The sequence below is a fragment of the Sminthopsis crassicaudata genome, chromosome 2 (assembly GCF_048593235.1).
Source record: "Sminthopsis crassicaudata isolate SCR6 chromosome 2, ASM4859323v1, whole genome shotgun sequence".
Taxonomy (NCBI): domain Eukaryota; kingdom Metazoa; phylum Chordata; class Mammalia; order Dasyuromorphia; family Dasyuridae; genus Sminthopsis; species Sminthopsis crassicaudata.
This window is the reverse complement of record NC_133618.1, coordinates 441,414,451-441,683,660: the sequence shown is the minus strand read 5'-3', so window position 1 is coordinate 441,683,660 and position 269,210 is coordinate 441,414,451. Positions and strand designations below refer to the sequence as shown.

The window sequence follows — 269,210 nt, the reverse complement described above, 5'->3', positions numbered from 1 at the left end:
CGGGTTGCAGGCGAGAAGACCCTGGCGCTCCCCTCTCCCCCGAGTTGCCGAGGAGCAGGGAGAGCCCAGCCAAGGCGGGCAGGGAACCGACCCGCACGTGCCCAGGTGCCCCCCCGCTTTGAAAATGCCTCTTTTTTAAAGCCCATCGCAGATGGGGAGTCAGGGGACCCTAGCTCAGCTGGGTCCAGAAATAACCAAAAGCTCGCCAAGTTAAATGTTCAGATATGGCTTTTTAACTGGGCTGAACTGAAGCCCCTGTTGCAAGGGGTTTTGGGAAATGTAGTTTTGTTTTGTGGGGTTTGTTTTTTTTTTTTTTTTTTTTTTTTTTTTTTTTTTTTGTATTTGTTGAATACATGTCTTCAGTTAAATAGAAAGACCATAGAATCAAGAGCTTTGGGGTACCTAAAATAATAACCTGGTCCCACCCCCCTCCGTATTTTGGATGAATTCAACATTTTTTTTTTTTCAAACAAAGCAAAATGCTTCTCCTGACCCTTTCCCCCCCCCCCCAAAAAGGAATGTGAATGTGGAATATTGAATGTATTGTCAGTATTTGTTAATTTGATTTTGCCGAGCCTTTTTTTTTTTTCTTATTTTTTGTTATACACCCCCTACCTGGGGGTGGGGTGGGAGTGGGGAACAGAGAGAATAAATGTTTTACAGTCCTGTACCCCTTTTCTCTCCTCTGACAAAACAAAAAATATCAATGAGAAATTTAAAACAAAAGTGGATTAAGTCATCCAATTCAGTTCAAATCTCTCAAGCAGCCCTATTACTTAATTGAAGAGATTATTAACCTTTTGTAACCTAGGTAAACAAGCTCCTGGTTACTCTGACTTTTCATTTTCCTCATTTCCCCTCTCCCCATATTTAGTCATTTGCCAAGGTTCGTAGAATATGTATCCTCCTGAAATCCGGTTTTTTTCCTCTCTCCACTCTCCCATCCATTGTCTACATAGCTACCAAACTGACAGCCCCCAAACAGTGGTTTGACCAAGCCATTTCCCTTGCTCAAGGAAACCCCTTTGCTTGATAATAGCACCAATACTGAATACAGCTCCAGCCTCACTTTCTAGGCTGATTTCATATTTCACAAACTATTCCTGACAAACTGGTGCACTTATACATGACATGTACTTTATACACTAATACTTCATTATACCTGACATTCCAGCTTCAGCTGTGCCCCCTTGTCTGGAATTCTCTCTTTCCTTTCTTGGAATCACTAGCTCCCCCAAAAACTCAACTCATATGCTAACTACTATAGATCAGGTATGTTTTCCCAGATCTCTACTCCTACCCCAGAAATTACTTTGTTTTCTGTGTGTATGCATATTTATATTTATGTGAAAACATGCTTAATAGAATGTAAGCTTTATATCCTGAAAATATTAAATGATTTTGAGAAAAGTTTCCATTATATTAGACTAAAAATATTCTGGGGAAGATGTACAAAAATTACACAAAATGAGAAGGCAGGGATGGGTTAATATCTACACTAGTGAAGAAGTCCACAGATCCATCAAAATATATAACAAAATGACAAATATATTTTTTAAAAATTTGATCCCTTACCAAGCCATTTTTGGAAGTATCTTTTCCACTAAACATCATGTAACAAAAGAAAAAAGTTATTCAAAATCAATGGTCACATAGACTTTGAAAACATTACAGATTCACAGTCTTCTATTTCCTTTCCAGGATTGATATCCACAATTTAAAAGTTTCTGGGATGTTCTGATGTTTATAGTTTATCACAGGAAAGAGACTCCAAAGGCAGAAAATCTGGGTTCTAGGCCTGGCTCAGTCATTAACTCAAAGGATATCCTCAACCTCCCTTGGAAAAATGATAGCAAGAGTTTACAAAGCACTTTTTAAAATTTAGTTTACAGAGCACTTTCTTCACAGGATACCTGTGAGGTAGATAGCGCAAGGCTTTTTAATCACATCTTAGAGATGAGGAAACTTTGGCTCAAAAGTTCAAATGTTTGGCTAGAACCACACAGCTAAGGAAATGTACTATTACCTTCCTGTAGGCATTTAACACATTATATTCTATGCTATCAGTGTTCCATTTCCTTCTCCCACTCATTTTACTCATTGAGGAAACAAAGGCAAGTGGGAGTTGACTTGCCCAGGAAATGTGCTTCAGTACAGATGGGAAGTCAAGAAGGTAAGTCTTCCTGACTTCAGGCCTGGAGTTCTATCCACAGTGCCACTTAGCTTCCCATAGTTATCTGTGTATATGCCTTATATCTTAAGCATTATGAACTACATGAGGGCAAGGATCATTTCTTTTTTTTTTTTTTTTTTTTTTTTATTACTCTTGAGTAATCAAAAGTATGGATCACTAGAATAAACAGGCTTCAATGTAGAAAATATGTTAAGAGAATTACAACTGGAAAAGAAGCCTGGCTGGTTTCATTCATTCATATCCATCTAATTTTAAAAAGATGTTTATTGCTGCTTTAAAAAATTTTTTTACATCTCTGTCAGTGCCCAATGCCTCCTGCTCTTAATAGTACTAATAACCTCATAACATAAATTTAGCATTACTAAACAAAATGAAAAAAAACATTGGTCTTATCTAACAACTAGTTTCATCTATAGTCCACCAACTCAGAGACTGGAGCTTCACAAGTCCTCAAGTCAAAATTGTTTGCTGAATTGATCATAATTCTTCTGCCTTTTGTTGTGTTTAAATTTCTTGATTGTAGTTATGGCATCTGTTTCACTCTATCAGTTCATACATTGTTAGGATTACTAAGTGAGAACTGAGGTTGTCTGGACAGTGACAAGGTGAGAATTCAGGTTTTCTGGACAATTACAAGGTGAAAACTCAGGTTGACTTGATAGAGGGGGCAAGCTCATTGGCTGGGGTGGTTCTTCCCAGAAGCCCTTGCATTATCCCACGCCCATTCGGGATTGAATATAGCTAACATCTGCCCCATTTCAGCTATAAGAGATTCCTGGACCTCAGCCGACTCAACCCCAGCCCCAGAAACAACCTCAGTTCTCACTTAGTAATCCTAACAATACATGTCTTCAAGTTTCTTCTAGCATAGCAATATTCTATTACACATATAACACAATTCATTTTCTTCAGCTCAGGAGAGAAAAATATTCACTTTGTTTCCAGGTCCTTGCTTGAACAAAAAATGTTCATATTAGTATGCAAGATTATTCCATCTTTGACCTTCTTGGAAGCATATGCCTAGCAGTGGTACTGCTGGGTCAGAGTTTGATGATTTTTCTAATATAATCAGAAAATGTTGGGCTAATTCACAATTCTACCAACCATGAATTAGTTTATCTTATTTTCCAACAGGACCTTCCAACTATAATATTTTCATCTGTTATCTTTACCAATATAATTGACGTAAGTTTTAATTTGCATTTTTCTCAATATTAGTGATAGAACGGATTCTTTCATATTATTGTAGAATGTGAGCTCCTTGAATACAAAGTCTCATTCTTTTTATTAGTATCTCTAGTAGTTGTCACATAGGTTCAATAAAAAATTATCAATTGATATATTGAAGATTTGAATTTATTTTCCTAATTTCCTGTTCATAAACTTTTAACTTTTATTATGAAATATTTTTCATTTATGAAATATTTTTCATTTTGTATTTGCTGCAGTTTCCTAAACTGTAAAATGAATAGAAGAAAATAGCAAACCACTCCAGTTATCTATGCCAAGAAAATAAAATCATAAAACAACTGAACAACAACAATCATCCTGGATGTCTTATCTTTAAGATCCACGAGCATTTATTAAATATCTACCAAACATCATGTTAGGGAAAAAAGGTACCAGAGTTTGAGTTTCACAATTACGTTTGATTTGAGAGGCGGCTTACTGCAAAAAACCTCTGAATCTAATTCCTTCCTATGTCCGAACCTGGACCATATTCCTATCTCAATAAATATGGGATGATAATGATGCCTCTTACAGGATCTGGTAAAGGGGAAAGGTTAATCTTACTGCATCAATTTTAATTATTAATAATGTTGAATATTACTACATTATACTGAGAACACTGAATTTTTTTTTATTTTTTTTTTTTTGAGGCAGTTGGGGTTAAATGACTTACTCAGGATCAGACAGCCAGGAAGTGTTAAGTACTTATCTAAGGCCAAATTTGAAGTCAGGTCCTCCTGAGTTCAGGGCTGGTGCTCTATCTACTGTGCCACCTAGTTGCCCCAGTAACATTGATAATGCACAGAAGTGTTTGCACCAAGCCCAAATATCTGCATGCACAAGGCCTTCCCATAAATCCTGCCCCTCTGCTACCTGTAGCTACCTCAGCCTGGGCTCACCCCTTCCAAGAACACTGAAAGGAGACTGACCCCAAGAAAGGAGTTCCATGCCTCTGTTCCCTCCCCGGGACCATAAAATTATCTAGGGAGCTCAAAGACTCCTCCAGCTCCCTAGGGAGCCCCCTTTGGAGTCTTATCTTAAGCCTGTATTAAATCATTGCAGGGCCTTTAGCTTTGCAGCGTGGCGATTCCAGGTATCTCAAGACATGTTTCTTTTAAAACTATTTGTGAACCAGGAAAAGTTATGTAATCTAACTCCTATCTTTTATAGTTAAGAGTGACTTGCCGACTGACCTGCAGTAAGTTGTTGAGCTGGGATTTAAACTCATGCCCTAAACATTTAAGGATTTTATTTTAAAACAAAAAGTTAACCATTAAACTACTTTTGAAGACTGCAATTCTTATCCTCCTACTGCCAGTGCATTTATTACACAGTCCTTAATATTTGTGTAATAACAGAAAGAATCACTAGATTTGAGATCTAAAAATAAATCATAGACCTTTAGAAGTTCAATTACAGTGCTATTGCTTACAATATTTTTCAGACCTTTTCGAACAGGTTTTTGCATCTGTAATATTCTTTTAAATACATTAGATGAAAGGACAGCTAGGTAGCACAGTAGATAGACTTCCTCCTAAAGTCAGGAGGACCTGAGTTCAAATCCCAACTCACAATACTTCCTAGCTGTGTGACCCTGGGCAAGTCACTTAATCCCAATTGCCTCAGCAGAAATAAATACATACATTCAATGGGTGAGGTGGATTTTTGAAAACTTCCAGAGACAATCACAAGTTAAGTCAAGTACATTCAAACTGGTGGATAACATTTAGCATCAAAAATAAAAGTAATGAGATACCAGTTTTCTTAGATGGCTTGAAGATTGGTTTTTGAGTTCAAATCACATGGAAGAAATGGAAGCCAGGGATCCCAAAATAAATATCTTAAAGATACTAATCAAGGCAGCCTGGCTACATCATGATTACCTTAACTATGGTAATAAGACAGTCTGGAAAATTCAAGTTCCCAGGATGAGAACATTTTAGCATTTCCTGAAAAAGAAAATAAGCTGATTTCAGGATTCACATCATTACCCAGTTTGATTTGCTAGAGGAATCTTTCAAAAAGAGGGGGAGGCTTTTCCCTAAACAAGAGGATGTTTAAGAGACAAAGCTGAAATTTTTTGAGGCCAAATCCAGAGACACTTGCAGAGTCCAGAAATTGGGAGTGAAATGAAGTGACCTATAGGGAGTGGCCAAAGCGACACTATAGGGTCGCCAGGACACAGTAGTGGAAATTAGCACAGGGTCAGTTTGCTCCTTCCTGGGTCCCACTCAAATACTGGGTAGTGTTTATAATAATTTAAAAAAAAAAAAAAAAAAAATATATATATATATATATATATATATATTTAAAAGCACAAGATAAATTCCTTTCCCTGCAAATAATTAAAATCTATTTGGGAAATTCAACATGAAAAGGGAGCAGAATCATAGGTAGTACAGAAGATAGAGTGCTAGCCTTCCAGACTCCTCTTCCCGAGTTCTTATTTGGACTCAGATACCTACTAGGTGTGTGACCCTGGCTAAGTCACTTAGCCATGTTTGCTTCAGTTTCCTCACTTGTAAACTGAGCTGAAGAAGGAAATGGCAAACCACTCCAGTGTCTCTGCCAAGAAAACCCCCAAATGGAATCACAAAGTGTCAGACACAACTAAACAATACAGAACCAAAAGAACATAGATGGTTCTACATCTAAACTACATGAAAGCAAAAATGACAGCAACAGACTCCTGATTCAACTGCTAGTGCCATAGATATTTTTTTATCTAAACTTATACATGTACTCCCTATTGAATTTAAGTTCCTTAAGTGCAGGGACTTTTTCAACTTTTTTGATTCTCTATTGCCTACCATAGTCCCTGGCACACAATAAGCACTTAATAAATGGCTGTTGATTAATTAACCAATTTAACGTGTAAGAAAAAAATTCAGAATGGATCACAGAAATAAGTGATTTTGTTACAATCTTGTTAAATTTAAAAGGTCTTTTTTCTAAGCCATAAACAAGTTTGCAGTTACATGCACAAATAATTAACAGAAGACAAATAATTATTTATTATCTTGTATTTAAAGGCCTAAGAAGTATTCAGAGGAAGAAGAAACCTTACAGAAAATGTTACAGACAGTATTTCCAATACTGTGATGTTCCAAAGACTATGAGAGATACAAGAATAGAACCAAGGATGGGGCTGGATTTTACATATCTTGAGTATCTTATTTCTGTTTACGGTCCATTATATTAAGTAGATTCTGCAAATTAACTTATTTTCTATAGCATTTACTATTCACTAGACATAAAAGAAAATTGTGTAAAGATCACATAAAAAAACCTGAAGAGATTATTACGTTTAACAAGACCAAAGACAGGAATGGAATTGAAAGAGAACATTTTAATGTAAGAATATTTCTCATATTACAAAAGTATAGCTCCAATAAAAAAAGAATATGGGACATTTATCTTACATAATGATTTTGATAGTTTATCAATCCGCATAGTGCACCTGCCTAGTCACTACAGAAGATATGTAATCTTTAACTTCGTACCTATTTACAATATAAAAGTGCATGGCTCATAGTAGAGAGGTAATTTTGACAAATATATGGAAAAACAATTAGAAAAGAGTTTACAATGAGAGACCAGACAGCAAGTTAGTTGTTCTAGCATCTCCCCCTCTTCTGTTCTTGTATTCAGTAATTGCTATGAAATGTAGCTTCACTTGTATCAACATCATGCTCCTGAAAAAAAGAGAAAAATGGAAAATTTCAAAACAAACTAATGATTAGTTATTTGCTGCTAATTAGAGCAGCTATAGAAAGCTTTGGGTATTTAGGATTGATCTAACATTTAGATTAAGAAGCTAAGAAGTCAGATGGCAGTGTAAAATCTCTGGATTTAAGCTTTCAGTCAGATTCTGCCTCTGAACACTTAACATAGAGAATCTGTCAGCTGATTCTTTTTCTACTTGGAGCCTATATATCCACATTCAAGTAAAATGATATTTGTCTCACTGACCTTACAGAACAGTTGGGAGGATTAAATATGATCAAGCATGGAAAGTGCTATGAGTTATTAATTTTATCCACCCTGGATAAGATTTCTAAAATTACAAGTTGATCACCCACTGCTATCAAGATTAACAAATATGAGGCCTGTCAGAGATGTTCATCCTACCCCTCCTTACCAAAGACTGAGACAGTAACTGATCTTCCAGGTCCCCAAATGGACCCAACTCCTATTTACCTTCCTGCTGATGGTGCCTTGGGCCCTATTACTGTGATTACTTGCATAGAACTACTTCTCCATAGTAACCAGTTGACATGGTGACACAGTGGATAAAATGCTGGGTCTAAAGTCAAAAAGACCCAAGTTCAAATGCAGCCTCAGATACTTAGTGGTTGGATAACTGAGCAAGTAACTTAAGCACTGTTTGCCTTAGTTTCCTCATTTGTAAACTGAGGATAATCACAGCACCTACTTCCCAGGGTTGTGGGGAGGCTGAAGTAATATTTGTAAATCTCTTAGCTTTACAGTACCAGGCATATAACAGGTACTATAGATATGTTTATTCCCTCCCTCTTTCCTCCTCAAATTTACATCCAGTAATCTGTTCCATTTCACAGGAATACTAATAGGTGACAAAGGCAGCCAATAAGCATTTAATTTTTAAAAATTGGAAGAAATAATTAGAAGTGATAAAATTAAAAAAACAAAAGACTGAATTCAGTCCATATGGCAGAAATTCCTTCTACCTGTTTTAGGAATATGATTTTCAACATGAGAACTTTAAATAACAAAATTAAAAAACAACAACTGTGAACCCAGCTCTTAGATAGAACCAAAAAATAACTCTAGTATGTTATTCAGCATATGATAAACACACTACCTGATTCAGTTTCTTAAACTCCACTACTTGGAAGAATATGTGCTCCAGAACATGTTTAGCATCTTGTTGTTCCTTTTGTAGTTTATTGGTCACTCCAAGAATGTCACCACACTTCCTGACATAGAATTCTAGGTCCTCTTCAGTACCTAAAAAAGTTGGCACAGTCAGCTCAATTACTGTCTCCTGCTACAGACTAAAGTTAAAATGTACCACATTCTACAAAGTCACAACTAATTGTTCAAAACCTTTTGGTAGCTCTAAATTAAATGTTCTTTCTTTTTTTTTTTTTAATTCCCTAGTTCCCACCCCTCCCCCAAATAGTAATCTAATATATGTTAAACATAGTAAAAATATGTTAAATCCAACGTATGTATACTATTTATACAATCATCTTGCTTGCATAAGAAAAATCAAATCAAAAAGGAAAAAAATGAGAAAGAAAATAAAATGCAAGCAAACAACAAAAAAGAGTGAGAATGTTATGTTATGATCCACACTCAGTTCCCACAGTCCTCTCTCTGGGTGATCCTCTTCATCAGAAGATCAATGGGACTGAACTGATATTTATTTATTTGTTTTTCATACACATTGATTGATAAATCATGTTGGGAGAGTGCTAAAAAGTTGAAGATATGTGTTTTATTTTTTTATGAACCATTAAGTGGTCACAGATTGTGTTTTTAACCCAAATTGCCTCTCACAAATATGTGCTATTGGTCCCAGCATAGGTTAAATAAAGAATACATGGATGAATACAAATCATTCACCACTATCAAAAAAGCAATTAAAATGTACATGCATAGTTGCCCCCGGGTCAAAAGTGTCATCTTTGTTTTGATATATATTGTGGAAATGATAATTCCAAGCAATCATGGGCACTCAAACCATTCAAGCTTCTTCTAAGTGAGAAATTTCAAACCTTTATCAGAATTGCTATTTTACCTCCATTTTACCTCCATGTATACAGATAATAGAGTTCTAAAGCTTCTGTTACTGTATATGACTTTAATAGTGTCTTATATTTGAACATTTAATTTATAGAAAATGTCATCTGCATCCAGAAAAATAACTATGGAGATAATGTAAAACAACACATGCTGTGTTCACTTTTTTCTCCTTCTTTTCTTTCCCTTTTGATCTGATTTTTCTCTCCCAACATGATTTATCAATCAATGTGTATGAAAAACAAATAAATAATATCAGAATAATCTGCATGAAATAAATGAAACCTAAAACTATGCATGTTTTTTCAGAAACAATGAGACAAATGGTTCTCATTATCAATTATATATTTAGGAAAAACACACACACACACACACACACACTACACACATATATATATATATATATATATATATTGATCAGGCTTACACTTATTGGTAATCTGAGCAAGCCGTGCTTTCTCTGAAGAGAAAGTTTCATCCAAGTCAAAGAGTTCCAGGGGAGGTGGTGGTAATTCTCTGAAACTGGGAGGAAAAACCTAGGTATAAAATACTTTTTGTTATTCAATGTACAAAGTTATAACTTAGGTAACTGAAAATTCTAAAATGAATTTAAATAATTAAAACAGAAATATTCTTATTTCATGATCTCAGAATACACTGCTATTGTTTAAGCAGTCCACCTATTGCTCTTCTGGTATATACCTTCACCATTTCTATTATCAGCTATTGAATCTAGTCTATTTAAATTCATTAATTGAACAAATAATTAACCAGAAAATTTAATAAACAATTTACTAAAAGCAGCTATACTGCCAGATGAGTTTAGAAGTTGATAATTAAATGCTGACTATGAGTAAAGAACTATACAAGAGCTACAGGTAATAGAAAGACCAATTCAACATTAAGCATCTTTACATGTAGAACATACATTTTGAACACTGAGAAGATAAAACAATAAATTTCTTGTAGAACAGCAACATTTGATCACATTTACATAACATAATTTGTTCAGCCATTCCCCCATCAATGGGCATCTACCTTTGTTTTTTAGTTCTTTTCGGTCACCATCAATCAGTACAGTTACAAGTATTCTCTGGGGTAGGAAGCCTCTTTTTTTGTAAATGCGTCCTTAAGGTACAGGCCTAGTAATGGAATCTCTGGATTAAAGGGTATGGGCATTTCAGTCATTCTCTTCACATAATTCCAAATTTCCAGAATGATAACTGTTAGCCACTTGTTTTCATTCATTTTTTTCTTCTATAGCTGCAATTAGCATGTACTCCATTTTTTAAATTCTGTTTCGTATACTTCCTATCTATTGGTCTTAAATGCATTTTAGCATTCCATTAATGTTTTACAATTTATTTAACCATTTCTGAATTGTTCAACTCTATAAGTTTGTGGAAAACAAAATTCAACACTGTGTTTCAGGCTCAACTCTTCCAGAGATATTCCAAACCATCCTCCATTCAGCCCCAATGCGCTTTTCTTAAAGCGCAGGTTCAACCACAGTTCCCTATCACCTCTAAGACCAAATATAACCACCTTTGTTTAGCATTAAAGGCCATCCTTAACCTAATCTTTCCAGTCTTCTTACACCTTACTTCCTGCAGCATATTCTTCAATCCAATGACCTTGGCCTTTCTAGCATTTCCTTCAACAAGCCATTCCATCTCTTAGCTCCATTTTCTCTGGCTATTCCCCCATGTCTGGAATGTTCTCCCTCCTCATCTTTACTTCCTGGCTTCTTTTAAGTCTCAACTAAAATCTAATCTTTTACAGGAAGCTATTCTTAACTCCTTTTAATTCTAGAATCTTTTATTTCCTTTTTATCCCATATATATCTTGATTGTATGTAGTTGATTATATGCTGTTTCTCCATTAGATTGTGAGTTCCCTGATATTTTTTCCCTCTTTTTATATCCCCGGCACTTACTCAGCACAATGCCTGACCCATAGTAGGTGCTTAATAAATATTAACTGATTAACAAATACAACTTTATTCATTAAATTCTTTTCTTTGTTTAGAAAGAAAAAAATCCAAAAAGGACAATTTTGTCATGTATTTGAAAATCTGACATAAGCCATTTTTACTTAACAATTTCTAGTATTTCTAAAAGAAAACAGACTACCACAATAAAACAATGCTTTAAAGAAAAATATGGTTAACAGCTTTGATTTGCAGAATAAATTAAAACCCATTAAAAATGTCAAGGCATCTTGGAGAACCACATTCCTAAATCATTGCATATGGGATTTCCACCATAAGTTTGATAACCAATCTAATTCATTTGCTGAGTACTCAAAGAGATCCTTCTTAAATTCTTACCCAATGTTCTCTCAGAAAGCAGTTAAAGCCTTTAGTAACAATGACAGAAAATATTTCAGGTTCAGGGCATTATCTAGGAACTTAGAGTCAAAGAAAAAATTAATCAAGTTTGTAATTAAGATAAGACCAAGAATTTCAGAAAAAAATACATTTTCTAACAGAAAATACTCTCTAAGGGGAAGGTGAGATCAGTACAATTCCCCAAGTTGTTTCCAGTTTGGATTTAAAAAAAAAAATATTACATACAATACTACTATAGCAACCCAAATTAAAGCAACCTTCTGGGGTTATACCTCATCCTCATTAGACTGGCAAGTATGACAAAAGATGAAAAATATTAATGTAAAACATTAATGCTCTATTGGTGCAGCTGTGAATTGCTCTAACCTTTTTTGAAAGTAAATTAGAATTATGCCCCCAAAGTTACTAAACTATACATATTCTTTGACCCAAAATGCCACTATATGCCCATATTCCAAAGGAGATCAAAGAAAGAGGGTAAAGACTCATGTGTACAAAAAATATTTATAATTTCTTTTGGTGGCAAAGAGCAGGTGCCCATCAGCTGAGGAATGACAAAACAAAAAAATATATATAATATAATGAAAAATGATTGAGCTGAAAGAAACAGTAAAAGGGCAGTTTCAGAGAAATGAGGGAAGACATGAATGCAGAGAGAAGTGGCAGAATCAGAATAACAATATAGACAATAACTATAAAGATAAAACAACTATGAAAGACTTAAACTATTACAACCACAACCACAATTCCAGAGGACCAGTGATGAAACCCACTGCCAACTCCTGAATGGTGATGGATTCAGGTTGGAGATTGAGATCTAATTTTTTTTTTGGACATGGCCAATTTGAGAATTTATTTTGTTGAGGCTAATGAATATTTGTTGCAAGTATTCTTCCTCTCCTCCTTCCTCCCAATCCCTACCCTTTTTTTCATTGGGATAGGTTGAGAAGAAAAGAAAATAGATTTGAAAAAAAATCTAAAAAAAAAAAAAAAGAGAAGAATGGGATTCCATGGACTAAAATTCTTCAGAAGGCAGTTTGGGAGTGAACAGAAAGCTCCTACGAATGAAACTCAGAGGACACAAGGAGAAATAGATGATTAAAATTAAGAAAAAAGCAGGAAAGCAAAGAGACTTAGAAATTTACTTATTAACTCAGTATATAAGGCCATGTATAAAAAATAGAACAGCAATAAGGAAGTTATACATAGGCATGGTAACATACATGTGCAATTTTTATCTCCACCCCTCATATCACATTCCTTATCAATTTAAAACCCTTTTGATTAGATTCAACAAGGAAGAATCAAATGAGCATAATCTTACACTTGGATTCAATGAAATGAGCAAAAGCATGGCATTATTCTATAAGCATAATGTCAAGAACATTTGTTAAAGTGACCTGACAAAGAAAGGTAAGGATAAATGGTCTAGTAAAACCAGCCTTTTCTGTTTCTCTGATTTCCTTTAAATGCTATTTTTTTTACCTAGATGCTTTACCCAACACCTCTTAATTCTAAGCCTTTTACTTATTTTCTATTTATCCTATATATGGTTTGCTTTGTATATATTTGTTTGCATGTGGCCTCCCCAATCAGATTAAACTCCTAGAAAGCAAGGATGGTCTTTTGCTGCTTTCTGCATCTCCAGAATACTTAATAAATGTTGACTGATTGACTGATAGGCTGATGATACAAGATTGATGACACACAGTTGGGAGGGAACAGATAACAATTATAGGTGATAAGATCACAAGTCATTAAAAATTGCAATTTAATAGTTGTAGTGGTTCATAGTTATCTCCCAAAGTTCTTTCACTGGGCGTGGCTGGTTCAGTTCATCACTGCTCTATTGGAATTGATTTGGTTCATCTCATTGTTGAAGAGGGCCACATAGCAAGGAACTAGATTCGAACTCCTATCTTTCTGACTCCAGAACCATCACTGTAACGAGCTGTCGTCTCTAGAAGCTGCCGGATCACTCTCTGGGAAGAGATCTGCTGTGTCTACTCAAATCTCTCCGATAGATTCTTCTTCCTGTAACGAACTGTTGTCTCCAGGCAGTTGCTGTTAACTCTTGTCCAGAGAAGTGACTTCCCTTCCTGCAGGGAGCCCCGTCAAGCCTGATGCAATGCAGAGTCTTCTTTTTATCTCTGGGAGTCCTCTCTTTTATTCTCCCAGAGAATGGGCGTGGGATAATGCAAGGGCTTCTGGGAAGAACCACCTCAGCCAATGAGCCTGCTCCTTCCATCAAGTCAACCTGAGTTCTCACCTTGTAATTGTCCAACCTGAATTCTCACCTTGTCACTATCCAGACAACCCGAGTTCTCACCTAGTAATCCCAACAAATAGTAATAGCAAAATAGAAAAAAGTCTTAAATTTAGTTTCAAAGAAATCAACTTTGTAAATACAAAATAGGAGTATGGTAGTAGTTCTGGGGGTTTTCCAAGTTTAAAATGACATCATAGGTGATGTGGCAGATAAGAAAGCTAATGAAATCTGGAGCTTTAATTTAGAGGGGTGGAACAACCAAGATTAGCAAAGTGATCAGCTTTCTGTGCTCCTCCCTGATCAAAAACCATAACTGGGATACTGTACTAAGTTGTGGGTACCATATTTTAGAATGAGCTAAAAAGCACCAAAAAGAGAACGGACAGTATGATGAAGGACATAAGGGTTATGCTACTTTAAGATAAGCTGACAGAATTGGGAATGTTTAGTATGAAGAAGACAAGGAACATGATAGCTTTCTTTAGTATTAATAGTATTATTACTATTAACAATATTAATAGACTGTTCTATTTGACCCCAAACGGAAAAACTAGGAACAATGGGCAGAAGTTGCTAAATGACTAATTCTGGTTTAACTTAAAGAAAAATTTGACAATTAGAGATATCCCAAAGTGCAAGACTGCCTACAGATAGAGATGTGGCTTTATCTTCCCTCTAATCAAGAAGACTAACTTGCTCCTTATTATCTGGTTGCTGCTGTTTCAGTTGTGTTCCACTTATTACAACTGCTGTTGGGGTTTTCTTGGTAAAGTTATTGGAGTGGTTTGCCATTTCCTTCTCCAGGTCATTTTACAGATGAGAAAATTTGAGGCAAATATGCCCAAGGCTACATAGCTAGTAAGTAAGTGCATAAGGCAAAATTTGAACCCCAAAAGATGAGTCCTCCAGATTGCAAGTTCATTGCCTTTTAGGATAATCTCACATTCCTCCATTTGATATTTCAAGCTCTTCACAGTATGACTTGAGATTCTTTTCAGGAAGATGACACATTCTCTCCCTTCACACAATCTACATTTCAGCCACTTAATAAAGTCCCAAGACTCTTTCTGCACTCTGGCAACACATATTCCTATAACATCTCTCTATTTTAATCAGCTTTAATTTGACTTTTTTATCCACCCCTTTTTGTTATAACATTATTTCTACCACTAGGTGTATGTTGGGCAAAATGAATGCCAGGTAGCTCCATCACACATTCCAAAAACTTGGCATCTTACCGCTGGTTGAAGGGCAGGTAGTGGAGTCTCAAATTGAGGCTGGATGAGTTGGAGAGGTTCGTGTTTCACATTTAGTTGTTCATAAGCTCTGTCAAAAGAGAAAACTATATGAGTCAAGGTCAGGCAAGGGAAGTTACAAGTAATTCAGAAGATATGCTATACATACTTCTTATCCATCAGTTCTAAGGAAAAGAAGCCAAAAAAGCTTACTCTTTAGCCAAAAACAATTAGAACATGCAGCCAATTTCAAATACGACTATTTAAAATTATTGATTTTAGAATTGAGTTTGATTCACAATGTGATTAGAGTTAAGTAGAATATTTTATTTATATAAAGAACAAAATGTGAAAACAATGAACTAAAAGTGAGGAATGTGGATTCAAATTTGTAACTTTGCCACTTCTCAGCCCTGTAACTTTAGGCAAATCACTTTAACCTCAGTTTACTTATCTATAAAATGATAAATTTCTTTTAAGAAGAGTTCTGCCTCCAAGAATTCATAATTCTAAAGATGTTTCTGGCTAAAGAAAAGCCTAACATAGTCAATTCTTGTGCTTCTCAGAAAAATCTTTTCTTACCACTTAACTGGAGGGATATCCTAACAGGAAGTAGCATTTTTTTTCTAGAAGGTAGGAGAAGACTTATTCCATGAGAAATATAGTCTTAAGTTATAGATAAAGTACTGATGATCTCCTCTGATGTCCAAACTGAAAGTTCCTTACTCAAATAAAATCAGAGACCTGGAAAGGCCATCATCTCACCCAGTACAAACAAATTATCCATAGACTATTTTGCAATTTGCATCAAAGGCTATGTAAAGCCAACTAATTACTCAAATAATTATCTAGAATGAATTTTAAATCAATAGACTTTCTACCACCATTCTGCAAGTTATCGATTAAATTTTCCAGTTAGCAGAGTTGTGTTCAGAAATGCAAATTAATTAGAAGAACCTGAGGAAACTATTATTAGGAAAGTAAATCTGATGACAAACAAAAAAAACCCCATCATCTACTCCAAAGGCAAATGTACATTATAACATCACAAGTGTGAAATAATAGAAAGAGAATAGAAATGTCTTCTAGATTTTAAGTTGTCAATGACTAAACAAGATTCAAGTCCCTTTTCTCTGAGTCTCAATGTCCTCATCTATAAAATGGGGGAATACCTGTTTCACTGGATTACTGCAAGAAACATGAAAAAGCACCACACAAGCCTTTTATGTTCCAGTTAAGTGCTGATGACACAAAGATGAAAATGGAACCCTTGACTTGAAAGAATTGACATTGTACAAGAGGGCTCAAGATGGACAAGTAGATACAAAAATGGGCATATGCAAAATATACCAAAAACACACAATTATTTAGGTGGGAGAAGGCATTAATGTCATTTAACACCCCTAAGTCTCAGTTCTCTCACCTGTAAAATATGGGGCTTGACTATGACCCTTCTAATTCTAGTTCTGGGACCTCGAGGTCCTGTCTTACTCCTTTACTTATTATTGTCATTATCATCAACAACATTCTAAATAGAACTGAACTTGAGCTAAACAAGGGTTCTAGCTTTATAACTCCACACAAAGCACCTGAGTAATTATAAACATGAACAACTCCACAAGGAGGCAGTAATGACTGCCCTTTTGTACATATAGACAAAATTTTAAAAGGGCAACTGAAATCCCTGTTATTTACTCCGAAGGGGTGCAAAGCAGCAAAGATAGAGACTTAGGCAAGCCATTAAAATGAAGCAAAGGGTTGTGATGGCACTATCAGCTTTAGCATTAGCCCTGGTTGACAGGGTTAAAGCAGTCTACTCGTCTAAAAAGGCCTACCACTTCAAAATGACAGAAGGTAGCAAAGGAGGCCCATCCCTCCACCGCCACCCCAGCTAGTCACTCCTACACCTTAAGCCTCCATCCCACCTACAAAATGAGACATTCTACCTGACCTCTCAGGCTCTTTCTAGCTCTGAAATGCTATAAAACTTTTATTTTCTAACTAAGCAGATGACTGTTCAGAGCTGAAAGAATCTAGGCAATAATGTGACTTGAAGTCTGCCTATAAAACTGGCACCACAGTGCTGAGTCAGAGACATCATTCATGAAGGGCCCTTTTAAAAAAGTGGTCAGTCGAATCTGAAGGAAGCAAGGCTGAGGTGGGAGCTAAGATGTTTCTAGCCCGAGTTCCTGCCAAAGGGGAGCTGAAGGGAAAAGGCACACCCTGTGCCCCAGGCCATCTCTCCCAGCCCTCAGGACCACTCTTCTCTCTTAGTAGGGGTACTGTGAGTGCTCCTGAGCCTGGCTTATCCATCTCTGGTGCCTGCCTTCATCCATCGTCCAGCTGTGGCTCCAGCGGCGTCCACATCCGGGTAAAACCATCTCAGCTGGTGGTTGACCAAGGCAGGGCTAACTAATAGGCCCCCAAGCTATGGGTAAATTAGGAATTATGAAGACTCCCCCAGCAGAAGAGTATCCAAGGGCCAGGAAGGTTCCTGAAGCAGGCGCTGTGGAGCACTTAGAGCTGGGTGACACACCAGGATGGCAAGGCTCCACGCTGCATCCCAAACCATGGCCAATCAACCAATGGGAGAATCTAGAAGGGAGAGGAAAGCTGACAACACTGCCTCACTAAATTGCAGTTCACATGTGCCTCAAGACATCACCCTCTGATGTCACTGGTCCTTTCTGAAAATAACCAGCCACCACAGCAACAAGCAAGGAAATCAGTCTTTAGGGATGCTTAGTTACTTTTACACCATTACAGCCAATGACTTCATTTTTTCTCATTTCCTTTCAAACTGTCTTAGCACAGCTTTTCTCACTAGTAACCCCAGGTTTAAACAGATCTATTGTTCTCAATCTAAAAGGTCTTATTCCCAACTCTAAGGGTCTCCTCTCAATTCTGACTTATAATCCACAAACCTTTTCCAAAGCTTCCTTTCTGAACCTCTCTACAAGTAGCACCATCTCTTTGCCTGCTACTTTAACATTTACATTAAAATTTCCTTTGAAGATTTGTCATAAAAAATAACTATGTGATCATGAGCAGCTCTAGGAGCACATCAAATCTAAACTAGTATAAAACATAGTTCATCCTTTATTTAAAGTTGGAGGGAATCCTGAAGATCATCCAACTGAAACCTTTCATTTTACAGGGGAGGAAACTGAGGCTTCTACATAGTCAGCATCTTGTCCAAGGTCACATAGCAAGTAAGAAGCAGTCCAGGACTTCAGGAATCCAGTGCTCTTTCCACTCTATCCTGATGTAACTGGACATGGATCAAGAGATTATACAGAAGCCATTCCTTGACTAGGCAGATCCAAAGTACAAAAGGGAAAAAAGTGATAGGAACTAGGACTGGACCTGCGATTTCATGAAGAACATAAGACTCCTGAAGGAGGAGAATCCCTCTTTCAATTCAAACCAAATACCCTCTCTGCTACGAAGAGTGTTCCAGATCTAAGAGAGCACTACGGGGTTAAATGACTTGTCTGAGGATCAGCCAATATGAGGAGGACTGAGATGAGATTTTCCTGGTAGGAAAACTAACCTATTATCTTGGGCTGGCAGAAGCATTGCATGCCTGGATGATTTAAAAAAAGTGAAAGTGACCACCAGAAACATTAATCCTGAGTTTCATCATCTGCTAAATGAAAGAGCTGGCCCACATAATCTCTAAAGTACCTTCACAAAAAGTTGAATAATTTCCACTTATTCTGGGGGATGGGAGAAGGGGAGTGAAGGGAGCAAAAAAGAAAAGAGAACTGCATTTCAGAAACTTTTTGTTAGCTAATGGTGTCTTAATTAAAAAGTTCATTTTATTCAGTAAGGATTCTAACCACTCTGACTTCCATGACTAAATTTAGAACTGAAAGGCAAATTCAGAAAAGACCCCAAAACCTCAACATAAAAGTGAAAATTCAGTTCTAAAAAAGAAGTTTTACAGGTGCTGACTTGATAACTTTAGATAAGGAAGTAGTATCCAGCTGGAAAATGGATAAGTCAAAGAGAGTTGTGAAGTCCCGTGGATTCTCATCCCCCTCCTGAAGACACACTCGAAGTCGCTCTGACAACATGGCGGTGTCTGGCAACATGGTATAATCAGAAATCTGAAAAGCACAAGATGGATACCTTGAGTGGTGAGAGAAAAGGGGGGGAGCTATTCAGTTACAATTCATTTTTATGTAGCAATTATTATTATATTATATATATATGCACCTTTCATGACACAATTGCATAGAGCAATTGTGTATAAAAGACAGAAGGGATGGAAAAGTCCAGCAGTTTTACTGAGTTTGCAAAGTTAGAGCAGAAAAGCAAAGGGACTTTATAAATTCCCCTAAAAATTAATTCTTGAAATATAAAAATCTTGAAAGGTAAAACCCCAGTAAGTCTTTCCTTTCTCATTTTCTTATCTGCATCCCTTTTCCTCCATAAGACTAAGTATCCTTACCATTATGGGGAACCTAAAAGATTATTATTATTATATCACATTATTATTATTTGCACCTCTCTCTTGACTACTACAGAGCTTATCATTTCTTAGTATTCCAGCACAGAAATAAAACCCTTTCCAATCCATATTATATATTATTAGGAAAAATCCCTCTCCAGACACAATGCATAAATTTTTTATTTAAATCCATACCACAGACTTTTCATAAAAAGTGAAGAATTGGCATTTCTACCCCCCCCCAAAAATTGCACAGCAAACATTTCTTCTGATGAGTTGGCTCTTTCCATTAATATTTATTTTTTATTTCTATCATAATCAATCTTTCTGTAAGTTTTACCAATTGTAACTAATTACATTCAATACATGTTATTAATTAGTTAATTAGTGTTTTCCATAACACAAAGATTTGGATTTCCTAATGGGAAACTGCTCTACTTTTTATATGATTGATACAAAATATATCAGCTTTCAACATCCAAAAATTACATTTTCAGAAAGCCATGATTCAAAAATTTTAGAAAGAAGTAGAGTGGAAAGAGCTGTTTCAGAACCAAGAAACCTGAGTTCAAGGCCTGGCTCTGACACACCTTGGCTATAGGAGGCTGGGCAAGTCACTTCATCTGGTAAGGACCTAAGTCTCTAAGTCTCCAAGTCTCTAAGACTAGAAGATGCAGAAATGGTGCTAATCTATCTTGGGAAAGGGGGGTTCTCCACTGAAGGACAGATTCACCAGACCATAAAAATCTCAGGTCATTTCTCCTCCTCTTTCTTTGCCCTCCCCGCCAAAGTCTAAAGAAATCTCAGACATGATCATATAAAGTAAGGTTCCATGGTGTAGACAGACTTTCTCCTTCTCTCTCTTCTGGACTTGTATAGTCAAACAAAAGAGTATTAAACAAGAAGTCAGCAGAATTGCATCACAGGCCCACTTCCTCTGCTACTAACTGCCTATAGGGCATCTGACATATCAAGTCTCTTCTGGCTTCCCTCATCTATCAGATGAGATCAGATCAGAACTTAATGCACACCTGACTTCTCTACTCTGATGAGCCTCCTGCAAGATAGATTCCAACTCAACTATGCCTTCTAATCTCATGCCTCTCTTGTTCATTTGAATACATTCTCCCTCAAGGATCCACCCACTGTAAAGGGGGGGCTTCCTCCAGCTATTCAGAAGCTTCATAGCTACAATAGAATCCATGAGCTATCTGTCCACAGGTTATCCTATTCCTCTCCCTTCTTACAACTGATAACTATATTTAAAAAGAAAAGAAGGAAAAAGATAGGGCCAGATGCAACAGAATTTTAGAACAAAGAAGCATTTTATTTGCTTATTTGTGAATTTTCTTGGATCTGCTTTGTTAAACACAAGGTGGACTTTCTGCTACTCCTTATTAAATTAATAACCTTTAAAATGTGTTTTAAATTAGTGGGCTAAATCACCTCTAAAGGTCCTTTTAGCCTTCTCATTCTAAGATGCTATATCTACTGCTTAGTATTAACAGCCACTATAAGGCTGAAATTTGGTTTAATATAAATACATGAGCCTACTAGTTAAAGAAGAAACACACCAAGTATTTTACCTTTTTTTCTGTTATTTCAAGATATAGAGATAAAATTGAGCAGGAGTTAATAGAAATTTTCTGTTAACATTTGCTATACACAACAAAAATTCTAAAGTAGAATTTCTTTATTTATGAAAGACTATTTCATGATAAACAGAGATTTTACAAGTTCAACTCAGATTTTTGTAACAGTGACTTCACTTTATTGTTAACGGGCATTAGGTAGCAGGTGCCCTAACTAAAATAAGAGGTATGAAGACAATGAAAACTGTGCTGGAAAATAAGTATAAAATTTGAGAAACAAAAGAGATAGTTCAGGAATTATACTCTTGTACATAATAAATATTTTCTTACAAAAGAATGTTGGAAGATACTGGACATGGAGAGCACCGAAACGTGATCATAAAAAATGAAAATTATTCCATCTTAAGAAATGGAATAATTGATATGGATGTTGTCTCCCAATCATCTTATCTATGTCCAGTCAAGACTGTCAACGAGGAGTAACAGACAGATAGCTTCAGGGATCCAATGAAACATACAAAATATAAAAAGACCTAGAGGAGGGCTAACATATGGGCACACTGGGTTTATCGTTTAGGAAGAGCTCTAAAAGAAAAAAAATTACACAGGATGAAAATACAAGGATGAGGTCTTATCTATAACAAAAGAAGGAAGAAACATCAATGAGATCACAGAATTTTTAAAGCTACCTTAAAAATAGAGATTAAGGAGAGGCCACTCCTTTCAGAATGTTAAAAATGGTGAAATATTATCTCTGTGGACTAAATTTTAAATGATTTCTTACCTCTGGGTCTTCTGCATCAATCTGGTTCAAATGGATGTCTGTTGTGGTGAGCCACTGGAAAACTACATCCTAGAGGCAAAACAAAGCACTTTGGTAAGCCAAGTAAAGAAGTGAGAAATAGTAAACTTAAAAAACTTAAAGCAGACTAAAAGAAGTTGTTTCATAAGCCATTTTTCAATGCAATCTCAGAAAAGATTTAAAAAGTACCACAATTCTTGAAATTTTCTTCCAATTAATGCCAAGTTAGATTATCATTTTGTTTTCTCCTAAACCATTTCCCCCTGTAACTTTATACCAAATTTCAGACATACATTAAAAGTTAACCAAAATGTGCCCCTTTTAAGATGACAGAATGAACCAACAAAAATAAATCTTATAAAACCTCAATTCCTTTGCTGAAAAATAATTATAAATATTCATTTCATAATAGATTATGAAATTCTTTTGTCTTCAAGCAACAAAACTAAATTTTAGGCTATGTCTAGTTTTTAAAATATTTCACAAGGGAAGTATAATATATGTGTAAAATAGTTTAAAGCAGTGGTACCAAAATCCAATACAAATGGATCATTATAGTCACATATTGAATTAGAAAATCACAAATGAACATTAACTATGCTATTTTATTTTTACTTAGTTAAATATTTCACAATTATATTTTAATCTTGTTCAGGCTGTACTTGGGAGATTTTTAGACTATGAGTTTGACACCTATAGTTTAAAGTAATGATTCATGATACAGTCCAGTTTTAAAACATCACTAAACAAATATCACTTATTTAACTATTATTACTACTCAGTCAAGCTCACTCAATTACAATTTTTACCTATGAGAATTTTTAAAATTTGAAAAAGAAAAAATTCTGAAAACAAAAAGGGTAAAAAAAAAATTCTCTGGATGGGTGCAAAACCTATCTGTAAGAACCACTTTGGTCAGCTGGATTTTGTTACTAGTATGCATTATCCTAAATTTTAGAAGTTGAACTTTATTCTATCCTCCTTTACTCTGGTCTCTGAAGTATCAACAACCCTCTTTACCAAGGCCAACTCTTTAATAATGTTTCCTTCATCTCATCCCCTTCCATGTTCTCCAGCAGATTGCTGTCACAACCATTCTTTTGGTTCCTTTTCTGCTGTCTACAAACACTCTCCAAGCCTTAAAAGAACCTCATTAAACTCTGCTATCCCTTCAATCTACAATTGTAAACTTCTCCTCCCCTATCATTCCAATTAAACCTCCCTCCAAAGTGAACAATCTTTAGAGGTTAAATCTGCTACTCTTTTCTAAATCATCATTCCTGACTTTCTACAGCATCTGACACCATCATGACCATCTACTGACCAAGCTATCTTCCTCAAGGTTTTTTCTTCTTTCTCTCTTTCTCTTTCCTCTCCCTTCCTCTCTCTCTCATGATTGACAAAAAGCAAGGCCATCAAGTTCAACCATTTTTTAGATGTGGAAACTGAGATAAAAAGAGATTATAACTTGCCCATGGTCAAAAAGCTAGTAAGTGTCTGTGGTAAGATTTAAGTATCGGTCTTGCTGTCTTCAGAGTCTCATTGCCTACCACTACTCCATGCCACTAACACATGCAGCTCTCTTGCTAGAATTCATATTTGCATGTGTTCACAGGCCCCATGTCAAACACTTCACTGGGCCCTCACAACAGCCCCAAGAGGGAAGCTGCTGGCCCCCCCTTTTCAGTGGAGGAACAAAGCAAACAGAGGAAAGGGACCAGCCCAAGAACAACCAAGACGAATCTGAAGGGGATCCTCCTGACTTCAGGCCCAGCCCCTGCCCCCTGCCCCCAGGGAAAAAAGCTGACTTGTGCTGATAGATGGCTGGTGCTCCCTTAGGAGCTGCCATCCCAATGAAGTCAGAGGCCCCTCTCTCAGGCAGCAGCAGACCATTAGACAGAGCACTATGTCTAGAGCCATGAAGAACTAAGTTCAAATCTGGTCTCAGGCACTTCCTATAGTTGGATGGGCCTAGGAAAGTCACTTTCCCTCTGCCTCCATTTCTTCAAATGGGGATAATAATAGGACCGGGGTGACTGTAAGGATCAAACAAGATCATAATCGTACAACACTTCGCAGTGACTGACCCATAGTAAGCACTTCACAAAAGCCAGTTCCCTTCCTTTTTCCTAATCCTGTGGAGATGACAGCCCAGTCTCCAACCTAGCCCCTAGTCCCCCTGTTATCACCAATTGTACAGTAGATATTTCCAACTGGGCATCCTCTCAGCATCTTGACTGAAACCACTACCAACTTGCCTATTTAGTCACCAAGACTCACAATCTCTATCATCCTTGATTCTTCATTCAAGCTCATCCCCATATAATCAACTGCCAATTCTTGTTTCTACCTCTCAAATAGGTCCCCTTCTCTATACTCACCTATTCACTCTCTTTGCCCCCATCTTTATCACCTCTTAGATTGTTTCAAGAGTGCCTAATAACTGGCCTCCTGCTTCAAATATTTCCTCTCTCCAATTCATCCTCCACGCAGCTGCCAAAAGAAGTGCAGGTCTCCCTAGGTCAACTCCCTATGCGTTAAGTGGCTTTGCTTGCCAACCTAATGTTCCAGCTTTCTCCCTGTTATGTGCTCTCATATTAACTTAGCTGACCTCCTTCTGGTTTCTTATCCTCGGCCCTCCCGCTCCCAGCTCAATGCCTGTGCATGGCTAGCCTGCCCGTCTCAGATGTCATGTCCTTTCATCTCTGTCACTTAGAATCCTTACTTCCTCTTAAAAATCAGTTTAAGTGCCCACCTTCTACATGAGGCCTCTCTTGCTCTCCCCAGATGTTCATATCTTCTCTCCTAGAATTAGGTATCTTGTACTTATTTGCATATACATATATATGTAAGTGCTATGTACCTTAATGGCATGCCAACTCCTGGAGGGCAGGAGTTATTTCATTTTTTTGTCTTTATATCCCAAGGACTCAGAATAGTGCCTGGTACATAGCAGGCACTTAATAAACACTTGACTGATTGAGGGGAACCTGTATAAAACTTTAAGAGTATTTATAAAGACAAGCAAATTTTATATAAATTCCATGAAAATGAGATCTAATTCAATTTTTCAAACTAATTGAGTTTTCAATTGATCAATTAAAATAACCCAATCTGAGAATCTTTCCTTGAATCATTTTATCAGTGATTTACCTGATCCCAAAGTCTATAGCCTTTGGTTAACATTACGGATAGATTTTTTTCCCCCATATTTTAGGTTATCATTTGAGGTTTACACTTTAATATAGTCTCTTTCATTTATGTTATCCTAATGAAATGGTAGGAATAGTGATGGTTAATGGATTTTCTCAAATATCTACTTGTTTTACAAATAATTGGATGTACTAACAGCACAAAAATGATACATGCTCATTGTATAATAGTTATTCCAAAAAAAAAAAAATCTTACCATGATTTTGCTGTTTTCTTCTTTATCCAAATACTGGTCACTAAACATGTGGCAAGAACCTAGCACTGCCAACTTTCCACCTTGGTTCTGTCAATGACAGGAAATATGTTGAAATACACAGTTCAAAAGCACAACCTGACAAGCTTATCACCATCTATTTAGTTAAGATAGACTCTATGATTGTTCAGAGTATTTTTTATAAATTACATATACTAAAAATATTTGTATACTAAATTACATATTACTATACTAATTACAATTACATGTTACATATTACTATATACTAAAATATATAGATATTACATGTATAATTATGCATGTAATTACATATACTAGGTTACATACACTAAACAAATATATCAAGGCTGCAAAACAACCAGGGATATACACAATATAATACTATTATGTATTATGATTCAAATCTCATTCTCATTTAAATTTTTTCATATTCTTCTATTTGATTTTTAAAGGTACTTTAATGATACTTGCATGAGATAATGATAATCACTTTTTATTATATGTTTCCCTCCCCATTTTTATTATCCTACATAATGAGAGGATAATTATCTTCTCATGTTCTTAAAAGAAAGAAAAAGGTAGATCCAAAAATAAGCTATATACTGGAGTTAGGACCTATTAAATGTGTAATCAGGTCATGAAGGAATTTATGAGTTTCAAAATCAGTTTTTATAGCTATTATAGCTAAGAGTACAGGAACAGTTTTGTTTGGCATGAAATAAAAAGAATTATATCTGAGGCAGGTATTTTGAATATTTTAATGAGCTGAATGTTTTAATGAGTCAGATGATGCAAAAGTGCAAACTCTACAATTTTTCTTAAATTCTTTCAGGAAATTAATATTGGATACCACATTTAAAATTGATTCATTCATTGGATTAGGGCATTAGAGTGAGGAGGCAAAGGAATAAAATAAAAATCATTAGAAATAATTCAAGACTATTTCAAATAGGGGTTGCAATTGGTAGAGTTTCACAAAAGAACAAATAACTGAATACTGCTGTGATTGGAAACAAAACTATAGATAACTCCCAGAAAGAAAGTTCAAAAAATTGACTTTCCTTACTACTTATCATATTTCATTTTATATTTTCCTTTCCCTAATATCACCATCTTTTCCCTACCTCATTTCTCTCAAATAGATTATAGATCTTCTTTCTAATCCTTTTTTCTGCCCTGACAGAGATTCTACCATTGTCTTCAGCTTCCTCTTCCAGCATTTTGTCTATAATTTCCTCCAGCTAAATGAAAAAGGATGTCTAGTTAAAGACCAATTTTCTCCCTGCCCTTCATATTAACAATTCATTTCTAGTAAGGCAAAAGGGCTGGAAAGGGGTAACAACAAGCTCTGTGATGTAAATTATATTAAACTAGGAGCCAATACTCAAATTCCTACCCGGGAACTGCTAATGATTTCTAATAGGATTCCAAGATCTGTAATCATTTTTTGATCTCATGATGCTGACTTATCTGTTAGAAACTGTGCTCACAAAGCACTACAGAAAAGTCAGGAGAAATCACGATTACCATTGCTAGGAAAAGAGACAATAATTTCTTGCTGGTAGAAATACAGCCAAGTCTCAATCAGTGTAAATAACAAATTCCCAGAAGTGGGTGCATTATTTAAATTAGCACTATTTCCATTGGGCTGGAACCAATTATCATATTTTACATAGCTACAACTTCTAATGGTGCTTACTTGAATGTAGGAAAGCACTTTAGGAAAACCATTGTTTGCATTAATACGGACCTCACAGTACACAGCAAGAATGCTTAAGTTTGGGTAATGTGCTCTGGGTATTCATTTATTAAGTAGTGACTATTCTAAAATGAAGTATTTCTGTTCATAGCTGAGAAATCAGATCACTGCAATTCTTCCATATAACAGATGTTAAAACATGTTTTTACCAAAGGCACTTGAAAATAGTGTAACTATCTTTTGTGGACATAAACTCATATGTGTAAAAGGTAATACACTGTTTTCACATCTAGCTTCCATTATTAAATAACATTTTGTTTTCATTTGAAAATTTTTCTAGCTATTTGGGAAAAACGCTTGCAATATTCCCTTTATTAATAATGCTTTACATGTACTATATTATTTTAAGCATCAAAGGCACATAAAATTTTTTTTTTTTAATAAAATTCTTAAGTAAAAAGAGAAAGGGATTAGTGTCTAGGACAGGAATTTGTTTATTGTTGTTCTGATTTCAGTTTTCCTGGGATAATCTAAAATTGACATCAAGCATCATCATACCACATAATCTAGTGCATTCTGACATTTCATTAAATTTATTTGCATCTGAATGGGTGTAACTTTACATTGTACTGAAGGGAACAGCCTATAGTCACAGACAAGTTAAAAATTGGTGCAAATGTCTTAAACAGCTTTTTTATGTGCCAAGTAATGTTCATAAAGACAAATTCAAGAAAATATGTACCTTAGAGTGGTAGAAAGCCAGAATGGGTCTGTTAAGGGGAAAGCAGACAGACCCAGTTGACAGAACAGCTACCGCTGGTTTCATCACACTCAGTGTGGCACCAAATGGATATACAAAGGTGAGAGCCCTATGGAAAAGTTCAGCCATATTAAAAATAAAAACATTTATAAGATTAACAAAGAATGGTGCTCAATCTATTGACCAAAAAACAATCTTTTCTACCAGGCCTTGGTTTTCCATACCACAAATGGGAACAACTGAAGTAAATCTGCATTTATTTATTAAGGTCTTATTATGTTTTGAGCACTGAGCTGAACACTGGTTTTATAAAGAAAGGCAAAAGAGCCTCTACTCTCAAAGCAACACACTATACTATGCGTGTGTAATATGCAAACAATTATATACAAACAAGATAATACAAAAGTAACTGGAGATTATTGACATGACAGATTCAAAATAAAAGTAGAAATGATAGAAATTGCCATAATTCTACTTATATTCATTCATATATTAGAAGACTTTACCATTAAGATATAAATCATTCAGGATGATTTTTTTTTTTTTTGGTGGGGAAGAATAGAATGGAGTAAATGGCAAGAGAAATCTGGCCCTCATAAAGATGTTATTACCACTTTCTGAGTGCTCTGAGGCATTAAAACATGTTTTAAAGGTATAGAAAAAAGATTTAAGAATTAAGGGGACTGTGGCCATGTGACAAAAACAAATATAACACAGCAAACATTCTTTAAACAAGTGTTGTGTGTATAGCAAGATTAGGGCTATCAGAATTGCAAAGATTAGATGTGACATAGTCCCTATCCATCATCATTAAAAAACTTATAGTCTAGTAGTGAGACAAGACACAAACACAGAGAACAATAAATACATTATATACAATGCTTGACCAAATACTGCTTGACCAAACCAGAACAGTAAAGTCAAAACTGGACAAGCATCTAAAAAGTTCTAAGCTTATTTGCTTTGTTCAACCTAGTAAACCTTCAGCTTTTAAAGATTATATAAGGCAAAAGATGATATTTCTTTTGAGGTAAATAACCTATATTTATGTAACAGTTTTTGCTTTTCTGAATAGACATATATTTTTTTCTCCTAACAAGTCTCTGGGGAAGGAAGGAACATTTTATCCCGATTTTATAAAGAAGAAAAATGAAAGAGACAAAACTAGAATCTATTTCTCCCAACTCAAGTCCGAAGGTATACTTGCTGCCTCCTGTAGTTATCTTAAATCTTATTAAGACTAGTTTAACCTGAATAGATTTCATTTCCTTTCACAAAGCATTTAATTTCAATTACTTCTCTATCTCAAGAGTTGCTATTTTTCTCTCCTTTTTGAAGAGAACCAATGACATCATGGTAATGTCTTGACTCCCTTGGGAACTGAATTTAAGTGAGGCAGAGGGGGCTTAAAGTTATTAACCTGACTTTCTTCCTGAGCCACTGAAGGATAAAGGGCAAGAGACTGGTGATGGCCTGGGATTTGGTGGATGGCCCTGGCATCTTCCATGTCTGACTAAGCTCTAATTGAGCCAAAGCCTCTACTTCAGCTATCTTCATGGCTCCTGAAACAAACCATTTTCATCAGCCCATTCCACCAGAGGAAAATCTTCACGTGCTTAGGGTAGAAAATCCCCTAAGAGGTTGGAGGCCTGTCTGCCAAGATGGCTCTACTGGACTATGGCCACTGCACATGCTATAGCTTTTTGGAATCCCAAGAATTAGGTGACAGTAGACACCAAAGGTAGACAAGCAGCCCTGAAAAGGATTCAGCAAGCCCTCACACCAAAGGTGCTAGTTCTTCCTGCCCCAATCACACCATCTCAGTAGTACTATCTAAAGCTATAAGGTTTTCCCTTTAGTTAATTATTAACTCAGCAATAAGAGTGCATAAAGAAGCTAAAAAACAAAAACAACTAGATGACATTCTGGAATTCCCAATATTAACACTTTAAAAAGGAAAAATAATTTTAACTGAAACTAGGAATATACACTTACTGTGCATTGTTTCCATTGCTTTCCTCATCAATTATTCCAGGCACAGCTTTTCCCGCAGCTCGGCTTATTTCCCTTAAAAAAGCAAATACAAACTAGGTTATTAAAAAAAAAAAAAAAACTTAAATTTTAATATAAATTATGTCCAGTTAAAACTAAAGAATACAAGACCTAAAGAGGTCTGCAAGAATTTTTTTCAAAAGATCCTAAAATAATCTAAGACTGAAAGGCAAATACGTTTGTGCCAAAGGAGCACTTCTGATTTAGATAGAAAAAATACACATGTATTAAAATTTAATAATAGTGTAGGGAAGTCTATGATTAAATACCTGAATGAATGAATGGTATAAATAACTAGTACTAAAGAATTTCAGAGATGAATTAGACTGACTTTTTATAAAGTGGGATTTAAACTGAGGCCTGAAAAATTGGTGGATAACATCTGGAGAGGTAGAAATATGACAGAGAAGAAAGTTGTGTTATAACAATACCTGCCATAAGCAGGAAATTATCTGGTTTGTGTCTAATCCTTATTTTTTGATCCATTTATCCTTACTAGTTACCTTCCTATATTTCTCCTTCCTACTGTGGCTAAGCTCAATCTGTTTCTCTATTCCCTTTCCTCTCACTCTTTTTGTTTCTCTGCAATTCAGCTTCTTACCTTCATCATTCAATTGAAAATCATCCCATCCAAAGTTATCAATGACCTCTTACCTAACAAATGCAAAGGCCTTTTCTCAAGCCTCCTCCTAACTTCTTTGTAACCACTGACACTGTCCATCACCCTCCTTTCTTTGATGCTCTCCTGTTTTCCTACACTCTTTTCTCTCCAAATTCTCTCTTAATTGCCAGAACACTCCTCCTGAATGTCCTTTGCCAGACCTTCACGTAGGCCACACTCTCTAACTATACATGTCACCCAGGATAATGTTCTAGACCTTTTTTTCTTCTCCATCTAAGTCTAATTTGTTTAGCCTTAATGTATTTAATTTTCATTCCTATGCAGATAATTATCAGATCTATTCATCCAGTCCTAAATTCTCTCTCAATCTCTTTGAGTTTCACATCTCCAACTGCCTATAGTAGGGCTCAAACTTTGTCCACCAGCGATCCCTTTCTGCTTGATAAACTTTTATATGATAAAAAATAAGTATACAAATCAAATATTTACTGATAATAAATTCCAATAAAATCACAATTTTGCATGCATTCAGTAATGAGACCCCACATGGGGCGCCTTATAGAATATCCTGAACTGGATGTCCTTAAATTCAACAAGTCCAGAATTTATTATCCCTCTCCCCAAAATCTCCCATCTTGCTTTAAAATCCTTTCATAATCTGGTTCCATAATTCCTTTACCATCCTCTTACTTTTTATTCCTCTTCATGTATTCTACAAACCGGTACACCTAGTCTCCTTGCTGTTCCTTGTACAAAACTTTCCATCCCTTAATTACATGCTTAGAAAGATAGGATATCCCTCAAATCTGGAGTGCTCTCCTTCCTTGTTCTTATTTTCTGTCTTGACCAACTTTTTTCAAGTTTCAACTAAAATCCCTTTTTCTTCAAGGAGCTTTTGAGTCCTCCCTAATGCTAATACCTTTCCTCTAGACTACTTCCAAGTTATTCTCTATATGTCTTGTTTGTACATAATTCTTTCCATGGGATCTCCCCATTAAATTAAAAATTCCTTAAGAGCAAAAACTATATTTGCCTTTCTCTGTATCCCCAGCATTTAATCCAGTACCTAGCTTACAAACAGATAATTGATGACATGTCAGTAACTGCCATGTATTTAATTTCGAGAAATATATGCCTAATACACACACACTCTTATGTGTGTATGTGTAGATGTATATAGGCATGTATGTATAATATACATATTATATATATATATGTAAACAAAGTGCTCAAGTTTCAAAGATCTTCATCAAAGTACTGAGTCTCTTACTTTCATTTGTTTGTCTTTATCTTCCTACTTATCTCCAAAGATCTTTACACCTTTACTAAATAATTTTATGTTCAACTATGTTACTCCCACCTCTGGGCCATGATATTTTCCAAAAATGCCAAATTGTGCAATTCTTTTCTTCCAAATTGCTCAAGCAGTGTCCATGAAATCTTCCTCAAAAAATAATATTACTCTCCAACATCCAAGTTCCAGTCATCATCTCCACTAAGGGTTACACTTGATGTAAGTATTAATTTTATCATGCCACTTCCCAGCTCAAAATACAATAATCTTCCATGTCTATATGATGACTCTCAAACTCTACAACCTAGAATTATGAATCTTCTATAATTTGATCTCATATTCTACTTAGTCAATATTATCTCTCTACTGTCAAATATGAGACACTAAAATGACCATTTGACTGATTACAAACATTCCATAGTCAGTCTTACCTTTCCTTCTGCTCTTGCTTTTTTCCTGAAATATCTCTCCACTCCTTTTATCCTATACAAAAACCTAATAAAGACATTTCTTCTCTACCTTCTAACATGGCACTGAAAAACTAAGGCTGAAATTATGAAAGATAAGAATTCTGCAAAATAAGGTTAAAGTTTAGCACAACTGGTACTGCTTAGCACTACTTAATTGTTTTAGATCAAACAATAAGTAATGATATAGTCAACAAATATGATGTTTAAAATCATTTGTGTAAAAAGTTAAGTCTTTGGTTTGGGCTATAACTCCATAACATAATATTGTTTAAACAAAAAACTCCTATTTATTTATGTTGTTTGGCCTTACAGCACATTTTTCAGAAATTTAACCTACCATAAATGATGACTCAATATATTTCTTCAGCTGACTGCCTTAGATTATAAAATGCCAGCAAAGAGGTACAATACTTGTCCTAATTTATATAGCACCTAATAGCACTACATGTAATTAGACAATTTTGTGGTAATGAGGACACTATGGATGCTACACACATTCCTTAATAGACAAGAGAGTTGCAAGTAATAAATGCACAAACATGAAGCTCTCTTTTCATGGAATACAGCAGAAAAATGGATTACGACTTAAATCTCAAGAATAAAGGTTCCATAATTTATAAGATGGAGAGAAATTATTCCCAAAACATGGATTAAAGGGGGAGATAGACAAGAAAAAATGTTTGGTAGGACAATAGCACAGCATAAAGAATGTTAAAGCTTTTGATATGTTTACCTGTTCAAGACCCCATTGGATACCAAAGCTTCTTTAGGATGAAAATATTTGTAATACACATTTCTCACCACAGCATCTTCAAGGGAAGAAGAAAATAATTTTATAGACTAGACTAAAAATAAATGGTAAATTTTATGGACTAAAAATAGCAGCTGAAAATATTACTCCCATCTCCACAAGTTTATGAAAAATTCAGTTACCATTATTAACCATGATCCCATATTCTTCTAGTAGAAAGTTAATATTGGTGTCAAATCTGGATTCACCACCTTCTCCTAGCATAACAAGGATATCTCCACCACTTTCAAGATATTTTTTTAGCACTTCAAACTATACAAAAGAAAAAAAAATATTTCTGAGAAATTACTCTCAAATACTATAAGTAAAAGCAATCAGTTATAGCTAGATTTTTTTTAAAGTCTTAACTTCCAAAAGCAATATAAATAAGATTTTTTTATCAAATTAATGCAGAAAGCTACTAAGCTTGTCTTTAAGCAAAAACTCCAAAATACTGGCGATTCAATTATTATATTTTACAAAGGTGAATTTTCAGATAAGAAACCTTTTAATAGTGAAAAAAACCATCACATCCTAAGAAGGAAGGCACATTTTAGAAAAATAGTCATATGACAAAAGGCATAAATGTTCATTTTAAATAAGATAATAGTAGTAAAGTTATCAGTCACTTAATGTCTCTTCTTCCTTCAGTCATATCATAAAAATTTAACTCTCATATCACATACTTAACTAAGCAGATAAAATATTTACAGTTAAAAAAAAAAGGGGGGCAGGGGGAGAAGAGAAATGTATCCATATAGAATCAGATTCGCTCAGCCTCCTCTCTTCACAGTACAAAAATAACAGCAGGGGAACCTAAGCAGCACTCTATTAAGGTGTATTTTAAGACAAGAAAGTATTATTCAAACTCATTTCCCAGACAATTTCTATAAACTAAATTTTTCACTATCCATGAAACAGAACAAAACATAATTTAATTTCAAAGAGAATTTTCAAAGCAAAAATTAGTAACTTTAATAGAAAAAAAGAAGGATAATAACATTATTCTATAGTACTTTAAGGCTTACAAAGTGATTTCTCATTTTGTGTGGTATATACTATCATTGTCCCTTTATTATTATCTTAATATTATTTTCATTTTATAAATGAGGCCCAATGAATCAATTAACTAGCATTTATTATTGCCTATTTTTTGTTAAGCACTGTGCTAAATGCTGGAGATACAAATACAAAAATGAGTCAGTCCCTGCCCACAAGAAGTTTGTAATCTCCTGGAATATAACAGATTTTTTTTTCCCCCTGAGGCTGGGGTTAAGGGACTTGCCCAGGGTCACACAGCTAGGAAGTGTTAAGTGTCTGAGACCAGATTTGAACTCTGGTCCTCCTGAATTCAAGGCTGGTGCTCTATCCACTGCGCCACCTAGCTCCCCCGAATATAACAGATTTAAAGATAAATATAAACAATGTAGTACAATGGAAAAAGATTTTAATTTCTTTAATTAGGAAATGACATGATCAGACCTATAATCTAGAAATACCAATTTGGCAGTTTTATAAAAGATGGTTTGAATAGGAGAGATTGGAAAAAAGGGAAACCGGAGGCTGCTAGGTGGTTCAGTGGATAGAGCACCAGCCCTGAAGCCAGGAGGACCCGAGTTCAAATCTGGCCTCAGAATACACTTCCTGGCTGTGTGACCCTGGGCAGGTCACTTAACCTGAATTGCCTCAGCCAAAAAGAAAAGAAAAAAAAAAGAAACCAATGCAATTAGACTAAATGGTGAGGTAAAGAGGCAGAGCCAAGATTTAAACTCCGATTCTTAAGCCCAGCATTTCATTCTCACCAAAAACAAACAAAAACTACAGATATAAGGAGAAAATTATATTTTATACATAATCTACCTTAATATGTCCATACCATTTCAATACTTTAATCTATCAAAAAAAAAAAAAAAAAAGAGAAAAACAATCATTCTAAATCCTACCCATATATTAAATGTGATATCTAAAGAACATCAGTATAAAAAGTACCAGAATCCTATTAAAGTCCTATACTAGGATTAGAGATATTCTATTACATATTAGGAAAAAGAAAAAAGCTGCTTTATTCAGAATAACTTTTAATTTGAAAAATGTCTTTTGTAGTTTAATCAACTTAATTCTACAGGAAATGAATTAACAAAAGAACTATAGAGAAGCTAAGACAAAACTAAAAAATCCAGTATTAGTTTATATACAAAATTTAGCTTTAATCTACATGCAAGGTAGTTCTTACCTCAGCAGCTGTAAATTTTTCCCTTGGTCCTGCCGTAATCCACAATTTCACTCCAATTAACTTTTCTGATGTAATTTCATCTTTTAAACTAAAAGGAGAAAATAAGCAAATTGCTTTTGAATTAATCTATTTTATAGAAAACTGTGACATGGAAAGAACTATAGTGTCAGTGTAAGATAACTTTCCATCAGTTGTGAACTGATCCAACCATTCTGAAGTGAATTTCAGAACTATGCTATAACTCAACAATACCACTGCTACATCTGTATCCCAAAGAGATTTTTTTTTTAAAACAAAAAGGACTTACAACTACAAAAATTTTTATAGCAGTTTTTTTTTTTTTATAGTAGCAAAGAATTAGAAATTGAGAGAATGCCAATCAATTTGGGAATAGCTGAATGGGTATGTGATTGTGAAGGAATATTATTATGCCACAAGAAATGATAAACAAGATGCTTTCAGAAAAACCTGAAAATACTTTAATGAACTGGTATAAAGTGAAATGAAATGAACTAGAAGGACACTTCGCACAGGAATAGCAATAAGGTACAATGATTGACTGTGTATAATTTAACTATTATCAGCAATACAAAGATCCAAGGAAATTCTGAAGGACCTAAAATGAAAAATGCTATTCATCTCAAAAGAACTGATAGAATCTGAATGCAGATAGAAGCACACTGTGTTGGATTTTTTTTCTTTTTACTTTATTTTTCTTATAGTTTTTTTCATGTTTCTTTCATTGCATGACTAATATGGAAATATGTTTTATCTGACTGAACATTGTATGACTAATATGGAAATTTTTTACATGACTGCACTTTACCAAACTGCTTGCCTTCTAAATGATAGGAAAGGTAGGAAAGAATTTGGAACTTAAAATTGTAAAAGCAAACAAAGGTTAAAAATGTTTTTTACACATAATTGGAAAAAATAAAATATTTTTAAATTTTTAATATAAATTTTTTGGTTACACATGTACATTTATTTTTAACATATTTCTACATGGATCATATTAGGGGAGAAAAATCAAAACAGAAGAGGAAAACTATGAGATTAAAAAAAAAAAAAAAGGAAAAAAAAAAGAGGTAAAAATAGTATGTGTTGATCTACATTCAATCTCCCTAATTCTCTCTCTGGATGTGGAAAGTATTTTCCAACCAAAATTTATTAGGATTGCCTTGGACCACTGAATCACTGATCATAGTTGATCATCGCACAATCATACTACTGCTATGTACAATGTTTTCCTGGTTCTGCTTGCTTCATTCAACATCAGTTCATGTAAACATTTCCAGGTCTTTCTAAAATCAGCCTGCTCATCATTTTTAATAGAACAATATGCCATAACTAATTCAGCCATTCCTCAACTGATGATGACTTTAAAAAAAAAAAAAAAGATAAACATCATCCCCCATTGGGAATCATCTAGATTCTGCTCAAATACTTCCAGGAAGAAAGAAAATTATAAAATAAAATTACCTATAAAATGAAAATACTGAATAATTATGGCCTTTAACTAGAAATATGATTTAAGTCATTATTAATTGGAATACTTCTAGATTCATTTTACAAGGAAATGAATATACTTATTTTTCTTTCCATTATACCAAACCTATTCAAACATGTATTATTAGGTAAGTTTTAAGATTATTTGTATAGCAAATAACTGAAAAGTTTAGTTGTTTTAAGCAAAACCAATTAAAAATCAGAAACTGACATTAGCATAACTTCTTGCTTTGTAATTTTTTATACAATTCTATTGAATTGAATATGGAATTTGTTGACTAGTTTGGAAGAGAAGTAATGATTACTTATTTACTAATTCATTATCTTTATACTCAACCCCTTCTAATAAATAGTCGTTTTTACCACAAAATACATAAAATGAGAAAACACTCGTCACTAGTAGCCTCCTATTGCTATAGTTATGCAGAAAGGTATTCCATTTTACTAGTATATTATAGCTGATATAGATAACTGAGAATAGAAAAGTAGTAACTACTTACCTCTGAATCTTCCAGTTACTACGAAGCCTTTTCTGTAAGGTCTTATAGCCACTGTTGGTGGTAAATATTTCCTTTTTTGATGCATTAAAGAGAATGGTGCTTCGAAGCTCTTTCTCCATAATTACCTCAAGTGAAAAAGAAATAGAAAATAAATAAAGTAATATACTGGAGGATATAATAATCCAAAAGAGAACAAACTAGAATATCAAAGTGAAACCTGTTTCTAAATATATTTACAAGATTACAAGGTTACATACAGGAGTGATTCTCAGTGTGGTCCAGAAAACCCTTTCAAAGAATCTACAAAATCAAAATTAGTATTTATTTCTAATATGGTAAATATGTATAAATATAGCCCATGTAAATAAAAACTCTATGGACAAATTCTCAATAGTTTTTAATAGTATAAAGATACTGATAACAGAAGTTTGAAATCATTTGATATATGGTAAACTAGCACTTTAAGCTATTTCTTGTATTGTATATTTTAGAATTTGGAGTTCAGAATAATTTTTTAAAGTGGAATAAAAATTTGTAGTTCTTCCTTAAGACATTTAAAAGGTTTTATTTGTTTGTTTGTTTTTTTCTCCCTGAGGCTGGGGTTAAGTGACTTGCCCAGGGTCACACAGCTAGGAAGTGTTAAGTGTCTGAGGCCGGATTGGGTCCTCCTGAATCCAAGGCTGGTGCTCTATCCACTGTGCCACCTAGCTGCCCCTATAACCAGTTTATTTTAAAGGCATTTTAGTCACAAAATTATTACCAAAATAAAATTGAAAAAAGCAAACCATTATTCTAAATAGAAACCCAATGCTCAATTCAGCACATTAAGAAAGGGGGACTTCTGATCTGGAACCTCTCTACCCTCTTCATTTTTTCCATAGTCTCCTTTCAAGCCATTACTCTATCTCTATTACCATTGGACTATATTTCTAATATCATTTTCCTCTGCCTGGTGCCTTTTTGTTCTCGTATTCCTCAAAGGGGACTTTCATATTTGGATCTTCATCAATTTTGCCCATAAACCACTGCATCTTTTTTGTGATTTCCTTTCACCAAGCCTCCACACCAAAGGCAATAATTTTGTGATTAAGCCTTAAACACTAAACTTTATCCTATCACTCACCATTTCCAGTTTGCTGCTCTATTGCCAACCAGCAAAATCTTTTGGGGCTCTGAGGCACTGAATTAGAGAATCAGGCAACTACACTCACTGGTTCTATTCCAAGCTAACAAAGGTACCTATCGACACAGACTTAGAGCCAATGAAAATCCATGTCAAAGTTTTAGTTTACTGCATTTAGAACTAGAAGGGATCTTATGAATCACCTGATACTCTTCAGATAAGAAATCTGAGTTCCAGAGCAGTGAAGTCATTTTCTCTGCCATCACTCAGGAGACAAGTAACAGGACTGAGATTCAATCAAGTTCCTCTCTCTATACTAAATACTTCAGCACAATAAAAGGACTGATAAACAAACAAAAAAAAGAAAAAAAAAAAAGCTACTAAAGCTATGAAGAATATATATCAAGTTTCTAAATAATCTATAAATAATAAATTACTGTTGGTAATAAGGGAGACTAAAAATAATTTTAAATTTGAACTGTTCTATGGTACACTTTAAAACTTCTGCAACACAGAGATCTGTATGTAGAGAAAATGATTAAAGGACCTCTCCCAAGCATAAGACCCATCCATATGCACCTGCAGTGTCATTAAAATATGCAAACACATCCCTGGGTCAGGACTCCTCAAACTCCACTATCGCTGGCCCTGGCTTCTGTGAAGTTTAACACCATACTCCATCTCCGACTGGGGCATTTTCTCTGGGCGTCCCTATCCCTGGAATGCTCTTCCTTATGTCCACCTCTTCAGCTCAAGTCTCCACTAAAATCGCACTTTTGGTAGGAAGTCTTTCCCAATTCCCCCTTAATAACGCCTTTATGATGACCTCTAATTTAAGCTTTAAAAATCTACCTAGTTGTTTGAAATTGTCTTTTCCCACCGATTATGAGTTCCTTCAGATTAGGGATTGATTTTGCCTTTTCAGCTCTTAAAACATGGTCTACACACAACAGTCACTTAAGAAATGCTGGCTGAGTTGACTTAACTTCAAAAATAAATTCCAAAGATTTTCATCAAGCAACAAAAGAGTGAGCCATGCAGACACTAGAGGCAAAATGAGAAGTGTTCCGGAAGCACACGACGAGCTTTAAGGGAAGCAGAGAAGTTTGTACTTGATCTAGAGATGACAGTGAGCCATCAGAGTTTACTGATTAGGGCAGTGACTGGGAAGAGAAGGTGGCGCAGGACCGTGTCATCACAACGTGCGTAAGGACGCACGCTGTGCTTCCAGAGGTGGTGTGCTAGGGGAGCTGTAGAGTGCACACCTCTTCAGGGGCATTGAGGCACTGGTTGTTTTTACCGAAGAGATTTTAAGGCTTCTTAAAGCAGCATTTTGCTACCAGAGCAGGCGCGCCTGGCTAAGGGGAGTGAGGGGAGGCGTGTTTGGAAAGGTACAAAGTAAAGTGTCTCGGTCATTGTAGCGTTTAATCAGAGGAAGAGGGCGCGCGGGCGGGACGGCCAGAGTAGCTGTAGCTCCCGTAGGGCGCGCCAGGGTCAGGGTGAGATGAAGCCGGTCATTCCCGAAGCATAAAAAACCAGAATCCGGGCGCGCAGCAGCAGCGCGGAGAGCGCTACATCTGAGTGAGAAGGCCCGGGCTCGGTTCCAGCAAGCTTTCCCTCCCTGACACTCAGTACCCTCAGTTACAAAAAGGGGATCTCGACGTCCAACTCTGAATCCTAGCACAACAGACTAATCCCAGCTCCGCGTGGCTCCGGGCCTAGGGGTGTCCGCGGGGAAACGGCGGGCCCTCGCGGGTCCGGGGAGACCCTGCCGACTCAGACCGAGGAAGAAAGGGTCTTCATCCGGACCGGAAGCCCTCTTACCTGAGGCCCACTGACCACCATCGCCCCGCAGCGCCTACGGGCATTACGGGGGGCAGAGTCTCTAAGTGCCGCCTCAGATGCCTCCGCTCCGCCTAGCAACGAGCAGGCGGCACCCCGCGCAGGCGCACCGGGAAGACTACTAAAATGGCGGACCTTTTATAGAGGTTTGGAGGACTGCAGCTTGATGACGCAATACGCTTTCGCTTTACATCTCAGTTCCAGATTTGCCGAGAGAAGCTAGGAAAAAGGAAGAGGCTGATTTTAGAACCCGGGCGCGGAGGAGTTTGGATCGAAACTAAACTCGATGGATTGGCCCATTTCTGTTAATACAACTAATTCAAAGATAAACTTGATTTTTCTTTCGGGGACTCCAATTCTAAATAGTTTATTTTTGTTTTTGATTATAATGATTAAAAACGTGGAAAGATAAACTTCAATGATCAGCGTTCCTCAATGTCCCCGAGGAGAGTAATGGTTTCTTCCGGACGCGTTCTTGCCACCCATTGGCTGCTCCTCCACTCCCGCCCCTCCGGTTTAGATAGTGGGCGGCGCCCAGGAACTGCTACGTTCTTTGTTTAGAAGGTAGAATAACTCGGCATGCACTAGTTTACCCACAGGGTTCTAGCGGTGACACAAAGTTTACATGACTTCATTTTTACCAGTGTGGAACTTACAAGGGACAGTTAGAGGAGATGAAATAAATGTGAGCGAGGTGATTCAGACCAAAACCTTGTGATGGAAAGAGCCATCTGCACTCAGAGGACGGAGGGGGGGAAGGAGGGAGGATTCAGCGTGGAACACAACATAGCGTTTTAATACGGTTTTGTGTTGTTTGTTACATTTTTGTTTTCTTTTTCATTTTCCTCATTTTTGAGGAAATATATGTGTTTAATATGTATTGAATAACTTGCAGTCTAGGGGAGGGGGGTGGGGAGAAGGGAGGGAAAGAAAATTTGAACACAAGGTTTTGCAAGGGTGAATGTTGGAAATTTATCTATGTATATGTTTTGAAAAAAGCTTACAAAACAAAGAAAATTGTCAAAAGAAAAATGTTGGTTTTTGCAGTTTTTTTTAGTCCAGTCCCCTAATTTGGGGGTGAGGTATTTGCAGTATGGGAACTGCTTCTACAGAGGTAGATTTTCTCTTCCTCTGTCAGAGCGATTTGGTGCTTTAGAGAGTTAAATAATCTGCAAAGATTCACGAGGCTTCAGAGAGAAACTCTTAGAACTCACAGCCTCACCAGGGGGCCTCTCCTAGGGTCACCAATATCCAAACAAAACCGGAACAGCAACTGCGAACAAATACCCGTGGGTGACTACGAGAAAAAACAAATAAAATGCAAAAGAACTAGTGAGAGACGCATCCGATCACCACGAGTTCTGAAGGAGGAGGTCAGAAAAGGCGGTGTCCACCTGCCGGGGGAAGAACCCGAGGGACTAGAATCTGAGTTGGGTTTTAAAGGAGTCATGAAAAATCAACAAGCAAAGAAAAGCAAGAAGATTGAAGACACGGGAACTAAAACTCGTGCTAACCCCAATCCTAGAACTGTAGGAAGGGCAACACGTTTGGAGACAAAAAATCTGGGTTCAAATCCCGATGATGTTTCTTAAACTACCACTATGATCTCCCAGAGTCCTTCAGCCTTTCTGATTAAAAGTATCTTTGTAAAATAAAAGCGTCTGACTGGGTGATTTAAAAGGTCCCTGGCTGATTCTTAGTCATGGTTCCATGATTCTCTGCTCTGATTACTGAATCCAGCTCTGGACATCCTCCCACTTTAGGAGGAAAATTATGTCTGTGTCCTCCAAGGAAGTTCTAAGATGGACCATGAAACCACACTACTGGAGAAACAGTAACGACAATAGTCTTCAGTTATATTTCTTGATTAATTGATTCAAGCCCTCAGGCAACCTGATTACTGTATATATCATTTCAATGGAGGAGATAGCTCTTTGTCATATTGACCAGTCCATGTGCATTAGGCCTTTACTCAGACCTCACAGAACCTTCTGTTGCATATCCTACTTTGGCCAGCTAGCTGGTTCTGGAGTCAGAAAGATTCATCTTCCTGAATTCAACTCTGACCTCAGACACTTATCAACTATGTAATCCTGGGCAAGTCACTTAAATTTGTTTTTCTCAGTTCTGTATCTGCAAAATGAGCTGGAGAAGGAAATAGGCAGTATATAGCCAAGAAAAAAAAATCAGACACAAATGAAAAACAAATAAACAATAACAAATTTTATATAACAGTCATCCATGTGTTATTTTTCTATTAAACTGTAATCTCCATGAAAGCAGGGATTCTCTCTTTCCTCTCATAGGGTGAGGTCAGGTTGATTATCTTAATTCAGCTAAGTTCATTAATGTTGCCAATAAAAGAAAGGAAGGAGTGAAAGAAAGAAAAATGATTGAAACATTTAAAAGAAAATGCATAAATGAGAACAGAAGTTTGTGCTAATTTTCCTGTATTGTAATTTTAGTATCTGTGTTGCCGAAATAAGCACCAAAACAGACATTCAGATGGAGGCACAGATAAACATATAATCTGGGCAGCTTTGAAATTGAATATGAAATACATATTAAATTTAACATGTTAATCATCTTTTCCCCTTGGGATACAGAAATGATGTTTATATGTTTGAGTTCACAATTTTAAGAGTTAATAATTTTGTATATCTTCCAGAATCTAACAGAGGACATTACAAAGAATAAGTGCTTACTTTTTTTTACCTCCAGAGGTAACCTTGAAGAGAACAATTTCTATCAAACAACAAGAAGAAAAGCCAGATTGTAAATCAGAATGAAAAGTGAGTAGGAGGTGAGAAAGTGGAGACAAGGAATTTAGACAGCTTTTTCTAAAAGTTTAACTGTGAAAAAGAGAGATGCAGGACAACAGATGAACTCATTTGAAAAACAACTCATTTCCCCTTTCTCCTACTCCCATTCATCCCTCTTTATTTCTGTAGAGGGCACCACTGTACTTCTACTCTCCCAGGTTTACAGAATAAGCCTCGATTTCTCATTCTATTTAATCCCATACATATATCAATTACCAAATTTTATCAATTCTATCTCCACTTCTCTCACATCTTTCACCTTCTCCCTACAGAGCTAACACTCTACTTCATCCCTTACCTGGACTATTATAACTTCTTAATTAATCTTGCTGCCTGAAATGTCTCCCTTTTCTAATCAAGCCTCCACACAAATGCCAAAGTGATAGTCTTAAAGCATCTGTCTGACTATGTTATTCCCCGAACCATAAATTCCAGTAACTATCACCACTAGAATCAAATACAAATAATTTTGGGGGGGAGGGAAGAATTTAAAGCCCTTTATAAAGTGGCTGCAACTCATTTTTCAAGGTATTTTAGACATTATTCCCATCACACATCTCAGACAAGTTTGATTATGTGCTGCTACTCATATATTACATTCTATTTCCTATTTTCTTTGTACTTGTCCCATACCTGAAGTGCATTCCCTAATCACTATCACTTCTTAAAATCATCCTTCAAACCTTGCCTCAAGCGCTGCTTCTCATATGATGTATTTTGGAGTCTTCATAACTACTAGTAATCCTTGTTTTAAGTTAGCTTGTATTTTCTTTTCTTTTGCCTTTTTTTTTTTTTTTTTTTTTTTTTTTTACTTTTTTTCTGAGGCAGTTGGGGTTAAGTGACTTGCCCTGAGTCACACAGCTAGGAAGTGTTAAGTGTCTGAGACTAGATTTGAACGAAGGTCCTCCTGACTTCAGGGCTGGTGCTCTATCCACTGCACCACCTAGCTGCCCCTTCTTGTCTTTTCAAAAATAAATAATACTTCAGCCCTGGACTCAGGCCCATCCCCAGCCCAGGCCCCATCTCTGAATCAGTGACAGTACTGATGGCTTCCAAACCTCTCAGCCCAGACTTACCAAAGAGGACCTGGAAAGTCCAGAAAAAGTGTATGGAACCAGGGGGGAGCCCAGTGGACAGGCGCAGCATGGCTCTGGCCCCCAACCCAGACTCAGTCCAGCCCCTACCCGGACTGCAGCTTCAGCAAGGCGGGACCTCTGAATCAGCAGCAGGGAAGCTGGACCTCGAAGCCCAGGGAAGACTCAGAAAGTTAGTGGCAATGGGGTCAGACTCTAGGGTGCAGTCCCACCTTAGTCTCCAGTGGAGTCCCCTGAGCCAAAACACTAGAGCTTAGCTTACAGTGAGGCAGGGACTCTCCTAACAGTTCCAGGGCAGACAAGAGTACTTGTGGTCAGATTTCTAGAAGGACCTCTGAAAACAACAGCACAAACCCCCTGAAGCTTGGGGCAATGCAACCCTCCTCTGGAAATAGAGCCCTGCTTTAACAAAGAGGTAAAAACAGTAATGAGTTAGGAAAATGAGCAGGCAATGAAAAATGTCTCTGATCATTGACAGTTATGGTGACAGGAGGATCAAAGCACACACTCAGAAGATGATAACAAAGTCAAAGCTCCTACATCCAGCCTCCAAGAAAAATAAGAATTGGGCTAAGGCCCAGTTGAGCTAAGAGCTCAAAAGGGACTTTGAAAATCAAGTAAGAGAGGAAAACTTGAGAGGTGCAAAAGGAAACACAAAAAGCTTAATGAGGAGAACAATGCCTTAAAAAGTAAAATAGAATTGAACAAATGGAAACAAATGACTTTATGAGAAATCAAGAATAAAGCAAAAGAAATGAAAAAAAAGAAAAGAATGGTGAAATATCTCATTGGAAAAACAACTTATATGGAAAATAGATCCAGAAGAGATAATTTTAAAATTATTGTTTTATTTGAAAGTCATGATAAAAGAGAGAGAGAGAGAGAGAGCGCCGGGACATCATCTTTCAAGAAATTAGCAAGGAAAATTGTCCTGATATTCTAGAACCAGAGGGTAAAATAGAAATTGAAAGAATGCGCTGACCACCTCCTGAAAAAGATCCCAAAATGAAAACTTTCAGGAATATTATAGCCAATTCTGCAACTCCCCAGTCAAGGAGAAAATATTGCAAGCATTCAGAAAGAAATAAATCAAGTATAGTGTAAATACTCACAGTCAGATAACACAAGATTTAACAGCTTCTACATTAAAAGATTGGAGGGCTTGAAATATGCTATTCCAGAGAATATTGGAGCTAGGATTACAATCAAGAATCACCTACCCAGAAAAACTGAGTATAATCCTTCAGAGGGAAAGGTGTCATTCAATTAAACAGAAGGTTTTCAAGCATTCATGATGAAAAGACCAGAGCTGAATGAAAATTTTGATTTTTAAATATTCTGTAGAGGCATAATGAGATAATCAGGAAAGTGTTATCATAAAGGACTTAATATGATTTATTTGTTTACATTCCTACTTTAGGAGAATGATACTTGTAACTCATTAGAATATTCTCATTATTTATGGAAGTTAAAAGGAGTATGTATAGACAGAGGGCATGGGTGTGAGTTGAATATGAAGGGATACTATTTTTTTCTTAATAATGAAATTAAGGGGTGAAAAGGAAATGTACTGGGAGAAAGGGAAGAGAAGTTATTTGCCATTTTAAAAAAAGAAGCAAGAAAGAAGCTTTTACAGTGAAGATGAAAAGGGGGAGGAGAGGCAATGAATGAACCTTACTCTTATCAGAATTGGCTCAAATAGGAAAGAACATACATACTCAGTGAGGGTGTAGAAATATATCTTACCCTGCAGAAAATAGGAAGGGAGTGAGATATGAGAAGGAGAGATGAGGATGATAAAAGAGAGGGTGTATTGGGGGAGGGAATGATCAGTAGCAGAATACTTTTGAGGAGGGACAGGATGAAAGAAGAGAAGAAATTGGGGCAAAATATAATTAGCAATAGTAATTGCAAAAATGTTTTCAAAGCAAGTTTCTCTGATAAGACTTTATTTCTCAAACATAGAGGGAACATAGAGGAAAAAATAAGAGCCATGCCCCCCAAATGATTAGTGATCAAAAGATATGATCTGTGTCCAAAGGGTTATAAATTCATGCATATCCACTAACCTAACAACACCACTCCTGGCCATGAATACAAGAGATTCAGGGGGGAAAAAAGAAGGAAAATGACCTATATGTACAAAAACATTCATAGCTACTCTCTTCTCAGAACAAAAAAAGTTGGAAATTGAAGGGATGCCCATCAGTTGGGGAATGGCTCAATAAACTGTGGTTTGTGTTTGTGATGGAATATTATTATTCTCTAGAAAATAATGAGCAGGACACTCTCAGGGAAAAAAAAAAAACCTGCAAAGTCTTTCATGAACAAAGTGAAATATACTGTATAAAAAGCAATAGCAGTGTTTTGGGATGACCAGCTGTAAATGATTTTTCTATTCTCACTCATACAATCATCTATGACTATTGTGAAGTACTTATGATGAAAAAATTCCATCCATACCCAGAGAAGGAACTGATTGTGTCTGGATACAGTTTGAAGCATTCTCTCTTTCTGTCTCTTTCTTTTTAACTTAATTTTTCTTGAGGGTTTTGATTTTCATTAGGGTGGAAGATCTATGTTTTCTTTCACAAGTTGACTTTTATGGAAATGTTTTGCATAAATTCACATGTAGTTTTTTAATTGTGGGTGGAAATAAGGGAGAGAAACGAGAACTCAAAAGTTTTAAAAACAAATATTTAAAATTGTTTTGAATGTAACTGGGGAAAATATTAAATAAATAAAATTTAAAGTTAAAAAAATAAAATAAATAATGCTTGTATATGTAGATGTTCTTTCTCTGATGGAATTTAAGATCCTTGAGGGCAGAGGCTATTTCATGTTTTGTTTTTCAATGTTCAACAGAATACTTGTTATCTAGTAAGCATTTAATAAATTACTATTTGATTGACACAATTCAGTATCTCCATAGTATGGAGATCATTGTTTGCTGCAGCTCTTTTGGTGCACTGAGCATGTACATTCGAAGCTTCCTTCAACAGCTGGCCCTCACACAGCCTTTTCTAGTGAGCCATGTTTAACTAGAGTCTTACTCCCCAATCTGTTTTCTTTCTCTTCATACATAATCCATGAACATAAGGATCATGGGGATACTAACTCTGTGAGTCTTTTTCCAGACTTAGTTTTCTCTTTTTTTAAAATGAGGGAATTTTATAAGCAAATTAGAGGAACATGATCTAGACATAAAGAATGATATTATTAACAAATAGAAGAACATAGGATAGTTTACCTCTCAGATCTGTGGAGAAGGAAGGAATTTGTGTCCAAAGAAGAACTGGAACTCATAATTGAACACCAGATAGATAATTTTGAATATGTTAAAAAGTTTTTGTCTAAACAAACTAATACAGACAAGATCAGAAGGGAAGCAATACATTGGGAAATCATTTTTACATTTAAGGGTTCTGATAAAGGCCTCATTTCTAAAATACATAGAGAATTGACCCAAATTTATAAGAATCCAAGCCATTCTCCAATTGATAAATGGTCAAAGGATATGAACAGACAATTTTCAGATGATGAAATTGAAACTATTTCTAATCTTATGAGTAGGTGCTCTAAATCACTATTGATCAGAGAAATGCAAATTAAGACAACTCTGAGATACCACTTCACACCTCTCAGATTGGTAAGATAACAGGAAAAGACAAGGACAAATGTTGCAGGGGATGTAGGAAAATGGGGACACTTATACATTGTTAGTGGAGTTGTGAATGGATCCAACCATTCTGGAGAGCAATTTGGAATTATGCTCAAAAAGTTATCAAACTGTGATTACCCTTTGACCCAGCAGTGTAACTACTGGGCTTATATCCCAAAGAAATCTTAAAGGAGGGAAAGGGACCCACATGTGCAAAAATGTTTGTGGCAGCCATTTTCATAGTGGCAAGAAGCTGGAAACTGAGTGGATGCTCATCAATTGGAGAATGGTTGAATAAATTATGGTTTATGAATGTTATTTTTCTATAAGAAATGTCCAACAGAATGATTTCAGAGAGGCCTGTAGAGACTTACATGAACTGATACTAAGTGAAATGAGTGGAACCAAGAGATCATTATATACGGCAACATCAATATTATACAACGATCAATCCTGATGACTGTAACTCTTTCCAACAATGAGATAACTGAAGCCAGTTCCAATGAACTTATGATGAAGAGAGCCATCTGCACCCAGAGAGAGTACTGTCGGAAATGAATGTGGATCACAACATAACATTCTCACTCTTTCTCGTTTGCATTTTGTTTTCTTACTCATTTACTTTCTTTTTTTTGATATGATTTTTCTTGTGCAGCAAGAGAATAGTATAAATATGTTTATATATATTGGATTTAACCTATATTTTAACACGTTTAACATATATTGAATTGTTTGCCATCTAGGGGAGAGGTTGGGGAGAAGAAAATCTGAAACACAAGGCTGTGCAAGGGTTAATATTGTCAAATTATCTATGCATATGTTTTAAAAATAAAAAGCTTTCATATAACATTAGAAAAAATATAATAAAATGAGGGAATTGCCAATAGACTCATGATGAAGAGAGTCATCCATACCCAGAGAGAGAACTATTTGGACTGATGTGGATCACAACATAGGATTTTCACTTTTTTGTTGTAGTTGTTTGCTTGCTTGTTTTTTTTTTCCCTCATTTTTCCCTTTTGATATGATATATGTGGAAATATGGTTAAAAGAGATGCACATGTTTAACACATATTGGATTACTTGCTGTCTAGAGAAGGGGGAGGAAAGGAAGAAAAATTTGGAACCCAAGGTTTTGCAAGAGTGAATGTTGAAAATGATCTTTGCACATATTTTGAAAAATAAAAAAGCTATTGTTATTAAAATAAATAATAAGTAAAAAGAAGGTGTTGAACTAGATAACTCTAAGGTTACTTCCTCTTTGGAATCTTATGCCTACAAATAAGGAAGACTGTAAAAATTGGCATGAGGGAGAAATATGGAGAATAAAAGATACACAGCCATATTAATTGACTAGAAGAAAGGTTTTCATCCTCTTTCAGGGGGACTTGTTATCAATCAATGGGACGATGTAGGTATAATTAAAACAAATTATATTAGATGACTTATTCTGCCATTCAATGTTTGTTCTCATCTGTCTCAAACTTACTTCTCTCAGGTTGCAAAGGACTCATTTCATTGCACTTTTTTGGGAATTCAGTCATTATATCATGCTATTCAGGATTTTTTGTTCATTTATCTTTTGTGCCTGCTGAAAAACTCTAGTTTTTGCTATTTGTTTTGAACCTATTAGATTCTATTTTTCTTTTTTTTGAGGTCTATTAAAATGTAAGTTCCTTGAGAGTCTTAAGAGTAGAGGCTGTAGCAATTTTAATCTTTTTATCTCTAAGTTGTTATCATTCAATCAGTTTTGATTGTGTCCAACTCTTTATGACTTCATTTGGATTTTTCTTGGCAAAGGTACTGGAATGGTCTGCCACTTTCTCCTTAAACTCAACTTACAAACGAGAAAAGTGAAGCAAAGAGGGTCAAGTGACTTGTCCAGAGTGACCTAGCTAGTAAGTGTCTGAGGCCAGTTTTGAACTCAGGAAGATGAGTCTTCCTGACTCCAGGTCTGAAACTCTATCCACTATCACCACCATCTGGCTGCCCTTATATCTCTAATACTTTAGCTCAGTGCCGTATATATGATAGGGATTCAGTAAATGTTTGTTGAATGATCTACAGACCATGGTGAAAGAATAAACACAACATAGTTTTCTGTTTTATATGGTAAAATCAGGTTTTAAAATATTTTTTATTAATGCTTTTTAAAAATTGACACCATTTCTTAAATGGAACCCTCTCAAACAAAACAGAGAGGCATAATGACTCTGCATTGTACTTGGTGTCAGGAAGACCTGGATTCAGGTCCTATCTCTGAAATTTTCTTAGTTGTGTGATCCTGAGCGCTCACCAAACCTCTTTCTCTGTGCTTCAGTTTCTTCACCTAAACAGAAGAGAATGCCTGTGGTACCTACTTCAATAGGCTAGTGTGAACCTTAAGAAAAATAAAGTGCTTTACAAACTTTAAAGCACTATATAAATGTTAACAACTGTTAACATTTAATTAAATGTTAATTAAAGTTAAACAAAACAACTGACACATTGACTTTGTGGACAATATAGATCTCAGTCCACACCTGTTGAAACTATATCTCTGTGAGAGGAAAGAGATATATTTCATTAATAGTTCTTTGGCGTCGCAAACTAGCCTTTTTATTATTTTCAGTCATGATGTCTTTTATAGTTGTTGTCATTTATGTTGTTATGGTCATTGTGTATTATGTTCTCTTGGTTCAATGTATTTTAATCATATCAGTTCTTTAAAATCTTTCTACATTTCTCTGAATTTTTCATATCCATTATTTCTTAAAAGTACTGTTCCACTTTATTCACATATCACAATTTGTTCTACTACTCCACAATGAATAGGCACTTATCTCATTTCCAGTTTGCCCCTACGAAAAGTGCTGCTATCCCTTCTGTCCTTCTCTCCTTGAGGTATATACACAATAATAGAATTATTGGGTCAAAAGGTAATGACCTCTAAATAATTTGAATAATTCCAAATTATTTCAAGATTCTTTGAGTTCACTCATTTAAAAATATTATCTAAAAATAACCATTACTGGGTTTGAGGCCTTCTATTTTATTTTAATAGATTGGTTTCCTGGTTTATAAATGAGTGTCTTATACATCAGTCTTCCAGTACTTGACCATTATAGGAACTGACAAAGGTAAGTTTTAAAAATAGACTATATATATCATGGTGATATTTCAACATTATCACTACAACTAAGGTAGGAGCCAATTGTTAGTAGACCACATTACCCCATCTTACCCTCTTTCCCTTCCTTCCTTCCTTTCTCTTTCTTTGTCTGTTCCTTTTTTTCCTTCCTGTTAGTTTTATCCCATCAAATGAATACCATTTTGACATAGCACCTAAGAGCACTATATGGTCAGCATAAAAACATTGGGACATGTACAGTAATTCTCATCATATCTTCCATTTTAGGACAGTAAAATTAATCTCAAAAGATATCTAACACAAGCACCTCTTCAGAAATGATGCCTGGGCTTATTGGCAGTTTTAAAAATTCTCATCCCCAGGTGCATAAGAAAAACCTAAAAATGCACTGGAAGCCCCAGAGCTGCTGGTTGTTAAATCTGGTGTGCATCCAATAGAACTGGAAATTGTTTCCTTAGTGAATTCTGGGTCGAAGTGTCTTAAATCAGCAGGCCCAACCTGTGGAGAAAAAGCATGAAAGATAAGATGGAATGTGAAGGTTAGTGTATGTTTTAGCTAAAGGGGTTCTTAAGCTGAGATCTGTGAGCAATAGACAGATAATGAGTTCTGATAACTTGTTTCCCATATGATTAGTTTCCTTTATAATCCTATGTATTTAAAAATATTATTCTGAGAAAGGGATTAGCTTGCCAAAATGATCCACGACAGAAAATAAAATTAAAAATCTCTGCTTTTGAATAAGCCTGCTCTCAACTAATATGGAAATATGTTTTACAGGAGTGCAAATATATATTACTTATATTAAGTTACTTATCATCTTAGGGAACAGAAAAGAAAGGGAAGGAGGAAGGGAGAAAACTTGAAATGCAAAACTTTATATTAAAATGTTTAAAATTGTCTTTATATATAATTGGAAAAAATAAAATACATTTAAAAAAATAATCCTCCTTCCTCACTAGAAATATCTATAAAATCCAAGCATCTATGGCCCTTCTGTATGCTATCTTGCCATAACTTTCCAATTAGATTACCATTTAACCTGTTTTCACATCAACCTTCAACATGGCTATTAAATTAAGTCTTCAGAGCAATAGAGAAAGGAGAAATAAAAGAAGAAGGCAGATGAGAAGTAATGAAAACCAAAGTCTATGCTCCACTTGGGATTAGAAAGCAGAGGGGCAGAGAGAGAAGTTTAAGCAAATGGTATTTGTGCTTTTGAACCAAAGTAATTACAGTGATGAAGAGTAGCTGAGCAAATAATGATCCATTCTCTTACCACATTTGGGTTGAAAGGAGGAGTAAGTCTCTTGTGGTATAAGTCATCCCAGTTTATTGGGCTGAAGAAGACATGATTCTTTATCTCAAGCTGCAAGAAGAAAATACTGTTTTAGAGAAAAATGTTACATACATTAGAGCTGCTACTATACTAAGAATCCTTGGTCTACCCTGCAGCTTTGGAAATGAGAATATCCGCTCTTCCGTATGGTGAGTATGGGAGATTAGGAAGATAAGGTTTTAAATCCTATTTCTGATACTTCTTAGCTATGTGACCCTTGGGGAGTCACCAAACCTTCCTGACCTTCAGGTTTCTCCTCTGTAAAATGGGAATAAGCCCAGGAAGTTCTCTTCATAGAGATTGACCTTCAGACAATATAAAGCACTTTATAAATATGGGGTAATATATCTATATTAGAAGCCCTATAAAAATATCTTTTTAACTTAAGTAGTTTTCCTGTGTCACAAGGGGTAATTAGAAATATTTCTATTGTAATTGGCATTCTTCTCTACCACCTTTATTAATACTAATTACTATTATTGCTATTATATGTAGTAAGGTGGCACAGAGCAGGGGAGTTTGAAGTAAAGAAGATCTGAGTTCATATTCACCTTCAAAACAATGACCAGCTCTATTGACCTCCTAAAGAGATCATAAAAGAGGGGAAAAGGACCCTCATGCAAAAAGGTTTGTAGCAACCATTTTTGTAGTGCAAGGAAGTGGAAATTGAGTGGATGCCCATCAGTTAGGGAATGACTGAATAAGAATGTAATGAAATATTATTGTTCTATAAGAAATGATGAGCTGATTTCAGAAAAGCCTAGAAAGACAAGAACTGAAGTTAAGTGAAGCGAGCAGGACCAAGAGAAAAACAAGATGATATCATGATCAGTTGTGATGGACTTGGCTCTTTTCAAAAATGAGATTACTCAAAGCAATTCTAATAGACTAGTGATGGAAAGTGCCATCTGCATACAGAGTGAGAACTAAGAAGATCAAATGTAAATCAAAACATAGTATTTTTTGTTGTTGTTTATTTGCTTGTTTTTTTCCCTGTTTGGATCTGATTTTTCTTATACACATGACAAATATGGAAATATGCTTAGAAGAACTGCACATTTAACCTATATCAGATTGCTTACTGTCTTGGGGAGGAAGGCAGGAAAGAAAACTTTGCAACACAAAATTTTGCAAAGGTAAAACTATTTTTGCATATATTTGGAAAAATAAAATACTATCATTATTATTTACCTAAAAAATTGACTAGCCATGTGAATCTAGGTAACTTATTCAACTTCTCTTATTCTTTTCCTTCAAATGAGGTTAATAATAGAATCTAACTCATAGAGTTGTTGTAAGGATAAAGTGATATAATGTATGTAAAATATTTTGCAAACTCTAAAATGCTATATAAATGATAATTATTATTAATAACATTAACTGACATTTATATAGCACTTAAAGATATATGAAGCACTTACATATATTATTTCATTTGATTCTCAATAATCTTTTGAAATAGGTGCTACAGTGAATATTATCCCCATTTTATAGAAGAATCTTGGTAACTGGCAGTTCTCAAAGATGTTGAAAAATGTAATTAATTGGCCCATATCTTCCTACAAGGGAAATGTCCTGCATCTATTGGTGAAGAAAAAAGGAGAGTGTGAAAACCCAGACTAAGATCTTAGAACTTAGATCTAAGAGATCTAAAAATTAAATTTGAATCTCAGATACACATTTAAATGGGCAGCTAAGTGTTACAGTGGATAGAGTGCAGCAGAGACTGGAGTTAAAAAGTTTCATCTTCCTGAGTTCAGATCTGATCTCAGACACTTACTAGCCGTGTGATGATGGGCAAGTCACTTAACCTTGTTTGCCTCAGTTTCCCCATCAGTAAAATGATCTGGAGAAGAAAATGGCAAACTACTCCAGTATCTTTGCCAAGAAAATCTCACATGGGGTCACAAAGAGATGGACATGACTAAACAACAGCACATTCAAATTCTCACCTTCAAGAATGATCCTCTTCCTACCCACCTCCCCCACTTAATCCTTCAGTCAATATAAGTGTCAGTGCCCTGTGTAAGTCTTGAAGAAGTTTCCTGTCACTGTATAGAGTCATAGATTAAGAGGCAGAAAGGACCTCAGAGTTTATCTAGTCCTATCCATGATTATAATAGTTGAGGAAAATAAGGTTCAAACCTCCTCTTTTTTTTTTCCCCCCCTGAGGCTGGGGTTAAGTGACTTGCCCAGGGTCACACAGCTAGGAAATGTTAAGTGTCTGAGACCACTTTTGAACTCGTGTCCTGAATTCAGGGCTGGTGCTCTATCCACTGCGCCACCTAGCTGCCCCTCAAATCTCCTCAAGATCAAACAAGTAATAAGTGACAAAGGCAAGTCTACAGATCCCAGCACCAATACTCTTTCTATTTCATCCTGCTGCTTCTCATGTGACTATGAGACTATATTTATACTACTTTATAAAGCTGATTCTGAAAGAGTATCATTTGATCTAATACAAAGAACAAAATGGCTTTAGATTATTGAAATACATTTTCCTGACTTTGGAAGTGAATGGAGCATAAACAGGAAAGCTTAGATTAGAAGTTAGGAATACCATCTGAATTTGGATTGGTCATCTCTCTTTTGTCAGGTGGAATGGAAAAAAACTGTTATTCAAGATGATGTGATATTTAACCTCTATTGGATTATTTACTGTCTAGGGGAGCAGGGGAGAAAAGTTTGGAACACAAGATTTTGCAAGACCGAATGTTGAGCCCTTTTTGTAGTGGCCAGAAATTGGAAACTGAATGGATATCCATCAGGTGGGGAATGGCTGAATAAGTTATGGTATATGAATGTTATGGAATATCATTGTTCTGTGAGAAATGACCAGCAGGATGAATACAGAGAGTCCTGGAGAGGCTTACATGAACTGATGAAATGAGCAGGACCAGGAGATCATTATATACTTCAACAACAATACTATATGATGATCAATTCTGATGGACGTGGCCCTTTTCAACAATGAAATGAACCAAATCAGTTCCAATTGATCTGTAATGAACAGCACCAGCTACACCCAAAGAAAGAACACTGGGAAATGACTATGGACTATAAGATATCATTTCCACTCCTATTATTGTTTGCTTGCATTTTTTTTCTTTTCAGGTTATTTTTACCTTATTTCTAAATCTGATTTTTCTTATGCAGCAAGATAACTGTATAAATATGTATACATATATTGTATTTAACATATACTTTAACATATTTAATATGTATTGGTCTACCTGCTGTCTAGGGGAGGGTCTGGAGGAAGGAGGGGAAAAGTTGGAACAAAAGGTTTTGCAAAGGTCAATGCTGAAAAAATTACCCATGCATATGTCTTGTAAATAAAAAGCTATAATAGACTAAAATTTTTTTAAAAAGACAGAATGTTGAAAGCTATCTTTGCAGGTATTTTGAAAAATAAAAAATTATTATTAAAATAAATAAATGAAAAACAAAAAACAAAGATAATGTGAGCAGAAAGAGGAAAACAGACTAGCCAAGCTGTCAAAGACCCACCCCTAGATATTAGGCTTCTTTTTTAAATCATAGTCTTTGATGAAGTTAGGTCTCCTTCATTTAAAAAAAATGCTTCTGTTCTCCAGGTTAAGAAACCACTAGAAACAAGGGGCAGGAAAGGGCAGAAGAGAGCCTCAGAAACCCATCACATACAAAGTCTTCTTTGGCACCCAGTCTTTTCTTCTGGTCTTTTTGGAGAAGACCATGCAGAAGGTCACAGGCTGCCACTGTCTTGCCTCCCTGGATCTGGAGAGGCTTGTGAAGGATGTTCTCATACATTTCAGAAACATCTCGACTATAAAAAGGTGGCTGCCAAATACAGAAAAAAGTAGAGACGTTTGTTATCCATCATAGATCAGAGACAAATCAGAAGTAAACACAATTTTTTTCCCCCAGAAAATCTAGCACTTGAGATTTTTACTTCAGAAAAAACAAAACAAAACAAAACAAAACAAACAACAAACAAAAAACCTGTAAGTAAAAACCTGTTAGGTTCTTACTAAGTGTTAAGTCGGTACTTAACAATTTTCTAGTCCACACCTTTAGGTTCCAGGCTTTAAGGGGAGTTTTACCCCTGTTTGAACTTCTGGGGAGGAGTTTACATGTTAAGAGGAGCAAGTTCATTGATTGAAGTATTTTTCCCACAAGCCCCTAAGTTATTCCACGCCCATTCTCTGGGAGGATAAAAGAAGAAGTTAGAGTCTGGAAAGTCAGTTCTGGATTGGATCAAGGAGAAGACGTCCCTAGGATTCGCAAGTGAAGAGGACAGAGAAAAAGATTCACAGAGAAAAGAAATCTCCCAGAGAAGGATTACAACTGAGATGATCAGAACTTGACAGATAATATCTCTTCTAAATACAGGATAGACCCACAAATTGTATCCTAGAAAATAAGATAGACTGGATACTTTGTATACCCTTTAGTAGAGAGAACCTTGGAGTAAAGTACTATTCAGTGACAGAATTCTGTTCTGTGATCCTGTCACTGAATAGTACTTTACTCCAGAATTGGAAGGGGCTTAAAAGGCATCTTATCCAACTTATACCCAAGTAAGTCCTAGCATGAACATGCCCAGCAAGCAGTTATCTAACACTGGCTTGAAAACTTCCAATGAGAGAGAACCTCCTGCTTCCTAAGGCATCCCAGGAAATTTTTCCTTGCAATTAGCATGTCTATCTTTCTAAGATTCCTTCAATTGCTCTTAGATTTGCCCTATGGGATCAAACAGAACAAGAGCTACTCTGTGAAATCAAGTCTAACCCTTCTTTCATAGCGCAGATTTTAAAAATACTTTTGTGTGTAATTTAAAAATTCATTTAAAATTTAAATCCAAAAGAAGAAAAGAAAAAAAAAAAAGAATATTTCCATATATAGCAGAACTAAGGGAGGATTCAATATAAAACAATAAATGTCCATTTCAAGAAAACCTATGCAATAAATACTACACATTGTTTTCAAAGCTATCCAGCTTTTCTGGATTTGTGCTGTGCACTTTTTACTTTAATTTTTTTCTTTCTCTTCCCCACCACTCTCCTTGCTTTAAAAATATCTGAAGGTGGTAATCATGTTCTCACCATCAAAACATCTCTTCTCCAGGCTAAACATCCCCAGTTTCTTTAATGGATCCCCATAAGACATGACTTTGAAGACCTTCATTATCATAATTACTTTTCTTGAGATGGTCTACCAAAATATAATCCCAATAAAATCTAAGACTGATCAGAACAGAGCACAGCAGACCCACCATTAACTTAGTCCTGGAATATGATTCTCTTAATGTAGCTTAAAATGATCAGTTCTTGAACAATTAGAAAAGAAAAAATTAACTTTTCTATGTTCCAGAATAGAGATTCCCAAGCTGAGGTATCTCCAGATGAGACATAGAATGTTTGGTAAATGATATTATCTATAAAAATTAATCTGTTTCATTTCTTATATGTCTTTGTATTATAAACTCTATAATTTATTTTTCCTCCTATTGAATAAGGTATATTACTAAAAGGTAGGGGAACTTGGGACCAAAATAAGAGCTGGAAATTTCTGGTTTAATGAGATTGCTTTTGGATATCCCAAGAAATCTCTATACAAAGAAAGACCATTCATGACTTTGTTCCTTTCTCCTATAGTTTTATTATCTCTTCTCATTGCCAATTCTTTCCTATCTGTCACTACATCTTCTAACTTTTTCTCTTTTTTTAGTCTCTTCAATCCATATAACCTTTTTCTTTCATTGGCCTTTACCTTCTTAATCCAACTTTATTATATCTTAGCCTATAAGTCATTCCTCCCCCTTAATATCATATTTTTAAAAATAAATGTAAAGATAGTTTTCAACATTCATTTTTGTAAGACTCGGTATTCCAAAAAATTTTCCCTCCCTCTTCCACTTCTCCCTCCCCAGAATAGTAAGCAATATGATACAAGTTAAATATGTTCAATCCCTTTAAACATATTTCCATATTTGTCATGCAGTGCAAGAAAAATCACACCAAAAGGGAGAAAACCACAGGAAAGAAAAAGCAAACAAACACAAAAAAGATGAATATACTGTGCTCTGAACCAATTCAGTCTCCACATAGTTCTATGCAGATGGCTAGCCTATAAGTTCTAAAGGAGGAATGCTTAATTTGGTTAGCTAAATTCTCTTACAAATTATATAATAGGACTAAAAAGTAAATTCGCTAATATTGAGGTTAATATCAATTGAATATTATAATGATCTAATACTTACCAAGCCACAGAGCATCTCATAAAGAACAGCCCCCAAACACCACCAGTCTACTGTTCGGTCATAAGGTTGTTTTCTTAATACTTCAGGAGCCAAATACTGTTGGAAAAATAATATGGAAGAACTCTGATCAATACTATAACCAATATTAATAATTCTAGAGAACTGATAATAAAAAATGCTATCCATCTACTCTCAAAGAGATAATTGATTCAAGTTGTAATAATAGACATATATTTTTGGATGTAAGGAAAGTGAGGATTTATTTTTTTTGTGCATATTTGCTTAAAAGGATTCTGTTTTTTTCTTTTCTTTTATATGGAAAGGAGAGAAAAATAAATGCTCACTAATTGAAAAATAAAATAAAACTTTAAGCAAGTATATCAAGGCATATGAAACTGTATGCAAAAAGGATTTTGCTAGTGCTGGTTGACTTTGTGATCAAAGGCAAATAATTTCCTTTTTTTTTTTTTTTTTTTTTTTTTTGAGGGATTTTATTTCCCCCCAATTACATGTAAAAATAATTTAAAATTTTTTTTTATTTTGAGTTACAAATTCTATCCCTTTTTCTCTTCCTTCTCCTCTCCCTGAGACAGTAAGGAATCTGATATGGTTATAATATAAAACATTTCCTTATTAGTCATTATGTACAAAAAGATAGGAAGGAAGGAAGGAAGGAAGGAAGGAAGGAAGGAAGGAAGGAAGGAAGGAAGGAAGGAAGGAAGGAAGGAAGGAAGGAAGGAAGGAAGGAAGGAAGGAAGGAAGGAAGGAAGGAAGGAAGGAAGGAAGGAAGGGAAAGAGAGAGGGAGGGAGGGAAGAAAAAGGAAAAAATAAGGAAAGGAAAAAAAGAAAAATAGTATACTTCAGTCTATATTAGACAAAATCAGTTCTTTCTCTGGATCTGGGTAGCATTTTTCATCATAAATTCTTTGAGGTGCCTTGAATTATTGTATTTCTGAGAATAGCTTAATCCTACCATATTATTATTACTGTGTATAATGCTGCTCTGGCTATGCACACTTTACTTTGTATCAGTTCATCTAAAGTCCAGGTTTTCTGAAAGCATACTGTTTAAAGGGCAAATCATTTTATCTCATTTTGTACATCTGTAAGATGTGAAGGTTGAGCTACATTCAGTTCAATAAACTCAATAAACCCTAATAAATATTAAGCACCAACTTGGTCCAAGGCCCAATGTCAAGGAAGGTACACAAAGATGAAATAAGATGCAGTACCTGCCCTCAAGAAATGTGTAGTATAGTAGGGAAGATAATGCAAATAAATTAGTGACATAAACTTGAAAACAATATAAAATTGAGTTTGAAACTACAAATTAAACTATTGATCTCTTTTAATCATTTATTCAACTAACATTTCATGGCTGAGGAAATTAAAACTCAGAGATAAGTCATTTGCTAAAAATCACACAAAGGGTCAGTGGAGAAATGGGACTAGGACACAGGTCCCCTTATTTCTGATCCTAGGTTCTTTGACTAGGCAATTGCCTCATATAGTAAACTGCTTCATATAACTCTAACAAAGAACATATTCAAGATTATGCATTTCCTCTTTCCTGAACTGCTCTGATGGCCTGTGCTCTGGCACATCCACAAAATGTTAGTTGTACCACCACCATTCACTAGTATGAGGACCACTAGCATAATGCTAAAGTGACCAGTTCTCCCCCCAACCTAGTAAGTTGGGAGGCTTTCAAAGAGGAATTCTGCAATCAAAGCATTTTTTAAAATTTTTATTTTTATTATCGCTTTTTATTTACAAGATATATGCATGGGTAATTTTTTAGCATTGACCCTTGCAAAACCTTCTGTTTTTCCCTCTTTCCTCCCACCCCCTCCCTTAGATGGCAAGTAGACCAATACATGTTAAATAAATCAAAGCATTTTTAAAAATGGTAATAAAAATGTGCTTCATTTATCTATTGTGACAAAATAAGATATTAATGTGATATAATACTACTATCCTGTGAAAAACGATGAAGGGAAAAAAAGAATAAAGAAAAAAAAAGAAAAAGAATGAAGGGGATGGTTTTAAAGAAATCTGAAAAGATTTGTATGGACTGATGCAAAGTGAAGTAAATGGAACTAGGAGAACCATTTTTATAACAACAATACAGTAAAGATGAGTAATTCTGAAAGACTAAGTAACTGATCAATACAATAACCAACTATAATTTCAGAGGATTCAAGATGAAGCATGCTTCCTATCTTTAGAATGCAGATTAAAGCATATCTTTAAATATATATACATTCATAAATTATTTATAAAATATATTTATAAGGGAAGGAAGAAGAGAAGAAGTAAGAAGGAGAGAATACAGATCTGAAAATAGAGTAAAACAATTTCAAAAGAATAAAAAATATTGTGACAAAAGATGGAAAGTTCTTGTTTTATTTCTACTATTTTAATGCATATGAAGAAAGGGAATCTCAGAGCTAAAAAGGACCAGAGAGTTGCTTATTTTGATAAATGCTAGAATTAAAAATAAGTATCAGAACGAATCAGAAAATTCTTTGAGGGCAAGGACTGTTTCTTTATTGTCTTCATAACTCCAGAACCTATGTAGTACCTAGCACATAGTAGGTGTTTACTAACTTTGCTGATTTACAAGCTCAGTCAGTCCCTATCAATTTGGCCATGGAAGTGGTGAGAGGGATAGATTGGGAAAATCACCAAGATAACATGGAAGTGGGGAAATTACAAAATGAAGGAGAACACGGCCATTTTCATACTGGAAAATTCACCATATGTATTAAGTAATTTTGATACATAGAAATATTGCTAACATTGAAAATTTCTCAGAGCAACCCCATTGCCATCATACTGGGGTTTTGTGGAAGACAGTTTTGGAAGTATTTATTTAGTTTATGTCTTTTGCTATACAAATGAAAATAAAAGAGTTCAACATAGGTAATTTGCCCAAGATCATCCAGCTAGGCAATGGTAGAAGTGGTATCCTGACTCTCTGGGAATTTCTCTTTCCATTACATTTACCTGCTTCATGATATAAAAGCAATTGTTTTCACTGAATTTGAATAGTTATCAACAAAAAAAGTCATTATGACAGTATATAGAGGACAAAATGTACTTCAAATTGGAAGGCCTTGGTTCCAATATGCCCATGATATTCATCGTCTCATTATTAATCAAATTTGCACAAGTATCTGACCTTCCTTCCCGTAGGAAAATTACAATCTTTCTGTAACTTAGGAGAGCATCTTAGAGAACTGTACAAAGTTCAGAGAAGTTACCTCTTTTTTTCATTTGTATAAACAAAGGGTATATATCCACCTCTCATACATATCTCATCCACAACTTAGGAATGTGGAAAAGATTCAGAGCAGTACCATAAGAGATGATTGAAGATTGTGAAATAAGGTAAGATGAAAAGAAAAGACATTATTTAATGGGAAAAAAAAGAGAAAGCTGGGGAGTGATCCAAGCATAAGAAGGATCATTATGGTGATAAAAATCAATCATTTTTCAACTCCATTGTCATGTAAAATAAATGAACGTTTATTGGGTGCAATTTCATCCAAAGAACCAAAAGTAGATAAAGAAGAAACAAACTTGAACTACAACCTGAAAGACCTAGGATAGATAAAAAGGAAAAATATTTCTAAGAATAAGCTTTTAGAGATGAAAGCTTCTTAAAAAAGATTGAGAAACTTCTTCTCTCGATACTTTCTCCAAAGAGAAGAGCCTTATCTGACTAGGATAGTTTAAAGAAATATTTACTAACGAAAGAAGAATAGACTAGATGACCTTTCCAGGTTCTTTCTTGATCCTCAAACCAAATGGAAAATGTCTTTGGGATGATTTCCGTTGAATTTTTCTTTCCTACATAACTTCTGTTTTGTTTTGTTTTTGTTTTTGCTGAGGCAACTGGGGTTAAGTGACTTTCCCAGGGTCACACAGCTAGGAAATAGTAAGTGTCTAAGGCCGAATTTGAATTCAGGTCTTCCTGACTTCAGGGCCAGCACTTTATTTACCACATCATCTATCTGCCCCCCCTTTTTTTGTTTGTTTTTGTTTTTGTTTTTTCCTATGTAAATTCCAAATGAAATACCAGTGTCATAAAAATAGTAATAACTCTCTTTCCATTCCCATTGGAGACTGACTAATAACTGGTCTTTGTACCCTCTAGTTAAAAATTCCCTCTACAATATATATATATTTCCAGAAATATTTCCTGATGTCATTATTTTAATCATGTCTTTTCTCTGCTGAAAAATCTTAGTGACTTGTACTGCCTATAAGATAAAGTCCTATTTCCTTAATCTAGAATTCAAGGCTCTCTTGAATCTAAATCAGACAAATTTTCCAGCCTTAATTCAATATATATTAATAAATGTCTGGTAAATGATTGGAAGGATGAATGGATAAATGAATGAATGAATGAATGAATAAAAGAGCTGTAGGCTCTGGCCAAATTAGATTTGTGATTATAAATTTTATTAAATTAAAAGTGCTGTGATTATTTTATAGTATCTAGTTTGTGATTTCTATGACATATATTTAAATACCAAAAAGAAAAAAATGTTTATTTAATCCCAGAGACAATAGCAAGTCACTAACACTTATTGAGTATTTGTGGAAAGCTGGGCTGTGGGAGATTTCAAATCTCAAGATAAAACCTATAAGCACCCCATCAGAGGATTCATTTAAAAGAACAGCCAAATTTTAAGACAGGACTCCCTAGAAAATCTTATACCCGTCTATATTAAGTGGTTACTATTCGACTATTCATACTTACCTATGTAGATGCAATCTCTTCTCATTTTCTTTTGCTTTCATCCCCAAAACAGTCAAGATCTCCCCTGGCTTTCCCAATTAAAATTTCATGTTTAGGTATCCATCTGGATCCAGATGGTTAGAACACCTTGATTTATAGATAAGAATCTTCATATGCACCTTATTAGTTAAGCTCAAGAAAATTAGGAAACACTCCAATACCATATTCTCATCCCCCTCAACCAATTCCAGTGCTTACTCTGGAAGTAGAGGTGGCAAATATCTTGCTCCCCACTTATAACCAAATGACCATCCCAGAATTCCTGAACAAAAAGTATTTTTAACACATCTCGGAGATGGGGCTTTTCCTTTACTAAAAAGGGAATCTGGGAAGCTATCTTGGTAGCTGCTACATTACCACACTAATCCAAGCACAAATTTGTAGAGCTGCCTCCCTCCCCTCCATTCTCTAGCAAGCTGTATGAAATATCCTTTAATAAATCTCATTTGGATATGTAAATCTAATGTATGGGCATTCTCCTTTGCTCCTGTCTGATGTATATGCTAAATTCCCTCATTGTGCTTTCCCCACTCATTTCACTGGCAAATGGGCAAGAAAAAATGATCAAATTTCCATCTCATTTTAGAACACCTAGAACTCACACATAAAGTTATTCAGATTGCCACAATTTAACTCCCCAATGTCTTCCATAAATGCCTTCCTTTTTCCTAATTCCACATTTTTATCCATTCCATTATCTTTGCTTAGAACATCCTCTCCTTATCGCTATCAAAATTTTGACTCCAAGTTCCAGCTCAAATGTTGTGCTCTTTTGAGGAGTAAAAGGGAGGTAATTAGAATTAAGTGACTTACTCAGGGTCATACAGCTAGCAATTTGAATTCAGGTCTTCCTGATTTCATGGCCAGTACTTTATCCACTGTGCCACCTAGATGTCCCAGTTCTTTTTCCTTACATTTTATCTGATTACCCCAACTCCTTCCCTATCTATACCACTTTTATGCGAATGATCATAGACTATCTTATTTTAGCTTAGATCTTCAGATATCACATAGCTTCTCCACTAGATTGCAGGCAACCTGAGCGAAGGCAATGAAATTTATCTTTATACCTCCCACAATTCCCTGCACATATTACCTTCAATAAATATCTCTTAAATAAACGATAAATATATCAGAGGAATATAAGTACCCTTGTAAGAACCACCGATTGAATACTACATGGGAGATATAGAGCAGCATCGGAAGTAAGGGAAAATTGGATGAATCACCCTCCTAGTGAATCAGATTCAGTTTCTCTGCATAAATAATGCTTTTCTTCAATCATAGAGGGAAATGGCTATTACAGGAAGGACAGCCTGGCTCTTTGGGGGGCAAAGAAAAGCCACAAATAGAGAGCAAGAGAATAACAGCCATTGTGTCACCACTCAACTTCCCACCTCCCCAAATTGGGGCTCCTGCCCCTGGATTCTGATAGGTGAGTTTTCATCTTATTTAGCTTACAACCATGCCCTTAGAATCATGCCTTCCCTCGCCAGCTCCAAACCATGCTACCATCATGCAGGTGTTCCTCATCTCCATTTTTCCCCTTTCCAATACTACCTCTTTTTGATGTATTGATCTCTCCTATGCAGTGGTCCTCAAACTTTTTAAATAGGGGGCCAGTTCACTGTCCCTCAGACTTTGGAGGGTCGGACTATAGTAAAAACAAAAGCTCACACTCTGTCTCCGCCCCTCAGCCCATTTGCCATAACCCATCAGGCTGCATAAACATCCTCAGCAGGCTGCATCTGGCCCGCAGGCCGTAGTTTGAGAACCCCTGTTTTAGAGCTTAAATGCAGGAACTGTCTGTTTTACTTGTAATTGCAACCCTAATTTCTGGCACATTTTAAGCACTGAACAAATATTTTTCATTCATTTTAGATCTGGAAAGGATTTTGAGATCACCACTCCAACCTTCGCATTTTACAGATGAGGAAACTGAGGTTCAAAGAGGCTAAATGATTTGCCTTTGGTCTTATAGACAGTTAATGGCAGATGTAGCCTAAAATTCTGATCTAATTTAGCCCTCACTGTTCTTTCTACCATCGCTGTCTCTCAATTGAGGCTATTAATAGTAAACCTTCTATCCATTTTATTAAAGGAGATAGAGAAATTTAAAAAGAGGGACAAGAAAGAAAGTAAAAAAGAAGTCATTGGGCATAGTAAACCCATAATCTCATAATTCCTGTACTATTCTCCACAGATAACTACCTATCATTTCCCAAATATCGGGTCAGAAAGAGATGACGTACAATTTTACTATTGAGCAACTGAACAGATATCCCAAACTGACTCTGATATCCATAGAACAATCTCTCAGGTCAGAGATTAATCCCATTTAGTGCTATATCTCAACAAGATAGTAATCAAATGTTTTGGGGACTAGCCTAAATAACATGACATGCCAAAATAAAAGGAAATCACTTGGAGATGCTATGGTAAACTCACATTTCCTGTTCCCCACCAACAATTTTGCTGGGAGAAGATTCCCTGCAACTGGAAATTGAGTAATTGCCCATCGGTTGAGTAAGTTATAGTATATAAATGTAATGGAATATTATTGTTCTATAAGAAATGGTGAGCAGGCTGATTTCAGAAAATCCTGGAAAGACTTACATGAACTGAGCAGAACCAGAGCATTGTACACAGCAACAATAAGATTATATGATGATCAACTGTGATGAATTTGACTCTAACAATGAAGTGATTCAAGGAGACTAAATGTAGATCAAAGCATAATATTTTCACCTTTTTGTTGTTGTTGGTTTACTTGACTTTTTTCTTTCTGATGGTTTTTTTCTTTTATATGATTTTTCTTTCACAACATCACAAATATGGAAATATGTTTAGAAGAATTACATGTTTAACTTGTACTGGATTACTTGCTGTCTTGGGGAGAAGGGAGGGAGAAAGGGAGAAAATTTTGGAACACAAGGTTTTGCAAAGGTGAATATTAAAAACAATCTTTGCATGTATTTGGAAAAATAAAAATACTATTAAAATATTTTTAAAAGAGCGCCACTGTGACTTTATCCATAATTTGAAGTTGAACTTTAGCTACTAACACTGCAAGTGTTCAAATACTATTCCAATTACATATCTTATTTTATTATTATTTATTATTTTATTATGTTACTAATGATAAATTACTACCACTTAAAACTAGCAATTATTAACATTTAAAGTCTTAGGGGAAAACTATTTTAAACCCAGTTAAAGAAAAAAATCATTTCCTGTTTAATGTTCACAAGATTCAGCATTAATATTAATTAATCAATGGTTAATGTCAATTTTTATCCAACTAAGATTAACAATTTGAAGTGAACTTTAGCTACAAACACTGCAAGTGTTCAAATACTATTCCAATAACTTTCAGAATTATGCCCTTGCAGATGACTAAGGAGACTCAGCAATTACTCATTTTATACCTCAGGAGTGCCACAGAAAGTAGATGTGGTTTCTTCTGGTTCCATTCCTTCTTTACAAAGTCCAAAATCAGTCAACACAACATGGCCCTAAAAAGGAACAGAAAAGAAAAAACTAGAAAGTTCTATTCTAAATGGATGAATTGTCTTTTGCAGTCCAATATTCCCATTTCTCAACCAAAGAATCACAGCCTCCTCTACAAAGCCTTTCCTGATTTCTAACTCCAGCTACCAGTGCCCTCTCCCTTTTAAAAATATTTTATATCTGTGTCTATTTGTTACATCTCCCTATACAATGTACGTATCTTGGGGTATCATAGAGTAGGGGCTGTTTCACTGTTGGCTTTGTATCCGAAATGCAGGCATTTTAATCAATGGTGGTTGACTTGAATGGCATTGCAAAGGCTTGTGTATACTGACATTATTTTCCTAGCTAACATGTAAGTGTTTTACAATTATCACCCAACTAGATCCTCCAACAACTCTTGTAAATAAGTTCTGACAATTTTATTTTATTTTATTTTTTTTTATTTATTTATTTTACAAATTTTACATTTTACAAATGAGAAAACTGAGGATGATAGAATTTAAGTGACTTGGCCAGGGTCACACAGGTAGAAAGTGCCTGAGTTCATATTTAAACCCAGGTCCTCCTAACTTCCAGTCCTGCCCTCTAACCACTGAACCATTTAGCTGATTTGTAGACTACATCTGGCAGTCTTTAAAAAGTCAACTCACCAAGTCTTGAGTCTTAACATTAATCGATGCCTAATAAAAAATTTTAAAATATTTTAAAAAGTGTCCCCAGGATGGTAGACTTGGGGTAGGAGAAGGTAGTAGGAGAGTTTGAGTTCTGACTCTGTTCCCTCTGTGAGTTGAAGTAAATCAGTCCTTTTAGGAATATGTCAATGAAAGAGCCTTTGTTCTTAATTCCTAAATCCCCATGTCAGCATTGGGAGCCTGCATTCCTCGTTCTCCCTAGTTGCCAGATAACAAGTCATTCTTCTATCCTAACTTCCCTCCCCCATTCCACACCAATCTCACCTCCACCCAATACACACACACACTCATACAGACCTGGCAATCCAAGAGTATGTTCTCAGGTTTCAAATCCCTATAGAAGATGAGAAAGGAACATTTTGTGTATTCATCAAGTTCACCTAAATTCCCCCATAAACTATGATTCTTGAGAATAAGAACTATGTCATATATATCTTTGTATTTCCAATGTCTTTTGAAAAAGTTACAGAATAAATGTTTTTAAATATTGAATTAAGAAAAATACAGCCAGAATAATGGGGGAAGGGAGCCATAGAGTGAAGCATGATTCTGTACTCTGTGATCTTTGGCAAATCATTTAGCCTCTGAGTTCAAATTTCCTCACTGGCAAAATTAGGAAATAGTACTTTGTAAATATCTCCCCCACAGAGCTGTTTTAAAAGGGGATATTTTGAAGACCCTAAGAAGCTATCTAAAAAACATGACAAATAAAAGAGACAAATGAAACAAAGGACATTTTCAGTGATTTCCTGACCAAATTATGAGGGCCTTCTCCTTAGCCCAGACCTAAATTACAGAGAGAAACAAGAGACAGAGGCAGAGTGTTGGAGGGAAACAGAGTCCTAGTAGAAGAAGCCTAGGATTTGAAACCAGATCTCCCAGGTTTGAATGCTCGCCCTGTTTCTCTATGGCAATTTTGTGCAAATTACTTCACCTCTGGGCCCCAGTTTCCTTGTTCTATAAAGTAAGATAGAGAAATGAACTAGATGATTATCAAGGTCCTTCCCAACTTCCAATCCATGTTCTTCTACTGCCCAAAAATAATCCAAGCATGCTAGGTCTATTTTAATCATTTGGAGAAATAATGATATTAATTTTAAAAATCAGGAAACTCCCTAAATTCCTTCCCAGTTTCACATCTGATAGATAATATGTTCCATATTTTAATCTTATTGTGATCTTTCTCTTGATATCTAAGTCATGTAACCATTTTGACCTTTTTTCAATAAATGGCATAAAATGTTCATACAAATATTGACACTTGTGACTAAGTCATGTTCAAGGACAGAAGAATAAAGGATAATTTGTAGAAGGGAAGGGCAGCATCAGAACAATACAGAAGCACTGGGTCAAGGAAAGCCCAGATCTGAGGGCTCCAAAATCCCTAGCACTGTGCAGTGGATAGTTCTAAAACAAGTATAGCAGCCATGTATGTTTGCCTCTCTACGGAGGGAAAAAACTGGAGATTGAGATAATGCCCATTAATTGCAGAATGGTTAAACAAGTTGTGGTATATGATATATGTGTGGTATGTGATATGATACATCATATATGTGGTAGATGATAACTGTACTAAATGATGAGCTCTTTGATTTTAGAAAACATGGAAAGACTTGCATGAAACCATGAAGAATAAAATGAACAGAATCAAGAAAACACTGATATTATAATAGCAATATTGCTTTATTAACAGTTTTGAGCAATTAAATAATTTTGAGTATTATACTCAAAATAACTCCAAAGGACTTATGAATTTGCCTCTAGAGAAAAAACTGATAAAATAAAAACACATGATAATCCGGTTTTGCATAAATGTGTGTATGTATATGTATACAAATTTGTGGCTAATGACATAGGGTGTCTCTCGGACATCTCTGGGAGAGGTGGAGGAGAGGGAAAATATAAGAAGTGTACAGAAGAGAATAAAAGAAAATTTAGGGGGCAGCTAGGTGACGCAGTGGATAGAGCACCAGCCTTGAATTCAGGAGGACCCTATCATTTTCTTAGCATTAATAGAGCTCCCAACTCAAGTTTCTGCTTAGTCATGCTTGGTCATCCTAAAAATGTAGTTTCTAGCCCAAGCTGGTGAAGAGATAACTGGTTTAAAAAACAGAGGAAAGGGAGCTGATAAATAGAATTCTTGTAAATTGCTCCCAGTTCTGCCTACTCTAAACCTGGCCTCAGTCTCAGCCCTGTATTAGTTTCCCTCACTCTTGTTTTTTGTTCCCAAGGAGACTCTCAAGGTCAGAGCTAGACCAACTTTCCCTCAGTTAAGAATCCTCCCTCAAAGACATACACATCTTCCTTTTCCCTTAAGCCACTTTCATGAAAATCCTTTGTAAGGATAGAGAAAACATGCCTCCATAATTATTTTTAAGATCTCTAGATATAATCTGTAGAATAGCAGAGGGAGTGTTGACTTTGCATTCAGGAGACTTGAATTTTAATGATGGTTCCATCACAAACCAGCCTTGTAATCCCTAGTAAATCACTTGAGTCTCTGCACCTTGATTTCTTGTTCTGGAAAATGAAGAAAGCGTCTGTTCTGCCCAATTTACATGGTGGTTATAAGGATTAAATGATTAAGATGATAATATGAAAGCAAATTTAAAGCTCTCTAAAGCACTGCACACAAAACACACTGCTATTAATTCAATACAAAAAATATTTGTTAAGCACTATGTGCAAAATGATGAACATAAGACACAGGCCCTACTTATAACAAGAACTAGCAATCTAATTATTATCTTCCAGATCCTTAAACTATTATCATTGATTACCATATAGCTTTCACTGGGTAAGGATCAGCAAATACTGGTGTCTTTGTTTTCTTGATGGAAATCAGTATAAGGAGACTTCAAAAAATGCCATGAACTCTATAGAGGATTGGAGGCCAGAAACCAAAAATAAACTCTGCTTCCAGTTGGGCTCTGTTTGATTCAGTTCAGCCAATATTTCTTAAACAACTATTACATAGAGAGTATTTGGGATTCAGAGCTAAAGGCATGAATTACAGCTTCACAGAGAAAGTAGCCCCTAAATAGAGCTTTAGAAAAAAGACAAGGATTCTAAAAGGAAGACTTGAGAAGTGAATGAACACTTGGGCATTGGGAGATAGAAATTAAAGAAGCAACAATGAGTTTTTTAAAAGCTAGTAAACTATTTGAGCTTGAATACAGCTAGATCGTGCATTAGATAGAGGGCTGGTCTTGGAGTCAGAAGGACCTTAGTTGAAATCTAAACTCAGATATTTACTAGCTATGTGGCCCTGGGTAAGTCACTTATCTCAATGATCTGGCCAAAAAAAAAAAAAAAAAAAAAAAAAAAAGAAGAAGAAGAAGAAGAAGAAGAATAGAAAAGAAAGAAAAAGAAAATAGAGTATATGAAGAATCAATAAAGTACCTCTTCTTCATTTATAACAACGAGTGAGTGTCCCCAAAACTTGCAGAATTTATTAAAACAAAGTACTGCAAGCACTAATTTCATAGTATGAGAGAGGAAGTACTGCCTCAGGGGAAAAAAGAGGCTATGACTGGAAACAGAGTGACTATAGTAGTAAGACAAAACCAGTTTTTGGTTTTGGTTTTGTTTTACATGAAAAGGTCAGGATTCCAAAGATGGTTCTGAGGTCAGAATGTATTGGACCCAACTACTAACCATTTTTAGATATAAACATTCTCACCAATGAAGAGATGAGATTGCAAATGACCAAGTAAACTATTACTAAGGTTCATCTCTTTTTTGTTTTCATAATAAAAACAATTAAAATATTGACATTGTGGTATTTACATTCCTTAGTCTCACATTTACTGTTTGGAAAGGGAAAAGTTTTAAATAAATCAAGTCATGATGTGAAAGTTTTCCTGTTTAGGAAAGTCTAACGATGTTTGAGGATATGGCTAAGTATGCAATTTTGATCAGAATTACATTTGAATGTAGTTCACAAAATGCATGAATCATAACTCAATGTTTTTGGTCAAGCAGAATGTTCTATTGAAGATTGGGAAATTGGGGCAGGGGAAAGGGATGCAAGTAATCAAAATAGGTACATCTTATAGAATAGCTTTAAAGTAGCTCTGAGAACCCCTTCTAGACTCTTTAGGAGCAATTCTTTTTTGAGAATTCATCAAGCTTTAAGTCTTCTTCCTGAACTCCATTCTTTTGGTTTCCAGCTTTTAGAGGGAAGATGATAGAGGTCAACCCCATTTCAGATTACTCTTGGGAAACATGAGAGGAATGGGCAATGGTCATCATACCCCCTTCCCCAACTTGCTGCACTAGAGACTTGGAAGTTTCTCCTTAGGTGAGATGTAGCACACTCTCTCTTGGTTGAGCTAAACTATCTTACCCCCATTGGAAGAATTCCTTCACTCTGTATTATCTTGTATATATTCTTCTTTGAATACCTTCTCTCATTTCTGGTTTTGGTTTGTTTTATTGCCTTTTTTTTGGAGAGGCAATTGGGGTTAAGTGACTTATCCAGGGTCACACCGCTAATAAGTGTTTAAGGCTAGATTTGAATTCAAGTCCCACCGACTCCAGGACTGATGCTTTATCTACTGAGCCACTTAGCTGTGCCCCTCTGATTTGTTTTGTTATGATTTGGATAAATGCATTTCTGTGCTATTTGCAATGTGTGTTCATTATGGAACTGGTTTATAGTGGGGGGCTTGATCAGAATGGCATTCAGCCGATCTGTAGTGAATTCACTATGTTGAGAAGGTGTCCTGCTTCAAAGCAAGAGAGTCATAGGTGATGCAGGGGAAAGACCAATGTACATGGAGCCAAGAAGACCTGAGTTCAAATTCAGATTCAGACACTACCAGCTGTATGACCCTGAGCAAAACACAATACTTCTGTTTGCCTAAGATTCCTCATCTGTAAAATGGGGAACAAACATAAAATGTTATAACTATCAAATGAAATATTTATGAAGCCCTTAAAAAGCCTTAAATACTATAGAAATATAGGATATTGTTATTATTCCCATAGGTATTTGAATGAATTGTACCTCTGTGACAACTAATTGGCCCAGGGGATAGAGCACTGAGCCAGAGTGGAAAGACTCAAAATTTAGCTTCACTTACTAGTTGTGTGACCCTGAGCAAGCCACATGGCACTGTTTGCCTCAGTTTCCTCATCTGTAAAATAAGATGGAGAAGGAAATGGCAAGTACTCCAGTATCTTTGCCAAGAAAATCCTGTGGAGTTAAGAAGACTCTGACATGACTGAAAAACAGCTGAATAAAAAAACTTCTGTAGTATTAAGAATTAAGAATTGCTTAATAGTAAGTGAAATAGTTGGTCATTAAAGGCATGGCCTTTTAATTAAGAGAACTGCTAATGTTATTAATTATGTAATAAGGGATGGTGGTAATGGCAGCTATTAAAAAAATGATGTCTTATAAATCCAATAGACTTAGGACAGAAAAAGTGCCTTTCCCATTCAGAGAGAGAACTATGGAGACTGAATTTGGATCAAAGCATAGTGTTTATACCTTTTTGTTATTGTTTGCTTGTTTTTTTCCCTTTCTTGTGGTTTTTCTCCCTTTTGATCTGATTTTTCTTGTTCAGCATGACGAATTTGGGAAAATTGCACATATTTAACCTATATCATATTGCTTGCTGTCAAGGAGCAAAGAGGGGAGAAGAGAGAGAGAAAAAATTGGAACATAAGGTTTTGCAAAGGTGAATGCTGAAAACTACCTTTGAATGTATTTGGAAAAATAAAATACTATTTTAAAATCCCTTATGATAAATAAAACTTATGTAAAGGTCACTGAGTCTACAATATTTCTGTATTTTATGTAGTAATTATTGGTTGTAGTTATACATAAACTATTTTGTAAGCTCTTTGAGGGCAGGATAATATTTGTCTTATTTTGTGTCTTTCTTAAGCACCTAGAACGGCATTATTCAAATAAAAGGTACTTAATACATGTTTGAATTGAACTCATTTTAAAAAAAGAGAGAGAGAAGCAATTAAAAATGCTAGAAAGGTAGATTGAAACCAAATTATGAAGGCATTTAAATAGCAGGCTGAGAAGTTTATATTTGGTCCAAGAGGCAATGAGGAATAACTAAAGGTTTTTTTACTTTGAAAATAAAAAAGGGCCTCATAAAGATTATTTTGATAGCTGTGTGGAAGATGGACTAGAGAAAGGGGAGAGGAGTGTGAGAGATTAAGAGTCTATTTTAAGATATTGATGAAGAGGGAAGGTGCCAGCCTGAATAATCAATCCATAAGCATTTATTAAGTCTCTGTCATGTGTGAGGCATTGTGTTAAGTGCTAGGACTACAGAAAAAGACAAAGAGACCCTTTTCTCCAAAAAGTCAACATCTATTGGAAAAGACAATATGCAAACATATATGTGTGTGTGTATGTGTACACACATATATAGATATATAGATATGTATTATAAACAGAAAAATAGGAAATAATTAGCAAAGAGAAGGCACTAGAATTAAGAGAAACTAAGGCTTCTAGTAGAAGGAACATTAGCTGGGACTTGGAGAAAGGCAGGGAAGGCAGGAGAGAGAGATGAAGAGTGAGAGCATTTCAGGAATGGAAAATAGAAAGAAAATGTCCAGAGCTAAGTGATCAGATATCTTATTCAGGCACCAGCCAGGAGGTCAGTATCACTGGATCAAAGAGTATGTGAAAGGATGCAAGGTGTAAGAAGATTAGAAAGATGTAAGAAGCAGGAGGGAAGAGCTTTAGAAGCCAAACAAGATTTTACATTTCATCCTGGAGGTGACATGGAGCCACAAGTTTATAACTTACATTTGGAATGTTTGGACTGGCACTTTATGAAAATCACTTTGTCTGAATGGAGGATGGACTTAAGTGGGGAGAGACTGATGTCAGGCAGATCCACCAGCCGGCTATTACAGTAGCCCAAGGGTGAGGTGATGAGAGCCTGAACCAGGTGGTCAAACTATTAGAAAGAAGAGGGCCTACATGAGAGATATTGTAAATGTAAAATCAGCAAACTTGGCAACAGATTGAATAAGGGGTGGGGGGGCTAGAGATAATGAGAATTTAAGGTTGTCACCTAGGTCATGAGCTTTGGGGACTAGAAGGAGGCTTAAAAAGGCCAAGGTCTCCCTCTACACCAAAGGCCATCTCCAGTCGTCCTGATCTGTATCTAGCCACTGGACCCAGAGAGGAAAATGAGGCAGGGGACCCTGCCCAGCCCTCCCTCCCTTAAATTCAATTCATTTGCATGTCCTGGCATCACTTCCCTGATGTCATGGTCCTCTTCAAGAATGAAGGACAAATAAAAACAACAATAGGAAAATATGAAGATTTAGGGGGAAAGATAATGAAACTGCAAGCAACAAAGAAAAAGTATTTTTACTTGACATTGACCAATATAGCTACATATGACCAAATATTTGACCCAAGTTTTACAATAAGATACTGTAAACATCACATAAAAGAAAAAGAAAAGATTCAGACTTCTCTGGTGTTGAAGGGAAGGCCAAAAAATTTTTACACAGATTTTCTATATCACAGAAGGGATAACTGTAAACAGCTAGAATATATGTATGGTTAGACAAGCAGTTCTCAAATTTTGTGGTCACAGAACCCCTTTAAACCTTTTTTTTTGGGGGGGTGAGGCAATTAGGGTAAGTGACTTGCCCAGGATCACATAGTTATTAAGTATTAAGTGTCAGAGGCCAGATTTGAACTCAGATTCTCCTGACTTAAAACTCTTAAAAATAACTAAGGATCTCTTAAAGTGTTTTTGTTTATATGGGTCTTATCTATTGACATTTAAATTTCATAAATCAAAACAACTTTGTATTATTATAAAAACAAATTTGACTTAACACACCCTTTGAAAAAGTCATGAGGACTCCCTAGGGTTCCCAGATCATATTTTAAGAACTGCAGATCTAGACAAAGAAGAAATTAAAAACAGGAAACCAAAAGCATAGGACATTTTGGTTAATTATATTGTTAAATTAAACACACATTTACATAAGATTTTTAGAAGTACAATTCTGGCTGAGCCTATGAGAAATTCAGTCTCTTAGTGTGTGAATATTCTCAAGTGCTTAGAGAAAACCTACCTGTAAATGATGTTCAGAGAATGCAGGTAGCCAATAGCACTGGCCACCTCAGCAGCATAGAATCGAGCCCGAGGTTCTAGGAAGCAGTGCTCCCGCTGCAAGTGGAAGAAGAGCTGAAGGAAAGAACAGCTTGTAAGCAAGCATCTCCTTGCACGAAGTGGGAACTACTTCCATGAATCATCTCAAATCTCAGACCAAATAGTACAACATTCAATGTAATAGGAAATGTGTAAAATACTATGGAGAGTTAGGTAGACTGTTAAAAATAAGAAGCTAAAGAGACCAAGATTATGTGGGCAGCTTTGCTTTGGCTTTTTCTATAGTAATGAAAAACTTCCCACCCATCCCAAATCTCAGGATTATGAAAGGATTGTTGGTTGTTGTTCAGTTATTTAGTCTTTCTTTATGACTCCATTTGGAGGTTTCTTGGCAAAGATACTCAAGTGGTTTGTCATTTTCTTTTCCAGCTCATTTTACAGGTGAGGAAACTGTCTGAGCCCATTTAATTAATGTCTGAGGCTAGATTTGAACTTAATTTTTCTGACTCCAAGCCTGGAAATCTATCCACTCCATCATCTACCTGGTAGGATTATTGGACCTAATCAAAATTCTCCCCACTACAATCATTTTTTAAAATAAATGACACAATTCAAAGTTAAGTTTTTGTGTCTCCAGAAGCCAAAATTTAGTCCTTTTAATTATATACCTTAACTACATTATAAACTATTTGTCAAGGATCAAAGTGAAGTTTGCTGAACTAAAGTTTGAATACTCCATTCTACTCCCATTTTGAAAGTTGGAAAATTTTCCCTTATCTGATCCTGTGGCACCTCTTCTATTTTCTATTATCCTTTTAAAATAGATTTTTATGGACAGCTTCAATTTTCACATTGCCTAGATTTCCCATATGTCTCTGCAAGAATTCATTTCCATCACCTCATTAACACTAAGGTTCAGAAGAACATATGGATCACCTGAGATAATTAGGCTCAGTATAGTGGAAGACTCTGTTCCATCCTCCATTGGAAAGAATGCTGAATTGGAGTCAGAGAACCAAGATTCAAATTTCAGTTCTGTCACTTAATATGTGTATGTTGTAGTTTTGTCAGTTAGTTGTATCCAATTCTTCATGACCCCATTTGGGTTTTTCTTGGCAGAGATACTGGAGCCATTTCCTTCTCCAGTTCATTTACACATGAGGGAACTGAGGCAAACATGGTCATGTGACTTACCCAGGGTCACACAATCAGTAAGTCTCTTGAGAATAGTTTTAAACTCAGGAAAATGAGTCTTCCTGACTTCAGGCTTGGCACTCTCCCCACTCTACCACATAGTTGACCACTGGGTCAATTCTTTGCCTTTGCATCTCATCTCTTCATCTGTGCAGTGAAGGGACTTGAGCTAGGTAATCTCTAAGTTCCCTTCCAGTTCAAAACCTGTGAGCCTATGATATTAAATTTGTTTCATATAGCCCCTAAATAGTGCTGATGACTGACCTACCTCTCCTCCATTGACGTAGTCTAGGACAAAATAGAGCTTCTCTGAAGTTTGAAAGGAATAGCAGAGACCCACCAGGAAAGGATGTGTCACATTCTTTAGGAGTACATTGCGCTCTGCCATGATGTGATTTTGCTGTCAGGATTCAGACACAAAAGGGAAAAAACTCCATGTTACACTGCTTTCTGCATCACTAGCTGCTTCCCACCTGCTCTGAATCATGATGTCTACCCAGGGGACCCAGGGATAGTTCTCAAAGAGAAATAACAGAATCTGTTGACATTCTCCAGTTGTCTGGGCTTTTGTGAAAGGACAGAAAGAATCTGTCCTAATCAGGCACAGCCCAACCCAGGAATAGTCTAAGCCAGAGCTAGTAAAATACAAACAATCACCCATGCAACCTCAAACCCCAGGAGGCTGGTTCTGGGCTGTTATGCCAGAGCATGACAACATAACAGCTTTTCTAAGGATTTCATGGAACTGAAGGGAGTTGAAGGGAGATGACGAGGGATGGGGAGAAGGGAGAAGCGAAATTTCCTCAATTCTCATTACTCAAACTGTGTTACCTCTTTCTTTTTCAAGATAGATTTCTTCTGTAAGACTTTTACAGCATAAAATTTCCCATCAGATTTGCGTTTGGCCAAGAGAACCTGCACCAGAAAAAACAAAAAGGTTGGTAGTGAGAGATGGCCACCTGGTCTCCAAATAACTAAAAAACTGCCATATGGAAAAGGGATTAGAATTCCTACATTTGTATTATAAGACAGAAGTTGAAGAAATGGATAGAAACTGAAAAGAGACAAATTTAGACCTCAAGTTGGAAAACAATTCCTAACAGTTCAAGCTATTCAAAAGTGGAATGGGCTTCCTCCAGAGATGGTATGGGTTCCCTCCAAAGATGGAACATTCCCCCTCACTGGAGGCCTCAAGCTAAGGCTGGACCATCACTTGTAAAGGATTTGAACTGGGGATTCCTTTTGGATATGGTTTGGATCAGATCTTGGGTTCCTAATCTGGGGTACACATTCCCACAATGAGTATAAAAAGCTCATCAAAATAGTATGGGGAATATTTTGATTTGATTTTTCTGAATTGATATCTAATAAATAAAGTTATATTTTCAGTGTACCCTTAGAGAAACATCTCATTCTATTAAATGTGCTCACAAGACTTGAATTTAATAATTTTATTTCTAATGTTCATATGCATGAGCCTTTCCTATTGAAAAGGAAATATAGTAAAGTATACTGAAGACCAAGAGACTGAGAACCTCTGGACTATCTAGGTTACTAGGGGCTGTCCTCCTGTTATTCAAATTCTGTGACTCTTATGATTCTATTAGTGCAGTTTAGTGGAAAAGACATAGCTCTTAGAGCCTGAATTTCCTCAGCTATCAGTCAGCTATCATATTATCAATAGTATGAATATTTATACTATTCTTCTCAAAAGATTGTGGTGAGAAAGGGGTTTTATAAGCCTTAAAGCATCAGAGAAATCTAAATTATTGTTGCTATTGTTGTTACTATTCTCTAGCTTGATAAGCCCAGAAGACAAAGGGCCACTGAGTAGGATGCTTGGTTTTACATTTCATTCTTTTCACATCTATAACTGTATCTATGTCTGTATCTATATCTATAGATGTGTTTGTGTACATATACGTGAGTGTAAGCTCATGTATTGTGTATATGTGAATGTATGTATACATATATCCAAAATGCCATCTTTTTTTATTTTGAAGTTAATAAAATGAACATTTCTATATACAAAGAACAGAAAAAGAGCTTTGCCTATGCAGCCACAAATCAGCATCCTGTATTAGATTGCTTGCTTCAATATTCAAGTATATAACAAATAAGATACATAATTTTCAAAGCTCTCCTACTCATCTATGATTCTTTATGTTCTCTGTTGTGCATTTTAAAAAATGCTTCAGTAATTCTGTTTTCTTACTTTTATTTTTTTTTTTATTTCAGTAAATCTATTGATAGCCTATTGCACATTCTGCTAAAAAATGCATCAAAGGCATGGAAGATCCTCTTGAAGTCTTGAGCAGTCAAGACTGATAATGAGTATCATTCCCCAAGAAGGTAAGAGCACTTTAGGTTTGGCTTCTGGAAGAAGTAAGGTCTCTGTCATTAGAAAAAAAAATTAGGAAGGACATTCTAAAAAAAAGAGAGAGAGAGAGAAGAGAGAGAGAGAGAGAGAGAGAGAGAGAGAGAGAGAGAGAAGAGAAGAGAAGAGAAGAGAAGAAGAAGAGAAGAGAAGAGAAGAGAAGAGAAGAGAAGAGAGAGAAGAGAAGAGAAGAGAAGAGAAGAGAGAGAGAGAGAGAAGAGAGAGAGAGAGAGAGAGAGAGAGAAGAGAGAGAGAGAGAGAAGAGAGAGAGAGAGAGAGAGAGAGGAGAGAGAGAGAGAGAGAGAAGAGAGAGAGAGACAGAGAGACAGAGACAGAGAGAGAGAGAGAGAGAGAGAGAGAGAGAGAGAGAGAGAGAGAGAGAGAGAGAGAGAGAGAAGATATGTCTGGAGTTAAAATAGCAAAGTTGTGGGTCCAGACACTAGAATAGGCTAGACTACACGTCAACATTAATACCAAAAGAGGCTAAACACTTCTTAATTACTAGATAAATCCTTCTTTTGGCAGTGATCCATTCTGGAAATTCCCATTGAGCTTCACATACCTATTTTCAAGGTAGGTACTTGGTTTAGCTTTTGTTTGCAATACTTATTATAATATTAACCTGAACTTTCACCATTTGAACCTTAGTTTCCCTGACTTGCATGCACTCAACCAAATTAATGTTCAAAGGATCACAGGATTTATTTCTGGCAGGATTACTAGAAATTATCCAGAACTTCTGGAGGTGGAGTCAAAATGGCAGAGTAAAGTCAAGAAGTTGCTCAAGCTCTCCCAGTTTCCCTCAAAAACCACATGAAATTAAGCCTCTGAACAGTCTGATGGAATGAAACCTCTCTCCAGCTCAAAACAGTGAAAAAATTTCAAAAAAGGTCAGTCTCACTAGAGTGAAAAGTGTTCAGCCCAGGTCAGATAGACTCTGGGAAAGCCAATGAGAGGATCTTCATCACAGCAAATCAACAACTAAAACCCTCAGTCCTGGCTCAATAGAGGAGCACAGTAGGGGGGCAGCCTCCAATCCCAGCTCAGAAAGCAAACTCTGGGAAACCAGGCTGTTTCCTGGAAATAGCAGACAAGTTACCCCCTGCAAAAACAAGGGGCTTCTGTTCTCAAAACCAAGGCTCAGAGCTGCACAAGAAACTTGGGACAGTGCCCCCTTTACCTCAGGAGCAGAGCTTGATCACAAAAGTAATGAGAGGGAGGTCACTCTACTTCTTTTCCCTATTCATTTGTTCTGGGGCTTTAAGAAGTGCGTTTTTTTTCCCCCTGAGGCTGGAGTTAAGTGACTTGCCCAGGGTCACACAGCTAGGAAGTGTTAAGTGTCTGAGATCAGATTTGAACTGGGATCCTCCTGAATTCAGGGCTGGTGCTCTATTGATCACAAAAGTAAACAAACAAAAAAAGAGAGGAAATACCAAAAGAAAATGATCAAGAAATAGAAAAGAATCTTGACCATAGAAAGTTACTATAGTGGGGCAGCTAGTTGGTGTAGCAGATAGAGCACCAGCCCTGTAGTGACGAGGACCTGAGTTCAAATCTAGCCTCAGACATTTAACACTTCCTAGCTGTGTGACCCTGGGCAAGTCATTGCCTCAGCAAAAATAAATTTTTTAAAAAGAAAGAAAGTTACTATGGTGACAGGGCAAACTAAAATACAAACTCAGATGAGGACAGAATATCCACAGAGGAAATCTCAAAGAGTGATATGAATTGGTCTCAAGCCCAAAGAGGCTTCTTGGAAGTGCTCATAAAAGACTTTACAAGACAACTAAGAGAAATAGAAGAAATTATCTAGTCAACTGCCCTCATTTCACAAGTAACGGAAACTGAGGCCCAGAGGAGGGAAGTAATTTACCAAAGATGTACATAGCAGAGCTCATTCTCCCCCCCCCCAAAAAAAGGAATTGATTTGAAGCAAATAAAAAAATTTAATTAACAAAAATCTGTTTTCTCTCATTCTCACATCCATTTCCCATGGTGGTGGGGAAAAAAGAAAACCAAAACCTTTGAAGCAAATAAGTAGATTGAACAAAACAAATTTTCATATTGTCTGAGTCCCAAATAAGGAGTCTCATTCTGCATCCTCAGTCTATCACTTCTGTCAGGAGGCAAGCAGCATGTTTCACCATCAGTTACCCAGAATTATAGCTGGTTATTGTATTGATCAAGGTTTTTATGTCTATTAAAGTTGTTTATCTTTATAGAGCTATTGTTATAAATTGTTCTCCTGGATCTGTTCACTTCACTTTTCATCAGCTCATATGAGCCTTCTCAAGTTTCTTATGTCATTTCTTATGACAAAATAGCATTTCTTTCCATTCTTCTATCATAAATTGTTTAGCCATTTCCCAATTGACAGTAAACTCTTTTTGTTTCTAGTTCTTTAACATTACAAAAAGTGTAGAAATATTTTTGCACATATGAGTCCTTATCCTTTTTCTTTTATCTTTTTTGGGTATGAGTGAAGTAGTTGTATTACTGGGTAAAGAAGAATGCACATTTAGTGACTTTCAGGGCAAAGTTAAAATTGCTTTCTAGAATGACTGGACCAACAGTTCTACTAATAATGCATTAGTGTGTCTGTTTTTCTGCAGCCCTTCCAACAATCGTCATCCTTTCTTATAGTCTTTGCCAATCTTGTAGATGTAAGGAGAAACCTCAGAGTTGCTCTAAATTTTACATAACTATTACTGATCTGGAGTACTGTTTTATATGACTATTACTAACATATTTCTTCCTTTGGAAACTTCCTCTTCATCTGAATTGATGATGGGTGAGATAAACAGAACAAGAACAATTTATAGTTGTGCAATATTATAAAGATAATCAACTATGAAAGACTTGGTAACTTTGATCATAAAAATAACCCACAAAATTTATGATAATGCTATCTGCCTCCAGAAAGAGAACTGACAGACTCAGTGATGAATTGAAACATGGTTTTTTATTTCTTTTTCTTTTTTCCCCCAACAACATGTTTAATGTAAGCATTGGTTTGACTGAACTTCATACTTGTAATAGATTTTTTTTTCTTTTTTTTTTTTTTTATTTTTTATTATATATATATATATATATTTTATAATATTATCCCTTGTATTCATTTTTCCAATTTACCCCCCCTCCCTCTATTCCCTCCCCCCGACGACAGGCAATACCATACATTTTACATGTGTTACAATATAGTCTAGGTACTTGTAATAGATTTTGTAGTTATTGCCTTCTCAGTAGATGGGAAAGGAGATGCAAGAGGCAGAGAATCCCCTTTTTAAATTTTAATTACATTTTATTAATTTTTTTTTAAAGTTAAAAAAAAACCCTGCCTGTTCATATCCTTTGATCACTGATGTGTTGAGGAGTGAGACCGGGAGTTGAACAAAAGATCTCTGACTTCAATATAATAATCTCCTTGAAAAATTGAAACTAGTAAATTATGAGAGCCAAAGCAAATTGCACTAGAAATGAATTGCTCCAAATGTATTTCAGGAAAGCAAAACAAATCATACCTTCTCTCTTAATTTGCAATTCAAGATGGGAAAGGATAGGAGACAGGCATTTATTAAGTGCCTGTTATGTGCTAAGTATTATACCAATTTTGTCTTATTTGATGCTCACAATTCTGAGAGACAGGTGCTATTATTATCTCTGCTTTATAGTTGGGGAAACTGAGGCAGACAGCAGTTAAAGTGACTTGCCTAGGGTCACAAAGGGAAATGGGAAGTATCTGAGCCAGATATGAATTTAGATCTTTCTAATTACAGGCCTAGTGTTTTATGCCCTCGCCCACCTCGCTGCCTATGATATGAAAATAATACAAAAGAATATGATGAATTCAGAGAAGTGTAAGAAAACTTGTATAAAATTGTACAGAATAAAGTGAAGGGAACCAGAGAAACAATAGACACAATGACTGTAATAATGTAAGTGGAAAGAGTAAGAAAACCAAAATGAATGCTATAATGATCAAAGATGGTCCTGGAAAAAGGCTTTTCCTCTCTGCTGAAGTAGAAGCTAGAAGGACATCATATAATATATATTACCAGATAAAGTTAATTGGTTTTGCTGAATTATTCCTTCTCTTCATACATTGTTACAATCTGAGTTTACTGGTGAAAATTGAGAAAATCTAATTGATTTTATTCTGTAATTTGTTTCCTTTTGTATCAGTATTGACTACAAAATAACAATAGTAGTGTTATTCAGTTATTCCAGTCATGTCTGACTCTTAATGATCCCATTTTGGAGCTTTTCTTGGCAAGGACACTAAAGTGATTTGCTATTTCCTTCTCCAGGTCATTTTACAGCTGAGGAACTGAAGGCAAACAGGAACAAGTGACCTTGAATTCAGGAAGATATCTTCTCGATTCTGAGCCCAGTTGTACCACCTAGCACAACAGTAACCTAAATTATGTTTCATTTGTCTCAGAATTAAATCTGGAAGTTCGGCTTTCCAGTAAATCATTCATTATCTCTGAGTTAAGTTTAGAAATTCAGTTTTCCTGCTAATCACTGCTCTATTCTTAGATCAAGGAAATCTGTTATCCTTGAAAGATGCAGGTGGTTGTCAAGGAGTCTGTTCTGCTTTCTGCAACACTGGCTGGGCTCCTGGGCTGTTATCACAGTAATGCTAATGAGCCATGCTGGTGGACACCACCAGTGAGCTTTCCCTAGTGACAAGAGAGAAGGAAGGCTTGTGGCTGGCTCTGCATTCCAAACTTCTCTCCAATCACGTTCCCCCCATGCCTGTGTGTTTTAGGATTTGTAGACAATCATGTTGTTTTCCTTATCTATTCTATCTTTTATTTATGTGAAATTTTTTGTCTGTGAAAATGATCTGTCCCATCTCTTTCAAAGCCTTTTGGCTTACTGAGGAGCTGAGAGACCCCTTTTAATGGTAACTGCTAGCCTCACCAATAAATCAATCATGTTCAGAGCTTTGTGCCTCCATTTACTTAAATTCCAGTCACAATACTGAGAAAGGGAGCAAGCATTTGGAAATGTAAAAACCAAAGATCCCCAAATAAAATAGAAAATAATATTAAGAAATCACTCAAGCATATTCAACTGAATTGAAGTGGGGATTTGTGACAGTGGCTTCTATTGTGCTGAAGAATTATATTTGTTTAATTTTTGTGTCCTTGATGTCATTGCCCTGAGAGCAAAGACCTAGATACTCTACCCTAGTTTTATTTTTGTATGCCAAAAGAAAAAAAAAAAGCAACTGGGCAGAGTATATTATCTAATATGAGAAGCTAGGTGGCCCAGTGATAGAGTACTAGACCTGAAGTCAGGAAGATCAGAGTATAAATCTGGCCTCAGACACTTACTAGCTATGTGACCCTGAACGAGTCGTTTAACCTCTGTTCACTTTAGTTTTGTAATCTATAAAATAGAGACAAAAATGGCACCTATCTCCCAGGGTTGTTATCAGGATCAGAGGAGATAATTTTTGTAAAACACTGCAAACCTTTAAGCACTCTATAAATGCCAACTATAATCATCATCATCATCATCATCTTCCTCACAGGTTTGACATTTTCTTGTGCTTTTCAATACCCTACATTAGGACTCTGACACTTACAGCCAGAGACAGAAAGCTAAGGTCTGTGGAAATCTCCCAGGGAGGTAAAAGCTCACATGCCAAGACAATTTTTCAACTGGAGTTTGTAATCGAGTCACTCCTAGCATGCTCCCAGACTTGAGTATAGAGCCAACACATCTCATAGGTCATTACTCGGTATCCTGGAGAAAGAAATGGTAAACCCTCCTGTATCTTTGCCAAGAAAACCTCTGTTGGACACAAAGAGATGGACACAACTGAAATGACTGGTATTGAGAAAGAGATGTGGGAAGTACAGATGTTGGCTAATAAGAATCAAGATGGTCGAGAATTTCAGGCACAGGTTTCCTTAAGCTCTTCAACCACAGCATGTCTAATCATTAAAATGTACTCTGTCCCTGGGCACCTAGGGCATACTCTGCACCCAATGTGTGTTAAAGTTATTTGATGACTAGCTCACTGTTCTCTTCTGTCACATGAAAGCAACATTCAAGCTACTCAAGCTAGTGTCTGACACAACAATTTGGGAATCAGATGAATTTATCAATTTTCAAGAAAGAAATCAGGGTCAATGAAGGAAAGAGAGAGAAAGAGACAGAGACAGAGAAGAGTGAGAAAGAGAAAAAAGAGAGAGATGCTTTTTGTCACAGAATAGAGGTTTCTAAACTCAGAAATGAAAATGAGGGGGCATAGAATCTACAAAAATGAGAAGATGGTATTCTTACTCTTTTTTATGTAAGTTACTATAGTCTGATGAAACCTTGGATCCCTAATAAGAATACAGTTTGCCATGAAAAAAAATAGAAATATATTTAGAAGAACTGCACATGTTTAAACTATATTGGATTTCTCTAGAAGAGAGTAGTAGGGGGATGGAGGGAGAAAGATTTGGAACACAAGGTTTTGCAAGGATGAATGTTGAAAACTATCTTGGATGTATTTTGAAAATAAAAACATATTATTTTTAAAAAGAACACTGCTTGGATTTTTAAATTCATAATTGAAGGAAATGCTAAATTTCAATTTAAAATTAGTAAAAACAAAATTAAAGATGCAATTTGTTCCATCCAAGGTCACTGATTGATTGAAATCTCTCCATGGACCCAGGATTCCTGCTCTAATAGATCACCTAGAAAGGATCAGAGTTAAGTACATGTTGACAGAATACTTCTCTGAATCAAGTATAATGTAGGCAGGAGGTCAAAGAGCCAACAGATCCTCTCTTTATCCTACTCAACCTTCTCCTCTGTTTTATGTGTAGATAAAGTTATGAGACTGTAAAAAAAAAAAAAAAAGACCCAATTCCAAGGTGGAAGAGATGCATTGGAAATTCAAAAGTCTGAATAACTCAAGGCAATTGCTGGACAATAATGGAAAGGGCTCTGAAATCAGCATCAAGAGGACTAGAGTTCAAATCCTAACTCTTCCCCTCTTTGAATTTCTTCTTTGCAAAATGAAGGTGAGAACAAAGGGCTATAAAACTGCATATTCTGTGATCCAACAATACCACCACTAGGTCTATATCTCAAAGAGATTTTAAAAAAAAAGAGGAGAAGGATCTATTTGTACAAAACTATTTATAGCAATTCTTTGGGGGGAAGCAAAGAATTGGAAATTGAGGGGTTGCTCATGAATTGGAATAGCTGAACAAGTTGGGGTATATAATTATAATAGAATGTTACTGTGCTATAAGAAATGATAAGTAGACTAATTTCAAAAAAACCTGGAAAGACTTATATGAATGGATACAAAGTGAAGTGAGCAGAACCAAGAAAGCATTATGCACAATAACAGCAATGCTATAGGAGGATCAACTGTGAATGACTTAGCCATTTTCCATAATACAATGATCCAAGACAATCAAAGGACACATGATGAAAAATGTGATCCATCTCCAGATAAAGAACTGATGGATTCTGAATGCAGTTCGAAGCATACTGTTTTTCACTTTCTGTATTTGTGTGTGTGTGTGTGGTTTTCTGTTGGGTCTGTCATCTTTCACATGACTAATATGGTAATATGTTTTGCATGACTGAATATTTATAACCTGTGTCAAATTGCTTAATGTTTCAGGAGTGGGAGGGGGACGAGATAGGGAGAAAGAAAATTTGGAACTCAAAATTTTAGAAATGAATGTTAAAAATTGTCTTTATATGTAACTGGGGAGAAAACTTTAAAAATTATTTTTTATGAGGAAGCTGGACTAGATGATTTCTAATTAATGTCTCTTCCAGTTCAGAATACTTCACTACCTGAAGTGGTATTATCTTATATGGAGAACTTCTCATATTACCACAAGAGTAAAACATAAAAAAACAGGAAGCACACCAATGTTCTTTTTGTTATGACTACATCAAAAATACCAGGCACAATGGCTAACCAATGTTTAAATTTTATCAAACTCTTGTTTAAGGGATTCTCTTTAAAAAGAAAATAATATCTAATTATGAGGCAGAGGACTCAGTAGCACCATAGGAGGCTTTCAGTGAGCTTATTCAGCATATTCTTTTGCCTTTTTAACGTTGATAATACAAAGGTCCTTCCTTGGTTAAGTGAGCCAGTCATCAAGTGTGAAAGAGTGTTCTTATCAGAGCTGGCCAGAGGTTATTAATCTTGGGAAAGGAAATATATAAAGGTTAACTTGAAGTTTTGTTGCTTCAGTTTTTCTTTCCTTGAAAGTTGAAAAGTTCAACAAGCTTATAAACTGGGGGGAATACCTCAAATTATCCCTCATATATACCCTCATTTACCCTTTAAGGCTTCTGTCCCCTCCATGAAGTCACCCTAAACTATTCTATAGGTTTGTCTCCTCTAAACTCCTGCAATAATTATGATTGTCTGAAGGCAAATACTCTACTCATGATGTAAGTAAAGACATCAGTGATATGTATATCCATTTTGTAAATCTTGACATAAACTAAAGGGGAAAATTAACAGACTCAATGATAGTATCCCCTAAAATACTAACAAGATGGGCTGATTCTAAGAAAGATTTACAATGGATACATATAAAGACTAATGCTTAGGTTAAGAAAAATCAACATCACAAGCTGAAGAAGATGGAGAGGGCACAGCTGGCCACCAATGTGTCTGAAGAAGTTTAGGGTGGGATGAGGTAGAAAAAGAGCAGCTCAGCATCTTGAAGCTAGTCGACGTCATTCATAGAAAATTTAAGCCTCCAGGATTAAGGATTGCATTCTGTGGTCAGATCATACTTTGAGTATGGTTTAATTCCAGTTATTTTAAGGAAAGACATTGAAATGTTGGAAAGCATCAATATGAAGGAAACCAGGATAGTGTAGTTCCTCAACTTGATGCCATATTAGAATTGTTTGAAAGAAATAATGATGTTTGCAATAGAGCTGACTTAGTGAGGGACATGATAGCTGTCTTCAAATTATCTCAAGGGCTCCCAAATGGAAGATTAGACTGCTTAGCTGTTTCTGCTTAGCTCCATGGAACAGAGCTAGAAACAGTGGGAAAAGAGACCCAGTCAACAAGTATTCTTAAGCACTCACTATGTGTAAACACTTTGCTAAACAGTAGGAATACAAATATAAGTAAAAAGAATAACTGTTCCTAATAGGACAAAGGAAAATAAAAAATAATGAAGGGAATGTGGGAAATGAGACATTTCCCTCTTGGTAGGGTTGTGAACTGATTCAACTATTCTGTAAAGCAATTTGAAACTATGCCTAAAAGGTTATAAAACCAGGCACCACTTTTGACCTAACAATACCACTACTAAGTCTGTATCCCAAAAGAGATTTTTTAAAAATGGGGGCAAATAGGTGACACAGTGGATAGAGTACCAGCCCTGAAGTCAGGAGGGCCCGAGTTCAAATCTGATCTCAGAGATTTACCACTTCCTAGCTGTGTGACCCTGGGCAAGTCACAACTCAATTGCCTCAGCAAAAAAGGAAAAAGAAAAAAAAGGTATCTATATGTACAAAAATATTTATAGAAGCTCTTTTCTGGGGGCAAAGAACTAAAAACTGAGGGAATGCCCATCAATTGGGGAATGGTGGAACAAATTACAGGATGTGATTATGATGGAATACTATTGTGCTATAAGAAATGATGAGCAGAATGCTCTCAGAAAAACATGGGAAGACATATAAACTGATGTAAAGTGAAAGGTATTGTGTACAAAGTAACAGCAATATTGTAAGATGATCAGATGTAAAAGATTTAGCTATTCTCAGCAATACAAAAATCCAAGACAACTTTAAAGGATTTATGATGGAAAATGCTATCCATACCCAGAGAAAGAACTGATGGTGTCAATACAGATTGAAGCATACTTTTTACATTCTTTATTTTTCTTGAGTTTTTTTTGGAGGGGTCTATGTTTTCTTTTTTAACATGACTCTAATGGAAATGTTTTACATGACTATCCATTTATAACCTATATGGAATTGCTTCTTTTCTTAATGCTGGGGGGTGGAAGGGCAGGGAGGAGAGAAGGAAAAGAATTTGGAACTCAATTTAAAAAAAATATTGCTAAAAATTGTTTTCAAATGTAACTAGGGGCAAATTTTAAAAAAAGAATAACTTCCTGCCCAGGGATGCTCTCCCTCTAATGGGAGAAGATTACACATAACAGAAAGCTGAAAAGAGAGGAGTAGGGGTAGAGAGCAAGGAAAATAATGGTGGAGAAGTCTAGAGAATCAGGAATAGATACATAGGCAAATTTAGGTTTGGTATAAGAAGAAATTTCCCCCAAAATCAGATCTAGCCCAAATCTAAATTAATGACTAATTTTTGATTAGGAGAGATTATTTAACTTGTCTCTCAGAGTATGGGATAGCTAGGTGACATAGTGGATAGAATACCAGGCCTAGATAGAGTGACAGATCTGGATCTTTCTTATTTCAAATCTAGCCTCAGATATTTATTAGTTGGGTGAGTCATTTAACCCCATTTGCCTCAGTTTCCTCATGAGCTGGAAAAGGAAATGACAAAGCACTCCTATACCTTTGCCAAAAAAAAAAAAAATCAACCCATATAAGGTTACAGAGAAACGGACAACTAAAACAACTTAACAACAACAATCTCAGGGTGTTTCGAGCATGACTAGTTTGTCTGGCATGGAGCCTACTGTAGTCCCTTGCCATGTAGATAAGGGTAGACTCCCTTAACTGCCTGCATCTTTAAAATGTGTGAACCTGAAAAGGGTTATACTTAGTACAGTGAGACCTCAGAGAAGAATACTTAGCAATCAGGAAAAGAAATTCAAATACCACTTACTTTTCCATAGCTCCCTTTTCCAATGACTTTCAGGAAGTCAAAGTCTGTTGGCCTGGCACTGTTGGAAGAGAAGAACATATTACTGATAAATCTCTTGTTCTAGCTTCTAGCATGTGGGGAAGCTACCCAGATCTTCCCAATAGAAGAATAATTCCAATCACTAAGGAGGAAACTCTCTGGCCACATTTTAGCTCAAATTATATATTCCTGGAGTATGATCTGGACCCAAAGCAAGCAGACTTTTCCATTACTTGATGTATGTTACATTATGGAGGGAGCAATAGAAGGGAAAGGAAAGGAAAGAAGGAATGGGAGGCAGAGGGGTTGAGCAGAAAGAGTTCTGACCCTCAAACAGAAGGACCTGGGTTTAAATACTAACTTGAATATTTACTAACTATGTAATATTGAATGGGCAAGTCACCCACTATACTTGAGTTTATTTATTCATAAAATGAGTGTGTGGTTTGTACTAGACAACTCTGGGTTCTCTTCTTTTTCAGATCTCTGAATCTTGATCAAATGAATTATTAAAATCCTGAAGTAAAAAGGCCAGTATTTTAGCATTTGATATGAGTAGGAAAACAGAAAGGCATCTCTGACCAAAAACAACAAAAATGAAAAGAAAGGGGGGAAAAATTGAGAAATACAACTTGGATACAGAAAAAAAAATAGTATCACAACAAACAATGAAAATGGGAAGAAAAAAACGGAGAACAATATAGTTCTTTGTCAGGAATTGAGGACAATTCTTCACTACATATTATTAACTCACCTTCCTAAAATAAAGCATCTCATTCATTCAACAAATACCTGATTCACCAACCACTGTTAAGGGAAGTTGAAAGAGACAGAAAAGACTCAATCTCAGTGCTCATCCATAAGGTCCAGATTGGACCTTAAATTAAACTGTCCTATGATACTCAGTTCCTTTCAACTTAATGAATTTAGAAAGGGCATGTACAAAAATAACTGCAATGCAGGATATACGTGTTAAAAGACAGAAGGGTACAGAGATATGAATACAGATGAGGAAGAAAAGTTTACTTCCCTCTAAGGCATTAGAAAAGATTTCCTGGAGGAGACTTCATACAAACTGAACCTTAAAAGATAAGATTTCAAGGCAGAGATGGGAAGAAAAGAAAACAGAGGCAAATATGCAAAGGCAGGAAAGTATCAGACATGTTTGTTGGGGAACAGCCAATTATCCACTTTATCTAGAGCACTAAGGTTAGGGGAGGATAAAGTCAAAAAAGTAGATTGGAAATGCTGGGTTCTGGAGATACCTGAATATCATTGGTCTTTGTTCACTAGATCGATGGTTTCCAAAGTAGAAGCTATGTCATTACCCCCAGGGGATTTGAAACCAACCAATCAGAGAGTGGGAAAATTGGGTCACATCCCATAGCCAATCTTGGCATTGTCTTTAACAAACTACACCTCTCATCGACCAACTTTCTAATACTCTACTATGCCCTCGTTCATGTTGGTCTTTCATTTCTGGCACTGACCTCTCAGTCTAGTTATAATCTAATTCTGCAAATCAAGCAGCTAGTAGTGTAAGCAAATTCACTGCCCCATCTATGGTTCCCCCATTTCTCCATCTTCCATCTCATCCTAAGGACCAGGCTCTGCTTCAGATAAACAGCCAGTGAGAAAGAGTGCTGCTTCTGAAACTTTTCCATTTTTTTGGAGGGATGATTGGGTTGCTACTTCCCTCTTCCTTCCTACTACCCCTTTTCTAAACTTCCCTATTATTCACCACTCACCAGCTTCAGTGCTGCATTCAACTTCTCAACCTCCTTCACGCTCTATATCCATATATATAGTATATTCACTCTATATTTCAGTAGCCAAATCTTATGTCTATTTCCATAACATCTCTCCCCTTTTCTTTATACACATGGCTATCACTGTAGCTCAGGTCCTCATCACTTCTTACCCAGATTATTGCAATAGCCCAGTCATTCTCCCTGACTCTCTCCTCTCAAACACTGGCTCTGGGAGATTTTCCTAAAGTATAGATCAAACCAAAGTCTGGTGGCTTTCAATTAACTTGTTCAATCAATTAGCTGTATTTGACTCTTCCTGATTCCATTTGGGATTATCAGGGCAAGATATTGCAGTGATTTGCCATTTCCTTCTCCAGTTTATTTTACAGATGAAGAAACTGAGACAAACGGGGTTAAGTGACTTGACTAGAGTCACAAAGCTAGTATTTTCTGAGGGCAGATTTGAACTCAGATGCTCCTGACTATAGGGCCAATAGTACCCACTGTGGCACTGTGGTACTAGGCTCCTTCCTATTAACTATCAAGTAATATTTGACTAAAAATCAAATATTACTTCATCTTCAATTTATACTTTTACTAATCTATTTTATATAAGTTTATATACATCATTATTATAGTAGTAGTAGTATATTATACAATTTGAAAATAAGTAAATCTAAAGGAAGCAGATATATATATAGATAGATAGATAGATAGATAGATAGATAGATAGATAGATATACTCAATAGCCTGAATTTACATAAAAGTTTGAAAACCACAGCACAAGTTGCCAAGTGAAGAATTTTGAGCAGGGGAAGTATGTGCCTTAGGAAGACTAAAGTCTGATGGTTGCTAGAGGGAGACTAGAAGCAGAGAACAACAAAATCCATTGATCAACAAATATATTTTCTCCCTTCTAGAGGTCTTCCAGGAAGCCCTCAGTTTCTTCATCTTTAAGAACTTACTTTGGATTTGCTGATGGTCCTAAGTTGATATTTCCATTGGGTGTTGAGGTCTAAAAAAAATTTTAACAAAGTTAAGTTATTTAAAACCACTTTTATTTCTTGAGTATTTTCTTTCTCAAAAGCCACAAACAAATCTATAAAGATTAATTTATTCTTTCAGCTGTGAAGTAGAAAAAGATCAATTACTGTCTTCATTCAAAAATGAAGAAAAAAAATTTTTTTTTTCCAATTTACTTAAAGAACAGTTGCAGAACAGGAAGTTCTAAAATCTCAGGATTCCAGAATCCAGCTATCTGTCCATTCATTCAAGTTCGTAGATCACAATTTGAAAGCCAAATATTAAAAACTCTTTATAGCCTATGCTTTAAGAGAAAATGAAAAAATTATAGAAGTGGCAAATCCAGGAGGATCTAGGGATAGTTCTGCCTAGTGGCACGATCGTTGTTTTTATATATTTTGTATATGAATCAAGATTGTAAAATTAGTTCCCTCCTCCCCCATCCTAATAGTCTGAAGCTCTTGAGAGAGTTAATATCTACTCTATTTACTTTTTCTGTTCCCTCCCAAGTTTGTACGATGAGGCTGGCACTTGCCCCTCCATACAGCTTTACTGTCAAGAGGTAGAGGAGTAATGGGAAAAATTTCCAACACATGTCATTGCATAACTTCCCACTAGGAACAAGGGATATAGAAAAAGTCCAAGTATTATGTAATTTTTTAGAGTGGGTAGATGGGAGTGCTGCTTTTGTGCTATTGTACAGCTAACATGTATTTTGTCTATTCTTTATTATAATCGTAGTAGTTTTATGCTATGTATGTACCATAACTAACCTATGCCTATGAGAAACATGTAAAATAATGTATTTACAGCAATTCTTACAAGTTTATAATGAATTTTTCTATCTTGTTTTATAACATTTTAAAAGAATTTTTTTCCTAATTGAGAAAAGGATACAAAATGCAAAACTCACAAGTTTGATAATTGAAAATTGCCAATTGTTTTGTAGTACTTTATTATGTTAAGAGTGTTGTCTTTCTTGGGCTTTTAGTTAGCTGTTAAATGAATACATTAGACACATTTGGGTTCTAGTTGGGATTTTATATAGCTTGCATTTTAATTCCTTGGTTCTTTGCTGTTTCTATTAGCCCATAACATAAAAAAAGAAAAAGAAAAAAAAAGTCCAGCTGTTTATATCAGTAAGTGACAATTTCTTCCTTTCTCTCATTTTATAAATATCTGATGCTAGGGATTATGAAAGAACTAAAGATGACCAAGATGCAGGCCCTAACCTCAAATGTCCTCATCTGTAAAGTGAGCAGATTGGAATCGATGGCCTCTGAAACACTATCATCCTATGATATTCTATCATTTAGTTTGAAAGGAGGTTAGATAGAAAAGGAGAGAAATTCCTAGAGGCAGACCCCAAGTTTCAATTTCTTAACACTGGCCAGTAATACATTTTCTAGATGATGAATAAATGAATGGCTAAAGCATTTATTAAGTACTTACAATGGGCAAGTGTTGGGGGGACAAACAGAAAGCTATTCTAATGGAGGAAGATAGACCTCATAGAAAATTTCAGCAGCAAGATGAAAGTGGTTTTAGACTGAATTGATGAAATAGTCAGAAATGCTGCTTCTTTAAGAATTTTTAAATGTCATTTCCACTTAAATGCAATTCCTACTGATAAAAATCTGACAGAATCTGATGATGTCACATTTGGGGTCTCCTATGTTTCTGTTTCCTTACCATAGCATGGAAACTATGAACTTTTTTCTTTTTAAAATATTTTAAATCTATATTTAAATATGATTGGTTTCTTTCATAAGCTCATAAATTTTTGCATTTTAAAACATGATTCTGAAGAGTCTGTAGGTGTCATCAGAAGGGAGATAAAAGGTTGAGAACTCCTGCTCGAGACTTTCTATTCACAAATCATAGCAAATTCAATTCAACATGTGGAACAGAAGTTTTCTATCTTCTTCCCAGATTCCTTGAATCCCAATTATAAAGATCTAGGATAACAAATGATAATAGGAATGCCCTCATCCTTGAAGAATAAGTTCTTGTTGGACAAGAAGGAAGTAAAGAAAGGAGAGGAGGTCACCCATTCCTTATCAAGTTAATTAGAGAGCTGAAATTAGAACTGAGATGGCTACTGGATAGAATGAAGAGAATTAAGTCAAAAAGAGCTGGGTTCAAATCTGGCCTCAGATACTTGCTAGCTGTGTGACATTATTTATCTCAGTTTCCTCATCTTTAAAAATGACTTGGAGAAGGAAATAGCAAACCATTCCAATATCTTTACCAAGAAAATCTCAAATAGGGTCATAGAGAGTTGGACCATCGAAAACAACCAAACAACAATAAATCCTAACTCCAAATTCAGTACTTTCCCATGTAACTACCACCCCCATTCAATAATCTTTAGTTTATTACGTATACTTCCAGAATCAAATTGTTATGCCACAGTTCTCTTTTAGTGTCCTGACTCAGTTTCCCCAATTGTTCTGTCTCAGTTTATAATTGTTCTGCTCAATCCTGCAAAAGTGCCCCTTCCTCTTTATCAGAATATTTGATAAGGATAAAAGATCTTATGTTTTAGAATATCAGAATGCCTCTCCCCATCCCAGATATATCAGATACCACCTTATTAAGATGCTTCTCCCCATCTCTGGGGTTCCTCCCCCCATTATGTCATCCCATCTCCAGTGGCCCACCCCACCCTGTCAGAGACCCGTTCCTGCTCTCAGCACCCTGATTCAGCCCCTGCCTCAGTCTACCCCCTGAGTCTGAGTCGGTGTATATACGTCATTGAGAACTCACATTGTTTGCTGGATCCTGGAGACAATAGTCTCATTCGGCTCTGGGACCAAACCATGGATCCATTTGGTTCCAGTAAATCTCTCCCTTTTAAATAAATTATTAAATACTCTCTAATTTTTGTCTTGCCTCAGTTTCTCTGGCATTACAAAATACAATATCTTTTAAAGCCCTTCAGAACTCAGCCCTTTTCTACCTTTCTTATTCTCCTCTGAGGACTTTCTGATCCAGAAGCAGATTGTTCATCATCCAAGATACTTTATCTCCTGACTTACATTTTCACTGGCTATCCTTCATCCCTGGAATGCTTTCCTCCTCAATACTTTCTGACTTCCCAATTTCCTTCAGAACCAGCTAAAATCCCAGATTCTACAAGAATCTTTTTCCATACACCCTAAATGCTAATGCTTCCCTCAGAGATTATCTACATCTTGAATCTATCCAGTTTGAACATAATAATAGGCTAGGATTTTATAGCACTTTTTTTTTTTTTTTTTTTTAACATTTTCTAGCTCCACTAGAATCAGGAACACCTAAATTAAAATCCAGCCTTAAGATGGTAACCTTGGACAAGCCCTCAATCCACTGGAGAAAAAAATAGCAAACCAATCCAATGGCAAACTCCTCTAGTACCCTTCCCAAGGTCCCATGGAGAATGAGGTCCACAAGATAACAAAAAGTAGGAAACAACTCAACAACAGCAATAACAAAAGACTTATCAAGCACTTTACAGGTATTTCAATTTATATTCATAATTACTCTGAGAGGTAAGTGCTATTATTATCCCTGTTTTACAGATAAGGAAACTAAGGTAGACAGAGATTAAGTGATTTACTTGCCTAGCCACACAGCCAGTATGTATGTATCTAAGTGTGTGTATGTGTGTGTGTATTACACATATATGCATATATATGTACATATATAATAATTTTTTGCATTGTCATCTTTCTTACTAGATTCTAAACTCTTTGAGTTCCGGGGCTGTTTTTGCCCTTCCTTGTGTCCCTTAGGGCACAGTGCCTGGCTAAAAGTAGGTACTTAATGAAAGCTTCTTGACTTGAGTCATTTCACTGTAATAATTATTACTATTTATACAGTGCTTTAAGGTCTGGAAATATCTCATTTTAACCTCACAACAATCCTGAAAGGTATGTGCTAAGATTATTTCTATTTTTTTCCCCCCTGAGGCTGGGGTTAAGTGACTTGCCCAGGGTCCCACAGCTAGGAAGTGTTAAGTGTCTGAGGTCAGATTTGAACTCAGATCCTCCTGAATTCAGGACTGGTGCTCTATCCACTGCGCCACCTAGCTGCCCCTGATCATCTCTATTTTATTGGGAAGTTCAAAGACTCGCCTATGGTCTCACAGCCAGTAAATATCTAAAAGATAATCCAAACTCTTCCTGACTAGCATTTAGTGGTCTAGAGCTGTATTCAACTATTACTCTCCTTTTGTAATGTAAAAAAAGCCCATATTTGCTATGAGTCTTGTTTTTCTTTCTTTTTTTAATGGGTTAGAAAGAAAAGAGGAAAAAATACAGGTTTTTTCTAATTGAAAATTTTTTTTGATATTTTTAATTCCCTTTAAGACTCAGAGGAACTAAAAAAAAAGAATTAGAATATTTTATACATTGAAATTAATTTACTACATAAGTTACTAAATAAACATAGTTTGAATTGATTTTTTTTGTGTTAAAGACTGTAACAAATAATTTAATAAATAACTAAACCTAAAGGGCCTATTTATTTGGCTTCATTATCTTACAGTGTCCCAATTAATTTGTTCTTGCTCAGCATATCTTCTTGGAAGGATATTGCTTCCACCCCTGCACCACACGTAAGACTTATACAGAGATATCTCCATTCAATGCATTAGACCTGGCAGACTAGCCAGAAAGGTTATAAAGAAAGTGATACATGAACCATTTCCTGTCTAGAAAAGAAAGGTTTATCAAAAGGAAAAAGTCTATTAAAAAACACAGACGTGCTCAGAACAAATAATAACATGATCCTAAATAAAGCCCTTTAAGTCTTTAGAGGAGGCTGATGAAAGAGAGAACCCTTTTACTCACTCTCTCCTAATAGAAATAGAGACACTTTTTATATAATCTGAGCCAATTCCAGATAGTTTAAAATTTCTTCAGGCCATAGATTGGAAAGTTTAGAAGAAATCTCAGAAGATAGTCTTTTAATTCAACTTTTAATTCAAGAAGGAATTCCATTTGCAATATCCCTATTCTATTACCTGTAATGCATACTAATTAAAGTCTAATTTTCAGTTATAAAATATTACTTACATTCAATCCAAACCATTTTTCATGCAAAATAGGACTCTCAGAAGTTGCAAAGCAGGTGCTGACCAACATTGGTAGAGGACATTTCCTCACCTGAGAGATCCAGTTTCTACCCACAATATGAGCAAGGCCAGACATCTTAATCATAACAAGAATAAAAACATCCACCATTCCCAGCCCCTTCCAACCTATCCTTCCAGATTTATCTTTTCTATTACTACTACATAGTTCACACCTTTACCTCAGATAAAATCACAGAACCATTATAAACTCATAGATTTAGAGCTGGAAGGAACATTAAAGCTCATTTGCTTTGGCCTTTACTTTGCAGATGAAACTAAGACCTGTAAAAGTGAATATAAGTGACAGAACCAGGATTGAACCCAGGTCTCTTGACAACCTCCACAGCTCTGGCCTTAAGAACAAGAGTAGGCAAGAAGGGTATCTCACTATTGCATTTAAGTAAACTAAATTCCCAACACTTCAGCCTTTTCCTTTTCCAGAGAGCTGCTCCTTTGGCAAAAATGACCCCAACTCCATCTCTCTGGATAGTTTCCTGGTATATCTCTTCCCCCCACCCCCTTCTGCCTTCTCTTATTATTGTCTCCTCCTTTAGACTGTAAGCTCTTTGAGAGTTGTGACTATTTTTTTTTTTTTTTTTTTTTTTTTACTAATTGTATTCCAGAGTTTAGCACAGTACTTGGCACACAGGAGATGCTTAGTAAATGTTTATTAGATTTATTGGATTGGATTCCTCCTCTCCAAAGCAAAACCAGTTTTAACTCACCTGGATTTCCAAAAGAATTCATTGTAAAACAGCAAATTTCTCATTCTACAGATAGGGTGCAAGGCCCCCTCCTCAATTTCTTCAATTTGTTCTTTTTTTTCCACACCAAAATCATCATCCAGTTTCAGAACTCCACTTGCCCCTTCTCTTTTCTCCTTTCCCCTTTACCTGCCTCAGACCAGGGAACTTTCAGTAACAAGCTTCTCCACACTTTGGTATAGGCAGCAGGTCACAGATCCACAGAATTTGAGAGTCGAAAAGGATACTGGAAATTATCAAACTCAATATTCCAGAAAGGGAAACTGAGGCCCAGAGAGAGAGAAAACCTTGCCTCTGTCACACTGAGTTGGTGACAGAGCCTGGATAAAAATCTGAGTTTCCTAACTATTAGTATAAATCTACTAAAAGCAGTCCAGAGTCTGGAGTTCCACCCTCAACCCTCTCCCCCATTTTTAACAGAAGTAGAAATAGAAGGACTCTTCCCAAAGTTCACTTACTATAAGAAGAGAATAAGATTGCATTATCTAAAAAAATCTTTTTTTTTTTAAACAAAAATTTTTTTTACTGCCTTTGAGAACAGATTTGGAAATAAATAAAAATACATTCATGTAGCTATCTTCCCAGCAACCCCAAAGGGTCTAGGCCTTGAATTTCAGGGCCCTAAAATGTGATGGTATTATACAGGGGCCATACCAACTTCAGCTTACCTGGAGGCTAGTACTTGCAGAAGGATCCATTGTAAAATAGCAAATATGTCAGCACTGCCAACTAGAAAAGATAGAGAAAAGAGGCTGGTATTAAAACCCTCTCCCTGCCTTTCCTTTCCCCTCTTCTTTTTCATTCTTTCCCTCCTCCCCCTTCTCAGAACACTTAAATAATCAAAGGAGAGCTCCCAGGTATAGTAAATGTCCACACTTCAATGTTCAAGCTGCAAAGCCCAGCCTCTTGCATCCCTAAGGGCCACGTAAATTCCTCTCTAGCCCACTGGCTAATACCCTTTGCCCTTTCTGGGGCTTGGAGCCAATAATGTCCGATAGGGTTCAATGCTCCATCCATTAGGCCCCTTACCTGGGCAGGCTAAAGTCATTCCCTTTCATCCTCACCATTGGAGCTTTCCTGGGCCTCCTACAATCCCGTCCTCAAAAGCACAGAAATGGGGGTGGGAATGGAGAAATTCACAGGAATGTGAACTTCATGACAAGGAATCAGTGAACCAAAAGCCCTTGGTTTTCTTAGGGGCTTGCAGGGGAATGGGGAGGGGGGAGGGAGGGAAGGTCAGGATTTCTGCTCTGGTCCTTTTATTTATCCAATCTCTCTCCATACCAAAGCCATCATCTAGTCTCAGAACTGACACCCTCCGCTTTTCCTTTTTCTGTACACCTGCCCCAGGCCAGAGAACTTTCAGTCACAAGCACCTCCACACTTTGGTACAGGTAGTGAGCCACAGATCCACAGAACTTTAGATTAGGAAGTGACCCTAAGCAATATCAAGCTAATTCTTCAGAAGGGAAAACTGAAGCCTGCCAAAGATCAGACTGTGTTAGTGACAGGACCTGGACTAAAATCTGAATTTCCTGACTCAAGTCTGCTAAAAGCAGCTCAGAGCATAGGGTCCCACCCTCAAGCCCCCACTCCCAAGACCGCTTCCCATTGGCCATCATCATAAACAAAGAGTGAGACAGCAGTACCTCAAAATCTGTAGAATCCTCTGTTTGCCCTCCTCCAGTCCCTTTGGTCTGTAAATTCTGCAGAGCCAAGCAGTTGTCGGGAGCTGACAAACAGAAGAAACCTATTGTGTGCGTACCTACATTTTCCCCAATAATTTAGCATTAAAAATTAATGGAAAATGATGAGCAAATCAGCTTTCGGCCAGTCTCCGAGGAAAGATCGGTCCCCAGATTACAACGGAAGCCAGTGTGGGAACCTGTGAGCCGGAGCAGTGATTTAAGGAGTTTCTCTTTTGTGTAATAAACAGCCAGCAGAGGCCCCAGGAGTGACCAGCTGGGCCACAGCTCGCTCACCTTTGCCTCCTTTCCCCAGCTGTTACAACACACCCATCGCCAACCCACTTGCCCCACCAGGGCGGACCTGCCGCTGGAAGTTCAGTAATCACAGGGTTGGGGGAGGCAAGGCAGGGAGGAAGGAAGAAGTCTTTCTGCCTTCTCAGGGAGAGCCCAAGCACCCTGACTCTCATTTTCCACACAGGCTTTGGCCCCAAGAGAAGACTACTATTGCTCCCAGGCTCCCAGATGTACAGACAATAGCTGTGAGAAATCCAAGCTATGAAGGAGAAATCGAGTCACAGTATCTCCGAGTGGGAGAGGGATTGTAGCTGCCAATCCAACTTTACCATGGGTGCATAAGCAGCCAATGATCGAGCTGGGTTTTAAAACTGGATCTGCTAGTGCCAAATCCAGCATGTTCTGCATATTATATCATATAAAGACAGAGCTGAAAGAGACCTTTGAAAGACAGAATGTCAGAGCTTTTGTTGGTGGTGATTATTCAGTTGTTTTCAGTTGTAACTAATTCTTTGTGATCCCATTTGGGATTATTTTAGCACACCTATTAGAGGGTTTGCCTTTCCGTTCTCCAGCTCATTTTATAGATAAGGAAACTAAGATAAACAGAATTAAGTGACTTGCCCAGGGCCTGAGTAAATGTCTGAGGCCAGTTATGAATTTAGGAAGATGAGTTTTCCTAATTCTAGACCTGATGGTATAGATCCACTGCACCACCCAGAAGAGACATGATATAGAATGTTGGAAGGCCTTAGAACACAGAATGTTAAGAGTTAGAGAAATTTGAAATATAAAAAATAGAATGCTGGAGCTATACCTTCAGCATTCACCTAGTCAAACCTTTTCATTTTACAGAGGAGAAAACTGAGGCAAAGAAAAAAGATAGGGCATATCCAGCATTATATAACAACTAGCAGTAAGCTACACAATTTCCCACAAGATTATACTATGTCTACTATGGTCCTAGTCTGTCCTTAACAACTATATATACACACACACACAACTTTGTAGTAATCTAAGAGAAAAGAAAGACCAAAGAAAGAGCAAAAATACCCTTTGAATAAAAGTAAGGGAATTAAAATCTGTCCCCTGGACTTTCAGCCCTGACCTCCTCTTCTTTCCCCTCCCCCTTCTCAAACTTAGTGCCAAGGCTGTACATTACGTTAAGTTTTATTTATGCCTTCTCTTTCAGTCCCCAGTTCTCTTGTCAGCATTAGTCAGAGAAAAATCGGCATGTTATATTTGCCTACTCAGTGAAAGTAAATACAGAAATAAGAAAGGAATGTGGCAGATTTATGGCCTCAAACTCCAGATCCTAAATTACTGACTGTAAGTGGGACTGAGCACCTTTCCCCTTGGACTCAAGCCCTTTCAGGGGGTGGGACCAGAGTTCAGGCAGCATCAGGGATCAGATCAAGAGCCTGGGCCCAAGGACAGTCAATAAAAGGTGTTTCTGTATGGTGCTAAACATCATCAGTGGGATTGGCCAGTGGGAAGGCAGAACCTGAACTTCCAATTTAGGCAACAGTCTGCAGGAGCTAGGGAAGGAGCTGTGAATGTCTTTCCTTTCTCCATTTGCCCCTCCCCATCAGCAAAAGAACTGATCAAGATGCTTTCCTGGAACCAGCAGGTCAGAAATACTGACAGAGCTGGCCTGTCAGCTTTCCCAGGGACCAGTTGGACACTGACCTGACTTAGGACCTCCAGACCCACTCCTTCTGGAGCTGACCCTGAGGCATTTTCCTAGGCACTTCATTTTGTAGGTGGCTTGAAATTCTCCGAATTTTCAGAAATATATCTTAGAGATTCTGGTCATTAGGGATAAGCATAAGACCCTCCATTTCTAAAGCTCAGATTCTGACCAGAGACGAAAACAGTGTTGAGCACAAAAGTAAACCAAGCCAAAGCAAAAAACCCTGTGAATTCCCCTACTCTAAAGAGTCAGTGTCCTTCCAATTTTTTTTTTGTCCATTGTAGAAAACTACAATGTAAACTTTTGGGGAGCAGAGAGAGTTTCATTCTTGTATTGCATCCCCAGTGCCTTAAACACTTCTCTGCAGAGAATAGGTCCTTAAATATTTGTTGAAATGAAAAAAGCAAATATTTATAAGACACCGAATCTGTGCTTCCCACTATGCTAGCAAACCCTTCCCCCACAATACAAACCAAAACCAAAACCAAAACCAAAACCTTAGATAAGATAGAGTTCTGGCCTTAATGAAATTTACAGTTTGCAAAGGGAGGAACATACCAACATAGAAATCGTCATAATATAATATACACAATAAGCACATTAAAGAGGAACAAAATAAAATGCTATGTGAAGTCTGAGGGAGACAGTATCTAATATAGTAGTACTATTGTACTATTTAAGGGGTTTATCATGAGACTTAAAAAAGATAATTAAATATGTAACAAATAAGTATACATGTAACACACTCTGAAATGCTATATAAATATAATTTATTATGACTATTACTAGTGACAGGAAATCAGGGAAGGCTTCTTGAAAGAGATGGCATTTGGGCTGGACTTTAAAGGAGGGCTAAGATTTCCAAGAGAGAAGGGAGGAACAGCTCATTTCAGGATTGGGGAACAGTGTCTGAGCAAGGGTACAGCAGAAGTGGAAGAGCACATTACTATATGTTTGGGTAGGGGAGAGGCTATAGAGAGTTGTCCAGTGCAGCTGGAGCACAGAATACACGAAGGGTATAATAAGAGATAAGGCTAGACATGTGGGATTGTGTCAAAATGTAGAGAACCATGAGAAACGTAGAGAACAAAGGAATGAATAAGAACTTTACCCAGGAAGCAATAAGTAACCCCTGCTGATTTCTAAGGACTTAATCCAAATCTATGGTTTTTTTTTAAAAAAGATTATTCTGGAAACATTATGAGGAGGGATGGATTGGCAACTATAGGTAGGAAATAACAGTTTTTACTAAAGTAATATCACATCACTTTAAAAATGGAGGAAATGGTAAAGAAACATATTGTGAGGGTAGAATCTGGACACTTTTTCTCCCTTGCTTTACCTGACTTATCTCTTAGCTCTTCCCATTCTAGATTATCTAACACTCTAACCCCTCCTTTTCATTCACCTTGGTTGATTTATCAAAGCCTTTCTGCTCTTAAATACAAATGTCCTTCAAGGTTGGAAAGAAGACAAAAAGGAAACAAACCCTTTTTATGTACTTACTATTATGTAACTTACTGTTAGAAACTGTAGAAAGTGCTTAGGATAACATACAGTCAATTTTTGTCATTTGCAGTACTTATGCTCAATAAAGTTGCCATAAACACTGAATTAGCAAATATTGAACCATTGCTCCTAAGGGAGCTATGGGGTTTGATTCCTGAGAGCCTCTGGTCATTACATTTTCATCAACTAATCAATATATAACCTTGTTTTATGTATTTTTGTTTAAAGGCATCTTATTTAACATATATTTCTTATGCATAATTATACAGGAATTTCTTTTTCCTTTTTCTGAATATATGATATGGTCAATTCATTAACAGTAAACTGATAGTAAATGGCACCGTAATTCATGCATTATCCAACTTCAACACACATTCCTTCTCCATAAGATACCTCACAGCCTCCTGTGCTTAAGCAATACTAGAAAGCACACCAGCACTATTCCTGGAGGCCATTTTAAACAGCTAAATTGCACAAAAAGCACAAAAATGCACAAAAAAATAACACTAAATACATAGCAAAAAGGACACTTATTTACAGGATAAGAATTAAAACAAGAAAACGGATATATTGCCTTATTCAGCCTTACCTGGAAACTTATGCATAGGGTAACTCAAATTTTTCACCACTTTGTACATGTCTAAGAATGACCAAAAATGACCAAATGAGTATTGATTTTGGAGTTATAAATAAATTTTAATGACTAGAAGAATTCACAAATATGGAATCCATGAATAATTAGGATTGATTGTATAAGCAAAAAGAAAGATAATTTTTGATCTCAAAGAGTTTTCATTCTATGGGGAGGGAAAGATATTATCCATAAGGAAGAGCTGCAGAATTGGAAGGATAACAATGATTTTGAAGTCAAGAAAGTTAGGAATAGGGAAGGTCAATGGAGCAGGCTGACCTGAGACCTTGCAAGCAGGTATTTCAGACAGTAATAGGATATTCCAGAGCAAGAAAGTTCCAAGCATCAAGAAAAGTTCAAAAATGAGACAAGAACAGAGATATAACTATGAAATCCCAAAAGTCAGAAACAGGGCTAGAAGGTACTCTTCTCTATAAGCTCTCCCTTGATTTCCTCATGAGTTCCTATGAATTCAATTATAATGTTTAAACAGGTTGGACACCCAAATCTATTTATCCAGCTTTCATCTTTCCTCTGAACTCCTATTCATCATTTCCAACTGTATGCTAGATCTTCCCACCTGGATATCCACTGATATCCCAAATTCAACACATTCAAAATGAAACTCATTATCTCTAGCCCATCTCTCATCAGACTCTTCCCTTTTCCTATCTTCCCTATCTCTACTGAAGGCCGTCCTGTCTTCCTGGTCACGCATGTTCATAACATTAGAGTCATTCTTGATTCTTCCCTTTCCTTTAACTCCTATATCCAATCACTGCCAAAACTTATATAAATTGTACCTTCACAGTGGCTCTTATATTTACTCCATTTTCTCCACTCACATCATAGTTAATGGTCTTCATCACCTTTCACTTGTATGATTACAATAGTCTCCTCATTAACCTCTCTGCCACTAATCCCTTCCAAATCTCTACCAAAATCATTTTTCTACGGGAGAGGTTCCCCTGCACAAAAACTTTTGATGGATCAGAGATATCTTATTGTCTGGAGAATGAAATATTTGTCAGTCAGTTTTCAAGGGCCCATACAATCTGATTCTAATCTACCTTTCCATCTTTATATCACAATATTCCCTTTCATACATTCTGTTTCCTAGCCAAACTGTACTGCTAATTGTTTCCTGAACTAGATGAACCATCTTCTTTTGCCTCCATGTACTTCCATATTTCTCCTGCGGTTTGGAACTACATTCCAAAGAACTCATGATGAAAAAAATGTTATCCATCTCTAGAGAAAGAACTGATGGAATCTGAAAGGAAATTGAAACTTGCTATTTTTCACTTTATGTATTTTTGTAGGTTCTGTTTCCTTTGAATCTGTGTCTTCTTTCACAATATAATCAGTATGATAATATGTTTTACAGGATTGAACATGTATAATCCAGAATATATTGCTTACTGTTTCAGAGCAGGAAGAAATAAGAGAGGAAAAGAAAAAAATCTGGAACTCAAAAAAGTTTTTTAAATGAATGTTTGAAATTGTTTTTACATAAGTGGGAAAAATAAAATATTATTATTAAAAATATAAACCATCTCTCCTGCCTAAAATGGGCTCCCTCTTCATCTCAGCTTTTTAGAATTTTTATTTTCTTTCAAGGCTCTGCTTAGTACCTCCCCTGTGAAATTTTCCCTGATTCTTCCAGCTATTGGTACTCTCTCCTACCTCACTGGATCATCGATTAAAATCTGGGAGGGACCTAGAAGCCATCAAGACCAATATTTTCATTTTACAGATGAGGAAACAGGCACATTGAGGCTAAGTTATTTGCACAGAGTCATAAAACTAATAAGTGTCTGAGTTGGGATTTGAACCCTGTTTTTCCTGATTCCAAGTTGAGCACTTTGTCCATGACACTTTGCTAACTAGGACTTTATCTGTTCTCTCCTTTACCTTTTTCACTCCCTGTACTGTAAAACACTTACTGGGTGTTCATGTTGCGCTCCATTAAAAGAATGTAAGCTCCTTGAAAGTAGGAACTTTTTTTGTCTTCCTATTCCCTTCTCCATAGTAGGCATTTAATATTTGTCATTGTTAAGACTTAGTAACTGATTGGTATAATAGGAAAAGAAAGGTAAAAGTTCAGAGAAATCCATGGTTTCAAATATGGGAGACGTTGAACTGTGTAAAACAGTGAAGTCAGAAGGAAGAGCAGGCTCTCTGAACTCAAGGGAGGAAAGATTCTCTGAAATAAAGTGGGGAAAAAAAAAGTCCAGGTAGTCAAGACTGCCAAAAGCTGAAAAGTTCAAGGAAGAAGAGGAAAATGTCAGGTATTTGAGACCCTGTGGAATTGAAAGAGGTCAAAGGAGAAGCAGCTATACTGTAAAGGTAGCAAAGGAATGCAGATGCTGTCTCTGGTTCTGGAACTTGGTCATGGTGATTTTGAGGATTAAGAGGTGACCAATGACCTCTGAGAGCAGTTTCAGTAGAGTGATAAGGACAGAAGCCAGACTGTAAGGAAATAAGAAAAAAGCAGGTAGTAATAAGACATTGAGAATTTAAGTGTAAACAATTTTCCTCCTCTTCTCCTACAAACTTCTCTTTAGATTGTCCTATTGATATTGCTCTTGGCTTTCACATTTACACTACTTTTTAATAGAATTTAGCATGGAAGGGGAAAAGAAAGCTGGACAAGTGAATATGAATGAAGAATTGAAGAAAGGGTTTTTTTTTAGGATTAAGAAAACATGAATATCAAGAATCCAGATAGAAGTTTAATTTTGTGATTTCAGAAAGGCCTGGAGAGACTTACATGAACTGATGCTGAGTGAAATGAGCAAGACCAGGAGATCATTGTATACTTCAACAACAATACTGTATGATGATAAATTCTGATGAACATGGCCCTCTTCAACAATGAGACGAACCAAATCACTTCCAATAGAGCAGTAATGAACTGAACCAGCTACTCCCAGGGAAAAAACTCTGGGAGATGATTATGAACCACTTCATAGAATTCCCAATCCCTCTATTTTTGTCCACCTGTATTTTTTATTTCCTTCACAGGCTAATTGTACACTATTTCAAAGTCCGATTCTTTTTGTACAGCAAAACAACTGTTTGGTCATGTATATATATATATATTGTATTTAACTTATAATTTAACATATTTAACATGTATTGGTCAACCTGCCATCTTGGGTAGAGGGAAGGAGGAGAAAAGTTGGAAAAAAAGGTTTTGTAATTGTCAATGCTGAAAAATTACCCATGCATATATCTTATAAATAAAAAGCTAAAATAAAAAAAAGAAAAGAAGTTTAACTTTGATGAGAATTGTCTATATCTCTTCTTTTTTGGATAGAAAAAATAGGTAATGACTTTGAGAAGTTATGAGAAACAGAAAAACTCATGTTGGCTGGTCTCAGTTTTCTTACTAAAATGGGAGACTAGGTCATTTGGATGCATTGAGAGAGGAAAAGATTTGGAATAGTTGTTATAAACTTTGTACACAGTGGGCAGTTGGTCATTCTGATGACAAAATGAAGTGATCTATGTAAATTTACAAATATCCTCTTTCAAAAATACCAATGCTCTGACATTTGCATAAAGACAAAGGCAAGCTTAGCAAAAGGACTTTATATTAGAAACTATCCTCCAATGGCTTTGAAGTGAGGAATTACATATCATTTCTCCTCATATGCTTGATTTTTTCCCTCGCTTCAGCAATTGCAAGATATCCCAGTTTCAGGAAATTTGACTTTGACATCTTACTCTCTGAACATAATTCTCTATTACCACCTCCATGTACCCTCACCATCCCCACACCTTGCCCCACCTTCTTCAAATACAGTTGGTAGTCTGAAGTCTGATTTAGCCCAAATGATAGAGATTTATTCATTTTCTTTCTTTTTTTTTTAACTCATTTGCTTTATTCTTTTTTTATTAAGTTTTTTAAACATTTTTTAAAATTGATTTTATAATTTTTAACATTTTTTGACAGTGCATAAGCATTGATAATTTTTTTTTTTACAACATTATCCCTTGTACTCCCTTCTGTTCCGAATTTTTCCCCTCCTTCCCTCCACCCCCTCCCTTAGATGGCAGACATTCCCATACATATTAAATATCATAGTATATGCTTGGTACAATATATATGTGCAGAACCAAATTTTGTTGTTGTTGTTGCAAAGGAAGAAGTGTATTCGGATCATTTACTTTATTCTTCAATCGAGCATTTGGATTGATAATTTTTTTCCACTTAATACTATTTTATTTTTTCCAATTACATGTAAAAGAATTTTCAATATTCATTTGTATAAGATTTTGAGTTCCAAATTTTCCTTCTTTCTTCCCTTCCTTGCTCCCTAAGACAGTAAGCAATCTGATATAGGTTATACATATGCAATCATTTTGAATGTATCTCCATATTAGTCACATTGTGAAAAAAGAATCAGAATAAAAGGAGAAAACCACAAGAAAGATAAAATAAAACAAAAAAAGTGAAAATAGTATGTTTTAATCTGCACTCAGACTCCATAGTTCTTTTTTCTGGATATGAATAGTATTTTCCGTCATGAGTCTTTTGGAATTGACTTTTGATCATTGTATTGCTGAGATGATCTAGATCTATCATAGTGGATCATGGCACAAGATTGCTGTTACTATATACAACATTCTCTTGGTTCTGCTCACTTCATTTTGTATCAATTTATATTTGTTTTCAGGTTTTTCTGAAATCTACCTGCTTATCATTTCATATAGCATAATAGTATTTCATTACATCAATATACCACAACTTATTTAGCCATTCCCTGATTGATTTATATCTCCTTAATTTCCAATTCTTTCCCATTCACAAAAAGATATAAATATTTTTATATATGTGGATCCTTTTCCCTTATTTACATAGTGGTACTGTGTATCAAAGGGCATGCACAGTTTTATAGCTCTTTGAGCAAAGTTGGATTGATGATCTTGATAATCTGCTGACCTGGTCTCCCCTCAATGACCTTACTTTGTGAGCAATTGTCACATAGGATGATTTGGTGTACAGCAGGAGCACTTCTAGCATTTTTATTTTATGGATGAAGAATTTCCTAAATGCACTGGGGAGTGTTTTGTCTCATTAAGGGCATCAAGATTTGACCCTTGAATCTCTGTTCTTTTGTCAGTGGCTCATGATTTATGCCAATTTTTCTCATTTTGACATTGATCCAATTGGTGTCAAATGAACTTTTTGGTTCTTTCCATGACTGTGTCTCCCTTTTTTATCAAGGCTGAAAATGTAGTGGCCAATCATGGGCTTGATCTCACTGGCATGGACTGGCAAGGAAGCTTTAAATCCTCTCCACTTTCTGTCCAGTGCAAACACTATCAAAAAAAAATCTCAAATACTATCAAAAATCATTTTAAATCTAACCTCATAATAATTATAAGCAGAGATTCAAAGGCAGAGTGAATTTGGGAATGGATTTTCTACAAGAAAAAATACAATTTAAAAAAAATTCTTAAGGAAAGAATTGGAAAACAAATACATGGCTTAGAAAAGAAAAAGTAAATCTTATTCAAGAAATAGACTCCTTGGTCATTATACATGGCAACAATATGATGATCAATTCTGATGGATATAGCTCTCTTCAATAATGAGATGATTCAGGCTAGTTCCAATGGTCTTATGATGAAGAGAGCCTTTTCACCCAGAGAGAGGACTGTGGGAATTGAGTATAGATTATAACACAGTATTTTCACTCTTTTTGTTGCTATTTGCTTGCATTTTGTTTTCTTTCTCATTTTTTCCTTTATGATCTGATTTTTCTTGTGTAGCATGATATTTGTAGAAATATGTATAGAAGAATTGCACATGTTTAACATATATTGGATTACTTGCCAACTAGGAGTAGGGATGAAAGGAAAGGAAGGAAACTATTTAGAACACAAGATTTTGTAAGAGTGAATGTTGAAAATTATCCATGTATATATTTTGAAAATAAAAAGCTTTAAATAAAAAAAAGTTGAACTCTAAATAAGGAAAAGAAAAACATAGAAAACAAAAAATAAAATAAAATAAAAAAGTTAACATTTCTTATAAAGAAAAAAGAGAAAGAAGACTCCTTGAAAATTAGAATTAGAATAGCCCAAACAGAAAACAATGTCTTTATGAAACAAGAAAAAAGATTAGACCAAAATCAAAAGATTTTTTTAAATAGAAGAAAATGTAAGCTATCTGATAACAAAACCAAACTGACAGGTCAAGGAAAGGTAATATAAATATAATGCCCCTTCAGGATCCATTCATCTAACTCACCTGGCTCCTAGTAGCTTGGTTCTGTAGTAATTTTGTGAAGGTCTAGTTTCCCAAATACTAATTCATCAGACCTCTCTTATATCCTTCCCCTTGATAATCAAATTCAGTTCTTTTGCAAAGGCATTTACTCAAATAACATAGAAATAAGAATGATTACAAAGTATTTTCCTTACATCAGTTCGTGACACACTCCCCCAAAAATATACCCAAAGGTCAGTCTAGGGCCGAGTTGACACAAACTTAAAAGTTCATATAGTGACTATGAAGTTTTTAAATTTTTTCCTTTTTTTCCCCATTTTAAAAATTTTGACTGATTCTTGATGTCTCATTGAATCATTCACTTCCATTTATTCAGTTCTAATTTCTAGTGAATTATTTTCCTCAGCTAGTTTTTTTAACCTCCTTTTGAATTTAGCCAAATGAACTTTTACATGAGTTGCTTTATTCATTGGATTTTTTCCCAATTTCTCCAATTCTATTTTTCAAGAAGTTATTTTCTTTCTCCATTTCACCAAATCTATTTTTTAAGGAGTGGTTCTCTTCAGTATGTTTTTTTTCCATTTAACCAATTGTATTTTTAAGGAGTTGTTTCCTTCAATTTCTGTGTTTCTTTTCCCAAAGTTCTCATTTACTTTCCCCATTTTTCTTCTCTCTTTTAAGATCCTTTTTTAATTCTTCCAAGAGAAGTTGGAGTTGGAGACTAGCTCATATCAACCTTTGAGGCTTCATCTGGAGATGCTTTGCCTTTAGTTTTTTCAGGGTTTGAGGTCTGTTCTTCCCTGTCTCCATAAAAGCTATCAATGGTCAGAGTTCTTTTTGGTTTTTTGTTCATTTTTAAAGGTTGAGGTCTATTCTTAGAGCAAAAGCAAGATTGTCCCAAGCTTCCTCTGCAGAATGATAGACAGGGGTTTTAAACTGCCTTGGGGCTAGTGTGCAGAATATTGCATATATATATATATGTATATATATATATACATATATATATACATATATATATATGTATATATATATACATGCATTAGGATTCTGGTAGGAGACTTTTACCAAAATACAACAGCATTGGCTACTCTGATCAGCAGACTGGCTGTGAGACCTCCAACACAGCTACAGAAGGCAAATAGTGAGTCCCTGAACCCCAGCTTAGCATAGCAAGTGGTGTTGCCAGTTTCTTTCCTTTGCTGGGTGGGCATGACTGAGTCCCACTTGCATGTAGGGCCCCCTGCACTGGGCAGCATTCCCCCTCGCCCCAACCCCCAGCCTAATTGAGACAGATCTTTCAAAGATATCTTTCCAAGATATCTTCTGCTGGAAACTTGTAACATCCCAAATATTTGTGGGTTCTGTCACTCCAAAACGCATTTAGAGGCTTGATCTGGTGCTGATTTGAAGGAAGTCAGGAAGAGCTCAGGTAAAAGATCTGTCCACTTTCCACTATTTTGGCTCCACCACCAGAGTTTAGATAGTTACAAAGACACACTCATATACCAGGCCAGGGCAACTATGGAACAGAAGCAGGTTCTAGATGTCTTTTATCTCTCCAGAAAGTTCTTTTTTAATATAAAATTTATTTTTTAAATCCCATTTTATTTTCAGTTTTAAAATTTCCCTCTTTCTCTACCCCATCTCTCCCCCTTTTATAGAAAAAGCAAGAAAAATAAAATCCATCACCATTTTTTTCCATTAGCCATGTTTTCCCCCTCCTCCCCAAAAAAGCAAGGGAAAAAATAAATAGAAGAAAATATCTTTCAGTCTGAACTCTGAGTCCTTTATCTGCATTGTTTCATCTCAAGATGCTTTGGAATTATAGTCATTGTCTTAATCAGAGTTACTAAGTCTTTCAAAGTTGAATATCCTTATAATATTGCTCTATTATATAAATTGCTGCCTTGGTTCTGCTTCTGTTTATATCAATTCATACCAGTCTTCTCATGTTTATAAAACTATCCACTTCATCAAATCATATCTCCAGAGAACCTCTGACAAAACAAGTTACTTAATCTGACAGAGAAATGATAGATAAGTTGTAGAGATTTTTGTACATGGCCACCGTGTAGATTCATATTACTTAGTTATGTTTATTTATTACAAGGGTTCCCCTCTTTTTTATCTGATTAAGTGGGGAAAGGGTAAGAGAGGTTTTGGGTTAGCAATAATGATATAAAAATGTATCATTGAAAATGTTTTTTAAAATGCAGAGTAGAAATCAGAAAAGAAGTTCATACTGCCTTCAAAAGCATAAGTTTTGAAAGTACTTTTTGGGGGGCAGCTAGATGATGCAGTAGATACAGCACCAGTCCTGAAGTCAGAAAGATCTGAGTTCAAATCTGGCCTCAGACATTTAACACTTGTATCTGTGTGACCCTGGGCAAGTCACTTAACCCAATAGCCTCAGGAAAAGAGAGAGAGAGAGAGAGAGAGAGAGAGAGAGAGAGAGAGAGAGAGAGAGAGAGAGAGAGAGAGAGAGAAAATATATACTTTATTTTAAAGAAAGTATTCTGAGATGAAAATTCATAATTTTGTATAGAATTCTCTTTTGTGTAAATAGAAACATTCTGTTTTTTAATTTTTTAAAAAATTTCTATCAGTCATATCTTAGTATGAATTAATTCATACTTTTCTTTTGCTGTTTAATCAAAAGGATGAATTGAGGAAATGGTAGTTTTCATTATAGGAGAGAGAAAGTAAGTAATTTTTAGAATACATAATTTTTTTACTTAGAGAAGGTAAGCAAGAAAGGTCTGTAATCACTGCTAAACCCTCTGCCTTGTATTTTTTTTTAAATTTTGGCCTTAAATACAAAATAAGGAAAGGAAAAAACAAACCATTGCCCCATACACTGCAGAACATGAGAGGATTCAAAATAAAAAACAAAAGATTTCCATTTCAGAAAATCCTATATAATAAAAACTATACATTGTTACCCTCCTGCATTTTTCACAGCTTTTCATTTGACTAGTTTATTTCCAAGATCTCTTCTAGCCCAAGATCTGTTGTCTTCTTGTGCTAGTAGTACTAGTCCTAATAATCCATCCATTTATTTTAGTGCTTTAAAAATTTAGGTTTTCCTAGAAGAGAAGGGAAAATTCTTGAAATGACAGAAAGGGCAATCCCACTAAGACTGAAATGTTCTTCATGGACTAATGTGGCCAAAAACATTTATCAGATAAGTAACTTTTTAGTGAACCTGGGTAGGCTGCTATTCTTCCGGACTATAGACAAACTCACATTAAAAGCTTTTCCATCTCCATCAGCCCTCTCCAAGCTTGTGTTCTGCTTTTCCGACCTTTGAGAGCCCCAGGTCACCTTCACACAACATTAGGTATCTGAGTATAACCTTAGTGGAGAAGTTCACCTGCGTCACAGGTTAAACAGGCTTTTGTGGGTTGCCCTGGAACCTATCTTACCTTTTATAATATAGTTTCCTTGGAAAAGTGCCAAACAACTGATTTACAAATTAACTTTCAAAACATGACCCTTTAGTAAGCTGGGGACAATCTGTACCTAGATCTCCTACCAAAGATTGCCCGAGTTCCCATGAAAGACAAAAACCTGGCCTGGAGGGATTCTGGAGCTAACCAAAGGAATCACTGTGAAAAAATATTTTTATTAGGTCCAGTACTTAACACGTAACCGTGGCAAGTTACCAAAAATCACTGGAGTTCTGAAAATGAAGATGACAGCTTGTTTTACCTCCCTCCTGGAGGTGGTTATGAAGAAAGAGCTTTGCAAATCTTAGAGCACTGTATGAAGGGTAATCATTATTTTTCTTATTAACAAAATTCTAAATATGAGTTATTTTATAATGGTAGCTGCTGTTTCTAAATCTCTGTTTTCATCTTTGCAGAGACTTTGGAATGTCTTTCACAGAAAGAAACAAGTGGAGTAGAATTTGTGAGATATATCCCTGGGAAGTAAAACTGCTAGATTCTCTAGGACAAAGAGAAAAAAGTATAAGCTGCCAAGGCTGTATTGCCCTTTACTGCAGAATTTCTATCTGTATTCTGCAGCCTACTCTTTTTGCTCAAGTTCTTTTTTCTGCTGCCCTTAAGTTCAGGATTTCATGAGAAAAGGAGTAGCTGGTGAACAGGAAGCAAATGTAGAGATTGTGACCAGAACCGGCCAGAAGGCAGCACATGACACCAGGAGGGCAAGGCAATTGGAAGCCAGTCCCAAAGAGAAAAGATGCAGAGTTACTGAGACTACTGACTCCTGTGAACCCTATTGAACTAGTGTAGAGAAGCCCATTTTCCTATCAGTCTTTGAGTCTGATGAGTGAACAGAAAGCCTTTCTTCCATTCCACTCCTCCATGAACCATCAGAGAATTTCTATCCTTTGGAGAGCAATTGGGAGAAATTTTGGAGATGCTTAAAAACAAATGTCTCTAATAACAGCATTTGGACTAGGGTTTTTTTCCTCCCTCATTTTATTTTATGTACTAGAAGATTGTGATATCAAACTCAAATAGAAATGGATCCCTGTGTGGTAATTGTGACTTAGAAAAACCCAAATTAACATTATCTAAGTTGTAATGTATTTTTATTTATTTTATTAGCATTTCCCAATTATATTTTAATCTTCTTCAGGCTACAATCAGGAGTTTTATATGCTGCATGGGCAGCATATAAACTAAATGTTCACAACATACTAGGTTTCTAAATCAATGGAAAATAGCAGGCAGTTAATTGAAAGAATAGAACCAGATGGACTGGGGACTCGTGATCTAGATATAGATAATAGATATATTTTGAGCAATGTTCCATTTCATCCCTGAGACTAGGTGTCTAACCCTGAGGTCCAAGGATAGATTTCAATGGTCCATGAACTTGAGTGGGAAAAAATGTAAATGTTTATTTTCATAATAAAATCATAATTGATTTTGACTTTTAAAACTCAAAATGTTCGAAGATTCATAGGTTTCACTGGAATGCAAAGGGGTTCTTACAAAATATTAAGAACCCTTTCCTTTATCTAATTTGAGACTCTGTCAGAGAGAGAAGTATCTGAGCATCTCAAGAAAAAGTCATTGAAAGACAGGAAGAACAATACATTGTTGATTGATTTTGAAATTGTTCTAGTTACTCTGGAAAGTAATTTGGAACTATGCTAAAGGATGACTTAAATTTTCAAATCCATTAATCTTGCTCTTAGGCACATACCTTAAGAACATCAAAGGTCCTACATACAACAGAAAGTCAATTAGCATTTATTAAGGCCCTAATATGGTTCAAATCCTATGTTAAGTGCTGAAAAAATATTAGACCCAAAATATTAATAGTCTCACTTTTTGTACAACTGGAAACAAGCCTGGCACACTTTAACTGGAGGAAGACTGAATAATTTGTAATATACAAAATAATGAGACAGTATTGCATTATAGAAAATTACAAATATTAAGAAATCAGAAAAATATGGATAATATATATGAACTGATGCAGAATGAAATGGGCAAAAACAGAAAAATTATGTACAAGGATCACAAAAAATGAAAATAGACCCAACAATAAAATGAAATTGAACACTATAATTATAATGAAGAGAATAAAATGAACCTTGCTCCTTTCATTGGAGAACTGGAGAACTATGAATATGGTACTTATGCTATGATGCTGTGATCAATATGTGAGTTCTTTCAAAGGAACTGTTTTTTTCTTTTTAATTTTTGTGAAACAGCAAGGCTCTATGGGTAAGAGTAAAAGGGCATATTCAGAATTTATTGTGATGGGGAAAAAACAAAATAAAACATTAAAAATTAACAAAGAGAATTCTCAAAAAAAATAATTTAAAGATCACAGTTTCTTCCTCTGTAAAATGAACTGGAGAAGAGAATGGTAAACCATTCCAATATATTTTTCAAGAAAACCTCAAATAGTGTTTTCAAGTCAAACACAATTGAAAGTACTCAATAGCAAGAAGCCTGGTGACTTGAACAGTGTGCCACCTAGTGGGAAATTCTAAATTCAGATTTTGCATTTATTAATGCAGTGCTAGGCTTCTTTCTCTATGCTTAAGGAAGGTAATATTTAAACTAAATAATCCAAGAATTCTGAGTTAGAAGGTGGGGGAGAAGGGTCACAATTTTACAGTAGGATGAAAGTTGAAAAGTTGAAATATCATCTACTTCTACCTCTAAATCACAACCCAGATTGGTGAAATAACTTACTTAGGGTTATTCAGGTACTAAGTAATATAATTAGGAGTTATTATTATTAAAGTTAATAGATATAGTAGAAGTTTTTTCCATGGGCAGCATTTATTCCCAGACTTCCTAGATTTGGAGTTTTAGCTTGCCATGGCTGATAGCACAGAGGACAGAGCTCTGGGACTCCAGTGAGGAAGACTTGGATTGAAATATGGCTCCAGATAATTACTAGCTGTGATAATGGACAAGTCACTTAATATTTCTCTTCTTTATTTTCCACATCTGGGAAAATGAGGATAATACACCCATCTCCTAAAGGTTGTGGCAAGTATCTAATGAGATAATATTGTAAGGTGCTTAGCACAGTGCCTAGCACATAGTAGGTGCTATATAAATGCTAGTTATTATAATGATGAAGAGGAGGAAGAGGAAAAAGAATCCAGGAATTGTGGACATCATTGGTTCCTACCTGCTATAATTGGCAGCCTCCTGACAGAAATATGTTAGGAGTTGGAAGCCACTTTGTAATCTTATTTTTCTATCATGCCCAATTTTGTGACCCTATATGGGGTTTTCTTGACAAAGATAATGGAGTGGGTTTTTGTTCCCTTTTCCAGTGGATTAAACAAACAGGTTAAGTGACTTTCAAAGGATATATAGTTAGTAAGTGTCTTGAGGCCAAATTTGCCAGGTCGATGCTCTATTCTTATTGCCAACAATAATTTCTTTAATAATTCTTAGAAAAACCAGGCTGGTCCATTTCTATGAGTTCAAGGAAGAAGAACAAGAAGGTGAATCAAAGAAGCAGATTTCATTTTAGGGCAATAAATCAGCCTATAAGAAAAAATAGAACAGTCCCATAAAAGAGCCCAAATGAGTTATGAAATTGTAAGAAAAACAATGGAATTTGGAGTGAAGGACTGAATTCTGATCCTGACTTGTAAGACCTTGACATATTCCTTCCTTTGTCTGGGCCTGTTTCCTTACCTGTAAAATAAAGAGGTTAGATTAGATGGCATATTCTTTCCGATTGAAAAACTCTATTATCTGGATGCTGGTGAGCATGTACAGCATGTTTGGTTAATGCAATCCCTAAGTGAAGAGTCTGGAGAGACTGCCCCCAAAGAGGCAGGAAGATGTACAGTGGAGGGGGTCTTGCTCCCTAAATGGAGCACATGTAGACATTCTATAAATGACTTCAGTCATTTGATTGGCTATGGATCCAGACCAGTAGAGCCTGAGCCTACCTCTTTCCAACCTGTCTGATATTTGAGCAAAGAAGCAAAGAAGAGGAACTGCTGGGGGCCTTTGGTAAGGGAGGGGTCTCAGGTCAGATCTAGAACCGCCATGAATCTGAGAGCACACAGCCCTCCTGTTGTTTATTTTTCTCTTATATTATTTCTTGCTTTTTGGTGAAGACCACTGAAAATGGTTACGTCCTTCTGAGATAATGACGAAAGGAAATTCGAAACTCTAAAACTCCTTGAAGGACAAATCTTCCTTAAATCTTGCCTCTAACCTTATCATTTAACTCCCTGACCACCAGGAATCCTAATCTCATAATTTGCTGACTTCCCAAATAATAAACTTCTTTTTATCAGTCTGGCTTTTAGGGTTTGTAAAGTTCTTTACAGAGAACCTCTGCGTTGCCAGAAAGGGGTTCCCAAAACCCCCTACCCATGCTTCGAATCCCAAGGGGATTTAGAGGGGCAAAACTTCTTTATTGGGGTCCCTGAATCCCAAACCTGCCACTAACCTCATTATTTAACTCCCTGATCACCAAGAACCCTAACCTCATCATTTGTTTCTCTGAATCTAATCTCATCATTTGGTTCCCTGACCACCCTGAATATAGATCTCATCCACAGGAACAGTCAGGAGTTTAGAGTACATGCTTAAATTTACTTAGAAGCTAGACAATCAGGAGGGAAGTTTGATCCAACTGAGAAATAGTAGAGATGCTAACTCATCCACCCATTAACCAAACTGCATTTGGACATGACCTCAGAGGATCAATGCTATGTAGACATTGCATTAATTCTGAATAACCGTTCCTGGCACTGGCATGGTATAAGGAAATATGTATCCCTAAGTACTGTGTTCTTGCTGTATATATCCCTTTGGAAAAGCTAATGGGTATTGGTTGAATGAAACTAGGTACTAATCCCTGACACTAAACAGTAGGGGAGAATATACAGAATGGGAGCTTGAGTTCATGGTATTAGAGCAGAGACACTAGACTGCAGTTATTCTAGAATACTGGATACTTGAGAACCCAAAGGAGGAGATATAGCCAGGCTCACTGTAGAAGGGTGACTCCAGAGTCCTGTTATATGTGGGTCAGAAATCAAACTTGTCACACTTACCTCTCAAAGTCAGGACCACAAGTGTAAGTATTGAGATCTCCCCACATTGTCTCAAATCCCACCTCTCCCCATAGGGGTGGGGATCTGTCACATGTACCCTTGCTTGCAAGACAAGTATGTTTTAGTAATGAATTCTCAAATTTGAATTAATGATCTTATATAAAAGTTTTAAATCTAAATTATGAATCCACACATAAATTGTATGGATAATGGTTAAAAAAGTGGAATTGTTTTTCCATTTTTAAAAATATCTGTATAATAATTTTAAAATGCAATGGAGATCATTTTACAGTTGGATCCGCATGAATTTTTAAAAGATTCTTATATCAAGAACTAATACTAAGTGAAGTAAGTAGAATCAAGAGAACATTGTACACAACAAGAACAAGATTATGCAATGATCAATTCTGATGGACTTGGCTCTTTTCAACAATGAGGTGATGCAGGCCAATTCCCATAGATTTGTGATGGAGAGAACCATCTGTATCCAGAAAAAGGACTATGGGGACTGAATGTGGATCACAACATAGCATTTTCATCTTTTTTGTTATTTGCTTGCTTTTTGTTTTCTTTGTTATTTTCTTTCCTTTTTAATTTGATTTTTCTTGTATATCATTGTTAAGTGACAGGTCAATTCTCCAAGAGCCTCCACAGCTGTGGATCATAGCATTGGAAGCAGTTGAAAATCAGCCTTTACTGACACAGATGTTTCGGACTGGGAATGAGATAAATTGGAGGTAGAGGGAAGAGGAGAGAGGTCAGACAATGCAACAGCCTCTCAGTCTCCTTGTATTATCCTCTCACAAGAGAAGATCCATTCTGGGTTGAATCTCCAGTAGCCACTGTCAGGTAACTCTGGTGTATTCCAATAGCTCAATTGTGTATTTCAACACATCATGATAATATGTAAAAAATTGCATATGTTTAATATATATTGGAGTACTTCACATCTAAGGAAGGGGTTAGATAGAGGGGAGGAAGAAAAATTTTGGAATACAAGGTTTTTCAAGGGTGAATGTTGAAAACTATCTTTGTATGTGTTTTGAAAATAAAAGACTTTAAATAAAAGAAATTTAAATAAATGAACTTAGCTTAAAAACATATTTTGGATTACTTGCTGTCTAAGAGAAGGGATAGGGGGAAGGGAGTAGATGGGGGGAAGAAAGGGAGAAAAAATTGAAACACAAGGTTTTGCAAGGGTTAATGTTGAAAACTATGCATATATTCTGAAAATGAAAAGCTAAAAAAAAGATTCTTATATCAGGTACAGAATTTAGATAAAGATAGAAACAATAATGTTAAATGAATTGGAAGACTCTGAAGTTCCAAGATTAGAGGATCAAATTCAAATGATTACTAGCAGAATTATCTAGGAATTTCTAAATATTTAGAAAAACAATCCCCTTTTAGAGCTATTCTGAGAATAAAGCCTTTTGTTCAAGAAAAGATATCAAGGGATCTGATAACTACATGAGACATGTGGGACTCAAAATGTGCTGATTAAATGGATATTGAGAATGCATTATTAGACTACAAGGAGATGTGATGTCAGTTTAATATTGGTGATGACTATTATATTGCTTTTGTTTTACTATGTTTATGTTTGTTTTCTTGGTTATTTTCATGACATAAAAATCTCCCTTCTTAAAATTATTCCATTGTAAGCTTTCTAAGTAGTTTGACTTATACCTGACTCAATGAATTTATGCAATTGTGGTAATTGTAAGAAAAAGTTTATTGCAATTTTTGAATCAAGCCCTGGGTGACTGGGAAACTAAACCATCTCTACATGCTATTTAAAGATCCTTAACCAAGGATCTATGTTATGCTGACTAGAAACTCAGATCCAAAGATTGATGCAAGGAATTTTCTTTAAGGGCCCCCACCAAGTCCTTCTGACAACTCCTACTGCAGCCAAACTTGTGAGTGAGTACTCCTGGATCACTTGAAAAAAGCCCCACCTCCTAACTGGACTGCAAACGCTCCAGAGTCCTTAAAGTTCATCTAGTATGGACCCAGGAGCAGCTGACATCCAAATGAGACAGCAGTCCCAAGATTCCAAATGAGGGCTAAGTATAGTATCCTAGTTTTTTTGTTTTTGTTTTTTTCCCTCTTCCCCAACCACCAGGGCCCTGATTCAAATATATATTGGCATTTTCTCCTGTATTCTTGACACACACACCCTTTCTTGCTTGCCAGCAAGCAGTGGTATCTGAGGCATATTTCCCCAGTAAGTTCCCTCAAGGAGCTCATCCCTGGATAACATTTCATCCCTGCCCAATTAGCCTTTCCTGGAGAGGCTTATATCTGCCTCTCCTTTATTGACAACAAAGGTAGGTTTTCCTTCAGAGCCCTTCCCTCTGGCCAAAAGGAGGAAATATCAAGATATTAGGAGACACCCTATTTTCTAGAGCTAAGAGCTGCAAGCAGGCTGTGCCCTAAGATGGGCATAATGACAATTCTCTGTACTCCTCCTCTAGATGATCTCAGCCACAATAAAACCCCAGAATTGTTTCTAGTCACAGAAGCCTTGCTGTGAGTCAAACTTGTTACATTGTGAGTGCTGCAGCTCAGGACATAGCCACAGGTATAAGTACTGACATGCCCTTGAGACCCCTCTGGCATGTGTCCTTGCCTAGAAGCTGTTTTTCTCACCTCAAAATTAGACTTCTGTTTGATTCCTGACTCTCCTGTCTCCAGCCTGTCTTGCTGGGCTCCTTAGAAGCTGTTTCCCTCACCTCAAAATTAGATTTCTGTTTGATTCCTGACTCTCCAGTTTTGTTGGGCTCTGGTCACCCACAGGTGAGAGGCCAGTTCCAGTCTAGCCCATTATTAGAACTTCCCTCTGTTCCATAAAGGGAGCTAGCAATAGTTTAGCAACATCACAGGAAAGGATCAATAGATATTAGGATTTGGATCTGGAAAGGATTCATCCAAACCCCTCACTTAACAGAGAAGAAAGCTGAGTTCAAAAGGAAAAAAGAATGTGTCTTAATGTCACATGCAACCCATGTTGACCAAGACCATAGAATTCTTGATCTACACCTCAGAGAACATCTAGTCTAGTCCGAATGGACTGAAGGTTTGGGAAAAACTTACTTTGCCAAAATTACAAAGATCAAAGTTTTTCTTTTAAATACTCTATGCATTAGAAACGAGTCTAGCATCTTTTCTCTATGGAGCTCCACACTGAAGTGTGGTTAACCCAAGAGCTCAGGTGCTAGATATGATGTATCAGAAGTCTCTCTCTAGCCTTCCCTGATGACTCCCTGCACCACTGCACATTCTGCCATGCTTTCCTCTCCAGAATTCCCAACAAGAAGGGGAAGATCATCTGTTATTAATGTCTTTGGTTTTTATAGCATAGTCATTTCTGGAAATAAGACAGCTACCTCTCCCTCAAATTGAAGCCTACATGTAACAAAGAAAAACAGTTATGCTAAAACACCAACACAGTGACAAAATCTAATCCTGTACATAGCATTCTGTCCATGTTGTTCCCCATTTCTAACTTAAGAGCAGTGTTTCATTGTTCTCTGGGGTGATTATTGGTCTTTCAACTGATTAAAAGCTGTCTTTTTTTTTCATGCACAGCTAGGTGATACAGTAGATAAAGTGCCATAATTCCTGACTTCTGGCCTCAGATATTTATTAGCTATGTGACCCTGGCAAGTCATTTCACCTTGTTTGCCTCAGTTTCGTCATCTGTAAAATAATTTAGAGAAGAAACAGCAAACTACTCCAGTATCTTTGCCCAAAAATATCATATGGGGTCATGAAGAGTCTGACATAACTAAAATAACTGAACTACAATCTCTTTTCTTCTGGGAATTCTATCACCCCTTCCCATTTTCACATGCTCAAAGTCTTAGAGAATCTACCAGTCTTTTCCCCACCCTATCTAAAAAAAACTCATTTCATTCTATTACCCAACTTTCCTAAAAGTGGAATGAAAAATCACTATTGCTCTGATATCTAAAATATACATATAGCAATTGCCAAAAAATGAAATCATTATCAGCAATAAAGTCAGTGCTGCTCCTTTGCAATAAGCTATTCTTAACTTTCTCCAAATATTGCTGATGACTTCATCTTGATTATTCAAAGAACTAGTTTTCTCTATTCTCCTTCAATTCAGAGCCTCATGACCCCATGGTTTGACAATAATAATAATAATAATAGCTAGCATTTATATAGCATTCCTATTTATCAGATACCATGCTAAGAGCATGGTATTACAAATATTGTCTCATTTGATTCTTCCAACAATCCTAGAAGACAGATACTATTATTATTCTCATTTTACACATGAGCTAACTGACAAAAAGAATTAAGTTTCTAAGACCCCCACTTACCATTAACAGGCCACCTCCTGCTGTACCATCATCCAGGATTAAGAGAAGCCATCTCCCACTGATCCTCTTAAATTCACCCGTCAGCTCTACTTTGATATCCTTCTATTCCTCAAACAATAACACCACTGTCTTTCCAGTACCAGGCCTGATGACATGGTGCAGAGAAGAGTTGTTCAGTATCAGAAAATTAATACACACATACACACACACTCTCTCTTCTGGTACCAAACAGCCTCTGTTCATTTCTGTCTTCCTCATCTCTTCCTCTTTCTTTGTCCTCCCACTATTTCTGAAAACTCAAGAACCCCCAACGAAGTTAAAGGCAGAATGCAAGACCAAAATATTTACAGAAGACTTAACTTGGTACAATAAGCACTTAGTGAATATTTTTCATTCATTCATTTTTGAAGTAACAAATAACTAGAAATAACATTGCTCATCATTGTCAAGTGGGGAATGATCAAACTATCGTGTATTAATATAAAGAAATATAATTATGTCATGGGAAATGATGGGGAAAGTTATATAAACTGGTGTGGGATGAAATACACAGAATCTAAAAAACAATATATATAACAGACACAAGAATATAAATGGAAAGAATGCAAAAAGGAATTTTGTTTCTGGAGAATAGAAAATAAAACATAAGAACATTGCTCTGGACTGGAGCAACTGGGTTCAAATCCCACCTATTAGACTTACTACCTAGGACCTTGTGTAAGGAGGAAGTGCATTCTGAGTATGGGGAACCACCTATACAAAGCCCCAGAGGCAGGAGATGGTTAACAAGAATTTGATTGAAACTGAAGAATGCATGAAGAGAATTAATATGAAAGAAAAATATTGAGTTGTAATGTAAGAACTTCAAATGCCAGACTGAGAATTTGATATTTTATCCTAGAGGTAACGGATCAGGGTTTTAAGCATCACAGTTTGACTCTTGAAAGGATGATTGATTAGAAAGGAGAGAGACTGTAAGCAGAGAAACCAATTTTGGTGGAATATAGAATTAGAGAGAAGCTAAGTGTTACAGTGGATAGAGCTCAGGATGAGAAGTCAGGAGAACCAGAGTTCAAATGCAGCCTCAGTCTGTGTGAACTTGGACAAGTTACTCGACCTTATTTACTTTGGTTTCCTCAATTGTAAAATATGGATAATAATGGTCCTATCTTGCAGGATCAAATGAGAGAATAATTAAAACAATAATTATAAAGCATTTAGCACAGCACCTGTTACATACTAAGTGACACTGACCTCCTTTCTGTTCCTTAAATGAGAAACTCTATAACTTGGCTCAGATGATTTTTTCTGGCTGCTTTCCATGTCTGGTATGTTCTCCCATCTCATTTTTGCCTCTGAACTTCCCTGCATTCTTTCAAGTTTCAACTAAATCCCACTTTTTTACAGAATTTTCCCAGACCCTCTGAATTCTAGTACCTTTCCTCTGTTTCCTTTTTATCCTGTATATAACTTTTTGGATATATATACTTGCTTGTTATGTCCCCCACTATATTTAGAGCTTCCAGGAACTGGATTTTGCCTCTTTTTGTATCTCTAGCACTTAGCACTGGCCTAGGCCCAGAGTAGGTTCTTAATAAATACTTACTGATTGACTGAAATACAAAAAAGATAAATAAATATATCATCCAAGGACGACAACAACAAATAAAGAAGAGAAAGTCCATTATCAGATTTCTTTCTAAAAATACACCAGGAGACAAGGGTGAGAGCTGAAATCAAATAGAAGAAATAGGAGGAAAACAAGATTGAAACACTATGGACTAAATTTCACAACACCCTGCCAACAGATGAATATGTGTGTGTGTGTATGTGTGTGTGTGTATGTGTGTGTGTGTATGTGTGTGTGTGTATGTGTGTGTGTGTGTATTTGTGGAATTAAATTTTAGAAAGGAAGAAAATAGAGAGGAAGGCAATGTTTAACAATGATCTGGAACACAAAATCTAACAAAAATGAATACTGAAAAAATTTTGGAAATATGTATAGAAGACTTGTACATGTTTAACATATATTGGATTACTTGCTGCCTAGGAGAGGGTGTGTATGTGTGTGTGTAAGGGGGGGAGAGAACAGGGAGGAAAAAAATTGAAACACAAGGTTTTTCAAGGGTGAATGTTGAAAATTATGCTTATGTTTTGAAAATAAAAAAACTTTCATTAAAATTTTTAAAAAAGAAAATTTATCTTTACATGCACTTGGAAAAAAAAGATTATTAAGGGGGGTATAAGGCTAACAATGAAGGGAAATTTATTCCTGTAGTTCCTCAGAAAGAAGTGACCCTAAAAAAGACTTGGTGAAGAGGCAAAAGGAAGGATTGAAAAAAAAACAGAAAGAAAGGGGAAATTTTTGTTTTGGTGGTAGGGGAGTTCCCACTAAAGAACATTCCCATGGGAATAGAGAAATATTTTATAAAGGGAGATCTACATGTAATGGATTTGATTCTTAGAGAAACCACTCATTTAGCCACAGGAGAAGAATGGAAATGATACTTGGAAAAGTAGGAGGATATGAAGATTTGGGAATTATTGCATAATGATGATAAATTAATGCATGGAATTTAATGAGAACACTAAAAAAGAATTTAGAAAGAAAAAGATGAGGCTGGGCCATTGAGCCTATGTGAGATAGGAAGTATATAGATGGTAATCTTGCAAAGGAAATTGAGAAGGAACAGTAAGATAGTGGGAGGAAAACTTCAACAGAACAATGTTGATAAAACAGATAGGGAAAGAGGGAACATATAGAAAAAGATGATTTGCAGTATCAAAAATTACAGAGAGGTAAAAAAGAAAAAAAGGTCAATGGCTTTAACAATGAAGAGATCATTGATGACCTGGGAAAGACCAGTTCCCGAAGCAGGGGGAAAGAAATCAGATTGTAAAAGACTGAGAAGAGAGGTGAGGAAATAGAAACAAGCAGTGTAAATAATTTTTTTTTCTAAGAGTCTGATTATGAAAGGGAGAGGAGATATAGGAAAATAGCTTGAAAAGATGGTAGGATGAAGCAGTGGTCTCTGACAAATGCTTGAAAGGCTGTGGAAAAGCAAACAAAAGCAGAAGCCCTTCTCCCAGCCCTCTGCCTCTGCCTGAGGCTCAGGGCTGCAAGGAGTCCCGCTGCATTTCCATCTGGGCTCCTACCATTGCTTCTGCTCCTGCTGAGCACATTGGCCACTTTGTGTCCTTTCCAGTACTACTGTTTTGGGAGCTGGGAGACTCTGTTGCAGCCACATTGTTTTGCAGGAACTAACCTGGCAACCTGCCAGAGGAAGCTCATAGCCTCAGCATCCTGAGCTCCAACCTGACAGTCCTGCCATCGTAGCCTTCACTTCACTGCCCACCACAGAGGGTAATATCAGTGGTGCTGGGGGCTGATACAACACCTGCCAACATCACATCCCCACTGCTCAATCAAGGCAACGACCAAGTGCAATGAGTGTCTAACAAGTATTAAGTGTGAAAACGTTTTTTCTCATCAAAATGCATCAAAGTGAAGTGGGTTGTGGTCCCTTTAAGAAACGGCATTTGTGATTCCTTTCAGATTCCCAGCCTCTTCTGGCTGAGGCATATCAGTCCAGTTTGCCAGGGCCTTTGATTCACAAATCCTGATAAAAAGCATCCCTTTGAATTCCAATAGGAGATCTGGGCTTGTCCCAGCCACCATGGGATCCGAACCAACTTGGGCTGTCCCAGCCCCCATTCTGATGATCTGCTTGGGCTTTCCAGCCCCCACCAAGAGAGGCAATATAATGAGCTTCCATCAACTAAGGTCTTTGCAGATGGACCTTGGTAGTGGCCTTTACTACCAGGTCTTTCTACCCACTGAGAACTGCATTTTCATTGCAAAACTCCATTTTCCATAGATCTGCCTGCTGTAATAATATTCTTTTCCAGTGCCATCCTCTCTTTATCCTCACCTATTTCCCTAACCAGACTTTATGCTTCCAATCTAGGTTTTCGGGTCTGTAAATTCCTTTACAGGGAAGTTCTGCGCCACCAGAAGGGAGTCCCCAAAACTCCCTGCCCTTGAGCCAAAACCTACCCTGAACTACCCTGCCACTAGACCTCATTTAACTCCCTGACCACCAGAAACCCTACTTTCATTTGGGTTTACCCAAATCTAAACCTCATCAAAATGGATAATATAAAATCAGTAAGTTTTAAAGCAGAAAAATACTATTGTACTTGTGATGAGAATTAGGGAAGGGGATTGGCGCAAGGATAGTCCCGTGACGGTGCAGAGTCCCCTGTAAAAGGAATTTACAGGCCCGAAAACCTAGATTGATAAAAAAAGATTTATTGTACGGATTTGGAAGTAAAGTTAAAGGTAAAAAGACACCAGGGCCAGAGGTGGTCGCTGGGCAGACCTTACATGGCCAGAAGGATACAATGTTTGGGGGAAGGGCTCCTGCAAAAAGAGAACTCCAGTTTGGTTCTTTTATACCTAAAGGGGCTTGTGGGTGGTGTCCCAAATTGGCTCAGATCCTGTGGGGGCTGGGACAGGCCTGATGACCTGTATTTGTAAATCAAAGGTCAGCCATGGGGGTTGGGAAAACCCAAGTTAGCTCAGATCTGGTGGGGGCTGGGGGACCAGGATTTGTGACGCAAAAGATCCTAGCTTAAAGGGACCTCAACCCCCATCACTTGTAACAGATTTTGTTCTTCCTGACTTTCAATGGATGGGGAAGAAGACTAAAGAGAATTCAGAATTGAAAATAACATTGGATTTTTTTTTAAAGCAATGTTTTCTTAAGGATAGAGAAGATCCAGATGTGTCTGACAGAAGTAGAGAATGAGATAGAAAGCAAGGAAAAATTGAAAAATAGTGAAGATAGATGGAAAAATAGAAGGGGAGGAGACCAGTGGAATAAGTAAAGTGTTGGAGTCCAACTCCAGTAAATACTGAGAGTGCGAAAGAATATCTGAGGCCAGGAAGAAGATATAATCTGCAATCTCAATTTATTAATCTGAGTGGCAGTGTTTATTTAACTTTTAGGCTAGTGTTACAAATATTACTTTGCTACCTTCACGCAACATCTTATACTTTCCAGGGTTAATGCACAATCCATACTTTGACATTACAATATCTACCTTAACTTTCTTTTTTTAATATAGCTTTTTATTTACAAGACATATGCATAGGTAATTTTTAAGCATTGACAATTGCAAAACCTTCTGTTCCAACTTTTCCTTCCTTCCCCTCACCCCTTCCCCCAGGTGGCAGATTGACCAATATATGTTACATATGTTAGAGTATAAATTAAATACAATATATGTATACATGTCCAAACAGTTATTTTTGCTGCACAAGAAGAATTGGACTTTGAAATAGTGTACAATTAGCCTGTGAAGGAAATAAAAAATGCAGGTGGACAAAAATAGAGGGATTGGGAATTCTATGTAGTGTTTCATAGTCATTTCCCAGAGTTCTTTTGTCTGGGTGTAGCTGGTTCAGTTCATTACTGCTCTATTGGAACTGATTTGGTTCATCTCATTGTTGAAGAGGGCCACGTCCATCAGAATTGATCATCATATAGTATTGTTGTTGAAATATACAACAATCTCCTGGTCCTGCTCATTTCACTCAGCATCAGTTCATGTAAGTCCCTCCAGATGTTTCTGAAATCATCCTGCTGGTCATTTCCTATAGAACAATAATATTTCATAATATTCATATACCACAATTTATTCAGCCATTCTCCAATTGATGGGCATCCACTCAGTTTCCAGTTTCTGGCCACTACAAAGAGGCTGCCACAAACATTCTTGCACATACAGGTTCCTTTCCCTCCTTTAAGATCTCTTTGGGATATAAGCCGGGTAGAAACACTGCTGGATCAAAGGGTTTGCACAGTTTGATAACTTTTTGAGCATAGTTACAAACTGCTCTCCAGAATGGCTGGATGTACTCACAACTCCACCAACAATTTATCAGTGTCCTTGTCTTCCCACATCCCCTCCAACATTCTGCATTATCTTTCCCTGTCATTCTAGCCAATCTGACAGGTGAGTAGTGGTATCTCAGAGTTGTTACCTTAACTATCAACATCAAGATACTTATCAATACAGAATTGTAAATAGCCTAGTTGTGATGCTCATCAACATCAACAGAATTGTAAATAGTTGTGATGTTTTATCAATACCAAAGTACTTGTTTAAACAGTAATAAATAGCAGAAATTATTATACTAATGTATTTACCTCAAGTATTTCCTTAATTGTTTTTTGTTTTTGTTTTTGTTTTTTGAGACAATTGGGGTTAAGTGACTTGCTCAGGGTCACACAGCTTAGCAGTGTTAAGTGACTGAGATCACATTTGAACAGGTCCTCCTGACTTCAGGGCTGGTGCTCTCTCCACTGTGCCATCTTGCTGTGCTGCCCCCCTTAATTCATTGTTAAAGGATAAATTGTATAGTTGAAATGCCTACTTTCTGTAGCATGCATTCTCCATCAAGATTATCCTCAGTTTGTTAAGTATGTCTTTATAATTCATTGTTAGGGAGGTGGTGAGCCAATAATTTGAATAGTTAGCCCTAACTGAGAGAATGTCTCAAATAATACCTAGACCAGACTCTTGCTGTTCATGGACTTATTCAATACTGGCTCTCTATAAGTAAGGCATTGGGGTTGACAAGAAGGGCTTTCTCTTTCTTGGAAACTTGGAAAAAGGAGGAAACTGAAGATTATGTTGCAAAGTAGGGGGAAAAAAAAAGATAGGTCATGATAAGATTTTTTTTCTTTTAAAATAATTTTTAAATGAATTTTTAAAAAAATTTCAGTTCTAAATTCTCTCTCTCCTTCCCATTCTCTCTCACTCTGGAGTAAGACAAGCAATTATGATCTGTTTAAATTCACAAATTTATTAACTGGTAGTGTTATGCCCTGAATAAAATTATTATACTCCACCCCTTCCTTGCCATTAAGACTGGGAAAATTGAGTCAGAAAAAACCTTGAAGCTCTGACCATTTTATATACCATTGCTACATAAATTCCAGGTTCATTATTTCGAACTCCCCCTCTGTATTGCTCCTTGTCTGTCTGTCTCCTACCCTAGATCGTCTTATCTTAATCCCTATCCTATCAGGGTTAAATTATGTCCTTTCCTGGAATTATGGACACTCAGTATCCTCACCCCCTCCCCCTTTATCTGCCTTTGTTTCCCCATAAACTCTCATACTCAGGTTATGTATTCTGTCTGCAAATCCTAGTTAGCTAAAACCCTACACAAGTTCCCTGTCTCAATTCCTTGGGGCCGGAATGATTTGGACATGAGTCCCATCTGGTCAGCTAGCTTAAAACTCTCCAAATTAAAAAGTTAAAAACCAATCTCTGTTTTGCTTCAGTTTCTCTGGTATCACAGTAGAGACATAACTTATCAATATCCTTCCTTGAGGATGCCTTCATAATAGATTTATAAATTTTTCCAGAGACATACTGGCATCGTTGTAGACATAGGTACCAAATGATAAAATTTAGGTACCATATATTGGGATTCACTCATGTGAAAAATTAACAATGACCATTCTCTTTGGCAAAGGTAGTTTTATTTAGGAGAAGTTACAGACAAAATGAAGGAATAGAATAAATACCAGGAATAGTAAATATGAAATAGAGTTATATCAGACTAAGATAGAAACCAATGCACCTCCCTCCCTCCTGTGCAGAGATGGGAGGGTAAAATGGACAGGTTCTGGCAACAGGATGGATAGGAAAAAGTGAGAAGAGAGCACAAAATCAAGTCTGATGCCAGTAAGGGGAATAAGGAAGTTTGAAAGAAAGGAAGGTTTGGGGGTAGGGAAGAGGGAGGAGAAAAAGTTCAGCTCTAAATCCTATTGTTTTTTCAGTGGACTTACACAATTACTGCAGTGTAAACAAAACATTCCTTAAAAGTAAGCTAAATTCCATATGCTTTAATATATTTAACATGTATTGGTCTATTTGCCATCTGGGGGAGGGAGTAAGAGGGAGGAGGGAAAAAATTGGAACAGAAGGTTTTGCAAGGGTCAATGCTGAAAAATTACCCACGCATATATCTTGTAAATAAAAAGCTATTTTTAAAAAAAGTAAGTTAAATTCTAAGAAATAGAAAAATCAAGAAAAGTTTGGAAGAAAGGAGAGTTTGGGGTAAAGAGTAAGGAAGGAGATTCAGTGCAGGTGAGATTTCAGCTCTAAATCTTATTGTTTTTTCTGTGGATATATACAGTTACTGCAGTGTATACAAAAAAAGTTCATTAAAAAATTCTAAGAAATAGAAAAATCTAGGAATTCCTAAAAAAGAGGAAATGAAATATACCTCCTTCCTCAGTGCAGAGGGGTGGGAAATTCCCCAATTTATTGGACAGACAACATATTCTGTACACCATCACTCTGAAGTATCTGGTTTTGCCTAATTTTTTTTCTTTGTCATAAATGAGGATTCAATCTATAGGTTATGGAATAAGATTCAATCTATAGGTTATGGAATAACTGTGCTGTAAAGACAAAGGCATCAATATATATATATATACATATATATTTTTTTAATGTGTCACCAAGTTGTTTCTTTTCTTTTTGTACTTCTAGGAGAAGTTGACTGAAAACTCATAATAATGGTCCTAGTTTAGATGAGAAAGGCTGAAGTTATGTACCTGTCTACATATTTTTCTAGCAAAGATAATAATAGGCGAGCTCATTCCATTCTAATAACTGATGAGGTTTAGATTTGGGGAACTCAAATGAAATTAGGGTTTCTGGTGGTCAGGGAGTTAAATGAGGTCTAGTAGCAGGTTTGGGGTTCAGGGTAGGTATCGGTGCAAGGACAGAGAGTTTTGGGGAACTCCCTTCTGGCGGCACAAAGATCCTCTGTAAAAGAATTTACAGACCTGAAAACCTAGATTGATAAAAGAGGTTTATTATGGGGATTGGAAGTAAGGTTAAAGTCTAGTTAAGGAAATAGGCAAGGTTAAGAGAAGAGGGCATTGGAAAGAGTATTCCAGTGGGCAGAGGCCCTTGGCATGCCAAGCATAATATAAGAGGTTTGGAACCTCTGCAAAGAGAGGGTATTAGTTTGGCTCTTTTATAATAGGGGGTTTGGGCTACAAGCTTAAGGGGGCTTGTGTGTGGAGTCCCAGATTAGCTCCTCGCTGGGTTTCAGCTAGGGCTAGAATTTGAATTGAATTCAATGTGTTTCAGGACTGAGCCAAACCCACCCAGATAACTGTTTGTCCTTGGGGCAGGGTCCATTGCTGAGGCAGAGTTGAAGGAGATTTTCTCCTTTAAGGATTTTCAGAGTTTCAGAGTCCCCTCTTCACAGCCAGTGTATAATAGCTTTAAAATGGTCTTTAACTTCTATGCACTGCACCCCACCCCTAACAGTAAAATTAATCCGGCTTCTCCCCATGCTCCAGGACATGGATGATCCCAGAGAAGGGTTTCTTGAGAAAAGGCCCCATCTTATTAAATTTCACCTATGGTTAAATTCTAAAGTTCAAAGTCTTATAATAGTAATAATAATAATAATAATTACTATTATTATTATTATTATTATTATTATTACCTCTGTTTTATAGGTAGCATTTAATAATAACTAGCATTTATATAGTGCCTTAAAGTTTTCAACACATTCTAATAATAATAGTTAACATTTATATGTGAAGGCCGAGTTAGCACCCTGGATACCTTAGAATCAACCAGAGTCAGGATAAGCAAAAGCCCTTGATCTTTATTCTTGGTCTTTGGGGGTAGCAATCAGGGGAATGGACACAGGAATCTCCACATCTTTTTTCTCTCTCTCCACCACCAATAAGTAACTCTCACTTGTCCCTCTGATCCCTCTTACAATTCTCTGTCTACACCCACTGATCAAGCCAGCACAGGATAGTGGACTGGGCCATTCTCCAAGCATATGCTAATAGAGTATTGCCCAATTGGTGCTTGGTTATCCAAGTGCATCTGCTCAGTTTCAGCCCTTTACATTTATATAGTACTTACTATGTACCAGGGATTATGGCAAATGCTTCACAATTATTATCTCATTGATTCTTAAAACAGCCCTGCAAGGTAGATCCTATTATTATCCCCATTTTACAGATAAGGAAACTAAAATGAGAGAGCTTAAGTGACTTGCCCAGGATCACACAGCTAGTGTCAGAATTTGAACTCAGGTCTTCCTGAAGCAAAATCTAGTACACTCTCTCCACCAAACTCACTTAAGAGTTTCCAAGTCCTGCAATAAGCCTGTGAAGTAGATACCCGTGGGGAAGCTGAAGCTCTGATAAGTATCGGGACTTATCCAAAGCTGTTAAGTTGGGAGGCAGTGACTAGCTCTGGAGGTTTGAGTCCTGCTTTGTGGGGAATTGTGGGAAGGTAGCTATGTGTTAGGACCCAGGGCATCCAAGATCCCTATGTAGAAGCTCTATTAATGCAGTAGGTCATTGATGTTCTTTGCTCTCCAAGAGGGCCATGACATGAGGGAGGGACTGCCATGATGTGCAAGTGAATTGGTCCAGTGGCCAGGTATACAGCAGGGCAACTGGTGCCAGCCATGGGTGCAGTGGGGCACCTCAGCCTTTTTATGCTATTCCTTCACCGGTCTCAGTCTGACTGAGGCTGCACCCATTCAGTGCTTAAGGCTGGGTAAAAATGATTAGAAAATGATGACAAAGAAGGGGAAAGGTATAAGTGCCTCTATTCAGACCTGCCCCTGAGTACTGACGGAATCCTGTAGAAGTTCAGAGTGGAGATAATCTGAGGCAGCTCTTATCAAGGGCCAGAGGACAAGGTGGGTTCTAGGGCCCATGTAGTTCACTGCCCAGACACACAGCCACACACAGAACCGAACTGATCTTCTTTTATTATTATTATTATTTAAATATATGAGACAAAAAAATGAATCCTTATTTAGTAACTTTAGTTTAGTAACTTTAATAACTTTAGTAACTTACTATGCAAGTCACTTTATCTCTATATGATGAGGGGAGCCCCAAAACTCTTTCTCTTTCTCTCTCTCTGCCTTTGGGAATTAGCCATGAGGTAGAGTGCTTGAGAAGTCTCAGGTTTCTACCTGAGATGGGCAGCACCTTTCTTTACCTGGTCGCCACTATAACCCCTCTGACATCTCCGGATTACTTCTGCAGGATAGTAAGTCACTCCACCCGAGGAAAGCTTCAATCTCTTTATTAGTATCGTATCTCTCCCTTCTCCTCTTCTCTGTCCCCTGCTTCCATCCCCTTTCCCATTGCCCCTTCGTTGCCCTAACAACAGTACCACCATTGGAGAGTAGTGCTTTCCCGTTATTGGCACATACTCAATGCATCTATAAAACAGACCATGGACCTGTCTATATTTCTAAAGCATTGAGGGAATCTCATTCCATTGAAACTTCTGTCTCAGATTTCCTTATAAAAACGCAACTTGAAACTCAGTCCTTGCAGAGGACCTAACGTGCCATGCCATGCTTGCCAAGGAAACCTCTGCCCGCTAAAATAATATTTTCTTTCAGCGTTACTTTCTCTTAACTTTCTACCTAAGACTTTATACCTCGCTGTTTCCACTAGTAACTTTACTCCCCTGTCAGGACTTTGCCACTAAGGAATTCAGCCTTTTTATTCATGCATAGCAAAGGCTGATTTCCCAATGCCAATAATAAACTTTTTATCAGTCTAGCTTTTTGGGTTCGTAAATTCCTTTACAAAGGACCTCTATGCCGCCAGAAGGGGGTCCCCAAAACTCCCTACCTTGTGCCAAATCCTAAGGGGATTTAGGGGAGCCAAACACCTTCATTTGGTTCCCTGAACCCCAAACCTGCCATTAACCTCATATCTAACTCCCTGATCACCCTAATCTCATCATTTTGGTTCCCTGAATTAGACCTCATCATATGGATCTCAATTTCCTCACCTGTAAAATGAGAGCATTCAATTAAATGGCCTCTCCAGGTTACTTTCAGTTCCAATTCTGTGATCCCATAAATACCATGAAAGTGCCAAATTCAGGGGTTCAACCCCAGGTCTCCTAATTCTAAACAGGATTCTTTCCATTATCCCCATTAAGCATTTACAAAGGACTTCTTAGGTGTCACATGCTATGTTAAGCTGGGACACAGAAATAAAGTAAAACAATTTTTACCTTAGGGGAGAACATATGGGTATGTGTGAATTTGAAACCAAGAAAGGGCAGGCTTCTTGACCATTTGATTATTTGTCTCTATCTCCCCTCTCCCCTTTGATATAATTTGATAAAGCAATCAGATAATAGAAGTAGTAAAATCAATAAATTATGTATAAAAATGTGTTTAGTTCTTTTATCCCTTTGTAAAATATGAAAAAAGTTTCCTTGATTGAATTGGAAGAGGAACTTAATAATGACTAGATGAAGACTGGCAATATACTCTGACTCTCATTAAAGGAAATAAGCTTACCAACCCTGCATCTTAATCAAGGAGGAACCAAGCCCCTGGAGAAGAATCAGTCAACAAGCATTTATTAAGTGCCCAGCACTGGAGATACGGAGAAAGTAAAAAATAATGGCCCTGATGGAATATAACTTCTAAGAGACAGGGCAATAATTTTAGGGTACCTTGACCTTAGGGTGCTTCTGTTCTAACAATTTGTCAGTGATTCTAAATGTTTTTGTTTTGGAATCTGTGATCTTGAGGCCCCATGATCGAAGAATGCTATTGTTCTATTAATGATTGTAAAAGTTTTCAGGCCTAGGAATATAATATTTCTTCCCTTAAACTTTAGGGAAGATATATTAGTGATCCTGAGACTATCTATTTTTCTAATATTCTTGTCTGTCACAGTTCTAAAATCTTTTGGCTTTAGGATAGTCCTCCATCTGCTGGTCAGTGATAACCAAATTCCTGAGAAAACTTCTACCTCTAGGCCATAAAATTAGCATATCAACGACATGAAGAACTGGATTAAGGTGTCTCCTTTTTCTAGGGTCCTTGTTAAGTTTTTTTGGAATTTAGCCTTACAATTACAATAAACTTTGCCCTTTGACTTGGATGTGGGTTCAAGCAGACTTTTGAGACACCTCCAATTCTGCTCTGTTACCCCCAATCTTTTGGGGTCCATTTGGAACCTCAACAATCCATAATGGTCTTATATTCCAATGGAGAAACTCACATTCTGAAAGACTAAAAAAGGGTAAATTGGGTAAAAATAGTTGCCAGGATGAGCTGACATCATGAGGAGCTGTTCTTGAAAATGAATTTCAAGGATAACATAACTGATTCCATGTTTATTGTGCCACAATTTCCTTTTATTGTCCTGCCTCAGTTTCCCTAAATTGTTCTGCCTCAGTTCCTTGAATTGTTCTGCCTCAATCCCCTTGGTTGCAACCCCCTTTCCTGTTCATTAGGGCTGTGGAGATCTGCCCACTCTGGCATTCCAAAAGAGTCATAAATTGTAAATGTATAATCTGAGGTAAGAGAAGATCTAGTTCAGACATCCTGGCTCCTAAGTCCTCCTAAATTATTAGAATTTATGGTCCTCACCCCCCACCCTGTCAGAACCAGATTGATGGTTCCTTTCTGGAAATTCCCATGCTCACCAATGCTCAGACTCCACCCCTTGTTGTTCTTGTTTCCCCTGATCTTGGAGCCACATATAGAAAAATCATTGGAATCTCACATTCGCTGCTGAATTCTTTGAGACATCATCCCTGGAACCAAAATGGATCGTTTGGTCCCAGAAAATCTCTCCCTCTCAGAAACCCAAATAAAATATTAAAAACTCTCTAATTTCTATCTTGCATCAGTTTCTCTGGTATTACATGTTGTTTTGTACTTGGACTTTGGCTGTATATAAACCTTTCGGGACCTGCAGGACTAATTGAAACAGCTTGTTCCCTTCAGTGTTTTCTTTACTTGACTAATTGCCATAAAATGATTTAATTGCTTTTGAAATAATAAATAAAGGAAGGAAGGGAGAGCAACAATCCTGGAAGACCCCTCTTCCTCATTTAATTATCTCAGATAGGTCCCTTTGATTTAGTACAACTGACTATACTAACAAGGACATATTCATTCTTTACCTTCTGTCATTAATGATATACATTCTCCTTAATAAGCACACTTTTTTTCCTCTGAATAACCAACAATGTTTCAATAACAAGCAGCTATTTTATTTCTTCACCTCATGTAATGTATGAATTTATTAGGCAAATTTCGAATGACATTTTGATCAATTATTAGTAGTATATGGCACACTCCTGAGTGTAATAAAACTTAATCTCTGATTCATGCTAGCTTATCTACTTCAGACACTCCTAGCTGTTTGTTTCTTCATCAGGCCTCTGGGAAAAATGAACACAGCACATACTTTTACATTTAATTTGCATTGTCATCACTTTCCTTAAGAAGGTGAAAATTTATCAAGCCCTGATTTGTAGAATTTGCCAACATGAGCTGAGGTCCAGCAGATCCCTGAATTATATTAACTGAGCTGGGAGTTGTATGAGATATGAAATGATCAGAAACATCCTGACCAATTCTTATTCCTCTTTTAGCCCATAAAATGTACAAAGGAAACATTAAGTATTTTTGGAAGATATATACTAGAAGCTGGGGAAATTAGGAAAGGTTTCTTATAGAAGCTGAAAGAAACTAGAGATTCCAGGGGATGGAGGTGAGGATGAAGAAGGAATGCATTCAAGCCATGGGTGACAGATAGTGTAAATATGAAACTTTCTGCATTCAGAACATTGAGTAGACCAGAATTCCACTTAAATGCAGAGAATACAAAAAGGGAAGTAATGTTCAAAAGATGGAAAGCTAGGAAGAAACCAGCTTGGGAGGAGATATAAATGCCAAACAGAAGAATTCATATTTTATTCAAGAGATAATAGGAACAAAGATTTACTAAGTGGGGACATGACATGCTCAGACTTCTTCTGGCTAACTTGTCCTTTTAAGCTGAGAAACTGCAAGACAAGCAGGTATTTCATGGCTGAAATCTACCAGGATCAGGAGTTTACAGACTATTATTATCAGTAGATAAATGGATAGAGTGTTGAAGTGGGAATCAGGAAGAACTAGATTCAAATTATGTTTCTCAAGCTTACTAACTATATGACTCTGAGCAAGGTGTTTTATTTCCCTGAATCTCAGTTTCTTCATGAATAAAATAGGGATAGGGATAATTAAACCTATACCACTGTTATCAAATTGAAATAACCTATAAATAACACTTTAAGCATTAAAGTGTTGCACATAGAATGGGAAGTCTCATTCAAAATAACTACAAAATGCACAAAATATCTAGATGACTATCTACCAAAGTACATTCAATACCTGAATAGATATAATTGCAAAATCCTCTTTAAAGAAATAAATAGCATTAAAAAAAACTGTAGGGATATTCATTGCTTATAGGTGTATCCTGGCAATATAATAAAACTGGCAATACTCTCAAAATTAAATTACCAATTTAGTATTACACCAGACTATCAAGGTAATACTTTTAGAACGAGACAAAGTAATAATGACATTTGTTTTAAGGAATAAAATTTCTAGAATATCAGGGGAACCAAAGAGGGGGAGGGTATAGTACTACTGATGGGATACAGCTTCTAGGGGAAATATAGCAGTTGTCTACTACTTGAAAAAACAGCTGACAACAAAGAGCCTGCCTTTGAGTTATCAAGAGTTAGACTTTTAAGGGCCTTGTCAATAAAAATTGTCCCCTTAATTCTTTCCTGGCTCACAAAAGAGAAATAGTTTGGGTGATTTGGATAATAACCAAATGACAATTCAGTTTGTCTGGAATATTTAATTAGAATTTAGGGAATCTCATGAACTAAAGTTAAGTCAATTTTAAGAATTGTCTTCTTTTTTCCCTAAAACCAAAGAGAAGCTTATTTAAGGAAATAGAAATCCTCCCCTAGTACTTCCAAAGCTGCAACAGCTTGGGGACCGAATTCCCAGAACTACTAAAGATGGAAATTTATTTAGCCTTGCTAATCACATTTTATAATATTTTGCACATGTAATTTAGGGAATTAGGTATTTTCACCTTTGCTAGAAAATTAAGAGTACACTACAGCTAAGATTTTGCTATTATGAAAAATTCTAAAATTGTTAACTAAATCATTTGGAGTTTTTGTCATTGTGTTAAACCTAAAACTGGTAATTACTGTGTGTGTGGAACAAGACGGATGAGGTGAAAACCTCATCAGTTCACCTTCAGGTATGAAAGTATTGCAGCACCTTTTTGTCCCTCCACAGACTGGGGAGAGGTATCAAACAGCACAGCCATGAGAACACTAAGATTAGTTGGGATGGGCAACAGCAAGCTCAGCCTCTTCCCCGGGGTCTCTGTCAACTACCCTTAATTTGTAAGTTTGCCAGTTTTCTTGAAACCATCAGGGTAAGCAAGGTCATCAGTCCTGAGAAATGAGTCTGTTAAGGATGTATAGTTCCTAAACAAGGAATGTGTTTACTAAGAATCTATAATCTTGTTTAATGAATGATCCTTTGCACCAGGATAAGTTTAAACATATAAAACATGGTAAACAAAATCTCCTATTTGTGTAAGTCCTAGTAAACTTTCAAAAATAATTTATCTACCCTAAGTTGTGATTAGTAGAACTTGCTATTAGAGATAAAATTTCTTGGGACTGTAACTGATAATCTTTTCAGTTTTGAATTTGGGTATGATTGCCTTGATGGATCATTAAGTCAGTAGTCCACCATTCCAGAGAAATGCCATGAATTACTCAGAGGGATGACTTCTTGAACTGTTACAGGTGGATGTCTTATCTAGGCAAGAGCTGGGAGGGCAACCTTAGCCTCTGCTCAAGGTCGGATCCTTCTGACTCAGTTTCCCAGTTCTCTTTCTTTGTTTCCCACCTAATTATTCCTGAAACTGACTGAGGTGGAATTGTTACTGCCTGATTAGTTGTCAAATAGAGCTAAGGATGATTTATCCTGTCATGTAGGTGCTGTCAGACTGAAACCTGAAGGACCCAGTCGATGCTATTGTAATCATGTCCCTGGTTTTCCCTCTTACAGCAAATTTATATAATCAGAGCAAGTGATCAGTAGAAGCCATGAGCACAATACAAACACGTAGATGATATCTTGATCTTCAGCCCAACCTTGGAGGTTTCTCCGACTCCAGCCATTAAAAACAAACAAACAAAACCCCTTAACTTTCTGGTCTCCTGGGAATACTTTCTTTGTCTAAAGAACTATCTTGCCTATCAGTCTGTTGAGTATTTGGATTATGAATTTCTTTTTTTTAATTAAAGCTTTTTATTTACAAAACACATGCATGGGTAATTTTTCAACATTGACAGTTGCAAAACCTTCTTTTCCAAAATTTTACCTTATTCCCCCTCTCCCCTCCCCTAGATGGCAAGTAGTCCAATACATGTTAAATATGTTAAAGTATATGTTAAATCCAATATATGTATACATATTTATACAATTATCTTGCTGCACAAGAAAAATCAGATCAAGAAGGAAGAAAAAAATTGAGAAAGAAAACAAAACACAAGCAAACAACCACAGAAAGAGTGAGAATGTTATGTTGTGGTCCACCTTCAGTTCCCACAGGCCTCTCTCTGACTTTGACTATGAATTAATTCCCACTTCCCCTTTACTCACCTCGGAGAAGAAGCAGACAATCTTGTCACTCTCTGAACCTGCCTCTGAGAAGCAGCTGCGCAATTTCCTGGTCATGGCTGGATTTTTGTAAGCTTCTCAAAGAAATGTGGGGTGACTCCTGCTTAGAGCTGGCTGCCACAGCCTTTTTAGTTGAGGAAGCCTCTATGCTCGCCCTAGGCCAACCATTGGAAGTTCTAACTCCCCACCGGGATCAGAGCTCACCACAGCTTTAGAACTGGGGAAAGGAATGAGTGAACATCTACATTGATTCCAAATAGGCCTTTCATGTTTTGCATGCTTGTAGGGCTATATGGGAAGAAAGGGGACTTTTGACAGCAAAAACAAATAAGGAAATGAAGGAATTCCCCTATTAAGTATGCAAGGAAATTTACTGCAAGCTGCCCACAGACCCAGAGAGGTTTCTGTTATGTTTTGTAAGGGATGCCAGAAGGAGGATTCTCTTTAGGCCAAGGGGAATGGCTTGCAGGTTCAGCTGCCTGTTTGCCCTTGACCATGGCACCTTTAATTCCCCAACTCCTGACTCCTACACTCCCTCACGCTCTCAAGAACAAGACCCTGATAAAGAAAGGGGGTATCTTCTTTCTCCTTCTGGGAGGTTTCAAATACCTCAGGCCAATCCCAAGGCCAGCAGGGGAAACTTCTCTTTGGCCTACATCAAGCTACTCACCTGGGAAAAAATGCTTTCACTGGTCACAAGCTAGGAGATAACCTAGGCCTGCCCAGTCTGTGCCCAGGTAAATCCTGAAAGGTTTGTTAACCCCCCCTTCTGAAGGCTATCTGGAGGAGGGGTACATGCCTGGGGAGGATTGGCAGGAGGACTTTACACATGTGCTCCCTTACATATGGGGCTATTTTTCCCCTCCTTCCCTCCACCCCTTCCCCTAGATGGCAGGCATTCCCATACATATTAAATATCTTATAGTATATCCTAGGTACAATATATATGTGCAGAACCGAATTTTGTTGTTGTTGTTGCAAAGGAAGGATTGTATTCGCAAGGTAAAAATAATCTGGGAAGAGAAACAAAACAAAACAAAACAAAACAAAAAAACCGATGTTGTGATCTGAATATTAATAAATTAGAAAAGATCAGGTAGCTTTCATAGATATGCTTAGGGGCTAAAAATTTAAACAAAAAATAGAGGAATACACAAAAAATAAAATAGATAACATTGATTATTTGAGATTGTAATATTTTTGCATGAACAAAATTGATATAACCTGGATAAGGGAAGTGGTCAACAGGGTAAAAAAATTTTTTTTGTATCAAATATTTCTCATAAAGGTCTGCTATCCAAGAGACATAGGCAACAAATAAAAATCAGTAGGATCAAAAGCCATTCCTAAATAGAAATGTAGGTAAAGAGTTTTCAAAGAAGAACTGAAAACTATTAACAATATGAAAAAAATCACAAATCCAAAATTCTTATGACTCGTGTTCTCTACTCAGAATCTGGTTGTTCTTTAGTTGGTTTTCTGTGATTAGGCTAGCAAATTTCTTAGTAAGTGACTTTATAATTACATTTGAGGCCTTACATAACATGTTTGAACTTTTTTATGAGTCTGAAATACTTTTGTAAGAAAGAATAAATACTATTTGATCACTCTTGATTAGTTGATTAGCTAAATATTTACATAAGCTTAATATATTAATTGATTCCATATATATTGGTAACAGGCATAATAAGTTAACTTATTGACTAAGACTAATTGTATGTTGATTGGTTGATTAATTTGATTGATGGACCAGTCAATGTACATTTATTATAGTTATAATATATTGAAAATTATTCTCAATCATCACCACTATATATCACTAGTTGACTAATACATATTGGGATAAAATAGAAGTCCAGTCATCTATTTCACTACTTAGCTGCCTCAAAGAACTGATTGGGAATGCAAATAAATAGCAGTGAATGTCTGTTTGTAAGGGGAAGAAAGACAGAAATAAGCATTTATTAAATACCTACTCTATGCCCAGTGCTATGCTAAATGCCTTACAAATTTGATCCTCATTTGATCCTCACAATAACTTTGTGGTGAGGTACTTAGTGGGGTAGATGATATTATTGTCACCATTTTACCGATGAGGAAACTAAGGCATACAGAGGTTAAATGACTCATCCAGGGTCATACAGTCTGGTGTCTAAAGCTAGATTTGAATCAAGTCTTCTTGATTCCAGCTCCAAAGACCTATTCATTCAGCAAGAGAAGGAAGAAATAACTTTTTAAAAAATGTGATCTCTGTATCAGGAAAAATATTGATCTTGAAATTAGGATGTTTTGAATATTATTGATTATGAATTGACCTGGTCTTATCCCAGAGCTGTGAATTGCTTGAAGGCAATCAAAAACTAGTTAAAAAGGGAACTCTTAAAGCAATTTTTAAAAAAGAAAGGAGCCCCCATTCAGACAAGAAGTTCTCTCCCCCAGTCTTTTCTATGAATTTTCTGTTATTATGATAAACAACTTGTATAACAGCTCTTGAGAATTCCTATGAGACGACCTCCCTGTGGAAATGTATTTAAACCTGCCACTTTCTGCCCCTTTGAAGTTCCAGTACTTTGGTGCTGCATGGTAGCCCCGAATTGCAATTCTCTTGCCTCCTTATAAGAGGTAGTATTTTGGTAATATTTTTTATTTCTGGTTGACAGATGCATACAGACAATTTAAAAATTATAAATATTCCAGAAAAATAGAAAAAGTCAAAAAATACAAGATTTATGAATCAATAACAGAGAAACTATTTGGAAGAAGGAATCCCAAAAAGTCACCATAGAACCTTTAATTCCATGAAGAAAATAGAGACTAAAGAAGAAATAGATAAGTATAAGGGCTATGATTTAAGAATAAAAATCTAGAATACGAAGTAAGGGAAAAGAAATGATAAAGAGGACATAGAAAAATAAATCCTTTTTTTTTTTTTTTTGAAAAAGGAAGAAAATTTAAATAAAACAAGTTGATGGGAAGAGAGGAACAAGAATTTACTTAGCTGACAGAAAAGAGAAAAAAAGGATAATGATGTGAATTATAAACCAGCTTACTCTCAGGAATTACTAAAACAAATCCTTCCTGTTTCTATTATAATCATACAGGTCAGTTCTCCAAGAATGTCTTGTTTGCATGATATGAATACAGTCCATAGTAAATCCAGCCATCTTTCCTGCAACTTCTGAGACTGTGTTGTTAGTATATGTGAGTTAGTATATGTGAGACAGTTTTCCTAGACCATTTTTGAGAGTCTCTACATGTCAAAACACATCCTTTTCTCACCTTTACTTCCCCCTCTTCCCTCTGAGTTTTCAAAAGTCATGTCACTCAAAAGTAAGTTGCTCAATCAGTAAAATTACTTTTCCTACTAGCCAGTGAGTTATTTCATGTAAATAATGGCAAATCTCTATTCTCTGTGATGGATATCTTGTCATGATTGTTCCATGATGCTAATCACTATACTTTCCCAAATCTATTTCATATGATCACTTTTAGTGCCTTTATTTTCAGATTAATAGGATAACAAAATAAAAGGAAGAAATAAAAAGCAATTAATAAATTAAGCAAAATTTCAAAAGTAGGAAATGGGGAGGGGGAACTTGATGGTAAAGGAAATATGATAGCTTTAAAGCAGATTAAATAAAAATAGCTGAAGAAATTGATGTGAAACAATCACTTTTGAGCCCATTCTGTCTTCAAAACTTTAATGTTGCACACTTAGGTAGGCCAAATTCCTGAAACTGCCTTATTAGCATATCTCAAAGCATTTCCAATTAGCCATCTCATCCTTCCATTGCTCTTAGACATAACAAGCCTTTGAGTTTGTTCTAGGATCCACTCCAATTTCTCCCTAATTTTCTAGATCCCACCCTTACCCTCTCTATAAAAAAAGCTCACTTCACTCACAATCTGTTGCTAAAATCATTTTGATTTTATCTTTTCACAACAATAAATGGCCTTTGTGACTATGATGAAACACCAGCTGTGAATTTTTCACATTTGAGATCATTCTCTCAAGGTCTGTTATTTTTTTTTATTTTCTTTACAGAGGAAGAGGAACAACATATCCTCATTCAGAAAATACCCAATATTAGAGACAAATGGAGGAAAATACATACCTAACTCATAATGATGAGATTAGGGAACCAAATGATGAGGTTAGGGTTCCTGGGTGATTAGGGAGTTAAATGATGAGGTTAGTGACAGGTTTGGGGTTCAGGGAACCAAATGAAGAATTTTGGCTCCCCTAAAAATCCTTGGAGTCTGGTGCAGGGCAGGGAGCTGTGGGAACCCCTTCTGGCGTTGCAGAGGTCCTTTGTAAAAAAATTTACAAACCTAAAAAGCTAGATTGGTAAAAGAGGTTTATTATTGGCATTGGGAAGTCAGCTTTTGCTATACATGAATAGAAAGACTGAATCCCTTAATGGCAAGATCCCAGCAGAGAAGTAAAGTTTCGAGTTAAGAGATCCAGACAGAGAGGTATAAAGTCTCATTAGGGAAATAGGTGAGAAAGATAAAAAGAGGGTAACGCTGAAAGAGAATATCATTCCAGCAGGTAGAGGTTTGCTGCTATGCCAGGAAGAGAGAGGTTCCTTGCCATGGCATATTAGGTCCTCTTCAATGAGTGAGTTTAAAATTGGCTCTTTTTATAATAAAAGCCTTAACTATAAGCTGGGGTTTTTATTTTTGATGAGGCTGGGGTTCAGGTTGAGCTGGAATTGAATAGAATTGAATGAGTCTTCAATTCAATAGGGTTGGAATTCTCCAGCTCCAGACTCTAATAGCCCCACCTAGATAAACCACTTTATGTGATTCCCTGAGGTGGTCTCTCACAGAGGCAGGGTTCAAGGAGAATCTCTCCTTCAAGGAGCTTCCAAGTGTTTTACCTCATGGCTCATTCCCAAAGCCAGAGAGAGAGAAAGAGGAAGTTTTGGGGCTCCCCTCGTCAATAACTTTAAATGTGAATAAATTGAGCAATAAGACAAAATATATTATAACAACAGTTGGATAAGAAAACAAAACTTCGCAATTTGTTACTTAAAAGAAACATACCTTAAAAGCAAAGATGTCCACAGAATAAAAATGAGAGGCTAGAACAAAATTTGCTGAGCATGAAATGAATTTAAAAAAAAAAAGGAATTATATTATTAAAGCAAAAGCTAACATTCACTACATAAAAGAGATAAACAAGAAAACTAGATTGTGCTGAAAAGAATCAAAGACAGGCCGATATCAATATTAAATTTATGTATGGGACAGTATAGACCACAAAAACAGAGATTCTCAGAGTAAGAAAAAACAAAAAGGGGTTTATTAGGATCTCACAAGAAAGAGCATCTTCCATCTGACAAGGTGTTTGTCAGTAAAAGCAGTGCAAAATAAAAACTGCAAAACACAAGTTGGGGCTTACATTCTAATCTTGGAAATCTATCCCAGAAAAAAAAGAATAAATTACATTTAACAGAGGTACTTAAATGCTAATCAAGAAGTGGTGGAAAACTGGAGAGAATGAACATCTGCAATTTTTTAAAGCTATAGTTCTACTTGCTATTATAAAGTTTCAAGTCACAATTAAAGTATAATTTAAGGCTGTATTTCCAGTATCTTCACACGGTTTATCCCATACATCTATACTTGAGCATCTAAATACATAAAGAAAAAATTACCTGAATTACAAGAAGTACATAAGATAAAAAGACATATAATAGTGGCAAGAGACTCTAAGGTCTCTCAGTGTTGGTCAAATCCATCAGAAAGACAAACAAAAGGAAAAATATAGAATTAAACAAATTATAGGAAAAACCAGTTCTAAAACTTATGGTAGCTTCTAAATAGAACTAGTAAATAATTACATATCAAAATAAGATGGCCTAGCCCTATCAAATCTCAGACTGTATTATAAAGCAGTAAATATAAAAAATATCTGAAACTACCTAAGAAAGAGAGTGGTGGATCAGTGGAATAGATTAGGTATACAATATTCAGAAGTAAATGATCATAGTAATCTAGTGTCTGATAAACACAAATGTTAGAATAAGAACTATTTAACAAAATTTGTTTGGAAAATTAGAAAACAATATGGCAGAAATTAGTTACAGACCAATATTTTACACCTTATACCAAAATAAGATAAAAATAAGTACATGATTTAAAGATAAAGAGTGATACTATAAGCAGATTAGGAGAGGAAGGGACAGTTTACTTGTCAGATCTTTGGAGAAGGAGGAGCTTATGACCAAACAGGAAGCAGAAAATATTATGAAATTGAAAATAAATAAGTTTACATTAAATTAAAAAGGTTTTGCACAAACAAAACCAATGCAGCCAAAATTAGAAAGGAAACAGAAAGTGGGGAAACAATTTTTATAGTCAGTATCCTTGATAAAGATCTCATTTCTAAATATATAAAACACTCAGTCAAATTTATAATAATATAAGTCATTACTAATTGCTAAATGATCTAAGGATATGAACAGTCAGTTTTCAGATGAAGAAATCAAAACTATCTATAAAGACAAAAAATGCTCTAAATAAACATTCATTAGAAAATGCAAATTAAAACAATTCTGCGATTATACTAATTTAATTTTTTTTCAAAAAAAGAAAAATAACAAATGTTGGAGGATATGTGAGAAATCTGGAATGCTAATGCACACTGTTGGAGGAGGTGTTAATTGATCCAACCATTTTCGAAAGCAATTTGGAACTATGCCCAAAGAGCAATAAAATTGTGTGTACTGTTTGATCCAGCAATGCTATTAATAGGTCTATATCTCAAAGATAATAAAAGAAAGGGGGAGGGAAAGAGAGAGGTAGAGAAGAACCTATTTGTATAAAAATACGGCAGCTCTTTTTTTAAAGTGACAAAGAATTGGAAATTGAGGGGATGCCCATCAATTGGGAAATAGCTGGAAAAGTTGGGGCATAGGATTGTAATGGAATATTATTGTGCTATAAGAAATGAGGAGTCTGATTTCAGAAAAACCTGGAAAGATTTATATAAACTGATGAAAAGTAAAATGAGTAAAATCAAGAAATCATTGTACACAGTAAACAAGTGGTGCATCTAGGAGGCACAGTAGATAGAAAGTTGGGTCTGGAGTCAGGAAGACTCATATTCATGAGTTCAAATCCAGCCTTAGACACTTACTAACTATGAGATCCTGGACAAGTCACTTAACCTTGATTGCCTCAATTTCTTCATCTGTAAAACAAACTAGAGAAGGAAATGACTGAACAATAACAGAAATGCAAGCAATAATATTAAGACAGAAGAAATAGTAATAAGAAAAAAATAAAAATAAAATGATTGATAAAGGGAAGAAAAATCTATATTTCCTGATGACTTGGTGAGTTAGTTAAAAAAATCACAAAAAATCAACTAAGATATTCACTGAGATGATAATAACCTTTTCAAGTTTGCAGGCTATAAAATAATCCCAAAGAAAGTAAAAGTATGTCTATATAAAAATAAAATCCAAGAGCAAAGAATAAAAAAGTGAAATGTCATTCACAATAACTGCATAATGCATAAAATATTTGCAGTTTAAGCTATCCTACCAAAGCATACATAATACTTACATATATTCAATTACAAACTTCTTAATGGAACAAAGAACAACTTAAGTAGTTGGAGGAAGAGTTATGTCTGGGTCACATCAATATAATAAAAATGACAATACTACCAAATTTAATTTACAGTTTTAAAGGTATTCCATATCAAAGGGATACTTTACAGAAGTCAATAATGACAAAATTCATTTGAAGAAACAAAAGATCTAAAATAATGTATTAGAACTATATCTGGTTCTGGTCTCCACTCCCAGAAGTATATAAGTTCTTAAGTAACCAGTATAAAGTGACTATAGCAAAAAAGATTGTACAGGAAAACTTGGAAGTCATGCACAAACTATCCCAAAGATCAAAGAAGCATAATTTCTAAATTGTATCCTACACAGTATTAACCAAAACTCACCTCTTGACTATATGGGCTGAATCTGGGGAAGCCATCTAGGCTCTGTTGTCAGGGCCTTTGGGTGGAATGACAGGTAAATCCCAGACAAATTCCATAACTCCAGTTGCCCATAGTAAAGGACCAGCAGATCATCAAATGATATTGATAATCTTGATGTGGACACATTAACTTCAAAATTTTATTGACAACTTTGAAATGATTTGTACATGTTAATGGACTAACACCAAGGTGGTCCAGATAGGAGTTAGACTGTTCCCCCCACAAAAAACCTTATAAAAACGAGACTTCAGAGGCAGGTAGATGGCACAGTGGATAGAGCACTGGAATCAGGGCTCAGACATTTAATACTTACTGAGTGATCCTGGGCAAGTCACTTAACCCAAACTGCCTTGCTCAGAAGAAAAAAAAAATGAGACCTTAAACTTTTGTCATCTTCCAACAACACTTCCATGAACCATGAGGTTCACACAGTCAGAAAGTGTTAAGTGTCTGAGGTCAGATTTGAACTCAGGGCCTCCTGATTTCAGGGAAGATGCTCAATTGACTGCACCACCTAGCTATCCTGTGAGTGGTACTTTTTGCTTCTCCTTGTCTTTATCCTCTTTCTCATATTGCCTGCCTTCCTTCACCATCCCATTCCCTATCTCCTTACCTTTCACTGCTTTCCCTTTTATTTACTATATTTATTAAAGTGTGATTAAAACCTGTTTCCCCAAAACTATCCTAATCTTTCCTGGCAAGTACTCAAAGAATCTGGTGTGTTTGGTCCAATTTAATAAATTTCACAACTTAATTAATTTAAATATCAAAGGAAATAAAAGACGTAGGAATGAAGGGGCAATAGCAGACCTTAAACTATATTATAACTCAGCAAGCATCAAAACCATTTTGTATTCTTAAAAAAACAGTTATAGATCAATGGAATAGACTAGACAGGGGAAAATCAGAAGCAATGGAACTCAATAATCTAGTATTTAATAAATCGGAAAATGCTTAAGAAAAACTCTAATGAAAACTGGAAAGCAGTCTGGCAGAAATTATATTATGCCCACATTTCATACCATATTCCACAAAGAATTCTAAGTGGACATATAACTTTTATTTTAAAAATCATAAAATAAAAATATTAGAAGTAAATTGTATCTTTTACAGCTATCTGTAGGTGATTTATCCTTAACAAAAAGGAGATAGAAGCAATTTCAAAAAATAAAATGCGAGATTTTTACTACATAAAAGTGAAAAGTTTTTGTACAAACAAAATTAATGTATCTGACTTTCTTCAAATAAAAGCCAAAATCCCTCCTTCAATAAGATGCCTTTCCTGGTCATCCTTAATCTTAATGGCTTCCTCAGAGGTTAATTTTTTTGTCTTTCTTTGTATCCCTTTTGCTGAGCATGAATCTAGCACTTAATAAATGCTAATTGACTTGACTTATCTAGGTTAAGAAAGGAAATGTTTACTTTAAAAAACAACAAATATGATAAATACAGAGGAGTGGTAAAAATATACATGAACTTATGCATAATGAAGTAAGCAGAGCCAAGAAAATAATATATACATATATACATAAACTACAACAATGGAAATGGAAAAAAATCACAAAAATAATTTTTAAAGAAATGTTATAAAATTTCAAAGAATAAGCACAGTCCAAAAAAGAGATGAGAAGACACCCCCCACTCAACTCCTATAGAAATAGGAGGTTCACAGATCCAATGCTGTGGTATTTTGTACATGTTTTTAGACTTTTTGGATGTATAGTTAAATTGTGTTGCTTTTTCAAAAAAAGATATAGAATGCCTCTCTGAGAGAAAGCAGGGGAAGGGGTGCTGGGAGAAAATTTTTGAAATATATAAATCAAAGATATCAATTTTAAAAAATGTTAAGTAACTAAAATGACCCCTTGAACACTATTCAAAGGTTTTCAGTCATTAGTGACACCACTTGGGGTTTTCTTGGCAAAGATAACTGGCATGGTTTGCCATTTCCTTCTCCACCTAATTTGCAGATGAGGAAACTGAGACAAATGCTTGCCCAGAGTCACATAGCTACTAAGAATCTGAGACCAGATTTAAAGTCAGGTAGCTGAATCTTGTTTCTAAGTCATGTACATTTTTCCATTGTATTTCCTCTTTTATTCTCCCAGAGAATAAAAAATGTTTTATAAGAGAAAGTAAAAGTAAAAGGCCCTGACTCCCCAGAACAAAACAATAAAGTAAGCAAAAGCTCTTCTTCCTTTCTTCCAATTGCAGATGGCAGAGCTCCCAGTCTGATGAATCAGTCTTCTGACTTTTTTTTCTGTTCCTAAAATATCATGTCCAAATTTGGCTTCCAACAGCTAAAATTCTACTTTTTTGTGTTTTTTTTTTTAAATTAAAGCTTTTTATTTACAAATCATAGGCATGGGTAGTTTTTTCAATACTGATCCTTGCAAAACCTTTTCTTCCAAATTTTCTTCTCCCCTCTTCCCTATCTAGCAGGTAGTCCAATACATGTTTTTAAAACTATTTCCTAAGAAAGTTTTACTTATATTGAGCACAATAAAAAGAGGAGCTAGAAGTAATCTAGAAATGCAATAAATACTTGCTATCACTGCCAAGGGAAGAAGTATGGCAGCCAAGGATAATAAAATGTTTAAAATGAAAACTTTTTGGTCAAATTTTATGGAGGATGAGAATGGAGCTTTGCATATACAATTTTGCATTTACAAATGACAAGGGAGCGCCAAAATTCTCTAATGCTCCTTCAAGGAGAAAGTCTCCTTGAATCCTGTGTCTGTGAGACCCACCCCCAGGAACCAAGCAAGATAAAGTGGTTTATCTTGGTGGAACTAGTTGAAGTATTCAATTCCAAGATTGAAATGTTGTTGGCTCAAAAACATTCCCAGTAAGTGGTCTCATCTAGGCCTGGGGGCAGTGACAGCATTGAGGGAAACTTCTGTCTCAGATTTCCTTATAAAAACATCAATTTTAAACTCAATCCTTGCAGAGGACCTAAAATGCCATGCTATAGCATGCCAAGGAAACCACTGCCCAATGGAATGATCTTCTCTTCCAGCACTAGCCTCTCTTTAACTTTCTCACCTATTTCCCTAATGAGACTTTATATCTCTCTGTCAGGATCTCTCTACTAGAAACTTTACTTCTCTGCCAGGACCTTGCATTAAGAAATTCAGCCTTTCTATTCATGCATAGCAAAGGCTGACTTCCCAATGCCAATAATAAACTTCTTTTTACCTTTACTTAGGACCTTTGCGCCACCAGAAGGGCGTTCCCAAAACTCCTGCCCTTTTGCTGAATCCCAAAGGAACTTAGGGGAGCCAAACCTCTTCATTCGGTTCCCTGAATCCCAAACCTGTCACTAACTTCATTATTTAACTCCCTGATCACCAGGAATCCTAACATCATCATTTTGATTCCCTGAATCTAATCTCATCACAATCACTTCACAAATAGTGAAAGACAGTATGAAAATAGTGAAAAACAATATGAGGAACATTTGTTTACACTAAGCAGGCAACATATTAAATTAAACAGATTATATGAAGAGCACTGAAAATTGAAATTAGGACAGCAAACATGAAAAGGGGAAATAATCTGTCAAAATGTGCTCACTACAATCCATGCAGCCAAGATTACAAGGGAAGCAAAAAGCTGAGAAACAATTTTTATAGCCAGTGTTTCTAGTAAAGGCCTCATTTCTAAAATATATCGAGAACTGAGTCAAATTTACAAAAATATAAGTCATTCCCCAGTTGATAGTGAGAGGATATGAACAGACAATTTTTAGATGAAGAAGCTATCTATAGTTATAGGAAAAAATGCTCCTAATTACTATTGATTCGAGAAATGCAAATTAAAATAACCCTTAGGTATCACTTCAAAATCTACTAGGTTAGTTAAGATGACAGAAAAAGAAAACAATAAATGTTGGAGGAGATGTGAAAAAACTAGAATACTAATGCAATGTTGGTGGAATTATGAAATGATAGAACTGTTCTGGAGAGTGATCGGAAACTATGCCCAAAGGGTTATTAAACTGCTTTAACCCAGCAGTATCACTGCTGAGGCTGCATCCCAAAAAGATAATAAAAACAAGGAAATGATCAAAAAAATTTTAGCAGCTCTTTTTGTGGTGACAAGGAATTGGAAATTGAGTGAAAGCCCATCAATTGGGAAATAGCCGAATAAGTTAGGGTATATGAATGGTATGGAATATTATTGTTCTGTAAGAAATGACCAGCAGGAGGATTTCAGAGAGGCCTGGAGAGACTTACATGAACTGATTCTGAGTGAAATGAGCAGACCCTGGAAACTGAATGGATGCTCATCCATTGGGGAATGACTGATAAGTTACGGTATATAAATGTTATGAAATATTGTTATATCAGAAACAATCAGCAGGAGATGACAGGAAAAGACTCCTTGTTGTTGGCCCCCTTGCCTCTTTGGGCTGAGAGCTCCAGAAGCAGCTGCTGCCATTGCTGATTCAGTGGTTCCGAAGGCCTGACCTTTCCTAATGACCTACTTTGGAAAATTATTTCACCCCGTCCTGCTGTGGGTCCTGCTGCTCCAGGCATTGTTTTGTGCTGTTATTTAAAGGTGTTCAGAGAAATTTGGGGGAGAGCTCCGGGAAGTAATTGCCTTTGCTCTGCTGCCTCCTCCCTACCAGTCTTTCAGGACCAAGTTGCAATTGTTAATATCCTTTTCTTTCTGCCCCTACTTACTCCCTGTTCTAAGCTCTCAGAGCTTATTCTTTCCTATGCCAGTCCCTATTTATCACATTGGTTCTGTCCCATAATTATTTGGAAATGAGGTATTGATGTAATAGAACTCTGTGTCCCCCATCTTTGGGGAGTGGGCCTGAATCTCAACCCCTTTGGGGCTCTAGGAAAATGATCCCCACCCTCCTCCCTGGTTCCCACAGGAACCCCCCCCCCTCCAATCGATCTGGAAAACAATCACCACCCTTTATTGATTTGGAAATTAGTCCCTCAAATCTCTCCCTAGACCAAGCCATAGAAAGCTAAATAAAAATCACAACTCTGTACCCCAGTCTTTGCTATCTTCCTAATCAGAAAGAGGCCCACTGAGAGAAAGAGCTTCTCAGTGAAAATAAGCCCATTTTTGCCAAACCTCATTTGGAGACTGGGACTGCGAATTCTTTCACAAAACCTGGGACCCCGGCTTGGGAACCCCTCTCACTGTCAGGGTACCTCATCCTGGTATAAATGCACTCAAAACCTGGTTTTAGGTTCAGTCAGTGTCACAAAGTGACCAATCAATTAACATATCAGTGACCCAGGCAATGCTCCAAGTTTCTAATGCCCAGCACATGCAGATATGTTTTGCTAAAGGGAATATAGCTTCACAAGAAGTTCCCTATATGAATGACATCAAGGTCTAACTTTAAAAACTGAAAACTTTATTTGGGCATCAGAGGTCAGGAACCTGTTGAATTAACATGGCTAAGTCTTACACATAGGAGACTTCATAAGTGTGAAAGGAAAGAATAAACAGATGCGTTCATTGAGTGTTTTGGAGCCTACATGTTTTCAAAAAAGATCCAATTTAGTCATTCACTCCTTAATGTGACTGACTTTCGGAGAGTTTGCAACTACAAAAGTCTCAAACAATGGCAGCGCACTTTTTGGGGGCGGCACCAACTGCGGGAACAGCGGCCGTCCCAATTACTGCGCACCGCCCTCCGGTGGGTGGGGCACGCTCCTCCCCGGCCTTAAAAGGGAGGTGGAGGTGGAGGGGGCGGCCCTCCCGTGCTGGAGTTGTTGTGCGCTTGCGCGGTCAGCTGCAGAGCCGGCTTCTGGAGCTCTGCTGGTGCGGCGCGACGGAGGAAAGGCCATGAGGGGATTCGGGACTCCTCCTAAACGTGCCCGCTACGGGCCTCCTTCCCCCACTTGGGAGCGCGCCGCTGCCCTCGCCGACGCGGAGCGGGAGGACGACGCCGATCCCCGGAGCTGGGACACGGAGCGTCTGTGCGCTTTCCTCTGTGATCAGGGCTTCTGCAACCCGACGCTGCTCGGCCGCGTACGAGGTAGGAGCGGGATGGGGGTGCGGAAGGTGCTCCGCCTAGGTCCGGGAGGGTCCCAGCATCCCCTTCACTCCTCCTGAAAGACCCCCTCCCCACGGAACTCCTCATCCCGCGGCTTCCTCGCTCCCCCCGCCAAAGGAGCATCCCACCCGCCTTTTGTCCTGCCGGCCACCTTCTCCTTCCGTCACCCTTCAGGGATCCTCTCCCTTAAGCTTATCGGTTAGCTCCCCAGCCCAGCGACGGCGCCTCTGCTCACCCGACCCCAGGGACCACTTCTGGCTCTCGCCAGACCCCGGGACTCGGTCACTGGCCCCCGACGCCCCCCGCTGCCCCTGCTCTATCAGCGTCCCTTCCCTTGACCCCGTCGCCGGACCTCTTAAAGCCAGGCCCCCGTCCTACTCCAGGAACAGCTGGCTCTCGCGACCTCGCGAGGTCCGGTGACAGATGTGGGGGTTTGGGACCAGGAAATGGTTGAGTTGTACACCCAGTTCACATACCCATAAACCCGCGGTCGCGTAAGTTTCTTGGGCAAAAAGTGGCTGTAAGTGGGAAAAGTTTGAGAAACCCTTCGGACCTTCTCCTTGTCTCACCGGAGTGCCGGGACTGAGCGGAGGAGATCCCGCGGGGGTGGTGGGGTCTCGGGGGAGGGGAGTTGGAATTGGGAAGCCTCCTGAAGTGGGTAAGGACCGAGGAGCCTCCAACAAGGGTGCGGACAGAACGGTAGCAAACTATTAGTGTTCAACCCAACCGGGGTGAAAAAAATGGTGGTGGTGCTGGGCTCCTGGAGAGAGACTTAGCACAGGTGAACCTGAGGAGGAGGCGGACGTAGTGACCCAATAGTCTTGGAGGATGAGGAAAAAGAATTGGACATTTCTCTTTGGGGGAGTGTGACAAATTGTTAATGTCAGTCTTGCACAAAACTGCACACCCCCCCAAGTTTCTTTAAGCTGGGAATCAGGTCATTCACTTAGTGGTAAATAGTAAATGGTGATGCATTTCACTGTGTCACTACTGTGACTTATTTACGGCCTGAGCACCTGCTCCAAGACTAGCTGGACCTATTATTTGCAAAGACTCATAATGCTGATTCTATTGCTTGGAATAAAAAACAAAACCCAAGGAGTTCCACGCCCAGTGTTTTATTCTGAGCCCCAAGCAGCTCTCTTTGATTGTTGTGGTTTCCTAGCAATCTACAGCTACCCCCACATCACAAGTTGTACTTTATGTAATGTTCGTTTGTTTCTTGTTCCTCCTTAGTTCCCACTGACCACAGACTTTTTTCTTCTAGATATCCTGTTTACTCTATCTTTAGCTTTGGCCCAGCTCAGAGCTAGATCCCAGCCCTTGTAACCTTGGCCCAGCTCAGAGCTAGATCCCAGCCCTTGTAACCTTGGCCCAGCTCAGAGCTAGATCCCAGCCCTTGTAACCTTGGCCCAGCTCAGAGCTAGATCCCAGCCCTTGTAACCTTGGCCCAGCTCAGAGCTAGATCCCAGCCCTTGTAACAATCTTGGCTAAAATATGCAGACTGAGTTGAGTGTCTTGTTAAAATACTTTTGACTAAGTTCCTTGTCAGGCGTTGCATTTAGTTTTTTGAAGTTGGGTATGAAAGTGAAAAATCTTTCAGCTACCAGAAGTGGAAGTTGGTGTTAACTGGTTATGATTTGCAGCTCTAATCTTGGCCAAGTAAGAGCCCTTCTTCTGGTGGGGCCCTAAAAATGGATTGCAATTGCTGGGGAGGAGGGGAAGGGGAAAACCAATACCAATCTTCAGTTCCTGGTTCTCTCGTCTAACCTCCCCCCCTTCCAAGGTAATAGGAACGTTGCAGCTGTGGCTCTCCTGGGTTGATTCTTAATTCATTACTCTTCCCTAATTCCTTCCTCCAGGATAGGTTCTTTCCTGTTTTTCTCTAATCTCTCCTTCATCTGACCCTTCCTGTACCACCACTACATTAAAAAAAAATTGGTGCTTAAGTGAGTGAGATTGAAGTTTGCTGATTTGTTGTGTAAACTAAATTCATAAGTTTCCAGACCAGAGAGGTATCCTTCTTAATATATCTCAAAATCTAAACTCTGGTAATAAAAATGAATAACAGAATATGCGATCCATTGCTTAATAGAATTTAATGTAGATGATCTTTATGTATATTGTATTACTGGGAAGTGTATGGGATGCCAAAGAAATAATACATTGGGACCTGGTGGGTAGTCTTTTCTGCCTGGGAAAGTATACTTAAAACTTTTTAGACCTTCCTGAATCATTTGCAAACAATATACGCTTAAGAAATATTTGAATGACAAACCTCTCTATTATTCCTAAGAGATTTATTTAATAGAGGTTATGAGCTTAGTATCTGAGGAGAAAATAAGCAGGATGGTTGTTTCCTTTAGTGGTGTTAATTTTTTTTGTGGGTTTTTTTGGGGGGGAAGTTGCTTTTTTTTTTCCCCCTGAGGTCTCTTCTCTTTGCTGGAATAATCTTCAAAGTAAGGGACAGAAGACCTCTTTTGGTCTGTTTGTTTACTCCCATCGATTTGGGAGAGTTTTCTGGCCATGAACACCTTACTTCAGTTGTGATATTTGTAAAACTACAGCAGGTCTTGACTTACTCTACTCCCTTTAGTGCTAGGGAAATTATTTCTAGTTAATCCTGTGTATCCAGTTATTCATATATTCTTTCCCCAGTGAATTGTGAACTCCTTGAGAAGAGGGACTGTTAAGATGGGGGAAAGCATAAGGGGGAAGAAAAAGGGAGAGTAAGGGAAAGGGGGGAGAGACAAAGGGAGTATATATAGGGGTGTTAATTATTGCCTTTTGTCATCTATCCCTAATGTTTGCCACAAGTCAGTCATCAAATATCTGTTGACTTGAAGTACATAAATTGCTATGATACTTGGTATATACATGATAACTATTATTACTTGTGCTAGTTACTGTGCTAGAGGAGATACAAAGTTTAGGTAAGACATAACTCTTGCCTCAAATCTTTTTGGTGTTGCAGGAGAGTAAAATAGCAACACAGATAATGTAATACACAAAGTTACTAGATAAAGGGTATTATCTATGAGGTAAGTTTTGAGGGTGCAGGTCCTTATCAAGTAATGGGGAAGAGATAGGAAGAAAGGTGTCACCTCACTCTAGGAAGCAGTTTTAGTCTTGTGAGATATTACAAAATGTCTGATGAATTAATTAATTTACACTTCAGGAAGTAAAGCTCTCTCCTTTCTCTGTACTATCTTGACTACCACATCCATTTTTGTGACTGTTTTGTAATGTGAATATCTCAAATCTTTGTACTGTATCTTTACTATTGTCCTGTACTCCAAGCTTGCTTTTTCATAGTTACTTAACACCTGAATATTCTCATTCCATTTCAAACTTGGCATTTTAAAACATCTTCCTCCAAAACCTGACCAGTTTTCTAACATTCCTATTTGTCTTGTTGATGGAACCAGTTTTCCAGACATGATGAAATTTTTGTTAGTCCTAAATCAGGTCTTTATAGCTACTGATGTGATCTGTGATGTGGGGTTTGGTTCAAAATGATGTGGTTTGACAACCAACATGATGTGGGTGATGTAAAGTTATGTAGACACCAGATGATGGGAGGCACCAAAAGTTGGGGTTCTGTCATGTGAGGAATTCATAGTGTCCATTCTCTTTGGCAAAAGGTAGATTTATTTAGGGAAGAGATTACAGACAAAATGAAGGCTATATAATAGACATCAGGAATGGTAAATAGGAAATAAAGTTGGGAGAACATAGGGTTTTTCTTGAAAGGGATACAGCACTCCAAAAGAGTTAGCTATAAGAAGAAGTAGGGCTGGGAAGTATAGTTAAATTAGGAGATACCATGTGGCATAGAACCAAGATAGGGTAAAGCTGAATGCTGTGATGGATTGACCAAACATGAGTAGATTTTATGGGGAAAATTTAATCTCAGGGACTTGATCTGATTCCAGATAGGGCATGGCAAAGTGAGACTGCTCAAGACCTCTTCAGAGGGTAGGTCTCCCAAGTTTAACATAAATTGAATTTCAGAGTGACCACCTCCTCAAAGGATGGGACCATGGAGCTAAATTGATCTCTATCCAAGTCTTCTGCCTCAGGGATGGATACTTTAGTTTCTCCTGATCCAAAACACACCATTCAGGACCTCATCAGTTACCATATCTCAGGATCTCTTTTATCCATCCTTTTTCTTCCCCACTGTATTCTTAGTTACCACTTTAATTTAGCACTTTATTTTTTTTCTTTTCTATACTATCCTAATAACCTTTTCTTTCTTTCTTTAAATTGACTTGACCAGCTACTGCCATTAGGGTGAGCAAGCTATAATAATTATGGCATTATAAACAATAGTTGTAAAAAACAAACAAAAAACCCGAAACCCTCTTAATATGTAGTGTTTATCATATAGCTTTTCTTGAAACGAAAATTTATTGTTTTATATTGAATCCTTTCTTATCTGCTATGTACATGGAAATGTGGTTTTATTTTTTCTTTTCTCATTTTGTATTTAAGTGAAAAAACTCTGCTTCAATATCACATCTTTATTTGATTTACTACAAACAATTGTCTGCACCTTATGAGGTAGATTAGTCAACAGTCACAGTAAGTAATAAACACAGTGGCAGTCCAATTCATCCTATCTTGTTGTTGGGGTTTAAAATTAAGAAAATAAAGGAGACATTTCAGATACACTGACCACCAAGTTTAAATTACGTTACTTAAAAATTTTTTTTTTAAAAATAATTAGCTTTTTCTTTTTTCTTTTTTTTTTAATGTAATTAATTCCTTTTTAAAAATCAATTTTATAATTATAACCTTTTTTTGATAGTACGTATACATGGGTAATTTTTTACATTATCCCTTGCACTCCCTTCTGTTCCAAATTTTCCCCTCCTTCCCTCCACCCCCTCCCCTAGATGGCAGGCATTCCTATACATAAATAGGTTATAGTATATCCTAGATACAATATATGTGTGCAGAACCGAATTTTTTGTTGTTGTTGTTGCAAAGGAAGAATTGGATTCAGAAAGTAAAAATAATAACCTGGGAAGAAAAACAAAAATGCAAACAGTTTACACTCATTTCCTTGTGTTCCTTCTCTGGGTATAGCTGATTCTATCCATCATTGATCAGTTGGATCTGAGTTAGATTTTCTCTTTGTTGAAGATATCCACTTCCATCAGAATACATCCTCATACAGTATTGTTGTTGAAGCGTATAATGATCTCCTGGTTCTTCTCATTTCACTCAGCATCAGTTGATGTAAGTCTCTCCAAGCCTCTCTGTATTCATCCTGTTGGTCATTTCTTAACAGAACAATAATATTCCATAACATTCATATACCATAATTTACCCAACCATTCTCCAGTTGATGGACATCCATTCATTTTCTAGTTTCTAGCCACTACAAAAAGGGTTGCCACAAACATTTTGGCACATATAGGCCCCTTTCCCTTCTTTAGTATTTCTTTGGGATATAAGCCCAGTGGTAGCACTGCTGGATCAAAGGGTATACACAGTTCGATAACTTTTTGGGCATAGTTCCAGATTGCTCTGCAGAATGGTTGGATTCTTTCACAACTCCACCAACAATGCATCAGTGTCCCAGTTTTCCCACATCCCCTCCAACATTCATCATTATTTGTTCCTGTCATCTTAGCCAATCTGACAGGTGTGTAGTGGTATCTCAGAGTTGTCTTAATTTGCATTTCTCTGATCAGTAGTGATTTGGAACACTCTTTCATATGAGTGGAAATAGTTTCAATTTCATCATCTGAAATTGTCTGTTCATATCCTTTGATCATTTATCAATTGGAGAATGGCTTGATTTCTTATAAATTAGAGTCAATTCTCTGTATATTTTGGAGATGAGACCTTTATCAGAACCTTTAGCTATAAAAATGTTTTCCCAATTTGTTACTTCCTTTCTAATCTTGTTTGTATTAGTTTTGTTTGTACAAAAGCTTTTTAATTTGATATAATCAAAATTTTCTATTTTGTGATCAGTAATAATCTCTAGTTCTCCTTTGATCACAAATTCCTTCCTCCTCCACAAGTCTGAGAGGTAAACTATCCTGTGTTCCTCTAATTTATTTATGATCTTGTTCTTTGCCTAAATCATGGACCCATTTTGATCTTATCTTAGTGTGTGGTGTTAAGTGTGGGTCCATGCCTAGTTTCTGCCATACTAATTTCCAGTTTTCCCAGCAGTTTTTGTCAAATAATGAATATTTATCCCAAAAGTTGTGATCTTTGGGTTTGTCAAATACTAGATTGTTATACTTACTCACTCTCTTGTCCTGTGAACCTAACTTATTCCACTGATCAACTAGTCTATTTCTTAGCTAATACTAAATGGTTTTGGTGACTGCTGCTTTATAATACAGTTTTAGATTAGGTACAGCTAGGCTACCTTCATTTGATTTTTTTTTTTCATTAATTCCCTTGAAATTCTCGATCTTTTGTTCTTCCATATGAATTTTGTTGTTATTTTTTCTAGGTCATTAAAATAGTTTCTTGGAAGTTTGATTGATATAGAACTAAATAAATAGATTATATTCTCTCCTCTTATCCAAGAGCACTTAATGTCTTTCCAGTTATTTAAACCTGACTTTATTTTTGTAGCAAGTGTTTTGTAATTTTGCTCATATAATTCCTGACTTTCCTTTGGTAGATAGAGTCCCAAATATTTTATACTATCGACAGTTATTTTGAATGGAATTTCTTTGTATCTCTTGCTGTTGGATTTTGTTGGTAATGTATAAAAATGCTGAGGATTTATGTGGATTTATTTTGTGTGCTGCAACTTTGCTAAAGTTATGAATTATTTCTAATAGCTTTTTAGCAGAATCTTTGGATTTCTCTAAGTATACCATCATATCATCTGTAAAGAGTGATAGTTTGGTTTCTTCATTACCTACTCTAATTCCTTTAATCTCTTTCTCGACTCTTAATGCGAATGCTAGCATTTCTAATACAATATTGAATAGTAATGGTGATAGTGGGCAATCTTGTTTCACTCCTGATCTTACTGGGAAAGGTTCCAGTTTATCGCCATTACATATGATGTTTACTGACAGTTTTATATATATGCTCCTGATTATTTTAAGGAATAGTCCATTTATTCCTATACTCTCAAGTGTTTTTAGTAGGAATGGATGTTGGATTTTATCAAATGCTTTTTCTGCATCTATTGAGATGATCATATGGTTTTTGTTAATTTGGTTATTGATATAGTTGATTATGCTAATAGTTTTCCTAACATTGAACCAGCCCTGCATTCCTGGTATAAATCCCACTTGGTCATAGTGTATTATCCTGGAGATGATTTCTGTAGTCTTTTTGCTAATATTTTATTTAAGATTTTAGCATCAATATTCATTAGGGAGATTGGTCTATAATTTTCTTAATCTGTTTTCAACCTATCTGGTCTAAACCAGTACCATGTCTGTGTCAAAAAAGGAATTTGGTAGGACTCCTTAAATCCCTATTTTTAAAAATAGTTTATATAACATTGGAGTTAATTCTTCTTCAAAAGTTTGGTAGAATTCACATGTAAATCCATCTAGTCTTGGGGATTTTTTCTTAGGGAGTTGGTTAATAGCTTGTTCTATTTCTTTTTCTGAAATGAGACTATTTAGACTATTTACTTCTTCCTCTGTTAATTTGGGCAAGCTATATTTTTGAAGGTATTCTTCCATTTCATTTAAGTTATCGAATTTATTAGCATAAAGTTGGGTAAAGTAACTCCTAATTATTGTTCTAATTTCCTCTTCATTAGTGGTGAGTTCTCCCTTTTCATTTTTAAGACTAACAATTTGCTTTTCCTTTTTCCTTTTTTTAATCAGATTTACTAAGGGTTTTTCTATAGACATAGAACCAACTCTTAATTTTATTAATTAATTCAGTAGTTTTTTTTTTTTACTTTCAATTTTATTAATCTCTCCTTTTATTTTTAGAATTTCAAGTTTCATATTAGTCTGGGGGTTTTTAATTTGTTCCTTTTCTAGCATTTTTAGTTGTAATCCCAATTCATTGATCTTCTCTTTCTCTATTTTTATGCAAGTAGGCCTCTAGAGATAAAATTTCCCCTTATTATTGCTTTGGCTATATCCCACACATTTTAGTATGATGTCTCATTATTGTCATTTTCTTGGGTGAAATTATTAATTATGTCTATGAATTGCTGTTTTACCCAATCATTCTTTAGTATGAGATTATTTAGTTTCCAATTATTTTTTGGTATATTTTCCCCTAGCTTTTTATTGAATGTAATTTTCATTGCATTGTGGTCTGAAAAGGATGCATTTACTATTTCTGTCTTACTGCATTTGATTTTGAGGTTTTCATGTCCTAATATATGGTTAATTTTTGTATAGGTTCCATGAACTGCTGAGAAGAAAGTGTACTCCTTTCTGTCTCCATTTAGTTTTTTCCAAAGATCTATCATATCAAACTTTTCTAGTATTCTATTTACCTCTTTAACTTCTTTCTTATTTATTTTGTGGTTTATCTAATTCTGAGAGTGTAAGGTTGAGATCTCCCACTATTATAGTTTTGCTGTCTATTTCTTTTTGCAGCTCTCTTAATTTCTCTTTTAAGAATTTAGATGCTGCTCCACTTGGTGCGTATATGTTTAATATTGATACTGCTTCATTATCTATGCTACCCTTTAGCAAGATATAGTGCCCTTCCTTATCTCTTTTAATTAGATCAATTTTTGCTTTTGCTTGATCTGACATGAGGTTGACTACTCCTGCTTTTTTGGCTTCACCTGAAGCATAGGAGGTTCTGCTCCAATCTTTTATCTTTATTGTGTATGTATCACCCTGTTTCAGGTGTGTTTCTTGTAAACAACATATTGTAGGATTCTTGCTTTTACTCCAGTCTGCTAACTGCTTCCTCTTTATGTGGGAATTTACCCTATTCACATTTATGGTCAAAATTACTAATTCTATATTGCTTGCCATCATGTTAACCCCTGCTTATGCTTTTCTCCTTTCCTTCCCCCTTACCCCCCTCCCCAGTATTAAACTTGTTAGCACCAGTTGCTTTTCACAGCCCTCCCTTTTTAGTATCCTTACCCGACCTTAGAGTTCCTCCCCCTATTTTACCCCTTTTTGTCACAATTTCTGTACTCCCTTACCCTTAGCTTATTCCTTCCCTTTTCACTTTTCCCCTCCCACTTTCAATAAAGTGGAAGGAGTTTCACCACAAATTGAATATGTCTATATTTTTCTCTTTAAGCCAATTCTAATGAGAATATGATACACACTATATTCATCCCCTTCCCTTCTTTCTCTCAGATATAGTAGGTTACTTTTGCCTCTTCATGAGATTTAGTACCACCACTTTACCCTTTTTTATGATATAATTTCCTTTCCACCTCTAGTTTCTCGAACAAATTATATATGCGTTCTTTATATATCTTTTTGGCAGAAATATAGTTCTCAAGATTTCTTTTTACCTTTTTAGAAATCTCTTGAGTTCTGTATTTGGAGATCAAAGTTTTTGTTTAGATCCGGTTTTTTCATCAAGAATAGATGGAATTCATTTATTTCATTAAATGTCCCTCTTCTTCCCTGGAAAAACATGCTCATTTTTGCGTGGTAAGTTATTCTTGGCTGCATACCAAGTTCCTTAGCCTTTCTGAATATCATATTCCAGGCTCCTTTAATGGACTCTGCTAGATCCTGGGTTATCCTTATTGTGGCTCCTCCATATCTGAATTGATTTTTTCTAGCAGCTTCCAGTATTTTATCCTTTGTCTGATGGTCCTTGAACTTGACCACTATATTTCTTGGAGTTTTGATTTTAGGGTCCCTTTCAGTGAGTGATTGATGAATTTTTTCAATGTCTATTTTACCCTCTGTTTCTAATACATCTGGGCAGTTCTCTTTGATAATTTCCTGGAAAATAGTTTCCAGGCTCTTTTTTTCATCATATTTTTCAGGGAGTCCAATTATTCTCAGATTGTCTCTCCTGGATCTATTTTCCAGGTCTGTTGTCTTCCCAAGAAGGTACTTGATATTTTTTCCCATTGTTTCATTTTTCTGGTTTTGCTTGACTGATTCTTGGGGGTCTCCTCAAATTATTCACTTTTATTTGTTCCATTCTGATTTTCAATGAAGTATTTTCTTCTCTCACTTTTTTAATATCTTTTTGTAATTGTCCAATTGAGTTTTTAAGTGAGTTTTTTTTTGTTTTTTGGAATTTTTTTCCATTTCGCCAATTTTATTTTTTAGAGAGCTGTTTTCTTTTTCCAATTCACTAATCCTGTTTTCCTTAGAGTTGTTTACCTTTTCCAATTAACTAATTTTGTTTTTCAATGATTTGATTTCTTTATCCACTCTGTCTTTAAATGCATGGGATGACTTCTCCAGACTCTCTTGCCAAGCTTCCCTTTCCTTTTCCCATTTCTCTTCTAGCTCTCTTGTGAGAGATTTTTTGATTTCCTCTATGAGATTTTTTTGTATTGAGGAGCAGATCATATCCCCCTTAGGGGATTCCTCTGGAGACAGTCTGTTTTTAGTCTCCTCAGGGTTTGAAGTCTGCTCTCTATCCTTATAAAAGATATCAATGGTTAGAGCCCTTTTAAATTTTTTGTTCATTTTGTCAGAGCAGAATCAAAGCAAACAAATTAATAAGAAAAACAAATGCTCTACTTTGGAGGGGGGGATGGGGTTGGATGGTGTTACTGAGCTTTCTCTACAGACTGCCGGAGACAGCAGCGAGCACTAGCAGAACAGCGATGGCTGGGCTGAGTCTGTGCTCTGAGGTTCTAAGAATGTGCTGAGTCACTCTGAGTGGGGGTGGGGGTGGCCAGGTCCCCAAAGACACTAGTTTTGGGGGGTTTTATCCTTTACCTCCTGTGTTTACAACTTCTGTGCTGATCCTGGCTTGCTGCCAAGACAGAATATCCACACTGGGGTAATCAGAAATGGCAGAGATCACACTTCTCCCCCATCCGGTCTGCAGTGTGAGCTGCCTTGCTTTCTCTGCTTGCCCTCAGCCTGCGCCCAATCTGTTCATCCCTCCCCTGAGCAAAAACAGACCTTTTCTGGTGAATTTCAAGGATGTCTTCTGTTGGTAATTACTTGTGGGTTTTTTTCCGATCAAGCATTAATTCCAAGGCTTGTCATGAAATAAATTCTGAGAGAAAACGTGAAACTCAAGCAGTTGTGTGCCTCCTCTCCACCATGTTGGCCGGAAGTCCTGTTACTTTTTATAGAGATGTTTTGCAGCATATTTTGTTCTCATTCATTATGAATTTTCCATATATATGATGAAGTATTTAACTTCTTCCCTAGAATAATTCAATCGAGTTTCTGCTATTTAAAAATGTCTTCTTTGGAATTGCTTCCAGAAGATTAATTTTAAAGGGCTTAGCTTTTTACATAGTTTCAGAATTTGTCAGTCTTTACCTTTTCTGTTTATAAGATTAGTCATATCCCAACTTTTTATTGAAATAATAGTTTCAATAACAAAAGACTGATTTCGGAAAATAGAAATATACTGGTACTTTTAATATATTTAAGAAAGTTAATCCAGACACTTGAATTCATTAGATGTACCATATTTTGGGGATCATAGCATTTTCTCTCCTCTTTTCACTGATTGTAGACCCAGAGATCTCTAGCACAACTCTATAAATTTTAAGCATTCATTCCAAACTTTTGTCTCTCTTAGCCAGAAACTCAATAAAAATTCAAGGTAGAGTATAATTAAATCACACCGCAATCTGGAATTATGCCCAAAAAGTTATCAAAATGTGCATACCCTTTGACCCAGCCATAACTACTGGGCTTATACCCCAAGGAACTCTAGAGAAGGGAAAGGGTCCTGTATGTGCCAAAATGTTTGTGGCAGCCCTTTTCATAGTGGCTAGAAGCTGGAAGATGAATGGATGTCCATCAATTGGAGAATGGTTGGGTAAACTATGGTATATGAATGTTATGGAATATTACTGTTCTATAAGAAATGACCAACAGGAGAAATACAGAGAGGCTTGGAGAGACTTACATCAACTGATGCTGAGTGAAACGAGCAGAACCAGAAGATCATTATACACTTCAACAATGATACTGTACAAGGATGTATGCTGATGGAAGTGGATTTCTTCAACATAGAGAAGAGCTAATCCAATTCCAATTGATTAATGATGGACAGAACCAGCTACATCCAGAAAAGGACTGGGAAATGGATGTAAACTGTTATTTTTACCTTCTGAATCCAATTCTTCCTGTGCAACAAAAAATTCGGTTCTACACACATATATTGTATCTAAATTATACTGTAATATATTTAACATATATAAGACTGCTTGCCATCAGGGGGAGGGGGTTGGGGGAGGAAGGGAAAAAATCTGAATAGAAGTAAGTGCAAGGGATAATGTTGTAAAAAATTACCCATGCATATGTACTGTCAAAAAATGTTATAATTATAAAATAAAAAAAAAATAAAAAAAAAAAATAATAATTAAATCACACCTATGGTTTCAGGAAATCCCAACTTTTATTAAAACAATCTTATTAACTAGTGTTTTTAGAAACAACACCCCTCCCACCAAAAAAAGCAGCAACAACAACAACAACAACAACAAAAAAAAAAAAAAAAAAAAAGAACCCAAACTCTTACATACAAATGGTAATGAATGATATGAGGACTACAGATATAAAAGTTAACATAAATTACAACTATCATGTTGATCATTGTGTTGTCATTGCTTTAAATTTTAAATTTGTTACAAGAAAAGGGCAGAGAATGATTAGGGGAAATAACTAGTGTTAAAAAAAAAAAAGGCAATAATAAATCTAAAATTTAAATTTAAAAAAAGGAAGCCTACAAGATTTCTGTAGGATTTGATCAAAGACTTTATAGAATCACCAGTGATGATTCCAAAAGTCAGGATTGTTGTATTCATGCTTTAAAAAACCAAAAGAAAACAATCTATGAGTCTTTGGCTGTGGTTTTGCTCACAAGTACAACATCTCCTCTAACTTTTTATTAGGAAAAACAAAAAAACAACATTCTTCAAATTTACTTTGTATTTGTTATCACTAATGGGTTAGTATTTCTCCCTAGACATTTCAGATAAACTTTCTTGCATTTTATACAGATAATACAGCTGTGAATTCATTTCTAGGAATTTCTGTTTGAATTATATTTAATTTAATAAATATAAAAAGACAAGATGTATCAACATTTTAACTTTTAAAAATCTTTCCATAGAAAACAAAATCAGAGGCACTCAGCTGCTCAGCCTTGATGAATCAGTTCTTGAAAGTCTTGGAGTAAGGTAAGGCTGTTGCTCACATTAAAGTATATCACAAAGCACACTTCAGATAATTCTCTTTTAATATTTTCTTCCTTTTGGATTATCATTTGAGTTCTTAATTCTTGATCTCAAAGACAGTTTCTGAGTGGGAAAGTGACAGTCAACATATTTTTGATGTTAGATGATGAATTTTGCTGGGGAGTTAAATGCTTTTTAATGGCCAGCTTCTCACTCTTGAGTTATTTGAGAGAGCACTAGATGATGTACAAAGATGAGAGAGAAAAATATTTTCAAGAATATATAAAGCTACAAATCTAACGTGAAAACTTTTAAAATTTTCTGTTCTCGTCTTGTTGGTTTTTAAAACTTCCTATTTTGCAAGACCAGAAATTTGCTGGTGATGGAATTCTGGAAAAAAGAAAACCAAGTATCATTAACAAGACTCAGGTGTACTTTTTAATGTTTGAGTAATTTTATTTCAGGATCTACAGCTAATGTCTTTTAAGACTCTCATCTAAGGTGACATTGGTGTTCTATTATTCACAGGAGTTTCTTAAACAGTTTCTTCAGGGATTGAACTTGTCTTCCTCTGGTGCTGACAATCTTGGGATATGAAATCTTTTAGGGACCCACTATTTCAGATTTTCTGTTATTAGCAGTCTAACCTTGGACATCTGGCAGGAAACAAGTATTTATTGTGTGCTAGCCACTGGAGATAGGGGAAAAAATGGTATGGGAGTATATGCAAAATAAATACTGGGTAAATTTGGAGTGAGCCACTAGCATCACATGGGAGAACCAGGAAAGGCTTCATTTAAGAGGAAATATTTGAACTTAACTTTGAGAGGGAAAGTAAGAAATAGAGAATCCATTCTAGTTATGGGGGCAGCTCATTCCAACACACAGGAATGGGAGATCAAGTTTTGTGTGAGGAAGAGAAAGGAATTCATTTTGGCTGGAGCAAAGAATGTGTGAAGGAAATAAGATGATAAGGCTGGAAAGGTAGTTTGGGGCCTAGTCATGAAGGCCTTTAGAGACCAACGGAATCAATATTTGATTGTAGAGGCGAGAAGGCGCCCCCGAGTTTGAGGAGAGGAGTGACTTGGTCATATCTGTGTTTTAGTATTATCTACCACTTTGTCAGCTCTTTGGAAAATGGATTGGAGAGGGAAGAAGTGAGGGCCAGAGACCATTTAGAAGACTGACAGTAGTTCAGGTGAGAGGTGAGGTGGTTAGCCAGATGAATGAGAAAGGGATAGGATGGTGAATGGTGTAGAGGTAGTATCTATGAGATTTGGCCACTGATTGGTTAGGTGAGGAAGAATGAGGGGTCAGGGAAGACTTCAGAGTTTCAGTCCTAGATGATTGGATAGATCAGACATCCAGCTGGAAATGTCCAGGAGGTAACTGGATATGGTGCTGAAGGAGTGGAGCTCAGGCTCATAACCGGAAATATAGATCTTGGGCCCATCTGTATGGTCATTGAACCCATGGGAGATAATGATTGCCCAAAGAAAGATCGAACAGAACCCAGAGTTTGGGAGTCAGAAATAGATGAATATTCAGTCAGTTCATAAATATAAAAAAAAAAAACCAAAACATTTATTAAGCTCCTATCTTGTAGCAGGCATTGAGCCAGTAGTGATAGAAAGAGAAAGGTAAAAATCCTTATTGTCCAGGAGCTGATAGTGTAATGAGGGAGAAAACATGTAGATATGTATGCACAAGCAAAGTATGTGTGATTGAATTGGAGGGAATCAAAAGCAGACACTAATTAAGAGTCATTGGGAAAAGCTTCTTTTTAAAAGTGACATTTGAGCTGAGCCTTGAAGGAAGCCCTCAAGTCCAGAGAATTCCAGGTATGGGACACAAACCATGAACATTCCCCGAGTCAGGAAAATGGAGTGTTTTGTTCCAGCAACAAAAAAAAGAAGCCTATGTCACTAGATAGAAGACTATGTGGAAGAAAACTTTAAAGCTAGAAGAAATGGAGTTTATTAACAGCTTTACAGAAGAGCAATCAGACAGGAAGGAACTGAGAACTGAGAGAGCCCTCTCTGCACCTCGCTTTATTTTTGTGTAAAAACAGTTTTTGTTTTTTTTTTCCCCTCATTGCTAATATTTTACACTAGAGTCTGATGGAATGGTGCCTCTTTGGAGTGTAAGAGAGAATTGTTAAATTAAAACTGGTTAGTCATTATCTTATCAATAGTCTCTGTAATTAGTCCCTGAGAAATAGTTTGGTTTCTGTTGCTAAAATGGTCAGGGCAGATATGTGTAAAAATAGAGATCTAAAGTGGAATCCAGCCTTTGACACTGACTATATGACCCTGATGCAAAACAGTTTCTCTTTTTCAGAGTCAGGTGATAATTGTGGTAGCTACTTCTGCTGGGTTGTTATATTGGAAAGAAAGTACTTTGTAACCTTAAAATGTGGTAGAAACGCGAGATGGTGATATAACTATCAGACATAAAGTAGTTCGTAGTAAATCCTTCTCTTCAATAACTGCTGAAAAAAACCTTTTTTTTTTTTTTTTAAAGCAGTAGCAGCAGAGAGAGAGAGAGAGAGAGAGAGAGAGAGAGAGAGAGAGAGAGAGAGAGAGAGAGAGAGTGAGTGTGTCTGCCTCTGATCCTGAGCAATGGCTGGTTAGCTCAGTTGCTTAGAGCATGGTCAAGGGTTTGATCCCGGTATGGATCATAGGAAAAAAAAATATTGGGGGATAACTAAGTAGTAGAGTGGAACTTAGTCAGGAAGATTTATTTTCCTGAGGTCAAAGTGCCTCAGTCACTTATTAGCTGCATAGATTCTTAGGCAATACACTTAAAGTCACCTCATTTGTAGAATGAGTTGGAGAAGAAAGCGGGCAAATCCTTCCAGTATTTTTTGTCAAGAAAACCTGAAATGGGGTCACAAAGAGTCTGAAATGACTGAAAAACAAAATCCAACTCTCAATGTGAGGGTCTTTTAACTTCTCAGTCATCCCATCCCATCCCATCACATCCTATCTTGTCTAGAGCACCTCCTTTCCCCCATCCCACTTAGAGCAGATCCTGATCTGCCTGAGTGAGAGAAGTTCTCTCTAGCAGAACCAGTCCAAAAGAGAATGAGTGCCTTCTTGTGACAAGTGCTGATTCTTATCGATTATTGTTTAAACACTCTCTGTTATATCAACTAGATGGAACCGGCCTCTTAACTGGATGGCTGGAGCCAAGCAAGGCAGGCTAGACATGGAAGAGGCAGAAATTTAATTTCAAAGTGAGGGGAAACAGCTTGCAAGCAAAGTCAACATTCCTAAGGAGTTATGGGGGGAGGGCTCACCTGTTTACATCAGAGGTAGGGTTTTTAAACATGAAAACCACAAATGGCTAGATCATTCTTGGGTCTTGTACAGTTTCCAAATTATTAGGGTCTTTGGGCCTTGTGATTGTTCAGCGAGGCTCAGGATCAGTTACTGTAGTCAATAGCGGAAGGAAGGCACCTGGTTTGACTCATTTGGCAGTGATAGGTGCAGGAACTGTTATATCAAGGGATTGATCATTTCAGCTTCAGCATGTCAACTGCAATCTCAATTTCAAGTCAAAAATCCCCTGGAAAGTAAGGAAGCTCCAACAAATCTAAATACATTATACATATATCAATTAATATGAAAATGTTTTAGAAATCTCATTACCTCAAATACTAAAGAGGGGCCAAAACTCGCAAGTAGACCAGGCTTGGTCTTTATGTATTGAGAGTCTAAATTCCAGCTGTGACTCGGCCTTAGTCCTTAATGCTGAGTTGTGTGTAAGTCATACTGATTGGGAAAGACTCCCAACAAGAGAGTCAGCTAGTATTTATTGTGAACTAAATGCTTCAGGCGACAGCTGGGTGATGCTTTGGAGTCTGGAAGACTCATTTTCCTGAAGACAGATCTGGCCTCAGACATGGACTAGCTGTGTGACTCTGAGCAAATCACTTAGCCTTGCTTGCCTCCGTTTGCTCATCTGTAAAATGAGCTGGAGGAAGAAAAGGCCAGCCATTCCAGTGTCTTAGACCCCACATAGGGTCATGAAGTCAGACCCAACTGGAAAAAGAATGAACAGCAAATGTACATTAGGGAACAAAGGAAATACAGCATTTTGTTACTTTAGATTTCAGATGGCTGAAAAGACCAATCAGGAGGATGTCCTCTGAGTATGCTTGGAAACTTTATTTGCTTGGGAGATTTATTGAAGTAAATTTAAAATTATTAATGGTTCTTAATGATCTGTAGGTAAAAAACTGACCTGATTTTTAAAAAGTTATTGTTAAGTATCACACTTTATCAAATAAATTGTGACTTGTCTTTTTTGGGGGGTTTGGTGACTTTCCCAGTTCTTTAGAAGAAAGACAGAAACTGCTGGATTGTATCCATCAACTGGATGAAGACCAGGAAGAGACAATGAAGGTAAGTGGGAGTTAATTTTTAATTGTTAGATCCTAATATTATCTGTATTTGGAAGGCCTTTGTTTTCTTTTATCCATTTTATGTTTGAAGGGGCTCAGTGGACACAGCATCAGTCCTCAAGTCAGGAGGACCTGAGTTCAAGTTTGGCCTCAGATACTTAACATTTCTAAGCTGTGAGAACCCAATTCCCTCAGCACAACCCAAATTTAGTGAACATTATTAGCAAAGCTAAGTGAGGAGACAGCTTTTAAAGGAAATGTTTTTTTAACAATGGGATAAATTTTCAGGTATCTGTAAGTTTCCATAATGTTGAAAAAAAAGAATGGAGACTTTATATATAATTTTTTAAAATCTATTTTTGAGATCATAGAATGTTTCTTCTTTTGGCTCCCTGTCATTCCCAAATCTATCACCAACACCCCCCTAGGGAGATCAGCAATGCAGTGGAAGGAGTGCTAAACTTGGGGGTCAGGTCATCTTTACTCAAGGTCTGACTCTCTTCTATACTACCCATATGGTAGTATGATAAGAATAGAATCAGCTCTGGACCTCAATTTCTTTACCTATAAAATGACGGAATTGAACCAGATAATCTCATTTTCAGGTCTAAAAATAGGATCCTTTGGTATACTTCTGAATCCCAGCCTGGGGTGGTATTATAGCAAGCCTTAGAGACTATCATAGGTAGCATATAAACTGAGGCCATACTCTCTTCTAAGGAACTTCATGGATCTGTAGCATTTGAAAATTGCCAGACTTGTTAACTTAATATTAAATTCATAGTTAGACTTAATGTTAAATTGGAGACTTTGGTAAGTGTTTTTAAAACAAGGCCTAAATGGCAGTGATCATAAACATCTAGGAAAGCTGTCTTTGAAAGAAAGAGAAAGGAAAGGTAGAAGAAGGAAGTTTGGCTAGTCTATATACAGGAAGACGGAAAGATCCCCTCAAAATGGTAATGGATGTGAGTAATGGGCCAGAACTCTGAAGAAGTGTACTTGAAACAAGGATTCTTACAAGTGTTTACTCAGTGGAACTGATGACACAATGGTTATTTAGCATGGTGATTAATAGTTCTGTAGTTCAGTTCCTGTTCTTGTTCTTACAATAAATAATGGTTCCCTAGTGATATAATTATTGGCTTATGCTCAGTATGATGAATGGATTTAATTGTAATAGAGTATTTAAGAAATCAGAGTCAGACCTAGAGACAAAGAACTGGAGGCTGGAGCTCAAGCTCTGAGCCAAGGAGAGACACTCCATCTCCTACCACTGTGGTGGTTGGCCTGTCTTCATTCCTCCAGTGAAACCAAAGTCCGTCTAAAGGGCTCCAGAAAGCTGGCCCGGACCCCAGGCAAGGAGACAGATTGTGAAGGAGAAAATAAAGAATTTGGGCTTTATCCCTGGTTATTCTCATGGTGATTATCTGCTGAAATGAAGGCTGGTCCCAAGACCTCCAAAAAGCTAACCACAACATTACAGATGTGAAATTGTATTTTTGTTTTTGTTTTGTTATTTGTTTTTAATTGATCAAAAATGTATCCAGCTAGAGCTTTTTTTTTTTTTTTTATTTTTATTTTATTTTATAATTATTACATTTTTTGACAGTACATATGCGTGGGTAATTTTTTACAACATTATCCCTTTTATTTACTTCTATTCAGATTTTTTCCCTTCCTCCCCCAACCCCCTCCCCAAGATGGCAAGCAGTCTTATATATGTTAAATATATTACAGTATATTCTAGATACAATATATGTGTGTAGAACCGAATTTTTTGTTGCACAGGAAGAATTGGATTCAGAAGGTAAAAATAACAGTTTACACTCATTTCCCAGTGTTCCTTTTCTGGATGTAGTTGGTTCTGTCCATCATTAATCAATTGGAATTGGATTAGCTCTTCTCTATGTTGAAGAAATCCACTTCCATCAGCATACATCCTTGTACAGTATCATTGTTGAAGTGTATAATGATCTTCTGATTCTGCTCGTTTCACTCAGCATCAGTTGATGTAAGTCTCTCCAAGCCTCTCTGTATTTCTCCTGTTGGTCATTTCTTATAGAACAATAATATTCCATAACATTCATATACCATAGTTTACCCAACCATTCTCCAATTGATGGACATCCATTCATCTTCCAGCTTCTAGCCACTATGAAGAGGGCTGCCATAAACATTTTGGCACATACAGGTCCCTTTCCCTTCTTTAGTAGTTCCTTGGGGTATAAGCCCAGTAGTAGTATGGCTGTGTCAAAGGGTATGCACATTTTGATAACTTTTTGGGCATAATTCCAGATTGCTCTCCAGAATGGTTGGATTCTTTCACAACTCCACCAACAATGCATCAGTGTCCCAGTTTTCCCACAGCCCCTCCAACATTCATCGTTATTTGTTCCTGTCATCTTAGCCAATCTGACAGGTGTGTAATGATATCTCAGAGTTGTCTTAATTTGCATTTCTCTGATCAATAGTGATTTGGAACACTTTCATATGAGCGGAAATAGTTTTAATTTCGTCATCTGAAAATTGTCTGTTCATATCCTTTGACCATTTATCAATTGGAGAATGGCTTGATTTCTTATAAATTAAAGTCAGTTCTCTGTATATTTTGGAGATGAGGCCTTTATCAGAACCTTTAACTGTAAAAATGTTTTCCCAATTTGTTACTTCCCTTTTAATCTTGTTTGCATTAGTTTTGTTTGTGCAGAAACTTTTTAATTTGGTGTAATCAAAATTTTCTATTTTGTGATCAATAATGGTCTCTAGTTCTCCCTTGGACACAAACTCCTTCCTCCTCCACAAGTCTGAGAGGTAAACCATCCCATGTTCCTCCAATTTATTTATGATTTCGTTCTTTATGCCTAAATCTTGGACCCCTTTTGATCTAATCTTACAATGTGGTGTTAAATGTGGGTCCATGCCTAGTTTCTGCCATACTAATTTCCAGTTTTCCCAGCAGTTTTTGTCAAATAATGAATTCTTATCCCAAAATTTGGGATCTTTGGGTTTGTCAAAGATTAGATTGCTATTTTTATTCACTATCTTGCCCTGTGAACCTAACCTATGCCACTGATCAACTAGTCTATTTCTTAGCCAATACCAAATGGTTTTGGTGACTGTTGCTTTATAATATAGCTTTAAATCAGGTACACTTAGACCACCTTCCTCTGACTTTTTTTTCATTAGTTCCCTTGCAATTCTCGACCTTTTATTCTTCCATATGAATTTTGTTGTTATTTTTTCTAGGTCATTAAAATAGTTTCTTGGGAGTCTGATTGGTATAGCACTAAATAAATAGATTAGTTTGGGGAGTATTGTCATCTTTATTATATTCGCTCGGCCTATCCAAGAACACTGAATATCTTTCCAATTATTTAAATCTGACTTTATTTTTGTGGCAAGTGTTTTGTAATTTTGCTCATATAATTCCTGACTCTCCTTTGGTAGATATATTCCCAAATATTTTATACTATCAACCGTTATTTTGAATGGAATTTCTCTTTGTATCTCTTGCTGTTGGATTGTGTTGGTAATGTATAAAAATCCTGAGGATTTATGTGGATTTATTTTGTATCCTGCGACTTTGCTAAAATTCTGAATTATTTCTAATAGCTTTTTAGCAGAGTCTTTGGGGTTCTCTAAGTATACCATCATGTCATCTACGAAAAGTGACAATTTGATTTCTTCATTTCCTACTCTAATTCCTTGAATCTCTTTCTCGGCTCTTATTGCCGAGGCTAGAGTTTCTAGTACTATAATGAATAGTAATGGTGATAGTGGGCAACCTTGTTTCACTCCTGATCTTACAGGGAAAGGTTCTAGTTTATCACCATTACATATGATGTTTACTGAAGGTTTTAAATATATGCTCCTTATTATTTTAAGGAATAGTCCATTTATTCCTATACTCTCAAGCGATTTTAGTAGGAATGGATGTTGGATTTTATCAAATGCCTTTTCTGCATCTATTGAGATGATCATATGGCTTTTATTAATTTGATTATTAATATGGTCAATTATACTAATAGTTTTCCTAATATTAAACCAGCCTTGCATTCCTGGTATAAATCCCACTTGGTCATAGTGTATTATCCTGGGGATGATTTTCTGAAGTCTATTTGCTAATATCTTATTTAAGATTTTAGCATCAATATTCATTAAGGAAATTGGTCTATAGTTTTCTTTCTCAGTTTTCAATCTACCTGGTTTCGGTATCAGTACCATGTCTGTGTCATAGAAGGAATTTGGTAGGACTCCTTCAATCCCTATTTTTTCAAATAGTTTACATAGCATTGGAGTTAGTTGTTCTTTAAATGTTTGGTAGAATTCACCTGTAAATCCATCTGGTCCTGGGGACTTTTTCTTAGGAAGTTGGTTAATAGCTTGGTCTATTTCTTTTTCTGAGATGGGACTATTTAGACTACTTACTTCTTCCTCTGTTAATCTGGGCAAGCTATATTTTTGAAGGTATTCTTCCATTTCATTTAAGTTATCGAATTTATCAGCATAAAGTTGAGCAAAGTAGCTCCTAACTATTGTTCTAATTTCCTCTTCATTAGTGGTGAGTTCACCCTTTTCATTTTCAAGACTATCAATTTGCTTTTTCTCTTTCCTTTTTTTAATCAGGTTTACTAAGGGTTTGTCTATTTTGTTGGTTTTTTTCATAAAAACAACTCTTATTTTTATTAATTAATTCAATAGTTTTTTTACTTTCAATTTTATTAATCTCACCTTTTATTTTTTGAATTTCAAGTTTTATGTTTGTCTGGGGGTTTTTAATTTGTTCCTTTTCTAGCAATTTTAGTTGTAAGCCCAATTCGTTGGCCCTCTCTTTCTCTATTTTATGCAAGTAGGCCTGTAGAGATATAAAACTTCCCCTTATTACTGCTTTGGCTGTATCCCACACATTTTGGTATGATGTCTCATTATTGTCATTTTCTTGGGTGAAGTTATTAATTATGTTTATGATTTGCTGTTTTACCCAATCATTGTTTAGTATAAGATTATTTAGTTTCCAATTATTTTTTTGGTCTATTTTCCCCTGGCTTTTTATTAAATGTTATTTTGATTGCATTATGGTCTGAAAATGATGCATTTACTATTTCTGCCTTACTGCATTTGATTTTGAGGTTTTTATGCCCTAGTATATGATCAATTTTTGTATAGGTTCCATGAACTGCTGAGAAGAAAGTATATTCCTTTCTGTCTCCATTTAGCTTTCGCCAAAGATCTATCATATCAAACTTTTCTAGTATTCTATTTACCTCTTTGACTTCTTTCTTATTTATTTTGTGGTTTGATTTATCTAATTCTGAGAGTGCAAGGTTGAGATCTCCCGCTATTATAGTTTTGCTATCTAATTCCTCTTGCAGCTCTCTTAATTTCTCTTTTAAGAATTTAGATGCTGCACCACTTGGTGCATATATGTTTAATATTGATACTGCTTCATTATTGATGCTGCCCTTTAGCAGGATATAATGCCCTTCCTTATCTCTTTTAATTAGATCAATTTTTGTTTTTGCTTGATCTGAGATGAGGATGGCTACTCCTGCTTTTTTGGTTTTGCCTGAGGCATGATAGATTCTGCTCCACCCTTTTACTTTTAGTTTGAATGTCTCACCCTGTTTCAGGTGTGTTTCCTGTAAACAACATATAGTAGGATTCTGACTTTTAATCCAGTCTGCTAACTGCTTCCTCTTTATGAGGCAGTTTGCCCCATTCACATTTATGGTTAGAAGGACTAATTCTATATTGCTTGCCATCCTATTAACCCCTGCTTATGCTTTTCCCCTTTCCTTCCCTTTTACCCTCCTATCCAGTATTAAACTGGTGAACACCACTTGCTTTTCACAACCCTCCCTTTTTAGGATCCCTCCCCCACCTTAAAGATCCTCCCCTTATTTTACCCCTTTTCCTCGAAATTACTGTTTTCCCTTCCCCTTAGCTTACTCCTTCCCTTTCACTTTTCAATGAAGTGGAAGAAGTTTCACCATAAATCGAATATGTCTATTGATACACGCTATGTTCATCTCCCTCCTTTCTTTCTCTCAGATATAATAGGTTACCTTTGCCTCTTCATGAGTTGTAGTACCACCACTTTACACTTATTTATGATATAATCTCCTTTCCACCTCTAGTTTCTAAGACAAATTGTACATATGTTCTTTACACATTTTTTTTGACAGAAGTATAGTTCTCAAGATTTTTTTGTACCTTTTTAGAAATCTCTTGAGTTCTGTATTTGAAGATCAAACCTTTTATGTAGGTCTGGTTTTTTCATCAAAAATAGATGGAATTCATTTATTTCGTTAAATGTCCATCTTCTTCCCTGGAAAACGATGCTCATTCTTGCTGGGTAAGTTATTCTTGGCTGCATACCAAGTTCCTTAGCCTTTCGGAATAACATGTTCCAGGCCCTGCGTTCTTTTAATGTGGACGCTGCTAGATCCTGGGTTATCCTTATTGTGGATCCTCCATATCTGAATTGCTTTTTTCTAGCAGCTTCCAATATCTTTTCCTTTGTCTGATGGTTCTTGAACTTGGCCACTATATTTCTTGGCGTTTTGATTTTAGCGTCCCTTTCAGTAGGTGATCGATGAATTTTTTCAATGTCTATTTTACCCTCTGTTTCCAGAATGTCTGGGCAGTTCTCTTTGATAATTTCCTCGAAAATGGTGTCCAAGCTCTTTTTTTCCTCCCATTTTTCAGGGAGTCCGATTATTCTCAAATTGTCTCTCCTGGATCTGTTTTCCAGGTCTGTTGTCTTTCTGGTAAGGTACTTGACATTCTTTTCAATTGTTTCATTTCTCTGGTTTTGCTTGACTCCCTCTTGGTTTCTCCTTGAGTCATTCATTTCTACTTGTTCCAGTCTAATTTTCAATGATGTATTTTCTTCACTCACTTTTTTTATATCTCTTTGTAATTGTCCAATTGAGTTTTTATCTTCTATGGAATTTTTTTCCATTTTATCCATTTTATTTTTTAGAGAGCTGATTTCTTTTTCCAGCTCACTAATACTGTTTTCCTTGGAGTTGTTTACCTTTTCCAGCTCACTAATCTTGTTTCTCAATGATTTGATTTCTTTATCCACTCTGTCTTTGAATGCATGGGATGACTTCTCCAGGCTCTCTTGCCAAGCTTCCCTTTCCTTTTCCCATTTCTCTTCCAGCTCTCTTGTGAGAGCCTTTTTGATTTCCTCTATGAGGTTCTTTTGTATTGAGGAGCAGCTTATATCCCTCCCAGGGGATACATCTGGGGACAGTCTGTTCCTAGTCTCCTCAGCATTTGAAGTCTGCTCCCTCTCCACACAGAAGCTGTCAATGGTTAGAGCCCTTTTGAATTTTTTGTTCATTTTGTCAGAGTAGGAATCAAAGAAAACAAACTGACAAGAGAAACAATTGGTCTGTTTTGCGGGGGATGGGGCTGGATGGTATTAATGGGCTTCCTCTACAGACTGGGGGTAGGGCAGCAGAGAGCCACTAACAGAACAGCAATGACTGTACTGAGTCTGCGCTCTGAGGCTCCGAGAACACACCGAGTCAGTCCAGGTGGGGGTTGGGGGTGGCCGGGCTCTGAGAGACTCTGGCTTTCTGGGGGTTTAATCTTCACCTCCGGTGTTTACACCCTCTCCGCTGCTCCTGGCTTGCTGCCAAGACGGAGCATCCACACTGGGGCAAAAGCCGTTTCACAGAAAGGGCAGAGATCACACCCCTCCCCCTCCGGTCTGAGCTGTGTGAGCTGCCTGTCTTGCTCTGGCTGCCTGCCCTCAGTCTGCGCCCAGTCTGATTGACCCTCCCCCGAGCAAACACAGACCTTTTCTGGCGACTTTCAAGGATGTCTTCTCTTGGTGATTATTTGTGGATTTCTTTCTGGGTCAAGCATTAAGTCAGAGACTTGTCATGAAGTAAGTTCTGAGAGAAAACGAGGAGCTCAAGCAGCTGTCTGCCTCCACGTCGCCATCTTGGCCGGAAGTCCCTTTTTTTTTTTTAAAGTAGTATTTAATGAAGTGGTTGTACAGCTAGCCCCAGGAGAGATATCGCCCTACCTCCACCCCAATATGGGAAAGCTGTATTCCACATGAACTAGGAACCAGGGGCTTAAAGGAGACACTTCCCCTTATTCTCCCTCCCCAGCTGTCTTGGTACATGGGAAAGAGAGCTGCCTTCTCGTGCCATGCGCCAGTCCTCATGTTGCTCGTTGCTGATTCTAGCTACACTGATGGATGGTTGACCAGGGCTCCGCCAGTGAGGTCACTGCTGATCAGGCTGGGCCAGTGGTAGCCAGAGAACTTTTTAGCCAGCTTCTGTGTTGCCTTTGGCTTCTCCATTTTAGGAATTAGATGTTGCACCTGTGTGACAATGGCTGCTACATCTCCTGGGCCCCAGCATTTCAAATTCCACTTCACATTTCTGAGTTTTCCTGATACAACATGGAGAGTCAGAATCCTTGATGCACACCTTCCTATCCATAAATTTGTTACTGGCCTGCAGGGTTGATAGTAGCGCTTTGTAATTGTGATCCTCGTGTCCACCAAATCAGATCCTGTTCAGTTGTCTGTTCTGGTTTCTTCACAATCCTTCATAATCCTACTGTTTTATGGTAGTGTATGAGAGACTGGCATTTTGGAGATTTTTCACAGTTATGGCAAAAGTAGGGCATGAAAGAACATTTGAGAAGAGGGTCCTGAATTAGAACCCTGTGTCCAGGCCCTGGGCTAAGGTTGCTGTACTGATTGGGCTACATTGACTCTCATATATGACATTTTTGCTTCCATATACTCATAGCTACCAGCTGTCATTGGCAAGTGTTTGCAGAAATGGTGATAATCAGTGAACTCCAGTTGACTTATCTTAGCTTTTATGGAGTAATTAAGGAAATTTATGCGAGGATCCCATTCTATTGTTACTGTTTATCAGTTTTATAAGCAGTCAGCAGTTTGGTTGATGCTGGCCATAAGTCTGGGTGTGTTAAGCAGATCCTAGGGGACATCCCTGATGCTGAAGCTGGGATTAGGATGTTGGTCATGAGGTGCCTTGGCTGAAACACTTCCATGTTCCTCACTTACCTCACAGTCACCATGTAGCTATGCTCACTCCCTCTGTTGAAGTTTTTAGAATTGTGCCTTCAGTCTCCCTATCTAAGAAACATGATCCTGGCCTCCGAGTCTTGTGACCTGGCTTTCAGTGTGACTGAGGTAGTTACTTAGCCCCTTCAGTACCACTTTTGATACCGGTTACACAGAAGTTACAGGGGAAAGTGAACATTACTGAAGTGCTGAGACTGTCAGCACCGTCCCCAGTGCTGGAGGTACCAGTAAAAAAGTAAGCAAGATGTACCCCCTTCAGGTACTTTACATTTTAACAATAGAAGACAATATAAAATGTTCATCACCTAGAAACAGAAACACCTTTTGTTGCTGCTATTTGTCACAACTGCGTCTGTGTGACTTAACAGCATTTCCAGTCTCTTCTGCCCTTCTGCTTCAGTTACCATTAAGACCAATAGCAGCATTTATATTGTATTTTTAAATCAATTGTTCAGCTGGAATATCATATTTTCTCTTAATATAATGGGTTTTCAGTGTTGATGTCACCATTGATTTTTGTAACTTTAAAGTGTTAACTTTACTGAAAGATGTAGGTGATCCAAAAAAAGTTGAAAATTACACAATTAGAGTAGTCGACCAATATAGCCAAAGGATGAAGCAAATGAACTTTTTGTTTAATTTGATTTACAATGAATGGATTTAATTGTAATAGAGTATTTAAGAGATCAGAGTCAGACCTAGAGACAAAGAACTGGAGGCTGGAGCTCAAGCTCTGAGCCAAGGAGAGACACTCCATCTCCTACCACTATGGTGGTTGGCCTATCTTCATTCCTCCAGTGAAACCAAAGTCCGTCTAAAGGGCTCCAGAAAGCTGGCCTGGACCCCAGGCAAGGAGACAGATTGTGAAGGAGACAATAATGAATTTGGGCTTTATCCCTGGTTATTCTCATGGTGATTATCTGCTGAAATGAAGGCTGGTCCCAAGACCTCCAAAAAGCTAACCACAACATTACAGATGTGAAACTATGTACTTATATGGCTTGGAGGGAATCATTGGCATATATAACATCTTAAATACTTAAATAACTTTGGTCTTTAGACTTGACATGGGGATTTTAAAAATGGGTTGTTACTTTTCATGCATAAATTGTTTTCATGTACAACTGTAAAAATCATCATTTTCCAGATATTTAATGATCCTGTTCATGGCCACATAGAACTTCACCCTCTTCTTATCCGAATCATCGACACACCTCAATTTCAAAGGCTTCGATACATTAAACAGCTGGGAGGTGCTTACTATGTTTTTCCAGGTGCCTCTCACAACCGATTTGAGCATTGTCTAGGGTAAGGAGAAAAATGCACTTAAACAGAAGTATTACAGATAAGTTATTCTTTAAGTCTTTCCATTACAAAGAACTTGTGCTTAGATATGATCTATTTTAGTAGTTTAACTTTTGTATTTAACCAAGTTCTTTCTAGCACAGTTAAATGTTATGGTGTGATTTACTTCCTACTTGTATATTCCTGAGTGTGGTAGTTGGGCTGGTGAGACAATAATTTATCTCCAGGGTATTTTAGGGTTCCCCCCCCTTTTTTTTTTTAAGCTTTCTTATGGATGTTATAGTCTATAAATATTAAGTCCTTCAGTTTTCCTTCCTGCTTATTCTTATATAGGTTAGTTTCTGCCTTTGAAACCAAACTACTCAATATTTTGGGGAAAAATATGAATTTGAAAAGACAAAATTAGAGTTGTAACAACAGTATTAGAATTTGTCTTTTTTTTCCAAACGTGGAGGAAATGTTCCTGAATGGCAGGAAATGTAGTTTCCAGTTTATCTTTAGAGACAGTTCTTTCCAATATAATTTTGTTGCATGGTGCTAAGTGAATTACTAGAAAATTACATATAAGCCATATTGAATTGTGAGTACAAAAAAATTACACATAAAAGTGCTCTTGATGGGATTACCCTTACAATATGTTCTAAAGTTCTACTTACTCAGATAATTGAAGGTGACTAGAATTTTAAGGTTACTTTGAAACAGAAATTTTTTAACTTTTTCTTTTTCTTTTTCTTTTTTTTTTTTTTTCTATGTTATGTATTCCTTTGGGCAGTGTGGTGAAGCCTATAGGTTCCTCAAAAGAATATTTTTAAAATTTATAAAATACATAGTGTTACCCCCCAAAAAGTTGTAGTGAACTATCATTATTATTTTAAAAATCAAATTTAAAACGTTCAAGGAGCTGAGAATAAGAGCCTCTGCTCTATAGAAAGCTAAACAAATATTACAGGTTGGATAACTGATCTTTGGGACTTGAAACAGTACATTCTTGATTGAAGAAACAGAATATATCTTCTAAAATGAAATTTTATTTTCTTCTTGCTTCACAGTGTCGGTTACCTAGCAGGATGTCTGGTCAGTGCACTGCGTGAAAAACATCCTGAACTACAAATAACTAAGCGGGATATGCTGTGTGTTCAGATCGCTGGGCTTTGTCATGATCTAGGTAAACATGTTCAAGGAGCCAAAGGAGTTCAATGTGTAAAAACGTGATTTATATAAATATTGAGGGATATAGTGTTCTTTTATTTTTAAAAACCAACCAACTGAGAAGTGTACAGTATAACAAATCCTAACTTCTCTTTATAATGCCCCAGTGAATATCAGCATACAAAATCTGTCACCGTTTATGTCACTCTGTAATTCCAGAATACGTCATAAGCATTGCCACATCCTATTGCCTCAGTTGAGCATTTCTGCTACAGTATGCTGTATTAAAGACTCAATTGTGGATTATGAAAGTCTTCTGATCACTATGTCTCAGTAGATAGTTTGATCCTTTGCCTTCCTGAATCCATCTTTCTCGTGTTTAAAATACCTGAGATTTTTTGAACAGAAGATTCTCAGATTAGGGAGGGGGCAGGATTTCTCACTTCCACTATCCATGTGGGTGTAAAGCTAAATAATAGCCCCTGGGACTGTTGGCAATCCAAAATATTTTTGTAGCTACTGGTGAAACTAGATAATCACTAGCCCTATAAGGGATTATAGAGATCTGACTTAATCAGAAATCTAGTTCTCTGGTAAGGAAACTAGCTTAATCTCTTTCCTATGTGTTTCTAGATGATAGGAAAGAAGTGTCTCTTACTGTTCATAGACCATTGACCAGCTTAGGTAAATCTGGAAAAGATTATCTTTAGGAGGTTGGCCCTTCTTGTTTCTCAAATGTACAGAGAACTAAGTCAAATTTATAAGAGCACAAATCATTCTCACATTGATAAATGGCCAAAGGATATGAACAGTCAGGTTTCAGAAGAAATCAAAGTGATCAGGAGTCATATGAAAACAAATGCTCTAAAATCTAATAATTGGAAAAGTGTAAATTAAAACAACTCAGAGTTACCACCTCATACCAGTCAGATTGGTTAATAACAGAAAAGAAAATGATAAATGTTGGAGAGGATGTGGAAAAATAGGTACACTGATGGAGTTGTGAACTGGTCCAGCCAGTCTGGAGAATGATTTGGAATTGTGCCCAAAGGGATTTAAAACTTTAAAAGTGTATACTCTAATCCAGCATCACAGACTATTGGGTCGTTCTGTATCCCTAAGAAATCAAAGAAAAGGAAAAGCATATGTACAAAAACATTTATAGTAACTCTTTTTGGGGTGGCAAAGAATTGAAAATGGAGGGGATATCCTTCAATTGATAAAGTTGTGGCATATTGTTGAGGCCATGGATCTTATGAAGAATAGAAATGAACTAAGTTTGAATAAAAAAGAATGGATAAAATGAATTTGTGCTTTTCAGTAGTGTGAACCAGTGCTGCTTATTATCTTTTTAAAGGTCATGGACCCTTTTCACACATGTTTGATAGAAGGTTTATTCCCCTTGCTCGCCCAGGATATCATTGGGAGGTATGTGATATAGTCAGATTTTCACATAGATAAAAAGATGAAGCATTTATTAGGCACATTACTATATTCCAGGCACTGCACAAAGTTCTGGGGATACAAATAGAAGCAAAAAAGCCAGTCCCTACCCTACCTACTAGACCTTTCGTTCTAATGAGGGGAAATAGTATGAAGAAGATCTGGAAAATGTGGAAAGGGGAAGGGCAAGCCTTGTGGGCAGTATCCCTCCATGGTGTACGGGGTGTCAAGCAGGTTAAAAAGTCCAAAGAATGAGCAGTGTGCCCAGGAGTGAAGTGACCACATTTCTTGGTGTCCTCCTACAATCCCCACAGGTAGCAGAACTCCTTAAGGCAAGAGTAGAAAATTAAAGGCTAGCAGAATTTCTAAACTAAGTTCAGAGTTAAAGGACCATGAGTTAGGCAGCTACGGGACAAAATCAATTAGTCATAATTTGAATGAATAAATAAATGACAGCGGGTCAGCTTAATTTTTACAGATCAGATGGACAAGTTTCTTCTGTTCTTATTTTTTCAGCATGAAATGGGTTCAGTGAAGATGTTTGACTACCTGGTTAAGGCCAATGGAATTGAAAATGTAATGAAGAAATATGGACTTGTTCCAGAAGAAGATATATGTTTTATCAAAGAACAAATCGTGGGACCTCTTGATTCAACAGGAAAGAGTTCTTTGGTGAGTTAGCTAGTTGGTTTGAATTGCCTAATACTTCTTAAATGAGGGACTATCTTTTCCTTTCTGTAAATTTTACCAGTTTTTAAGAAGTGCATTTATAGTTTAGAAGCTCCCCAAATTGTAATTGCATCCTAAGTTGTTTATTTAGATCCAGCTATATAGTCATTTGAAAACTGCAACTATAAAACTATTTTATTTAAAGTAAAAATTCTTACATGGATCTCTTTTGAAAGGACATTTAATTATATACATAATATATTAGGTTTTGGGGCCATAAAAGGAGTTTTTATTCTTCAGAGCCCCAGATCAGTTCTACACAGGTTTACTTCTAGCTCTCAAACCTTTTTTCTTTTTTTTCCTAATTTATGTAGTGTTTTATTTTTCTCCAGTTACCTTTTTACAATTGTTTTTATTTTACTTTTTTCCTGAGGCTGGAGTTAAGTGACTTGCCCAGGGTCACAAGCTAGGAAGTGTTAAGTGTCTGAGACAGATTTGAACTCAGGTCCTCCTGAATTCAGGGCTGGTGCTCTATCCACTGTACCACCTAGCTGCCCCCTTACAGTTGTTTTTAAAACTTTGGTTCTAGGTTCTCCACCTTTCTTCCCCACCCCTTTCATTGAGAAGGCAAGAAATTTTGATATATATTCTATATGTGTTGTCATGCAAAATATTTCCATATTCATTTTATGAAAACAGACCTTACCTCTTAAAAAAAAAAACCTTAAGAAAAATAAAATTGAAAAACTATGCTTCAGTCTTTGTTTAGACACTATCAGATCTTTTTCTGGAGTGGATAGCATTTTTTCATCATAAATCCTTCACCAATTGTCTTGCATCATTGTATTCCTGAGAATAGCCAAGTCATTTACAATTCATCATCTTAAAATATTGCTGTTCCTTTGTTCAGAGTATCACTTTGCATAAGTTCATATAAGTCTTTCCAGGTTTTCCTGAGAATAGCTCTCAATTTCTGACAGTGATGATGATGCTCACACAGAAAACTGAGGAGGCTAAAAGATGGAAAAATTTGGAAATCTTCCTAAGTCCTTGGAGACAAAACTTTTTCTTGAAATGTTCTTGATGTATTCCTATAGGAGTTAATGAGAGTGATTTTCAAAATGTGTCATTCAAATGAGAACTTTCTCTTTCATAGTGGCTTTGTTCCTAAGTCAGAATCCACTAATGCTGTTGTTGCTTGAGAATTTTGGAATAGCTCATTTAGGAACTGTTTCCAGAGATCATATCCTTTTGTTAGTTCTCTGAGTTGGTAAATGTTAGAATTTTAGATTTGAGTGAACCTTTAAGATTTTTCCAGTCTAAACTCAACCTAAAGTATATCCCAAACAATATCATACCAACTTTCTATTGAAGACTTACTAGTGACATTTCCTTAAAAAGCTATGCATTCCACTTAGTATGAAATTTTAAAAAATTATTCAAAAGCTCTTTCTTCTATTGAAATGTAATTTATTGTACTGAAACTTCTGCTCATTGGTCTTAATTCTGTCCTTTGTGTCAAACTCAATTGAGCCTAACCCTCTTTTAAAAGATAATCTTTTAAATAAAAGGCAGAGAATAAAGGACACTTCAAGTTCCTTGTCTGCAACCTGTTTATACTATACCATGGACTCATATTCACTAAAATCTCCGGACCTTTTTTTGTTATTGTCTGTGATTATCTGTAATCCACCCTTATCTGCTTCTTATGCAGTTTAGGACTTATTGCCATTAAATTTCATTTTACTAAGAGGTCTAGGGATTGGGTGAGAAGCTTAAGGAAGGGAGAAGGTTTTTTGTTTTTCTGGGTTTTTTTGTTGTTGTTGTTGTTGTTTGTTTGTATGTTTTGGGGTTTTTTTGGGTTTTTTTGGTTTTTTGTGGTAGGTCTTTTCTTTATCTTCAAGTTATTGACAAAAGTATTACAATACAACCAAGGATTGTCCTGTAATGGAGCACTAGAAATATCCCTCTGGAATGATATCCATTCATTTATCAAAATTCTTGGGTCCACTGGTGTTCCTTGGACTAATTGTTCTCAACTTACTGTTCTGTTATCTAGTCCACATCTGAACTCAAGAATATTGTGAGAGACTTTTTCAAATATTTTCCTAAAATCCAAGTACTCTATGTCTCTGAACATAGTCATTGGTTGGTTTATGTAGTAATTACATTGTTGAGGTTGGGAAGGGACCCCAAAAGTTTGGAGTCACAGACTGGTGTCATGAGGTGTCTCAAAAGAATTTGTAGGCTTGAACCCATTCCAAGTCACGGGGCAAAGTTTTATTGTAATTGTAATGCCATTACAAACAGACTGAATTCTAAGGGAATTCTACAGAGAAACAGAAGCAAAGAAGCACATTTCTATTTCTATGGCCCATAGGTAGGACTGGGGACTGGTCTCCAGAATTTAGTTCTCATTGACCAGATTATCACTGACCAGATTATCAGTCAACAATGAATTAAGGAGGAGTGGTCTATTCAGAATCAGACAGATAGGGTATGGGAATTTCCTAAGGCAGACTTCAAAACCAGACTTCAAAACATCTAGATTATTGCCAGTCAGTGATTTTAAATCTTCTTATTGCTATTCTATATTCTTAGCCAGAACAGAAGTCCCCCTAAAATCAAGGGACCACAAAATCATATAATATCACCACCAAAAAAAAGAAGAAAGAAAATAAATTGGTCTGGCTAAAATACAGTTTTTTGCTTTTTTTTTTTTTTAATGAATGCCATTTAGTTCATGTTTCTCATCACATCCTTTTAATAATCTTGTTTCTAGAAATTAATCTTAGACTTGCCAGACTAGAATTTGAATAACCTGCTTACTTCTTTTTCACAATTGCATCATTTACCCACCATCAGTCCTGAAATTCCTTTCCAGTTTCCATAGTTGTTTAAATGTCAAAAATGGGTTGCAGTTCTCCTGGTCCAAGTGACTATAGATTAATTCAGTGAGATGGCATTTAACAGAAATAGCTGACATTTGTGGAGAACTTCATGTTTAAGAGTAAAGCATTTTACCCTTACTAGCTTCATAATTCCAGTGTCCTGTTTAAAGATCATGTTCTTCCGTAAAGACAATAGAAGCAAAATTGGACAGATTTGTCCTCTTTGTACTTTCAGTTTTCATTATTCCATTTCCTCAGGCATTGATTGACTTTGTTCCTTTCTTGTTCCTTCTTTGCTCCTAACATGTTGAAAGGCACTGAGATTAATCTTCAAATAGCATATTATGTCATTTTTATATTTGACCTGGTCTCTTCTAAAGTGTCCTTTTAAAATCAGAGATGTATCCCTGAGTTTCTTCCAGCCATCCCAGTCTTAATACTCTCATCTGCAGTTTATTTTTCATAGGAGTCTTTGCAACTGTTCACATAGTGTTATTCTTGGCCACTCTTGATCCAGTTTCTATCAATGTCCAGTATCTACCAATGAATGCCATTTCTTTTTCTTTTTAAATGTTTTATTGATTTTTGTTTCCCTCATTATGGCTTCCTATTCATTTCTGTGCTCCCTGGAACCTTCACTTTTAACAAATGAGTACAATTAAGTTTTGTACTGTATATGAAAATGTGTGCTTCATTATAAAGCTGGACTCAGAAGCACATCACAATCAGTCAGCCTTCTGAAGCATTTCAGTGATTATTCCTTTACGTTTTTGTTGGCATTGTTTAAATTTTTCCCTTGGTTTTTTACTCTGCTCGTTTGTGTTCCTCTTGATTCATTTGTTCCTTAAGGTTTTTTGGAACTTTAAATTGTTTATTTCTTAAGGTACAGTTCCAGGCTGGAGTCAGGAAGACTTGAGTTAAATATGGCCTTGGACATGAATTAGCTCTTTGACCCTGGGCAAGTCACTTAATGGCAAACCTCTACATTCTTTGCCAAGAAAAACTCGTGGATAGTGTCGTTCATAGGGTCACCAAGAATTGGAGATGGCTGACCAACACAGTTCTGTTACATTCACACATCATAGAGCTATTCCCCGTTTGGTGGACATCCATTTTCCTTCCATTTCTTTCCTGCTAAAGAAAGTTTGCTCCAAGTGTTTTTGTGCATATGGGATCTTTTCTATTTGATGTCATATTGTACTACTGATATAAATCCTTCTATGGTGTTTCTGGGTCAAAAAGAAGGTATGCTTTATTGGCTTTTCATGAGAAGAATAAGCTTAGTTGAATTTTTTTTTTCCTTCTAAAATCCCTACCTTTAATCAAATATATTAAAAATAGCATCTGTATTATCTTTCTTTTCCTTGTCAATCTCAGTTTTCTGCCCATGGAAAATTTCATAATCTGTAGAGATTATTTCTAAATTCTTTACCCCCTTAGTGGATATGGAAATTTCTTAATCCGAAGTCCGTGGATTTTTTTATGTTTTGATCGTTATATTTCAATAAATATTTTCAGTATTTCAATAAAATGTTTCCTTTATAATCCTATGTTTTATTTTATATGTTTAAAATGTTATTCTGAAAAGAAATCCCTAATGTCTTCAGACTTCCAGAGAGATCCATAATATTCAAAAAGCTAAGAAATCCTTTTCTAATAATACCACATGTAAATCTTTAGGTTTGACAGGTATTTAATTGTTTTAATACATTCCCTAGAAATGTAGCATAGCTCCTGATTGGTCTTAGGAGTTTGATGTGTTTGCTTCCATAGTTTATACTACAGAATACTGACCGCCATTCCTGTGGGTAATAATGGCTAGCTTCACTCATAGTCGGGGCTATCCGTGCTCTTTATTCACAGGATAATTAAGACGTGATAATGTTGGGGAAAGAATGAACTTGTGTGTAAAAGGCTTTTCATGTGTTTTAAAACAACATAAACAGAAAAAGTTCTTGTATAAATAATTGTCTCTTTTGTAAACTTGCTTTGCTATCATATCTGAAAAGTAATGAATTAATGAACATTAATCCATGATTATGACTAAATAGTTTTTCCCTGGTCTTTTTTTCCCCCCCAGTGGCCATATAAAGGACGACCTGAAGAGAAAAACTTTCTTTATGAGATAGTGGCTAATAAACGCAATGGCATTGATGTGGATAAATGGGATTATTTTGCCAGGTACACTTTGAACATTTCACAAGTGCTGTCATACTTTGATGAGTAATTTCTAAGTATTTTCCTACTGATTTTTTTTCACCTCCCTTTCTTGGAATCTTTTTAGGGATTGCCACCATCTTGGAATTCCAAATAACTTTGACCATAAGCGCTTTATTAAGTTTGCCCGTGTATGTGAAGTAAACAATAAAAAACATATTTGCACCAGAGACAAGGTAAAGTGTTTGAGAAAAAAATAGTCAAGAAAGAAAGGGATTCTCTTGTTCCTAATTACAAATTGAGAGTTGGGGGAATAGCATTTTCAGTCATCTTTTCTTTTGTTTAGTATTGTTAAATGCTCTTATAAAATTAATAAAATGTTGGACAGCATTCGCAGCTTTTGTTAATGCATGATTTTTATCACCTTCCTGAATTTATTGGGGATGCCAAAGGGGAAAAAGTCACATACATAGCTGTTTAATTTGCCTTTGTGACATAAATACGCATATCTCTATGTAATTCTCTGTTTGAATTTGCTTAGCTTATGTGGAATTAACTAAAATAAAACCTTGGACAAATATTTAAATATTATTTTATGATATTAGCAGTATTTAGGTCCACTTGGTAAAGTATTAAAAAGTTAAGAGCGAGCCAATGAATGTCACAGATCTACCATCCTTATATCAGGGGTACTGGGATGGTGTATACGTTATTCATTGTGTAGTAGACAAAGAAGGGCATGCAGGTTTAAATTTGATTTCTGCTGCATCCCACCTTGGGACTTTGGATCAGTCATTTTACACGAAGGTGTTAAACTAGATCAATTCTGTGATCCTGTGTAACCTTATGCAAATTATTTATGCCTGTCTTCATCGCTTTTCTGTTTCTCATACTTATAAGTTTGTTTCACAATTCTCTAGGAAGTTGGAAACCTGTATGACATGTTCCATACACGCAACTGCCTGCACCGAAGAGCTTACCAGCACAGAGTTGGCAACATCATTGACACAATGTAAGGATTTTCCTCTCCACTTCCCTACACAATTTTCCATTGTGCATTTGTTGAAGTGAATTGAATGTTGTATGTGTTCAATATGATACGTATTTCAGGTTCTGAAGGAATTCAGATGAAATGAAAAACATGCTGTAGTTTAGATAGTTTATAGAGCCAGCCTTAATGAGAAAATTGAGTAGGAACAATAAAAAGTATCGAATATCTAAAAATAGCACAGAAAACATGGGAAGAGATCAAGGGGAAATAGAAAATGTCAGTCATCAAAACTGTTTAATTCTGGTTTTTAAAAAACCCATAAAAAATAGATAACTGAAATAGACTAAGGAAGTTTTTAATTTTTGTTTGGTCCCAACTCTCATTCATAGTTAATTTTTAAATTTTCAGTAGTATTTTATTTTCTAAATGAAGTAAAGATAGTTTTCAGCACTTTTTTCTTGGTAAGACTATGTTCCAAATTTTTCTCCTTCTCTCCTTTATCTCCTCTTCCTCAAAATAGCAAGCAAACTGATATATTGTAAACATATTTTTATATTTGTCATGTTGTACAAGAAAAATCAGATCAAAAGGAAAAAATGAAAGAAAGAACAAACAAAAAGTGAAAACACTGCTGTGATCCGTATTCAGTCTCCAAAGTTCTTTCTTTGGATGCAGATGGCTCTTTCTCTCACAAGTCTATTGGCATTGCCTTGAATGACCTCATTGTTGAGAAGAGCCAAGTCTATGACAGTTGATATCATATAACCTTGTTACTTTGTACAATGTTCTCTTGATTCTACTCACTTCACTCAATATCAGTTCATGTAATCATCATTTTTTTTTCATTTTTCTAAATACAGTTTTCAACTTTCACCTTTGTAAAATCTTGTGTTCCAAATTTTTCTCCCTCCCCAAGACAGCAAGCAATCTGATATAGATTAAACATATGCAATTCTTCTAACCATGCTTCCATATTTGTCATGCTGTGCAAGAAAAATCAGATCAAAAGAAAACAACAGCAAAAAAAGTGAAAACACTAAGCTTTGATCCACACTGTCTGTCCTCTCTCTGGTTGCAGATGGCCCTCTCTATCACATTGGAATCATACTGGAATTGCCTTAAATCTCCTCATTGTTACTATGTATGATGTTCTCTTGGTTTTAGTTCCCTTTCCTCAGCATCGATTCATATAAATATTCCCAGGCTTTTCTGAAATCAGCCTGCTCATCAGATTTTAATAGAACAATAATTTTCCATTACATTCACATTCCATAACTTATCCAGCCATTCCCTACTTTATGGGCAGTTTGCCATTTTCTTCTCCAGTGGATTAAGGCAAACAGAGGTTAAGGGACTTGTCACACAGCTAGGGAGCATCTCGGGTCAGATTTGAAGCTGGGTTTTCCTGGCATTCTTATCCACTGTGTCTTATGTGTCTTATGATAAAGAAAGCTCAGAAACAATTGAATTCCGTTAGCAAGTGTAAGCCCCAGAAAATCAATTACCTTGAGAAAAGCTCCCTGTTGGAGGAAAGTTTCTAGGGAAACTGGAAAACAGTGTGAGAGGAATTGTGTTTTAGGCCAGTGTTGGATAACGTCTCATGGTAGATGTTGGAACTGAATGATGAATGTCAGGCTAGCTAAGTAGTGCAGTGGGCAGAGCAACAAACTGGCAGTCAGGAAGGTTTGAGTTCCAGTCCTACCCCAGACATAGACTCTGCAATTCTCAGCAGGTGATGTCACTTCTATTTGTTCATTTGTGAAATGGTAATACTGATGGCACTTATCTTCCAGGATGAAATAGGATGACATTTGTAAAGGCTTAATAAGGTGTCTGGCACATAAGCATTATACAAAGGTTAGGTTGCTGTTGTTATTATTATAATACCATAAGAAATTAGAATTAGATCTTTTACCCCTCACAGCTATGACAAGGGGGAAAATTCCTACCTGGGCAAGGGTTAGAAAACCAAAAAGTATAAACTCCCTTTTTACATTTTTCCCATCCTGTGGCATGATCAGAATAGCCTGTCTAGACTTGATGCTTTGTGATGTTTTCTGGAGTCTTCCTGGGACTTAATAAGTGGGTTTGGAAGGCTGGCAGGATGATAATTTTTTAAATTAATTTTATAATTATAACATTTTTTGACAGTACATATGCATGGGTAATTTTTTACAACATTATCCCTTATACTCCCTTCTGTTCCGAATTTTCCCCTCCTTCCCTCAACTCCCTCCCCTAGATGGCAGGCATTCCCATACATATTAAATATCTTATACTATATCCTAGATACAATGTATATGTGCAGAACCGAATGTTGTAGTTGTTGTTGTTGTTATTGCAAAGAAAGAATTGGATTCCGAAGGTAAAAATCACCTGGGAAGAAAAACAAAAAATGCTTACAGTTTACACTCATTTCCCAGTGTTCCTTTTCTGGATGTAGCTGATTCTGTCCATCATTGCTCAATTGGTATTGGATTAGCTCTTCTCTATGTTGAAGATATCCACTTCCATCAGAATACATATCCTCATACAGTATCATTGTTGAAGTGTATAATGATCCCCTAGTTCTGCTCGTTTCACTCAGCATCAGTTGATGTAAGTCTCTCCAAGCCTCTCTGTATTCATCCTGCTGGTAATTTCTTACAGAACAATAATATTCCATAACATTCATATACCATAATTTACCCAACCATTCTCCAGTTGATGGACTTCCATTCATTTTCTAGTTTCTAGCCACTACAAAAAGGGCTGCCACAAACCTTTTGGCACATACAGGTCCCTTCCCCCTCCTTAGTATTTCTTTGGGATATAAGCCCAGTAGTAGCACTGCTGGGTCAAAGGGTATGCACAGTTTGATAACTTTTTGGGCATAATTCCAGATTGCTCTCCAGAATGGTTGGATTCTTTCACAACTCCACCAACAATGTATCAGTGTTCCAGTTCTCCCACAAACCCCCCCAACATTCATCGCCATCCATTCCTGTCATCTTAGCCAATCTGACAGGTGTGTAATGATATCTCAGAGTTGTCTTAATTTGCATTTCTCTGATCAGTAGTGATTTCATATGAGTGGAAATAGTTTCAATTTCATCATCTGAAAATTATCTGTTCATATCCTTTGATCATTTATCAATTGGAGAATGGCTTCATCTCTTATAAATTTGAGTCAGTTCTCTGTATATTTTGGAGATGAGGCCTTTATTAGAACCTTTAACTGTAAAAAGGATTTCCCAATTTGTTACTTCCCTTCTAATCTTGTTTGTATTAGTTTTGTTTGTACAAAACCTTTTTAATTTGATGTAATTAAATTTTCTATTTTGTGATCAATAATGATCTCTAGTTCTCCTTTGGTCAGAAATTCTTCCTCCTCCACAAGTATGAGAGGTAAACTATCCTATGTTCCTCTAATTTATTTATGATCTCATTCTTTATGCCTAAATCATGAACTCATTTTGATCTTATCTTAGAATGTGGTGTTAAGTTTGGGTCCATGTCCTTTGTAAGATTTGAAAGAAAATTCAGTAAAACCAGCTCACAAATTAGCTGCATATGATAATATGACAGCATCTGTATACAGTTCCATACCCATAGTTCCCCACCCTAAGTGAAAGATGCACTTCAACAGATTATGTAAATTAATTCTCAACAGGATTACAGATGCCTTCCTTAAAGCTGATCCCCATATAGAAATAGAAGGTAGTGGAGGGAAAAAGTACAAGCTTTCTACAGCAATTGATGATATGGAAGCCTATGTTAAACTTACAGGTAAGATTTAAAATGGATTTAATTCTACCCAGATACAATATAGGCAATCAATCTTCATCTTAGAAATTGGCTATACTTAGAAAGATAATATGCTATATAAACAGTATTATAAGTGGTAATTAAACTCCAAACCAACAGTAAAAGCCCATCAAATTCATTAAAGTATTTGGTCAAAAAATAGTGGTCAAAATGGTCACAAAAAAAATTCAGTACTTTAGAAGATGTGATTTAATGAGGGTGATGGCTAAATGGCACAGTGAATAGAGAGCTGGCCTTGGAGTAAGAAACTTGAGTTCAAATCCTGGTTCAGATATTTAGTAGCCCTGTGACACTAGATGATCATTTAACTTAAGTCTATAAAATGGGTATAATAATAAAACTGATATCCAAGAAGTATAGTAAAAGACAAGTGAGATGAAATGCAAAGTGCTTTGTAAAGCTTTGGAGTGCTGTGTCCTTTTGTGTTTTCAGTAGACTATTTTGGCTACCAAAATCAAAAATTAGAATAAAAAAATGATCACTTGGCAGCCAAGCCCATTGTTGCCTGTAAGTGGGCTTAGCTTTTTTTTTTTTTTTTCCCTTCACATTTTGTCACTGCACATTGGTGCTGATTGTAAAGCATAAATTAAGGAAATTATATTTGAAGATCACTTCTTAAAAGACAAAACTCCAATTTTAAGGAATACCTAGAAAATCCTTAATGCATTATTCCTACATATCTGGATGATGGGGGGGGGGGGGGCGCTTTGGATAGTAGGATATTAATTGTTGTTTTAATTTTGGCAGATAACATTTTTCTGGAGATTTTGCAATCTCGTGATCCCAAATTGGCTGAGGCACGAGAGATTTTACTGAAAATTGAAAGTCGTAAACTATACAAGTTTGTGGGTGAAACTCAGCCAACAGGGGAAGAGAAGATTCAAAAGGTAAGTGGATGCTTTGGAGGTCTTCAAATTGCACTTCCAAACTTTGATTTGAAATTTGGCAATGTGGGTGATTATAAGTGGTCCTCCTAATGTAACTGTCCTCATCCCTAGTCTCCAAGGTCAAGTAATATGTTATAAAAGAAAATGTGAAGTATATTAAATCAGATCTGGCTCTGTTCTTTTGGACTGTTTAGATCTTTGCATCTCATTCTGTCAGCTCATGTACTCAAAGAGTTCTCTTTTAATTAGACAGAATTGATTCTCCCTGCCTACTATAATAGTTGGAGATAGAAAAAAATTTAAGCCATATGATTTATTAACAAAACAGGTGTAATAAATGGTTGAGTGGACTCCTTAGTCAGTTCAAAGACCATGTGAATAAATAGTGAGATAATGTTAGTTATTGCAAATAAATAATATTTTAAAATTTAATTTTAATTTAATGAAAGAAAACTATTAACAAAATACAAGACTAGGTCATCTGGTTTCTTACTGTAGGAAAGCTCAGATGTTCCCAGGTTGGGAGAGGTAGAACAAATGGGGACAATTCCATGAAATCAGAGAAAGGGTGGGTATATGCAGTTAAAGGAACATGAAAACAATAACTGGTTGGCTAATATAGGGGAGTTTTCACATAGGGATTGATTAAGATGTGTAATTATGAGAAAATTCCTTGTATCTGTATTCAATTCTGATTAAATTTCTGGTCACTGTAGCCTAGGTCCTTAATTAAAGTCTCTAAGCAACAGATAGACGTGGTCCAGCTTGCCATTCATTCAGGAATTAAGTTTATGGTTGGGTTTTTTTTTTCCTTCCTCCCCTTCCCCCCAATTCACATAATTGAATGAAGTATTCTCACAAGACAGAAAATGGGCTATACCTATATTGAACCAGTGCCAGAATTGGGTCACAGGATAGAATCATTGGTGTTCACTCAATTATCTTTTCTATTTTTTTTTTTTTAGCTGAGGCAATTAGGGGTTAAGTGCCTTGCCCAGGGTCACACAGGTAGGAAGTGTTAAGGTCAGATCGGAACTCCTGACTTCAGGGCTTGTGCTCTATCCACTGGGCCACCTAGCTGCCTCTCAATTAAATATTTTTAAGAATATTTTTGATGATTGTTTTTACATCAATTATTTCTGAATCTATACCCCACCCCTTCATAAACCGAACCCTTGTAACAAGGAAAAACAATTAAAAACAGCTTAATGTTTTATGTATGCAATACTGTGTCTTCCTGCCTCTGCCAAGTGGGAGAATTAACCTCTTTTATCTTGTGTGGCATCTTAGGACATCCTAAAATAATATGCTTAATTCATTTCCATAAACATTACCTGCCTTCTACAGTAAGACATTGTGTCAGGCATTAGAATTTGAAATATTTTTCCATCTATTTAATATTTTATTTTCCATGGAAAACAATTTTAACATTTGTTTTAAAACTTTTGAGTTCCAGATTCTCTCCCTTCCTCCTACTCTTCATTGAGACACATGCAAAGTTATGCAAAACATAGAAATTTTTAGTGACCTTATGTCATCTAGGAGTTCATGGGATAGGTACCCTAATAAATCTTAGTTGCAAAGGAGCCATGCATAGTTCTCTAAAACATTTAAGGGAGGAAAGATCAGGCTCAGTTTGGTCTGGGAATAGGGCATGAGGAGCAATCACCATGAAATGACTATGAGGAAGTACTGAACCAAAAGAAAGGTTTTTATACAATGTATTTATTTATTTTTAAATCACCTACATTTTCCACTGTATCTCTCTTCCCACGCCCTTCCAGAGTTCATCTAAACTACCAACAAAACGAAAAGTCTAACGTTATGTGCTGGGGTACCCTATTCATGCTCAGCTTCCACCTCTGCAAAGGAGAGGTGTTGTATCATATCCCTTTTGGGCTTAACAAATCCTTATTTCATAGCTCTCAGTTTTAATTATTTTGGTAATCTTTTTCTTTAAACAGAACAAAAAACTTATTTATTTTTGTTCTGAACTTTAAAATAATATATTGAGAATTGTGTATCACAATTTGTTTAGTCATTCCCCCCATTCAGTGAGAATCTATTTTGCCTCCATTTTTTTGCCAGTAAGAAGAAAAACTATTCTAAATATTTCTATATATATTTGGGGTCTTTTTGGCAAAAACAATCTTGGGATGTGTGCTGAGTGGTGGAATGTCTTTTACAAAGGATGTGGATCTTTTAGTCACTACTCTGTTCTCATAATTCCAAATTTCTTGGAACAGTGGGGTTTTAACATGACAGATAAGAGGCAGGAAAAGTACATTGCAGACATTACAGAACATAAAGGTGAGGATATTCACGTGATATGAGCCTGTGAGTAGTGTACTATAAACTTTCTCTCATAGTTTAAGCTGTCTTCTAGATAATAAATTCAAAATTATTTCTTTCCTAGGAGGAATATGATGAACTTCCAAAAGATGTTGCTGCTTCCATACCACAAGTTATGGATCTAAAAGTTGAATTAAAGGCTGAAGATTTCATAGTTGATGTAAGTTGCTGGCACTATGATATCATTAACAAACATTTCTCCAAACCATGTGTAAGATTGTTCCTGTAAGCTGCTTCCAATTGTCCTCCTGTTACATTTAGTTTATGAACATTGACATTTTTACTGATTCTCACATCCCATTTTATAAAAAGGCGCAAATTTTGTTCGTCCTCAAATGAAAGGGATGTAAATTTAGCTGCCTATACCAGGCAGTGTATTTGGAGAGTCGATTGGGCTGGGTATGTTGATGTTTTGCTGTTTTAAAATTCAAGAGTTTATAATAATTCCCTTTATTTATATGGACAAATTGATGATCATGTCTAGAACAGGATTTGATAAAATGTCCTTGGACAGGAGAACAAACTCAATTATTACATTGTTCCTCAAAGGAAAATCCAGTTTGTTTTCAAACATACTTTCCAGGAAATCACGGAGTGAAGAGCAAGGACTATTTGTGTATTTTTCATCCCATAGCCAAAGGAAATGATGGAAGTTTGATGGCACTTATATTTCTACTTACTCTACCAAATGATAGGATCCACTCTGCTTGTAGGAACCTTTTGCCCAGGCTTAAAGCAAACTAAAAGGAAACAAATTCCTCGGGTTATTTTTAGCAGAATGTTTTCTTCTGCCTTGGTTAATTTTGTTGGTCTTAGTCATGATGATGGATGGTATTCCTTGGCTTGCCTCTCTAAGCTCAATAAGTGAAGTGGTATTGCTGTTCTGTAATTTTTTCTTTTATCTTCTGTTAAGGTTATCAACATGGATTATGGAATGGAAGAAAAAAATCCTATGGATCATGTTTATTTCTATTGCAAGAGTGACCGAAATAAAGCAGTCTTGATTACAAAAGATCAGGTAAGCATTCAAATTAGGTCAAAATAAATTTGCTATTGTGACATGTCATGTCTATCCACCTGTCTAACATTTTTAATGCAGTTCGAAAGAGTTGGTGTTTTGGCTGGGAGGGAGGATTGATAGAGATGTATTTTATTATGAATTATGGGGCATAATGATTAGAAAGGAAAATTATAGGGTGGGTTTGTTTTTTTTTAAATACTTTTAGTGATAGTATGTGAGGCACTAGGTGACTCAGGGAATAGAGTGCTGAGTGTGGAATTGGGAAGACCTGAGTTCAAATCCTTCAGGTGCTTACTCACTGTGTGACCCTGAGCAAGTAACTTTTGGGTCCCCTAATCCACTGCAGTAGGAAATATCACGCCTCTCCAGTGTATTGATGGTCCACAGGATCCACCACCCCTGATTAGCTGAGACAGCATCCAAGTGGGAACATGATTGGTGGGGAGATTTAGTGTCTTACCTGCTTTGTGATTCAGGAAAGAAATGATGAGTTTTTCTTTTGAAAAGGTTTCACAGCTTCTCCCTGAAAAATTTGCTGAACAGCTTATCCGAGTGTACTGTAAGAAAACAGATAAGCAAAGTTTAGCGGCTGCCAGGCAGTATTTTGTTCAGTGGTGCATGAACAAAAACTTCACCAAACCACAGGTAAGTCATTTTTATTACTCTTTTCTTAAATCATTTCCTTCTAAACATCCAGAGAAAGAAGGGGGTTTTTTCTTACCTCCTCATTTCTTTGGAACCTGACAAAATTATATTTAAAATAATTTGATTATCATTTCAAATATAAATGAATGTCTGTTTTGTTTTGTTTTTAATGTTGAGACCTAGATACTTTAGTGAGGGTTTAACAAAAGTTCAGTTAGGGATATCTCTGAAATTCTTCAGAAACTACTCTGGAATCACTCCTCTAATCCAGTTCCTGCCTCAAGGGCACTCACTATATTATGCTGGAAATATACAACATACAGCTAAAAGAGGATAATGAAAAAGGTACAAATGGAGCAGTGATGAACTATCATCATCAGTGATCCCATCTCTAAATCTCTTCACCTTTAGTCTTCCAGAATAAAAGTTGACTGTGATAGATAAGACTTTCCTTTCATTCTACCCCCATCAGTCTATGCTAATAAGAACCCAATCATCAGATCCTTATCCTCCTTAGTCACTCTGTCACATTGAGTTCCTCATTTCTTGCTATTATAAACCTTGTAATTTAAAAGACTAAAATTAGGCCCTTCTACCCAAACTATGCTCTGTCCTTTTAATAATCAAATTGATGGAGTCAGCTGACATCTCAGTCTAGATGATTCCCATATCTGCAGTTACCCTTTCTCTCTCTTTTTAGTTTTAGTCCAAAATTTGTAATTGCCCGCTGGACGTGTTCACTTGGATGTGTCTCATAGGCATCTCGAGCTCAACACGTGAAGAACAAAACTTTTGCCCTAAGTTGTCCCCTGGTTCTAATTTCCCCATTTTGGGCAATTGCATCATAATCCTTCTAGTTATATAATATTATATTAGGAGTCCCTGTGCTTGACCATTTTCACTCAGCCCACCCTGACCTTATGCCCATTTATGCACATTTTAATTCTGTTTTTATGCCCACAAGTCATGTATTCCTTACTGCCTGCTGTCTAAAATTCAGATTTCTTTGCTTATCATTCAGTACTCTCTGTACTCTAGCACTGGCCTGCTTTTTCTTTTCTCCTGTCAGTTGTCTTCCTACCACATCTTATTGAATCCCTTAAGATTTCTCTTTTTTTCCTTCTCTGCAGTCTTGCATTTGTAAGTCATGTTCTCTATTAAACTCTGGTCTTATTTGAATAGATATTCCTCTTTTTCCCCCTGAAGAATTATACTCAGTTTTGCTGGGTAGGTGACTCTTGGTTGTAATCCTAGATTCTTTATCTCCTGGAAGTGCATTATTCCTAACTGTGACTCCATGTATTTAAACCTTTGTTGGGTTTCTTTCTGACTGCTTGTAGAATTTTCCCCTAAAGTGGAACTTGGCTATAATATTGGCTCTGAAATTTGGGCTTTAACATTCCTGGAAGTTTTGCTTTTTTGGATCTCTTTGAGGAAGTGATTAGTTGATTCTTATTTTACCCTCCGATGCAAGTATATCAGGGGACTTTTGGTTGATAATTTTTTGAAAGATGATGTCTTGGGTTTTGTTTTTTAAATTATGGCTTTCGAGTAGTCCAATAATTTTTAAATTCTTTCTTCTCAGTGTGTTTTCCAATCAGTTATTTTTTTCGCTGAGTTATTTCATATTTTCTTCTGTTTTTTCATTCTTTTGATTTTGTTTTTGTTTCTTGATGTTTCATCAAGCTCTACTTGCCCATTTCTAAATTTTTTAAAATTATTAACTTCAGTGACCTTTTGATTTCCATTTTCTATTTGGCCCTATTCTGTTTCTTTGATTTTTAAAAATCCTTTTTTTTGGAACCTACCCAGGGATTGTTTTTGGACTTTTAACCAATTCACTTTTTTTTTTTTTTTTTTTTGAGTCTTTTTTGTGTAACACTTTTGACTTTGTTCTGCATTTTTTGGTTATTTTCCTAGCCTATTTCTTGAATTTTAACTTTGTGTAAAAGTTGGCTGTGCTCCCAAGGCATACAGGAGGCATTATCCCAAGCTTCAAGTTTTTCATGTTGCTGCTTTCAGAAAGAGGTAGTTTTATGCATCTGTGAGTTTTCAGTTCTTCCAAGGTGACATGCTTTAAGAAGAGTCATTGCCCTTCTGGCTTGGGCTGTGGTGTGTGAGTGACCACAAGTGTTCTTTTTTTAATTGTTAAATTTTTCTTTTCACTTGGAACTGTGACCAAGATTTCCTGTACTCCCTAAGGTTAGTGGGACTGTGGCCTAGAACCATGTGTGGCCACATAACAGCATGTCCCATACCTAGTGCCAGTGCAGAGCTCCCTGTTGTCTCGTTCTGGGCCAGCTCTAACTCCCTTACAGTCTGTGGCCTGAGAGTCTGGACGCTGCTGAAGCTGATTCAGGCACCCGCCAGCCTGGTCATGCTGCTGCCGGCTCGGGGTGTGGGCTCTGGGATGTGGACGCTGCTCCACTCCCACCTGCTGATACAGACTTTCTTCTGCGTTGCCTTGAGATGCAGAATTGTTTTACCCTGACCTTTTGTTGGTTCTGCTGCTCTAGAATTTGCTTTGAGGCATTATTTTAAAGCTGTTCAGAGGGGATTTGGGGAGAGCTCAGGCAAGTCTCTGCCTTTACTCCACTCTCTTAGAGCTGCCCCTCATTTTATTATTTTTCAAATTTTCATAAGTGTTGTGATGATTAATAGAATTTTAGTTAAAGCAAAAGAAAATAATGGAACTTAAGCTATAAATATATTAATGAAACCCAGGATTCCCCACTGTGGTTTACTCAGTGGGAAAAGTTCTCTACCCACAGACATGTGCTCGTGGCCCCTTAGGGACGACAGGAAGGTGTAAAAGGTTTGGCGCAGCCCACCCCATTTAGTAGAAATACACTGGAGAACCCTTGCTGGCAGGCCAGCAGTGTCATCCTGTTGCTGGGGGTGGGGGTCTGTAAGACCAGACAGCGAAGCTTAATTCTTTCCCTTTTGACGAGGCTCCCTGGACTCGTGCAGTCAGGGCAGAGCCCGGGGTTCTGAGCTTAGGCCGATGGGTACAAGGAAAGGGGCTAGGGGGTGGCCCAAGTCCTCGTCCGGGCTCCGCCGCCAGGTGGCTGAATTGCTGGGGGCCCGAGTCAGCCAGCTGCTTCACCTCCAGTCATTGAGGGGGAGCAGGTCCGTTTGGTTGAGCTCATTTTCTGAGTCTCATGATTGTACCTGTCCACACGTGCAGGTTAAGTGCTATGAGAGATTAAGTGCTATAACTCTTGTCATTTTTTTTTTTCTTGAAAAATAGGATGGTGATGTTGTGGCCCCAAACCTAACACCCATGAAAGCCAGTTGGAATCTCCGGTGTAGAGAGCAAAGTCCAGATCTTCATAGAGAGAGTTCCAACATCAAAACCAACCTTTTTCAGGAAAAAAAGTAATAGAATGGGAATTTCCACTTCTCTGCTTCTTGTAAAGAGATGTGCCCCAGTCCCAATGCTGCAAGAAGGTTTCATCGCACCTATCCTTTTTCTTGGCTTCTTCAAACAAAGCTGTTGTGCATATATCCTCAGTCAGAAGCTGATCAGCATGTAAATAAATCACACCAGCTTTTTCTTTCAAATAGACTTGGGGAGCTGAGAGCTGCAAACAGGGAAATCTTAACGTAATCAGTATTTATAAAAAATTCTATAGTAATTTCAAGATTTTAGGTGCAATAGTGCAAGACATTTTATATGAGGAAACAAGAAAATTTGATATCACTTAAGTATATATGCAGACTGCAGGAAAAGCATTCTTTCCAATTTGGCATGGTATCTATAACTCTTAATTCTTTATGTTTAAAAAAAAAAAAAAAAAAGCATCATCCTTTTTATACCTTCAATTCCTGTGGGAGAAAAACTGTCTTAAAAATTTATGGGAAAGGGGCAGCTCCATGGTGCAGTGGATACAGCACCAGCCCTGAAGTCAGGAGGATCTGAGTTCAAATCTAACCTCACACATTTAACACATCCTAGCTGTGTGACTCTGGGCAAGTCACTTGTTATAATGTCCTGTCGACTCTCCATTGTAATTCTTCTATGGGAGGAGGTTTCTTTTCTGTATAACTCTTTTCTCTGTGAGCAGGTTTCTTGGGAGGCTTCTGGAGCCTCCAGCCTGAGCGAAGGTACAATCTCGAATCCTCTTCTTTCTGAATCCTGGCTCTGAATCTCCTCGAGCTTCCCTGAAGTTCTCCAGGGAAGTCTTGTTCTTATCCCAGTCTAGACTCTCTCCTTCCAGACTACTTCCCAAACTCAATGTCCCTGGAGGTAGCCTTAGTGGCTCTTTATATCTTCCCAGAGAATGGGCTTGTGGGAACTCCTTACTGACCAATAAGCAAGCTCCTTTAAAGTATTCTTTAAATGTGTAGACTCCCTTAAAGATTTGAACTAATGGTATGAACTCTGAGCTAGAGAATTGTTAAGTACCAACTTAGCACTTAGTAAGAACCTAACAGCTTTTGAGACGAGGATCTGATAATACCCCTCTCCAGCCCTGGTTAAAATAGCAGAACCCTTTAGGGCCCTCTGAGGTAAGTGCATGCCTGAGTAAGGTACCAGACCTCATCCTGCTGGCTGGGAGGGCATGTTTGGAGCTGGCACTTGGGAGAAAAAGCCGTTTCTAGGGAAGATACCCCAGGCTTCGTTGTTCCAGACAAGTGTGCCAAGGCCATGTTGCTCCTCCTTCAGCTGGATGACTTCCCTTTTACTCACCAGATGTGGCTCACCCTTATTTCTGAATAAATTATGCGGAAGAAGTCCTTGTTGCAAAAACAAAGACCACCACCTTCCCCAAGCATGGTGCAGAAGTGCTACTGCCTGCACAAAATGCTGGTCGGGGAGAAGGGCCCGGCTTTGCCGACTCCCTCGGGACTTTCTCCGAGGCTGTCAGGGCCGGGCCAGTGCCGAACCTCCCTTTTCCCAAGGGACCAGAGTGGGAATGGATGAGTCAGGAACCCTTTGGCCTGGGTGTGCACCTGTGGGGTACAGGCCGTGTCCCCAAAGCAGCTGTGCTCAGGTATTCCCAGACTGTTCTTTGGAAAGTAAAGTCTTCCATGCCCTTGAAGACCAAAATCTTTGTGGAAGCCTCTACGCCCCCCGTCTGGAATCACCTTTGCCCTTTCTGATTCTTTGTGGCACATATGTCCTTCTCGTGTTCAGTGTTGAGTGTGTGCCCCCGTGTCTCAGTGTCTTCGCACCTCCTGTACCTGACATGAGGCCTGACGCAAAATAGACCCGGAGACCTGAGATCCCAGGACCTCGGCATCCACCGGCCTCTGACCTTCGAGGGGATTCTCTCCAGAAGTCCGAATGGGCGGCCGCCTTTCCCTGGTCAGGCTCCCAGCTTTAGGATCACACAGGAAGGGGATTAGGGATAGTGATAAAGTTGACATGGGGCAGCTAGCTGGCGCACTGGGCAGAGCACCAACCTGGGAGCTCGGAGGTCCTGATCCAGATGCAGCTTCAGACTGCTGTGTGACCCTGCACAGTCACTCAGCCCCTATTGCTTAAAAGGGGTGAGGGGGAGAAAATAGGGATTATCTATACATTATCTTCCCTTAGAACGAATGAATGAATGAATTGGTCAGCGAGTAAGAAAGTGCCCCTCTGTTCTCCAGTTCTTGTACACATGGAGTTCTTAGGAACTTGAACAAATCACTTTGTCCAGTGACAAGAGGAGATGAGGTTAGGGAAAGGGGTGGCAAATAATGTGATGTTTTCAGAATTATTGTGCCATACAAGTGTTTTTAAAATTATGTATCCAAGGGCAAGAATATGATAACAAAGAATCTCCAACCAAACATCCTGCTCTCCCAGGACTTCTTTCTCACTACTTGTCATTACCCATCGGATCCTGGGCCCATGGCTTACCCGAGACTTCTGTCATCGAAGAAGAGAAACCTGTTTCATCTTGGCCACAAATGTTTTATTCTCTCATCAACCCATTGGTCCTGTGAGTGCGGATGGAATTTAGCTCAGTCTGTAACTTCATTTCTATGACCCAACTTCACAGGAATAGAAGCCATGAAAGGAAAAGTATTTTAACAGAGGAGGGAAAACAGGTACTTGACCAGGAGAATTATCTTAGTTTCTCGTGCCCAGAGACTCACAGCCTCTCCTGAGCATCATCAGGAAGGAGCAAAGGAGATTTCAGATGGAACCTTCTTAGATGTTCTCCTTGGATACAGACCACAGTCTTCCTCCCCTGTCTCTTAGACAGGTAACTCCTTATGGTAACAGAAATTGTCCGGGCATGTGAAAATATTCATAACGTTGACCCCTCTTGACTCTGTTGTACTTTTGGAATAAAGAGTTTATTCTGGGTTTCAGCCTGATGTGGATTTGGGTAGTTTGTAACTATGGTAGAGCAGCCCTGGGCAGCTGGAAGATCTTAAACAAGGGAATAATACATAGTGGGTGTTCGATCTCTCCCCCACCTAAGCCACTTCTAAAATCATCTCCTGAATTTGAGCATTGCTTGGACTGCGGCAGAGAAGTGTAGCAGCCATGAAACGTCATGGTCACTGTGTCCATAGGGAAGTAAAAGAGTAAGTGGTTCTCCAGTTCCCTGGACCCTGAGTGGAGCAGTCTTTATTGGGAACTTTCTTCCTTTTGTCAGGTTATCTGGAAGTTCTGAAGAGGGCTGCCCATTTGCAACTGGAATATATTTCTAAGATGAGCTCTAGCCCCCATATTCTTTCCCTAGTTATACAAGCTTTCTGATGAGTGGGTGCAGCGGATGTTCACAAAGCTAACCGAGGAAGCCGGGCCAACAACTTAGACTGCCCCTTAAGAAGGTTATATGCTGTTACCCTAGGGAAAGAAGTAGTGAGCAACAGTGGAAAGGTCAGCCTTGACACCTGCCATGTAGTGTTCGTGTTTGCCTTCCAGTGAAAGGGGAAGGATGGAACTTAATAAACTGTTCTGCTGTTCACACCCTGTAGGAATTGTTTTATCTCCAACTCTGCTAATATTGAGCAACCCTCTGGCAACATCTATAGATCTGACCAGCCCCTCTGTCCCTTCCGAAGAGTAGGGAAGAGCACAACACCCCTGAGTCCCAGCAGGATTTATAGAAGGCCTACCTGCCACTCCCCATCACCAGCAAGTCCAGGTCTCCCTTCACAAAGAAAGAATTACTTCCGGTCCACTTAAATACCTGCAACCAGAAGAATAACTTGTTAGTGATGTGGACCCAAGCACTTAGCAATACCACTGGTGGCCACTTGATGGCAAGAGTTGGAAGGAAAGCTTCTGCTAGTCCCTGGCATTTCTCTGAATTTAGAATTCTGGCACATCATTTTCCTGTCCCGGCTAAGAAAAAGCCATGTGGAAAAAGATTGGGGTGGTGGGGAAAGCTTGAGGAGCAGGAAAGCTGACCTTCAACCCCAGGCCTCTCATTGCTGGCTGGCAAATGTTCAATTGATCATCCAAACTCCTCCGAGACTCAGTTTCCTCATCTTAAAAATGAAGATGATGATCTCGGGCCTGCCTATCTCATAGAATTTTTACCAAGATTAAAAGCAATCAAAGGTGTACATGAGGTTTTTGAGGCTTTGTTTTTTTTTTTAAAGGGCCAAATTGGAAGGATAGCTAGGTGGCATGTTGATGGAGCACTAGCCCTGGAGGCAAGAGCCTCCCTGAGTTCAAATCTGGCCTCAGACACTAGAATTGGGGCAAAATACTTAAACCCCATTTGCCTCAGTTTCCTCATCTGTAAAATGAGCTGGAAAAGGAAATGGCCAACCATTCCAGTATCTTTGCCAAGAAAACACAAAAGGAGTCAGGAACTGCTGAACACAGCAGAAAAAAAACAATAGCTAGTTTTACTGGAACATAGAGTTTGTGATAGGGTGTGGCTTGAAATGAGCTAGAAAGCTAAGTAGGAACCAAGTTGTGAAAAACCTAAATGACAAGCTAAGAAAATTGTTTCATCCTAAATGCAACGGGGAACCACTCTGGTGGTATTTTTTAAGCAAACAGTGTCCTTATCATTAGACCTTAGCAAGGTCTTTTTGACAATAATAATAAGCAGAGCTTATAAGGCATTTTAAGGTCTGCAGAGTTTTATCCTTACAACAATCTTGGGAGGAAATATCTCCATTGTACAGATGAAGAAACTGAGGCAGCCAAAAATCAATTAACATGTTCAGGAATACAGCTGGTGTGAGAAGTAGGATTTGAACTCGGGTCTTCCACTGGATATATTTCACTGCCTAAATTCTGATAGATTTGTGATGGAAAGTGCCATTTACCAAAAGGTGGAATGTGGATCAAACCACAGCATTTTCACTTCCTGTGGTTGTTTGTTTGGATTTTTTTTCTTTCTCATTTTTTTTTCCTTTTTGATCTGATTTTTCTTGCATGGCATGATGAATATGGAAATGTATTTATAAGAATTGCTTGCTGTGTTGGGGAGGGGAGAGGCAAGAAAGAAGGAGAAAAATTTGGAATGCAAAATTTTACAAAGGTAAATGTTGAAAACTATCTTTGCATTTATTTGAAAGAATAAATATTTTATTTATTTTTAATCAATAAATTTAAAATAAAATTATATTTTAAATATAAAATATTTTAAAATTTTAAAAAATTCCACAAATGTTCAACTTGAATTTTGTTTTTAGCAGCCCCATTCATTGTCTTTAAAGCAATAGAATTGGATTCCTCTGAAGTGCTTTTCACTTCTAAATCTGATCCCATTACTTGATCCAGAGATGAGGAAGCTATATGGCTTAGTGGTAGAAGAAGAGGCATATAGGTTACTGCAATAATCTTGTTTTTATGGCAGTGAGAATTTTTACTAAGGTAGATCTATTTCAGAGGTTCATTTCTTTTTTTTTTTATTAATTTTATAATTATAATTTTTTTTTTACAGTACATATGCATGGGTAATTATTATTTTTTTTTTTTTTTACAAAATTATCCCTTGTACTCACTTCTGTTCAGAATTTTCCCCTCCTTCCCTCAACTCCCTCCCCTAGATGGCAGGCATTCTCATACATAAATAGGTTATAGTATATCCTAGATACAATATACATGTGCAGAACCAAATATTTTATTGTTGTTATTGCAAAAGAAGAATTGAATTCAGAAGATAAAAGTAACCTGGGAAGAAAGGCAATAGTGCAAACAGTTTACACTCATTTCCCAATGTTCCTTTTCTGGGTGTAGCTGATTCTGTCTATCATTGATCTTGGAATTGGATTAGCTCCTCTCTATGTTGAAGATATCCACTTCCATCAGAATACATCCTCATACAGTATCATTGTTGAAGTGTATAATGATCCCCTAGTTCTGCTCGTTTCACTCAGTATCAGTTGATGTAAGTCTCTCCAAGCCTCTCTGTATTCATTCTGCTGGTCAGTTCTTACAGGACAATAATATTCCATAACATTCATATACCATAATTTACCCAACCATTCTCCAATTGATGGACATCCATTCATTTTCCAGTTTCTAGCCACTACGAAAAGGGCTGCCACAAACATTTTGGCACATACAGGTCCCTTTCCCTTCTTTAGTATTTCCTTGGGATATAAGCCCAGTAGTAGTATGGCTGGATCAAAGGGTATGCCCAGTTTGATAACTTTTGGGGCATAATTCCAGATTGCTCTCCAGAATGGTTGGATTCTTTCACAACTCCACCAACAATGCATCAGTGTCCCAGTTTTTCCACATCCCCTCCAACATTCATCATTATTTGTTCCTGTCATCTTAGCCAATCTGACAGGTGTGTAGTTGTGTCTCAGAGTTGTCTTAATTTGCATTTCTCTGATCAATAGTGATTTGGAACACTTTCATATGAGTGGAAATAGTTTCAATTTCATCATCTGAAAATTGTCTGTTCATATCCTTTGACCATTTATCAATTGGAGAATGGTTTGATTTCTTATAAATTAGGGTCAGTTCTCTATATATTTTGGAGATGAGGCCTTTATCAGAACCTTTAACTGTAAAAATATTTTCCCAATTTGTTACTTCCCTTCTAATCTTGTTTGCATTAGTTTTGTTTGTATAAAAGCCTTTTAATTTAATGTAATCAAATTTTTCTATTTTGTGATCAATAATGATCTCTAGTTCTCCTTTGGTCACAAATTCCTTCTTCCTCCACAAGTCTGAGAGGTAAATTATCCTATGTTCCTCTAATTTATTTATGACCTCATTCTTTATGCCATGGACCCATTTTGATCTTATCTTAGTATGTGGTGTTAAGTGTGGGTCCATATCTAATTTCTGCCATACTAATTTTCAGTTTTCCCAACAGTTTTTGAAAAATAGTGAATTCTTATCCCAAAAGTTGGGATCTTTGGGATTGTCAAACACTAGATTGCTATAGTTGTATACTATCTTGTCCTGTGAACCTAACCTATTCCACTGATCAACTAGTCTATTTCTTAGCCAATACCAAATGGTTTTGGTGACTGCTGCTTTATAATATAGTTCTAGATTAGGTACAGCTAGGCCACCTTCATTTGATTTTTTTTTTTTATTAATTCCCTTGAAATTCTCTGTTAGATTCTTATTGTGCAACAAGAAATTCGGTTTTACACACATATATTGTATTTAGGATATACTGTAACACATTTAACATGTATGGGATTGCCTGTCATCTAGGGGAGGAGGTAGAGGAAGGGAGGAGAAAATTCGGAAAAGAAGTGAGTACAAGAGATAATGTTCTAAAAAAAAAATTACCCATGCATATGTACTATCAAAAAAATTATAATTATAAAATTAAAGAAATTCTCTGTTAGGGTTCTACTCTCCTAACTAATGCTAATCTGTCCTTATTCTTAGGCCTATCAGCGAAAAACTGGCAAATACAATATCAATCTCACCTCTGTTTTGAGGTCCTCAGAATCCTCTGGCTACTATCTCATATGGAAGTAGTTTACACGCACAACATAGCACTCGAGAGTTCAGATGAAGAAGCTTAGACTTTATTCACATAAATCACATCTACTCTGTGACCTCTTGTACCTACCTTGGTAGTGCCCTCCCAATCCAGTCTCCAAGTGGTAAAAGAGAAGAGAGAAAAGAGAGAGAGAGCTCTTCCTGTTCAGAGCTTAAATAGGGTCAATGAGGTCACTAATACAATCCAATCAATGATGAAGGTTACATCCCAAATTTGACCAAGACTTCAGAGGGAGATCTGGGTTCCCACCATGGGTGGAGGTCCCACCCACAAAGGAAGTCCCTAAGTACTCAAACTCTTAAGCACATCCAGGGATCCTAAAGACCACTGGTCCATTTACATCTCAATTGCTCTTGCCTGACCTTCCTAGGACTCTTACAAATCCCCTTTCTTTCAAAGCGGGGACCGCTCATCTCATGTTAAGCTACTCAGCATCAACTATAATTTGCTTGATCAATGAGATCATGCTCAAGGAGTCAGGAAGTACCACCACTAACCTACTCAACAAAGTCATGTCCAAGGAGAGAAGATACCAAGGAGGCAGGATGTCAATGAGATAAGATGTCACCAGGATAGGATGTTACAATTATGCACAATTCTCACAATTCTAGTACAACTTTCAATTCTAGTTCATAATTCTAGTTTGTCACAATTCTGGTGCACTTACATACATGACACTTGTCACAATTCTAGATCAATTCTAGTTTCTCACAATTCTCTGTTGCACTTTTCATAATTCTATAGCAATTCTTGTTTCACAGGTGCACATAAGCAAAGTCATGTCCAGTAACATTGTCTCAATAACAATGGCAGGTGGGTGTGTTGGTTTTTCACCCACTAAGTTAAAAGCATAGTCCTTCAATAGAAAGCATAGGGCAAAGCCTCTCCCCAGGTCACCATATGGCAAGTAGCCATGGGAGAAGCAAGCAAGCCCATTGTCCATTTACAGTCTTTATATTGCATATCACCCAAGACAGTCCATTTCAGCTGCTACACTGGAACTGTGTCTGCTGTCTCTGGTGTCACGGTCAGGAGGGACATTGCTGCCATCAGCGTCTGGAGGGCTGCTGACATTTGGCTGGTCCCTCTGGGCTGTTGTCTGGTCCTTCTCTTGAATCCCCAAGTCATTGATGTTTCTGGTAGGAATCCACTCCTCTGATGTTGAATCTACACCTAGAATGAAAGGAATGTACCCAGGCCCCCAAACTCTGGTCCAACTTGGGCCTTTCCAAATGCCATCTAGGTCTTTCCACATCACTGTGCAAACAAAGTTCTTGTCAAAAAGACAAACAAAAGTCAGACAAAAGTCAATCAGTCTGTCACTTAGCTGTACTTTCTGTGTATGCCAGAAGTGCATTGCTAAGGTAAAATGCAAAGAATTAAAAATATAAAATCGAAATAATTTTAAAATGTAAAACTAAAATAACTTAAAAATATAAAATCAAAATAACTTAGTAATGTAAAATCAAAATACTTTTAAGATGTAAAATCAAAATAATTTAAGAATGTAAAATCAAGATTTAAAAATTGCAAGCAATCACATATATGGATTGCCACATCTTGTGCAGATCCCAAAATTCCCTTCTCTTGTTTAAAAGAGAACATCTTGGGGATATAGTCTGTCCAGTAATGACTTTGCTAGTAGGGTTATAAGAAATGCCAATGGAATGGGGAAAGTCAAATTCAATGCAAAAACATCTAAAAGCAAAATATTTATAAGCCAATCCATAACCTGTCTTAAATGCATGTGAGATTCCTATAATGGAAAAATGGTTGATCACATGCCTAGATGCTTCTCCAGATTGGAGTGAAGCCACAATGTCCATTGGTCTTAAAACATTAAATTCCAACCATAAGGGTTTTGTCCTATAGGGAGCATAGGAGAGTAAAAAGAAAGATGAGCTATATAGCCTTTTGTCATGCTCCTAGCTTCTTCTTTAGTTATCACAATTTGCAAATATAAGACTCTAGCAACCTGATTATAAAAGATATGATTTGAAGGTCCACTCTGAAAATGGACATGTAGGGTATAATCTTTATCTGAGCGCTTTCTCCAGTTCTTCAAAGAGCTGACAATATATTTTTAAGATTACAAATTTTATTTAAGCTGTGGCGATTCTTTGTACCACATCTATCGAATAAGCCGAATCAAAATTTATTCTTACATACCCACATGCAAGGTTTAGAGCTGTAGCCAATACATTTTTACACTCTGGGATGGTTTCACAATACACATCAATTTGGGCATTGATATGAGAGATATTACGAGGTCTTGTCCCAGATAATTTTACTACTTTCTCAATGGCTTTTATTAAAATTTTAACCACAAGCGGGTAAAATTTAAATTTTTTATCTGATTGTGCTGGGAATTCACCCACTTTATACTGTCTCCTTGATGAAGGATTTCTATGGGTGCCCTTTTTGTAACCAAATTTGATATTTCCAAAACTTTTTTAGTTATTTTTTCAGCCATATTAAATAAAGCCAATTCAATCTCTCTTAGAGCCTCTAGAGCTTCTTTTTAAAGATGGTATTGTAAATCTAAAATACTGTTTCCTCTTAAAAGTAGTACCACCTTAACTCTTGGAGATATTTTTCTCACAGGAATAAGATCATCTGCCTTTGATTCAAAGTAGCACTGTTCTTTATGCCATGTGGGGAGGCCGTCCATTCAAATGAATTAATGTTGGGCACTGAAAAGATAAATTGCTTCATATCCTTATCTAGAGAAATAAAATTCTTAATCCTAAAAGACCATTCCTCAGCAATTGAGGAGATGGAAGCCCAAGCTGAAGAGCTTCTACTGTCTCCACGTGTCCATTTACTTCTCTCAGATCAATAAACATTCTCCATTCCCCAAATTTCCTTTTTATAACAAATTCAGGGCAATTCCAAGGACTTAGAGAAGCTTGTAAATGTGCTTGGTTGAGTCTTTTCTGTCCTGCACCTAATGAAATTAATTTTTTTCATTTTTTAAGAAGTCTCTTCCCCACTGATTAATGGGGGACCTTTCCACTGTAAAATAAATGTTTTACTGTTTTAAATTTAAATTTCCATTTCCAAGAGGTAGCACTAATTTTAACTACTACAGATCCTTTTATGCCTGACACATAGGTATTTGCTGTGATTTTTAACCAATTACCAGTCCAGCTGGCACATCTAATAGCTATATTACTTACATCTGTGTCTACCAACCTTTTCAATGGTCTGCCACTCATACAGATAATGAGAAAAGGACACTTGGCTATGAAAGCTTCAGTCCATGATATCCCTGAATTCTTTTGCCTAAAATCAAAGTTTGAGTTACTGAATTGTACTTCAGGAGTGTGAATCAATACATCTGATGTTACTTCTCCTCCTGGGTCATAGATCACACACTGTCTATCTACTCTAGTGATTAAAACAGCAGTTTTCCAAACCATTCTAAAAATAAACACTGTTTTATAAATCCTCATAGGAGGTTGAACAATTAAGCCTACCTGTGGAAGTGGAAAATCCAGGAGGTAAGAAAAGGGTAGTTCCAACTCTCCAAGAACTATCCTAGCAGTTTTATAAGTATAAAACTCCATTCTAACTGCAATGTCTGCTTGGAAACTATCTGAGCTATGTTTTTTTAAATTTTCTGAATATTGTAGTCATTACTGTACTCAGGACGCCACAAGTCTTTTTTGGCTCAGTCCATAACGCCTACTTCATTAACTGTTGCTATTTGAATTTTAATCAGTCATTCAGGAGCCCAATCAATTTTTCCTGAGTCAATCATTCTTAAGAATGGCTTGTTTTCTGTATAATTAGTACACATGGGTTTTTCTTGCCCAATCATCTTAGTAAAAGTCACCTCACCAAAAGAATGTAATGGGAGTGCTTTAGGGATTAGATGATCTCCCTTTAAGTTCACAGGTTCCATATATTTTAATATCTTAGTATATATAATCATAGGTGCATAGTCTGAAAGTCCGATTCTATCTCCTGCCTCAGGTTGTACCTCAACATGAGCTAATGTTAAAACCCTCAACTGCATTCACCAAATACTGTAAATATTTCTCATCAAAGCTTGATCTTAATCTATTTAGTATGTGTTAGGGGTCCTCAAGGGGACTGAAGGTTTCTCTGAACCGCAGTCTTACTTTTCTTCCTGGTCCTACAAAATTCTACCACATGGCCTATCTTGCACCAAGCAAGGTCAAAGAATTTTCTGTCCCCTTTTGGCCATTTTTGGCATTGGGCTTGGAAATGTCCCTTTCTGCCACATTTATTACATTTCTTTCTTTCTATCTTCTCAAAATCCAAAAGCATTATATCTTCCCCTTCAGCAGCTGCCTTCATTAACCCTTCCTATAAAGCTGTGAGGGGGTAGCTTTTTCTGTGCTCAATGGGAAAAACAGCTGGTCTTTCCAAAGCAATCTCCTGACTCTTCTCTGGCTCAATGTGTAGTCAGGGCTCTGGCTTTCTTTTTCTTTGTAATTTTACCCTTTCTCTGTCTTCTACCTTAGTTTTCTTCCTGAGCTATTGCTTTTACTGGTCTAATTGCTGTAACAAGGCCTTTGCTTTATCTCCTCCTTCTGATTGAAGGCCCAATTCCTTCATCTTTTGTTCTATTTGCTTAATCCCTTCACCCATTCTCACTATTTGAGCTGTACTTAAGGGATGGGGGAGGTGGTTTTCTTTATTACCTCAATCACCTGGAGGCACATATCCTGATAAACCTTCTAGTAAAGGATAAATACTTGTTGGCACTGGGGAGCACTCCTCAGCTTTTCTTTTTCTTGGGGTGTGTTTTCTGTTAAAGAATCACCTGTTCTGGTTTGTAATGCATTAGTTTCCTCTTCTTTTACAACTCTACTCTCGGGTCTGGTCACAAATTGACCCATAGTGTATCTCTACCTTCTCTTCCAGATGAGGAACTGTTATGCCTTTTTGGATATTAATTTTAATAACTAATAATCAATATTCAAAGCTTAGCATTATAAATATTGTGCCCCACGTTGGGCACCATATGTTAGGGTTCTACTCTCCTAACTAATGCTAATCTGTCCTTATTCTTAGGCCTATCAGAGAAAAACTGCAAATATAATATCAATCTCACCTCTGTTTTGAGGTCCTCAGAATCCTCTGGCTACTATCTCATATGGAAATAGTTTATGCACACAACATAGCACCTGAAAGTTCAGATGAATAAGCTTAGACTTTATTCACATAAATCACATCTACTCTATGACCTCCTGCACTTACCTTGGTAGTACCCTCCCAATCCAGTCTCCAAGTGATAAAAAAGAGAGAGAAAAGAGAGAGAGCTCTTCCTGTCCAGAGCTTAAAGAGGGTCAATGAGTTCACCGACACAAGCCAATCAATGATGAAGGTTACATCCCGAACTTGACCAAGACTTCAGAGAGAGATCTAGGTTCCCACCATGGGTGGAGGTCCCACCCACAAAGGAAGTCCCTAAGTACTCAACTCTTAAGCACATCCAAGGGATCCTAAAGACCATTGGTCCACTTACATCTCAATTGCACTTGCCTGACCTTCCTAGGACCTTACAATTCTCGACCTTTTGTTCTTCCATATAAATTTTGTTGTTATTTTTTCTAGGTCATTAAAATAGTTTCTTGGGAGTCTGATGTACTAAATAAATAGATTAGTTTAGGAAGTATTGTCATCTTTATTATATTCGCTTGGCCTATCCAAGAGCACTTAATGTCTTTCCAATTATTTAAATCTGACTTTATTTTTGTGGCAAGTGTTTTGTAATTTTGCTCATATGATTCCTGACTTTTCTTTGGTAGATAGATTCCTAAACATTTTATACTCTCGACAGTTGTTTTGAATGGAATTTCTCTTTGTATCTCTTGCCATTGGATTTTGTTGGTGATGTATAAAAATGCTGAGGATTTATGTGGATTTATTTTGTATCCAGCAAATTTGCTAAAGTTGTAAATTATTTTTAATAACTTTTTATTAGAATCTCTGGGGTTCTCTAAGTATACCATCATCTCATCTGCAAAGAGTGATGGTTTGATTTCCTCATTACCTACTCTAATTCCTTTAATCTCTTTCTGGACTCATTGCTGAGGCTAACATTTCTGATACAATATTAAATAGTAATGGTGATAGTGGGTAACCTTGTTTCACTCCTGATCTTACTGGGAAAGGTTCCAGTTTATCGCCATTACATATGATGTTTACTGACGGTTTTAAATATATGGTCCTGACTATTTTAAGGAATAGTCCATTTATTCCTATACTCTCAAGTGTTTTTAGGAATGGATGTTCGAGTTTATCAAATGCTTTTTCTGCATCTATTGAGATGATCATATGGTTTTTGTTAATTTGATTATTAATATGGTCAATTATACTAATAGTTTTCCTAATATTAAACCAGCCCTGCATTGCTGGTATATATACTACTTGATCATGGTGTATTATCCTGGAGATGATTTTCTGTAGTCTTTATGCTAATATCTTATTTAAGATTTTAGCATCAATATTCATTAAGGAGATTGGTCTATAGTTTTCTTTCTCAGTTTTCAACCTTCCTGGTTTAGGTATCAGTACCATGTCTGTGTCATAAAAAAAGTTTGGTAAGACTCCTTCATTCCCTATTTTTTCAAATAGTTGATATAACATTGGGACTAATTGTTCTTTAAATGTTTGGTAGAATTCACATGTAAATCCATCTGGTCCTGGGTATTTTTTCTTAGTGAGTTGATTAATTGCTTGTTCTATTTCTTTTTCTGAAATGGGACTATTTAAGCAATTTATTTCCTCCTCTGTTAATCTGGGAAGCCTATGTTTTTGGAGGTAGTCATCCATTTCACTTAAGTCATCAAATTTATTGGCATAAAGTTGGGCAAAGTAAATCCTTATTATTGCTCTGATTTCCTCTTCATTTGTGGAAAGTTCCCCCTTTTCCTTTTTAAGACTAACAATTTGATTTTCCTCTCTCCTTTTTCTGATCAGATTTACCAAAGGTTTATCTATTTTATTGGTTTTTTCATAAAACCAACTCTTAGTTTTATTAATTCATTAGTTTTTTGGGGTTTTTTTTTGCTTTCAATATTATTAATTTCTCCTTTTAATTTTAGAATTTCAAGTTTAGTATTTGGTTGGGGGGGGCTTTAATTTGGTCTTTTTCTAGCTTTTTAAGTTGCAAGCCCAATTCATTGATCTTCTCTTTCTCTATTTTATTCAAATAAGCCTCTAAAGATATAAAATTTCCTCTTATTACCGCTTTAACTGCATCCCACAAATTTTGGTATGATGTCTCATTGTTGTCATTATCTTGAGTGAAATTATTAATTATTTCTATAATTTACTGTTTCACCCAATCATTCTTTAAGATGAGATTATTTAATTTCCAATTACTCCTTTAATGTGGATGCAGCCAGATCTTGAGTGACCCTTATTGTGGCAATTCGGTATTTGAATTGTTTTTTTCTGGCTGCTTGCAATATTTTTTTCTTAGTCTGATAGTTCTGAAGTTTGGCCACAATATTCTGTGGAGTTTTTTTTGTTTTGTTTTGTTTTGTTTTTAGGGTCTTTTTCAGAAGGTGTTCAATGAATTCTTTCAATGCCTATTTTACCTTCTGGTTCTATTACTTCTGGGCAGTTCTCTTTGATGATTTCCTGTAAAATAGAACATATGCTCTTTTTTTTTTATCATAATTTTTGGGAAGTCCAATGATCCTCAGATTATCTCTCCTAGATCTATATTTCCAGGTCTGTTGATTTTCCAAGTAACTATTTGACGTTTTTCTCCAGTTTTTCATTTTTTTTAGTTTTGCTTGACTGATTCTTGGTGTCTCAATGAATCATTCATTTCTATTTGTTCAGTCCTGATTTTTAATGAGTTATTTTCTTCATTTTTTTTACTTCTTTTTGTATATGTCTAATTGAGTTTTTAAATGAGTTATTTTGCTCTATGGAATTTTTCCCCCATTTCACTAATTTTCTTTTTCTTTCTTTCTTTTTTTTTTTTTTTTAGCGAGTTATTTTCTTTTTCCAATTGACAAATCCTACTTTCTTGGGAATTCTTTATCTTTTCCAATTCACAGATCCTACTTTCCTGTGATTTTTTAACCTTTTCCAATTATTTTATTATTGTATTATGTATTATCTGGAGACTGTTTGCTATTAGTCTCCTTGGGGTTGCAAACTTGCTCTCAGAAGCTATCGATCTTTCTCTTCATTTTTTTTACTCATTTTTAAAAACCTATGGGGTCTGCCTTCATTGTAAGGAGGTTACCAGCTTCTGCTTCAGAACAAGGATAGGTATGGGTGGCAGCTGAGTTGTGAATGAGCTGCAAAGGTACGAGGGTACTCTGGGAGAGAGTTTCCCCCACACACTGGAAATGATTCAGAGCTGGTTAGCAATGGCCAAGCTGCAGAAGAGCCCAGTGAAGAACCCCTGCTGTGTGGCCTAGTGACTGCCCTGAGGCTAGAGGCTGAACAATGAAAGTGTCACAACCCCAGGCCCATGGAGCTGTGGATATTAGCAGCTGACCCATGAAGAGCCCCGGCACACAAACTCTCTGCCCTGGGAAGCACAATCCCTGTTGTGGAAGTTCCATTGCCTCAGGGCAAACCAGGCACTGTGCAGATTAGAGGCTTCTCCAGGGTGTGTCCCCCTGTCTTGCAGATTCTTAATTGCCCAAGGAAAAGCCCCAGACAGCAGAATGCAGCTGCACAGCTGTGCTGCAATCTGTGCTGAGTCACTTCTGATTTGGGGTAGCTATAGGCAGTTACTGGCGGTTTTTTAAAGTGGCTTGATTTCTCTTCAGATCTGCTGTTTTGCAAGCAGAGTAGAGCAATCAGCCTATGCCAGAGTCATCTGTCTCTGTAGCTTTTCTAACTCCAGAGGCCTCCCCAGCCCGATCTGCACAATATGCTAGCCTTTAGTCTATCACTGTCTATATTGGTCTTTTTCCCCTCAGGACAGACCTTTTCTGATGAAATTCCAGATTTTCTTTGGCTTGTAAATTGTTGTGCTTCTAATCTTCATGGGTTGTATCAGTTAAGTGCTGTTTTTGAGGCTGAATTAAATAGTTGGTAGTGAGGGTAAGAGAGAGCTTAGAAATTTGAATGTGGCTTCTCCACCATCTTGGCTCCACCTCCTACAAATCCAAAGGCTCATTTCTTGATAACTGAGTCACCCACCTGCTCAGTAAATTTTTTGCTTTAGCTGGGAGTGTTGGGAGTGGGGTAGAGTTATGGATTAGCACATGAGATAGACATATTAAATGACTTACTAAGATTCCCATAAGTATGGAGTTAATGTCAAAGCCAAGATTAAATAAAACCTATATAACAAACCACTTCTCAGGACTGCTAGGTTCAAGTACCTTTGCTCAGTCATTTTTCAGTTATGTCTGAGTCTTTGTGACTCCGTTTGGGGTTTTCTTGTCAGAGATACTGCAGTGATTTGCCATTTCCTTCTCATTTTACAGACAGAAAACTGAGGCAGACAGAGTGAAGTGACTTGTCCAGGGTCACACAGCTGGCAAGTGTCTGAGGCTGGATTTGAACTCAGGAAGAGGAGTTTTCCTGCCTCCAGGCCCGGCACTCTGTGCACTATGGCAGCACCTAGCAGGCCCCTGTTCAAATATCTTATCAGACTTCTCCTGCCTCGCCCTGAAGAACAGAACTAAGACCACAGCAGAAAAGTTACAGAGAGGGACAGTGGGGTTCAATAAAGGGCTAACTTTGGGGCAAAGTGGATGGAGCCTGGCTCTGGAGTTGAAGACCTGAATTCACATCCAGCCTCACAATATTACTAGCTGGGTGACACTGGGCAAGACTTTAAAAACCTTGATTGCCTTTAAAAAAAGTTAATTCCCCACATGTTAAAGCTACCCAATGATAAAATAGGCTGCTTTTCCGGGTATGGCCACTGGATGCCACCACAAGATGCTCTGCCCTGTTTCTAGTTCCCTGTATTCAGCCCCAGCAGTTCCTGGCTCAGATGGACCCTAAGGCCCTTTTAGTGTCCACTCTTCTCTTCCTCCTCGTTGGCAAAGTTGTGTCCATGGGGACAGAATGGTGTGCTCCCAGAGGCCTCAGGGCAGACCCCCAGACCTGGGGACCGTACCTTCAGATGTGGGGAGAAGGAGAACAGGAAGGTTTCTCCAGTGCCATAAAAACAGCTGCTGACCCAGATGGCTGTAGAAGAGAAGGCACCAAATATCTGGAACAGGAAGCAGAAACATGGCAGGCATCTGCCCAGGCCTTGCAGGGAGGGGAAGGAGTGTCCTTAGGGAATCTTTGGCCAAGGAACGTCCCATCCCTGCCCCCACCCAAGCCTGGTTCTTAGTGAAGGACTGTGTCTGCTCGGATCTATAACTAGTGCCCATCCCTCCACACACAGAGCATCCCTCAGCCTATTCCTGCCTGGTATGCTCTTCCCCTTCTCTCATTAAAACTGTTCCTATTGTGGCTCTTTTCAACAGGGAGGGGACTCAGGCCAGTCCCAGTGGTCTTGTGAGGAAGAGAGCCATCTGCCCCCAAGAGCGGCCTGTTGGGACTGAGGGTGGATCACAACACAGCGTTTTCACCTTTCTATTGTTGTTTGCTTGTTTTTTGTTTTCTTTCTCATTTTTCCCTTTTTAGTCTGATTTTTCTAGTGCAGCATGATCAGTGTGGAAATATGTATGGAAGAATTGCACATGTTTAATATATTGGATTATTTGCCATCTAGAGGAGGGGAGAGGGGAAAGGGAAGGAAAAAAGATTGGGACACAAAGTTATGCCAAGATGAATGTTGAAAATTGGCCCTGAAGAATTATCCATGCATATGTTTTGAAAATTAAAATAAAATAAATTCAATTAAAAAAAAGAAAATTATGCAATTTTTGAAGATAAAAAGCTTTAATTAAAAAAAATTGCTCCCTTCCTTCAAGATCTAGGATGTATAATCTCCCCTCTAGGAATCGTTCCAACTGCTCCAGCTCATGCTGAACATTTTCGACGGTTGGAGTTTGAAACATGCAGTTTAGTTCCAAATTACATACTATCTTGTCATTTTCTCTAATTGTTTCCTGTGGACAAGTTCTGCTTCCCCACTAGACATACTATGAGCTCTTCAAAGACAAAGATTGTGTAAGGGTTAAAAAGCCTCTAGAAGCAAGGAATGCAGTTCAAGGTATGTGGGAGGACCTGAGGGATGAGAGGTTCAGAGGTGCAGGGAGACCTACATGGAGGTGCGGCATAGCCCCAAGAGACGGTGTCTGATTCATGCCTCCCTCCTTAGTGCTCTCACAGCCTAACATGCCTCCCTCCTTCTTCTCAGGCCAATCCTATTATGCCAGGTTCCTAGAGGACTTCCCCCTTCCCCCATATCATCAGTGGGGTATGTGCTATCTCAAAATAAAGTTCTCTTTCACTTCACCCCTACCTAATGGTGGTCTGCCTCTATGGGATCTGGGTTGGTGCCCGAAGACAGGTAAGTGTGGCCTAGCCGTGCCGTCGATGGACGGGCATTAAGAATAGCTCTAAGAGGAGCTACCAGGTTAGAGTAGTCCTTAGGGGTGTAACAAGTGGCTCCCGAACAGGGGCAATTTTGGCTAGGACCTCACCTTGTAGCAGGTGGGAAGAGAGACAGAACTCTGCTCTAAAGTGAGTAGAAAGTTAGGAAATGGGACAGATTATTATGAAGATCCCAGAAGGTACCAGGGAAAGAAGCTTCTAGAATAATAAAGGAAGTAGAATTAGAAATGGATTTTTAAAAGTGGGAGGTAGTAGGTAGTCAGATGGCTTCCTATGAGAAGGAAACTCAGGGAGCCATCCCAGAATGGCATCAAGTGATTGGGGGCACTTTAAGAGGTGCAAGCCGCAATCCATTAAAAGTAAATAATGAAGTGCAAATGGAGAGTCATAAAACAAATGAGGGTCATAAACCGGCACTCACTGGGACCAGCCTTGCCCATAAAATGGAGCTGGAGGAAGTTAACTATGAAAAAGAATCAGGAAATAAACAGGAAGATGAAGGAGGTGGATGTGACTTGAAAGAAGGAAGAGGTAGTAAGGAAGAAGCAGGAAGTGGATATAATGGAACAGGAGGGGGCAGGGATAAGATGAGTAATGAGAAAATAAACAGAGAGACATTTGACCTTGAAGTAAAGGAGAGTGATAAGACGAGGGAGGAGAAAGGGAACAGAGGGAAGGTTGCTTCTGTCTCCAAGACATGGCCTTTCCCCTCATCCCCCGCCCTTCCTGAGGAGATAGGTCTTCCATCTGCTCCCTCTGCACCTGCTTGTGAAGGCTTTGCAGATTCCCAGACAAGTTCAGGACAAATAATACAGAAAGCTGGAAAATATAAAAGAAATGAGGATCAAATGCAATATGATGCAGCAGCATATGCAGCTGTGTCTCAATGTGCCCAAAAAGCATTTAGCAAAATTCAAGCTTCTGGAAAGCAGAAGCCCTCAATGACTAGGATTAAACAGGGCCCAGATGAAACTTTTCCTGATTTTGTGGCCCATGTACAAGTGGCTGTTGAGAGGTCTGTGGGCAGAGGAGAAGCCTCCAGCCTTCTTATGCAGAAATTGGCAATGAAGAATGCTAATACTAACTGCCAGAGGGCCATGCCTACTATAGATGGGGAGGCTGGCCTGGAAGAGATGATAAAGAGATGTGAGAATGTTGGCTCCAGTGCCTTTCAAATGGATGCTCTCACAGCTGCTATATCTAAAGAGATTGCAGCAGAAGACCTGCCCTGGCAAACAGGGCATATCCAACCCCTGGTGGTTGCAAGTTTCAGATACAATCTATGTAACAGGGACATATTGAAGGCATACAACCTCCACAGGATTTTTAATCGGGGTCATTGAGTGTTTGGTGGTGTTTCATATCATGCCCACAACATTAACATGGAAATCTAACACCCTGGTTTGGGTACCTCAATGGCTTTTCTCAGCTTATAAAACCCGAATCTTATGTGAAATTGTAAAACAACAGTTGGAGGCTGGACATATAGGATCAATGTCCAGCCTATGGAATAGCCTGGTATTTATTAAAAAGAGACAATTCATAATGCTAGTGGACCTTAGGGCTGTTAATGCTACTATTGAACCTAAGGGAGCCCTACAGACCGGCATGCCATCTCCTAATCTAGTACCCACTGGCTGGCTACTTACAGTAATAGACATACAAGATAGTTTCTTCTCCATCCCTCTGAACCCAGAGGATAAGAAAAGATTTGCTTTTACCATTGCCTCCATAAACAATGTAGGACCCGATTTGCACTACCAATGGAAAGTTCTCCCCCAAGGGATTTGTTGTAGCCTCACTTTGTGTCAGGTGTACATAATGCAAGTGCTAGAGCCAATTTGGAAGGCGTGGCTTCATGCCATGATATTGCCTTATATGGATGATATACTGTTATCAATGAGTAGAGAGAAAGATCTGTCTGCCCTGCTTTAAAGAGACCATGAGCATTCTTGTTCCACACGGACTGGTGGTAGCCCCAGGAAAGATCCCACATAAGTATCCCATCATTTTCCTGGGACTCCACATGGGGACTTCTGCAATTACTAATCAGATACCTAACTTACAATTAGACAAGGTGAATACTCTGAACCTATTTCAGAAACTAGTTGGACAAATTCAATGGTTAAGGGCTCATGTCCTTATTCCTATTTCTTTGATGCAGCCTTTATATGACATCTTAAAAGGGTGTAAAAGATACTCAGAGCCCCTGAATATCAGATAGCTTATATGCTGTCCAAGTGCTCAGAGGCATTGAAAATACAGTCCTACAGCCTCAAAATCCTTCAATTGCTGACCTTCTTGATGAATTGCTGCTGATTTTACAGACTAGGAAAAATCCCATTTACATCCTGCATGTATATTCTCACCAATGCTGTGCAGGAGACATATTTGTTGGCAATGAGGTGGTGGACCGTGCTTTATAATGCTCCCTTCTCATGGTCACCACACCTCCTGAATGTGCCCATGATTTTCTCCACTTACCCGCTAATTCTCTACAAAGCCTCTATGGCCTCACCTGGGAACAAGCCCAACAGATGGGGAAGCAGCGTGCTCAGTTTCTCCCTCCTCCACCTAATAGAGGAGTTAATCCCAGGAGTTTATTCCCCAATGATTTGTGGCAAATGGGTGTGACACATGTGGATTGTGTGGCCATCCACGTCTGTATTGACACTTATTATAAATTCCTTTGGGCCACAGTGGCCTCCTGTGAGAACACTCCTTCAGTCATTAAATATTTGTATAGTTGCTTCTTCTCTCACAGAGTTCCTAATACCATAAAGACCAACAATGGGCCAGCTTATACCTCTAAGCAGATGGCCACCCTTCTCACCACATTCACCATTAAGCATGCTACAGGGATTCCCTATAAACCACAGGGTCAGGCCCTGGTGGAATAGGCCCATCATACTCTGAAGGCCACCCTTGTTAAACAGAAAGGGGGAGTAAGTAGACAGAACCCCCGATCGTCCACACAGGTGGACATGGATAAGACTTTATATAATTACAATTTTTTGTGCCTGGATAGGGATATCAGCCTCTCTCCAGGAACGATACATTTGGCATAATCTTATAGACAGGACAGAAAACTAAGCTCCATGAAAACTGCACTTCAAGAGCTAGAGAATATTCAAAACGTCCTTTGGCAAGGTCCATCCTTAGTACTTTGGAGAGGGCCGGGATATTTATATCTTGCAGATTCTGATGGGGAAGGCCACTGGATTCCAAAAGAAGGACAAGGAGAGTTGTTCCTATTAAAACAGGGACTGAAGAAGAGAAGGAGATGACCCAGGAGATGCCCAAAACAGCGCCATAGCAGAGAGATGACTACTCTTGCCGGACCAACTTAGTGATTGGATCTAACATACTTCCCTTCCCATCCCTTCTATTGTATCCCATGGGCTCTATGTAGCCATTTTTGTATTGTTGCTTCTTTTGCTTTTGCCTACTTTGCTAGGATGCTTTATATGTATTCTTTAAAAAATTCTTTAGAGGTACTTATGGAAGAGCTTCTCATTTGTCAACATGAGAACATTTGGTCTTATTAATAAAAAAGGGGGATATGTAAGGGTTAAAAAGCCTCTAGAAGCAAGGAATGCAGTTCAAGGCATGTGGGAGGACCTGAGGGATGAGAGGTTCTGAGGCTCAGGCGAGTCTTACATGGAGGTGGGGCATAGCCCCAAGAGGCGGTGTCTGATTCTAGGTACCACGGCTCCCTCCTTAGTGCTCTCAAAGCCTAGCACGCCTCCCTCCTTCTTCTCGGGCCCATCCCATTATGCCAGGTTCCTAGAGGACCCCCCCCCCTTTTTCCTCCATATCATCAGTGGGGTATAAATATGTGCTATCTCAAAATAAAGTTCTCTTTCACTTCACCCCTACCTAATGGTGGTCTGTCTCTATGGGATCTGGGGTTGGTGCCCGAAGACGGGTAAGTGTGGCCTAGCCGTGCCGTCGATGGACTGACATTAAGAGTAGCTCTAAGGGGAGCTACCAGGTTAGAGTAGTCCATAGGGGTGTAACAGATTGTTTCCTTTTTTCCCTTTCCTAACATGGGAACTGAGTCAGCCCAGAGCTAAGTATACCATAAGTTCTCAAAAGATGCTTTTTTAAAAAAATCTTTTTTTATTAAAAATTTTCCTCCCTCCAAAAGAGAGATTGTGGATGAAGGGATGTATCCTCTCCTCCACTCTGTCCTTTTCTTGGGGAATATAGGTGAGGTGCTTCTGGAAAGACTGCCTCCAGAGGAAGAACCTCATCTCAGGTTGGGGCAGGAAGACCCCAGCGTGAGCTCCTTCACCACTCACGCCTCTATCTTACCCCAGCCCTCCAGAAGAGACTCCCACAGTCAGGCCGGACCCCGCTTACCTGCCCATCCCTGTCCCTGAGGACCAGTAGCACACAGGGGAGCTCTGGCCCTCCATCCTCCGATACAAGCTCTTCAGGCTGAAGCCATCCCTTGCAGTGCAGTAAAGGAGAGTCCAGGAGTGGCCAGTGAACCGAGGGGGAAAGTGGGGGATGAGCTGGGGACAGAAGGAGGACATGAAGGGGTATTCTTCCTCAGCTGAGGTTAGGGAAGCATCGGGAGATCTGGGACCAGGAATGGTAACCAAGGGAGGCTGCCAGAACTACTGCTCCAGTTCTCTGCCTCAGGGCAGCATGGGGAGCAGTAGCACCTTTGAGCCCCAAACCACCAGTGGGTCAGGTGGGACCAACATCCCCATCTTCACACATGGGGAAAACAGCAAAATAACCAGCCCTGTTTCCCACAGCAAGTTAAATAATAGAGCCAGAAGAACAAGCTAGACCTCCCCACTGCCAGCCTGCCCCGGCTCAGATCCAAAGTCCATAAATCCCAAGCTATAGCCATACCTGCCTGAATTCCTCTGCATGAAGGACTTTGCTCTCTCCCGGGGGGGGGGGGACCCAAGCCTCCTCAATGCCAGGGCCCTGGGCAGTTGGCACAAGTGGGGGCACAGGCTCATCCTCAGCCTCTCCTGGCAGTGGGTCGTCTGGTTGGCTGGGCTGTTGGGGATAGACAGCATGGAAAGGAAAGCAGAAGTCCTAGAGACTTTAGAGACCATCTTATTTGAACCTCATTTTATGAGGCAAAATGATTTCCCTAAAAACTCTTGAGGCAAAACTGGGTCTCTGATGCAGATATGTCTGAAGCCCAGTCCTCCCACACATTCAGCCCCTGCCTCTTTCCAGCTTCTACCATTGCCTCCCAGTTCTGGCGCCCACGGGACCATCTTGTGAGACCTTTGAGGGCCGCAGGCTGCTCTCACCCCCGGGATGGGCTCTCTTCTCAGGGGCAGCCTCCCCCCAGCTCAGCCTCTCCTTCTCCTAAGTCCCAAGGACATGAATTTCCCGGCTCCCTGGGGAGGAACATGGGGATGTTTCCCATGGAGTTGGGCCCAGCTGAGGTGGTTTCCTCACAGAGACCTCTGGTGATCCCACTGGGAGGGTTTCTCTGCTCCTGGCCCTGCTGAGCTTGTGCTGTTCCAGGGGGGATACCTCTCTGGGTATCAGTTTCTTTATCTCTCACATGAGGTAGTTAGACTAAATAAAGAACTCTTAACCTAGAGTTCATGAACTTGGATGAGAAAAAATGGTATCTTTATTTTTACTAACAATTTATCATTTTCTTCAATTCTGAATGTGGGCCACAAGCCACAAAAGTAGTAGTAATGTCTGTGACTTTGTCACCAAGAGAAATCACCAATATTTTCACAGCCCATTAAAATCCCTGGAGATATTTTGAAATATCTTACGTTCAGCACTACTTTCAAGTTATTATAATTATTAGACTCTCCAATTTATCTGTATTTGAAATATATAACCTTGTCATTTAAGGCAGCTAAATGGTATATAGGAAATAAAAAGAACTGAGCTCAAATCCTATTGTAGAGATTTACTAGCTGTGTGACCCTGGGTAAGTCACTTTACTTCTACTTGCTTCAGATTCTTCATCTGTAAAATGGAGCTACCTTCCTCACAGGGTTATTTTGAAGATCAATGAGATAACATTTACAGAAAGTTACAAAAATTAACAAAACTTAAAGTTGTGTAAATATTAGCAATTATTAATGTACTCATGGAAAAGCACATGAGACAACTGTCACAAAGTTAGTTTCTGAAAAATATTTTCATAATGATATTTCAAGATAATTGGTTTCTTTTGTAATCCTGTACAATTTTTTAGGAATTTAAAAATATTCTTCTGAGAAGGCCATAATAGGTTTCACTAGGGTGCCCAGGACACCAGTAAGAGACTAAATGGGCTCTAAAGTCCCTTCTTGTTCTAAACCTGTCGTGTGTGTGTGTGTGTGTGTGTGTGTGTGTGTGTGTGCCTGCAGCACGCCCTCTCCAGCCAGCCTGATCCCTACCCTGAAGCCCTTTTAGCCCCTCCAGATGCCTCTTACAGAACCTGCCAACAGAGGGCACATTCTTCCTCTCCCCCATGCCAGGTTCCAGCTATCTTGGGCCTAGGACCTTGAAGGCAGTGTCAGCCCAGGCCAGGGCAAGGGCATCTGCAAGAATGTTTGTGGCAGCTCTCTTTGTAGTGGCCAGAAACTGGAAAATGAACGGATGCCCCTCAATTGGAGAATGGCTGAATACATTGTGATATATGAATATTATGAAATATTATTGTTCTATAAGAAATGAGCAGCAGGATGATTTCAGCGAGGATTGGAGACACTCACATGAACTGATGCTGAGTGAAATGAGCAGGACCAGGAGATCGTTGTATACTTCAACAACAATACTATATGATGGTCAATTCTGATAGATGTGGCCCTCTTCAACAATGAGATGAACCAAATCAGTTCCAATAGAGCGGTAATGAACGGAACCAGCTACACCCAGTGAAAGAACTCAGGGAGATGACTATGAACCACTACATAGAATTCCCAATCCCTCTATTTTTGTCCACCTGCATTTTTTATTTCCTTCATGGGCTGATTGTACACTATTTCAAAGTCCGATTCTTTTTGTACAGCAAAATAACTGTTTGGACATGTATACATATATTGTATTTAACATATACTTTAACATATGTAACATGTATTGGTCAACCTGCCATCTGGGGGAGGGGATGGGGGGAAGGAGGGGAAAAATTAGAACAAAAGGTTTTGCAATTTTCAATGCTGGAAAATTAACCTATGCATATATCTTGTAAATAAAACGTATAATTAAAAAAATAAAGAAAAAAGAGGGAATGCTGAAAATTATCCATGCATATGTTTTGAAACTAAAAAGCTTTAATAAAATAAATAAATAAATAAATAGCTAAGAAACCAGGTCAGCTAGATGAAACCATGGAGAAAGCACCCACCCCGGGGTCAGGAGAAGCTGAGTTCAAATGTGACCTCAGACATTTAACACTTTCTAGTTGTATGACTCTGGACAAGTCTCACCGTCCCAATTGCGTTGCTAGAAGAAAAAAAAAGCCTTCCTTTGGCCATGTCATCCCCTCAAGCTACCCTATGCCCAACCTTCCCTTCCTAAATTCTAGAAAAAATAGTCTATACTTTCTGCCTCCACTTCTTCTCCACCATCTTTCCTTCATTCCTGTCCTTGCACCTGCTCCCGACTCTTGGGACTTCACCTTGTTCCCAGCAGCTCTCTCACCCTGGAAGATACCCTCTGCCAATGGGTGACCTCCTGTAAGGATCTCCATGTAATACATGCCCTGCAGCTCTCCCTGCTCCGCCTCCTGTTCTCCAGACTTCTCCATCATGCCCCCTTCCCTCCTGTCCCCTTGATTTTCAGTAAGGTGGAGGGCTAGAAGCAGGGAGTAGCAAACTCCTCTTCCAGAGGAAAGAAATTGAATTTCCAGCTCATTCTAGTTGCATTTGTATTCTACCTGGATTCACTGCCCCTGGACAAGATCCCAGGATGAGTTGATCACTTCTCATGTCAATATTGTGCTGCTAACTTAAGCCTTATCTCAACCTCTTCTATCCCCTGGTTGGAGGGTCTTCCTCTGCAGAGGGCAGACATGGATTTGTGTCCTTTTTCCCTCAGTGCAGATGGCTCCCAAATCTCATCCCAGGGCTGAGCGGCCGCTCACTTCTCCCAGATGTGCTGGAGACCTTCCCTTACCTGAGCCCGGCACCCTGCGTCCCCGTGCCCGACGGAAGTATGCGACTATTATGGCTGCGATCATGCTTGTGGCTCTTCTTACTGTTATTGTGGATAGGGATTGCACTGTGATTTCTATGTATAGGGAACTTCAGGGTGAGAAAGTTACTTCTATGACTGTGTAGCTTGAGACCCTCCCAGAGTACTGAGAGGACAAGCTGGGGGCACCAGAGCGCAGAGTGCCCGCCGGGAGTCCAGAGGACTCGGGTCAAAGCCAGCCTCAGACACTAGCCTGTGACTCTGGGCAAGTCACTCAATCCTGTCTGCCTCAGTTTCCTCATCTGTAAAATGAGCTGAAGAAAAAATTGGCAAAACATTCCGGTATCTTTGCCAAGAAAACTCCAACTGTGGTCACGGGAGGCAGACGTGACTAGAATGGCCACAAGAGCATTAAGAAATTAGTCTCACAACCAGGATATATAGTTTGTATAACAGTACAGGCGCTGGAAGCAGGTCTTCTAGGGCTTCAGGCTTGTTTTCTATTCAATGCAACATAACACCTGGTTATTGCAGTGATTTATATTAACTCCGGTTACTATTCATTCATAAAGTAGCATCTCTATAGTATTTATTATATTATATTGTATATGTATTATCAGCTTTTATTCATAAAGTAGCATCTCTATAGAATTTATTATATTATATTATATATGTCTTTATTATTAGCTTTTATTCATAAAGTAGCATCTCTATAGTATTTATTATATATTATATTGCATATGTATTTATATCAGTTTTTATTAATAAAGTAGTGTCTTTAGTATTTATTATGTTACATTATATGTATTGATTATTGGCTTTTATTCATAAAGTCATATCTCTATAGAATTTATTATATTATATATGTATTTCTTATTGGTTTTTATTCATAAAGTAGCATTTCTATAGAATTTATTATATTATATTATGTTTGTATTTATTATTGGTTTTTATTCATAAAGTAGTATCTCTAGTGTTTATTATATTACATTACATATGTATTTATCATTGGCTTTTATTCATCAAGCAGTATCTCTATAGTATTATGTTATATTATAACATACATGGTATATAGTATATATGATATTGTTATATAATTATATAATACACATGTGTATTTATTACATAATTATATATAATTCATACCATTGTATCATATTATTATAGATAGATGCTACATGTACTACCTTAAGTATAATATTCTAAATATATTATTACTTATCTACAATCTATATAATCTAAAACCTATCACTTATAGATTATCATTATTAACCATAATAGTATAATCCAGATATATCCATGATATCCATGATGGTTAATCCTCACCCCATCATTATTGCCCTTGTCTGTACAATTGGACTGATGGCTCTCCTGGGGAATGGAGGACTTCTGGGTAAGTCACTTAACCCAAACTGCCTTGTCCAAAAGAAAAAAATGAGACCATAAACTCTTGACATCATCCCACAACACTTCCATCTCCATGAAGTCCATGCTCCTGTGTGCTCCTAATTTATACGCATGACATTCTTTTTCCCCCAAAGCAATTGGGATTAAGTGATTTGGCTAGGATCACACAGTCAGAAAGTGTTAAGTGTTTGAACTCCAGATATCAGGGCTGGTGCTCCATTGACTGCACCACCTAGCTGCCCCTGGAGTGGGACTTTTTGCTTCTCCTTGTCCTTATCCTCTTTCTCATATTGCCTGCCTTTCTTCACCATCCCTGTCTCCTTACCTTTCACTGCTTGCCCCTATATTTGCTGCATTTGAACCTGATATGCTTGGTCCAATTTCATAAATTTCACAAATTAATTAGTTTAAATATCAAAGGAAATAAAACAAGTATGGCTGAAGGGGCAATAGCAGATCTTAAACTATGTTATAAATCAGCAAGCATCAAAACCATTTTGTATTCCTTAAAAAAATAGCTATAGATCAATGGAATAGGCTAAACAAGGGAAAATCAGAAGCAATGAAACTCAATAACCTAGTATTTAGTAAACCAGAAAGTGCTTAAGAAAAACTCTAATGAAAATTGGAAAGCAGTCTGGCAGAAATTATATTATGCCCACATTTCATACTATATTCCATGAAGAATTCTAAGTGGACATATAACTTTTATTTTAAAAATCATAAAATAAAATATTAGAAGGAAATTGTATCTTTTACAGCTATCTGTAGGTGATTTATTCTTAACAAAAAGGATATAGAAGCAATTTCAAAAAATAAAATGCGAGATTTTTACTACATAAATGTGAAAAGTTTTTGTACAAACAAAATTAATGTATCTGACTTGACAGCTAAAATCCCTTCTTCAACAAGATGCCTTTCCTGGTCATCCTTAATCTTAATGTCTTCCTCAGAGGTTAATTTTTTTGTCTTTCTTTGTGTCCCTTTTGCTGAGCAGGAATCTGGGACTTAATAATTGCTTATTAACATGACTTATCCAGAACAAGAAAGGAAATGTTTAACTTGCTTTAAAATACAACAAATATGATAAATACAGAGAAGTGGGGGGAAATCTACATGAACTTATGCATAATGAAGTAAGCAGAGCCAAGAAAATAATATATACAAAAACTACAACAATGGAAATGGAAAAAAATCAGAAAAATAATTTTTTTAAAAATGTTATAAAATTCCAAAGAATAAACACAGTCCAAGAAAGAGATGAGAAGACACCCCCCCACTCAAGTCCTACAGAAATAGGAGGTTTACAGATCCAATGCTGTGGTATTTTGTACATGTTTTTAGACTTTTTGGATGTATGGTTGACTTTTGTTACTTTTTTTTTAAAAAATGCTATATAGAATGCCTCTCTGGGAGAAAGCAGCAGAAGGGGTGCTGGGAGAAATTTTAGAAACATAAAAATTAAAGATACCAATTTTTAAAAAATGTTAAGTGACTAAAATGACCCCTGGAACCATATTCAAAGATTTTCAGCCCATTTCCTATTCGTAGTGACACCACTTGGGGTTTTCTGGGCAAAGATAACTGGCATGGTTTGCCATTTCCTTCTCCAGCTAATTTGTAGATGAGGAAACTGAGACAAATGCTTGCCCAGAGTCACATAGCTACTAAGAATCTGAGACCAGATTTAAAGTCAGGTAGCTGAATCTTGTTTCTAAGTCATCTACATTTTTCCCTTGTATTTCCTCCTTTATTCTTCCAGAGAATAAAAAATGTTTTAAAAGAGAAAGTAAATGTAAAAGGCCCTGATTCCCCAGAGCAAAACAATAAAGAAAGCAAAAGCTCTTCTTCCTTTCTTCCAATTCCAGATGGCACAGCTCCCAGTCTGATCAATCAGTCTTCTGACTTTTTTTCTGTTTGGCTTCCATCAGCTAAAATTTTACTGTTTAAAAAAAATTAAAGCTTTTGAAAAATGAATACAAGGGATAATGTTATAAAAAAATTACTCATGCATATATACTGTCAAAAATTTTATAATTATAAAATTTTAAAAAATAAATAAAAAATTAAAGCTTTTTATTTATAAATCATAGGCATGGGTAGTTTTTTCAGTACTGTTCCTTGCAAAACCTTTTCTTCCAAATTTTCTTCTCCCCTCTCCCCTATCTAGCAGGTAGTCCGATACATGTTTTTAACCATTTCGTAAGAAAGTTTTACTTATATTGATCAAAATAAAAAAAGGAGCTGGAAGTAATCTAGAACTAACTATCACTGCCAAGGGAAGAAGTATGGCAGCCAAGGACAATATCTGTTTAGAATGAAAACTTTTTGTTCAAATTTTATGGAGGATGAGAATGGAGCTTTGCATATACAATTTTGCATTTAGAAATGACAAGGGAGCCCCAAAATTCTCTAATGCTCCTTCAGGGAGAAAGTGTCCTTGAATCCTGTGTCTGTGAGATCCACCCCAAGGAACCAAGATAAAGTGGTTTTTCTTGGTGGAACTAGTTGAAGTATTCAATTCCAAGATTGAAATGCTTTTGGCTCAAAAACACTACCAGTAAGTGGTCTCATCTAGGCCTGGGGGCAGTGAGAGCATTGAGGGAAACTTCTGTCTCAGATTTCCTTATAAAAACATCAATTTTAAACTCAATCCTTGCAGAGGACCTAAAATGCCATGCTATAGCATGCCAAGGAAACCTCTGCCCAATGGAATGATCTTCTCTTCCAGCACTACCCTCTCTTCATCTTTCTCACCAATTTCCCTAATACATTCACTATAATTTAGTCATACATTTTAGGTGTTGCCTAAATGATACATTTTATAGATATTTCAGTTTTTATAAAATTCCTGTGTGAAATGAAGTTTTTTTCTGAACCTCTGCCCAAACATATTCTTACATGTAAAACTTTTTTTTAATTTTTTAATAAAACTATAGTTTTTTATTGTTATTGTTGTTTGTGCTTCACTTTTTCTTTTTCTTTTCTTTTTTTTTTAATAAAGCTTTTTATTTTCAAAACATCTGCAGGAATCATGACAGCATTGATTGTTGGGGATTCTTGGTGACTCACCCAGGGTCACACAGCCATGAAGTGCTAAGTGTCTGAATTGTTCTCCAGAGTGACTAGATCAGATCACAGTTCCACCAACAAAGTGTTAAGTGTCCCAGTTTTCCCACACCCCCTCCAATTAAGTACTTCTTTTAAAGGTGATGATAGCTTTCAATTCTCTTATTGAAGACATCTGCTTATATAGCAGTTCTCTAAGGAATTTAAATTAAGAGTTTATTATGATTGGCTTGTAATCTTTTGTTTCTGGATAAGATTTCTGTGATTAGAATGTGTGACTTCCCCAAACAAGGGGAGAAAAGGCCAGGTAGGGGTGGGACTCCTGCAGTTAGGAGTATTCAATCTAGTGTTTTACAATTTTTATTTTGCACTTCCTTTTACTGATGAACGCCTTGTCAGATGGGAGATGCCCTTTCTCCAGTTTATAATAAAGCCCTTTTTTGCTTTTTCTAACTCTGAGTCTCTGATCTGAGAGATACCATCCCACACAAGATTTTTTTTTTTTAAGTTTTCCAAAGTCTCAGAGAACGCTGGAATGATTTCAGAAGAGTATATGCATGTCCTAAAGAAAAATGAGCATCAAAGGTGAACAAAAAGGGCTTTTTTTTTTTTTTTTTTTAGGACAAAGAGAACTTAGTCCTCCCAATTCTGCATGGAAAGAGAGGGGAAATTGACATCTGAACAGGGTCTCACCAGATGTCCAAGTCAATCGCCTGTTTCTGTCTGAGTCAGATGTAGTTTACCAACCAAAAAGAGTCTGCAATGTGTTAACTAGCCCCGAAGTACTGATTACCATTTTCTGAGGTATTTTGCTGAGGAAATGATGCTCCAGCTCAGAGTACAACAGGGGGCAGTGGCGGTGAAAAATAGCCTCGTTCCAAAGCGGAGGCAGCGGGAGACAGCTACGGAATCTGGAAAAGGAAGACAAGAGGAAAGAGCCCCGTTAAGAAGAAACAAATCCAAAAGCGCACCTCCGCCTTAGAGGCCTGCAAGGACCTTCAGGCACTTGTGGATTGGTGAATGGGAGGAGATTTAGGGAAGACGGTCAAGTACAGCTTAGGGACTGAGCAGTCTCCTGGCCCCCAGCGAGATCGGGCTTCACGTCCCTCTCTGACTTAGCCTCCTCCCCAATGCACAGGCGACTCCTGGCAGGTCCTCCCGGATGCAGGAACGAAGGACAGACAGCTCTTGAGAAGAAGCAGGACCTGCCCAATGGGGAACCACCAGAACCCGCCAGGTGGAGGCGTCATTTCTTTTCTTTCTCCTTTCCTTTCCCATAGTCTACATACCCTTGAGCTGTGAGCGCTACACTGAAAGGAATGGAAAGTTTTATCACTTAAATCTCTCCAGATACCTTTGAGTTTAAGGGCTAGGCAGAACAACTGAGGAAAACTGAGGCAGGACAACTGAGGGAAACGGAAGCTGGACAACTCAGGGAAACGGAGGAAGGACAACTCAGGGAAACGGAGGAAGGACAACTGAGGGAAAAGGAAACAGGACAACTGAGGGAAACGTAAGCAGGACAACTCAGGGAAACTGAAGCGGGACAACTCAGGGAAACGGAGGCAGGACAACTGAGGGAAACGGAAGCTGGACAACTCAGGGAAACGGAGGAAGGACAACTGAGGGAAACGGAAGCAGGACAACTGAGGGAAACGGAAGCTGGACAACTCAGGGAAACGGAGGAAGGACAACTGAGGGAAACGGAGGCAGGACAACTCAGGGAAACTGAAGTGGGACAACTCAGGGAAACGGAGGCAGGACAACTGAGGGAAACGGAAGCTGGACAACTCAGGGAAACGGAGGAAGGACAACTGGGGGAAACGGAAGCAGGACAACTGAGGGAAACGGAAGCTGGACAACTGAGGGAAACTGAAGTGGGACAACTCAGGGAAACGGAGGCAGGACAACTCAGGGAAACGCAGGCAGGACAACTCAGGGAAACTGAAGTGGGACAACTCAGGGAAACGGAGGCAGGACAACTAAGGGAAACGGAAGCTGGACAACTCAGGGAAACGGAAGCGGGACAACTGAGGGAAACTGAAGTGGGACAACTCAGGGAAACGGAGGAAGGACAACTGAGGGAAACGGAAGCAGGACAACTGAGGGAAACGGAAGCAGGACAACTCAGGGAAACTGAAGTGGGACAACTCAGGGAAATGGAGGCAGGACAACTCAGGGAAACGGAGGCAGGACAACTCAGGGAAACGGAGGCAGGACAACTCAGGGAAACTGAAGTGGGACAACTCAGGGAAATGGAGGCAGGACAACTCAGGGAAACGGAGGGAGGACAACTCAGGGAAACGGAGGCAGGACAACTCAGGGAAACGGAGGCAGGACAACTCAGGGAAACTGAAGTGGGACAACTCAGGGAAACGGAGGCAGGACAACTGAGGGAAACGGAAGCAGGACAACTCAGGGAAACTGAAGTGGGACAACTCAGGGAAACGGAGGCAGGACAACTGAGGGAAACTAAAGCAGGACAATTCAGGGAAACGGAGGAAGGACAACTGAGGGAAACTGAAGCAGGACAACTCAGGGAAACGGAAGCAGGACAACTCAGGGAAACGGAAGCAGGCAACTCAGGGAAACGGAGGCAGGACAACTCAGGGAAACGGAGGCAGGACAACTCAGGGAAACTGAGGCAGGACAACTGAGGGAACTGTGGCACAACAGTGGCACCACCTTCCAGTATCACGGTCCTCTTTAAGAAGGAAGCACAAACAGCAGCAATAACCCTCTGCCTTGGTCTTGTTCTTGCTAATTACTCTGCAGCCTCCCATAGCTCCTTGTCTACCTCTTGCTCTCATCACATCAGTACCTCTGAGGTGGCGCAGTGCATAGAGCACCAGCCCTGAATTCAGGAGGACCCCAGTTCAAATCTGGTCTCAGACACTTAACACTTCCTAGCTGTGTGACCCTGGGCAAGTCACTTAACCCCAATTCCCTCAGGAGGGAAAAATGGGTACCACTATTGCTTTCTGGAAACTGACTCCCGACGCTTTCCACCTCCTGTCCATCAGTACCTCTATGCTCAGCGCCCTCCCCATTCCAAGGGAAGCTCTGGAAAGCCTGCCCGGGTTTTGCATTCGCGTCCCCTGGGCTCGAGGGGTTTGGTCACAGAACAGGTTTACGTTCATACCCTCCTTAGTCTGGCTCGGCTGGGTCCCAGGAGGAAGAATCAGAACCGGCGGATGGAAGTGCAATAGCGAACGTCGGGTTCCCACTCAGGTAAATCTCCCCCAGAGTACCGGCCTGCCGCAGCGCGAGTACGCGCCTCCCTGCGAGTCCCCGCAGAGGCCGAAGAGCTGAGAGAAGTTGCTGTTGAACATCTTTGGCCTGGGCCCGGCCAGCCTCTGGAACCCTGGCTGTAACTACAAAAGTCTCAAACAATGGCAGCGCACTTTCGGGGGCGGCACCAACAGCGGCCGTCCCAATTACTGCGCACCGCCCTCCGGTGGGTGGGGCACGCTCCTCCCCGGCCTTAAAAGGGAGGTGGAGGGGGCGGCCCTCCCGTGCTGGAGTCGTTGTGCGCTTGCGCGGCCCCTGCAGAACCGATTTCTGGATCTCTGCTGGTGCGGCCCAACAGAGGAAAGGCCATGAGGGGATTCGGGACTCCTCCTAAACGTGCCCGCTGCGGGCCTCCTTCCCCCACTTCGGAGCACGCCGCTACCTCCGCCGACGCGGAGCGGGAGGACGACGCCGATCCCCGGAGCTGGGACACGGAGCGGCTGTGCGCTTTCCTCTGTGATCAGGGCTTCTGCAACCCGACGCTGCTCGGCCGCATACGAGGTAATTGGTACTATTTTATTACATTATATAATAATCATAGTAAAATCTTATTAACTAGTGTTTCTAGAAACAACGCCCCTCCCCCCCAAAAGCAAAAAAACCCAAACCCAAACCCTCACCTACAAACGGTAATGAATGATATGAGGACTGCAGATGTGAAACAACACAAATTACAGCTGTCATGTTGATCACTGTGTTGTCATTGCTTTAAATTTTAAATTTGTTACAAGAAAAGGGCACAGAATGATTAGGGGAAATAACTAGTGGAAAAAAAAAGGCAACAAAAAATCTGAAATTTAAATTTAAACAAAGGAAGCCCACAAGATTTCTGCAGGATTTGATCAGAGACTTCATAGAATCACCAGCTCTATAGTGATGATTCCAAAAGTCAGGATGGTTGTATTCATGCTTTAAAACCAAAAGAAAACTATACTTGAGTCTTTGGCCGAGGTTTTGCTCCCAAGTACAACATCTCCTCTAACCTTTTAATAGGAAAAACAAAAAAACAACATTCTTCAACTTTTACTTTGTATTTATCACTGATGGGTTAGTATTTCTCCCTAGACATTTCAGATAAGCTCTCTTGCATTTTGTACAGATCATATAGCTGTGAATTCGTTTCTAGGAATTTCCGTTTGAATTATATTTTATTTAATAAATATAAAAAGACAAGATGTATCAACATTTTAACTTTTAAAAATCTTTCCGTAGAAAAAAAAATCAGAGGCACTCAGCTGCTCAGACTTGACGAATCAGTTCTTGAAAGTCTTGGAGTAAGGTAAGGCTGTTGCTCACATTAAAGTATGTCACAAAGCACACTTCAGATAATTCTCTTTTAATATTTTCTTCCTTTTGGATTATCATTTGAGTTCTTAATTCTTGATCTCAAAGGCAATTTCTGAGTGGGAAAGTGACAGTCAACATATTTTTGATGTTCGATGATGAATTTTGCTGGGGAGTTAAATGTTTTTTAATGGCCACCTTCTCACTCTTGAGTTATTTGAGAGAGCACTAGATGATGTACAAAGATGAGAGAGAAAAATATTTTCAAGAAAATGTAAGGCTTGTTAGCAGTTGGTTTTAAAACTTCCTATTTTGCAAGACCTGCAATTTGCTGGTGATGGAATTCTGGAAAAAAGAAAACCAAGTATCATTAGCAAGACTCAGGTGTACTTTTTTATATTTTATTTTCCCCCTGAGCCTGGGGTTAAGTGACTTGCCCAGGGTCACACAGCTAGGAAGTGTTAAGTGTCTGAGAAGACATTTGAACTCAGGTCCTCCTGAATTCAAGGCTGGTGCCCTATCCACTGCGCCACCTAGCGGCCCCTCAGGTGTACTTTTTAATGTTTGAGTAATTTTATTTCAGGATCTACAGCTAATGTCTTTTAAGACTCTCATCTAAGGTGACATTGGTGTTCTGTTATTCACAGGAGCTTCTTAAACAGTTTCTTCAGGGATTGAACTTGTCTTCCTCTGGTGCTGACAATCTTGGGATATGAAATCTTTTAGGGACCCACTATTTCAGATTTACTCCACTTTATCATGTTGTAAAAGAGTTGCTAGACTGGCAATCAAGAGATTTTCTGTTATTAGCAGTCTAACCTTGGACATCTGGCAGGAAACAAGTATTTATTGTGTGCTAGCCACTGGAGATAGGGGAAAAAATGGTGTGGGGCATGTGGGAGACAGTATATAAGTATATGCAAAATAAATACTGGGTAAATTTGGAGTGAGCCACTAGCATCACATGGGAGAACCAGGAAAGGCTTCATTTAAAAGGAAATATTTGAACTTAACTTTGAGAGGGAAAGTAAGAAATAGAGAATCCATTCTCGTTATGGGGGCAGCTCATTCCAAGACACAGGAATGGGAGATCAAGTTTTGTGTGAGGAAGAGAAAGGAATTCATTTTGACTGGAGCAAAGAATGTGTGAAGGAAATAAGATGATAAGGCTGGAAAGGTAGTTTGGGGCCTAGTCATGAAGGCCTTTAGAGACCAACGGAATCAATATTTGATTGTAGAGGCGAGAAGGCGCCCCCGAGTTTGAGGAGAGGAGTGACTTGGTCATATCTGTGTTTTAGTATTATCTACCACTTTGTCAGCTCTTTGGAAAATGGATTGGAGAGGGAAGAAGTGAGGGCCAGAGACCATTTAGAAGACTGACAGTAGTTCAGGTGAGAGGTGAGGTGGTTAGCCAGATGAATGAGAAAGGGATAGGATGGTGAATGGTGTAGAGGTAGTATCTATGAGATTTGGCCACTGATTGGTTAGGTGAGGAAGAATGTGGGGTCAGGGAAGACTTCCGAGTTTCAGTCCTAGATGATTGGATAGATCAGACATCCAGCTGGAAATGTCCAGGAGGTAACTGGATATGGTGCTGAAGGAGTGGAGCTCAGGCTCATAACCGGAAATATAGATCTTGGGCCCATCTGTATGGTCATTGAACCCATGGGAGATAATGATTGCCCAAAGAAAGATCGAACAGAACTCAGAGTTTGAGAGTCAGAAATAGATGAATATTCAGTCAGTTCATAAATATAAAAAAAAAATTTATTAAGCTCCTGTCTTGTACCAGGCATTAAGCCAGTAGTAATACAAAGAGAAAGGTAAAAATCCTTATTGTCCAGGAGCTGATAGTGTAATGAGGGAGAAAACATGTAGATATGTATGCACAAGCAAAGTATGTGTGATTGAATTGGAGGGAATCAAAAGCAGACACTAATTAAGAGTCATTGGGAAAAGCTTCTTTTTAAAAGTGACATTTGAGCTGAGCCTTGAAGGAAGCCCTCACGTCCAGAGAATTCCAGGTATGGGACACAAACCATGAACATTCCCCGAGTCAGGAAAATGGAGTGTTTTGTTCCAGCAACAAAAAAAGGAGCCTGTGTCACTAGATAGAAGAATATGTGGAAGAAAACTTTAAAGCTAGAAGAAATGGAGTTTATTAACAGCTTTACTGAAGAGCAGTCAGACAGGAAGGAACTGAGAACTGAGAGAGCCCTCTCTGCACCTCACTTTATTTTTGTGTAAAAACAGTTTTTGTTTGTTCCCCCCACCCCCATTGCTAATATTTTACACTAGAGTCTGATGGAATGGTGCCTCTTTGGAGTGTAAGAGAGAATTGTTAAATTAAAACTGGTTAGTCATTATTATCTTATCAATAGTCTCTGTAATTAGTCCCTGAGAAATAGTTTGGTTTCTGTTGCTAAAATGGTCAGGACAGATATGTGTAAAAATAGAGATCTAGAGTGGAATCCAGCCTTTGACACTGACTATATGACCCTGATGCAAAACAGTTTCTCTTTCGCAGAGTCAGGTGATAATTGTGGTAGCTACTTCTGCTGGGTTGTTATATTGGAAAGAAAGTACTTTGTAACCTTAAAATGTGGTAGAAACGCGAGATGGTGAGATAACTATCAGACATAAAGTAGTTCGTAGTAAATCCTTCTCTTCAATAACTGCTGAAAAAATCCGTTTACAGCAGAGGTAGGGTTTTTAAACATGAAAACCACAAATGGCTAGATCATTCCCGGATCTTGTACAGTTTCTAAGTTATTAGGGCCTTGTGATTGTTCAGCGGGGCACAGGATCAGTTACTGTAGCCAATGGCGGAAGGAAGGCACCTAGTTTGACTCACTTGGCAGTGATAGGTGGAGGGGTTGTTAACATACAAGGGATTGGGGGCAACTAGGTGGCTGAGGACCCGAGTTCAAATCTGTCTCAGACACTTAACACTTCCTAGCTGTGGGACCCTGGGCAAGTCACTTAACCCCAGCCTCAAAAAAAAAAAAAAAAAAAAAAATTGAGGGAAAAAACATATAAAGGATTGATCACTTCAGCTTCAGCATGTCAACTGCAATCTCAATTTCAAGTCAAAAATCCCCTGGAAAGTAAGGAAGCTCCAACAAATCTAAATACAATATACATATATCAATTAATATGAAAATGTTTTAGAAATCTCATTACCTCAAATACTAAAGAGGGGCCAAAACTCGCAAGTAGACCAGGCTTGGTCTTTATGTATTGAGAGTCTAAATTCCAGCTGTGACTCGGCCTTAGTCCTTAATGCTGAGTTGTGTGTAAGTCATACTGATTGGGAAAGACTCCCAACAAGAGAATCAGCTAGTATTTATTGTGAACTAAATGCTTCAGGCGACAGCTGGGTGATGCTTTGGAGTCTGGAAGACTCATTTTCCTGAAGACAGATCTGGCCTCAGACATGGACTAGCTGTGTGACTCTGAGCAAACCACTTAGCCTTGCTTGTCTCCGTTTGCTCATCTGTAAAATGAGCTGGAGGAAGAAAAGGCCAGCCATTCCAGTGTCTTAGACCCCACATAGGGTCATGAAGTCAGACCCAACTGGAAAAAGACTGAACAGCAAATGTACGTTAGGGAACAGAGGAAATACAGCATTTTGTCACTCTAGCTTTCAGATGGCTGAAAAGACCAATCAGGAGAATGTCCTCTGAGCATGCTTGGAAACTTTATTTGCTTGGGACATTTATTGAAGTAAATTTTAAATTATTAATGGCTCTTAATGATCTGAAGGTAAAAAAGTGACCTGGTTTTTAAAAAGTTATTGTTAAGTATCACACTTTATCAAATAAATTGTGACTTGTCTTTTTGGGGGGGTTTGGTGACTTTCCCAGTTGTTTAGAAGAAAGACAGAAATTGCTGGATTGTATCCATCAACTGGATGAAGACCATGAAGAGATAATGAAGGTAAGTGGGAGTTAATTTTTAATTGTTAGATCCTAATATTATCTGTATTTGGAAGGCCTTTGTTTTCTTTTATCCATTTTATGTTTGAAGGGGCTCAGTGGCTATAGCACCAGTCCTCAAGTCAGGAGGACCTGAGTTCAAGTTTGGCCTCAGATACTTATTTAACATTTCCAAGCTGTGAGACCCCAATTCCCTCAGCACAACCCAAATTCAGTGAACATTATTAGCAAAGCTAAGTGAGGAGACAGCTTTTAAAGTAAATGTTGTTTTTTTTTTTTTTAACAATGGGATAAATTTTCAGGTATCTATTAGTTTCTATAATGGTGGAAAAAAACAGTGGATTCTTAATTTGTAATTTTTAAATCTATTTTTGAGATCATAGAATGTTTCTTCTTTTGGCTCCCTGTCATTCCAAATCTGTGTAATTAGAGTAGTCCACCAGTAGAGCCAAAGGATGAAGCAAATGAATTAATTTGATTTTGTTTAATTTGATTTACAATGAATGGAACTGTAGCCCCAAACTGTGTAAATATATGGCTTGGAGGGAATCGTTGGCATATATAACATCTTAAATACTTAAATAACTTTGGTCTTTAGACTTGACATGGGGATTTAAAAAATGGGTTGTTACTTTTCATGCATAAATTGTTTTCATGTACAACTGTAAAAATCATCATTTTCCAGATATTTAACGATCCTGTTCATGGCCACATAGAACTTCACCCTCTTCTTATCCGAATCATCGACACACCTCAATTTCAAAGGCTGCGATACATCAAAATGATGGGAGGTGCTTACTATGTTTTTCCAGGTGCCTCTCACAACCGATTTGAGCATTGTCTAGGGTAAGGAGAAAAATGCACTTAAACAGAAGTATTACAGATAAGTTGTTCTTTAAGTCTTTCCATTACAAAGAACTTGTGCTTAGATATGATCTATTTTAGTAGTTTAACTTTTGTATTTAACCAAGTTCTTTCTAGCACAGTTAAATGTTATGGTGTGATTTACTTCCTACTTGTATATTCCTGAGTGTGGTAGTTGGGCTGGTGAGACAATAATTTATCTCCAGGGTATTTTAGGGTTCCCTTTTTTTTTTAAGCTTTCTTATGGATGTTATAGTCTATAAATATTAAGTCCTTCAGTTTTCCTTCCTGCTTATTCTTATATAGGTTAGTTTCTGCCTTTGAAACCAAACTACTCAATATTTTGGGGAAAAATATGAATTTGAAAAGACAAAATTAGAGTTGTAACAATAGTATTAGAATTTGTCTTTTTTTTCCAAAACGTGGAGGAAATGTTCCTGAATGGCAGGAAATGTAGTTTCCAGTTTATCTTTAGAGACAGTTCTTTCCAATATAATTTTGTTGCATGGTGCTAAGTGAATTACTAGAAAATTACAGATAACCCATATTGAATTGTGAGTACAAAAAAATTACACATAAAAGTGCTCTTGATGGGATTACCCTTACAATATGTTCTAAAGTTCTACTTACTCAGATAATTGAAGGTGACTAGAATTTTAAGGTTACTTTGAAACAGAAATTTTTTAACCTTTTCTTTTTCTTTTTTTTTCTATGTTATGTATTCTTTTGGGCAGTGTGGTGAAGCCTGTAGGTTCCTCAAAAGAATATTTTTAAAATTTATAAAATACATAGTGTTACCTCCAAAAAAGTTGTAGTAAACTATCATTATTATTTTAAAAATCAAATTTAAAACGTTCAAGGAGCTGAGAATAAGAGCCTCTGCTCTAAAGAAATGTAAACAAATATTACAGGTTGGATAACTGATCTTTGGGACTTGAAACGGTACATTCTTGATTGAAGAAACAGAATATATCTTCTAAAATGAAATTTTATTTTCTTCTTGCTTCACAGTGTCGGTTACCTAGCAGGATGTCTGGTCAGTGCACTGCGTGAAAAACAGCCTGAACTACAAATAACTAAGCGGGATATGCTGTGTGTTCAGATCGCTGGGCTTTGTCATGATCTAGGTAAATATGTTCAAGGAGCCAAAGGAGTTCAATGTGTAAAAACGTGATTTATATAAGTATTGAGGGATATAGTGTTCTTTTATTTTTAAAAACCAACCAACTGAGAAGTGTGCAGTATAACAAATCCTAACTTCTCTTTATAATACCCCAGTGAATATCAGCATACAAAATCTGTCACCATTTATGTCACTCTGTAATTCCAGAATACGTCATAAGCATTGCCACATCCTATTGCCTCAGTTGAGCATTTCTGCTACAGTATGCTGTATTAAAGACTCAATTGTGGATTATGAAAGTCTTCTGATCACTATGTCTCAGTAGATAGTTTGATCCTTTGCCTTCCTGAATCCATCTTTCTCGTGTTTAAAATACCTGAGATTTTTTGAACAGAAGATTCTCAGATTAGGGAGGGGGCAGGATTTCTCACTTCCACTATCCATGTGGGTGTAAAGCTAAATAATAGCCCCTGGGACTGTTGGCAATCCAAAATATTTTTGTAGCTACTGGTGAAACTAGATAATCACTAGCCTTATAAGGGATTATAGAGATCTGACTTAATCAGAAATCTAGTTCTCTGGTAAGGAAACTAGCTTAATCTCTTTCCTATGTGTTTCTTAGATGATAGGAAAGAAGTGTCTCTTACTGTTCATAGACCATTGACCAGCTTAGGTAAATCTGGAAAAGATTATCTTTAGGAAGTTGGCCCTTCTTGTTTCTCAAATGTACAGAGAACTAAGTCAAATCTATAAGAGCACAAATCATTCCCACATTGATAAATGGCCAAAGGATATGAACAGTCAGGTTTCAGAAGAAATCAAAGTGATCAGGAGTCATATGAAAACAAATGCTCTAAAATCTCTAATAATTGGAGAAGTGTAAATTAAAACAACTCAGAGTTACCACCTCATACCAGTCAGATTGGTTAATAACAGAAAAGAAAATGATAAATGCTAGAGAGGATGTGGAAAAATAGGTACACTGATGGAGTTGTGAACTGGTCCAGCCAGTCTGGAGAATGATTTGGAATTGTGCCCAAAGGGATTTAAAACTTTAAAAGTGTATACTCTAATCCAGCATCACAGACTATTGGGTTGTTCTGTATCCCTAAGAAATCAAAGAAAAGGAAAAGAATATGTACAAAAACATTTATAGTAACTCTTTTTAGGGTGGCAAAGAATTGAAAATGGAGGGGATATCCTTCAATTGATAAAGTTGTGGCATATTGTTGAGGCCATGGATCTTCTGAAGAATAGAAATGAATTAAGTTTGAATAAAAAAGAATAGATAAAATGAATTTGTGCTTTTCAGTAGTGTGAACCAGTGCTTCTTATTCTCTTTTTAAAGGTCATGGACCCTTTTCACACATGTTTGATAGAAGGTTTATTCCCCGTGCTCGCCCAGGATATCATTGGGAGGTATGTGATATAGTCAGATTTTCACATAGATAAAAAGATGAAGCATTTATAAGGCACATTACTATATTCCAGGCACTGCACAAAGTTCTGGGGATACAAATAGAAGCAAAAAAGCCAGTCCCTACCCTACCTACTAGACCTTTCCTTCTAATGAGGGGAAATAGCATGAAGAAGACCTGGAAAATGTGGAAAGGGGAAGGGCAAGCCTTGGGGGCAGTATCCCTCCATGGTGTACGGGGTGTCAAGGAGGTTAAAAAGTCCAAAGAATGAGCAGTGTGCCCAGGAATGAAGTTTCCACATTTCTTGGTGTCCTCCTACAATCCCCACAGGTAGCAGAACTCCTTAAGGCAAGAGTAGAAAATTAAAGGCTAGCAGAATTTCTAAACTAAGTTCAGAGTTAAAGGACCATGAGTTAGGCAGCTATGGGACAAAATCAATTAGTCATAATTTGAATGAATAAATAAATGACAGCGGGTCAGCTTAATTTTTCAGATCAGATGGACAAGTTTCTTCTGTTCTTATTTTTTCAGCATGAAATGGGTTCAGTGAAGATGTTTGACTACCTGGTTAAGGCCAATGGAATTGAAAATGTAATGAAGAAATATGGACTTGTTCCAGAAGAAGATATATGTTTTATCAAAGAACAAATCGCGGGACCTCTTGATTCAACAGGAAAGAGTTCTTTGGTGAGTTAGCTAGTTGGTTTGAATTGCCTAATACTTCTTAAATGAGGGACTATCTTTTCCTTTCTGTAAATTTTACCAGTTTTTAAGAAGTGCATTTATAGTTTAGAAGCTCCCCAAATTGTAATTGCATCCTAAGTTATTTAGATCCAGCTATATAGTCATTTGAAAACTGCAACTATAAAACTCCTTTGGACATCCATTTTCCTTCCATTTCTTTCCTGCTAAAGAAAGTTTGCTCCAAATGTTTTTGTCCATATGGGATCTTTTCCTATTGATGTCACTGGATAGAAATCCTTTTCTGGTGTTTCTGGGTCAAAAAGAAGGTATGCTTTATTGGCTTTTCATGATAAGGATAAGCTTAGTTGGATTTTCTTCTGCCTTTTTTTTTACCTTCTAAAATCCCTACCTTTAATCAAATATATTAAAAATATCATCTGAATTATCTTTCCTTTCCCTGCCAATCAGTTTTCTGCCCATGGAAAATTTCATAATCTGTAGAGATTATTTCTATATTCTTTACCCCTTTAGTGCATATGGTAATTTCTTAAGCAGAAGTCCATGGATTTTTTAGTGTTTTGATCATTATGTTTCAATAAATGTTTTCAATATTTCAATAAAATGTTTCCTTTATAATCTTATGTTTTATTTTATATGTTTAAAACTATTCTGAAAAGAAATCCCTAATGTCTTCAGACTTCCAGAGAGATCCATAATATTCAAAAAGTTAAGAAATCCTTTTCTAATAATACCACATGTAAATCTTTAGGTTTGACAGGTATTTAATTGTTCTTATACATTCCCTAGAAATGTAGCATAGCTCCTGATTGGTCTTAGGAGTTTGATGTGTTTGCTTCCATAGTTTATACTACAGAACACTGACCGCCATTCCTGTGGGTAATAATGGGGCTATCCGTGCTCTTTATTCACAGGATAATTAAGACGTGATAATGTTGGGGAAAGAATGAACTTGTGTGTAAAAGGCTTTTCATGTGTTTTAAAACTTGGCAACATAAACAGAAAAAGTTCTTGTATAAATAATTGTCTCTTTTGTAAACTTGCTTTGCTATCATATCTGAAAAGTAATGAATTAATGAACATTAATCCATGATTATGACTAAATAGTTTTTCCCTGGTCTTTTTTTCCCCCCCAGTGGCCATATAAAGGACGACCTGAAGAGAAAAACTTTCTTTATGAGATAGTGGCTAATAAACGCAATGGCATTGATGTGGATAAATGGGATTATTTTGCCAGGTACACTTTGAACATTTCACAAGTGCTGTCATACTTTGATGAGTAATTTCTAAGTATTTTCCTACTGATTTTTTTCACCTCCCTTTCTTGGAATCTTTTTAGGGATTGCCACCATCTTGGAATTCCAAATAACTTTGACCATAAGCGCTTTATTAAGTTTGCCCGTGTATGTGAAGTAAACCATAAGAAATATATTTGCACCAGAGACAAGGTAAAGTGTTTGAGAAAAAAATAGTCAAGAAAGAAAGGGATTCTCTTGTTCCTAATTACAAATTGAGAGTTGGGGGAATAGCATTTTCAGTCATCTTTTCTTTTGTTTAGTATTGTTAAATGCTCTTATAAAATTAATAAAATGTTGGACAGCATTCGCAGCTTTTGTGAATGCATGATTTTTGTCACCTTCCTGAATTTATTGGGGATGCCAAAGGGGAAAAATCACATACATAACTGTTTAATTTGCCTTTGTGACATAAATACGCATATCTCTATGTAATTCTCTGTTTGAATTTGCTTAACTTATGTGGAATTATGCTAAAATAAAACCTTGGACAAATATTTAAATATTATTTTATGATATTAGCAGTATTTAGGTCCACTTGGTAAAGTATTAAAAAGTTAAGAGCGAGCCAATGAATGTCACAGATCTACCATCCTTATATCAGGGGTACTGGGATGGTGTATACGTTATTCATTGTGTAGTAGACAAAGAAGGGCATGCAGGTTTAAATTTGTTTTCTGCTGCATCCCACCTTGGGACTTTGGGTCAGTCATTTTACACGAAGGTGTTAAACTAGATCAATTCTGTGATCCTGTGTAACCTTATGCACATTATTTATGCCTGTCTTCATCGCTTTTCTGTTTCTCATACTTATAAGTTTGTTTCACAATTCTCTAGGAAGCTGGAAACCTGTATGACATGTTCCATACACGCAACTGCCTGCACCGAAGAGCTTACCAGCACAGAGTTGGCAACATCATTGACACAATGTAAGGATTTTCCTCTCCACTTCCCTACACAATTTTCCATTGTGCATTTGTTGAAGTGAATTGAATGTTGTATGTGTTCAATATGATACGTATTTCAGGTTCTGAAGGAATTCAGATGAAATGAAAAACATGCTGTAGTTTAGATAGTTTATAGAGCCAGCCTTAATGAGAAAATTGAGTAGGAACAATAAAAAGTATCAAATATCTAAAAATAGCACAGAAAACATGGGAGGAGATCAAGGGGAAATAGAAAATGTCAGTCATCAAAACTGTTTAATTCTGGTTTTTAAAAACCCCATAAAAAATAAATCACTGAAATAGACTAATGAAGCTTTTAATTTTTGTTTGGTCCCAACTCTCATTCATAGTTAATTTTTAAATTTTCAGTAGTATTTTATTTTCTAAATGAAGTAAAGATAGTTTTCATCACTTTTTTCTTGGTAAGATGTTATGTTCCAAATTTTTCTCCTCCTCTCCTTTATCTCCCCTTCCCCAAAATAGCAAGCAAACTGATATATTGTAAACATATTTTTATATTTGTCATGTTGTACAAGAAAAATCAGATCAAAAGGGAAAAAAAGACGAAAGAGAAAGAACAAACATATATGTTTATAAGAACAAAAATATATGTGGATATATACGTATGTATATATATATATATAAGAATTGTACATGTTTGACATATATTGGATTACTTGCTATTTAGATGAGGGGTTTGGAGGAAGAGAGGGAGAAAAATTTGGAACACAAGGTTTTCTAAGTGTGAATGTTGATAACTAATTTTTTTGGAGGGGGAAGCTGTTATTTTTAAAATATATATATATATACATACATACATACATACATACATACATACATATATATATATATATGATTTTAAGTTCCAAATGTTATCTCTCCTTCTCTCCACTCCCCCTTGATTGAGAAGGCAAGCAATTTGATGTGATTTATACATGTAAATTCCTTCAAAACATATTCCCATATTAGTCATGACGTGAAAGAAAATAGAGAAAACCAAAAGAAAAATGAAGTTTTTTTAAAGTATGCTTTAATCTGCATTTAGATGAAAGAGTTCTTTTTATTGATGCTTTCATGTCTCATTCAATTTTCTCTTTCCCTGCATCCAGTGAGCCCTCCTTTGTAAGATTTAAAAGAAAATTCTATAAAACCAGCTCACAAATTAGCTGCATATGATAATATGACAGCATCTGTATACAGTTCCATTCCCATAGTTCCCCACCCCAAGTGAGAGATGCACTTTAACAGATTATGTAAATTAATTCTCAACAGGATTACAGATGCCTTCCTTAAAGCTGATCCCCATATAGAAATAGAAGGTAGTGGAGGGAAAAAGTACAAGCTTTCTACAGCAATTGATGATATGGAAGCCTATGTTAAACTTACAGGTAAGATTTTAAATGGATTTAATTCTACCCAGATACAATATAGGCAATCAATCTTCATCTTAGAAATTGGCTATATTTAGAAAGATTGTTAATTTTTTCCCCCAGATTCAAAAAGCGATATGCTATATAAACAGTATTATAAGTGGTAATTAAACTCCAAACCAACAATAAAAGCCCATCAAATTCATTAAAGTATTTGGTCAAAAAATAGTGGTCAAAATGGTCAAAAAAAAATTCAGTACTTTAGAAGATCTGATTTAATGAGGGTGATGGCTAAATGGCACAGTGAATAGAGAGCTGGCTTTGGAGTAAGAAACTTGAGTTCAAATCCTGGTTCAGATATTTAGTAGCCTTGTGACACTAGATGATCATTTAACTTAAGTCTATAAAATGGGTATAATAATAAAACTGATCTCCAAGAAGTATAGTAAAAGTCAAGTGAGATGAAATGCAAAGTGCTTTGTAAAGCTTTGGAGTGCTGTGTCCTTTTGTGTTTTCAGTAGACTATTTTGGCTACCAAAATCAAAAATTAGGATAAAAAAATGATCACTTGGCAGCCAAGCCCACTGTTGCCTGTAAGTGGGCTTAGCTTTTTTTTTTTTTCCTTCACATTTTGTCACTGCACGTTAGTGCTGATTGTAAAGCATAAATTAAGGAAATTATATTTGAAAATAACTTCTTAAAATACAAAACTCCAATTTTAAGGAATACCTAGAAAATCCTTAATGCATTATTCCTACATATCTGGATGATGGGGGGGGGAGGGCGCTTTGGATAGTAGGATATTGATTGTTGTTTTGATTTTGGCAGATAACATTTTTCTGGAGATTTTGCAATCTCATGATCCTAAATTGGCTGAGGCACGAGAGATTTTACTGAAAATTGAAAGTCGTAAACTATACAAGTTTGTGGGTGAAACTCAGCCAACAGGGGAAGAGAAGATTCAAAAGGTAAGTGGATGCTTTGAAGGTCTTCAAATTGCACTTCCAAACTTTGATTTGAAATTTGGCAATGTGGGTGATTATAAGTGGTCCTCCTAATGTAACTGTCCTCATCCCTAGTCTCCAAGGTCAAGTAATATGTTATAAAAGAAAATGTGAAGTATATTAAATCAGATCTGGCTCTGTTCTTTTGGACTGTTTAGATCTTTGCATCTCATTCTGTCAGCTCATGTACTCAAAGAGTTCTCTTTTAATTAGACAGAATTGATTCTCCCTGCCTACTATAATAGTTGGAGATAGAAAAAATTTAAGCCATATGATTTATTAACAAAACAGGTGTAATAAATGGTTGAGTGGACTCCTTAGTCAGTTCAAAGACCATGTGAATAAATAGTGAGACAATGTTAGTTATTGCAAATACATAATATTTTAAAATTTAATTTTAATTTAATGAAAGAAAACTATTAACAAAATACAAGACTAGGTCATCTGGTTTCTTACTGTAGGAAAGCTCAGATGTTCCCAGGTTGGGAGAGGTAGAACAAATGGGGACAATTCCATGAAATCAGAGAAAGAGTGGGTATATGCAGTTAAAGGAACATGAAAACAATAACTGGTTGGCTAATATAGGGGAGTTTTCACATAGGGATTGATTAAGATGTGTAATTATGAGAAAATTCCTTGTATCTGTATTCAATTCTGATTAAATTTCTGGTCACTGTAGCCTAGGTCCTTAATTAAAGTCTCTAAGAAACAGATAAACGTGGTCCAGCTTGCCATTCATTCAGGAATTAAGTTTATGGTTGGGTTTTTTTTTCCTTCCTCCCCTTCCCCCCAATTCACATAATTGAATGAAGTATTCTCACAAGACAGAAAATGGGCTATACCTATATTGAACCAGTGCCAGAATTGGGTCACAGGATAGAATCATTGGGATTCACTCAATTATCTTTTCTATTTTTTTTTTTTTGGCTGAGGCAATTAGGGGTTAAGTGCCTTGCCCAGGGTCACACAGGTAGGAAGTGTTAAGGTCAGATCGGAACTCCTGACTTCAGGGCTTGTGCTCTATCCACTGGGCCACCTAGCTGCCTCTCAATTAAATATTTTTAAGAATATTTTTGATGATTGTTTTTACATCAATTATTTCTGAATCTATACCCCACCCCTTCATAAACCGAACCCTTGTAACAAGGAAAAACAATTAAAAACAGCTTAATGTTTTATGTATGCAATACTGTGTCTTCCTGCCTCTGCCAAGTGGGAGAATTAACCTCTTTTATCTTGTGTGGCGTCTTAGGACATCCTAAAATAATATGCTTAATTCATTTCCATAAACATTACCTGCCTTCTACAGTAAGACATTGTGTCAGGCATTAGAATTTGAAATATTTTTCCATCTATTTAACATTTTATTTTCCATGGAAAACATGGAAAACAATTTTAACATTTGTTTTAAAACTTTTGAGTTCCAGATTCTCTCCCTTCCTCCTACTCTTCATTGAGACACATGCAAAGTTATGCAAAACATAGAAATTTTTAGTGACCTTATGTCATCTAGGAGTTCATGGGATAGGTACCCTAATAAATCTTAGTTGCAAAGGAGCCATGCATAGTTCTCTAAAACATTTAAGGGAGGAAAGATCAGGCTCAGTTTGGTCTGGGAATGGGGCATGAGGAGCAATCACTATGAAATGACTATGAGGAAGTACTGAGCCCAAAAAAAGGTTTTTACATAATGTTTTTATTTATTTATTTTTCAATCACTTACATTTTCCACTGTCTCTCTCTTCCCACGCCCTTCCAGAGAAAGAAAAGTTCAGCTAAACTACCAACAAAACGAAAAGTCTAACGTTATGTGCTGGGGTACCCTATTCATGCTCAGCTTCCACCTCTGCAAAGGAGAGGTGTTGTATCATATCCCTTTTGGGCTTAACAAATCCTTATTTCATAGCTCTCAGTTTTAATTATTTTGGTAATCTTTTTCTTTAAACAGAACAAAAAACTTATTTATTTTTGTTCTGAACTTTAAAATAATATATTGAGAATTGTGTATCACAATTTGTTTAGTCATTCCCCCCATTCAGTGAGAATCTATTTTGTCTCCATTTTTTTGCCAGTAAGAAGAAAAACTATTCTAAATATTTCTATATATATTTGGGGTCTTTTTGGCAAAAACAATCTTGGGATGTGTGCTGAGTGGTGGAATGTCTTTTTCAAAGGATGTGGATCTTTTAGTCACTACTCTGTTCTCATAATTCCAAATTTCTTGGAACAGTGGGGTTTTAACATGACAGATAAGAGGCAGGAAAAGTACATTGCAGACATTACAGAACATAAAGGTGAGGATATTCACGTGATATGAGCCTGTGAGTAGTGTACTATAAACTTTCTCTCATAGTTTAAGCTGTCTTCTAGATAATAAATTCAAAATTATTTCTTTCCTAGGAGGAATATGATGAACTTCCAAAAGATGTTGCTGCTTCCATACCACAAGTTATGGATCTAAAAGTTGAATTAAAGGCTGAAGATTTCATAGTTGATGTAAGTTGCTGGCACTGTGATATCATTAACAAACATTTCTCCAAACCATGTGTAAGATTGTTCCTGTAAGCTGCTTCCAATTGTCCTCCTGTTACATTTAGTTTATGAACATTGACATTTTTACTGATTCTCACATCCCATTTTATAAAAAGGCGCAAATTTTGTTCGTCCTCAAATGAAAGGGATGTAAATTTAGCTGCCTATACCAGGCAGTGTATTTGGAGAGTCGATTGGGCTGGGTATGTTGATGTTTTGCTGTTTTAAAATTCAAGAGTTTATAATAATTCCCTTTATTTATATGAACAAATTGATGATCATGTCTAGAACAGGATTTGATAAAATGTCCTTGGACAGGAGAACAAACTCAATTGTTAACATTGTTCCTTAAAGGAAAATCCAGTTTGTTTTCAAACATACTTTCCAGGAAATCACGGAGTGAAGAGCAAGGACTATTTGTGTATTTCTCATCCCATAGCCAAAGGAAATGATGGAAGTTTGATGGCACTTATATTTCTACTTACTCTACCAAATGATAGGATCCACTCTGCTTGTAGGAACCTTTTGCCCAGGCTTAAAGCAAACTAAAAGGAAACAAATTCCTCGGGTTATTTTTAGCAGAATGTTTTCTTCAGCCTTGGTTAATTTTGTTGGTCTTAGTCATGATGATGGACGGTATTCCTTGGCTTGCCTCTCTAAGCTCAATAAGTGAAGTGGTATTGCTGTTCTGTAATTTTTTCTTTTATCTTCTGTTAAGGTTATCAACATGCATTATGGAATGCAAGAAAAAAATCCTATGGATCATGTTTATTTCTATTGCAAGAGTGACCGAAATAAAGCAATCATGATTACAAAAGATCAGGTAAACATTCAAATTAGGTCAAAATAAATTTGCTATTGTGACATGTCATGTCTATCCACCTGTCTAACATTTTTAATGCAGTTCGAAAGAGTTGGTGTTTTGGCTGGGAGGGAGGATTGATATTTTATTATGAATTATGGGGCATAATGATTAGAAAGGAAAGTTATAGAATCTTTTTTTTTTTTTTAATACCTTTAGTGATAGTATGTGAGGCTACTAGGTGACTCAAGGAATAGAGTGCTGAGTGTGGAATTGGGAAGACCTGAGTTCAAATCCTTCAGGTGCTTACTCACTGTGTGACCCTGAGCAAGTAACTTTTGGGTCCCCTAATCCACTGCAGTAGGAAATATCACTTGCCTCTCCAGTGTATTGATGGTCCACAGGGTCCACCACCCCTGATTGGCTGAGACAGCATCCAAGTGGGAACATGATTGGTGGGGAGATTTAGTGTCTTACCTGCTTTGTGATTCAGGAAAGAAATGATGAGTTCTTTCTTTTGAAAAGGTTTCACAGCTTCTCCCTAAAAAATTTGCTGAACAGCTTATCCGAGTGTACTGTAAGAAAACAGATAAGCAAAGTTTAGCGGCTGCCAGGCAGTATTTTGTTCAGTGGTGCATGAACAAAAACTTCACCAAACCACAGGTAAGTCATTTATTACTCTTTTCTTAAATCATTTCCTTCTAAACATCCAGAGAAAGAAGGGGGTTTTTTCTTACCTCCTCATTTCTTTGGAACCTGACAAAATTATATTTAAAATAATTTGATTATCATTTCAAATATAAATGAATGTCTGTTTTGTTTTGCTTTTTTTTTTGTTGTTGTTGTTTTAATATTGAGCCCTAGATACTTTAGTGAGGGTTTAACAAAAGTTCAGTAAGGGATATCTCTGAAATTCTTCAGAAACTACTCTGGGATCACTCCTCTAATCCAGTTCCTGCCTCAAGGGCACTCACTATATTATGCTGGAAATATACAACATACAGCTAAAAGAGGATAATGAAAAAGGTACAAATGGAGCAGTGATGAACTATCATCATCAGTGATTCCATCTCTAAATCTCTTCACCTTTAGTCTTCCAGAATAAAAGTTGACTGTGATAAGACTTTCCTTTCATTCTGCCTCATCAGTCTATGCTAATAAGAACCCAATCATCAGATCCTTATCCTCCTTAGTCACTCTGTCACATTGAGTTCCTCATTTCTTGCTATTATAAACCTTGTAATTTAAAAGACTAAAATTAGGCCCTTCTACCCAAACTATGCTCTGTCCTTTTAATAATCAAATTGATGGAGTCAGCTGATATCTCAGTCTAGATGATTCCCATATCTGCAGTTACCCTTTCTCTCTCTTTTGAGCTTTAGTCCAAAATTTGTAATTGCCCGCTGGACGTGTTCACTTGGATGTGTCTCATAGGCATCTCGAGCTCAACACGTGAAGAACAAAACTTTTCCCCTAAGTTGTCCCCTGGTTCTAATTTCCCCATTTTGGGCAATTGCATCATAATCCTTCTAGTTATATAATATTACATTAGGAGTCCCTGTGCTTGACCATTTTCACTGAGCCCACTCTGACCTTATGCCCATTTATGCACATTTTAATTCTGTTTTTATGCCCACCGTGTGCTGTCTTACTGCCTGCTGTCTAAAATTCAGATTTCTTTGCTTATCATTCAGTACTCTCTGTACTCTAGCACTGGCCTGCTTTTTCTTCTCTTCTCCTGTCAGTTGTCTTCCTACCACATCTTATTGAATCCCTTAAGATTTCTCTTTTTTTCCTTCTCTGCAGTCTTGTATTTGAAAGTCATGTTCTCTATTAAACTCTGGTCTTATTTGAATAGATATTCCTCTTTTTCCCCCTGAAGAATTATACTCAGTTTTGCTGGGTAGGTGACTCTTGGTTGTAATCCTAGATTCTTTATCTTCTGGAAGTGCATTATTCCTAACTGTGACTCCATGTATTTAAACCTTTGTTGGGTTTCTTTCTGACTGCTTGTAGAATTTTCTCCTAAAGTGGAACTTGGCTATAATATTGGCTCTGAAATTTGGGCTTTAACATTCCTGGAAGTTTTGCTTTTTTGGATCTCTTTGAGGAAGTGATTAGTTGATTCTTATTTTACCCTCCGATGCAAGTATATCAGGGGACTTTTGGTTGATAATTTTTTGAAAGATGATGTCTTGGGTTTTGTTTTTTAAATTATGGCTTTCAGAGAGTCCAATAATTTTTAAATTCTTTCTTCTCCGTGTGTTTTCCAATCAGTTATTTTTTTACTGAGTTATTTCATATTTTCTTCTGTTTTTTCATTCTTTCGATTTTGTTTTTATTGTTTCTTGATGTCTCATGGAGCTCTACTTGCCCGTTTCTAAATTTTTTTTAATTATTACCTTCAATGACCTTTTGATTACCATTTTCTATTTGGCCCTATTCTGTTTCTTTGATTTTTAAAAATCCTTTTTTTTGGAACCTACCCAGGGATTGTTTTTGGGCTTTTAACCAATTCACTTTTTTTTTTTGAGTCTTTTTTGTGTAACACTTTTGACTTTGTTCTGCATTTTTTGGTTATTTTCCTAGCCTATTTCTTGAATTTTAACTTTGTGTAAAAGTTGGCTGTGCTCCCAAGGCATACAGGAGGCATTATCCCAAGCTTCAAGTTTTTCATGTTGCTGCTTTCAGAAAGAGGTAGTTTTATGCATCTGTGAGTTTTCAGTTCTTCCAAGGTGACGTGCTTTAAGAAGAGTCATTGCCCTTCTGGCTTGGGCTGTGGTGTGTGAGTGACCACAAGTGTTCTTTTTTTAATTGTTAAATTTTTTTTTTCACTTGGAACTGTGACCAAGATTTCCGTGTACTCCCTAAGGTTAGTGGGACTGTGGCCTAGAACCATGTGTGGCCACATAACAGCATGTCCCATACCTAGTGCCAGTGCAGAGCTCCCTGTTGTCTCGTTCTGGGCCAGCTGTAACTCCCTTACAGTCTGTGGCCTGAGAGTCTGGACGCTGCTGAAGCTGATTCAGGCACCCGCCAGCCTGGTCATGCTGCTGCCGGCTCGGGGTGTGGGCTCTGGGATGTGGACGCTGCTCCACTCCCACCTGCTGATACAGACTTTCTTCTGCGTTGCCTTGAGATGCAGAATTGTTTTACCCTGACCTTTTGTTGGTTCTGCTGCTCTAGAATTTGCTTTGAGGCATTATTTTAAAGCTGTTCAGAGGGGATTTTGGGAGAGCTCAGGCAAGTCTCTGCCTTTACTCCACTCTCTTAGAGCTGCCCCTCATATTATTAATTTTCAAATTTTCATAAGTGTTATGATGATTAATAGAATTTTAATTAAAGCAAAAGAAAATCGTAGAACTTAAGCTATAAATATGTATATATATATATATATATATATATATATATATATATATATATATATATATATATATATATATATATATATATATATAAAGAGAGAGAGAGAGAGAGAGAGAGAGAGAGAGAGAGAGAGAGAGAGAGAGAGAGAGAGAGAAAGATTTGGGCTCATCAGAGGAATAATGTGGACAATGTGTTTGTGTTCTGAGCCATATTAATGAAACCCAGGATTCCCCACTGTGGTTTACTCAGTGGGAAAAGTTCCCTACCCACAAACATGTGCTCGTGGCCCCTTAGGGACGACAGGAAGGTGTAAAAGGTTTGGCGCAGCCCACCCCATTTAGTAGAAATACACTGGAGAACCCTTGCTGGCAGGCCAGCAGTGTCATCCTGTTGCTGGGGGTGGGGGTCTGTAAGACCAGACAGCGAAGCTTAATTCTTTCCCTTTTGACGAGGCTCCCTGGACTCGTGCAGTCAGGGCAGAGCCCGGGGTTCTGAGCTTAGGCCGATGGGTACAAGGAGAGGGGCTGGGGGTTGGCCCAAGTCCTCGTCCGGGCTCCGCCGCCAGGTGGCTGAATTGCTGGGGGCCCGAGTCAGCCAGCTGCTTCACCTCCAGTCATTGAGTGGGAGCAGGTCCGTTTGGTTGAGCTCATTTTCTGAGTCTCATGATTGTACCTGTCCACACGTGCAGGTTAAGTGCTATGAGAGATTGTGCTGTAACTCTTGTCATTTTTTTTTTCTTGAAAAATAGGATGGTGATGTTGTGGCCCCAAAACTAACACCCATGAAAGCCAGTTGGAATCTCCGGTGTAGAGAGCAAAGTCCAGATCTTCATAGAGAGAGTTCCAACATCAAAACCAACCTTTTTCAGGAAAAAAAGTAATAGAATGGGAATTTCCACTTCTCTGCTTCTTGTAAAGAGATGTGCCCCAGTCCCAATGCTGCAAGAAGGTTTCATCGCACCTATCCTTTTTCTTGGCTTCTTCAAACAAAGCTGTTGTGCATATATCCTCAGTCAGAAGCTGATCAGCATGTAAATAAATCACACCATCTTTTTCTTTCAAATAGACTTGGGGAGCTGAGAGCTGCAAACAGGGAAATCTTAACGTAATCAGTATTTATAATAAATTCTGTAGTAATTTCAAGATTTTAGTTGCAATAGTGCAAGACATTTTATATGAGGAAACAAGAAAATTTGATATCACTTAAGTATATATGCAGACTGCAGGAAAAGCATTCTTTCCAATTTGGCATGGTATCTATAACTCTTAATTCTTTATGTTTAAAAAAAAAAAAAAAAAAAAGCATCATCCTTTTTATACCTTCAATTCCTGTGGGAGAAAAACTGTCTTAAAAATTTATGGGAAAGGGGCAGCTCCATGGTGCAGTGGATACAGCACCAGCCCTGAAGTCAGGAGGATCTGAGTTCAAATCTAACCTCACACATTTAACACGTGCTAGCTGTGTGACTCTGGGCAAGTCACTTAACCCCAATTGCCTCAGCCAAAAAAAAAATGGAAAATAGACTTAATAGACTTGGGTTGTGAGACGAGGATCTGATAATGCCCCTCTCCAGCCCTGGTTAAAATAGCAGAACCCTTTGGGGCCCTCTGAGGTAAGTGCATGCCTGAGTAAGGTACCAGACCTCATCCTGCTGGCTGGTCTTCTGAGGACTAAGGGAGGGCATGTTTGGAGCTGGCACTTGGGAGAAAAAGCCGTTTCTAGGGAAGATGCGCCAGGCTTCGTTGTTCCAGACAAGTGTGCCAAGGCAATGTTGCTCCTCCTTCAGCTGGATGACTTCCCTTTCACTCACCAGATGTGGCTCACCCTTATTTCTGAATAAATTATGCGGAAGAAGTCCTTGTTGCAAAAACAAAGACCACCACCTTCCCCAAGCATGGTGCAGAAGTGCTATTGCCTGCACAAAATGCTGGTCGGGGAGAAGGGCCCGGCTTTGCCGACTCCCTCGGGACTTTCTCCGAGGCTGTCAGGGCCGGGCCAGTGCCGAACCTCCCTTTTCCCAAGGGACCAGAGTGGGAATGGATGAGTCAGGAACCCTTTGGCCTGGGTGTGCACCTGTGGGGTACAGGCCGTGTCCCCAAAGCAGCTGTGCTCAGGTATTTCCAGACTGTTCTTTGGAAAGTAAAGTCTTCCATGCCCTTGAAGACCAAAATCTTTGTGGAAGCCTCTACGCCCCCCGTCTGGAATCACCTTTGCCCTTTCTGATTCTTTGTGGCACATATGTCCTTCTCGTGTTCAGTGTTGAGTGTGTGCCCCCGTGTCTCAGTGTCTTCGCACCTCCTGTACCTGACATGAGGCCTGACGCAAAATAGACCCGGAGACCTGAGATCCCAGGACCTCGGCATCCACCGGCCTCTGACCTTCGAGGGGATTCTCTCCAGAAGTCCGAATGGGCGGCCGCCTTTCCCTGGTCAGGCTCCCAGCTTTAGGATCACACAGGAAGGGGATTAGGGATAGTGATAAAGTTGACATGGGGCAGCTAGCTGGCGCACTGGGCAGAGCACCAACCTGGGAGCTCGAAGGTCCTGATCCAGATGCAGCTTCAGATATAGCATCTCTATAGAATTCAGATGTAGCATATGTATTTATATATGTATTTATTATTAGCTTTTATTCCTAAAGTAGCATCTCTATAGTATTTATTATATATTATATTGCATATGTATTTATATCAATTTTTGTTAATAAAGTAGTGTCTTTAGTATTTATTATGTTACATTATATGTATTTATTATTGGTTTTTATTCATAAAGTAGTATCTCTAGTGTTTATTATATTACATTACATATGTATTTATCATTGGCTTTTATTCATCAAGCAGTATCTCTACAGTATTATGTTATATATGATATTGTTATATAATTATATAATACACATGTGTATTTATTACATAATTACATATAATTCATACCATTGTATCATATTATAGATAGGTGCTACGTGTACTACCTTAAGTATAATATTCTAAATATGTTATTACTTATCTAAAATCTATGTAATCTAAAACCTATCACTTATAGATTATCATTATTAACCATAATAGTATAATCCAGATATATCCATGATATCCATGATGGTTAATCCTCACCCCCATCATTATTGCCGACAAAGCCCTCTGAGCCTCTTCTTCCAACCTCCAGAAGTCCTGATCCTGAAAAGGTTTTCTCTGTTCGGCCAGTTCTTCTCCAGGGTGGGCAGGTTAAGCCTCGCTTTTCTAGTCAGGCTTCCTCTCCTCCTCTCACTTCTGGTTCAGCTACCTGCAGAGCTGCTCTTCTTCCAGGACTCTTCTAGGAATTAGCTTAGAATCTTTCCTGCCCTTTCCTAAGCCCAGCCCCTGTTGCAGCTTCTGGTTCCAGCTGGAAAGGCTCCACCAGTCAAGCAGTTATCAACTTACACAATAAACTGGAACTCTATAAACACACACAAATACACTCTCCCCACACTCTTACCCAGGCTAAGAGCAACCAGGAGAATCTAGAGCTTCTCAGCCTCTGCAGTCCATCACTCTATCCATCCATTCAGTAAGCACTTAATGAGCAATTACTAAATGCCAGGAACTGTATGAGGCTCTAGGGACTCAGACAGTAATGATATAGCCCCTATCCTAAAGAATAATTTATATTCTATTAGGCGAAAGTCCCTTTTTTCCCCTAGAAAATCAAAATCCAGCTGAGATTTCACACTTGGACCTTCCTTCACATCTTTGACTGAAGGCATTGGTTCTTGTTAATAGGCTAAAACTTATGTAATTAGAATAACCATCCTGGCCCTTAAGAAAAAACTTCCCTCCTTTCTTGCAGAAATGAAGGACACATATTGTCAAACACTCTAATTTATCGGTTGGTTTTCCTGAACTGCTTTTTTTCCCCTCTTAAAATTTTTTTTCTTACCAGTCTAACAGGTGATTGCTCTACTGTGCTGGCAAACAAACAGGCAGGGCTACCAGCTCTTACTTTTGCTTCTACTCATATGTAAATATTAATTATTATTACATTTGAAAGGATCACCTCTATGAGGCAGGTAGGTAATATAGTGGCTACAATACAAGAGTCAGATAAATCAGATTTCAAATCCTACCTCAAATACTTATTAGCTAAAGATAATTCATTTTGCCAGCTTAAGAGGCAAAGTAAACATTGAAACACAAACAGGAAACAATTTTTTAAAAAAGCAAAACCTATCTTTACCTCTATAGAGGAAGAAAATTTTAAATCACCATGCTCCGTGTATAGCCCAAATTCAGCTATAGCAAGATCTGCCCTAGAATTTCTAATATTCCTAAGTGGTGCTATTTTTTCTTCTTTTTCTTCCATTAGCTGTGGAAATATGGTCAAGAGCCTTATTTTCCGTATCTTTAATGTAAAACAATAAAACTTGCAACATGTACGTCACACCAAGCTATTAACAACCAACTTCCTAAGAAAAAGTCCCCAGGACCAGATGGATTTACATGTGAATTCTACCAAACATTTAAAGAGCAACTAACTCCAATGCTATGTAAACTATTTGAAAAAATAGGGATTGAAGGAGTCCTACCAAATTCCTTCTATGACACAGACATGGTACTGATACCTAAACCAGGTAGATCGAAAACTGAGAAAGAAAACTATAGACCAATTTCCTTAATGAATATTGATGCTAAAATCTTAAATAAGATATTAGCAAATAGACTTCAGAAAATCATCCCAAGGATAATACACTATGACCAAGTGGGATTTATACCAGGAATGCAAGGCTGGTTTAATATTAGGAAAACTATTAGTATAATTGACCATATTAATAATCAAATTAATAAAAACCATATGATCATCTCAATAGATGCAGAAAAAGCATTTGATAAAATCCAACATCCATTCCTACTAAAATCGCTTGAGAGTATAGGAATAAATGGACTATTCCTTAAAATAATAAGGAGCATATATTTAAAACCTTCAGTAAACATCATATGTAATGGCGATAAACTAGACCCTTTCCCTGTAAGATCAGGAGTGAAACAAGGTTGCCCACTATCACCATTACTTTTCAATATAGTACTAGAAACTCTAGCCTCGGCAATAAGAGCCGAGAAAGAGATTCAAGGAATTAGAGTAGGAAATGAGGAAATCAAATTATCACTTTTCACAGATGATGTGATGGTATACTTAGAGAACCCCAAAGACTCTGCTAAAAAGCTAATAGAAATAATTCAGAATTTTAGTAAAGTTGCAGGATACAAAATAAATCCACATAAATCCTCAGCATTTTTATACATTAACAACACAATCCAACAGCAAGAGATACAAAGAGAAATTCCATTCAAAATAACGGTCGATAGTATAAAATATTTGGGAATATATCTACCAAAGGAGAGTCAGGAATTATATGAGCAAAATTACAAAACACTTGCCACAAAAATAAAGTCAGATTTAAATAATTGGAAACACATTCAGTGCTCTTGGATAGGCCGAGCGAATATAATTAAGATGACAATACTCCCTAAGCTAATCTATTTATTTAGTGCTATACCAATCAGACTTCCAAGAAACTATTTAAATAACCTAGAAAAAATAACAACAGAATTCATATGGAACAACAAAAGGTCGAGAATCTCAAGGGAAGTAATGAAAAAAAAAATTAAGTGAAGGTGGTCTAGCTGTACCTGATCTAGAACTATATTATAAAGCAACAGTCACCAAAACCATTTGGTATTGGCTAAGAAATAGACTAGTTGATCAGTGGCATAGGTTAGGTTCACAGGGCAAGATAGTGAATAAAAATAGCAATCTAGTGTTTGACAAACCCAAAGATCCCAAATTTTGGGATAAGAATTCATTATTTGACAAAAACTGCTGGGAAAACTGGAAATTAGTATGGCAGAAACTAGGCATGGACCCACACTAAACACCACATTCTAAGATTAGATCAAAAGGGGTCCAAGATTTAGGCATAAAGAACGAAATCATAAATAAATTGGAGGAACATGGGATGGTTTACCTCTCAGACTTGTGGAGGAGGAAGGAGTTTGTGTCCAAGGGAGAACTAGAGACCATTATTGATCACAAAATAGAAAATTTTGATTACACCAAATTAAAAAGTTTCTGCACAAACAAAACTAATGCAAACAAGATTAGAAGGGAAGTAACAAATTGGGAAAACATTTTTACAATTAAAGGTTCTGATAAAGGCCTCATCTCCAAAATATACAGAGAACTGACTCAAATTTATAAGAGATGAAGCCATTCTCCAATTGATAAATGGTCAAAGGATATGAACAGACAATTTTCAGATGATGAAATTAAAACTATTTCCGCTCATATGAAAGAGTGTTCCAAATCACTATTGATCAGAGAAATGCAAATTAAGACAACTCTGAGATATCATTACACACCTGTCAGATTGGCTAAGATGACAGGAACAAATAACGATGAATGTTGGAGGGGCTGTGGGAAAACTGGGACACTGATGCATTGTTGGTGGAGTTGTGAAAGAATCCAACCATTCTGGAGAGCAATCTGGAATTATGCCCCAAAAGTTATCAAAATGTGCATACCCTTTGACCCAGCCATACTACTACTGGGCTTATATCCCAAGGAAATACTAAAGAAGGGAAAGGGACATGTATGTGCCAAAATGTTTGTGGCAGCCCTTTTCATAGTGGCTAGAAGCTGGAAGTTGAATGGATGCCCATCAATTGGAGAATGGTTGGGTAAATTATGGTATATGAATGTTATGGAATATTATTGTTCTGTAAGAAATGACCAACAGGAGAAATACAGAGAGGCTTGGAGAGACTTACATCAACTGATGCTGAGTGAAACGATCAGAACCAGAAGATCATTATGCACTTCAACAATGATACTGTACGAGGATGTATTCTGATGGAAGTGGATATCTTCAACATAGAGAGGAGCTAATCCAATTCCAATTGATTATTGATGGACAGAACCAGCTACATCCAGAAAAGGAACACTGGGAAATGAGTGTAAACTGTTATTTTTACCTTCTGAATCCAATTCTTCCTGTCAACAAGAAATTCGGTTCTACACACATATATTGTATCTAGAATATACTGTAATATATTTAACATGTATAAGACTGCCTGCCATCTGGGGGAGGGGGTTGGGGGAGGAAGGGAAAAAATCTGAATAGAAGTAAGTGCAAGGCATAATGTTGTAAAAAATTACCCATGCATATGTACTGTCAAAAAAAAGTTATAATTATAAAATAAAATAAAAATTAAATTAAAAAAAAACATGTACGTCACAGGGTTTGTTGTGGGAAACATGTTTTGTAAACCTTAAGATGTTATAGAAATATTAATTATCACTTTTGGAAAGCGTTACCTCTTTGAGGTGGCTGATGGTATAGAGGATTGATTTCTAGGTCTGACATCAGAAAGCCCTTGAGTTCAAGTCCAGCCTCAGATAACTTATTAGTGTGATTCTGGGCAAGTCACTTATGTACCTCTTGCCTCAATAAGATAACATCTATCTTATAGGGTTGTTATGAGGCTTAAATCAGATTTTACTTGTATAAAATAGATAATTGTTTAGATGTACAATACTTGGCAAAGCAATATATAAAATACAAATATGTGTATGTAAAAATATGATATGAATATTTTAAACTGCCAGGAGTTACTGACATGACATACCTTTGAGTCAAAGGGTACTAGGGAGGAGACCCTGAAGGCGGAGCCTGGGGCCTGAGATTGCTTGGCATAAGGATAAAGAGGTTCTACTAAGGATTAGCAGCTTCTTTGGCCTGATGGAAAGAGCAGAGGAAAAGTTTCCTTCTCCAAGTTTCCAGCAGCAGGGTGAGGTGGAAAGAATTGTCAGGGCCTTTGGGTGGAATGATATTTAAATCTGAGACAAATTCCATTACTCCAGATGTTCAGAGCAAAGGACCAGCAGATCATCAAATGGTACTGATAATCTTTTTGTGGACATATAAACTTCAAAATTTTATTGACAACTTTGAAATGATTTGTACATGTTAATGGACTAACACCAAGGTGGTCCAGATAAGAGTTAGACTGTTCCCCCCACAAAAATCCTTATAAAAATGAGATTTCAGAGGCAGGTAGATGGCACTGTGGATAGAGCACGGGAATCAGGCCTCAGACATTTCATACTTACTGAGTGATTCTGGGTAAGTCACTTAACCCAAACTGCCTTGTCCAAAAGAAAAAAATGAGACCTTTAAACTCTTGACATCATCCCACAACACTTCCATCTCCATGAAGTCCATGCTCCTGTGTGCTCCTAATTTATACGCATGACATTGTATTTCCTCCTTTATTCTTCCAGAGAATAAAAAATGTTTTAAAAGAGAAAGTAAATGTAAAAGGCCCTGATTCCCCAGAGCAAAACAATAAAGTAAGCAAAAGCTCTTCTTCCTTTCTTCCAATTGCAGATGGCACAGCTCCCAGTCTGATCAATTAGTCTTCTGACTTTTTTTTCTGTTTGGCTTCCATCAGCTAAAATTTTACTGTTTAAAAAAAAATTAAAGCTTTTGAAAAATGAATACAAGGGATAATGTTATAAAAAATTACTCATACATATGTACTGTCAAAAAATTTTATAATTATAAAATAAAAAAAAATAAATAAAAAATTAAAGCTTTTTATTTACAAATCATATGCATGGGTAGTTTTTTCAATATTGATCCTTGCAAAACCTTTTGTTCCAAATTTTCTTCTCCCCTCTCCCCTATCTAGCAGGTAGTCCGATACATGTTTTAATCATTTCCTAAGAAAGTTTTACTTATATTGATCACAATAAAAAAAAGGAGCTGGAAGTAATCTAGAACTAACTATCACTGCCAAGGGAAGAAGTATGACAGCCAAGGATAATACCTGTTTAGAATGAAAACTTTTTGGTCAA

The 269,210-nt window shown here is 37.1% G+C and overlaps 4 protein-coding genes and 1 pseudogene across 7 annotated transcripts; 2 read left to right on the top strand and 3 right to left on the bottom strand.

The window, feature by feature from the left end:
• Positions 1-6,411: 6,411 nt before the first annotated feature.
• IFT52 (intraflagellar transport 52) lies at positions 6,412-40,361 on the bottom strand. 3 transcript variants are annotated; one of them, XM_074292611.1, is made up of 15 exons: positions 40,219-40,361; positions 37,272-37,396; positions 35,263-35,350; positions 33,173-33,302; positions 32,973-33,048; positions 29,797-29,868; positions 27,784-27,910; positions 26,467-26,583; positions 25,325-25,411; positions 21,898-21,966; positions 19,023-19,177; positions 15,069-15,156; positions 9,639-9,747; positions 8,268-8,413; positions 6,412-7,119 (listed from the first exon to the last, which is right to left on the bottom strand). In XM_074292611.1, the coding sequence occupies exons 1-15, from the start codon at positions 40,237-40,239 to the stop codon at positions 7,072-7,074; spliced, it is 1,458 nt and encodes a 485-aa protein (XP_074148712.1). In that variant the 5' UTR covers positions 40,240-40,361; the 3' UTR covers positions 6,412-7,071. The 3 variants fall into 3 exon arrangements, with proteins under 3 accessions (XP_074148712.1, XP_074148710.1, XP_074148711.1); XM_074292609.1 differs by lacking the exon at positions 26,467-26,583 and having other exon boundaries at positions 40,219-40,360; XM_074292610.1 differs by lacking the exons at positions 26,467-26,583; positions 32,973-33,048; positions 40,219-40,361 and having other exon boundaries at positions 29,797-29,914; positions 33,150-33,302; positions 37,272-37,387.
• A 9,548-nt stretch (positions 40,362-49,909) lies between these two features.
• On the bottom strand, positions 49,910-100,710 carry SGK2 (serum/glucocorticoid regulated kinase 2). 2 transcript variants are annotated; one of them, XM_074292612.1, is made up of 13 exons: positions 100,374-100,710; positions 99,393-99,453; positions 92,784-92,833; positions 90,049-90,106; positions 77,678-77,761; positions 77,115-77,246; positions 75,615-75,727; positions 67,833-67,869; positions 66,759-66,845; positions 58,521-58,616; positions 55,943-56,098; positions 52,220-52,309; positions 49,910-51,441 (listed from the first exon to the last, which is right to left on the bottom strand). In XM_074292612.1, exons 2-13 carry the CDS (start codon positions 99,420-99,422, stop codon positions 51,286-51,288), a joined length of 1,089 nt encoding a protein of 362 aa, XP_074148713.1. In that variant the 5' UTR covers positions 99,423-99,453; positions 100,374-100,710; the 3' UTR covers positions 49,910-51,285. The 2 variants fall into 2 exon arrangements, with proteins under 2 accessions (XP_074148713.1, XP_074148714.1); XM_074292613.1 differs by lacking the exon at positions 100,374-100,710 and having other exon boundaries at positions 99,393-99,625.
• A 54,301-nt stretch (positions 100,711-155,011) lies between these two features.
• Positions 155,012-204,986, top strand: LOC141557225 (deoxynucleoside triphosphate triphosphohydrolase SAMHD1-like). The gene is made up of 16 exons (XM_074292603.1): positions 155,012-155,315; positions 168,549-168,615; positions 172,949-173,021; positions 183,253-183,413; positions 184,460-184,575; positions 185,917-185,987; positions 186,519-186,674; positions 191,643-191,743; positions 191,847-191,955; positions 192,640-192,731; positions 196,363-196,478; positions 197,265-197,404; positions 199,821-199,916; positions 200,670-200,774; positions 201,285-201,422; positions 204,673-204,986. Exons 1-16 carry the CDS (start codon positions 155,123-155,125, stop codon positions 204,802-204,804), a joined length of 1,866 nt encoding a protein of 621 aa, XP_074148704.1. The 5' UTR covers positions 155,012-155,122; the 3' UTR covers positions 204,805-204,986.
• A 3,497-nt stretch (positions 204,987-208,483) lies between these two features.
• LOC141552891 (TLD domain-containing protein 2-like) lies at positions 208,484-239,668 on the bottom strand (annotated as a pseudogene).
• Positions 239,669-239,898: 230 nt separating this feature from the next.
• On the top strand, positions 239,899-261,470 carry LOC141557229 (deoxynucleoside triphosphate triphosphohydrolase SAMHD1-like). The gene is made up of 16 exons (XM_074292607.1): positions 239,899-240,184; positions 240,896-240,962; positions 244,834-244,906; positions 245,591-245,751; positions 246,781-246,896; positions 248,241-248,311; positions 248,842-248,997; positions 250,149-250,249; positions 250,352-250,460; positions 251,145-251,236; positions 252,527-252,642; positions 253,453-253,592; positions 256,029-256,124; positions 256,879-256,983; positions 257,488-257,625; positions 261,077-261,470. The coding sequence occupies exons 1-16, from the start codon at positions 239,992-239,994 to the stop codon at positions 261,206-261,208; spliced, it is 1,866 nt and encodes a 621-aa protein (XP_074148708.1). The 5' UTR covers positions 239,899-239,991; the 3' UTR covers positions 261,209-261,470.
• Positions 261,471-269,210: the final 7,740 nt, after the last annotated feature.

What these genes read in the sequence shown, in the direction of transcription:
- IFT52 (XM_074292611.1), bottom strand. Translation starts at nt 40,239, where the DNA reads ATGGTGGTCAGTGGGCCTCAG. An exon ending in TGGCTTTCTACCACTCTAAG is followed by an intron (nt 26,584 to 27,783) that starts GTACATATTTTC and finishes TTTTTCATTTAG; the next exon opens with CTGGAGGAAATTATAGACAA. An exon ending in TGCTCAGATTACCAATAAGT is followed by an intron (nt 8,414 to 9,638) that starts GTAAGCCTGATC and finishes CAACTTTTTTAG; the next exon opens with GTACTGAAGAGGACCTAGAA.
- SGK2 (XM_074292612.1), bottom strand. Translation starts at nt 99,422, where the DNA reads ATGGATCCTTCTGCAAGTACTAGCCTCCAG. An exon ending in CTGCAAGTACTAGCCTCCAG is followed by an intron (nt 92,834 to 99,392) that starts GTAAGCTGAAGT and finishes AATTTTTTTTAG; the next exon opens with ACCTCAACACCCAATGGAAA. An exon ending in CTATCTTGAAAAAGAAAGAG is followed by an intron (nt 77,247 to 77,677) that starts GTAACACAGTTT and finishes GAATCCTGACAG; the next exon opens with CAAAATCACATCATGGCAGA.
- LOC141557225 (XM_074292603.1), top strand. Translation starts at nt 155,123, where the DNA reads ATGAGGGGATTCGGGACTCCTCCTAAACGTGCCCGCTACGGGCCTCCT. An exon ending in AGCCTATGTTAAACTTACAG is followed by an intron (nt 196,479 to 197,264) that starts GTAAGATTTAAA and finishes TAATTTTGGCAG; the next exon opens with ATAACATTTTTCTGGAGATT. An exon ending in CTGAAGATTTCATAGTTGAT is followed by an intron (nt 199,917 to 200,669) that starts GTAAGTTGCTGG and finishes TCTTCTGTTAAG; the next exon opens with GTTATCAACATGGATTATGG.
- LOC141557229 (XM_074292607.1), top strand. Translation starts at nt 239,992, where the DNA reads ATGAGGGGATTCGGGACTCCTCCTAAACGTGCCCGCTGCGGGCCTCCT. An exon ending in GCTGCTCGGCCGCATACGAG is followed by an intron (nt 240,185 to 240,895) that starts GTAATTGGTACT and finishes ATCTTTCCGTAG; the next exon opens with AAAAAAAAATCAGAGGCACT. An exon ending in GGCAACATCATTGACACAAT is followed by an intron (nt 251,237 to 252,526) that starts GTAAGGATTTTC and finishes AATTCTCAACAG; the next exon opens with GATTACAGATGCCTTCCTTA.